Raw genomic sequence first — 288,358 nt, 5'->3', positions numbered from 1 at the left:
TGTTACCCCATTCTTCCACCAAGGCACCTGCAAGTTCCCGGACATTTCTGGGGCGAATGGCCCTAGCCCTCACCCTCCGATCCAACAGGTCCCAGATGTGCTCAATGGGATTGAGATCCGGACTCTTCACTGGCCATGGTAGAACACTGACATTCCTGTCTTGCAGGAAATAATGGATAGAACATGGCTGGTGGCATTGTCATGCTGGAGGGTCATGTCAGGATGAACCTGCAGGAAGGGTACCACATGAGGGAGGATGTCTTCCCTGTGACGCACAGCGGTTGAGATTGCCTGCAATGACAACAAGCTCAGTCCGATGATGCTATGACACACCGCCCCTGACCATGACTGACTCTCCACCTCCAAATCGATCCCGCTCCAGAGTACAGGCCTCGGTGTACCGCTTCGACGATAAACGTGAATCCGACCATCACCCCTGGTGAGACAAAACCGCGACTCGTCAGTGGAGAGCACTTTTTGCCAGTACTGTCTGGTCAAGCGACGGTGGGTTTATGCCCATAGGCTACGTTGTTGCCGGTGATTTCTGGTGAGGACCAGCCTTATAACAGGCCTACAAGCCCTCAGTCCATCCTCTCCCAGCCTATTGCGGATAGTCTGAGCACTGATGGAGGGATTGTGCATTCCTGGTGTAACTCGGGCAGTTGTTGTTGCCATCCTGCACCTGTCCCGCGGGTGATGTTCGGATGCTGTGCAGATGTTGTTACACGTGGTCTGCCACTGCGAGAACGATCAGCTGGCAGTCCTGTCCCCCTGTAGCGCTGTCTTAGGCGTCTCACAGTACGGACATTGCAATTCATTGCCCTGGCCACATCTGCAGTCCTCATGCCTCCTTGCGGCATGCCTAAGGCACGTTCACGCAGATGAGCAGGGACCCTTGGCATCTTTTAGTGCCCTGAGTTTTCATAAATGTGACCTTAATTGCCTATCGTCTGTAAGCTGTTAGTGTCTTAACGACTGTTCCACAGGTGCATGTTCATTAATTGTTTATGATTCAAGCATGGGACACAGTGTTTGAACCCTTTACAATGAATATCTGTGAAGTTATTTGGATTATTACAAATTATATTTGAAAGACAGGGTCCTGAAAAAGGGATGTTTCTTTTTTTGCTGAGTTTATATGGCCCATAGTTAAATTGCAGCATCTTAAAGTGGGTGGGATGTGTCAGACTGGGGGGTTGGAGGCAGCAGCACGGAATGGTTTTCTGCAGGGGAAAAATACCTGGAATGACTCTGAGTCTAACAGTGCCTGACAGGAAGAGAGCAGCTTGGAATAGGCCTGGAAGACATGGCACAGAGTGAGAGGGAGAGAGAGGAGGGGGAGAGGGGAAGAGAGAGGGGGGAGAGTGGAAGAGAGAGGGAGAAAGAGAGATGTCCACCCTGCGCCTTCTCTCCTGTAAAATGGCGGGACGCAGTCAAGCGCAAGAGACACTGTCCCCTCTCCTGCTCCCCCTCCTGGAGCTGACACCTCTTTTCATATCCTGAGGTCATTCTTGCTTTATTTCTGGTTTCTCCTGCGCACACATCTCCTTTTTAACATATTCCATCTATCCTAGAGAATAAATCTTCCTGTATGTATCATAATCCACAATCTGCTGAAGTAATTGTATGTTAAAAGGACCCTACACCTCTGTTAATTTGTTCCTAACCATTTGTCATCATGTTTTTCACTTCACTGAGCCAGAATTACAGCAATGAGAACCAAAGGGGCAACTTGCTGTGATGGGCAACAGCAATCTGTTCATTTGCTCACAACATGTCTTCCTTGAGAAATGTGACACCTCGTCAATCTGTGAGGTTGGCTTGATGTCCATGGAAAAAGCTAGGTTTCAAACAGGATTATGTAAGGAACTGGACTGGACATATTGCTCATGACTCAAAATAAACAATATGCATTGAGCATTGGTCAGGCTTCATCCCTCCAAATGTAAACTGCAGAATATTCTTTGCATGTTCTGTGTGCGTGTATGTATGTGTGCGTGTGTGTACGCATGCACGCACGTGTGTGCTTGCTTGTGTGCGAGCGTGTATGTGCACATTTATGTGTGCATGTGTGCTCACATGATACGTTTGTGAAAGCAAAAGCGGAGTGTTAGGGGCCTGTCAATCTCCACCTTCCCCTCTCCTTGTGCTCCCCTGGTTTTGTGTGGGCAGTGGAGCGTGAGGGCGACTGCTGCTTCCTCCTCATTGAGGATGCCAGTCCTTTTCTCTTGTGTCCTGCAGGCACAGCGCCGGTTGACAGACGGGAGTACAAGGGTCAGAAAGAGACATCTAACTAATAACAATAACAACAACAACAAGTGTGGGGGGTGATTCTACTGCCCATCAGTACTGCTTTTCGGACAGAGGCTTATAGAATGTTAGGAGAAGACATATGGAGAAAGAGGAAAAATAGAGAGAAAATGAAAAAGAGAGAGCATGAAGGAGAGGAGATTCAGAGACATTACGAGGGCTGCTTTGATGGTTACAATTGCTGAGTTGAAGCAATAAAGTCTCCTACCTGGACAAGGACAAGAATGTAATATCATATTTCAAGAAAACTTTACACTTGAAAAAGAGAGCTAGAGTAGCAATACTGTTTACTACTACCATATTATAGGGGTTACTACACAAGTTATTACTCAAGCAACCTCTCCTACCCAGAGAATTTGTCATTACAGGCAGAAATCAATTGCGATGTTGGTTGTGATTTGAAGAAACGTAGCTATGTTAAAACTGTTATTCTGAATTCTACATGTAAGTTATACAGTACAGCAACCGAGAGAGTAGGGAGATGATGAGTGTCACGTTCTGACCTTTATTTCCGTTGTATTGTATTTATTTAGTATGGTCAGGGCGTGAGTTGGGTGGGCAGTCTATGTTTGTTTTTCTATGTTTTGGGGCATTTCTATGTTTTTGGCCTAGTATGGTTCTCAATCAGAGGCAGGTGTCATTAGTTGTCTCTGATTGAGAATCATACTTAGGTAGCCTGGGTTGCACTGTTTGTTTGTGGGTGATTGTCTATGTTGATGGCTTGTTTCAGCACAGTCCATATGATTAGCTTCACGGTTGTTATTTTGTTTACTGGTTTTGTATAGTTTTCAGTGTTCACTACTTTCTTTATTAAAGATTGACCATGGACACTTACCACGCCGCGTATTGGTCCTCAGATCCTTTTCGCCTCTCCTCTTCAGATGAAGAGGAGGACGACCGTGACAGAATCACCCACCAACCAAGGACCAAGCGGCATGGTAAAAAATAGCGACGGCAGCAGCAGCAGCAGGAACAACAACAGCGGCCAGCTTCACAGGACTATACAACTTGGGAGGAAGTAGACAGATGGGCCATCGACCCAGGGAGAGTGCCGGAGCCCGCCTGGGATTCGATGGAGCAGTGCAAGGAAGGTTACAGAAGAATGAGGTTGGCGAAGGCAGCAGGGCAGTGCGACAGGTACGAGAGACAGCCCCAAACATTTTTTTGGGGGGGGCACACGAGGGGTGGAGCTAAGCCAGGTAGCAGACCTGCGCTCACTCCTCGTGCTTATTATAAGCAGCGCGATACTTGGCAGGCACCGTGTTATGCGGTTAAGCGCACGGTGTCGCCAGTACGTGTCCATAGCCCGGTGCGCTATAGGACAGCCCCCCGAGAGTGTCATGCGAGCGCGGGCATCGAGCCAGGGCGTATGGTGCCTGCTCAGCGGGTCTGGTCGCCGGTACGCAGTTTTGGTCCAGGGTATCCTGCGCCGGCTCTGCGTGCTGTGTCTCCGGGGCGCTGGGAGGGTGCAGTGCGTCCTCTGCCTGCGCTCCGCTCGTACCGGGCGACTGTGGGAATGGAGCCTAAGGGAGAGGTGCGTGTAGTAAGCACTAGATCTCCCGTGCTTACCCACAGCCCGGTTCAACCTGTGCCTGCACTCTGGAGGGTCCGGGCTAGAGTGGTTATCCAGCCTGGGGAAGTGGTGTCAAGGTTGCGCTCCAGTGCTCCCCCACAGCCCGGTCCTTCAGGTGCCTCCTCCTAACCCCAAGCCTCCTGAAGGTCTCCCCAGCCTGGTGGTTCCTGTGGCAGCCCCACGCACCAGGCTGTCTCTCTGTCTCCTCCCTGCAGGTGGTCCTGTCTGTCCGGCGCCGCTGCCGGAGTCTCCCGCCTGTCCGGCGCCGCTGCCGGAGTCTCCCGCCTGTCCGGCGCCGCTGCCGGAGTCTCCCGCCTGTCCGGCGCCGCTGCCGGAGTCTCCCGCCTGTCCGGCGCCGCTGCCGGAGTCTCCCGCCTGTCCGGCGCCGCTGCCGGTTTCTCCCGCCTGTCCGGCGCCGCTGCCGGAGTCTCCCGCCTGTCCGGCGCCGCTGCCGGAGTCTCCCGCCTGTCCGGCGCCGCTGCCGGAGTCTCCCGCCTGTCCGGCGCCGGAGCCTCCCGCCTGTCCGGCGCCGGAGCCTCCCGCCTGTCCGGCGCCTCTGCCGGAGCCTCCCGCCTGTCTGGCGCCTCTGCCGGAGCCCCTCTGTCCCGAGCAGCTGCCCCTCTGTCCCGAGCAGCTGTCCCTCTGTCCCGAGCAGCTGCCCCACCTCTGTCCCGAGCTGTCCCTCTGTCCCGAGCAGCTGTCCCACCTCTGTCCCGAGCTGCCCCTCTGTCCCAAGCAGCCCCTCTGTCCAGTGGGGTCATTGAGTAGGGTGGTCATGGTGAGGAAGCCACGGAGGCGGACAATAAGGAGGACTAAGACAATGATGAAGTGGAGTCCGCGTCCCGCGCCAGAGCCGCCACCGCGGACAGACGCCCACCCAGACCCTCCCCTATAGGTCAAGGTTTTGCAGGTCGGAGTCCGCACCTTTTGGGGGGGGGTACTGTCACGTTCTGACCTTTATTTCCGTTGTATTGTATTTATTTAGTATGGTCAGGGCGTGAGTTGGGTGGGCAGTCTATGTTTGTTTTTCTATGTTTTAGGGCATTTCTATGTTTTCGGCCTAGTATGGTTCTCAATCAGAGGCAGGTGTCATTAGTTGTCTCTGATTGAGAATCATACTTAGGTAGCCTGGGTTGCACTGTTTGTTTGTGGGTGATTGTCTATGTTGATGGCTTGTTTCAGCACAGTTCATATGATTAGCTTCACGGTTGTTATCTTGTTTACTGGTTTTGTATAGTTTTCAGTGTTCACTACTTTCTTTATTAAAGATTGACCATGGACACTTACCACGCCGCGTATTGGTCCTCAGATCCTTTTCGCCTCTCCTCTTCAGATGAAGAGGAGGACGACCGTGACAATGAGTAACAAAAAGTAAAGGGAAAGTGTATCCTGCAGCAGGTGTAACTGTTCTCTCTGCACATTCAAATGGAGAAGCCCCTCTTCTCTCATCTCCTTTCCTCCACGCTGACTCATTCTCTGGCCTGACCCCTGTTGGAATATCGAGAGGCCAAATGAATGGATGGATTCAGATGACTTGCATTCTAATGTGCTACAGAGTGCTGAATTGATTTTAACTTACTGATAGATCCTTTGAGGCGCGAGAAGAGGAGAAGAGATAGGGGAGGGAGAGTCTCTCCCTCTCCCACTCCTTCGTTCCCTCTCCCCCCAAAGCAGCCCTCTCAGACATCCTGCCATCTGCCATATATCTTTGGAGATTATGCCGCCTCCCTGTCCGGTTACCACAACAACAGCCAGGGGGTAATGAGATACATTTTATTTTAAAACTGTGCTTTTACCATCCCCTCTACTGTACATACCGGTGGCCATGTACTGGACCAAACAATGGTAATGTCCCAATGCATTAGATCTCTTTATCCCTTTAGATCTACTGCAGGAAACAAATGCATGAATTCAAACATGCTGTCTTCCGGAACAGGATAAATGTTTTTTATACCATGTCCTGGAAACCGACTCACTGTTTGTATAGAATATACTGTTTGTATGGAATATACTGTTTGTATAGAATATACTGTTTGTATAGAATATACTGTTTGTATGGAATATACTGTTTGTATAGAATATACTGTTTGTATAGAATATACAGGTGACTGACAAAGTAAAGGAAACACAGACATAAAGTGTCTTAATAGGGTATTGTTGGGCCACCACGAGCCAGGACAGCTTCAATGCACCTCTTGTCATAGATTCTATAAGTGTCTGGAACTCTGTTGGAGGTATGCAACACCCTTCTTCCACGAGAAATTCCATCATTTGGTATTTTGTTGATGGTGGTGGAAAATGCTGTCTCAGGCGCATTGGGTTGAGATTGAGACCCTCAGTTGGGTTGAGATCTGGTGACTGAGACACATGCACACGCACATGCGCGCACACACACACACACACACACACACACACACACACACACACACACACACACACACACACACACACACACACACACCCTTTAAACCCCCTAGCTCATTTGAGACCCCTCTTTCAGAGTCACTGACATCTCTTCTTCTAGCCATAGTAGCCAAAATAATGGGTGACTGGCCATTTTTATGCATGCATGATGGGATGTTAATTGCTTAATTTAACTCAGGAATCACACCTGCGTGGAAGCACTGCTTTCACTATACTTTGCATCCCTAATTTACTCAAGTGTTCCTTTATTTTGGCAGTTACTTGTAGAATACTGTCAACAGAAGTTCAAAATGCAATTGTGACAGAAAGTGTAGGAGCTTTCCTGGCTATATTTGTTTGGGGTGGTCATGCATACATGACTTGCACTGACACACTGAAGGTGAAAGGTACGGTGGGGTACAAGATTATTGAAACCCTTGATAAAGATGAGCAAAATGTTTTGAATAAAATAACTAATTGAAATACTATAACTATATTGTATGCTAAACATTTTTGGGAAATTACAATTATTTTATACTAATACAGTCGCTCAGAGAAAGAGATTTTCTTTAACAAGTAAAATATTTTTTTCTGTTTTCAAAACCTTTCAAAACCTTGCCAAGGATAAAGGTACTGAACCGTCTACTAAAATGTTTTATGAGTTGGAGAACACATTGTGAGGGATCTTAGACCATTCCTCCATACAGAATACTCCAGATCTTTGACATCCTTCACCTGTGCTTATGGAATGCCCACAGGGTTTCAATGGGTTTCAAGTCCAGAAACTGAGATGGCCTATTAAGCATTTTGATGTGCATTTGGTGTTATTGTCTTGCTAGAAGATCCACTTGCAGCTACGTTTCAGCCTCCTGGCAGCCAGGTTTTTTGGCAAACATATTCTGGTCCTGGGTAAAGTTCATGATGCTGTTGACCTTAACAAGGGCCCCAGGACCAGTAGAATCAACATGGCCCCATAACATTATAGATCCACCACCATATTTTACAGTAGCTATGGGATCCTTTCTGCCCATGCATTCTCATTTCAAAGCCAAACCCACCACTGGTCTGCATGGCCAAAAAGATACATTTTCATATCATCCAACAAATGTAAATGCCTGGTTTGCTAAACACCATTGGTACTTGAACTGGAAATGGTGCTTTGGTCAGATGACAGGAAAATAGAGCTCTTTGGCACTTGTTAAGATCAACGGTATCATGAACTTTGAACAATATTTTTGCCAAAAACCTGGTTGCCTCTGCTAGGAGGCTGAAACTTGGCCTCAAGTGGACCTTCCAGCAAGACAATATGTTTGTGTGTGTGTGTGTGTGCGTGAGGAGGTTCTTGTGTGGTGTCTTTTTGCCTCACCAACCCTGGGCTGCGTTTTGTTCACACAATTGCTCTCAGAGTGATTAATATTAATATTGACATTGGTGATAAAATGATTTTTCCCAGAAGCAATTTCCATCTGCCCTTCAGCAGGCGAGACAAGAAGCAGCCAGCATCCACATGGCTAATCCTCCCCCACTGTACTGCTGATGCCTACTTGTATGGGTGATGGCATTATTTAAGCCAGCTGACATGGCTTAAACTTTCTGAAACCACACAGTACATCACAGTACACATGGTCCTGTCATACCAAGGTGAGGGAGCGGGTAAGGTTAAGTTCTGTTGTGTTCTGTTGTATGGATAGACACTGAGGGGTATAGATCTAACCTTTCTGCTTCACACTCACTGTTGGCCCAGAGTATTACATGGAATGGTTAGCATTAGAACAGAGCTGCAGTGAAAACATTTCCTCCCAGCTTGCAGCTGTATATGCATACTGTATTTAAGCTCAGAGGCTGTGGCATGTCTTCAGTGTCATTGCTCTGTTTGGAATACTGGAGGGATTCTAATGTTGACCCTGGAAGAGGGGCTATTTTTAACATCCAATTTGGTTCCCTGGTTCCCTCCCTGTCTATCTCCTCCCTCAACATGGCCGTGTGGGCGCTGAGACTTTCAATGTGCTCTGCTGACTGCTCAGACTACTGCTGTCCATCATTTGTTTATGTTCTCATTTGGAAAAAGAGGCCACTTCTCCTAATGCTTTATAATTTACCACAGAAGTTGCAGAGGGCCAGTGCCAACCTCACTTTTACTTTCTCTTTCTCTCAGTCTCTCTCTCTCTCAGTCTCAGTCTCTCTCACTCTCTCTCTGTCACGGTCGTCTGAAGAAGTGGACCTAAGCGCAGCGTGCTGAGCGTACATTACTTTATTTATATAAATGTCACCAACAAAACAAGAAACAAAGAAACGACCATGAAGCTTACTTAGGCTATAATGCCACTAACAAAGACAACTTCCCACAATAACAAAAGGGAAAAAGGCTGCCTAAGTATAATTCCCAATCAGAGACAACGATAGACTGATAGCTGTCCCTGATTGAGAACCATACCCGGCCAAAACATAGAAACACAAAACATAGAAATCAGAACATAGACTGCCCACCCAAGTCAAACCCTGACCAAACCAAAATAGAGACATAAAAAGGCTCTCTAAGGTCAGGGCGTGACACTCACTCTCTCTCTCTCTCTCTCTCTCTCTCTCTCTCTGTCTCTCTCTCTCTCTCTCTCTCTCCCTCACATGCCCCTCACAACCCATGATGATAATGGCTGTAGTTTGTCTCCCATCTCAAATAGCTAATTTCACATGTCATTTCTCTCTTCTCAGTCCCTCACTGTTCCTTGGTTGTGGTTAGAGTAAAGGCTTTGCCATTGAAGCTCACAATGAGGAAGAATAGAGGAGGGCCTTGGAGACAAGGAGTCTGCCATGAGCTTTTCACACAAAGCCCTTTGAGTAGCCTCAATATTTTAACAACTTCAGAAAATAAGTACCGTACAGCTATCAGAAAGTGCTTTTTCACTTTTCTCCCCAGAGGTTCACAGGTTTTGTCAATCTATCATAATCACACTTTGAACTGTGTTCATAATCTATTAATGGAACACCATTAGACCATGCCAGTCTTTCCAAATCGGTTGATATACTGTTTCTAGGCAACATAGTTGTTTTCTTCAATATTAAGATGGGCTATTGTGATTAAAATAGATGTTGCTCATCAAACTAACTGGCTTTTATCACCTATGTGCAGTTGTGTGGAAAATACCACTAATCTCTTTGTAAACACAAGAAGTGCCTCAGCCAGCTCCAGTCATCTCATGACAGAAACACCTACACAAAACAACTGTGTCTCATCCCGCCTCGAGCTACAGCGAGAGGGGGATATTTCAAATGCCCAACAGACCATAGCTATGCTAGACTTGCAATGTTCTGCTCGGCAGACTCCTGATGTTACATCATTTTACGAGCAAGGTTTCTATTCAATCAGATTTGCTTTAGCTGACATCCGCATAGTGGTTGTTTTGGCGGTGTCGGAGGTGGAACTGCGTTAGAGCTGTCAAAACCACAAGCGGCTCCTGGCATTATACCTACAGCGGACATTGCCATTGGCTACACAGAGTCGAATTAAAATAAATCCCATGCAGCCTTGTCTATAAGTTTGAACACTGGAATGTGGGATGTAAGATGACAGAAATGTTCATTATTTAGTTTAAGAATTTTCAAATTTGAGCATCATTATTTCTCGTTCTGAACTTCTAACCTGAGAGGGACGGTGTGGCTTCCTGACAATTATCGCAAGAGCAGCTGCTCAGCGATTTGATGGTTCAAAATTAGTTCCACCTCCTCACCAAGTGAGGAGTTTTTGTATGGAGGTCAATGAGAGAGTGTCGAAGTTGGTCAGCATCATTTTTTAGGGCTTATTTGCTACGTGAGGTTTATTTGATCAGTTAGAAGTTTCGTAATGCTTAAGTTGTTATGAGTGTACTGATATAATTAGTACACTTGACATCACAACAATTTTGAGAAAAAAAACACTTTATATCGGAGTTGTGCCTAGTTGCTCACTAACCTAACATAGCAGGAGTAAAGGTTATTCACACAATTATCTGTTCTCTCATTGGCTAGAATGTTCCCACCTGATCTTGCCTCCTCCCGACTGCCTTCCATTTTCGAATAAATTTATTTTCATTGTTAGTGGCGTCTTGAGTATCTGGTCAATATAATGCATCATTTGTGTCTCGGCCCAACATACACCTGTCCTGGACAATCCTGCCATGTGACACAGAAGCAATTCTGTCTGCAAATACACTCTCTATACTTATAAATATCATCATAAAATATCTGAAATAGCATTACCCTAGCAGGCATGGGTGTCATGTGCCTCAAAAATCAGAGGGGGCACAAAGTATGTGAGGATGGCATTGGGAAGTTGGAGAATTTTGCCTTTTCTAACACCTGAAACAGCTATTTCCTGTAATCTAGAGCCATAGTCATTATGCTTAATTCTATGTAAAAAAAAATGTCCATATTTTTTCTTATCTTAAAAATATTCGTAACAAATATGTATATTTACACCACGATTCAAAAGTTTGGGGTCACTTAGAAATCTCCTCGTTTTTGAAAGAAAATAACATTTTTTGTCCATTAAAATAACGTCAAATTGATCAGAAATACAGTGAGATATTGTTAATGTTGTAAATGACTATTGTAGCTGGAAATTGAATTTTTTTTAATGGAATATCTACATAGGCATACATAGGCCCATTATCAGCAACCATCACTCCTGTGTTCCAATGACATGTTGTGTTAGCTAATCCAAGTTTATCATTTTAAAAGGCTAATTGATCATTAGTAAACCCTTTTGAAATGATGTTAGCACAGCTGAACACTGTTGTCCTGATTAAAGAAACAATAAAACGGGCCTTCTTTAGATTAGTTTGGTATTTGGAGCATCAGCATTTGTTGATTCGATTACAGAATCAAAATGGCCAGAAACAAATAGCTTTCTTCTGAAACTTGTCGGTCTATTCTTGTTCTGAGAAATGAAGGCTATTCCATGCGAGAAATTGCCAAGAAACTGAAGATCTCGTACAATACTGTGTACTACTCTCTTCTCAGAACAGCACAAACTGGCTTTAACCAGAATAGAAAGAGGAGTGGGAGGCTCCGGTGCACAACTGAGCAAGAGAACAAGTACATTAGAGTGTCTTGTTTGAGAAACAGACGCCTCACAAGTCCTCAACTGGCAGCTTCATTAAATAGTACCCACAAAACACCAGTCTCAACGTCAACAGTGAAGAGGCAACTCCGGGATGCTGTTCTTTTCTTCTAGGCAGAGTTGCAAAGAAAAAGCCATTTCTCAAACTGGCCAATGAAAAAAAGACTAAGATGGGCAAAATAACAGACACTGGACAGAGGAAGATTGGAAAAAAGTGTTATGGACAGACAAATCTAAATTTGCGCTGTTCAGACCACAAGGAAGAACATTCGTGAGTTGCAGAAACAATGAAAATATGCAAGAGGAGTGCTTGATGCCATCTATCAAGCATGGTGGAGGCAATGTGATGGTGTGGGGATGCTTTGGTGGTGGTAAAGTGGGAGATTTGTACAGGGTAAAATGAATTTTGAAGGCTATCACTCCATTTTGCACTGCCATGCCACACCCTGTGGACAGCGCTTAATTGGAGCCAATTTCCTCCTACAACAGGACAATGACCCAAAGCACAGCTCCAAACTATGCAATAACTATTTAGGGAAGAAGCAGTCAGCTGGTATTCAAATCAAATCAAAGTTTATTTGTCACGTGCGCCGAATACAACAGGTTCACCTTACAGTGAAATGCTTACTTACAGGCTCTAACCAATAGTGCAGAGAAAGAAAAAAAAGTATGTGTGTGTGTGTGTAGGTAAGTAAAGAAATAAAACAACAGCAAAAAGACATTTGAAAATAAGAGTAGCAAGGCTATATACAGACACCGGTTAGTCAGGCTTATTGAGGTAGTATGTACATGTGGGTATGGTTAAAGTGACTATGCATATATGATGAACAGAGTAGCAGTAGCGTAAAAAGAGGGGTTGTCGGGTGGTGGGACACAATGCAGATAGCCCGAATAGCCAATGTGCGCGAGCACTGGTTGGTCTGGCCAATTGAGGTAGTATGTACATGAATGTAGAGTTAAAGTGACTATGCATATAAGATAAACAGAGAGTAGCAGCAGCGTAAAAGAGGGGTTGGGGGGAGAACACAATGCAAATAGTCTGGGTAACCATTTGGTTACAATTTTCAGGGCCTTCCTCTGACACCGCCTGCTGTAGAGGTCCTGGATGGCAGGCTGCTCTGCCCCAGTGATGTACTGGGGCGTACGCACTACCCTCTGAAGTGCCTTGCGGTCAGAGGCCGAGCAATTGCAGTACCAGGCAGTGATGCAACGGTCAGGATGCTCTCGATGTTGCAGCTATAGAACCTTTGGAGGATCTCAGGACCCATGCCAAATCTTTCCTGAGTGGGAATAGGCTTTGTTGTGCCGTCTTCACGACTGTCTTGGTTTGTTTGGACCATTCTAGTTTGTTGTTGATGTGGACACCAAGGAATTTGAAGCTCTCAACCTGCTCCACTACAGCCCCGTCGATGAGAATGGGGAATTGCTCGGTGCTCCTTTTCCTGTAGTCCACAATCATTTGCTTAGTCTTGGTTAAGTTGAGGGATAGGTTGTTATTCTGGCACCACCCGGTGTCCAGGTCGGTGTCCAGGTCGGTGTCCAGGTCGGTGTCCACCCGGTGTCCACGCCTGATCCACCCGGTGTCCAGGTGTCTGGACCTCCTCCCTATAGGCTGTCTCGTCGTTGTCGGTGATCAGGCCTACCACTGTTGTGTCGTCAGCAAACTTAATGATGGTGTTGGAGTTGTGCCTGGCCATGCAGTCATGGGTGAACAGGGAGTACAGGAGGGGACTGAGCACGCACCCCAGGCCTCTCTCATCTTTTTAAGTGGGAGAACTTGCACAATTGGTGGCTGACTAAATACTTTTTAGCCCCACTGTAGTTATCAACTTAGGAGAGTGCCTGAGCAACACACCAAGTCGGAAAACCCTAGACATGACTTTAGAGACAATGCCATGATAGTCATTTAGCTAGGACATGGGACGTATATAGAATACCGTCCAATTAGATGATTTTGGTGGGAGATCTATATTTTGTGTCTGCTTTCATTTTGTGTATGCTTTCGCTCATTGGGGAATTAATGTAATTATACACTGCTCAAAAAAATAAAGGGAACACTTAAACAACACAATGTAACTCCAAGTCAATCACACTTCTGTGAAATCAAACTGTCCTCTTAGGAAGCAACACTGATTGACAATACATTTTACATGCTGTTGTGCAAATGGAATAGACAACAGGTGGAAATGATAGGCAATTAGCAAGACACCCCCAATAAAGGAGTGGTTCTGCAGGCGGGGACCACAGACCACTTCTCAGTTCCTATACTTCCTGGCTGATGTTTTGGTCACTTTTGAATGCTGGCGGTGCTTTCACTCTAGTGGTAGCATGAGACGGAGTCTACAACCCACAGAAGTGGCTCAGGTAGTGCAGCTCATCCAGGATGGCACATCAGAGCGAGCTGTGGCAAGAAGGTTTGCTGTGTCTGTAAGCGTAGTGTCCAGAGCATGGAGGCACTACCAGGAGACAGGCCAGTACACCAGGAGACGCGGAGGAGGCCGTAGGAGGGCAACAACCCAGCAGCAGGACCGCTACCTCCGCCTTTGTGCAAGGAAGAGCAGGAGGAGCACTGCCAGTGCCCTGCAAAATGACCTCCAGCAGGCCACAAATGTGCATGTGTCTGCTCAAACGGCCAGAAACAGACTCCATGAGGGTGGTATGAGGGCCCGACGTCCACAGGTGGGGGTGTGCTTACAGCCCAAACCGTGCAGGACGTTTGGCATTTGCCAGAGAACACCAAGATTGGCAAATTCGCCACTGGGCCCTGTGCTCTTCACTGATGAAAGCAGGTTCACACTGAGCACGTGACAGACGTGAGTCTGGAGACGCTGTGGAGAACATTCTGCTGCCTGCAACATCCTCCAGCATGACCGGTTTGGTGGTGGGTCAGTCATGGTGTGGGGTGGCATTTCTTTTGGGGGCCACACAGCCCTCCATGTGCTCGTCAGAGGTAGTCTGACTGCCATTAGGTACCGAGATGAGATCCTCAGACCCCTTGTGAGACCATATGCTGGTGCGGTTGGCCCTGGGTTCATAGACCTCATGTGGCTGGAGTGTGTCAGCAGTTCCTGCAAGAGGAAGGCAGTGATGCTATGGACTGGCCCGCCCGTTCCCCAGACCTGAATACAATTGAGCACATCTGGGACATCATGTCTCGCTCCATCCACCAATGCCACGTTGCACCACAGACTGTCCAGGAGTTGGCGGATGCTTTAGTCCAGGTCTGGGAGGAGATCCCTCAGGAGACCATCCGCCACCTCATCAGGAGCATGCCCAGGCGTTGTAGGGAGGTCATACAGGCACGTGGAGGCCACACACACTACAGAGCCTCATTTTGACTTGTTTTAAGGACATTACATCAAAGTTGGATCAGCCTGTAGTGTGGTTTTCCACTTTAATTTTGAGTGTAACTCCAAATCCAGACCTCCATGGGTTGATAAATTTGATTTCCATTGATAATTTTTGCGTGGTTTTTTTTTGTCAGCACATTTAACTATGTAAAGAAAAAGTATTTAATAAGAATATTTCATTCATTCAGATCTAGGATGTGTTATTTTGGTGTTCCTTTTTTTGAGCAGTGTATATAGTTTGTGAGTGTGGCTGCGTTGTTAACATCTGACTAATTTACTGCCCAGATCTTCCAGTCTGGACGGTCAGACGACGGGTCCGGAACAGCGATTCCAATTCCGGACACCCACTGCCCATCCTTGTGGTGGATTGCCCCGCTGTCAGAGAGCCTACCAAGGTAAACCACCAGAGTGACGGACCGCAATGGCGATCACCAACAATGACATCCCCTGGCCCTGCCTGTGGTACTTTGTAGCTTCCAGGAAACCTACCAAGGTAAACCACTAGAGTGGGACCGCAACGGCGATCTCCAAACGGACATCAACTGTCTATCCTTGTAGTGTACTGCTCCGCTTTCAGAGAGTCTACCAAGTTCAACCACCAGAGGGGGACTGCAACGATGATCTACAAACAGGACATCATGGGGTAATATTTTTTGTTGTTGATTTGTAACTTGCACAATAATCACAAGATCTAAACCACCAGACTGTCATCATGTGGCCCTCTTTGGGTATAGCTAGTGGCTTCTCCCTCTCTCCCTCCTGCACCCAGGTTCTGTTATCTCAGGTCGTACATTCCTGGAGGAGAATCTTTCCTTCTGGCCATGCAGTCTAGAGATAGAGAGTTACACAGTAGAACAAAGACACTTCTACATCACAGAAGTTGAGAACTAAACAATATCCATGTTTTGGAGAATGTGTAAACGGTCGGTGGAGAAGCCAGCTACAACCCGGTCCATTTTGTTTCATGTTTGTGACCTCATGAAAGACTATACAGGTACCTCAGTTATGAAGTTTGCATCTAATTATTGTATAAAATGAATGAGTAAAGATGAAACTATTTGTGAAATGACGTAATGCTAGGTTTAACCGTTAATGTGAGGGAACTGCATGATCTAGGTCATGGGACAGCCCTTTTCTACTGTTATGAACAAAAACCCCTCCTGAAGAAATCCTCTTCAGACCAGGCGTACCTCGATGGACACCGAGGGGGCACAGGTTGAGTTCAGACTACAAAAACCTCAGTATAAGCTAAGTTTGTAATGGTTGTTGAATTCCTTACCATACCATGTGAAGCATTGGGTACACAACGGGAAAAGGTTCAACTCTGAGACTATCGATCCCGACAGAATAAGAACAAATCTTAGATACTAATCACTAGTCTGCAGCTAGAAATTATGTCAACCTGGGATGCGAAGACTGACATCCGCCGAAACATCTATTCTATTCGAACATTTCTGAATAGTACTCTGAAGTATCCAATCTAACCACAACAGACTTCAGGGAAGCAGAGAGAGACGCTCAGATGAACTTTCCAACAGAAAGACGGATGATTCCAACAGATATCACGACGACACACTGAGCATAAATATATATTGATTGCAATTATTCCCGAATGAGTGAGCGTTCATGTGCAAAGGATTAGCATTTCAATTAATATAATTATGAACTGTGTAGTGACTCCTTTTTGTCTTTCCCGCCCTTCTAAGTCCACACCTACTTCCCTTTGTCCACCAAGCCATAATTTCAGCTTAGCCCACTAGGGAACCTCCCCTATAATTTCCTTGTAACCATATCTACTCTTTGTTTGTTTATGCATTTCTGTGATTATTTATTTAGTTAGTAAAAAATGATTAAGACAATTGGTGTATGGATGATTCATAGTAAAGGCTGGGTTTGTGCAGATAACCAACAATTTACGACGTTTGGACGTCAGCACAGAGATAGCAGGCTCGAAATCATGAAAAGAATGGTCAATTAGGTTTGCTGACGGAATGTGTCGAGACTAACTTGAGGTAAAAAATTATTCTTTAACCATTGGAAGAGTGCATTCCCTTCCCCGTGTTGCACTCTGAGGGACTCCTATCACGCTTTTGTCAAGGGTAATTGATTGTTTAGGTCTCTGACCTTCTTACTGATTATAGCTGGACTGATTGTTGCTGGTATTGGTACTGGTACCCAAGGGGACCAGTTATCCTACCAATTTATTCTGAAAAATGATCTTACCAGAACACATGATTAGAGCATTTTACTAGTTATATTGCAGTTGAACCTACACATGGCAAAAAAAATGTTTTTATTGTCATGCCTTGCCATTTGTTTGAGGTGGAAGTCCACTGGACTTCTACGACCAGTGTGGTCCACCTCAGTAATATCTTAGATGTGTTCTAAGATTACCCCCATCGAGGGCCCTGTCTGCTCCTCACTGTTCTCATAGGGGAGTTTACAACTAGATTTGTTTTATGCTCTGGCGGCCTTGTACGGTGTTGCCCGTAGTCTCGATGAGCCTCATCGAGGCCGGGTCTGGGCTACTATTCCCCCCGATGTGTCTAGGAACTCCCCCACCAGGGGGTAGTGTTGGTATCCGAGGCGCAAACAAAAAGGTCGGACCCTATGTACGAGTTGTCAGCAGCCGCATTGTTATGAGAATGGTTGTAACCTTTCAACCAAATCTCCTGGTGTTTGTGCTTCAAAACGCTCCGTGGCTGTTGAGGGCTGTCAGTCACCACACTGTCCGTGTGTGGCAACCTATTCATTATCTGCGAACTGAGACTAGGATATCGGTCTGTGATATTGCAGAGTGTTTCACCAGTGGGAGTCATAGGGTCAGTTGCTGGACTGACCCCATTAGTGTCATTGTAAGCGGTGACAGTCCCCCACAAAGCGGAAGGTGTATCATCGGAAGCAGAGTGCACTCTGTGCATCAATGTTTTTCTTGCTGAGACAGCCGCAGTGCTGGTGGAAGTGTCTGAAGGGTAAGAGATGTTCATCTCAACTACCATATTGCACGACTGCAAAGAAGGAAGATGCTCATTCACAGAGATAGCAGGCTCGAAATCATGAACAGAATGGTCAATCAGGTTTGCTGATGGAATGTGTCGGGATATCTTCTTGGATCGTAGTAATATCTTATTGGATTGGATTCTGCCCCAAGAGGTTTCTAAACATATTTTTCCCAGTGGGTGCTTTCGACAGACACCCCTCGTGAATGACTGCGTTGCAGCTAGCATTAGGGGAAGACAGTGTGGTCAGTGGAGAAGGCACTGTGGCCTGTGACCATAACTGCTTTGTTTTCCAATCCATCAGTGGGAGTAACCGATCCATCAAGTCTGCTCCAAGTAGCAGGGGTACAGATTTGAGGCTGGTAACATACACAGGGTGAATGAGCGATACGTCCTGGAAGTGTAGTTTCAGCATGACTCTCAATTTGAGAGGCAAGGTAGTCTGAGTGACCCCTCAAAGTGTAGTGTTGCATCGTTCCACTTTTAACCAATGTTTCTTTGGCTTCAAAGCCCTTTTGAGGTCATCGAACAATGTGTGAGAGATGAGTGATATTGTCGCACACAAACCAAATTAGCGCAAGTCAAGTTAAGCAATCCTCCAGGACTGTTTCCAGGTATGGGCATTTAGATTTGTGTTTAGTGGACATATTCCCCACAAAGTGGAGTGGTCATTCGAAATGACATGATGTGCCATTTCTGTTCAAGGTGGAAGCAGATCGACTTTTCGGATTTTGAGTGGGTATGGCTTTAACGAAGCAGTTGACCTTTTTCTTCGCAACCTTTGTATCAGAGTCTATAGACAAAGCCCGTGGGCTTGTTTCTTGATCAAGTGGGCTCTGGATAGGGTCTCAAGTGATAGCGGGAGTAATTTAAATGTTAACATCCTTGCTATGGCCGTTAATTCCTGCAGACCTGGTGTCCGGTAATTCCCTGTCTAGTCCTTCTGATTTGTCTTTTACCCTTTTCTCAAAAATGTCTCACTTTAGTTCTTTACATAGTGGAACTTATGGAGAACATTGGTCTACGTTTTGATCGTCCTTCAACCCCTTGTTACCCTTGTGCTCTGACACTTTTTGTGGGTTGGGTGTAGTAACATAGCGAACAGGTCGATTGTAGCGGTAGTTGTTTTGTTGGAGACGTACTTTACAGTTACTTCGACCGCGGAGGTTATTGGAATCGTGGTTCTGTGGTAGAAACCATTGTTGTACGTCATCTCTTAATGCTCCAATACCTGATAATGCACCATCTAACTGGAGTGAGTGCTCCTGGTCAAACTTCAAAACCGAGTGGTCAGGGCTCTTAATCTGAACTTTTGATGCCTCAAAAGCTGTGCTTGCAAGCTCTCTGAGTTGTAAGATAGGCAAGCCAATGTGGGCTGCAGGGCCCAAGATGTGGGCTGCAGGGCCCAAGTAGGCAATGAAGGTGGGATAAATGTTCGACAGAAACATTTGTTTGAATGGTAACAGCTCTTCCATTCCTGTTTCAGTGAGTAGGCCAAAGTAAGATGAACAAAGCCTACGGTAGTAAGCTTGTGGGTGTTCATTCCGAGCTTGTTTGACAGTGTTAGCCAGTGAGCTATCGTGTTTGCGAGTTGCAGAACCACTGAATTCTAATTTCAAAGCTGTGGCAAGTTTAGCGTAGTCATTTAGCACATGTCGCTGTTGTAGATGAATGAACCCAGTGACGTGTCTATTTGACGTTTGCTTCAACAGGTAAACCCTGTCAGAACCCGAAGCATTCGAGTAGCCATCCAATGCGTCCTCTGTCAGCTAGGAACATCTCAGTATCGTTTGGCTGACCTGGAACGGGGTCAAAGGTGGGGAAATTCTTGACGAGTCTGTCAAGGTATTCCGCGCCAAGCGGGCAGAGAGGGTTGGCTTCATCCTATGGGAAAATTGGGGCCGAAAGGCCAAGAGGAGAAGCAAAGCTTTGGCTTTGTTGGCCAAGAGGCGCCATATTACTCAGTGCCGAATGGCCAAGAGGAGAAGACTGAGGGACACATGAGGGAGGCAAAGTCTGGGTTTACAAGTGACGTCTCACATTAAACCATTCTGCATACTTTGCTAGTATTACGTTGACCGGAGCGACACGGTACATAAATACAGATACCCACACTGGCCTACCCACACTGGCTTAGCGCAGTAGGCGGACAGAATACTTTGGCTCTAGCCTCTAATTTCTAGCCATACTAGCTCAATGCCCTTGCTCTAGAAATTAGTATTGACCAACAGAAATCGTACCGTTTGGCCTAACGGACTAAATCTGGAATTTACAACTCATTGCTCTGACTATTGATACACAACCGGAGGCACTCTCCGTATCTTGTTCAAATGGAAACACACACAAATCAAATCAAATCAAATCAAATGTATTTATATAGCCCTTCTCCTGATATCTCAAAGTGCTGTACAGAAACCCAGCCTATAACCCCAAACAGCAAGCAATGCAGGTGTAGAAGCACAGTGGCTAGGAAAAACTCCCTAGAAACCAGGCTTTGAGGGGTGGCCAGTCCTCTTCTGCCTGTGCCGGGTAGAGATTATAACAGAACATGGCCAAGATGTTCAAATGTTCATAAATGACCAGCAAGCATGGTCAAATAAGAATAATCACAGTAGTTGTTGAGGGTGCAGCAAGTCAGCACCTCAGGAGTAAATGTCAGTTGGCTTTTCATAGCCGATCATTAAGAGTATCTCTACCACTCCTGCTGGGACAGGTAGCATGTCCGGTGAACAGGTCAGGATACCATAGCCGCAGGCAGAACAGTTGAAACTGAAACACACACAACCAATTTGTATACAAAGCAGTCTGTTTGTACAATTCTGTTTGCACAATTGATATATATATAATTCAACAGCAAAGTCCAATTCTATCTTAGATTCCTCGCATGGGGCGCCATAATATGTCATGTCTTTGGCATCATTAAATTGAAGACATATTTTATCAAATCAATTCTCTGTAGTTATTATTACGTGATTAAACTATGTACATTTAATTAACTGGAAAGTTGGGACACCAAGGAAAATCATTTAGTTATCATTTTCCTAATATAGCTCTTCAGATATTTTAATATCTGATCAAAAGGTCTTCTAATTAATGAATGAATCTTTATCTCAGGTTAGTCTCATTCCAAATGTCGTAATTTGTTGGTTATCTACACGAACCCAGCCTTTACTATGAATCATCCATACACCAATTGTCTTAATCATTAGCGAAATAAATAATCACAGAAATTCATTAACAAACAAACAGTAGATATGGTTACAAGGAAATGATAGGGAGGTTCCCTAGTGGGCTAAGCCAATATGACGGCTTGGTGGACAAAGGGAAGTGGGTGTGGACTAAGAAGGGTGGGAAAGACAAAAAGGAGTCACTACACAGTTGATAATTATATTAATTTAAATGCTAATCCTTTGCACATGAACGCTCACTCATTCGGGAATAATTGCAATCAATATATATTTAAAGTCAGTGTGTCATCGTGATCTCTGTTGGAATTATCCGTCTCTCTGTTGGAAAGTTCATCTGAGCGTCTCCTCCAGGTATTTAAGACCTGAGATAACAGAACCTGGGTGTAGGAGGGAGAGAGCGGGAAGCCACTAGCTATACCCAAAGAGGGCCACGTCATGACACCTGTAACCCCTGTGGGCATGACACTTCTACTAGCAGGGTGAAAAAACATGTTATTTAAGCCTATTAGAGAGGCTAAGATCTGCTTTGCAGACTGATCTGTCTTAGGGGGAACAGTATATCATATTAGAACAACGACAACAGATTTTTTCCAACTTTGGAGAGTCCCTGCAAAAAGACATCTTTACTCACACAATTCCTCCCATATGTGATTCAGCAACTGGAGTGTATTAATACATTTTCACATGGTTTCTATTATGTCAAATATGAGTCATAGTCATGGTATACACAGATAAGGGTTATGTAAAGATAAGGCCGCTCTGTGAGTCCTCCATCAATGGTGTGTGTTTAAATAGAAAGTGCTGGATAACATGAGAAGGTTCCTAACAGAGGCTAACAATTCAAGGCTTGGGAAGGGAGAAATCCGCATCTCTGAGAATGCTGTCTAACTCTGTCAGGCAAATGTGACTGTTAGAGACAAGTTGAGATTGATGGAATCGTTTCCCCCTGGCTCAGCACTCTTTGATTTCCACTGCATATAGAGGAGAGGAAATAAGAAATTGAGGAAGTAAGGGAAGGAGGGAGGTAGGAAGGAAGGAAGGGATGAAGGAATGGAGGGAGGGAGGGAAGGGGGGAGAATGATATAGAGGAATCCATGTAATTTTCAGCGAGAGAGAGCGAGAGCGAGAGCGAGAGCGAGAGCGAGAACGAGAACGAGAGCGAGAGAAATGCCCTATGCTTATTAACCACTTGGAATTAAACCCATGGGAGATATATTATTTCAGGGTCTGTGGATAGTCTCCATTCACATACACTCATCTCATGTATCATTGAAAGTTCTTTTGTGGAGAGAAATCTTTAGTGTTTTATATCGAGAACATTTCAGCCCATCTCAATTAGCTGATGTGCAGAAGATGTGAGTGGTAGAAATAAACTCTTTTCCGGTCCTCTGTTATCAAAACCATTCAACCGTCCTTCACGCGCGACAGCGTGTTTTTCAATTTCTGCCATTGAATGGCAGCCTTGCCACTTAACATTTCCATGAAGACGACGCATCGAGATTATTTGGGTTTAGAAGTGGATCTCGGCATAATTTTTTCTGCTAAGAAAATTGATTGAAAAAAGTTGTCATGTTGCCATGACCACTCCAGAAGACAGGTTTTGGATAGAGCTTGCGTGCATGCTTTGAGGCGGGTGCCATTCTATTGGCACAGAGCGCCAGTGATCTGAGATGGTGCTAAAATACTATCTATGCTTTGCTTAACCAAAATGGCTTTTGCATTCACATAAAGTCTCTTAAGACTGACAGGCTGTGTTTGACAGAGAGGGGTCATGAAGTGGCAAAGACATCACATGGACTCCCGAGTGGCGTAGCAGTCTAAGGCACTGCATCTCAATGCTAGAGGCATCACTACAGATCCTGGTTTGATTCTAGGCTGTATCACAACTGGCTGTGATTGGAAGTCCCATAAGGCGGTGCACAATTTGCCCAGCATCATCTGGGTTAGTGTTTGGCTGGGTTAGGCCGCCATTGTATATAAGAATTTGTTCTTAACTGACTTTCCTGGTTAAATAAAATATAAATAAAAAATGAATAGGCCATCACATGCAGACGAGTATAGGGTTCAAGCAGGATGCATAGTATGGTGGGACCATATGGAGTTGGGGGCCATTGGGAAGGGTGACACAGATGCTTACTTTACTGTATGTATGCTCTCTCATATGTTTTTTTTTGTACTTTACAGAAAGTATTTGCTTCAAATATGTAACACTGAACTTGAGTAGGGTTGAAAGCGGAAACAAACAAACCTATGGCGATAAAAATCCTCCAGGGACGTTATATGTTACTCTCAATTAAAGCAATTTCTTATTTTTCTCTTCTCTTGTGTAAGTCTTTCTTTCAACACTCTGCAGTAGTCTTGGCAACCTCTCTCACTGTCTCTCTTCACAGCCCACTTCTCTCTTTTCTTTATTTGAAGATCTTTATTTTAAAACCTTTGTCTAGCCCTGTCTCTCTACCCCTCTTCCACCAGCCTCTTTTGATTCCTTTTTCTCCCGCTCACTCTCTCTCTCTCTCTCTCTCTCTCTCTCTCTCTCTCTGGGAATACAGCTGTCTGATTTTTTTCTGTTGAGTGACATGTCTCTTTATCGCTGATGGATTTCCCCCCCTCTCATCCAACCATTCTCTCTCTCTCTCTCTCTCTGACATGTTACTTTGCAAAATTACTTTGTGTGGAAAGTAACATGATATATTACTCTACATTACCTTCATGAAAACATCTCACCATTTGTCTATTGGAGGGAGCAGGGCGAGTACTTACTAACTCAGGTTTGATCACTAGTTTCTCGTTTCATCTGTGGTGTTGCTTTCCTGCAATACTGTGTGATTGCAGCCGGCAGTTCAAGGCATTCCTGCATGTGCCCCCCCCCCCCCCCGTGCACGCCATTGGTTACTAACGTTGTGGAACCACCTCTTCTTCTTCTTCTGTGGGGTTTATTGGCAGATGGTATCCAACGTTATGGTGTATTACCGCTACCTACTGTACTCGAGCATCCCCGCCTCTCACCTGGGTACCAGAGTCCTAGCTTAAAAATGGACCAATATAAGTATAAAGAGGGGTTCCTGCAGATGCCCGGAATGCCCACATGCAGGAATGTCCTGAATTGTGGGACACAATTACAACCTTCTCCTTTCCTGTGCTAATCTATCGTATGGGTTGCTTAATTAGCCATACTGTAAATCAAACATCTGTATAGATTTCCTATCTTTTAATTAAAAATCTTTCTCTAGAGCCACCAGTTCTGGTTATAGACTGAACGTACACAGACCTTGACACTAGAAGGGAAAGACCACTATGGACTTTGCTATCACAGAAGCTTTCAATGCCAAAGATCAGAGGTGTGCCCTCCCTACATGTGTATGGAGACAGCTGTCATGATATTTTTCCCAACAGCATTTCTCCTCTCACTATCACGTTTTAGGGAAGACCCTGATGCAGACAGTGTCGAAGTAACACAAGTTTATTACTAGAACAGCGGCAGGCAAAATGACAGGTCAAGGGCAGGCAGAGGTCAGTAATCCAGATCGAGCCAAAAAGTACAGAACGGCAGGCAGTCTCAGGGTCAAGGCAGGCAGAATGGTCAAAACAAGGAAAACTAGAAAACGGGAACTGAAGGAAAAGACAGAAGCAAGATGAAAAATGCTGATAGGCTTGACGGACAAAACAAACTGTCAACAGAAACAGAGAACACAGACACAAATACACTGGGTATAATGGGGAAGATAGGTGACACCTGGAGGGGGGTGGAGACAAGCACAAAGACAGGTGAAACAGATCAGGGTGTGACAGTACCTCCACCTTAGGGGCGCCACCTGGCGTCCTACCTGGGCGCATTTCTGGTTGACCGGGGTGCCGGCGTTGGAAATCAGCGATGAGGCCTGGGTCCAGGATGTTCTTAGCAGGGACCCAGCACCTCTCCTCCAGGCCATAACCCTACCAGTCAACCAGGTACTGGAATCCCATGCCCCGAGGCCGAACCTTCAGGAGATGCCTCACTATGTATGTCGGTTGGCCATCGATAGCCCAGGGAACACTCAAAGGGCGAGAGACCCGTGGCAGAGCAAGGAAGGGTGTTGCGGTAGTATTCGACCCACACTAGTTGCTGGCTACAGGTGGTGGGGTTGGTGGGGACCTGTCAGCAAATAGTCGTTTCCAAGTCTTGCTTGACTCACTCCAACTGGCCATTGGACTGGGGATGGAACCCGGGGGACAGGCTGGCCGACAACCCAATGAGAGTGCAGAACACCTTCCAGAATCGGGACGAGAACTGAGGACCCCGATCGGAGACCATGTCACCTGTGTCCATGGTTCCGGAAGATGTGCTGCACCATGAGCTGGGCTGTCTCTTTGGCAGAGGGTAGCTTGGGGAGAGGAATGAAGTGAGCGGCTTTGGAAAACCGAACCACTACTCTCAGGATAGCGGTGTTGCCATCAGATGGGGGAGACCCGTGACAAAGTCCAGGGCTATGTGAGACCAGGGACGGTGAGGGACAGGCAGAGGTTGGAGCTTGTCAAGGAGTCTTGTTCTGCGCACCGACCGTGCATGCGGAAACGAATGCGGAGACGTCAGGAATCATGAAAGACCACCAAAAGCATTGTCGCACAAAGGCCAGGGACTGACGGGAGCCCAGGTGGGAGGCAAGCCTGGAGGAGTGGGCACACTCCAGGACTGAGGAGCGGACCACGTCAGGAACAGACATCCGGTTATCTTGCGAACCTGCATCCCTAACCCCCAGCTAAGTGCCGTCACCAGGCACAAGGTGGGAAGGATGGTCTCGGGTTCCGGTGTTGTAATCGAGGGGCTATAGTGGCGAGACAGCACATTCAGCTTGACATTCTCGGATCCCGGTCAGTATGAGAGGGAGATGTTGAACCGGGTGAAAAGCAGGGCCCATCTAGCTTGACTGGAATTGAGATGCTTGGCGGTGCGGAGATATTCCAATGTCATCTTCACCGCGAGGAACAAGCTCACGTTTCCCCACATCTTAGTTCCTCTCCGTGGTTTTGAGGCAATGGGAGAAGAAGGTGCAGGGATGTAACTTGAGGTCCAGGGCAGAATGCAGGGACAGGACAGCCCCCACTCCGACATCCAAAGCATCGGCCTCCACCACGAACTGGCAGGACAGGTCATGATGAACCAAGATAAGAGCTGTGGTGAAACAGTGTTTGAGATCCCGGAACGCATGGTCAGCAGCTGGGGACCGCGTAAACGGAACCTTGGGAGAGGTGAGAGAGGACATCGGGAAGCCAGGATGCTGTGACCCCGGATAAAGCAGCGATAAATGTTGGCGAATCCCAGGAAACGTTGCCGGAAACGTTGCAGCTGCACCCTGGATGTAGGCTGGAGCCAATCCACCACCGCTCTCACATTCCCGGAATCCATCTGTACACTCCCTGCTGCGATGATGTAACCCATAGAATTCACACTTCTCCGCTTTCACAAAAAGCTGATTCTCCAGGAGGCATTGGAGAACCTGTTGGACGTGGAGCGCGTGTTCTTGGCTGGAGCGGGAGAACATGAGGATGTCGTCAAGGTGTAACGTCTCCTTCCAAATCACCCCTCCAAACATGTAGATCCCCTGAACTCAGCACACTTTCCAGCACACACTCTCAAACACCAAGATCCTCTGAACGCAGCTCACTCTCCAGATCCCAACCACCTGAAATCTAAGCACCTGTTCACACTTGTATGTCATTATTGCACAATATTTAGTTGAGTTATTTGCACCCCATCACTGTGAGGTATTGTTTGTTTTGTGACACACGTCTTTCAGAGCTCTGTGTTTCCCGTGATTTACTCCTCCCGTGTATGATAGTTTTTGCCTGCCTCACTAACGACGTCTTTTGAATATTCCCTGCCTGTACTTTAGCCTATCGGATTTCCTGTTATCTACCTATTGCCTGATCTCCCGGACTACGTTACTAGCCTTTTCCCTGCCTGTACTGTTCCCCTTTTGGACCCCCTGTGTATGACCTTCTGCCTGCCTGCCCGCCCCTGGACCCAGCTACCTGCCTCCTCCTGTAGTCCTTTGCAATAAACACCTGCTGCGCCCTGTGCTTGAAACCAGCTCCCTGTCTCCCCTCGTGTTCATTGCACAAGGTAGATGAAGACGAACCGGTTCAGCATGCTTAACCAGAGCCTGGAACACAGCAGAGGTGTTGGTAAGGCCAAATGGCATGACCAGATACTCATAGTGACCGCTGCATGTTGAAAGCCGAGGAGATGTGTGGTAGCAGGTAACGGTTCTTCACCGTGATACCGTTGGGACCTCTGTAGTCGATGCACGGGCGCAGGGTTTTGTCCTTCTTCTCCACAAAGAAGAACTCTGCTCAAGTGGGTAGGCAGAAGGACAGATGAACCCTGCAGCTAAGGAGTCTTCAATGTAGGTCTCCATAACCTTGGTCTCCAGAGCTGATAGACAGTACAGTCGCCCCCAGGGCAGAGTGGTGCCTGGGAGAAGGTCAATTCCACAGTCATAGGGTCGGTGCAGAGGAAGCGAAGTGGCCCGGGCCTTACTGAACACCTCCCGGAGGTCGTGGTACTCCGCGGGAATGGCGGAGAGGTCCGGGGCAATTTCCGAGTCCCCAGGAAGACGTCACGGGGCAGGCTGCGCTGACTTCAGGCACTGAGTGTGGCGGAACGTGCTTCAAACCATGATGGCACCAGCAGACCAGTCAATAAGGGGATTGTGTCGCTGGAGCCAAGAGAATCCCAATACCATGGGAACCTGAGGAGACTTGGATCAGGAATGGATCATCTCGCTGTGCTTCCCTGACACCAGTAGGTTGATGGGGGTGGTATTGTGGGTGACCCAGCCTATAGAGCACCCATCCAGCTCTCTAAGTCCATGGGAATGGAGAGGGGCTGAGTGGGGATGCCTAGCTCAGGTGCCAGGGTATGGTCCATGAAGCTCTCATCAGCGCCAGAGTTGATGAGTACACAGAGAGATTTCGACTGGTTTCCCCACAACAAAATGGCATGAAAAGGGTGCGAGTAAGGGGAGAGGAAAAGTTCTCCGTATGGCCCACCAGAGTATTTCCTCCTACCGGTGAGCCTGGTCTTTTAGTGGACAGGTGGAGACGAAATGACCATTAGTCCTGCAATACAGGCAACACTTAGTGTGAGTCCTGTATAGCAGTTCAGCTGGAGACAGCCTAGCTCTGCCTAGAGAACAAAGGTATAAATACACTGGGGATAATGGGGAAGGAGGGGTGTAGAGACAAGCACAAAGACAGATGAAACTGATCAGGGTGTGATACTTGCTTGAGAACTAAATGAGGAAACAAGTTACGATTGGATTATGGAAACACGCGCCCTGTAGAGATTTGATTCTGAAAGTAACACACATGTTAGTTGACAAAGTAACTAATAATATTACCCAATTTGAAAAAGTAACACGTTACTTTGCTCTGTTACTTATAAAATGTTTTGTTACCCCTGACAGTACATTACAGAGTCATTCTGCTAAATAACATTTGTTATGTGGCCCTTTCCTATGTGATTTGTTAATATAATTTTGCTGTTGAAATGGTGCCGAACTGCACATAGAGACTCAAATTTACATAAACAAACATTGATCACGTTACTCCAGAGCATGGCAACAGCTGCTAAGTGACCTGTCAACATTTCAGTAATGCCAAATGCTATATTGCAAAGACCTGATAATTCTGTTTAAACCCATCAATAGGACCTTAATGAGGGCAAAAAATATGAGCTATTTCTGCACATGTTCATGCACAAGGCACATTACTGGCTGTAGTGTTCAGACATTACAGTTTCAAGGCAAGCACTTCTCATAAGGTAATTGCTAGTTCATATGCAAATTCTACTCTTTAATCCTCCATTATTCTCTATTTACATGCGCTTCAGAGGATTTGGGAACGCCCTACCTATCCCTCATCACTTACAAAACAAAGGTTCTTACATGATTCACTGTAGCAAATGAGGAACATGACTTGAGTCTGTGCACATGCAAATGAGACTGTAACCTCCAATCTATTTCCAGGCCTTACTTCTCATGGAGTAGTCTTTTTCATAAATCACAATTTCATTAGGGAAAATTACAGTGCCTTCAGAAAGTATTCATACCCCTTGACTTATTTGTTGTGTTACAGCCTGAATTCAAAATAGATTAAATATTTATTTTTTTCTCACCCATCTACACAAAATAACCCATAATGACAAAGTGAAAACATGTTGAAGTTTTTTCTACTTGATTGAAATTGAAATACAGAAATATATAATTTACATAAGTATTCACACCCCTGACTGTTATTGGCAGCGATTACAGCCGTGAGTCTTTCTGGGTAAGTCTCTGAGAGTTTGCACACCTAGAATGTACAATATTTACAATTATTATTTTTAAATTCTTCAAGCTCTGTCAATTCGGTTGTTCATCATTGCTAGACAGCCATTTTCAAGTCTTGCAATATATTTTCAAGATGATTTAAGTCAAACTGTAATTAGGCTACTCAGGAACATTCAATCTTGTTGTGTTAAGCAACTCCAGTGTATATTTGGCCTTGTGTTTTAGGTTGTTGTCCTGCTGAAAGGTGAATTTGAATCCCAGTGTCTGTTGGAAAGCAGACACTGGTTTTCCTTTAAGATTTTGCCTGTGCTTAGCTCAATTCCGTTTATTTTTAATCAACAAAAAAACACCTAGTTCTTACCGATGACAAGCATGCATCCACCACCATGTTTGAAAATATAAAGAGTGGCACTCAGTGATGTGTTGAGTTGGATTTGCCACAAACATAAAGCTTTGTTTTCAGGACATAAAGTTAACTTCTTTGCCACATTTCTTGCAGTTTTACTTTAGTGAATCAAACCCTGAAACTGTTTTAAAGTCAACATTGGCCTCATGGTGAAATCCCTGAGCGGTTTCCTTCCTCTCCGGCAACTGAGTTAGGATGGAAGCCTGTATCTTTGTAGTGACTGGGTGTATTGATACACCATCCAAAGTGTAATTAATACCTTCACCATGCTCAAAGGGATATTCAATGTCTGCTTTTTTTTTTTACACATCTACCAATAGGTGCCCTCCTTTCTGAGGCATTGGAAAACCTCCCTGGTCTTTGTGGTTGAATCGGTGTTTGAAATGCAGTGCGCGACTGAGGGACCTTACAGATAATTGTATGTGTGGTGTACAGAGATGAGGTAGTCATTCAAAAATCATGTTAAACACTATTATTGCACACAGAGCATGTTTTTACTCTTGAATTTATTTAGGTTTGCCATAGCAAAGGGGTTGAATACTTATTGACTCAAGACATTTCAACTTTCCATTTTTAGATATAAAACTGTATTTTTTTGTGAAGAATCAACAACAAGTGGGACACAATCATGAAGTGGAACGACATTTATTGGATATTTCAAACTTTTTTAACAAATCAAAAACTGAAAAATTGTGCGTGCAAAATTGTTCAGCCCCTTTACTTTCAGTGCAGCAAACTCTCTCCAGAAGTTCAGTGAGGATCTCTGAATGATCCAATGTTGACCTAAATGACTAATGATGATAAATACAATCCACCTGTGTGTAATCAAGTCTCCGTATAAATGCACCTGCACTGTGATAGTCTCAGAGGTCCGTTAAAAGCGCAGAGAGCATCATGAAGAACAAGGAACACACCAGGCAGGTCCGAGATACTGTTGTGAAGAAGTTTAAAGCCGGATTTGGATACAAAAAGATTTCCCAAGCTTTAAACATCCCAAGGAGCACTGTGCAAGCGATAATATTGAAATGGAAGGAGTATCAGACCACTGCAAATCTACCAAGACCTGGCCGTCCCTCTAAACTTTCAGCTCATACAAGGAGAAGACTGATCAGAGATGCAGCCAAGAGGCCCATGATCACTCTGGATGAACTGCAGAGATCTACAGCTGAGGTGGGAGACTGTCCATAGGACAACAATCAGTCGTATATTGCACAAATCTGGCCTTTATGGAAGAGTGGCAAGAAGAAAGCCATTTCTTAAAGATATCCATAAAAAGTGTTGTTTAAAGTTTGCCACAAGCCACCTGGGAGACACACCAAACATGTGGAAGAAGGTGCTCTGGTCAGATGAAACCAAAATTGAACTTTTTGGCAACAATGCAAAACGTTATGTTTGGCGTAAAAGCAACACAGCTCATCACCCTGAACACACCATCCCCACTGTCAAACATGGTGGTGGCAGCATCATGGTTTGGGCCTGCTTTTCTTCAGCAGGGACAGGGAAGATGGTTCAAATTGATGGGAAGATGGATGGAGCCAAATACAGGACCATTCTGGAAGAAAACCTGATGGAGTCTGCAAAAGACCTGAGACTGGGACGGAGATTTGTCTTCCAACAAGACAATGATCCAAAACATAAAGCAAAATCTACAATGGAATGGTTCAAAAATAAACATATCCAGGTGTTAGAATGGCCAAGTCAAAGTCCAGACCTGAATCCAATCGAGAATCTGTGGAAAGAACTGAAAACTGCTGTTCACAAATGCTCTCCATCCAACCTCACTGAGCTCGAGCTGTTTTGCAAGGAGGAATGGGAAAAAATGTCAGTCTCTCGATGTGCAAAACTGATAGAGACATACCCCAAGCGACTTACAGCTGTAATCGCAGCAAAAGGTGGCGCTACAAAGTATTAACTTAAGGGGGCTGAATAATTTTGCACGCCCAATTTTTCAGTTTTTGATTTGTTAAAAAAGTTTGAAATATCCAATAAATGTCGTTCCACTTCATGATTGTGTCCCACTTGTTGTTGATTCTTCACAAAAAAATACAGTTTTATATCTTTATGTTTGAAGCCTGAAATGTGGCAAAAGGTCGCAAAGTTCAAGGGGGCCGAATACTTTCGCAAGGCACTCTATATGTATAATATAATGACAGTATGGGGTATTATGTAGGCCAGTGACATTATGTAGGCCAGTGACACAAAATTTTTATTGAATCCATTTCGAATACAGGTGGTAAAACCAAAACATTTGAAAAAGGTTAAGGAGTGTGAATACTTTCTGAAGGCACTATGTGAGAAAGAAATGTAGGAACCATGATTCATCAGGGCTATGTCAGAGAGCTGCAGAGAGATAGAATGTATGTTTAGAATAATACTATATTTAGATGATCATTTTCATAATAAACTACCAATGTTATCCAAAATGTCTTTCTCAATGCAGATCTATTGGAAAAGGTATGCCATTGCTATTCCCAAGGTTGTGAGAGGGCTGTGTTGATGTTCTTTCTCAAAACGTATTTTAATAGGAGGCATTGAATTACATATCAAGAGCAGCTGACAAAGTAGGCCAGTACAACTTTATTAGGCCCTCTCAAAGCTGTCATTGAAATAGCAGCAATGACAAATATAATTTATGCACTCATATAGTATATTCCAACCCAGATGAATACTGTTTCCAGGCCTTTCTGACTTTGCTTTCTCTTCTTCACCATGGAGCTCCTGTGTCTCTCCAACCACCAGATACAGTTTCCCGCCGGACAGCTGAAAGAGAAATATGCTAGCAGAAACCCCCCAACTCTTCACAGATGTTTCGTCTACACTGTTCCTCCCACCTGATTGGGAAGGGAAAAAGATAGAAACATTTAGGATATCATTGGGAGATCTGTTTAACATCCTAATTGGAAATGACAAGCGCTGTGGCGCATTCAGCCCTGCAGGTGAGATCAAAGAAACACTGAGCTCCTGAAGACATACAGTAGAGGATGGATCAGAATCAAATCCCCTGAATCCCCCCTCGCATGGGCTAATTAACACCTGTCTGCAACTAATTACCCAAATCCACGAGAACCATGGAGAAGAGACAAAAACAACCAACATTGTTAAAGATTCCAAACACAAGTTGGCCCTTAGTTATGCCTCTAAGGCCCCTGCATGTCTACCTGACCGCTGAAGGTTTGAACAGGTGTTTTCCTCTCTCCACTGTATGACTTTGAATCGCAAATAGAACATGAGTCGTGTATGGGAGAGGATGGGGAAACATTTTGTTCATGGGAAAGTTGGTTTTGTGTAGCACTTAAAATGAGACAGAAATTGCTTTTGGTCTTGTATCTGAAATAATTGCAATGAAAAATAATGGGCCCACTTTCGCTATTCCTCTCGCACTTCGTCCCATGGGTACTCAATTTGCAAAATGTCTCTATTATTTTGTTCCTAAACAGCCATGTTCACAGAAAATTAAACAGTGCTAGGAGTCCAAAATATGATATGTAATTGTTTACCTAGGGAATCATAAGAAGGGGAATTGTGTGCACACCTTACAGCTCCCACAGCAATCAAATACATCCATTTCATGTTTCAAAACTGTATATATACACATGTTTTTATAGATCGTCGAAAGTATGTTTTCGAATTGCTGTGATTCAAGTAAAGACACATTTGACTGTTTGATTTATTGATGGAAGTGAAGGAGGATGAATGTTACAGTGACTGAATTCTACAGTTGGCTGGATATTTCATTTGGGTGCCACGGCAACAAAGCAAAGGTAATTAACTGTGCAGCTTGGCATGGTGGCGGCGGCAGTTGCGGTGGCGTTGTGTCCTGGATGTCTGTTCTCTATTGTCTTTGTGCAGCGTGGGCATGGATCTGTTGCTAAGGTGGAGAATAAGCCCACAGCAACAGGCTAGTGGGGCGGCAAGCTCTGACAAAAGTGGTCACTCTAAAACAAAAGGTCACGACTGCAGCACCTTGTAATGGCTACTAAAGCCTGTGAGGTTGCCTATGGACTAGAGGTCTTCTCTGAAATGGACCCGGGGCTTTCCTCCCCAGATCCTACCCATTCACCCTGTCCAAACGGACTCAAGTACAAAGAGAACATTTCCCGCATAGACCCATTCGCGCCCAGACACGGTCTGATCTGTCCATGTGAGGGAAGCAGCCGAAAGCCATTTTTTAACTATGCTATTAACTGAAGCTGTTTATGCACAAGCTGAGGAAGAAAGACACAAAGGAGCTCTAGCTGCAGGTGGAGGGGCTGTGCGGTGTGTGACTTGCGGTAAGGAGGGAGAGAGAGACAGCAGCAACCAAACTGACTCCCACCAGTTACTAACTTCTAGCTGCCAAAGCTAGCTTATCATCCAATCTGATTACATAGTACCTGTTTTGACTGCTAGCTTGGTAGGCTAATTGATGCTACATAGGTTGTGCTTTACGCTGTGTTACACAATCATAACAACAACTCAACAACTCCATTCAGAGTTTTAAGTGTCAGCCTACCTGTTGGATCTTGGTCATTGTAGCCTCCCACATAAAGAAATACTACAGTTTACTATATAATTCATATATCCAAGATTGTGTAGCAGTCCGATGTGTGTTTGTCTTGTCCCGTCTTGTCCCATGTAAATAGTCATTTTCCTCGTTTTCTGGTATATATTTAGTGTATATTTTAATCTCACTTTCCATCTACGGACTGAATACAACCCGTCTCATCCAACGTGGTACGGATCTTCTATTTTTATAGTTTAGAACCGGAATCCCCCATCAGAAGCTAGCCAGCTAACTAGCTACTTGCTAGTAGTCACTGCTAGAGGTCTTCATCGTTAACTCGGACACCTGCCAGCTTCAGCTCGGTCAATACCTGCCAGTCTGAACAAAGCAATATCAACCCAGAGCATATCGGACTGCTTTTTTCTCTACCACATCACCGGATTCCTACCGCAAGCTCTGGGCCATTACACCGGATCATCACAGTTAGCTAGCTGCAACCTGAGTGACTACTGCTGGCTAACGCCTCTGTCCCGAAGCAAGCACCAGTTAGCCTTGAGCTAGCCCCGGCTGGCCGAAGAGGTCTACCAGCTAATTCTTGGGCTACAATACCTCTTTTGCCAATTGGCCTGGACCCTTTATTGCCGACACAGAACCCCGCCGATCCATCATGTCTGGTCTGCCAACATAATTGTCCGAGGAGGTTTCAAAAGGCTTTTCCGCTGCGACGTCGCCGAAGACCATCTGCTAGCCCCTGACCGCTAGCTTTTTGAATCACCGTAACTCCAGCGCGCCTAGCGTAGTAGTAACTACTGAAAATGCCTCTCCCTAATGGCAATATGCCTTGTCTACTGTTGTTTAGGTTAGTTATTATTGTTTTATTTCAATGTAGAGCCCCCAGCCCGGCCCAACATGCCTTAGATAGCTCTTTTGTCCCAACAGAGTAGTAGGACACATGCGGAGACCTCACCTGGCTTAACTGGTGTCTCCAGTGACACATCCGCTCTCATCATTACTCAATGCCTAGGTTTAGCTCAACTGTACTCACATCCTACCATAATCTTGTCTGTACGTTATGCCCTGAATCTATTCTACCATGCCCAGAAATCTGCTCATTTATTCTCTGGTCCCAACGCACTAGACGACCAGTTCTTATAGCCTTTAGTCGTACCCTTATCCTACTACTCTGTTCCTCTGGTGATGCAGAGGTTAACCAAGGCCCTGTAGCCTCCAGCACCACACCTATTTCCCAGACGCTCTCATTTGTTGACTTCTGTAAACGTAAAAGCTTGGGTTTCATGCATGTTAACATCGGAAACCTCCTCCATAAGTTTGTTTTATTCACCTGTTTTAGCACACTCCGCCAACCCTGATGTCCTAGCCATGCCTGAATCCTATGCTCAACACCCCGGCCGTAATAAAATCTAAGCTAGATGCCCTCAATCTCACACAAATTATCAAGGAATCTACCAGGTACAACCCTAAATCAGTAACCATGGGCACCCTCATAGATATTATCCTGACCAATTTGCCCTCTAAATACACCTTTGCTGTCTTCAACCAGGATCTCAGCGATCACTGCATCATTGCCTGCGTCCGTAATGGGTCCGCTGTCAAATGACCACCCCTCATCACTGTCAAACGCTCCCTAAAACACTTCAGTGAGCAGGCCTTTCTAATAGACCTGGCCCGGTTATCCTGGAAGGATATTGACCACATCACTTTCAGTACAGGATGCCTGGTTGCTCTTTTAAAGAGTTTTCCTCACCATCTTAAATAAGCATGCCCAACTAAGAACAGATATAGCCCTTGGTTCACCCCAGACTTGACTGCCCTTGACCAGCACAAAAACATCCTTTGGCGCACTGCATTAGCATCGAATAGCCCCCGCGATATGCAACTTTTCAGGGAAGTTAGGGACCAATATACACAGTCAGTTAGGAAAGCTAAGGTTAGCTTATTCAAACATAAATTTGCATCCTGTAGCACTAATTCCAAAAGGTTTTGGGACACTGTGAAGTCCATGGAGAATAAGAGCACCTCCTCCAAGTTCCCCACTGCACTGAGGCTAGGAAACACTGTCACCATCGATAAATCTATGTTAATCGATCATATCAAGAAGCATTTTTCTATGGCTGGCCATGCATTCCACCTGGCAACCCCTACCCCGGCCAACAGCTCTGCTCCCCCGCAGAAACTTGCCCAAGTCCCCTCCACTTCTCCTTCACCCAAATCCAGAAAGCTGATGTCCTGAAAGAGCTGCAAAATCTGGATACCTACAAATAAGCAGGGCTAGACAATCTGGACCCTCTCTTTCTAAAATTATCAGTTGAAATCATTGCAACCCCTATTACTAATCTGTTCAACCTCTCTTTTGTATCATCTGAGATCCCCAAAGATTGGAAAGCTGCCGCGGTCATCCTCCTTTACAAAGGGGGATACACTCCAGACTCAAACTGTTATATACCTATCTCCATCCTGCCCTGCTTTTCTAAAATCTTCAAAAGCCAAGTTAACAAACAGATCACCGACCATTTCGAATCCCACCGTTCCTTCTCTGCTATGCAATCTGGTTTCCGAGCTGGTCATGGGTGCACCTCAGCCACGCTCAAGGTACTAAATTATATCATAACCGCCATCGATAAAAGACAATACTGTGCAGCCTTCTTCATCGACCTGGCCAAGGCTTTCGACTCAATCCCTGCATTCTTATCGGCAGACTCAGTATCTCTACATGCACATTCTTCATATTCTGCACATCTGTCACTCCAGTATTTAATTGCTAAATTGTAATTATTTCATCACCATGGCCTATTTATTGCCTTACCTGCCTAATCTTACTACATTTGCACACGCTGTGTATAGATTTTCTATTGTGTTATTAACTCTACGTTTGTTTATCCCATGTGTAACTCTGTTGTTTGTGTTGCATTGCTTTGCTTTATCTTGGCCAGGTTGCAGTTGTAAATGAGAACTTGTTCTCAACTAGCCTACCTGGTTAAATAAAGGTGAATTAAATAATAAATTGTAATATTTTTTTTTTACAGTACTTACTGTATAATTCAATAGCAAACTGTAGTATACTGTACTACACACTTTAGTATGCCTCGATCATGTGCAGTACTCACTATAGAATGTTGTAGAATACAATAGTAAAATCTTTGGTGTTATACGTAAAAAAATAACTGTATTAAACACTACAGTAATGTCCGCAAAAACACACAAATTATTTTAATAACGTATACCATGCCCATTCCCCTCCCCATACCATAATATGTGAGACCCATAAGTGAGAAACCCTCATGCCAAGTATAGACCATATATTGTGTTCCCTACAGGTTATCGAAAAGAGAAGAAGCTCTGAACTATCTGTCAAGACCCTAGTCCATAAGCCCCCACTGCTATGTCAAAGATAATAAAACAAAAACACTATAGTAAATACTACAGTATACTATAATCCGCAAATAAACTACATAACTGTAGTATATACTATAGTAATTTATATTCTACTACAGTATTTATACTACAGTATACTAGAGTAAACATTATGGTGAATACTGCAGTAACATGTGCTAAATACTACAGTGAATACTATAGTTTTTATACAATATTATTAACTGGGTGGTTCGAGTCTTGAATGCTGATTGGATGAAAGCCATGGTATATCAGACCACATACCACGGGTATGACCAAACATTTCTTTATTGTTCTAATTATGTTGGTAACCAGTTTATAATAGCAATAAGGCAGCTCTGGGTTTTGTGGTATATAGGCAATATACCTCCGCATTGCGTCGTTCATAAGAATAGCCCTTAGCCGTGGTATATTGGCCATATGCCACGCCACTCATGCCTTATTGCTTAAGTTTTTTATGGGGGCTATCCACCTCATTTAACTTTTAATTCCATCATTTTCATTCCATCTTCCATTGATCTCCTAACTTGCTTGCCACAGCACACACAGAGCCATGAAGTTAGTGCAGCTTTGATGTTTTGTGATTGGCCGACAACAACAAACTACATGTGTCACTCTCGTGAAAAGCCTGAACACCAGCATGAATGAGACTTTCTCTCTCTCTCTCACTCTCTCGCACTCTCTCTACTGCAGCAGTCGCATTGGGTCTGCACGTGTCCTTCCCGGCAAATAAGTTATAATTACACATACCCGAGACCAGTGACAATCAAATCAGATCCGACCTGGATCCGAGAGTCATCTACTAAATTTTCAGGGCGGACCCGGGTAATCGGATTCGGATAGACCTGTGAAGTCCTCTACTGTGGACAGCAGTCTGATCTACATCAAGAGACTAGGCACCAGAGAGACCACTTGTGAGAGGAACAGAAACATGACCAAAGCTGCTCACTCCAACATGTGTTCAGTCCAGTCCTCTCATCTCATGACCCCAGGTGGTAAGTATTTGTAGCCTATACATGTTCTCCAGCCAGAGGGCTTGCTGTCAGTCATCTAGGACCAGAGTGCCTTCCTTCCCTACCCTAGCCCCAGGCCTCAGGCCTACTGATGGGGAAACACGACAGTCACTACTGAAACGTAAACAGACAGGACACATCCACTGACAGCTCATCTAAATGATTTGTGTCAGCTTCATCTCAAAGCAATTTGCCAATTAGTTTATTTTGCTCTAGCTAACTCTTCTCTTCTACTCCTTCCCCTCGCGCAGGGCTATTTCAAGTTACAGTTGAAGTTTACCTAAGCAAGGGAAATTGACTTAGATTTCATTTGGCATAGCCAAATAGCTGTTGCAGCCATGGGAAGTCTATTGTGACACTAGCACTTCAGGTAATGTGCAGAAAGAACAGTAATTCCGCTGGCTGATTACAGATGGTAATTAAGATACTGATCTAGCAATTAGGTGGAGACAGGTATCATGTGCCTGGTATACACCCTCTCCCTATATCTCTCCCTTCAGGAGACACCTACACCAAACAGATATATATATATCAGATATATGATCAAAGCATTGGCTTGGAACTGGAGCCTGGTTTAATGTCCATTTAGCTTTGTGTGCATTATAATATATTCACAGTACACCCTTGCTGCTACAGCTACGTTGTTTGTCTGCCATTCATATCCCTATTAATTGCATGTCAAATTGTTAGTTCTAAGGACTGATGTTGGGAATCAGCGTAAGCTATATGATTGTGCAATGCATCTGACTCTTTAAAGTGTATCTTTCACTATCAACTAATTTAGACCCGAATATAGTTATAGAATGCTGCAGTAGATTACTGAGAATTTTCAAGATAAAGAAAATGTTCTCATACATATCAAACAAACAGACATACAGTTGAAGTTGGAAGTTTACATACACTTAGGTTGGAGTCATTTAAACTCTTTTTTTCAACAACTCCACAAATGTCTTGTTAACAAACTATAGTTTTGGGAAGTCGGTTACGACATCTACTTTGCGCATGACAAGTAATTTTTCCAACAATTGTTAACAGACAGATTATATTACTTATATTTCACTGTATCACAATTCCAGTGGGTCAGAAGTTTACATGCACTAAGTTGACTGTGCCTTTAAACAGCTTGGAGAATTCCAGAAAATGATGTCATGGCTTTAGAAGCTTCTGATCGGCTAATTGACATAATTTGAGGTGGAGCTGTGGATATATTTCAAGGCCTACCTTCAAACTCAGTGCCTCTTTGCTTGACATCATGAGAAAATCAAAATAAATCAGCCAAGACCTCAGCAAAAAAAATTGTAGATCTCCACAAGTCTGGTTTATTCTTGGAATCAATTTCCAAACACCTGAAGGTACCACGTTCATCTGTACAAACAATAGTATGCAAGTATAAACACCATGGGACAACGCAGCCGTTATACTGCTCAGGAAGGAGACGCGTTCTGTCTCCTAGAGATTAACTTACTTTGGTGCGAAAAGTGCAAATCAATCCCAGAACAACAGCAAAGGACCTTGTGAAGATGCTGGAGGAAACAGGTACAAATGTATCTATATCCACAGTAAAACGAGTCTTATATCAACATAACCTGAAAGGCCACTCAGCAAGGAAGATGCCACTGCTCCAAAACTGCCATTAAAAAGGTACGGTTTGCAACTGCACATGGGGACAAAGATCGTACTTTTTGGATAAATGTCCTCTGGATTGATGAAGCGAAAATAGAACAGCTTGGCCATAATGACCAACATTATGGGGAGGCTTGCAAGCTGAAGAACACCATTCCAACCGTGAAGCACGGGGGTGGCAGCATCATGTTGTGGGGGTGCTTTTCTGCAGGAGGGACTTGTGCACATCACAAAATAGATGGCAGCATGAGGGAGGAAAATTATGTGGATATATTGAAGCAACATCTCAAGACATTTAATTTTTTTTCATTTATTTCACCTTTATTTAACGAGGTAGGCTAGTTGAGAACAAGTTCTCATTTGCAACTGCGACCGGGCCAATATAAAGCATAGAAGTTTGACACATAGAACAACACAGAGTTACACAAGAAATAAACAAAACACACAGTCAATAATACAGTAGAGAAAAGTAAACAGAAAGTCTATATACAGTGAGTGTAAATGAGGTAAGATAAGGGAGTTAAGGCACTAAATAGGCCATGGTGGCGAAGTAATTACAATATGGCAACTTAACACTGGAATGGTAGATGTTCAGAAGATGACTGTGCAAGTAGAGATACTGAGGTGCAAAGGAGCAAGTTAAATAAATAAATACAGTATGGGGATGAGGTAGATAGATGGGCTGTTTACAGATGGGCTATGTACAGGTGCAGTGATCTTTGAGCTGCTCTGACAGCTGGTGCTTAAAGATAGTGAGGGAGATATGAGTCTCCAGTGATTTTAGCAATTTGTTCCAGTCATTAGCAGCAGAGAACTGTAAGGAAAGGCGACCAAATGAGGAATTGGCTTTGGGGGTGACCAGTGAGATATACTGTACCTGCTGGAGCGCGTGCTACGAGTGGGTGCTGCTATGGTGACCAGTGAGCTGAGATAAGGCGGGGCTTTACCTAGCAGAGACTTGTGGATAACCTGTAGCCAGTGGGTTTGGCGACGAGCATGAAGCGAGGTCCAACCAACGAGAGCGTACAGGTCGCAGTGGTGGGTAGTATATGGGTCTTTGGTGACAAAACGGATGGCACTGTGATAGACTGCAGCCAATTTGTTGAGTAGAGCATCAGAGGCTATTTTATAGATGAGTAGGATGGTCAGTTTTACGAGGTATGTATTTCACCATGAGTGAAGGATGCTTTTTGGCGATATAGGAAGCCGATTCTAGATTTCATTTTGGATTGGAGATTGCTTAATGTGAGTCAGGAAGGAGAGTTTACAGTCTAGCCAGACACCTAGGTATTTGTAGTTGTCCACGTATTCTAAGTCAGAGCCGTCCAGAGTAGTGATGCTGGACGGGCGAGCAGGTGCGAGCAGTGATCGATTGAATAGCATGCATTTAGTTTTACTTGCGTTTAAGAGCAGCAAGAGCGACATCATTGATGTATACAGAGAAGAGAGTCAAACCCTGTGGCACCCCCATAGAGACTGCTAGAGGTCCAGACAACAGGCCCTCCGATTTGACACTGTCACGTTCTGACCTTAGTTCTTTTGTTATGTCGTTGTTTTAGTATGGTCAGGGCGTGAGTTGGGTGGGTTGTCTATGTTCTTTTTTCTATAATTTGGGATTTCTGTGTTTGGCCTGGTATGTTTCTCAATCAGAGGCAGCTGTCAATCGTCGTCCCTGATTGAGAATCATAATTAGGTAGCCTGGTTTCACTTTTGAGTTGTGGGTGATTATTTTCTGTTCTGTGTTTTATTTCACTGTTCAGGACTGTTCGTTTGTCATTTTATTGTTTTTGTTTCAGTGTTCACTATTCTTATTAAAAACCAAGATGAACACTTACCATGCTGCGCTTTGGTCCTCTCCTTCATGCGACGACCATTACAGTCACACTGAACTCTATCAGAGAAGTATCATTTGAGAAACCAAGGCTGTCGAGTCTGCCAATAAGAATGTGTTGATTGACAGAGTCGAAAGCCTTGGCCAGTCAGGAAGTTAAAGCTTGGTCGCAAATGGGTCTTCCAAATGGACAATGACCCCAAGCATACTTCCAAAGTTGTGGCAAAATGGCTGAAGGACAACAAAATCAAGTTATTGGAGTGGCCATAACAAAGCCCTGACCTCAAACCTATAGAACATTTGTGAGCAGAACTGAAAAGCATGTGCGAGCAAGGAGGCCTACAAACCTGACGCAGTTACAACAGCTCTGTCAGGAGGAATGGGCCAAAAATCCCCAAACTTATTGTGGGAAGCTTGTGGAAGGTTACCCAAAACGTTTCACCCAAGTTAAACAATTTAAATGCAATGCTACCAAATACCAATTGTGTGTTTGTAAACTTCTGACCCACTGGGAATGTGATGAAAGAAATAAAAGCTGAAATAAATAATTCTCTCTAATACAAACTGAATAAATCATTCTGTCTACTATTATTCTGACATTTCACATTCTTAAAATAAAGTGGTGATCCTAACTGACCTAAAACAGGGAATTTTACTAGGAATTGTGAAAAACTGAGTTTAAATGTATTTGTCTAAGGTGTATTTAAACTTCCGACTTCAACTGTAGCTCAAAAACAAAGAACAAATGACAACTTAGTTTTGAGCACAACCTCTTCTTTAATGACACCACATTTATGTCAATAGGAATAAGAGTCATCTTGTCTTCCATTGTGTAAATACACTCACTATAAAAAAAAAGATTAACACTCAGCACAACAAAAACGACTTTAAATTGTAGTGAATTTGACTAATTTACTCACTCAAAATGTACCAAGTATAATATACTATAATTAAACATAGTATTTACATATAAATACAACAATTACCCAAAATGTGACCAGAGGAAAATATTCAGATAGTATTTTAAAACTCACACAATGTAGTCTATTTGATTGACAACAATTCTTATTTTTGTAAAAATGTAAAAATGCAAAACTATTCAGAGACTATTTCAAAATGTAAGATTTAGTACAGGCCAAAATGTAGAAAAAGTAGCCTATTTTGACAACAATTCAGCAAATGCAATAAGTATTAGATATAGACAGATAAAGAGAGTAGATACAAACTCCATAACTATTCAGAGAAAATAAAAGCATTGTAGTACAAATTCATATTTCACACTGTGTACGAGTGTATGCATTTAAACTACAGCATGTCATAGAACTTCTGGATGCATGGCCCCTTCCTGCAAAGTGGCACAGAACACATAGAGCACCCAAAGAAAGTTTCTACTCATCCCTCACTCTTTGTCCTGCCTCGACTCCAGATGCACACCACACACCCTCTCATACCCTTCAAACTTCACCTGCATTCAAATGAGTGCCTTCAGGGAACAGCGCCTGGGATTTCTGGGAAGGGACCCCCACACAATATACACATTTTTTTTTACCTTTACTCAACTAGGCAAGTCAGTTAACAAATTCTTATTTTCAATGACAGCCTAGGAATAGTGTGTTAACTGCCTTATTCAGGGGTAGAACGACAGATTTTTACCATGTCAGCTCAAGCATTGGATCTGGCAAGCTTTGGTTGCTTCATCCTCTCCCTTTGCATCGTCCTCTCTCTCTGCTTTCTCCTCTCCCTCTGCTTCATCCTCTCCCTTTGCATCGTCCTCTCTCAGCTTTCTCCTCTCCCTCTGCTTCATCCTCTCCCTTTGCATCGTCCTCTCCCTCTGCTTCATCCTCTCCCTTTGCATCGTCCTCTCTCTCTGCTTTCTCCTCTCCCTCTGCTTCATCCTCTCCCTTTGCATCGTCCTGTCCCTCTGCTTCATCCTCTCCCTTTGCATCGTCCTGTCCCTCTGCTTCATCCTCTCCCTTTGCATCGTCCTCTCTCTCTGCTTTCTCCTCTCCCTCTGCTTCATCCTCTCCCTTTGCATCGTCATCTCTCTCTGCTTTCTCCTCTCCCTCTGCTTCATCCTCTCCCTTTGTATCGTCCTCTCTCTCTGCTTTCTCCTCTCCCTCTGCTTCGTCCTCTCCCTCTGCTTTGTCCTCTCCCTCTGCTTTGTCCTCTCCCTCCTCTTCCTTCTCCTCTCCCTCCTCTTCACTCTCCTCTTCCTCTCTCCCTTCATTCTCCTCTCACTCCACTCCTCCCTCCTCACTCCACATCTCTTTCCCTCCAATCATCTCTAACTCCTCTTACTCCCTGCCTTTTGCTGCTGAGCCCTGACTCTCCACATTACTTCCTTCGTTTTCACTGACCTAGAGGTAACAGAGGGAGAGGAGAGGAGCAACAGAAGTCAGGAACATCATCATCTCTCTCTCTCTCTCTCTCTCTCTCTCTCTCTCTCTCTCTCTCTCTCTCTCTCTCTCTCTCTCTCACACACTCTCTCTTCCTTCCTCTTTCTTTTCTCAACCATACACATACTCTCTTCCTAATAAGAGGTTTCCATAATAAATGGTGTGATACAGTTACACGCCTCCTATTACACACACACACACACACACACACACACACACACACACACACACACACACACACACACACACACACACACTCTCTCTCTCTCTCTCTATCTCTATCTCTCCTCCAATCAACTTTTGCATTCTTGCTTGACTAACTGCAGAGTTTGCCAATTTTAGGTGATTAGTTACGAAGCTGGGAAAGTTTCCAAAATAATTGTATCGGTAGAAACAGGACAAAACAAGAAACTTGTTAGCTAGCTATGCAAACAAATATTCAAATCATCATATGAGCTCCACAGAGCAGGCATCTACTACCATAACACAACATCTAAGCTGTCAAATAATAGGAAAATTAGACAATGTATAGCATATGAATTTCTGCACCTAGCAAACATGACAAACCGTAACCGGATAACATTAATTACTCTAGTCTTCCTTTCGGTGGCTAGTTAGCAGGTTGTTTGTATAGCTGGCTAGTGAAAGTGACAGCTGAGGTTGAGGCTTTGTAAGCACTCCCCAAATTTACCGCCTGATTGACTAACTAGTTAGCTAGCTAGCTGTAGCAAGCAGCTTGGGCCGTTTCAGTATGAATTGCATCAGAGGTAACAAGACAAAATAACTAACAAGTTATCTGACTATATAAAGCTAAACACTCCCAAAAGAGAGAAATGATCTCACTAGTCATATCCCAGTTTACCTATTTGATTATGGTCTTGCCTACACCTAGTGAACAGTTAAAAAAATATATATATCATGAAAAAATATTCAATATTCAAAATATTCAGACAAAATGAAAAAGGCCTATTTATATAGTGAAAATGAAATTGGATGCAGAAATGATTAAATATTAAAGCATTAGACCTCTCAATAAAGGCATCAGTCATACAAAAGTTATACTTAATTCCGAACTGGTTCTCGAGCAAATTAGTAAGAATGTCTCACCCCATGTTCAAGAATGGCCGTTTTCCCTTTATTCAGACTTCAACCTCTCACTTTCGGATATTTGAAAATGAAATAATCTCCAAATACTTGCTATTTTTTCAACAAGCCATAGAAGGTTGGTTACAATTTCATTTTAAACCACCAGAAAAGACAGGACAAATAATACAACAAATATTATTGTTAAACTCAAATATACTAATTGATTAAAAAAACAAAAAAAGAGAATAATCTTTGTAAATTCTTTCATAAATAGGACTGGTGGAGTTATGTCTCACATGCAGCTGACAAAAATATATGGAAATGTCTGTTCTACCCAAAATTATAACCAAATAATTGCCGCAAAAATGGAAGTGGAAGTGGGAAAACGTAGAGGAACTTGTTGGTCGGCCCTGCATTAATTAAACACCAAAATTGATTTAAAAAAATTTGTGATAAATAAAAAAGTATACGAGCTTCACTTAACGACCCCAAAATTGACCGCTGTTCCATATAGATTGCAAAATAGTTGAACAGATTTTCAATCTACCTATTCTGTGTCACATGGTTTATGAACTGATAAATAAAATGATGCGCGAACCACTGCTTTTAATCAGGGCAAGGTGACCGGAAACATGACCGAATACAACCAGTGTAGCTATTCCCTCCGCAAGGCAATCAAACAAGCTAAGCGTCAGTATAGAGACAAAGTAGAATCTCAATTCAACGGCTCAGACACAAGAGGTATGTGGCAGGGTCTACAGTCAATCACGGATTACAAAAAGAAAACCAGCCCCGTCACGGACCAGGATGTCTTGTTCCCAGGCAGACTAAATAACTTTTTTGCCCGCTTTGAGGACAATACAGTGCCACTGACACGGCCTGCAACCAAAACATGCGGCCTCTCCTTCACTGCAGCCGAGGTGAGTAAAACATTTAAACGTGTTAACCCTCGCAAGGCTGCAGGCCCAGACGGCATCCCCAGCCGCGCCCTCAGAGCATGCGCAGACCAATTGGCTGGTGTGTTTATGGACATATTCAATCTATCCCTATCCCAGTGTGCTGTTCCCACATGCTTCAAGAGGGCCACCATTGTTCCTGTTCCCAAGAAAGCTAAGGTAACTGAGCTAAACGACTACCGCCCCGTAGCACTCACTTCCGTCATCATGAAGTGCTTTGAGAGACTAGTCAAGGACCATATCACCTCCACCCTACCTGACACCCTAGACCCACTCCAATTTGCTTACCGCCCAAATAGGTCCACAGACGATGCAATCTCAACCACACTGCACACTGCCCTAACCCATCTGGACAAGAGGAATACCTATGTGAGAATGCTGTTCATCGACTACAGCTCGGCATTTAACACCATAGTACCCTCCAAGCTCGTCATCAAGCTCGAGACCCTGGGTCTCGACCCCGCCCTGTGCAACAGGGTACTGGACTTCCTGACGGGCCGCCCCCAGGTGGTGAGGGTAGGCAACAACATCTCCACCCCGCTGATCCTCAACACTGGGGAACCACAAGGGTGCGTTCTGAGCCCTCTCATGTACTCCCTGTTCACCCACGACTGCGTGGCCACGCACGCCTCCAACTCAATCATCAAGTTTGCGGACGACACAACAGTGGTAGGCTTGATTACCAACAACGACGAGACGGCCTACAGGGAGGAAGTGAGGGCCCTCGGAGTGTGGTGTCAGGAAAATAACCTCACACTCAACGTCAACAAAACTAAGGAGATGATTGTGGACTTCAGGAAACAGCAGAGGGAACACCCCCCTATCCACATCGATGGAGCAGTAGTGGAGAGGGTAGCAAGTTTTAAGTTCCTCGGCATACACATCACAGACAAACTGAATTGGTCCACCCACACAGACAGCATTGTGAAGAAGGCGCAGCAGCGCCTCTTCAACCTCAGGAGGCTGAAGAAATTCGGCTTGTCACCAAAAGCACTCACAAACTTCTACAGATGCACAATCGAGAGCATCCTGGCGGGCTGTATCACCGCCTGGTACGGCAACTGCTCCGCCCACAACCGTAAGGCTCTCCAGAGGGTAGTGAGGTCTGCACAACGCATCACCGGGGATAAACTACCTGCCCTCCAGGACACCTACACCACCCGATGTTACAGGAAGGCCATAAAGATCATCAAGGACAACAACCACCCGAGCCACTGCCTGTTCACCCCGCTATCATCCAGAAGGCGAGGTCAGTACAGGTGCATCAAAGCTGGGACCGAGAGACTGAAAAACAGCTTCTATCTCAAGGCCATCAGACTGTTAAACAGCCACCACTAACATTGAGTGGCTGCTGCCAACACACTGACTCAACTCCAGCCACTTTAATAATGGGAATTGATGGGAAATGATGTAAAATACATCACTAGCCACTTTAAACAATGCTACCTAATATAATGTTTACGTACCCTACATTATTCATCTCATATGTATACGTATATACTGTACTCTATATCATCTACTGCATCTTTATGTAGTATATGTATCACTAGCCACTTTAACTATGCCACTTTGTTTACATGCTCATCTCATATGTATATACTGTACTCGATACCATCTACTGTATCTTGCCTATGCCGCTCTGTACCATCACTCATTCATATATCCTTATGTACATATTCTTTATCCCCTCACACTGTGTATAAGACAGTAGTTTTGGAATTGTTAGTTAGATTACTTGTTGGTTATTACTGCATTGTCGGAACTAGAAGCACAAGCATTTCGCTACACTCGCATTAACATCTGCTAACCATGTGCATGTGACAAATAAAATTTGATTTGATTTGATTTGATTTTTGAACTGGGATTCCTGGGAGTGCTTTCTGATGAATATCATCAAAGGTAAGTTAATATTTATGGTGTTGTTTCTAACTTTGTTGATTCCAAAATGGCGGATATTCCTCTGGCTGTTTAGGGCTCTGAGCACCGTTCTCAGATTATGCTTTTTCCGTCAAGTTAAAAAAAAAAATCTGACACAGGGGTTGCATTAAGGAGAATTCTGTGAATAATACTAGTATCTTTTATCAACGTTTATTTTTGCAAAATCACCGGATGTTTTGGAATCAAAACATTACTGCACGTAAGGCCCCAATATAAACTGAGATTTTTGGATATAAATATGCACGTTATCGAACAAAACATACATGTATTGTGTAACATGATGTCCTATGAGTGTCATCTGATGAAGATCATCAAAGGTTAGTGATTAATTTGATCTATATTTCTGCTTTTTGTGACTCCTATCTTTGGCTGGAAAAATGGCTGTGTTTTTTTTACTTGGCGGTGATCTAACATAATCATATGTTGTGCTTTAGCTATAAATCATTTTTGAAATCAGACACGATGGGTAGATTAACAAGATGATTATCTTTAATTTGCTGTATTGGACTTGTTGATGTGTGTATTTTTAAAATATGACTTTTCAGCGGAATGTTGTCGACGGGTTCCGCTAGCGGAGGTCCGTGGGGCGACGCACAATTGGCCTAGCGTCGACCGGGTTAGGGAGGGTTTGGCCGGTAGGGATATCCTTGTCTCACCCGGCCCGCCACTCCTGTGGCGGGCCGGGTGCAGTGCGCGCTAACCAAGGTAGCCAGGTGCACGGTGTTTCCTCCGACACATTGGTGCGGCTGGCATCCGGGTTGGAGGCTCGCTGTGTTAAGAAGCAGTGCGGCTTGGTTGGGTTGTGTTTCGGAGGACGCATGGCTTTCGTCCTTCGTCTCTCCCGAGCCCGTACGGGAGTTGTAGCGATGAGACAAGATAGTAATTATTAACAATTGGATACCACGACATTGGGGAGAAAAAGGGCTAAAAAAAAAAAAAAAGGTTAAACACAAAAACTTTTTCCTGTAGCACAAAAACCCATACCCTTACGTTATTCCCCAAAACACACACACGTTTCCCATAATCATAAATACTATTCACCTGTTTCCATACGCTTCAATATTCAAAACTCTTTCTGCAAAACTTTACAGAAAATTGGCCAAATAAATCATTCATTGCACTATATATTTTCATTCAGCAAACACATGCTCTCAATATAATTAACTCAAGTCATCACAACCTAAACTCAAAGAGCACACCTTTATCCAGGTGCAAACACTAAGCCTCAAAATTGTTAACACACCAATCTGAAGTGCAGGATCAATAAATAGAGCCTAGAGGCATGTCCATGTGCTTTGGAACAATGGATCCTAACAATGTCGAAGTTGCAAGACAACAGAGAGGAAGAGGACGACGATGAGGACGACAACGACAACAACAAAGACAAGTAATCTCAGATTAAATCCGTGCCACCCTAGTTCATCATGTACTATGAGAGAAACTGGACAGCTAGTGCAACCAATCCTAAACCATTACACGGTTGCATCCACTGTCCATACTTTCAGAAGGGAAAACAGGTCATTTGCCTCATTGTTACTGTGATACATGCAATGTTGTAGTGCATATAGACTGAATCTCCGCTTTGTTCTCAGTGTAGTTTTTACCACACTAATGGATGACCATAGGTCAGTAATGGTCACATTTCATTTTTTTTGCAGAACTGAGAGGCGGCCATCTATTGGAGTTAGGCGGAGACTTCTCACAGCTGAACAGGAGACTGCCCTGGTGGATATGGTGATTGCCAATAATGCCATCTTTGAGGGACATTCAAACCCAAATAGTTGAAGACCAGGTATTCTTCCAAGGAACTGACAGCATCAACATTTCCAACATCGACCGAATCATTCAGAAGAACCACATAAGGACAAAGCAGCTGTACCGTGTGCATTTTGAAAGGAATTCAGAGTTAAGGAGCAATGATTCCAATGTGTGCTGGTAATTGCTATACTGTACAGAATTTTTACAGTATGTAGAGTATGGCCCGTCTCTCCAGCATATCAAAACTGTACTGTATATTACTGCTACAGTAACTGCAGTACACAACATTCCGGTACAGTAGTACACTACAGTACTGTATTTGTTGTACAGAAAAATGTTTTTTGTTGTTGTTTTTTTTAAACTTCTGTATAGAATCTTTGAGCTGGATGCCATGGCTGACCCACAGGTGTACATATTCATCAACGAGGCAAGGTTCAACCTAACAAAAAGGCGCAAAAGGGGGAGCAACATCATTGGTCACCGTGTCTTCATACAAGTTCCTGGCCAGAGGGGAGGCAACGTCACCCTATGTGCAGCCATCAGCAGTCCTGGCGTCCACGTCAATGTGGGTCCATACAACACGGCACAACTCTTTCAATTTCTAGATCAGCTGCACAATAACTGTATTCAACAGGAAGGGAGCCAGGGCAACCAGAGCAAGCCCAATATGTTGTCATTTGGGTTAACGTGAGTTTTCATTGGGCTGCCCTGGTTTGTGCCTGGTTCAATGACCATCCCAGGTTCACCGTTCTTTTTTGCCAGCATATTCCCCATTTCTAAATCCGATTCTCAGCATTGCAGTGGAGAGTGTATGACCTCAACCCCTACGCACATCAACACCTCCTTGAGGCAATGATGGACGCCTGTGGTGATGTGTCTGTGGAGTCTATCTAGGGTTTTCTAAGGCACACAGGGGCATTTTTCCCATGCTGCCTGGCAAGAGCAAACATAATGTGTGACGTTGATGAGATATTATGGCCTAACCCAGACCTGAGATGAGATGATAAGAATGCTGATGCTGAGTAATCTGTACATTTGCTGATTTGGAATTAAAGCTTTTGGAAATTGTGTATTTTACCATGCATAGACTCTTCCTTACATGTTTTGTCAGTGTGATATTTCAAAGGTCAGGCTTTTGACCGAAACAACATTTACAGTAGTATTCCCTTCATCCACTAATGTAAGAGGTATTTATTACTGTACTGTTGTGAATTTCTCTCGCCAGGGTGTTCCTGAAAGGGAAATCTGGATAGTCAGTGCTGTGATTTTACAAAGTTCCAAATAATTTATCTGAAAACCTATTCTAAACATTTTGGTAGCAGTGGTTAGAATGAATCCCTCCAGTGTGTAACTAACAGTCATGTAGTCTGTGTTTGACAGCTTGTGTGTGTTGTCTGTGGACAATGTTTTAATTGGGACACAGAAGTTAGATGTTTATACCGTTGGGTGTGAAGATTTGAGAAAATGGTGAGTTGTTCCAGGAATTGTGTCTAAGCAATTGAGAAACTGTATTAGGGAGAGATTTTTAAAACGTCTCTCCAAGCATTTATGCATGACTTCTACTTTTCTGAACTTTCCTCCAAGTGTATACCTGACCCTAAATTAGCTCTTGAGCATTTATCATCTATTTTTATATCACTGGCAGAAAAACATGCTTCTTTAAAATGCTATATACAAAAAAATAGATAAAAATCCCTGTTTTTTTTATAGAACTTTCAGATATCTTTAGAACAAGAAAACATGCCTGGGCAAGAGCTAGATTAACTGATGCTGTTGTGGACTGGCAGATTTTCAGGCAACTGAGAAATAAATGCACGTCCTTAGTTAAAAAGGCTAAATCAAGTTACTTCCAAAGTTCTATCGCTGACACTGCTGGTGATCCATCTACATTTTAGAAAACAGTTAATGCCGCTAGAGTGTGGAAATTCCTCTCCTTCCCTACCCAAGCAAGTTATACTGAACTCTGGCATCATTATTTAAAAAAAAAAAAAAGATTAGTCATGCTTTTAATCAACATTTTATGTCCACTGGTTTTTTGTTTGAAAGAAATATTGGTTTAATACACCCGGGTCAGTCAGTAAACTGATCGTCCCTCTCTCAGCTGGTAGTCGACCCCCAGTGAATCCTTGTACTTTATGGAGCAACTGTCTACTTCTGATGTATTGGAACAACTACTTATGACTGATGTAAAAACAATCTACTGGGGCTGATATGCTTGATCCCTTCTTATTACAGCTTTCTGCTCCATTGACTGTGGAAGCATTAACACATATTTTTAACTTGACAATTATATCAAGTACTATCCCTAGACTTTGGAAAGCTGCCCATGTACTTCCTCTACATAAAGGTGTCGACCCAAGTGATCTAAATAATTACCGTCCCATTTTCAAACTCTCTTGCCTAGCAAAAATCCTGGAATCATTGATTAATACTCAGCTTAGATCCCTTTTAACTGCTACATCTTTTCTGAATGTAAAACAGTCAGGGTTCAGACCAGGTCATAGTACCATCTCTGCTACTTGTATGGTTTTAAATGATGTCATAAATTGTTTAGATACTGAAGAAACACTGTCCTGCCCGAGTCATTGACATGTCCAAGGCATTCGACACTGTAGATCACACCTAACTTATTCAGAAACTCTATACGGTTGGTTTAGATCGGGCTGCTTGTAGCTGGTTTGAGAATGTTTTAAAAGACAGAACACAGTGTGCACTTACTGATGGCGTTAAATCAGGATTTCTAGACATAACAAAAGGTGTCGCACAGGGTTCGGTTCTTGGTCCAGTACTTTTCACTATATACAGTGTCTTGCGAAAGTATTCGGCCCCCCTGAACTTTGTGACCTTTTGCCACATTTCAGGCTTCAAACATAAAGATATAAAACTGTATTTTTTTGTGAAGAATCAACAACAAGTGGGACACAATCATGAAGTGGAACAACATTTATTGGATATTTCAAACTTTTTTAACAAATCAAAAACTGAAAAATTGGGCGTGCAAAATTATTCAGCCCCCTTAAGTTAATACTTTGTAGCGCCACCTTTTGCTGCGATTACAGCTGTAAGTCGCTTGGGGTATGTCTCTATCAGTTTTGCACATCGAGAGACTGAAATGTTTTCCCATTCCTCCTTGCAAAACAGCTCGAGCTCAGTGAGGTTGGATGGAGAGCAGCAGTTTTCAGTTCTTTCCGCAGATTCTCGATTGGATTCAGGTCTGGACTTTGACTTGGCCATTCTAACACCTGGATATGTTTATTTTTGAACCATTCCATTGTAGATTTTGCTTTATGTTTTGGATCATTGTCTTGTTGGAAGACAAATCTCCGTCCCAGTCTCAGGTCTTTTGCAGACTCCATCAGGTTTTCTTCTAGAATGGTCGTGTATTTGGCTCCATCCATCTTCCCATCAATTTTAACCATCTTCCCTGTCCCTGCTGAAGAAAAGCAGGCCCAAACCATGATGCTGCCACCACCATGTTTGACAGTGGGGATGGTGTGTTCAGCTGTGTGTCTTTTACGCCAAACATAACGTTTTGCATTGTTGACAAAAAGTTCAATGTTGGTTTCATCTGACCAGAGCACCTTCTTCCACATGTTTGGTGTGTCTCCCAGGTGGCTTGTGGCAAACTTTAACCGACACTTTTTATGGATATCTTTAAGAAATGGCTTTCTTCTTGCCACTCTTCCATAAAGGCCAGATTTGTGCAATATACGACTGATTGTTGTCCTATGGACAGAGTCTCCCACCTCATCCAGAGTGATCATGGGCCTCTTGGCTGCATCTCTGATCAGTCTTCTCCTTGTATGAGCTGAAAGTTTAGAGGGACGGCCAGGTCTTGGTAGATTTGCAGTGGTCTGATACTCCTTCCATTTCAATATTATCGCTTGCACAGTGCTCCTTGGGATGTTTAAAGCTTGTGAAATCTTTTTGTATCCAAATCCGGCTTTAAACTTCTTCACAACAGTATCTCGGACCTGCCTGGTGTGTTCCTTGTTCTTCATGATGCTCTCTGCGCTTTTAACGGACCTCTGAGACTATCACAGTGCAGGTGCATTTATACGGAGACTTGATTACACACAGGTGGATTGTATTTATCATCATTAGTCATTTAGGTCAACATTGGATCATTCAGAGATCCTCACTGAACTTCTGGAGAGAGTTTGCTGCACTGAAAGTAAAGGGGCTGAATAATTTTGCACGCCCAATTTTTCAGTTTTGAATTGTTAAAAAAGTTTGAAATATCCAATAAATGTCGTTCTACTTCATGATTGTGTCCCACTTGTTGTTGATTCTTCACAAAAAAATACAGTTTTATATCTTTATGTTTGAAGCCTGAAATGTGGCAAAAGGTCGCAAAGTTCAAGGGGGCCGAATACTTTCGCAAGGCACTGTATATTAATAGCATTGGTCTATTTGTACAAAACTGCAACTTTCATCTGGACTCAGATGCCACTTTTGTATATGCTACTGCCCCTACGGCTGCTCAGTCTCTTGTGCCTCTTCAGTCTGCTTTTACAACCTTGCAGAATGCATTGGTTAACGTGAAGTTGGTACTAAATGCTGGTAAAACCAAGTACATGTTATTTTCCAAATCATGTAATAATGTAACTAATGATTTGTGCATAAGTACGTTAGATGGTGCCCTCATTGATCCTGTCCCTGCCTAGAAATATTTGGGCGTCTGTATTGACGAAAAGCTATCTTTTAAAAAGCATGGTGACAAGTTAGTCTAGAAATTAAGAATTCAATTGGTCTTCTTCTATAGGAATAGGGCTTGTCTTTCATTAAATAGTATAAAACAGATCATTCCGTCTACATTCATTCCTGTGACAGATTATGTTTGTTTTATAACATCTGACAGTTTTGACACTCCACTCACCACTGCATCCTTTATCATAAAGTTGGTTGGACCTCGATAAAAACACATAGGGCACTTCATTATTGTGTTTTTGTTTATAAAGCCTTACTCAATAAACTGCCAATTTACTTAACATCATTGCTGAAATATAGAAACTCGGATTACAACGCTAGATCATAGGATTGGTGAATGATGGAGACTCCACATGTATTCACAGGTTGTGTAAATCTGCCTTTTCCTACCAGGCCCTAATCATGTGGAATGATCTCCAAGTAATATTTAATTTGGATGTGTTGTTGTCTCTGGGCCAGTTTATGAGAAAGGCTAGGGATTTTTATATTGATACATGTGTTTGTTTTGTTTGATTGTTTATATAGTATTTGGAAAATATTTCAAGTACTTTGAAAGTTGCAGTGGCAAAAACCATCAAGCGCAATGATGAAACTGTCTCTCATGAGGACCATCACAGGAAAGGAAAACCCAGAGTTACCTCTATTGCGGAGTATAAGTTCATTAGAGTTACCAGCGTCAGAAATTGCAGCCAAAATAAATGAATCACAGAGTACAAGTAAAAGACACAACATCAACATCAACTGTTCAGAGGAGACTGCATTAATCAGGCCTTCATGGTCGAATTGCTTCAATGAAAACACTACTAAAGGACACCAATAATAAGAAGAGACTTGCTTGGGCCAAGAAACACGAGCAATGGACATTAGACCAGTGGAAATCTGTCCTTTGATCTGATGAGTCCAAATTTGGGATGTTTGGTTCAAACCGCTGTGTCAGATGAACAGATGGTGAACAGATGATCACCGCATGTGTGGTTCCCATCTTGAAGCATGGAGGAGGAGTGATGGTGTGGGTGTGCTATGCTGGTGACACTGTCTGTGATTCATTTAGAATTTAAAGGCACACTTAACCAGCATGGCTGCCACAGCATTCTGCAGCGATACTCCATCCCATCTGGTTTGCGCTTAGTGGGACTATCATTTGTTTTTCAACAGGACAATGATCCAACACACCTCCAGGCTGTGTAAGGGCTATTTGACCAAGAAGGAGAGTGAGAAAGTGCTGCATCAGATGACCTGGCCTCCACAATCAATAAACCTCAGCCCAATTGAGATGGTTTGGGATGAGTTGGACCGCAGAGTGAAGGAAAAGCAGCCAACAAGTGTCCAGGATATGTGGGAACTCCTTCAAGACTGTTGGAAAAGCATTCCAGGTGAAGCTGGTTGAGAGAATGCCAAGAGTGTGCAAAGCTGTCATCAAGGCAAAGGGTGGCTAATTTGAAGAATCTAAAATATGTTTTGATTTGTTTAACACTTTTTTATTTACTACATGATTCCATATGTGTTATTTAAAAAGTTTGATGTGTTCACCACTATTCTACAATGTAGAAAATAGAACAAATAAAGAAAAACACTTGAATGAGTAGGTGTGTCCACTTTTGACTGGTACTGTGTAAATATATATATATATATATATATATATATATATAGTATTTAAGCACAGCTATGTATTTTTGAGACCTATTATTCAAACTGTCAGATAGCTCATTTACTCTGTCATCTACTCTACAACTCTGTCTGAGTATTTTTGCTGTTACACAGAGACAGAAGTCAGACAGAAAATTATGCAAATTAAGATGGATACACTAGAATATCTGTCATTACAGGCTCCTTCTGAGGTAGCTAGACTGCTAATACGTTATATTTATCATCTTTGAAAGAAAAAAAAACAAACAAATTGTGTTTTCGACATTGTATTCTGCATAGAAGCGGCCTGCTTATTGATGTATTGTTTCTGAGCAAGGCCATTACAACTCAAAAGGCTTTTCATTAAATGCTGCCATTGATGTGGTTGCCATTGAAGCATTACGGTTTGATTGAGAAATGTTTTCGTAGCTCTTTGTAAAGAAGTTTAATACTCACCTTCACAGGATCTCTCTTCATCCGTCTTTTCCTTCAGGGAGTTAAGTGTTATAGCTGCTGCATACCATACCATAGTTGGGCAAATTTGTTTGAACATACACACATGTTCAGATAAGGAGAATCATATTTATTTCCTTGGGAAACCTTCTAAGTAAAGCTTGATGTCTGCCTAGTTAAATCAAAGTAAATACATGATTATGCAAATGAACAGAATACACATGTACACAACATAGCTTAAGGGCTTACATTGCCCAGATACCTCAAACAGAGTAATAAATAAGGAACAGCAGTGATTGTATTGTAATAGGAATCAGGATGACTTATCTTTAAGCTGTAACGGAACAGTGTGCTACTAGCTGAGTACACATTCTGTGCTCTTCCATGGAGCTGGCAGGAGGAGTGATTTCCAAGAGAGGGCATTATGGACGGTTGGGTTCCTCTGTTGCTCCTCCAAGGGAGTTATTGCCTTAGTTAAAATAACTAGTATAAATGATTCACGTAATGTTTTCAGAAATGCCGAAATGACTATTCTGTGCTTTACTATATTATATATTTTCTCCAGGGATACAATAAACTTAGATAAAAGTGTAATACCTATTTTCTATGAGCAGGTATAGTTTTTTTTAAAGCGATATGTCTTTTTGAACAGGACAAATTGTGTCGTCTAGGACAAGCCCTGTCTCAGGATGATGCTCTATCAAAGTGTTGTAAAGGACAGAGTGATGGGAGCTGGTTTATGCCTGTTGCTCTTATCGCTGTGGTGCAATGCATCTCTTTACGAGACAGCAACATTGATGCCAACTAAAAATAACACGCATTTTCAAAGACGAAATGCAGGATAAATATTGTTCCTGTTTTGTTGTTGTTGTTGCTGGAAAATACAGAGTTATTTTTGTATTTTTCTTTTTTTTTACACTGTTGAGCTCTCTGGCTGAGACAGATTCGGGACGATAAGGTTTGGACTCCTTGACATTACAGATGACCACAGGTAGAGTTAGAGATTGAAGTTGGGAGTCTGAGAGGAAGGATATCAAAACAGCAGAACTGTTTACTTATTTGTCTTTGAATGAATGTGATGGTCAAAGTACTGTATGTCTACAGGCTGGTGACAAAAGGTTTAACTGTTTCTCTTCAAACATCAATGACTCTCAGACTTATTCCATTAGCTACTTACTATAATGATTTACCGCAAACCCAAACCCATATACAATATACCCATAGAGCTTTCCTCATAGGCAAAGTTCAAACATATAGTACCAGTCAAAAGTCTGGATACGTTGTAGTATAATAGTGAAGACATCAACACTATGAAATAACACAAATGGAATCATGTAGTAAACAAAAAATATTTTAGATTCTTCAAAGTAGCCACCCTTTGCCTTTTGATGACAGCTTTGGAATTCTCTCAACCAGCTTCACCTGGAACAGTCTTGAAAGAGTTCCCACATATGCTGAACGCTTGTTGGCTGCTTTTCCTTAACTCTGCGGTCCAACTCATCCCAAACCATCTTTTGAGGTCGGGTGATTGTGGAGGCCCGGTCATCTGATGCAGCACTCCATCACTCTCCTTCTTGGTCAAATATAATTTGTCACATTCGCCGAATACAACAGTGAAATGCTTACTTACAAGCCTTTAGTCAACAATGCTTTAAGAAGTTTTAAGAAAAATAAGTGTTAAGTAAAAAAATAGAAAATTTAAGTAAAAAATAATAAACAGCAGCAGTAAAACAACAATAGCAAGGCAATATACAGGGGGTACCGGTACAGAGTCAATGTGCAGGGAGCATCGGTTTGTCGAGGTAATTGAGGTAATATGTACTGTACATGTAGGTAGCGTTAAAGTGACTATGTATAGATAATACACAGAGAGTAGCAGCAGTGTAAAAGAGGGGTCTGGGTAGCCTTTTGATTAGCTGTTCAGGAGTCTTATGGCTTGGGGGTAGAAGCTGTTAAGAAGCCTCTTGTACATAGACTTGGTGCTTGGACTTGGTGCGGTAGCAGAGAGAACACAGCCTGGTGTTTTGGGTCATTGTCCTGTTGAAAAGCAAATTATATCGTATCACTGCAGAATGCTGTGGTAGCCATACTGGTTAAGTGTGCATCAAAATAAATCATTTAAATAAATCACAGACAGTATCACCAGCAAAGCACCCCCAAACCATTACAACTCCTCCTCCATTCTTCACGGTGGGAACCACACATGCGGGGATCATCCGTTCACCTTCTCTGCGTCTCACAAAGACATGGTGGTTGGAACCAAAAATCTCTTATTGGTGTCCTTCAGTAATGGTTTCTTTGCAGCAATTTGTCTATGAAGGCCTGATTCACGCATTCTTCTCTGAAAAATTTATATTGAGATGTGTCTGTTACTTGAACTCTGTGAAGCATTTGTTTGGATTGCAATCTGAGGTGCAGTTAACTCTAAGGAACTTATCCTCTGTAGCAGAGGTAACTTTGGGTCTTCCTTTCCTGTGGCGGTCCTCATGAGAGCCAATTTCATCATAGCGCTTGATGGTTTTTGCGACTGCCCTTGAAGAAACCTTCAAAGTTCTTGAAATGGTCTGAATTGACTGACCTTCATGTCTTAAAGAAATGACGGATTGTCATTTCTCTTTGCTTATTTGAGCTGTTCTTGCCATACTATCGACTTGGTATTTTACTAAATAGGGCTATCTTCTGTATTCTATCCCTATCTTTTCAAAACACAGCTAATTAGCTCAAACGCATTAAGAAATTCCACAAATTAACTTTTAACAAGGCACACCTGTTAATTGAAATGCATTCCAAGTGACTACCTTATGAAGCTGGTTGAGAGAATGCCAAGAGTGTGCAAGGCTGTCATCAAGGCAAAGGGTGGCTATTTTGAAGAATCTCAAATATATATATATATATATTTTTACACATTTTTGGGTTGCTGCATGATTCCATATGTGTTATTTCATAGTTTTGATGTCTTCACTATTATTCTACAATGTAGAAAATAGTAACAATAAAGAAAAACCATTGAATGAGTAGATGTGTCCAAACTTTTGACTGGTACTGTATATAAATGAGACTTCTAACTGTGCCACCTGCTCTCCTCCCAGGGACCAAAGCCAAATAATACCCCGCTACAAAACGTTGCTTCCCTGCATCTCCCATAATCCTTCTCTCTCCCAAATTTGCAGGAGCTGGAGGTCGAAGGTTATGGATCCCTCCTATTCTTTGGCCGTCTCTCTTCACCTTGATGATTATTATTTCCCCCTCCAGCCATTAGACCCCTGCCAGCTCATTCCAAACCCTGCAGAGACCAATGTGGCTTGATAAATTTGCCCTATTATTTTGATAAATTGCTGTCTCGTCTAAGCTTTCTGCAGTGCTCTGTTACTGGTGACTGGGGTCAAGGCGCCTTTCATTAGCCCAACTAAAAGCCATTTTATCTAAACATAAAATAGCAAGGGAAGATAAAACAACATTTACAGAGTAAATCAGATTGACATTCGCAGCCATATGCTGACATGGACATTGGATATGTTGATATGAGATGTGAAAAATAGGAAATACACTTGCAAGACTGTAACGTTACATCCTGCAAGACTTTACCAACCAGGGTGCCATTTATTTTTACTATCCATATGGGATAAAAAAGAGCATTATGAATTTCCTTCTGCCTGCCTTCTGTTTATTTCATTCACACTGCCTCTCATCATGTGTAGCCTATTACTTAAATAAAAAATATGTCATTTTGTATTGTACGCAAAATGTGGATTCCATCGTGAGTGCACTTACAGTATATTGTCAACTAAAATAATTGACATTGGGGTTGTTAGTTTTCAATCTAGTTTTATTTTCCAATTTTGCACAGTACATGACATGTGATTGACTGCAATCTCACCATATTCTCCCCATCCTCATTGGTTTTGCTCTTACATCCTGAGCCAGTAATCCATTATGTACTGCAGTAAGAGTTCATACCGGTAAGCATACTGTAATCCTGTATTATTTACCACCGAGAATCCTCTAAGGCAATTACAAAAAGCCATTTGCATTGGGTAAACATCCGGAGAGAAACAGAGAGCGAGAGAGTAAAAGAAGAGACAATATAAACCAGAACAACACTGTGCAATATTACATGTTGACCTGGAAATAAATGGCCCTTGTGGCCAACCTCTGATATACAGTAGTAGTTTGTGTGTGTGAACATAGGGTCAGCAGGAGGACATGGGATGTTGGAGGATTCTGCCGAGGGGAACATGGAGAAGAGCCAGCTCCTCAGCTCCTCAAATACAAAAGGTTCAGACTGTATTGTAATGGTGAGTATAAGAGGTTCAGACTGTATTGAGATGGTGAATACAACAAGTTCAGACTGTATTGAGCAGTGAAGGCTCCTCGGAGGGGGAAGGGGAGGACCATCCTCATCAGTGATTTTCAGAAAAAACGTTAAACATTTAAAAAGTTATCATTTTTAGATACAACTGTGTATAAATATAATCACGTCACCAAATAATTCATTAAAATATAATATTTTGCTATGAAGATCTACAGTAGCCTCAACAGCACTCTGTAAGGTAGCACAATGGTGTAGACGGAGGACAGCTAGCTTCCGTCCTCCTTTGGATGCATAGACTTCAATACAAAACTTAGGAGGCTCATGGTTCTCACCTCCTTCCATAGACTTACATAGTAATTATGACAACTTCCGGAGGACATCTTCCAACCTATTAGAGCTGTTGCAGCATGAACAGACATGTTGTCCACCCAACTAAAGGATCAGAGAATGAATTTTGTACTGAAAGCATAAGATACAGCTAGTTAGCACTGCAGTGCATACAATGTGGTAAGTAGTTGACTCAAAGAGAGAGAAAAACAATAGTTAAACAGTTTTTAACAAGTTAATTTCTTCCAAAATGAAGGAGAAGCAAGCGAGAGATAGAGATTTAATTTTTTTCACTTTCAGTTTCACTTACTTATCTAGCCTATGCAGCTAGCTAGTTTAGCCTACTAAAACAAAATGCTCAAGCTAAGCTGGCACATGACATTTTTAACATTGCTTTTTCTAATACAAACTAGTTTATTGCGTCCACGGTGGTGCCCAGTTTCATAATATTACCATACGTCCCAGTTGCCTAACGTACTTTTGAAGTAATCACACAAAAACAGGCCTTATTTTAGGGCCTTTTTCACCCTGCCAGCTCCTATTAGTTCTATTGAACACACTGGCACCAACTCGCCTTCCGAACATTCCGATCCCAGTTTATTGTACAATGTCACAATGCACGCTTTGCTATTGTTGGTGCCACAGTGTTGTTTATAGTTAAAATGTAAACAAACAAAAAATTACTCATGGAACTCTGAGGTCATCCCATTGTTTACTAAATGGAAATTGTCAAGCCCTGGCCTTAGTATTTTGTGTTTTCTTTATTATTTTGGTCAGGCCAGGGTGTGACATGGGTATTTATGTGGTGTGTTTTGTCTAGGGTTTTTTTGTAGGTTATGGGATTGTGGTTTAGTGAAGTAGTCTAGGTAAGTCTATGGTTGCCTAGAGTGGTTCTCAATCAGAGGCAGGTGTTTATTGTTGTCTCTGACTGGGAACCATATTTAGGCAGCCATATTCTTTGAGTGTTTTGTGGGTGATTGTTCCTGTCTCTGTGTTTGTTGCACCAGATAGGGCTGTTTTGGTTTTTCACGTTTCTTGTTTTGTATATTGTTCATTTTTAATATTTTATTAAAGATGTATAAAGATAACCACGCTGTATTTTGGTCCTCTCTTTCAACAGAAAACCTTAACAAAAATATAGATATGTCTGTCTATTTTGCCAAATATCTCGCAATGTGTACATTTAATTTTTTTTCAATTGGACACCATTTCAATCATGATAATCTCCTCTTTCTAATTATGTAAGGCTGGGCAGTGTATCTCGCTGTCATCAAACGCTAGACTAGAAATAGTCCGAATTTTAAAACATTTTCCCCCTAATTCCTCGTTATGCAGACATAAGCACACCTGGCACCATCGAGGTGCTGATGTTAACTTTCTACACAAGTTGTTATTTTTCAGTTTCGTCCTAAGAACAGATTTAGTGGTAAAATAAAAAAGGGATACATTTTTTGTTTCCATTTAGGCAAAATGTAATTCTAAGCATCACTCCAGTCAAAACAGCCTCTGCGCAGGTGTTCCAGCTTAGCCAACATTTTTTGGCAATTTTCAGCCTTGGGTGAATTTTTATTCGTTCCATTGTCCAGCCTACTCAAACAGAGGGATGCTATGTTAGCTAGCTGACTATCCAACACAACATTGGAAGTCAAGTTAAGTTATTGGTTTTATTAATTTATTGCCACCGGGGGCCCTCGGTGTAAGTGCTAAACTGCTCACTGACTGTACACTGTAACGTTACTGTATGATACTAACGCAGTTATTCTATTAGCTATGTTGACAATTATGTTACTTTAGCTAATATGGTGACAGCGATGGAGGACGTGAGTAGCAGTTATGATATGGTTTAGCGTGGAAAGTTGTTTTTATTGCCTGGTCACATACATCTGATGTGGTGTTCATTGACATCCACAAGCGATGAAGGTGAGAGGAGAGCGCATAGATGTGAGAAGGAATACAATGTGGCTGGTGTGAGTGAACTGTTTTTACGTGTGATCAGGGTTGTATTCATTCTGCTGAATCTGTGTTTTGTTTCGTCTAAGAAACATTTTTCATCTTAATTTGTCCATTAAAAACTCACAATTGCAAGTGATGGATTAATGACTACACCCCATATCAGCTACTATAGATGCAGGCAAGAGTGTGCAAGGCAGTATTGAATGTGTTACTGTCTGTCCATGTGTCACTCTGTCACCTCAAATTTTTCTCTCTACCTTTGTGCATCTAAATTGTAAACTTTCATTCTTAGGCTAGGTTGTAGCAACCTCATGATGGGTATAGGAAAAATTGGAGTATGATGTAGTAGCCTGAACCTATCTATGTTACATTGAACTGGGCGAATGGAATATGAATGACAGTAATCCAATATGTTGTAATAGAAATAAGGCCATGATCATAAATAAAAAAAAAATGTGTCCTTCCTCATCTTAAACGGCACTGACCACCACTGGTATTGAGATATATAAGAGGTTCAAACAGTAGTGTGATGGTGGCCCTAACCATGTACAATAGTTTCCTCTCTCCCTGCACATTAAATTCATTACTTGACCTGATGTTACCATGTTGCAACAGAATAATTGACTGCATTGCCAGTTGTTTAAAACCTGGACAACACAATAAATCACCATGTATGCAAGAGAGCATCCCCAACCGCTCAACTCTCCACCCCAGCACTTTCTCCTCTTGTTTTTTCGCCTCTCAGCAGCATCACACAGAGGAAAAGGTCAGGAGAAAATCACTCTCCAAATACAGAGGAGGCATCTGACCAATCAGCCACAAGCTGTGTGCCATTTGCTCCAGATTAAAATGAAGGTGTCAGGTGAGAGAGACTGACCTGGCAGGCAACTGCAGGCGGCTAAACAGTACCCTTTTATGTTTTGGGGTTTACAGTCTGTTTAGTGCTAGGAATTTAATGACTTCATTGTTTTGGAGGCCATATCCAGTGCTGGGTTTACATATAATCAGACATACACCTCAACTTAATTGGAATTAATGTGAAATTAATATTTTTCTTCTGCTAAAAGTATTTTGATTCGTTTGTGTGGGTAATTGAAGGCCAAACAGCCATGGTGACTTAAAAATAATTTTACTGTAAGCAGGCCTACACATACACTACATGACCAAAACTATGTGGACACCTGCTCATCGAAAATCTAATTCCAAAATCAGGGGCATTAATATGAAGTTGGTCACGCCTTTGCTGCTATAAAAGCCTCCACTCTTCTGGGAAGGCTTTCCACTAGATCAAGTCAACTAAAAATGTATTTGTTCACATACCCATATTAGCAGATGTTATTGCGGGTGTAGCAAAATGCTTGTGTTCCTAGCTCCACAGCAATACCCACAAATCTACAAGTAAAAGAATGGAATTAAGAAATATATAAATATTAGGACGAGCAATGTCGGAGTGGCATTGACTAAAATACAGTACATACACAAATGAAATGAGTAAAGCAGTATGCAAATATTATTAAAGTTACTTGTGTTCCATTAGTGACCAGTGATTCCATCTCTATGTACAGGGTTGAGTAACGGTGTGGTAGCCGGCTAGTGATGACTATTTAACAGTCTTGAGCCTTGAGATGGAAGCTGTTTTCTGTCTTTTGTTCCTAGCTTTGATGCACCTGTATTGACCTCGCCTTCTGGAGAATATCGGTGTGAACAGGCCTTGGCTCGGCTGGTCGATGTCCTTGATGATCTTTTTAACCTTCCTGTGACATCAGGTGCTGTAGGTGTCCTGGAGGGCAGGCAGTGTGCCCCCGGTGATACGTTGACTGGACCGCACCACCCTCTGGGGAGCCCTGCGGTTGCGGGCGGTGCAGGTGCCTTACCAGGCGTTGATACAGCCCGACAGAATGCTCTCAATTGTGCATTTGTAAAAGTTTGTCAGGGTCTTAGGTGCCAAGATGTGCCTTCTTCACCACACTGATTGCGTTGGGCAATTAGGCCTGGCAAACTTTTAATGCCACTCCATTCCAATTAATCCAAAAGGTGTTTGAAGGGGTTAAGGTCAGGGCTCTGTGCAGGCCAGTCAAATTCTTCCACACCGATCTCAATTAATCATTTCTGTATGAACCTCACTTTGTGCACGGGGGCATTGTCATGATGAAACAGGAAAGGGCCTTCCCCAAACTGTTGCCACAATGTTGGAAGCACATAACTATCTAAAATGTCATTGTATGCTGTAGCGTTAAGATTTCCCTTCACTGGAACTAAGGGGCCTAGCCTTAACCATGAAAAACAGCCCCAGACCATTATTCCTCCTCCTCCAAACTTTACAGTTGGCATTATGCATTGGGGCAGGTAGCGTTCTCCTGGCATCCTCCCAACCCAGATTTGTCTGTTGGACTGCCAGATGGTGAAGTGTGATTCATCACTCCAGACAACGTGTTTCCACTGCTCCAGAGTCCAATGACGGCAAGCTTTACACCCCTCCAGCCGACGCTTGCCATTGCGCATGGTGATCTTAGGCTTGTGTGCGCTACTAACTTCAGCACTCAGCGGTCCCGTTCTGTGAGCTTGTGTGGCCTACCACTTCACGACTGAGCAGTTGTTGCTCCTAGACCTTTCCACTTCACAATAACAGCACCTACAGTGGACCGGGGCAGCTCTAGCAGGACAACAATTTTACGAACTGACTTGTTAGAAAGGTAGTATCTTATGAAGGTGCCATGTTAAAAGTCACTGAGCTCTTCAGCAATGCCATTCTACTGCCAATGTTTGTCTTTTGAGATTACATGGCTGTGTGCACGATTATATACACCTGTCAGCTACGGCTGTGGTTGAAATACCGGAGTCCACTAATTTGAAGGTGTGTCCACATACTTTTGGTAATGTAGTGTATATCAGATTCTAGGCAGTGCATTATAGATGCATTTACTGGGATATACATTCACATAGGCTGTTATAAGGAGCCATTAGTTGTTTGAAAGTGCTGCCAATGTTATTAACACCTGTTTTCGTGGTTATGTTCTCATTCTATTGATAATGCCTGAATAGCTTTAATGTGACAAAAAATACATTAGCCCTCTTATGAATGGCGTATTAACCATGCAATTACTCCATATTTAAAGCATTTTAACATCTCTCAGGGTAAGATCATTGGATTGAGAGGCAAAAGATGTCATGCCTCGTGCCATGACAGCCACCGCAAGCTACACTGTAAACGGTGCTGTCATATTCCTCCAACATGCTGATATGTTGATGTGTGCATATGAACTGACAGGCCTCTCAAGCAGGACCGTGTCCCTCTCTGACAGTATATTGTGGCTGAAGGGATTACAGAAGGGATTACATAAATGAGTGACTAGTTTAACATTGTGGCAATAACAAGGAAAGCCAAAGTCCCAAAGGTTGCTTCTAAGAGATCATACAAAGGTTTTCTCAGCACTCTTTTGTTGAAGATGTATTTAAAACATGTTTTGGTCTGATGTATATGAGGAAGTAAACCTAGAAGCAGCACTGGAAGTATTTATTCATGCCAATTGTTGACAAGCATGCACCAGTTGTAACGATCTTCTTCATCTGATGAGGAGTATGAAACATTGGACCAAAACGCAGCGTGGTAAGTGTGCATTTTAATTAAATATAACTGAACACTGAATACAAATTAACCAAAGTGAAACAATGAAAACCGAAACAGTTCTATATGGTGAAACACAGACACAAAAACAACTACCCACAAACACCAGGTGGGAACAGGCTACCTAAGTATGGTTCTCAATCAGAGACAACGATTGACAGCTGCCTCTGATTGGGAACCATACCAGGCCTAACACATAGAACAAAAAACATAGAATGCCCACCCCAACTCACGCTATGACCAAACTAAAATAGAGACATAAAAAAGGAACTAAGGTCAGGACGTGACACCAGTTAAGAAATTAACTGTGAGAACTGTTATAGCCCCCAAGATTGATGCAGAATTGAAAAAAATATGGTTCATACAAATGATGCAAAAGAGGTGGCAAACAAGTCGGGCTGCTCAGCTGATTGGTTGAAATACTGTAAATTGAGGCATTTGGTGACTAAAGTTAACAAAAATTGGAGTATCTTAAATTATATTATGGGCTGAAAACCCAATTCATCTCCATCATTTATTGAAGTTGATGGGTTAAAATTTTGAAATGTTGTCATTAATTTCAATGAGTATTTCACGAATAAAGTGGAAAAACTCAGAAGTGAAATTACAATATTGAATAGTGAACCATCATATTTTTGTATAAAATATCTGAAAGAGAAGGATTTCTGTTTTGAATTTGATCAAGGTAGTGTGGGAGATGTGGAAAAACTATTGTTATCCATCAAAAATGATAAGCCACCAGGAATACAGTGAATTCTGTAAGTATTCAGACCCCTTGACTTTTCCACATTTAGTTAAGTTACAGCTTTATTCTAAAATTAAGGATTTTTTTTTTCTCATCAAACTGCCACCAACATGCTTCACCGTAAGGATGGTGCCAGGATTCCTCCAGACGTGACGCTTGGCATTCAGATTGTTTCTCATGGTCTGAAAGTCTTTAGGTGCCTTTTGGCAAACTCCAAGCGGGCTGTCATGTGCCTTTAACTGAGGAGTGGCTTCCGTCTGGCCACTCTACCATAAAGGCCTGATTGGTGGAGTGCCGCAGAGATGGTTGTCCTTCTGGAAGGTTCTCCTATCTTCACAGAGGAACTCTGGAGCTCTGCCAGCTCTAGGAAGAGTCTTGGTGGTTCCAAACTTCTTCCATTTAAGAATGATGAAGGTCACTGTGTTCTTGGGGACGTGCAATGCTGCAGAAAGTTTTTGGTAACCTTCCCCAGATCTGTGCCTCGATACAATCCTGCCTTGGAGCACTAAGGACAATTTATTTGACCTCATGGCTTTGGTTTTTGCTGTGACATGCACTGTCAACTGTGGGACCTTATTTAGACAGGTGTGTGCCTTTCCAAATCATGTCCAATCAATTCAATCAAGTTGTAGAAACATCTCAAGGATGATCAATGGAAACAGGATGCACCTGAGCTCAATTTTATGTCCCATAGCAATGGGTCTGAATACTTTTTCGTCTTTCTTTTTTTTAAATAAATTTGCAAAAATGTGTTATTATGGTGTATTGTGTGTAGATTGCTCAGGACTTAAAAAAATATATATAATCAATTTTAAAATAAGGCTGTAATGTAACAAAATGTGGAAAAGTTAAGGGGTCTGAATACCTTCTGAAGACACTGTAGACAACCTTAATGGGAAACAATAGAGAATGGTAGCAGACTGTAGGGTGTGTGTGTGTGTGTTTTTTCAAATCGTCTTTTTTCAAGCTACTACTAAAATCTCGACTAAAATTGTATGTTTTTATAGATATAACTATGCAAAAACTGAGTTGTTAGGACATCCCTGGTTTGTCCCGTGGATGTCCCCCAGAACATTTGTAGGTCATTCTTGGGACGTTGTTTCATGGTCCCCTGGAGGTTTTTGTGTAGGTCCCGGTTTGTCTTGTGGCGTCCCGTAGGATGTTTTTAGGACAGTCTTGGGAAGTTGTGTCACGGTCCACCTGAAGGTTTTTGTCTGGTACCCGGATTGTTCCAGGGACGACACCTGATGGTCATAATGAAATAGTTTAATCCTAAATAATTACTATCTACCAGGATACACACAGCCTAGTTTCATTACACATCACCTCTTGTTACTGTTGCCAAGGCCCTGATTGGTGAACCACTGATCCTTTCACAGCTCTTAGTCTTTTGGCAATGTTAGTTAGACAGACACACATGCACACACACACAGTGCTTTTTAAAAGTACGTATTTGGCACACTTTGACATACTGTACATGATTACATTGTGTAATCATTGTTACTTATTCATACAGTAATTATTACATGTCCTCACCTGGGATTTCAAGTCACAACCTCTTCCGATCTTCAATGTCTGTGTCAATTTCTTGTTTTCCTATACTTTGCACTTCAAAGTAAATCTCAGCTCCATTAAAAATACTCAAGAATAACTATTATATGTATCATAGTGATTCTGCAGTAACATTAAAACAGAATATTCCCCACCAACATTAGACAACTATAATGACAACACAAACTGCTGAAAAGCAAGTGAAATCAATGAGGACATAGTCATATTTACTGATATCTAAAATAGCAGTGCAGATGGCAAAGCTTTATTATAGGTATGAATGTGTAGGGGACTTATGAAATTCTACAGCCTTTGTGGCACAGCAGAAAGATCAGAATACCCAGAATCCAGAGGTCAAATTCCAAGTCAGTGCTAAGTGATCATGTCAAATGTAATCATATTGTCATTGATTCAAGATTTTTACACTATTTTAGCTTAACAGCGTACCACTTACCGTAAACACCCCATAACTTGAGTTACTTTACTTATAATGGTTTGGCATACCTGGGACCATCAAGTGATAAAAACCTACGTCGACCATGACACAACGTCCCAAGACCATCCTAAAAAATTGAATTGGGGATGTGCTTGGAAAAAAACGGAAATTAAACATAACCTCCAGGGGACCATGACACAACATCCCAAGATTGTCCTAAAAACACCCAAGGGGATGCCACTGGGACAAACTGGAAACTAGACAAAACCTCCAGTGGACCATGACACAACGTCCTGACCACTTTAGTCAACCATTTTGTGACGTGTCGGGGACTTCCTAAAGACACATTGTTGTTTGCAAGGACGTTCCCTTGGGATAATGACTAGTAACATAAAAAATCTGAGAACGTCCTACAAAGATCCTGATTGGTTCTGATATGGTCCTCAGTGATGTCCTGGTAACTTACAGGAAACTGTGGTCATTGAATGTCCATTGATAACGTTCTATCGGAACCAAATTGAAACCAGAACCAAATGGAAACGTTCCTTAATGAACATCAAAATATCTTATTATAATGTTATGCTGCGACCAAACCGGGACCTGTACCGAGCGTCCTCTTATGGTTCTGAGGTTAACATCATGTTTTAATGTTCCTAGACTGGGATAACTTCTTGCTGAAACCCTTAAAGGGACCTAATGGGAATGTTATCAAATGTCTTTAGGACATTCCCTGCTTGCTGGGAACTGAGTTGTAGAAAGAACTGAACCATACCAGAGAGAGGGAGGTGAATCGAGAGCCATATATGTCCAAATAAAGCAGATCCTTAATAATTAGGTGAACAGTTTTTGTATGGGGGCAATGAGTGTATTTCATTTAATCAAGATGAACATGAATTGCTATTTCGATACGTGAGTCTTAGGTTATTACGAGTGATGCACGTAACATCCCAGAAACATTGAGATGAAACACTTTATATCGGAATTGTTCTTGTTGAAATTCAAGATGGGCTATGCATATTCATGAGGTCGATGAATTTCAAATACTTTCGCCATAGAATTCAGGCAGTTGACGACAACACCCCTCATCGAATATTCAACACCGCTCATCTTTATATCGGAGTTCGGAGCTTCTTGTTCACATGCATATCTGCCCTCTCATTGGCTAGATTGGTCCCACCTGATCTTGCCTCCTCCCGCCTGCGTTCCATCTTTGACGACATGTATTTGGGGGATCTGGCATGGACCTGCTTCCATATCCACTCTTTAGGGCAAAGTGGCCTGGTCAATCATGGGATAAGGAAAAGTGAAACTCCTGTTGAATGCTTGTGATCATTGGAATTTGGCTAATCACATGACCACAAGGTTTGTCTTGCATGAGTGTTTATTTTTTTTCACACAACGTTTTCAAGGTCAGAATGGAAGTGTAAAAGTAACGGTTAAATGGGCAAAATAAATGGTTAATAAGATGATACTTGGAGCGGTATTGTCATATTTCAGTGCAGCCTTTGATTCATAGAACCCTATGCCTGGGTCTAGTTTTAGTAATGCACTGTCAGGGTATTGGAACTGACGCTATTTGCTGTCCTCAGCCCAGTCAAAGCTGTTCTTTGTCCTGACACATTTTTATTGAGGAAAAATGTACTTACTATGACTGAGAAAGAGTTGAAGTTGGAAGTTTACATACACTTAGGTTGGAGTCATTAAAACTCGTTTTTCAACCACTCCAGACATTTCTTGTTAACAGACAATAGTTTTGGCAAGTCGGTTAGGACATCTACTTTGTGCATGACACAAGTCCTTTTTCCAACAATTGTTTACAGACAGATTACTTTACTTATAGTTCCACAATTCCACAATTCCAGTGGGTCAGAAGTTTACATACACTAAGTTGACTGTGCCTTTAAACAGCTTGGAAAATTCCAGAAAATTATGTCATGGCTTTAGAAGCTTCTGATAGGCTAATTGACATAATTTGAGTCAGTTGGAGGTGTAGCTGTGGATGAACGCCTACCTTCAAACTCAGTGCCTCTTCGCTTGGCATCATGGTAAAATCAAAAGAACTCAGCCAAGACCTGAGAAAAAAAAATAGTAGACCTCCACAAGTCTGGTGGATACAAAGGTATCTATATCCACAGTAAAATTAGTCCATATATTGACATAACCCGAAAGGCCGCTCAGCAAGGAAGAAGCCACTGCTCCAAAACCACCATATAAAAGCCAGACTACGGTTTGCAACTGCACATGGGGACAAAGATCGTACTTTTTTGAGAAATGTCCTCTGGTCTGATGGGGAAGGCTTGCAAGCCAAAGAACACCATCCCAACCGGGAAGCACGGGGGTGGCAGCATCATGTTGTGGGGGTGCTTTGCTGAAGGAGGGACTGGTGCACTTCACAAAATAGATGGCGTCATGAGACAGGAAAATTATGTGGGTATATTGAAGCAACATCTCAAGACATCAGTCAGGAAGTTAAAGCTTGGTCACAAATGGACAATGACCCCAAACATACTTCCAAAGTTGTGGCAAAATGGCTTAAGGACTACAAAGTCAAGGTATTGGAGTGGCCATCACAAAGCCCTGAGCTCAATCCGATTGAAGATTTGTGGGCAGAACTGAAAAAGCGTGTGCGAGCAACGAGGCCTACAAACCTGACTCAGTTACACCAGCTCTGTCAGGAGGAATGGGCCAAAATTCACCCAATTTATTGTGGGAAGCTTGTGGAAGGCTACCTGAAACTCTTGACCCAAGTTAAACAATTTAAACACAACTCTACAAAATACTAATTGAGTGTATGTAAACTTCTGACCCACTGGGAATGTGATGAAAGCTCAAATAAATCATTCTCTCTATTATTATTCTGACATTTCACATTCTTAAAATAAAGTGGTGATCTTAACTGACCTAAGACCAGTTAAGCAGGGTTGGTCTTGGTCAGTCCCTCGATGGGAGACCAGCTGCTGCTGGAAGTGGTGTTGGAGGGCCAGTAGGAGGCACTCTTTCCTCTGGTCTAAAAAATAACCCTGTGCCCCAGGGCAGTGATTGGGGACACTGCCCTCTATATGGTGCTGTCTTTCGGATGGGACGTTAAACAGGTGTCCTGACTCTCTGAGGTCATTGAAGATCCCATGGCATTTATTGTAAGAGTAGGGGTGTTAAACCTGGTGGCCTGGCTAAATTCCCAATCTGGCCCTGTAACCATCATAGTCACCTAAGAATCCCCAGTTTACAATTGGCTCATTCCTCTCCCCTGCAACTATTCCCCAGGTTGTTGCTGTAAATGAGAACGTGTTCTCAGCCAACTTACCTGGTAAAATAATGGATAAAAAAAATAATGTCAGGAATTGTGAAAAACTGAGTTTAAATGTATTTGGCTGAGGTGTAGGTAAACTTCTGACTTCTACTGTATAGAACATGATATTGAGACAGTGGTTGGTTATATGATTTGGAGTTACACAACAATAACAACACAGAGGAACATGGCATCACAAATATTAACCTTTAAATTTCTTTATTTTTGATTTCGTCATCAAAATTTTTACAAAACATTTTCTGACAATAATATACTCAAAGAGAAGCCATATTTTGCGTTTGGACCAGGTTTCCACAACACCGCTTTAGGTCTGAGCACAGAAAATAAGAATTGAAACCAAAACAACAACAAACCAACTACAGAATAAACAATGCAGCTCGTATTTACATCCCACAGAAATCAATGCCGTCAGTAGGAGATAGATGAGGGAAAAGCAGAAATTCACATGGAAATATCATGGGAAAGAACAAGTGATATTGGTGGGAGGGGAGAATGTGGAGAAGCTTGGAGCAAATAAGGAATTATTAAAGAATATGATAATATTGCTTTCTGTCAGTTTTACTGCATGTTCACATCTCTACATCGCCTCTATCAGCAAAATTGATTCTATATGAAATTAGTGTTCCTTTTCTTATTCTGTTCACATAAATCCAATTAGTGGTTTAAACATGCTTTGTTAGACCGGAATAGTTTATATCTCTGACAGAGGTTAATGGTTATGCTTAGAACCCCTATTGTCTTGACCCTGGTTTGTAACCATTGCTTATGCCAAAGGGCAAAAACCTCCAGCTAATGATGTTAGAGCTTCTCCTACTGTCCTGTATGCCTCAGGTCTCCACATGCTCTGGGCCCTATAGAGGCCCTATAGGGGCTCTATACTGTAACTGTATAATGCCTCAGTTCAGGAGGGAATAGAGAAGATGAGAAGATGACGCAAAGCCACATCTGGCTGGGAATTAATTTGTCAAACGTATTTATCAGGTAATGACATAGAAGTCATTGAATCTCTGCGGTTGGCTTCAGGTGAACTGGAAGGAGAAATGTGTTGTGTTGATGGCAGGGAGGTGAGGCGCTGCAGAGATGGTGAGATGTAAGGGCCAGGTTTGAGACAGCATAAACTAGGTGTGCACCAGCAGTGACAGAGCCTAGACAACAAAAGCCACGATTCATCAACAGCAGATGTTACACCCTGTGGGGGGGATGCAGTTCACGATGATGTGTTCACTCACTATACCCTCCTGCATCTTCAGCCATGTGCATTAGGTGTGATCAGACTGCATACAGCCAGGGTGTGGAAGTAGGATTTGGGAGATTTAGGAGGATGCAGGTGTCTGTGTGCCTCATTCAATGTGTTAATGAGGTACTGTACATGTGTACCAAGGTGTTAGGATAGCATCCCTTGGTGTGCATGGGATGCAAAACCTTTGTTTTAAGCAAATACAATACAATTCTCTTGTTTATACCCCTTTTCTTCATTTCTGTTATTTGTTTCCCATTTTCTCGATTTCTCTTCCCCCCCCCCCCCCATCTCTCTTGCCTCATCTCTCTTTCCCCTAGAGATTTGCATTTAGCCATTCCTCTGAGCATAGACACGGAAATATGAAAGGCTTTCTTGCAATACTTCAGACCTTCATTCACCCTCCCTTCAGCTAAATCTGTTCCCAAAAAGGGATTTGATCCCAAACTCAGAGGATTGGGGTAGAGGGGGGAACAGATCCCAAAACAAACAAGGCTGAGGAAAAAACAAAGCCTGTCGGCGTTTCTGGGCTAGCACAGACGTTCCTGAATTTCAGCTTAAACTTGCACAAGTTGTATGCATCCCCTGTGCTGAAAGCCCCGTACAGTACAACATTAGAAAAATGGGACAAAAGACTTGTTCATGGAAGACAGCAGGGTCCCTTTATTCCAATGGCCTTATCATGGATGTAGATCATGGTAAACCAATGACTTATTAGCCGCTAATTTAATTGTGGTCACCATGACTCCATTTAAACTTCCAATTACATATTGTTTTGATCGTTGTTGGACTGCTGTTGAAGGAAACATATTAATGAAGAAACTAAATAATGATAATTAGTCTGGAAATGTGTTACCATAATAGAAGAGGGAAGCCTCTCTCTGGAGTATAGCCTCGTCCAACACAAGCATCTCTTTCTGCAATGTGCATAAAGACAGCATGGAGACTGGAGGGCCCATGGGGCTGGAGACATCTACTCTGGAGAGGATGGGCTACAGAGGGGTCAGTGAACAGCTTGCTTGAGAGACACCAAAGTAGCCAGCGTGTGTGTGGAAACACATGCTTGTGGTTCTAGGGCATGTCAGAGAGGAAATAGTCTAGCTCTATACTATCTGTTTCTCGTTCAGTGCACACCCTTATATTTTGACGTGGTTTGCCCAGTCGTCAGCATGCGGACAGAAATAGAACATTATAAAAAAGGGTCACCAAAGGCAGACATGATATCCAGGCCAGGAGATGGCAGGGGAGGTTTAAAGAGCAAGGCAAGACAAGACATTGCTAGAACTGAGAGTGGGATGTACCATTTGTGAAGACATTGGCACAACATTTATTACAAGGTCAACTAAAACCAGCACTGTAGTCAGAAACCATTTCGAGTAAACCAACAGTTTGTGTGTAATATGTGGGGCATACAGTATCTCAAAACTCTTCTAGATCATGATATAATTATCAGAGCATTATCGGTGTGTTTTTGCTTGGGGGTTGGTAAATTATTAAATGAAATGAAGTTATCATGGCTTTAGTAGAAATAACATACTGTATCTCAAGCATACTGAAAACGAGTCATACACGAGAACATGGGTTGATAAAAATAATAATAATAGTAACAGCGGCCTGAACCGCTGCTACTCTGTTTATTATATATCCTGATTGCCTAGTCACTTTTACTCCTACCCACTTGTACATACTGTACTACCTCAACTACCTTGTACCCCTGCACATTGACTCGGTACTGGTAGTCCTTGTAGCTTCATTATTGTTTTTATTGTGTTACTATTTCCTTTTTTTAATTAGCAAATATTGTCTTTAAAATTCTGCACTATTGGGAATAGGCTCGTAAGCATTTCACTGTAATGTGAACAATACTTTTTGGGGGGGGGGGGGTGCATGTGACCAATAAAATTCTATTTATTTGAAATACTCTACTACAGGCCAGAATGGAATAATATACTATCCCTTTGTACCTTTGACATTTCAAATCGTAATGATTTTGCTCCCAAATTCCTTATCATGTGTGGTTCTGGTAGGGGTGTGACTTTAAGACATTAGTAAAAACCTCAGTGATGGACAATGTTTGCAGGAATAGTGACATGCTGGAGGGAGGTGGGAGCAGGTAGAAAAATATTTATAATTAAAACAAGGAGAGGAGAGGATATGGTGGGAATCATCATCTCCCTCCCAAAGCCATCTTCTGGACAGACTCCTTCGCTCACTCCGGCTCGTGGATAAGGCTCCTCTTCTGGCCACAAGCAGTTTGTGTTTCAGAAGAAGCAAAATACGTAACTTTTTCCTTTTTAAAGATTCTCTATTTACAAGATAAATAAGTCCCGAAGGATTTTGTCCTTTTTATGTAGTCTTTTTATAGAATTGCTTGACATCATTGATCATCTCAAAAATGTACACTTTTGCTTCCGATCAAGAAACATACAAAAAAGCACACCCCCTGGCCGGCGGTCTCCTGGCCCTCCCTTCTCAGGCTTTCTCCTTCATGGGGAGCCATATACATAGGTGGCTTGATGTGCTCCCTCCTCCATTATACAGACCTCAGGGTATTGAACTTGACAGATAAAAAATGACCGCAGTGTGTGTGTTTGATTTGGACATGGGGAGTGAGGGGTGGGGAATCTCCGTTGAAAAGCCACCACAACAAAGGATCCAGTCCATCTTCAGCTCCATCAATTGACGGTAAAGGATGTCCAAAAGTGCTCATGGGTAACAGAGACAGTGTCCACATTCATCTGGTTGGAGTTCAAACACAGTCAGGCACACTTACTGGCAAAGGGCTGTGTTATTAACAGGCAACATCCATCCCCAGTGATAGTCCACCACAGACAATGAGTTCTCTCTGGATGTCAAAGACGCACCAACGTGCCAATCAGTCAGCCCAACAAGCCCCCGTGAGGCACTGGGCTCTTTGTCTGCTGTGTTTCTAAGGGAGTAGAGAGGAGAGGGCAGCACAGGAGCAGTGCATCACCAATCCACCAGCATACCTGCCGCTCACCTCACAAACAGGCCAGTTACAAGAAAATCAAGCATTGTTTTTAGAAATCAAATATATAAAAGGGTTAGTTCGGCCTTTACAGGTGGTATGAGATTCAACCTTTAGTTGACCCCCTGGAAGGACCTACATACCTCCTTGTTCATTGCTTTGCCCAATTTGATCAAATTGAGCATTACAAAGCATCAGCATTTAAAATACCTTAATTCTGGCCAAACACTTCACATTCAGCAATTCCATTTTAAAGTATTTAATGAAATAGATATACATCTCATGAATTAGTCAGACCATAGATAGTATAACCTGGTGGGCCAACTCGAGCCAGCTGCCAAATCTTGACACCCCATTGCACATGCTTCCTACATTTTCTATCGGACTCCATAAAATTGTCTTTTTGTAATGATAACTGAGTAGGCTCTCTCAACCATTTACAGACACAGGACTCGGCAGCCTCTGTAGATTATTATGTGGTTTGGTTGTACATACTGTATGCAGATGGCAGACGTACATTTATAAAAAGGTAAACCATCTAATGCATGTATTTAATGTGTACCAGTTATGTTTTCAGAAACAAAAAGTATAAAGAAAACAAATGCTATTATTGTACATAAAAATAATACATCTTTGGTACGACATGAGCACATGAATAAAACTCAGACCTTGACCTCCATAGTTGAACATACTGACAATACAGTATGGAAACAACACAATTAATCTACTTGTTTTCTCTCATAACATTCTTCTTTTTTGAGAATTTACTCATTTGAATGAAATAATGATTTCCATGGCATTATAACCCCTGACTGGCAATTTGAATGGGAAAAAGAGCGAGCCTTTGAGTTCTGGTAAACATTATTTTGTTTCATGACGCTGCTCTCTTTCTTTTCTTGTCCTCCAGACACATAGCTTATTGCACCTTCCTTTCTCACTCCTAACACAACATGAGAGAACTGCCATGATCCATCCCTTGGAACAGGCACCATGCAGCATTGTCGCCACATTGGCCAGAGCTATAACCAAATGTATGCTTTAACGTGTCATGCACGTTGCATCACGTTTCTATTTCCCAGGAGCCAAGAGGAGGGGAGCAGCAGGTCCACTTTGAAGTGTTTGGAAAAAGAAAAAGAGATAATAGCAGAACTCCCAGGATGCATCAGCCTTCATAATGGTCACATTCCAGTTGCCAGATGCCAATGGCCTCTAGCCATGTTTTTAAATTTATCATTTTTGTTCTCCTCTTTTACCTCTGCCCCCTTGTGGCCATCCCATGCCAATGTGCCGAAAAAGGCCCCACAGAACCCCCTGCTCCCTTGCCCTCTATTCAAGAGTCATGGTGGATCTGTGGCATCCCCCCCACCTCAAACGACAGACTCTCGCTCCAGTTGTTAGCGTCCAAAGGTGAGCGTGGTGGTGCGCTCTTGGGGAGGGAAGGAGCCACCGGGGACCTGGGACGGGGCTCTGAGGATAGAGGGCGGTGAGCGGGGCCCGGCCCCTACTGTGGCAGCAGAGGGCACAGAGGGCAGCGATACAGTCTGTATGGTGGTTCTCTCACGTGGCCCCAGCTCCTCCAGGCCCTGCGGGGGACCCTCGTAGCCCATGTTGAGCCGCAGGGGCTGATGGGCCTGGCAGTAGTCCACGATAGGCTGCTCGTACCGGTAATACGCCAGCGTGCCCATCTGGTGCGGGACCTGTGTCGAGCAGGGAGGGATGGTGGGTGACAGAGAATGAGAGTGGCAGAGGGAGAGAGAATGTGTGAGTAATTAAGGGAATTTATATGTAGGTGGGAGAGGGAGAGGGGGAGAAAAAAACAGAAATATACATTAGAGATGTCAATCTCAATCTGTTGATTGCTCTGATAAGCCCTCTAGATACCAACTAGCAGATGGGAACAAATAATCATCAATAATTAAAATAATATCTGCAATTAAAACAAACGTTTTTGTCAAACAGTGATTATTTTGTCAGAAAAACAACAACAATGTGTATCAACTGCCTAAATGTGATGTTAAAATGTACCCACTAATCCAACCATTACCACTGGGCTGTCATCTCAGAAAAACAACAAAAATGTGTATCAACTGCCTAAATGTGATGTTAAAATGTACCCACTAATCCAACCATTACCACTGGGCTGTCATCTCAGTGCCAGGTTGATGGATATGTATGCAGTAAGACAACAGAGATATTTTTACCCAACGTGAGCGTATGCCTGTCTTGTCATACAGTGTGAACTCCACTTGCCAGTGACTCATAATGCACACTCAAATTGCACAATGCACTACAACATGCTCATTCACATGTTCAAGTAGGCGTTCAGCCGTGCACATATATAAATGTGTCCATATACTAGCATAAAGGGAGGATCAGTGTAAACTTAAGCAGAGTTCCATAGAGTCTAGACAACCACGATGAGACTAAATCACCCACCCTCCCACACACACACACACACACACCGCTTTTCCAAACAAACAGATGAGCGACTTCCAGGCATTTTCCCCAACTCACTGCCTGAGTTCATTGCCTTAACAAAGACCAATTAGCGAAGATTGAAAGGGGCCCAGAAAAAAAGTGGGGAGAGATGGCAGTCGTCGGGAATGAAGTGCTTGACAGGGTTCACAGACAATCAGATCTTACAATGGCGCTCAAGATAAGATAAAAAAGAAAAAAACAAACAACAAATAGGAGACAAAGAAAGAAAACGGAGAAATAAATAATGACAAGGGTGCTGTCTGGGTGGATGATGGGAACTGGGTACGGCTCATAAATTCAGCCCTCCTATAGGCTATAGTCTGTTGGCTGACAGAGCAAAAAACGAAACAAGGCTCCACTTTGGGTACCCGAGATTCAAGGTCTATGTAAGAGTAGAATTCATGGACCCAGTCAGTGGAGTAAGATCAGTCGTTCAGACAGAAGACTTGCCACAAGCGAAATAACCCCTATGTCTAGAAGAACAATCTATATGTAACCTTGAGTAAGGTTAAAGAGAACATACAATACATAAAATATTGTCCCGCTGAGCTAAGTTAATATGGTTGCTAAGGAGGTGAGGTGTTATGGGTTCCCATTCCTGGCTAGGCTGTAAAGTATCAATACACTAACCTGACAGGGAACATATTGGGCTATGTCAATAAATACAGCTAACAAACAAACACTGTACACACTACCAAAAAAGTATGATAAAGATACTCTTTGAGGTCACATTGCAAATATCAGACCTCTTTTCACAAATGTGTCCCTCTCCCTTATAATATACCCTCCCCCCTCTCTCTCAAATGGACTCCATTAAACTAGACCTGTATTCATTACATTATGGGCACTCAGCGGATTACTCCCCTCCCTCTCTGTTGAGCCCCCCACCCTTCCCCCTGACCCCTCTGCTACCCACAGCTCCCTGCTTGCCCAGGTCCTACGAATTAATTAACGGATATTAACTCCTAACCATTTCAGCGGATTCTGTCCTAGTGCTGGGGCATTAATCTGGCCCGTGTGCTGGGAACGTGTGTGTGTGTGTGTGTGTGTGTGTGTGTGTGTGTGTGTGTGTAGGAATGAGTGTGTGCGTGAGAGAGAGAGGACATGTTAACACACACCTGGCGGTCTAGCAGCATATCCACAGTAGTCTCTGGCCTCAGCGTTTTGTGATTGAATTGTCTCCTCAGAGAGGTGGATTTTAATAGAATTAGGTGTAAATCTCAGACTGATACATTTGGTGTGATGAACCAGATTAATAGGCTTACATTGTTATTTTTGTCTGTCTCTAAGGAGGTAAAAAAAATCCCCATTAATTGCTATTCAAGATTTGTCAGAAATATATTTTCACTGTAGCAACATTATGTTCTTACCCTGTACATAATCCCACAGAGATATAGCTATGAGGAGCCGCCAGTGCCCCACGCAATAAATCCCCAGTCACACACTCCATAAAATGCAGTTTTACTGAGTTTCTCTGCAGCTGGGACGTGGTGTTTCTTTTCTGGGAAATGTTTCCCCTTGGCTTTAGGAAACTTGGATCACTTTGACAAAAAAACTTCAGTTTGTCCTCTCAGCTCTGCCTCGTCGGTCTGTCTGGGCACTAGGATACTGTAGCAAAGGGGAGAGGAGGAGAGCATACCCACACTCATACATGTGCAATGTGACCTTATGTTTCCAGTTAGTCTCTCAGGAAGCAGGAGGTGAGAGGCATTCAGGGCCTCTTATACTCTGTGCTGTGGAGAACAGAAACACACTGTCATTTACAACTGCTAAAAAATGATACAGTGTGGAACACATTACCATAATGTATTTAAACAGGATTTCTATATTTAATGCAATGGTATTCACTTGTCATGGAAATAGTTAAGCATTGTGTCCCAGAGAACTGTTTTGGTAGAGTACTTATACTGCCATGTGTGTTTCACTTTGTTTGTCCGTGAGTCTTCATATTTCCTAGCGTGCATGCGTAGTCGGGCACAGATGTCGAACTGGGGGCATCCATCACATGGAGCCCACCAGACAAGCATTCAGCCCAGAGAAAACACACAGAACTGTCTGAGGGGGAGTTTAGCCAAATTTACATCAGATTTACAAAAACAAAGCATGGCCCCAGAGGAAAGCGAACCATGTTCCATCTTAATTTGACCCGAAAATTTGAAAAATATTTAGAATCTCTGTCAGGGGGCAGCTAAAAGTAGTGTTTGTATACAATGCAGTACATTACCTACATTATTTATTTAACCTTTATTTAACTAGGCAAGTCAGTTAAGAACTAATTCTTATTTACAATGACAGCCTAGGAACAGTGGGTTAACTGCCTTGTTCAGGGGCAGAATGATATATTTTTTACCTTGTCAGCTCAGGGATGCGATCAAGCAAAGTTTCAATTACTGGCCCAACGCTCTAACCACTAGCCTACCTGCCGTCCCAAATTTTACCTTAGGCACCAGTTAAAGTCGCCTCGGTAGGCTACGTACAGGCTACAGCACGTCTCATGTGAATTATTGTACTCAATTGACATATTTGTTGGAGTTTAGACGTATTTTTCGTTAGTGAAAATTTTAATTTTTTTGTACATTTTGTAAATCATCCAAACTACTGCGTGAAAAAATTTAAATCTGAAATGTTGTAGACTACAAATTGCAAGACATCCCATTGGCATCATATGGTAACATAATGTGCAATTTAGCCTATTAAACACAAAAATGATGTATCAAGTGACAATTAGGGAGGTCTGATGTCAAAAAAAATTTATAATAATAATAATCTTCGCCCATATTTTATAAACATTTTTGCACAAAAAGTAGTGTGTAGAGTAGTTCTAATAGTTAGCTACACCGTGACATGGCAAGAAAGTAATTAACTACTGAAAATCAAATACAATTGTATTAGTTACATGCGCCGAATAAAACAGGTGTAGACCTTACAGTGAACTGCTTACTAACAAGCCCCTAACCAACAGTGCAGTTAATAAAACAGGTGTAGACCTTACAGTGAACTGCTTACTAACAAGCCCCTAACCAACGGCAGTTAATAAAGCAGGTAGACCTTACAGTGAACTGCTTACTAACAAGCCCCTAACCAACAATGCAGTTAATAAAACATTTAAAAATATGGATAAGAATAAGAGATAAAAGTAACAAGTAATTAAAGAGCAGCAGTAAAATAACAATAGCAAGACTATATACAGGTGGTTGCCGATACAGAGTCAATGTGCGGTGGCACCGGTTAGCTGAGGTATTATGTAGGTAGAGTTATTAAAGTGACTATGCATAGACGACAACAGAGAGTAGCAGTGGTGTAAAGAGGGGGTGGGGGGGGGGCACTGCAAATAGTCTGGGTAGCCATTTGACTAGATGTTCAGGAGTCTTATGGCTTGGGGGTAGAAGCTGCCTCTTGGACCTAGACTTGGTGCTCTGGTACCTATTGCTGTGTGGTAGCAGAGAGAACAGTCTATGACTAGGGTGGTTAGAGTGTTTGACCATTTTTAGGGCCTTCTTCTGACACCGCCTGGTAAAGAGGTCCTGGATGTCTGGAAGCTTGGCCCCAAAGATGTACTGGGCCATTTGCACTACCCTCTTTAGTACCTTGCAGTCGGAGGCTGAGCAGTTGCCATACCAGGCAGTGATTAACCAGTGTGATCACTGGATACTCTCGTTGGTGCAGCTGTAGAAACTTTTGAGGATCTGAGGACCCATGCCAAATCCTTTCAGTCTCCTGAGGGGGAATAGGTTTTGTCGTTCCCTCTTCACAACTGTCTTGGTGTGCTTGGACAATGTTATTTTGTTGGTGATGTGGACACCAAGGAACTTGAAGCGCTCAACCTGCTCCACTGCAGCTCGGTCCTCTTTTTCCTGTAGTCCACAATAATCTGCTTTGTCTTGATCACGTTAAGGGAGAGGTTGTCGTCCTGGCACCAGACGGCCTGGTCTCTGACTTCCTCCCTATAGGCTGTCTCGCGTTGTCGGTGATCAGCCTGTTGTGTCAACGGCAAATTTAATGATGGTGTTGGAGTCGTGTAGACATGAGTGAATAGGAAGTACAGGAAGGGACTGAGCACGCACCCCTGAGGGGCCCCCGTGTCGAGGATCAGCGTGGTGGATGTGTTGTTACCTACCCTTACCATCTGGTGATGGCCCGTCAGGAAGCCCATGATCCAATTGCAGAGGAAGGTGTTTAGTCCCAAGGTCCTTAGCAGAGTGATGAACTTTGAGGGCACTATGGTGTTGAAAGCTAATCTATAGTCAATGAGTAGCATTCTCACATAGGTGTTTCTTTTGTCCAGGTGGGAAAGGGCAGTGTGGAATGCAATAGAGATGGCATCATCTGTGGATCTGTTGGGGTGGCATGCAAATTGGAGTGCATCTAGGGTTTCTGGAATGATGGTGTTGAAGTGAGCCATGACCAGCCTTTCAAAGCACTTCATGGCTACAGACGTGAGTGCTATGGGTCAGTAGTCATTTAGGCAGGTTACCTTGGTGTTCTTGGGAACACATTTTAAATGTGTAACTAAATAAAGTCAATGGGGGGCATTAAGTTATTTGTGCCAGAAGGGCGTGGGCTGGAATCGAACCGCATTCGGAAAGTATTCAGACCCCTTGACATTTTCCCCCATTCTTTTACAGCCTAATACTAAAATTAAATTTAAAAAAAAATGTCCCTCTTGAATCTACACACACTACCTCATAATGACAAAGAAAAAACTTTTTCAGAAGTTTTTGCAAATGTAAAAATAAAAAACTGAAATATCACATTTACATACGTTTTTAGACCCATTACTCAAATTTTGTTGAAGCACCTTTGACAGTGTTTACAGCATTGAGTCTTTTTGGGTATGACACTACAAGCTTGGCGCACCTGTATTTGGGGAGTTACTCCCATTTTTCTCTGCAGATCCTCTCAATATCTGTCAGTTTGGATGGGGAGAATTGCTGAACAGCTATTTTCAGGTCTCTCCAGAGATGTTCGATCGGGTTCAAGTCCGGGCTCTGGCTGGGCCACTCAATGACATTCAGAGACTTCAGAAGCCACTCCTGCATTGTCTTGGCTGTGTGCTTAGGGTCGTTGTCGTGTTGGAAGGTGAATCGTCGCCCCAGTCTGAGGTCCTTAGCGCTCTGGAGCAGGATTCCATCAAGGATCTCTCTGTACATTTCTCCGTTCATCTTTCCCTCAATCCTGACCAGTCTCTCTGCTGCGGAAAAACATCCCCACAGCATGATGCTGCCACCACCATGCTTCACCGTATGGAATGATGCCACATTTCCTCCAGACATGACACTTGGCATTCACCTCCCTGACCAAGGCCCTTCTCCTCTGATTGCCGTGTTTGGTGGGGCGGCCAGCTATAGGAAGAGTCTTGGTGGTTCCAAACTTCTTCCATTAAGAATGAAGAAGGCCACTGTGTTCTTGGCGACCTTCAATGCTGCAGACATTTTTTGGTACCCTTCCCCAGATCTGTGCCTCGACACAATCCTGTCTCGGGGCTCTACGGACAATTCCTTCAACCTCATGGCTTTGTTTTTGCTCTGACATGCACTGTCAACTATGGGACCTTATATAGACAGGTGTGTGCCTCTCCAAATCATGTCCAATCAATTGAATTTTCCACAGGTGGACTCCAATCAAGTTGAAAAACATGTCAAGGATGATCAATGGAAACCAAGGAGCTCATTGTGGATTACAGGAAGTCTGAAAGCTGCCACCAAGCCCCAAACAGAGCTCAATGGATGTGCGTAAAAAAAAAACTCTCCATAGCCTGCATTGTTTTAATATTGTATGTTTTAATTATGGTGCCTGAAAATGTGACATGGTCTATTTGTAGTTTCATTTTGATTAGAATTTGTTTTAATTATTATTTCTCTTTTTAGGCCTTATCAATAATTCATGTAATCTTGCTTATTGACAATGTTTGGCTAGCCCCTATATCAGTGCGAAGGCTATTGAACCTATGGGTTTAAGTTAACGGTATTTAGCAAAGATCTATATTTTGTTATTTCGTTTCTGTAAGCTATTTAACAAACTATAACGGACTAACATTGGAATTGGAGTTAATTCAAATTGAAAGTGCAAGGGGGCACGCAACTGAAATGCAGGAATAGCAGCAATGAAGATACCGAGGTAGACATGTACATGTACAACTGAATAATGTCCTTCATCAGATTTTGCAAAGCAATATAAGAGTCCAGTAGTACCATGAAGAGTGCAAAGACAGTAATACAATAAGGTCCCTGAGAGGCAGTACTAAGCGGAGGGCAGGTGGATATGGCTAGTGCCGTGCCACAGAGTTCAGCAGGGTTACAGTAGCTGGAAATAAACTGCTCTTGAGCCTGCTAATGCAGGAACGTAGAGACCTGTACCGCCTGCCTGATGGTAGGAGGACAGTTTGTGGCATGGATGTGAAGGGTCCCTGATGATGCCACGCCCTATGCAGACACCGCTTGCGCTGGAGGTCTACGATGACAGGGAGCTGGTCACCAATGATGTGCTGGGCGGTTTTCACCAACCGTTGCAGGGTCTTCCTTTCGGCCACGGAGCATCTACCAAACCACACTGTGGCGCAGTTTGTCAGAATGCTCTCGACCGTGCAGCGGTAGAAGTTCACCAGGATCTTGGGAGACAGGCGGGCCTTCTTCAGCCTCCTCAAAAAGAACAGGCGCTGCTGTGCCTTTTTGATCAGGGTTGAGGTGTTGAGGGTCCAGGAGAGGTCCTCGGGGATGTAGACACCCAGGAATTTGAATCTGGGCAAACGCAACCACCTCAGTGCCATCAATGAGAACTGGGGCTTGGCTGCAGCTTTCAGACTTCCTGTAATCCACAATGAGCTCCTTGGTTTTCTTTGCATTGAGGGCCAGGTTGTTGCCAGCGCACCATGCAGCCAGATGCTTGACCTCCCTGTAGGCTGACTCGTCATTGTCACTGATCAGGCCTACCACCGTGGTGTCGTATGTGAACTTGACGATGGTGTTGGAACCGTGTATAGGAATGCAGTTGTAGGTGAAGAGGGAGTTAAGGAGGGGGCTCAGCATGCAGCCCTGTGGCACATAGGTGTTCAGGTTCAGGGTTGAGGAGGTGAAGTTGCCTAACCTGACAGACTGAGGTCTGTTGGTTAGGAAGTACAAAATCCAGTTACAGAGAGAAGGGATTATCCCTAGGTCATAGAGTTTGGGCCAATGACAGGCCTGGGCCAATGACAGGTTGAAAATGTCAGTGAAGACCTCGGCCAGGTGCCCAGCACATGCTCAGATCACACGACCGGGAACGTCATCAGGACCAACAGCCTTGCGTGCATTCACCCTGCTCAGTGCAGGCAACACATCTGCGATGGATAGTCTGAGGGGGAAGTCGTCTGGGGGGAGCTCAGCTTTGATGGCTGGACCTTTGTTGTCCCTATCGAAGCGAGTATAGAACCTGTTTAACTCGTCGGAAATGGAGATATCGTTGGCTGTGGGGGCAGGGTTTTTTGGGTGGTAGTCTGTGATGGCTTGGATGCCCTGCCACATGTGTCGAGGGTCGGAGTTGTTGAAGTGCTCCTCAATCGTCAGTTTTTGGTCATGTTTAGCCATCTTGATGCCCTTTTTCAGGTTAGCCCTGGATGAGCTGTAGGCTTCTGCATCGCCAGATCTGAATGCAGCTTTGCGTGCCTTTAGTAGTAGTCGGACCTCTCGGTTTATCCAAGGCTTCCAGTTGGGGAAGGTCTTTATTAGGTTATGCGTGGTGACATTGTTGATGCAGATGTTGATGTAATCCAGAATGGAAGAAGCATATGTTTCAATGTCCTCATGGGAGTCAATGGTGGCTTGAGGGGCAAACAATCTCCAGTCTGTGTGTTGAAACTGGTGCTGTAGTAATGAGTCTGACCCCTCTGGACACACTTTGACTGTCCTCACTGAGAGTGAAAGGTGATCAGACTGTCCCATGTGGGGGAGGGGAATGGCTTTGTAAGCCTCCGGAATGTTTGTTTTTAGACGTGGTCTAGTGTGTTGTCTCCTCTAGTGGGGCAGGAGACATTTTGGTGGAATTTGGGAAAAACTGTTTTCAGGATTGAGTGGTTAAAATCCCCTGCAACAGAAGCTCCATCAGGATGTGCAGTTTGCTGTTTGCTAATAGCAACCTGCAGTTCTTTCATTGCTAGTTTAGCATTAGCATCCGGAGGTATGTAGCCTTCAGTAACAACAATGGATATAAGCTCCAGAGGCAAGTAGAAAGGCCTGCATCAAATCATCAGGTACTTCAGATTGGTTGAGCAGTGACTCCCGGTTATGTTACTGTCTGTACACCATGCTTTGTTTACATAAATGCACAAACCACCTCCTCAGGTCTTACCAGAGTCCTCTGTCGTACGATCAGCCCTGAAGACGTCGCGCCCCTCTAGCCCAATAGCGTTGTCGGGTATGCTGTTGTTTAGACACGTTTCCGTGAAAATCATGCCGCTGCAATCCATAAACCTTTTTTTTGAGATGATTCTTAGTCGTATTTTGTCCATTTTGTACATCAGTGACCGGACGTTAGCAAGGAAAAAGCTAGGTAGTGGAAGATGATGTGGGGTTAGCTTTTGCCTAGCCTGGAGGCCAACCCGCTTCCCTTGCCTTTGTTTGCGATCTCTACGCTGCTTCCGGGCACTTCCTCTCGGCGATGTTTCAGCCTCCCGGGGCGTCTTTGCGATCTCCAGTGGAAGTTGTAAGTTGTCAAAAACTCTCTTTGTGCATTGTGTTCCAATATCCAGGAGTTCTTGTCAGCTATATAAAGTGTACGTCAGGCTGTACTGAGTGAATAAACTAAGAACTATTAAGTAAATTACAGCTAGTTCGCAAAATCTGGGTAGATGCATGAGCCTCGCTCTGTACACGCGCCGCCATGATGTACCTATAGCGCTACCTTAGATTTACCATGGTGTTAAGTTTGTTAAAATCGAGCCCAGAGTGTGTTATCCACGTGTTTCTCTAAACAAGCTGCTACCCTCCTGCTAATTCCTTAATGACCGCCCCTCCCTTTATATGCACTGCAGTGTTGATTACAGGTCTCTGACACCCCACCGATAACCCTGCCTCACTCCATTCTACATAGACACACACACAAGTACACGCACACGCTCGTCGTTTGCACGCACGCACGCGTGCACACTCATACGCCCAATTCAAAAAAAAATGAGCGTTGCCCCCTTCACGCTCCAGCGCCTGCCCACCGTTGGCTTATCACTCTGCTCTCACACTGTACAGACACCAGAGGAGGTTCTACAGACAGACAGCAAATGGGACGTGAAATGTTACTCAATGCTCAACACTAGTTCTCCTGTTCTGCCTGCCCAAGTCTATTTCCTGTGCTGCATGCCTAAGTATTTTTCTTACACGTTCAACACAGTGCATAATTACTGGTGCTAATGATTTCTCTGCTGACTTTCTGCAGCTGCCTATAGAAAAGGTAAGTCTAAGATGGCAAACAACTCTAACCTATCTCTCGCAGTCTGACAGGCTCCAGCTGTCTCACACCTTGCTGCTGTTAAGGAATATAAAACCTTTGCTTTTCCTGTACTCCGAGTGGGAATAAGAGATTGTGTTGTAACATTTCATCTGCTGCGCTCTCAGTCCACAGTTCCCTGCATCGTTCAAGGACAAATCTCTGTCTGCACTGACATGACATAGGGGTCGAAGACCTTAGGTATATTCATCAGGGAATCTGTCCATAAACTCCTTTATGGTTTATTTTTTTATTCAATAGGAGAGCTTAGCGTATTTGCTCATTCAAGGTCATCACCAAGCATCCCTCATGAATAAGGGAGCGGATGGGGCTTATTCAGTTAACTCAAACAAAGTGGATGAGAATGACCGTAAAAAGACAACAGAGTGTCTTTGTGGGTACTATACTTCATACGGTTTTCATTTAGTTGAAGTCAGCATGGTAGTGATGTGTAGTTCCGGAACAATTATTTCATGATTCATTTTTCTGAGTGACTTCTTCATTTTAGTTGTTTGTTTGACTCGCTGGCCGCAATTAGTCCTACAGCAGGATTGATACACGCTCCTCTGGATCAGCGGCCTCAGAGACGTGCTTTGACCTACAACTGTCTGTCAGAAATGTGCACAGAAAAATAGACAATGCTGCAGGCAGGCAGCATAGAGAAGAAAAATACATGTATATAACTGATAATTGATTGCATGGTGCAAGAATGACTGCAATTAATGTATTATTGAATGTGATGAATGACACAGCTTTGTAGAACCAAAACATACACACCCTCTGCTCAACAAAAATGTATAATTTAGGGGGCTGATGTTTGCAAAGATATTATGCTTATCACCCTCAGGGTAGTCAAGCAATGCACTCCAAGAGTCATTCGCAATCTAGTCCGGTTGCGGCCACAACTAGACCTAATTTCAAATGTATCAAGAAATAATCTTATTTGTATGCCTAGCAATCAACAAATGTACATTGTTTAAAGCACACTTCTACAAGTCTCAGTTGCAAATGACAGCTTCAATAAGCCCCCTATGGTGAATGACGTGAACTAGAGGATTGTAGAAACATGACGACTCTTTCAAATGCTCTGTTCATCATTCGCCGGTAGGGAGTCCTGCATGCATTACTGACTCAATTGAACGAAATGAGTTGAAAGATTTGTTCTTTTGACTGAACGAGTAGAGAAAAGACCCAAACTTCCCATCACTACAGCATGGGGCTACCTTGTAGAGTGAGTCATCTATAGTTCATCGTGCTAATGCTATATTGACTATATTGACTCACATACTGTAATTAGGAGTAAAACGCTGTTTTCGACAGTCTTAATCTGATGCAAACACTAACAGCAACAGCTAAAACCCCCGCTCTGAATCAGGTGTGTCTGTGGCAATGCACTAAGATGCATAAAAAAATGTTACCGTGAGGTGCTTTTTGTGTCAAAGGGATACCATTCTTTTTCATATTTGTCTGCTGTTCTTTGTGAATTGAAACTTTCCAGTGTTCACTTTTCGCTTGGCCTAAAATGGCTGTCTCCTGGGGTGCTCTGTCAAGGAGGACCATTGGCTGTGTGTCTGAGTGATGAGCGCAGCCCAAAGTAAGCGCTGTGTGGCCAGTCTTGGCTCGATGCTGGGCTGCATCTGTCTGACTTTAATCAAAGATATTGGGAAGGAGTGTGCCTGTCTGTGTACCCAGGCCCAGGCTTTAAAGACCTGACTTATAACACATGTCAGGACGCCCTGGGTGAAGACCAGCCCAATATATACCTTTACTATAGCTCTCTCCATCCCTGTCTCTTCTTATCTCCAAAGGTAATACGAACAAAAAATTATTTAAAAGACGGGCAGAACTTTGAGTTCACTTTCAGACATGCCGTTCTTAGACAGTAAAAGCATTGGGTGCTTTTGCTGGTAAGTACCAGACAAAAGGAAGTATACAAATAAAATTTTATTTGTCACATACATGTGTTTAGCAGATGTTATTACTGGTGTAGCAAAATGCTTTTTTCTCAAGTTCCAACAGTGCAGTAATACCTAACAAGTAATATCTAATAATTCCGCAACAATACAGACAAATCTAAAGTAAAATAATGGAATAAATTAAGAGTATATAAATATTTGGGCGAGCAGTGTCAGAGCAACATGGACTAAGATACAGTAGAACAGGATAGAATACAGAGTAATACAAAATATGTAAACATTATTAACTTCATATGGCTGCAGGGGCAGTATTCAGTAGCTTGGATGAAAAGGTGCCCATTGTAAACGGCCAGCTCCTCAGTCTCAGTTGCTAATATATGCATATTATTATTGGATAGAAAACACTCTAACGTTTCCAAAACTGTCAAAACATTGTCTGTGAGTATAACAGAACTGATATTGCAGGCGAAACCCTGAGGAAAATCTAAACAGGAAGTGGCTTCTATTTTGAAAACTCCATGTTCCATAGCCTCCCTTTGCTGGATTTAAAGGGATATGAACCAGATTCCCTTTCCTATTGCTTCCTCAAGGTGTCAGTCTTCAGACATAGTTTCAGGCTTTTATTTTGAAAAATGAGCCAGAACGATAACATCCCGTCAAGTGGTCACATGAGTTTTGCTTGCGCAACAGAGTTTGGATAGGTATTGCTTTTCCCTCTCCTACTGTGAAAGACATTTGCGGTTGATATATTATTGATTATATATTTTAAAAACAACCTGAGGATTGATTATAAAACAGAGTTTGACATGTTTCTGTGGACATTACGGAAACTATTTGGAATTTTCGTCTGCGTTGTCGTGACCGCTCTTTCCTGTGGATTTCTGAACATAACGCGACAAACTAACGGAGGTATTTTGGATATAAAAATAATCTTTATGGAACAAAATTAACATTTGTTGTGTAACTGGGAGTCTCGTGAGTGAAAACATTTGAAGATCAAAGGTAAATTATTAATTTGATTGTTTTTCTGATTTTCGTGACCAAGCTTCCTGATGCTAAGTGTACTTATTGTTTTGTTGTGCGATCGATAAACTTACACAAACGCTTGGATGGCTTTCGCTGTAAAGCATAATTTCAAAATCTGATTCGACAGGTGGGTTAACAAAAGGCTAAGCTGTGTTTTCCTATATTGCACGTGTGATTTCATGAATAAAAATATTTGTAGTAATATTTATTGAAATTAGCGCTATGCTATTCAGCGGTTGTTGATGACACTTATCCCGATAGTGGGATTGCAGCCATAACAAGTTAAAGTGACTAGTGTTCCATTATTAAAGTGGCCAGTGATTTCAAGTCTATGTATATAAAGCAACAGCCTCTAATGTGCTAGTGATGGCTATTTAACAGTTTGATGGCCTTGAGATAGAAGCTGTTTTTCAGTCTCTCGAGCCCAGCTTTGATGCACCTGTACTGACCTCGCCTTCTGAATGATAGCGAGGTGAACAGACAGTGGCTCGGGTGGTTGTTGTCCTTGATGATATTTTTGATCTTTCTGTGACATCGGGTGCTGTAGGTGTCCTGGAGGGCAGGTAGTGATGATGCGTTGGGCAGACCGCAACACCCTCTGGAGAGCCCTGCGGTTGCGGGGGGTGCAGTTGCCAAACCAGGGGGGGATACAGCCCGACAGGAAGCTCTCAATTGTGCATCTGTAAAGGTTTGTGAAGGTTTTAGGTGCCAAGCCAAATTTCTTCATCCTTCAGCCTTCTTCACCACACTGTCTGTGTAGGTGGACCATTTCCGTTTGTCAGTGATGTGTATGCCATGGAACTTGAAGCTTTGGTCGGCTGTCAGGAAGTCCAGGACCCAGTTGCACAGGGTGGCTTCTCACCGAGGGCCTCGAGCTTAATGATGAGCTTGGAGGGTACTATGGTGTTGAATGCTGAGCTATGAACAGCATTCTTAAATAGGTCATCCTTTTGTCCAGATGGGATAGGGCAGTGTGCAGTGCGATGATGATTGCATCGTCTGTGGATCTATTGGGTGGGTCTAGGGCAGTGGTCGCCCTTTTTTAAAAATCATGTTGAGCTGTTGCCAGTAGGTGCACTTGACTTCAAAGTCCTGCGCACCGGGTAAGCAAAGTGTTGCCATGAGACAAATCTGTGACTAAATCGAGTGCACCTACTGAGCTGCCCAATCGGATAGCTCAAATCACCGTGGTTACAGAGCTTCCATGACCCTGGCCACAGCCAAGTTTAATAGGCTACTTGCCTACGTAAGATTTAATAACTTTTAAAACCATGACCACAGAGAGACTGTCAATGAATACAAAAAATAGCTGCTGTTTTTATGAGTTCATGTTTAAGTTAATATTCACCACTGTCACTGTTTTTATTCAACACTATTACAAAACGCGCTTCTCCGTACTTCCGCTCAGGCTGTATCTGCAATGAATGAGTAGTATTGATAGCCCTGCATTTGACTATTATTAGCAGCTCAACGTGTCAATTTTAATATTAAGGAATATTTCACTTTCTCTGGTCATAGGAACAACATTAATTTGTGCATGAGGCAGATGCAGTGCGACTCGAGTTTCACCATCAGGTGGAAGATGGTGTCCCCTCTCCCTGGTCAGTCTCACCAGAGGAAAGAAAGAAGAGAGCAGGGACCGTGAGAGGCGGTTGGGAAAAATGGTGTTGAACAGTCATCCAACTCTGAATTCCAAGTTGGGCATCTTTCTAGAGCTCCGACTTATCGACCTGAAGATCACTGACGTCGTGATTTGACCTTGCTGACCATCAGATGCAGGTACCATCAGTCCAGTAAAATAAAAAAGCAAATTATTTCAATTCATGCTCCACAGTGCCTCACAAGTGTTAAACCAACTGACCTATTTAGTTATCAAAGCTCAAGATTTTAAATATATTATTGTCTGATTAACAATATTGGCAGGCCGATCATATAGCCAATGTGCTGTGATAATATATTAGGCCAACTGCCCAAACCTCATTCCTACAAAACTGTTTGTGTCAGTCAGGTTCATTTAAAATAAAAAAAAATCTGAGCAGTAAATCTTAGCCCTCTTTTTGACTGCGAAAGTGATCTTGACTCAGAAAATGTTGGTGACCACTGGTCTAGGGTGTCAGGTAAGGTAGAGGTGATATAATCCTTGACCAGTCTCTCAAAGCACTTCATGATGACAGAAGTGATTGTTACGGGGCGATAGTCATTTACTTCAGTTACCTTTGCTTTCTTGGGTACAGAAAGCAAAGGGGGACAGCAGACTGATAGGGAGAGATTGAATATGTCCGTAAACACTCCAGCCAGCTGGTCTGCGCATGCTCTAAGGATGCGGCTAGGGATGCCGTCTGGGCCGGCAGCCTTGCAAGGGTTAATTAGTACGCTTTAATGTCTTTCTCACAATGGCCACGAAAAAGGAGAGCCCACAGTCCTTAGTAGTGGCCCGCGTCAGTGGCACTGTGCTATCCTCAATGCAGGCAAAGAAGGTGTCCGCGATGTGGCTAATTTCCCTTTGTAGTCCGTGATTGTCTGTAGACCCTGCCACATACGTCTTATGTCTGAGCCATTGAATTGCGACTCCACTTTGTCTGTATACTTACGTTTTGCCTGTTTGATTGCTTTACTGAGGGATTAACAACACTGTTTGTTTTCGGCCATATTCTCTGTCACCTTACCATGTTTAAATGCAATGTTTCGGGCTTTCAGTTTTGTGCAAATGCTGCCATCTATCCAAGGTCTCTGGTCAGGGTTTAATAGTCACAGTGGGTACAACATCTCCTATAGACTTCCTGAAAAACACAGTCCTCAATGTTATTCTCGGAGGCTACTCGGAACATATCCCAGTCCGCGTGATAAAAACAATCTTGAAGCATGGATTCCGATTGTTCAGACCAGCATTGAATAATCCTCAGCATGGGTACTTCTTTTTGAATTTCTGTCTATAGGAAGGGAGGAGCAAAATGGAGTTGTGATCAGATATGCCGAATGGAGGGCGGGGAAGGGCCTTGTAGGCATCCCGGAAGTTGGAGTAGCAGTGGTTGAGTGTTTTAGCAGCGTGAGAACTACAGTCAATGTGTTGATAGAAATGTGCTTCATTAAAATCCACTGGTACAATAAATGTGGCTTCGGGAAGCGGTGGGTGGTGTACGTGCCCCCTGAGTTGGACTTGTGGTCCACTCCGAGGACCTCTCCTCCACCCGCTGTGTTTTGGGTCAGCCTCTGGAATCAGATCAATTGCCCTGGGGGGTACGAACAAAGGATCCGATTTGGGAAAGTCGTATTTCTGGTCATAATGCTGGTAATGCTGGTGAGTTACCGCCGTTCCGATATCCAATGTTCTTCCCGACTGTATGTAACAACACAAAACATTTTCTGGGCTAGAAATAACACACAAAAAACTAAAAACTGAAGAGTTTCCTAAGAGCTAGAAGCACGACAGCTCTATCTGTCGGCGCCATTTTCTCTAGTATAATGTCTCTCAAAGCACTTCATGATGACGGATGTGAGTGCTACGGGGCGGTAGTCATTTAGCTCAGTTACCTTAGCTTTCTTGGGAACAGGAACAATGGTGGCCCTCTTGAAGCATGTGGGAACAGCAGACTGGTATAGGGATTGATTGAATATGTCCGTAAACACACCGGCCAGCTGGTCTGCGCATGCTCTGAGGGCGCGGCTGGGGATGCCATCTGGGCCTGCAGCCTTGCGAGGGTTAACACGTTTAAATGTCTTACTCACCTCGGCTGCAGTGAAGGAGAGACCGCATGTTTTCGTTGCAGGCCGTGTCAGTGGCACTGTATTGTCCTCAAAGCGGGCAAAAAAGTTATTTAGTCTGCCTGGGAGCAAGACATCCTGGTCCGTGACTGGGCTGGGTTTCTTCCTGTAGTCCGTGATTGACTGTAGACCCTGCCACATGCCTCTTGTGTCTGAGCCGTTGAATTGAGATTCTACTTTGTCTCTGTACTGGCGCTTAGCTAGGGATCAACAAAATGCAGGTGCAGCAGATTCAACAGTGTTTTTACTCTTAATGTTGGTTTCCTGGATCAACAGAATTTCGTTTAGGGCTTACACAGATGAGATGGGGAGTTTGCTGTGAAATGCCAGGCTGTAATTAGTTTGATGTAATGCCACTCCTCTCTCATCACCCACCACTCTCTGTGTGATTGCATTAGCGAGAAGGTACCTCAGTGTGTGCGTGTGTACAGTATGTCGGTGTGTGTGGTATTGTTTAGTTTTACTTAGTTTTCTTTGTGTGATTAGGCTGTATATGTGTGTGTATGTGTTTGAATGAGTGTGTGTGTGTATGTGAGTGTGTGTTTGAGTGTGTGTGTGCATGTATGTGAGTGTGAGTTTGAGTGTGTGTGAGTGTGTGCATGCATGATACTGGGTGTTCTTATGAGTGAGCATCACAGCCACTAATTTAAATGAAAGCGATAACAACAACATATTTGGCTGTAATTATGATAGATTGTGGAGTGTGGAATTAATGAGGGGGCGTATGTTTTCATCTGCAAAAATAATTAACCATGGGGGCTAAAGTAATGGGGGAAACAATAACCCAGGTAGTTACAAACAGTCCCTAAAGAGACATGTTGTTTGCATACACGCAGCTTACATCGTGATCACAGTTCACAATCAAACATAACCTTTCACTGAGAAACCTTGACCAGGCAGCAGCTCTGAGGCGTGTGCATCACAGCACTGAATATCAATCAGAGGTGATGCATACAGGCTAGGACTGCTAGGCAGGAAGAGTTAGGCTCTATTCAGACAGTGTAGGGCCAGGTAATTAGTGAACAAACTGGGAAACATCCCTAGACCTAGATACCACAATGCAACATCCCTAGACGTAGATACCACAATGCAACATCCCTAGACCTAGATAACACAATGCAGCAGATGGAAATGGCACAGCTGTCTCCCATATAAAGCTTTTCCTTACAATTACTTTTACTCTCTCAGTTCAATTTAAGGGCTTTACTTTCTCTCTCTCTTCTCTCTCTCCCACTCATCTCTCTCTCTTCCACTCATCTCTCTCTCTCTCTCTCTCTTGACAGGCTAGTGCTTTTGCTGTTCGTAAGGCCTACTCATCTTGTTGGCAGACAAAAAGTAGGTTAAATGTGGACAGTTCCAACATCTGTCCATCTTCATTAACTTGTAGCCTACTTCTTTGCTGAAATGACTGTGATAAGGACCCAATCACATGACGGGTATTGGCTACATCTGAGACAGCCATGTGAGTGATTGGTGCTTCATAGCACGGCAGCCGGGAGAAGGGAATTATAATCATTATATTCAGCCCAAGGGCACAACGGCCATTTTGGCCGCAAAAGGCATGGATTTTTAGTGGGCATTACAGCCACACAAGGGGGATGCCGGAAAATTCGAGGCCTAGTGAGAATATTGTCAAGTGCTTGTCAAATTGTGAATGAAAGACTGATGAAGTGTGTGCAGCTTGAGACTTCATCATTAGCGTTCCATCATGCAGCCTGAGAATGTATTAAAAATATAAACATATAGCCCAATGTTTATCACAACTAAAGATGCATAAATAACTCTAAATTAAGCATATAGGAAGAACTGATTCTTTCTAAACCGCTTAACACAGAATAGCCACATGTGCACACTTCCTTTGAAATCGTTCAGAGAAAATATTCTTTCTGTTTCATTAAGCTTTTTTCAATTGTATTCTTCATACTATAAAATAATCATAAAAAATAATGCCATGGAAATCTAAGCAAATCTGGTCTGGTAAAATAACTAGTGTAGCCCACAGCCATATGGCATATCCATATCAGGGTGTAACATAAGGACAACTCAGAGTATGCTATTCTGTTCTTCTGAAATAGACTACATTTTCTTCATATCATGTTTCTTTAGAATGGTCTACAATAAATGCATTTATTGTAATGGTGTAGACTATATTACATGGATTTATTAGACTTGTTTAAATGTAGATGTTCCAAAGGTCTGCATCAGTGGTTTGTAGGCTGTGTGGAAGCCAGGAGATACTAAACATGTTTATGTTCATTAACGGTAAATTACCGTGAGACTGGCAGTTAATTTCTTGACAATCACCGCCCCTAGTCATCAGACCATAGAATATTTTGCCTTACTTTTTTGCAAACTCCAGTCGTGCTGACATGTGCCTTTTTCTCAGGAGCAGCTTCCCTCTGGCCACTCTCCTATAAAGCCCAGATTGGTGAAGTACTGTATAGAATGGTATCCTGGCAGGTTCTCCTATCTCTGCCAAGGCACTCTGTAGTTCTGTCAGAGTGGTCATTGGGTTCTTGGTCATCTCACTGACCAAGGTCCTTCTTGCCCGGTGGCTCAGTTTGGTCAGTCGGCCAGCTCTAGGCAGAGTCTGGGTAGTTCCTTCCATTTTCCATTTTCCAATGATGGAAACCACTGTGCTCTTGGAAACTTTAACACTCTAGAAATTGTTTTCCCTAGATATATACCTCATCACAATTATCTGTGATCTACAGACAGTTCCTTGGACATGGTTTAGTTTCTGCTCTGACATGCTCTGTCAACTGTGGGACCTTATATAGTCAGATGTCTTTCTTTCAAAATCATGTCCAAATAATTGAATCCAATCAAGTAGTAGTGACATCTCAAGGATGATCAAAGGAAATTGGATATACCTGAGCTCAATTTAGAGTGTCATAGCAAAGGGGTGTGAATACTTATGTAAATTAGATATTTCTGTATGCAATTTTCAATACATTTGCAAAAAAAATCTAAAAACATGTTTTCATTATGGGGTATTGTGTGTAGATAGGTGAAAAAAAATATTTAATCCATTTTGAATTCAGGCTGAAACCGAACTAAATGTGAAATAAGTCATGGGGTATGAACACTTTCTGAAACCACTGTATGAAATACTCACAGTAATGACACATGCTCACAACAGTAATGACACAACAGTAATGAAACATGCTTGTGCTAGACATAACAACAGACATATCAAACACACACAGGCACACACACACAAAGATGTGTTTACATACCAATAATGAATGGCCAAATAACAACCTTGCTGGCTGTATAGCAACACGCACCAACACATTCCACCACATCCCAGAATAGGTTATGAATAAAGGGAATAGAAGATCAGAATATGTAAATATTAGCATATGCAGATTAGGACTAAGAAGTATTCACATGTCTAAAATATGACGACCTGAATTCTTCTGAAAGTTGAGACATTGGAGACCTTGAAGATTGGAGACCTCTTTTCCTCACTTTTCCCCTTCAATCATGTAGCACATACCGTTTCAGTTAAGACTTAAAAGAGGGTCGGTGGTTCTCCCATGTTGCCATCTTCCTGAGGTAATTGCTGTTTCCTGGTGTCTGTGATAGCTCAGGCAGCCTGACTGAGGAACTAAATGACAGCCTTGAGGTAACCCAAGCAGCACCGTCTATATACAGTCAACAGTTTGCACACACCTAATCATTCAAGGGTTTTTCTTTGGTTTTACTATGTTCTACATTGTAGAATAATAGTGAAGACATCAAAACTATGAACTAACACATATGTATTTTAGATTTGAGATTCTTTAAAGTAGCCACCCTTTGCCTTGATGACTGCTTTGCAAACTCTTAGCATTCTCTCAACCAGCTTCAAGAGGAAGTCACCTGAAATGCATTTCAATTAACAGGTGTACCTTGTTAAAAGTTAATTTGTGGAATTTCTTTCCTTCTTAATGCGTTTGAGCCAATTAGTTGCGTTGTGACAGGGTAGGGGTGGTATACAGTAGATAGCCCTATTTGGTAAAATACCAAGTCCATATTATGGCAAGAACAGCGCAAATAAGCAAAGAGAAATGACAGGCCATCATTACTTTAAGATATGAAGGTCAGTCAATCCAGAACATTTCAAGAACTTTGAAAGTTTCTTCAAGTGCAGTCGCAAAACCATGATGGAGATAACTATGATGAAACTGGCTCTCATGAGGATCGCCACAGGAAAGGAAGATCCAGAGTTACCTCTGCTACAGAAGATAAGTTCATTAGAGTTTCCAGCCTCAGAAATTGCAGCTCAAACAAATGCTTCACAGAGTTCAAGTAAGACAAATCTCAACATCAACTGTTCAGAGGAAACTGCTTGAATCAAAATATAAACACAACATGTAAAGTGTTGGTCCCATGTTTCATGAGCTGAAATACAATATCCTAGAAATGTTCCATATGCACAAACCGTTTATTTCTCTCCACTTTTGTGCACATTTGTTTATATCCCTGTCAGTGACCCTTTCTCCTTTGCCAAGATAATCCATCCACTTGACAGGTGAGGCATATCAAGAAGCTGATTAACCAGCATGATCATTACCTAAGTGCACCTTCTGCTGGGGATGATAAAAGGCCACTCTAAAATGTGATTTTTTTTTTCACACAACAATGCAACAGATGTCTAAATGTCCATTTCTCTGCCATAAGCCACCTCCAACGTCATTTTAGAGAACTTGGCAGTACGTCCAAGCGGCTTCACAACCGCAGACCACATGTATGGCATCATGTGGGTGCTGATGTCAACGTTATGAACAGAGTGTCCCATGGTGGTGGTGGAGTTATGGTACAGGCAGGTATAAGCTATGGACAACGAATACATTTGCATTTTATTGATCGCAATTTGAATGCACAGAGATACCGTGACAAGATCCTGAGGCCCATTTTTGTGCCATTCATCCGCGGCCATCACCTCATGTTTCAGCATGATAATACACGACCCATGTCGCAAGGATCTGTACAAAATTCCTGGAATCTGAAAATTTCCCAGTTCTTCCATTGCCTTCATACTCACTTAACATGTCACCCATTAAACATGTCTCCCATTGAGCACGTTTGGGATGCTCTGGATTGACGTGTACAACAGCATGTTCCAGTTCCCGCCAATATCCAGCAACTTCACACTGCTATTGAAGAGGAGTGGGACAACATTCTACAGGCCACAATCAACAGCCTGATCAACTCTATGTGAAGGAGATGTGCTGCGCTACATGAGGCAAATAGTGGTCACACCAGATACTGACTGGTTTTCGCTACCTTTCTTTTTAGGAATCTGTGACCAACAGATGCATATTTGTATTGCCAGTCATGTGAAATCCATAGATTAGGACCCCATGAACGTATTTAAATGAACTGATTTCCTTATTCGAACTGTAACTCAATAAAATCTTGAAATTGTTGCATGTAGCGATTATATTTTTGTTCAGTATAATAAGAAAAAGTTGATATCAAAGGAAGCCCAGATTCACAGTACTCCTTTATGCTCCCCGATATAAGTGATCTGAATATGTCAATACATTGTGAACATCTGGCACTGACAAATGGGAACAGGTCACGACTCACAATAGCTGGTTCAAAACCTCTCACAAGGAGGCTGCTTAGTTATAAAACCGGTAACACTTTACTTGAAGTATACGTCATAACAGTACCGTAATATATTGTCGTAAACATGACCTAATACATGTAATGAGACTGAATTTCAAGTGACAGGACAGTGAAACAAAAATCAGCATGCAACACATGCATTAGGAGAGTATGAGGAGAAAATAAAAATATTCCATGCATGTTTTCTCATTATAGCTTTCAGAAATGTAGTCTCTTGTTGTCCTGCTTCGCATGTGCAGCTAAAGTTGCCTTATACTTCCATTATGCTAAGTTGATGTATCTCCTTTGTAGCTGTTGGAGACTATTTGGAGTCATTAAGGAAGGCTCACAGGGGCAGGCATCATTATCAGTATGTTTATTCACAGCAAGTCAGATGTCTGAAAGGACACAACTATTCCTGTGTGTCACTCTAGGCCTATTATAGGAAGTACTTTCTCCTTCTAACCACTGCTTCTAGCCACTGTTGGTACATGTACTGTATATAGGAGAGTGCTGTGATATTTCCTAACATATTAGCTATGATTTGTCACCACAGTTAGCTGCACATATTTATTCCTATAAACATCAGAGAGACAGGTTCCAGCCAACAGGTCCTTTCAGATTCTACACCTCTGGAGTAGTTTTCTGTGTTTTTGTGTTAAAACAAAAATTGCATTATACTGGTGTACTGTATGATTCCCTAAACCATCCACACTAACAATATAAAAGCAGGGAAACTATTTAAGTTGCATCAAACTCTTTGTTGGATGGAGGGGTTGTGTGTGTACTGGCCTCTCCACTTCCTGCTAGTGGGATACAAATCAGCTGGGCTAAAAGCAGGGCTCCTTTTGGCTGATTGGTGCATAATTGAATGGCTTCTGCGGACATTTTTCAAGGCTAACTCTATAATCATTTTAATTTAACTGTGACTCAGGGTGCAGGCCTAATCAGAGAAGTCAAAGACTCTGTGAAGCCAAGAGCTCTGTGGCTGCAGAACCCACTCAGCAGTAAGACGGTAGCTTAATCTAGCACTCTGCTACAGGCTATGGGGAGAACAATAACAGAACAATATCATTATGCTGTGAGCGGAATGTTAGATGCTGCAAAAACAGTTTATTTTTTGTATGTTGCTTTGATACTTATATCTGTATCATGCTATGAAACATGAACAATGCATGTTAGGCCAGTTAGGACCAATGACATGGGCTGTCAAGTGAGCGTTCATGTTTTTTTGATTTTAGTTGGGACGAACTGAAATGACTGCATTACTAACCAGCCTTTCCCCTCTGTTTGAGACTAACATAGGCTGATGCTCAACAGTGGGTCTCTCTCTCTTAGTCTTTCTCTCGGTGTCTGGCAGCCCACAGGCAGTGTCATTTCCACTCTTTGAAAGCCAGTTACGGTGACGTGCCACTGAGCTTTCGCTGCGACTTCATGAAAACCCCAGCTGCATCTGAGTGTCACGCCGTCACACCATCCATCGGTCCCCGTTGCTCCAGGATGTCACCCCCAACCGCCCGCCTGCCATCAACCTTCTCCTTACTTATCCTCTGTTTCCATAGCGACGTCAGCCTGTGCCCATGATGACTGTTTGTCTCCATCTAAGGCAATCTAAATCTCTTAGAGTTGAAACAAAATCCCACAATGCCAAAACTCAACACTCTGCTGCATATACATGTTCACCTATGGGGAACTTAAGGGGGATGTACAGTATGTGCTTTGGCAAAGAAAAGTGCTCACTGCTTACTGACATTTATGTCAGCCTGTGTAACAGGACAGTTCCTTGAGTGTCTTTGTCACGAATAACAGAAGGTAAAATAACGAAGTGTCTTCTAAATCAACTTCCTGAGCATTATATGCTACGTTTTATATTGCTAAAAGCGTTGGGGAATTACATTTATAGTTAGTGGTCTATTTAATGTGTTTTGAGTTTCCACTTCCTCGAGTGTTGAACCCCAAATTAATTGGACTATGATATTAGTTGCACATAAAGATGTATGTAATTCATCTCTATTGAACACAAAAAAAGATCATTCCGGAGTACTAGTTTGACAGTAAAATAACAACTATAGTCCAATTGTTAACCGACAATTCATGACAACCACTGGATTAGGATGCACATCAAAATATCTTGAATTATGCAGTCCTGCTTGGACAACTTTTTTCTGTAATACCTTAGCAGTCTATTGATTACACCAGTCTATTGATTACACCAGTCTATTGATTACACCAGTCTATTGATAAGGGCTATACTCAGCCTTGTCTCAGGATGGTAAGTTGGTGGTTGAAGATATCCCTCTAGTGGTGTGGGGGCGGTGCTTTGGCAAAGTGGGTGGGGTTATATCCTTCCTGTTTGGCCCTGTCCGGGGGTGTCCTCGGATGGGGCCACAGTGGCTCCTGACCCCTCCTGTCTCAGCCTCCAGTATTTATGCTGCAGTAGTTTATGTGTCGGGGGGCTAGGGTCAGTTTGTTATATCTGGAGTACTTCTCCTGTCCTATTCGGTGTCCTGTGTGAATTTAAGTGTGCTCTCTCTAATTCTCTCTTTCTCTCTTTCTTTCTCTCTCTCGGAGGAGCTGCACCCTAGGACCATGCCTCAGGACTACCTGACATGATGACTCCTTGCTGTTCCCAGTCCACCTGGCCGTGCTGCTGCTCCAGTTTCAACTGTTCTGCCTTATTATTATTGGACCATGCTGGTCATTTATGAACATTTGAACATCTTGGCCATGTTCTGTTATAATCTCCACCCGGCACAGCCAGAAGAGGATTGGCCACCCCACATAGCCTGGTTCCTCTCTAGGTTTCTTCCTAGATTTGGGCCTTTCTAGGGAGTTTTTCCTAGCCACCATGCTTCTACACCTGCATTACTTGCTGTTTGGGGTTTTAGGCTGGGTTTCTGTACAGCACTTTGAGATATCAGCTGATGTACGAAGGGCTATATAAATAAATGTGATTTGATTTGATATTGATTACACCAGTCTATTGATTATAAAGGTCCAGTGCAGCCAAAAAACAATATTCTCCTGGGTTTTAAAAATACACAATATACAAAACATTAGGAACACCTTCCTCATATTGAGTCAGGGCATGGACTACAAGGTGTTGAAAGCATTCCACGAGGATGCTGGCAACATGTTGACTCCAACACTTCCCACAGTTGTGCTAAAGTTGGCTGGGTGTCCTTTGGTTGGTGGACCATTCTTGATGCACACGGGAAACTGTTGAGCATGAAAAACCCTGCAGCATTGCAGTTCTTGACACACTCAAACCAGTTGGCAGTGTGCCTGGCATCTACACTAATTGAGGTGGATTTAACATCAATAAGGGATCATAGCAACACCTGGATTCACCTGGTCAGTCTATGTCATGGAAAGAGCAGGTATCCTTAATATTTTGTACACTGAGTGTATTTCCACACTATAATGTCGGAATAATAGTGTGACATTGATTATAATACCATTTTAGTGTAAGAGCTGTTGGAAAATACTGCCTGAAATTTCTGCTAGTTTTGGTGGGAGTGGGTTTTGGCCTTACATGGTGACATCATCATCATGCAGTAAATCAGTCAATATGTGCATATATTTCCTGACGTAGGTAGTTAAAGGGATAACCGAGTGGCGCAGCGGTCTAAGCCACTGCATCTCAGTGCTAGAGGCATCACTACAGACACCCTGGTTCGAATCCAGGCTGTATCACAACTGGCCGTGATTGGGAGTCCCATAGGGCGGCGCACAATTGGCCCAGCGTCGTCAGGGTTTGGCTGGTGTAGGCTGTCCTTGTAAATAAGAATTTGTTCTTAACTGACTTGCCTAGTTACAGTGCCTTGCGAAAGTATTCGGCCCCCCTGAACTTTGTGACCTTTTGCCACATTTCAGGCTTCAAACGTGAAGAATCAACAACAAGTGGGACACAATCATGAAGTGGAACGACATTTATTGGATATTTCAAACTTTTTTAACAAATCAAAAAATGAAAAATTGGGCGTGCAAAATTATTCAGCCCCCTTAAGTTAATACTTTGTAGCGCCACCTTTTTCCCATTCCTCCTTGCAAAACAGCTCGAGCTCAGTGAGGTTGGATAGAGAGCATTTGTGAACAGCAGTTTTCAGTTCTTTCCACAGATTCTCGATTGGATTCAGGTCTGGACTTTGACTTGGCCATTCTAACACCTGGATATGTTTATTTTTGAATCATTCCATTGTAGATTTTGCTTTATGTTTTGGATCATTGTCTTGTTGGAAGACAAATCTCCGTCCCAGTCTCAGGTCTTTTGCAGACTCCATCAGGTTTTCTTCCAGAATGGTCCTGTATTTGGCTCCATCCATCTTCCCATCAATTTTAACCATCTTCCCTGTCCCTGCTGAAGAAAAGCAGGCCCAAACCATGATGCTGCCACCACCATGTTTGACAGTGGGCATGGTGTGTTCAGGGTGATGAGCTGTGTTGCTTTTACGCCAAACATAACGTTTTGCATTGTTGCCAAAAAGTTCCATTTTGGTTTCATCTGACCAGAGCACCTTCTTCCACATGTTTGGTGTGTCTCCCAGGTGGCTTGTGGCAAACTTTAAACGACACTTTTTATGGATATCTTTAAGAAATGGCTTTCTTCTTGCCACTCTTCCATAAAGGCCAGATTTGTGCAATATACGACTGATTGTTGTCCTATGGACAGAGTCTCCCACCTCAGCTGTAGATCTCTGCAGTTCATACAGAGTGATCATGGGCCTCTTGGCTGCATCTCTGATCAGTCTTCTCCTTGTATGAGCTGAAAGTTTAGAGGGACGGCCAGGTCTTGGTAGATTTGCAGTGGTCTGATACTCCTTCCATTTCAATATTATCGCTTGCACAGTGCTCCTTGGGATGTTTAAAGCTTGGGAAATCTTTTTGTATCCAAATCCGGCTTTAAACTTCTTCACAACAGTATCTCGGACCTGCCTGGTGTGTTCCTTGTTCTTCATGATGCTCTCTGCGCTTTTAACGGACCTCTGAGACTATCACAGTGCAGGTGCATTTATACGGAGACTTGATTACACACAAGTGGATTGTATTTATCATCATTAGTCATTTAGGTCAACATTGGATCATTCAGAGATCCTCACTGAACTTCTGGAGAGAGTTTGCTGCACTGAAAGTAAAGGGGCTGAATAATTTTGCACGGCCAATTTTTCAGTTTTTGATTTGTTAAAAAAGTTTGAAATATCCAATAAATGTCGTTCCACTTCATGATTGTGTCCCACTTGTTGTTGATTCTTCACAAAAAAATACAGTTTTATATCTTTATGTTTGAAGCCTGAAATGTGGCAAAAGGTCGCAAAGTTCAAGGGGGCCGAATACTTTCGCAAGGCACTGTAAATAAATAAGAAAGAGAGTTCCAACCCCCTCTGCCAACAACAGCCAGTTTTCCCTTCCATACTCAAACCCCTCCCAGACAGTCCCAGAAAAATGATTGCTTGAGAAATTGCTATTTTTTAAAACCATTTTATTGAAAACAATCACAGTAAGGTACTTTGATTGATATCGAGAAATTATTTGATAATAAGATAAAAACGGCAGCATTGGACATTTAATAAAGCACTATGAATTACTTTATAAGATGATTACTTATGATTTGGGTTCGACCAAATCATGAGCTTGTGCAACACAACTCTTAAAGTTAGTGACACATGGGGAAAATGTTAGTCTGGAGCCCTGTAATAGTATAACACCTACTGTAGGGTTTGTGTAGATTCAGGGGAAGCGAGTGTTGCAAAATACATTTCGAAATCTATATTATTCAAGTATTGCACCCACACTGCTCGGGCGGGCCAACAAGCGTCTGCGTTGTCAAGGGCTAAAATAGAAGTCAGTTCTATTTGTGATGCCGATTGCGCTGCAAGTCCTGCCTCTCCCATCTCCTCATTGGTTTATAGAAGCAGGTACCCACGTGCCATCTCGTCATTGGTTATACCCACGTGGGTGACTGTAAGACGAACAAGGTCGGTGGTGGTAGTAATGCACCTAATTTATGAAAGGTGCCAATCGCAATATAAAGTCCAGAGAAGAAAATGCCTGGAAGGAGGAGAGATGACCAGAAACGATTCGGTTGACCATTTTATGTGTGGATTAATTGGCGGAGTAGAGGACCTTGTGCATTTCAGGTAAAATAACAATTCAATGTTTATATCCCAGGACAAATTAGCTAGCAACAGCAAGCTAGCTAAATAGGACAAATTAGCTAGCAAGTGCAAGCCAGCTAGCTAAATTGCCATAAATGTTTAATGCTTTTCAAGTCCCCAAATTATTATATTTGGTTGAGAGTTTGTTTTGATATTTTAACCTACGTGTCATGATCGCGTTTGGTGTGGGGGGACAAAATACATTTATGCACGATGGCGCACACGCGCAGCTGGTTTGAGTTCCGTGTGAGTCATTAACTTGGCGGCGCGCAGTGACATAGGCTGGTGTAGATAAAATGCCAGGGCCAAATTCTTGTCCTAGTCCGCCCCTGAGTGTGCTCGCGGTATGCATAGAATACATCAGTATCAATTCTTAGTAAAATATATGCACATAATAATTCCACCTCAGTTGGAGGGACAGCATACCATTTGTATAGTGATGCAACCTTATGTTTTATGCGCATAGTGATGTGCTGAGCTGGTACAGGTAGGTGATGTGACTGTGGAGTCTCATTAGACTGAAGAGAATAGGCTGCCTGCTATAAGCCCTGGCAGCTGCCATCGTAGCTGCTCTCCAACACTAGCCAGCTTTGGCTGTCATCAAGCTGAGGACAGGCCTAAAAACACAGTGCAATAACACAGACCCAAATAGACTTGGACTGGCACTGCAGATCCAACACACTGAATGTGCTACTGCCATGATGTTACTGGGCATGCTCCCTGGGGCAGGGCAGGGAAACTACATACAGCAAGGCTGAGTCTGAGAGAGGGCACGGGAGAAGATGAACACGAATGGGATGTTTACAACACATGGACCCGCTGTGAACTTTGAACCTCTGTCATAAAGATCTGTGTTAAAGATCGCTCCGCCATTTCCTGGTTGCTAAAATTCAAATAGTTTCAGTTCCTAACAAAACAAGCAAGTATAGTGTAGAGAATCATTGCACCATCTATTTTCTATAACCACAAATATTTTATTGTCAGCTGTTTGAAGCTGGTGTACAAAACCGGAAGTAAAAGACGTAAAAACGAAACCTAAGAATCAAAGTCATAGAAATAGCCCACATAGACTTGTTTTCAATGAAAATGACACATCTATAATGCCCTTTTCTATGTGAATTTAGTCAGGTTGCCCAGAAAGTTACATATTGCAGCTTTAACTCCCATATGTACTTTTAAAATGAAACAAAATGTCATACAGTGTATATACTGATTTGACATTTGCTTTCCTATTTCTACCAATAAATTAGAATTACAATCTAAACATTTCAAGCTGTTTGCACGCTAAGCATCACAGCTTCCATCCACTGTCTACAAGTCATCAGAATGGGGGTCAGATAGCAATCAAACTAGTAGGTGATCCCTCCTTCCAGTGTGAACCACTCAGCTATAATTACAACCGCAGAAAGACAAGGCTTGAAATGCTGCGTAACTGCACTGCACCTTCCAATCCCCCCCTCCAACACACACACACACACACACACACACACACACACACACACACACACACACACACACACACACACACACACACACACACACACACACACACACACACACACACACACACACACACACACACACACACACACACACACACACACACACACACACAAACAAGGAGCTACAGGGAGAGAGACATGGATAAGTATGAAAGGCAGGCTAGATGTGGAGGCTTTCTGTGGTCTTGCTCTCTCCCTTATCCTGCTCAGCAGTAATTGCTTGTGTTGGATTTCAGGTTATTTCTTCAGATCCTTTGAAGGGTGTTAATGGCTTTGTTTGGCATTAAGTGAAACCTCAATAGGTGACACATGCGCTAGATCCCATATTCTTTGTCCCTGCCTACCACTGGAGGCTGGTGGGAGGAGCTACAAGAAGACAGGTTCATTGTATTTGCTGTAATGGAATAAATGGAACTGTACAAAACACATCAAACATTTGGAAACCACGTTTGACTCCGTTCTATTTATTTAATTTCAGGCATTACAATGCGCCCGTCCTCCTATAGCTCCTCCCACCAGCCCCCACTTCTGCCTACGTTCCAGCTCCTTTTAGGGGTATATAAAAGGAGAGGTACTTATTCTGGTGCTTGATTGACTGAATCATGATGTTTTTTAACCCCATGTGTTAAAATATGTGTTTTTTTTTATATCCCGGACTCACTATAGAACTCATGAACAACAGATTCCTTGTGCCTGCTAGGCTGGTATTACAGTGTAAGAACATGCTGTACTGGGTGACTTGATGGCTTGTACAGTGTCGTGATGGTTTTGTGTAGAATATATTCCAGTGACTAACAGTAGAGCAGTAACCTTCATCACCACTTCTAATTCGCTACCCTCATCGTCCCCATACCTCCTGCGTGGTTGTGGTAAATGTCACACTGTGCTGCAGATGTGTGTAATGGAAAAGGGGTGTGCTGGGTCGGGTGTTTGTTCAGCAAATAGGTAATGCAGCTCTCTGTTCCAGCCGCTCACAGGAGTATTTACAGCTGTCCTTTAACAGAATCCTGCTTCAAAACACAGGAAGCTGATCAGCAGGCCTTTGAGCTAGGTTTTAAAATGATACATTTCACACTTTTAAATTGTTTTTGTTTGACCTTTATTTAACTAGGCAAGTCAGTTAAGAACGCATTATTATTTATAATGACTACCTACACCGGCCAAACCTGGACCACGCTGGGCCAATTGCGCACTGCCCTATGCAGCCACTTCTCCAAATGATATTTGCACAGGTTAGTTTATGTTCTGCTTTTCCTCCTGATTCGACTGAGTGCATCCTCAGGACCAGTAAATAAAAAAATTTATGTCAAGGAGGTAAGAAAGAATATCTCCACATAGACCTGTCAGTGATTTTCTGTTCCCCTTTGTCATCGAGAGCAAGTTTAAAGTTCACCTACCTCACAAATTGGACGGGATAATTATTTTTCCCCTGACATTTCACTTGAGATGTCACTAGGCCGTCTGCTCTTTTGAGAGGGGTGACAGGACGACTGTTGGGTGCGCATCTCCAGTACCTCTCTGGACCCTTTTATCCCTTTTCGCTCTTCATTATATGCATGAAGACAGCCAGATAAAGACAGGTGTCTACTTTCTCTCAGGTGTTGAGTCAGTGACCTCTTGCTATTCCTGCTATCCAGGCCATGAATAAAGCGGCAAGGAACACACTTGTTCTCTTTTCACCTTTCCTAATAGTATTGTTGCAATAGCCAAACTTCCATATATTCCAAATCTCACAGGGTAATGTGAGACAATCATGATGGTACGGATGGCAGGTGAGAATGGGTATTATGTCAGATAGTAAGGATGACAAATCCCTTCGGCTTTGCAGTATGTGCCCCTGGAATACAGAATGTGTAATTCCCCCGAATATATACACCTCTTCTCTCTCCATGCCCATCCATATACTCATTTCCTTACTTATGATGAGACAGGCAACCATTTGGTATCTCATTGCGCCCCCACACCCCTCCCACACTGCAAAATAAACTCCTTATTATCTGGGGAAATAGACAGTGCGATCCTCTGCAAATTAAGAGTATAAGTGACAAATCCCGGTGCATATTTCTGGGGCCTTATAAAACCCCGCTGTCTTTAACATGAGTGCTCATTTACATATGAAAGATTAGGCGTTTCCCAAGAGATCAACATCAAGAGCAAAGACATCAATTCAACCCTCACAGGCCTTGTGTAATTTTCGAAAAACAATCTGTGCATTACAGTCCACTGTGTTACCACCAGCACACGGCCGGTTCCCACCGGCACACAAGGCCGATTTATCACCGGCACACGGCCGATTTACCACCGGCACACGGCCGATTTACCACTGGCACACGTCCGATTTACCACCGGCACACGGCCGATTTACCACCGGCACACGGCCGGGTTACCACCGGCACACGGCCGATTTACCACCCGCACACGGCCGGGTTACCACAGGCACACGGCTGGCTGAGATAAATGCTCTAGATTAAGATGCTCTGTGACAGTTGGCAGCTCATGGCCCTCCATTGTGGTGTGACATGGTTGACTGGGTCTTACTTCCACTGCCTCTCAGGAGGCAGCAAGGGCTGCTGGTAGGGCGGCGTGGGCAACGAGTCCGGGGTTGGGGGAAGGCCGGGTTGGGACCGGGACACCTCATGGAGATGTCATCCCATCCAGGCAGATTAGGTGAGTATGACACGGCAAACCCCTAATCCTTTATCTGACTGAGATTATAGGAACATGACACAGCGCCCCACCAAATCCTTTTAATCATCCAAATGTTCCTTCGTCTGCCTATGGCTATGCTGAGCTGGGACTGGGAGTCAGCTCCTGGTAACAATAAAGATTCCGAGGAGGAATTGTCTGAGAACATTGTTCTATCCTTAGGTCTCACAGGTACTTATGATACTGACAAGAGCTTTAGCCTCAGAAACACAGAGGAGTTATTCCAGTTGGGGCCAAGTCAATTAAACAGCAACACATAGTGTGTTTGAGTGATTGGAGACAGAACAGGGCCGAACAGACTATGTGTCTCATCACTGATGCTCTCTTTCTGGACTCATTAAAGACTGGGAGCAATTGGTCTGACTCTGATAATGACAGCGGGTTGTTGATAGTCCTAGTCCATCTTAATAATGTCTATGAGATGTCTTATTCATTTCAACCCCAATTATTAGAAAAGCACCCATTAAAAATGCTCACAAATTATATTCAATTGTCAGGGGGGAGTTCAAGGCAAATAATATAGTAATAGAAGTGTAGTTTAACAGAGAGACATTGAACTCTTGTACACTGTCATGTATCCATGGTCTTTGTGATGTTTCTACTCTATTTTCTGAACTGAAAGTATAGTTCAGAGACAGTTGAAGTCGGAAGTTTACATACACCTTAGCCAAATACATTTAAACTCAGTTTTTCACAATTCCTGACATTTAATCCTAGTAAAAAATCCCTCTCTTAGGTCAGTTAGGATCACCACTTTATTTTAAGAATGTGAAAATGTCCTCCCGGGTGGCGCAGCGGTCTAGGGCTGTGCCACCAGAGACTCTGGGTTCGCAGTTGGTCGCGACCGGGAGGTCCGTGGGGCAATGCACAATTGGCCTAGCGTCGTCCGGGTTAGGGAGGGTTTGGCTGGTAGAGATATCCTTGTTTCATCGAGCACCAGCGACTCCTGTGGCGGGCCGGGTGCAGTGCGCGCTAACCAGGTGCACAGTGTTTCCTCCGACACATTGGTGCAGCTGGCTTCCGGGTTGGATGCGCGCTGTGTTAAAGCGGCTTGGTTGGGTTGTGTTGTGTTTCGGAGGACGCATGGCTTTTGACCTTCGTCTCTCCCGAGCCCGTACGGGAGTTGTAGCGATGAGACAAGATAGTAGCTACTAACAATTGGATACCCTTCCACAAGCTTCCCACAATAATTTTGGCCCATTCCTCCTGACAGAGCTGGTGTAACTGAGTCAGGTTTGTAGGCATCCTTGCTCACACACACTTTTTCAGTTCTACCCACAAATCTTCCATAGGATGAAGGTCAGGGCTTTGTGATGGCCACTCCAATACCTTGACTTTGTTGTCCTTCAGCCATTTTCCACAACTTTGGAAGTATGCTTGGGGTCATTGTCCATTTGGAAGACCCATTTGCGACCAAGCTTTAACTTCCTGACTGATGTCTTGAGATGTTGCTTCAATATATCCACATAATTTTCCTGCCTCATGAAGCCATCTATTTTGTGAAGTGCACCAGCCCCTCCTGCAGCAAAGCATCCCCACAACATGATGCTGCCACCCCCGTGCTTTACGGTTGGGATGGTGTACTTCGGCTTGCAAGCCCCCTTTTTTCCTCCAAACATATCGATGGTCATTATGGCCAAACAGTTCTATTTTTGTTTCATCAGACCAGAGGACATTTCTCCAAAAAGTACGATTTTTATCCCCATGTTTATCCCCAAACCATAGTCTGGCTTTTACATGGCGGTTTTGGAGCAGTGGCTTCTTCCTTGCTGAGCGGCTTTTCAGGTTATGTCGATATAGGACTCGTTTTACTGTGGATATAGACATTTTTGTACCTGTTTCCTCCAGCATCTTCACAAGGCCTTGCTGTTGTTCTGGGATTGCATTGTACTTTTCGCACCAAAGTACCTTCATCTCTAGGAGACAGAACACATCTCCTTCCTGAGCGGTATGATGACAGCATGGTCCCATGGTGTTTATACTTGCGTACTATTGTTTGTACAGATCAACGTGGTAGCTTCAGGCATTTGGAAATTGCTCCCAAGGATGAACCAGACTTGTGGAGGTCTACATTTTTTTTCTGAGGTCTTGGCGGATTTCTTTTGATTTTCCTTTGATTTCAAGCAAAGAGGCACTGAGTTTAAAAGTAGGCCTTGAAATACATCCACAGGTACACCTTCAATTAACTCAAATTATGTTAATTAGCCTATCAAAAGCTTCTAAAGCCATGACATCATTTTCTGGAATTTTCCAAGCTGTTTAAAGGCACAGTCAACTTAGTGTATGTAAACTTCTGACCCACTGGAATTGTGATGCAGTGAATTATAAGTGAAATAATCTGTCTGTAAACAATTGTTGGAAAAATTACTTCTGTCATGCACAAAGTAGACTGTAGTTTGTTAACAAGACATTTGTGGAGTGGTTGAAAAACGAGTTTTAACCCAAGTGTATGTAAACTTCCGACTTCAACTGTACAGTATATGCAGCTTTGTTGTACAGTACAGGGGGAAGGTGCCCTCTTCAGGTTGTTGACCATACAACAGTTCATTGTATACCCATGTAGGATTGTATTGAGCTGGGTTGGAAGGAAGATTAATGAAATGCAGGGGATGGAGGACTTGTGACCCACTGCTTGAGAGCTGTGCCATGCTGCAGCAGGAGAAGCAGCAGCAGCTGTATGTCTGCCGTATTCTGGGTAGCTGGGTAGCTGGGGTGACATCAGATCAGACTGATGCCAAGGCATATTCCCAACTCTGGGCTGGCCCTACTATGCCACTATCCACTCCACTCTCAACGAATGGCTCTGAGAGTGTGTGGCTTACAGAATGTGTTTGTGCGACAGTCTTTCCTACTCTCACTTTCACTATCCCTTTCACAGACAAACAAAAACACAATGTTAAGCTAAACATGTTTGGGCATGCTGCCAGCATGATAAGACACATCTTCCACAGCCTCTCCCCGCTTCCTTTGGAGAGTTGTACCTTGAGTTTACGGTCATTTTGTTTCCTGTTTCAAAACTTCTGGCCCTTCTGTTGGTTTATTCATGAAGAAACAGACGATAGGGGGAGGAGAAGAATGCAGGAGAGGACAAGAGAAAAACCTGCAAAGAAAGGATGAAAGAGCAAATCCAATCTGCCTCAATTTGACTATCAATCAGTCCAGCATGTCTTTGGGAGAGAGGCCCTTATTATAGTCCAAATGAACATTGACTGTTTTCTAATGGAATAATTCAGACGCCCTGTGTTTGTGTATGCCAGTCCCTCGCTCTCTATTCCCATTCATTAGGCTGCATTTCATTTTAGTGGATTTTGGCAGCCGATATTTGCTCAGCGAGTTCAGAAGCCAGATCATCCTCAAAGAGAATTACTTTCCCTTGTCTTCCGTTTTCTCTCCTTCCCTTCCCTCCTATTTTTTCCTCCTCGGAAGGAGTTTCCGGCACTCGCAGCGCCCTGTTGAGCAAGGCATGGGATTACAGTTGCTTGCACAAGTATTCACTCCCCTTGGAATTTTCCTATTTTGTTGTCTTTACAACCAGGAATTAAAATTGATTTTTGGGGGGTTTGTATCATTTGATTTACACAATATGCCTACCACTTTGAAGATGCAAAATATTTTTTCTTGTGAAGCAAACAAGAAATAAGACCAAAAAATTTTTGGGGAGCGTGCATAACTATTCAACCCCCCAAAGTCAATACTTTGTAGAGCCACCTGTTGCAGCAATTACAGCTGCAAGTCTCTTGGGGTATGTCTCTATAAGCTTGGCACATCTAGCCACTGGGATTTTTGCCCATTCTTCAAGGCAAAACTGCTCCAGCCCCAGCTCCTTCAAGTTGGACGGGTTATTCTGGTGTACAGCAATCTTTAAGTCATACTACAGACTCCCAATTGAATTGAGGTATGGGCTTTGACTAGGCCATTCCAAGACAATTAAATATTTACCCTTAAACCACTCAAGTGTTGCTTTAGCATTATGCTTAGGGCCATTGTCCTGCTGGAAGGTGAACCTCTGTCCCAGTCTCAAATCTCTGGAAGACTGAAACAGATTTCCCTCAAGAATTTCCCTGTCTTTACCGCCATCCACCATTCCTTCAATTCTGACTAGTTTCCCAGTCCCTGCCAATGAATAACATCCCCACAGAATAATGCTGCCACCACCATGCTTCACTGTGGGGATGGTGTTCTCAGGGTGATGAGAGCTGTTGGGTTTCTGCCAGACATAGCATTTTCCTTGATGTCTAAAAAGCTTTCAATTTTAGTCTCATCTGACCAGCGTCCTTTCTTTCATATGTTTGGGTAGTCTCCCATATTCCTTTTGGTGAACACCAAACATGTTTGCTTATTTTTATCTGGCCACTCTTCCGTAAAGCCCAGCTCTGTGGGGTGTATGGCTTAAAGTGGTCCTATGGACAGATACTCCAATCGCCGATGTGGAGCTTTGCAGCTCCTTCAGGGTTATCTTTGGTCTCTTTGTTGCCTCTCTGATTAATGCCCTCCTTGCTTGGTCCATGAGTTTTGGTGGGCTGCCCTCTCTTGGCAGGTTTGTTGTGGTGCCATATTCTTAATTTTTTAAATAATGGATTTAATGGTGCTCCGTGGGATGTTCAAAGTTTCTGATATTTTTTTATAACCCAACCCTGATCTGTACTTTTCCACAACTTTGTCCCTGACCTGTTTGGATAGCTTCTTGGTCTTCATAGTGCCGCTTGCTTGGTGACGTTGCAGACTCTGGGGCCTTTCAGAACAGGTGTATACACACTGAAATCATGTGACACTTAGATTGCTCAAAAGTGGACTTTATTTAACTAATTATGTGACTTCTGAAGGTAATTGGTTGCTCCAGATCGTATTTAGGGGCTTCATATCAAAGGGGGTGAATACATATGCATGCACCACTTTTCCGTTTTAGAATTTTGGACAATTTTGTGCATGCCCATTGCTTGAAATCCAAATAAAATCTATTTAAATTACAGGTTATAATGTAACAAAATAGGGAAAATGCCAAGGGGGTGAATACCTTTGCAAGACCCTGTATATCTCAATGGCTCGGCAGAAACCATGTGGAAAAGGAAACGCTGTGGACAAACGAGCCGCGTGTTTTCCCGCCCACCGTTGGACATGGACCGGGGTAACCATGGGCAACGTGGCACAGCGTGAGACATCACCCTGAACACAGAGGGTGGGAATTGTTGGAGATTGGCATTTAGCCAGGGTGAACCAGACACTGTGAGATACTAGAGGGCTTTGCTGTTTTAATGAGATACAGTGTATGAATATCAATGGAAAAGATTAAGAATTAAAAATGTCAGGTTTAGTCACCCTGTGCATTTAACAGCTCTAAGACTTGTATCTTTTTCTCGGCATGAAATTGATGTTGTATTTGTTTTGGAGAGACATTGTGGTAGAGCGAGCAACATGTTGCCGCCATCATGATACGACAGGGTTTCCTGAAGCCTGACGGAGACATTATTAAAGATGCATAACATCTCACGACTGCCGACAAGGATGACTTATGTATGACATCTGTCACATTGCGTCATGTTGTCTGTCACTGGAAGTAAAGAAACTGTGGTGGTTAGAGCAATCACTGAGAGGATTTATTACTGTAGCTACTGTTGTTTTCACCATATAGCTCCTCCTTCTAATGGCATATATGTGAAGAGGTCACGGGGAGGAGGATATAGACAAACAACAATGGGCTTGCTCGGGAGGGACGCACAATGTTATGGGTATAACAATGTTATGCAGACCAAGATGCTATGTAGACCAAGATGTTATGTAGACCAAGATGTTATGTAGACCAAGATGTTATGTAGACCCAGCAGGGTGGGCTGTTTTAGTGTGTTTATGACAAACAGGTATTCTCAGCAGCAGGACAAACAGGTATTCTCAATAAGAGAGTTTCCAAAGTTGAAATATTCTGCCCAAGGACACATTTCACATTTTAATATTGATCTATATACTTTCTTTTCAATAAGATGGAAAATAGTGAGCAATTGACTAGGGACAAAGTAAACACTACGCCATATGCACGCTGATTTGGGAAGTAAAAATTAATGAAGCTATCTTATTGTGGTTAACGTGGGAATGGCAGAGGGGGGCTGTTATTAACGTGAAACCTTGAATCTATTATCCGTCCCATCTGTAGAGTTCACAGTGGGGCATGAAGAGAGAGAGAGAGAGTGCTAAAGTCACGGATGAAAGTGTGGATTGCGGAGCAGCGAAAAGATGCAGGAAGGACTTTGCTATCGGGAAAGGCAAAGCTATTTACAGCGGCAATGTCTGGGGAAATAGGAGGGGAGAAAAAAAGAGAAAGCTTCAGGAAACATCTCACTGAAGACTCAAACAAACAAACAAAGCACACGAAATGGAGCGAGAAGAAGAGCTTCAAAGCCTGCAGGTTGATTTTCAAAATGAACTTCATTAGCATATAGTCGACTGAAGGACATCTTTTGAAAAAGCAGAGACATTGGTCCAGAAGAGAACAGTTATCACTAATAACAAAGATATAAGAATGATTAGCTTTTACTAACAATGATAAAGATTAGCGCATTTAAGAGAAGAGTTTATTCACACTGTGATTTATAATAATAATATGGTGGGTGCTTGAATTTGTGGTATTATACACGTGTGAATTGGTCATGTTTTTTTTGCATATCCCCAAGACACCCTCGGAGAGCGGGGTCACACAGCCAGGGTCAACTATTATCATTGGCTATCCTGGAGCAATTGGGGTTAAGTGCCTTGCTTAAGGGCACACCGACCTTGTCGGCTCAGGGATTCAAATTTGTAACCTTTTGGTTACTGGCCCCACGCTCTAACCGATAGGCTACCTACCTCTCGTTAGTGAGTACGGTACTGCGTGTAAGGAAACATAGTTGAATAATTTACATGCAAGTAATGCACGCGAGAGGTAGCCTACCCAGTTAAATCATTAACACTTAGTTGAAGAAGAGAAGCCTGTAGCTCATTGACTCAAGCCCAAATCATGCAAAATTCCTGAAAATAATTAACTTTTTTAACAGGCATGAATAGAAATTCCCTTTAGCTACACCACTAGGCTCATGACCTTGACACTACTGTTAATGTTTGTTTTTCCCGAATAAAGGAATATATTCCATCAACCTCTAGCATCTGTGACTGTATACCCCTCAACAACAGAGTTTGAATCCTTTACTTATGACTTTATACTGTGTACAATACAGTGGAGGCTGGTGGGAGGAGCTATGGGAGGACAGGGTCATTATAATGGCTGGAATGCAATAAATGGAGCGGAATCAAATGTGGTTTCTATATGCATGATGTGTTTGATACCATTCCATTTATTCCATTCAAGCCATTACAATGAGCCCATCCTCCTATTGCTTCGCCCACCAGCCTCCACTGGTACAGTATATAGGACAAAACCTGTTGTAGTGCTTTTCCCCTAGCCTTTTATCATCAATTGCCTCTGTGAATGGCTTTCTTGTACAACTGTAACCCATTTTACTACATTGCTCTGATAAAAGCACGAGAACAGTAACTTCCTAACCGTACCGATCTAGGCATCAAATAGCTTCCACTCTCCTGTGAAGCACCGGAGAGAGAAGTGACTCTCTAAACAGTTTGGCAGATGTCTTATTCTGAATCTATCAGAGGGTAATACCCCAATGTGTTCAACTACATCATCCGACGTATAGAAACACTCTCGTCCTGCTCCATATCCTGAGAGGAAGCATCCAGAACAGAACATGTTGTGTTGTCCGTAGCAACAGCAGACAGAGCACAGACCTATACCACAACCACTCTACACCATATTGCCTAATCACAGAGTCTGGGGATGGTGGCGTTGATAAATTTATACAATTCTAGTCCAGACGTTGTTTTGTCGATTAAAAGACTGCATGAGCAAAGTAACAATCTATATGAGACAGCTGAAGGAGCACCGATTCATTATGGAAAATGTCCTTCCACACCTAAGAATGGAGTGGGCTCACATTTATAGCATTATGACCATTCTCTGTTCTCTCCGAGGGTAGTTATTAGCAGTCACCTGCAATGTCAAGTCAGGTCTGTACATACATATTCTAGCCTTTTAAGCCTACTGTATATGAACAAATAATTCAGTATAATCTCTGGTGACTTGTCAAAGGAGGACCGTCACATTCTCCCAAAAGTTTGGTTAGTGCATGGTTGCCCAGGTCTGTTTGCCTGTTAAATTGCAGCAGCAGACTAGCGTCTTGGCCCAATATTCTCTGTGTGCAAACCAAACTTTTGGGAGAATGTGATGGTCCTCTTTTGACAAGTCACCAGAGATTAATCAAAGACAGTTACATGTGTAGATTGAAATTCATGTTGTATGTAGTGCATGCATTTATGTGCCCGTGGGTGTGTCTGAAAGGCTTTGTTCATATACAGTAGGCTTAAAAGGCTAGAATATGTATGTACAGACCTGACTTGACATTGCAGGGGACTGCTAATAAATACCCTCTGAGAGAACAGAGAATAGTCATAGTGCCGTAAATGTCAGTCATCCAGTATTCTACATAAACCAATTCCGGTTGAAAACCCACAGAGGCCAAGGATTTTTTTTCTTTCACTACATTTCATTTTTGACATCTTAAAAGCTATTAGTTCAGCAATGCACACCAATGCTTTACTCAATATAACTGTCGAGACTCCCCCTTAGACTAGATGTGGGGATGAAGTACAAACAAAAATAGAATAGGAATAGGTAAATGAAAGGAATGGGGAGCCAGAAAGAGGACAGAGGGGTAAAGGGAAGGAGGAAAAAACTAAATGTCTAGTGAAAAATAGAGAATGGTTTGAAACAGGAAGCTCAGACATTTGTCTGGCAAAGCCAACCCATTAACTTTTAATAAAGGTCCATTGTAAGGCCAGTAAACTTGACATGGACTCCATATATATTGACAACATTCTCTCTTTAGTTTTTATTATCAAACAAAGGGCATCAAGCTAGCCTCCAGACACTCTTTAGAGGAAACGTTATAGTATCTGAATGGATAATCGTATGTATCAAATATTGATTTTGTTTCTCTATGCACCTTGGGCTCTCTCAAGCAGAGTGAATTCAGAGGCCTTTGAACTAAGGCTCCCCCTATGCACAGAGACCATTATTCAACAGAAAGCCTCACAATTCTTCATATATATATTTTTTGATGTATTCAACATATTAACAAGAGCAATTCCTGTAGTCATACACTTGTGACTTGACACTTTCACAGTCAAATGGCACAGTCATGCTGTCCAGAAATGTGCTGTGTACTGGCTGTCTAGCCTACTGTATTTTAGTGGCCACAGCCTTGACTAATGTCCTCTGTCGTCCATCATATCGTTTAAACCTGGTGAGGCTGCTGGCGTGGACAATTTGTCAACCTCAAGACCTATGACTACTCCCCTCATTTCCTTTGATTCCTGACGTTACCAGGCCTCTGGAGCAGATTATCAAGAGCTCGACAAAGTTAGAAGTGTTTTCTATGAGGCTAATGAATGCTCCATTAAGGTGAGTCAGATCTCTGTGTTTGCCCTCTGTGAGCTAGTTAAGGAACGTGTTATCAGTCTCTCTCAACAACCCTCCCTCTCAAGGCTCTCCTGCTTCCTTTTTCTGACTTTAAAAGTGATCATTTCCATTTATCGCTCTTTCTTTTCTTTCCCTTCTTTTTGTCTGTATGTAAATGGATACACTAGATAACAAGGAGAAAAGCTTTGAAAGCTAGTGCTGCTGTTATCTGCAGATATGTACTTACAAAGCTAACAAAACTTGACTGAGTTTCTCTATTCATGGTAATTGAGATAAACAGATATATAGTGTTCAGTACCCAGCTAACATTTCTAGGGTGAGAGAACTTTTTTGTAATGTTCCTCTAATGTTTAAGTGTCCAGTTTTCCATCAGTTAGGGGAACATTCTATCTATATTTAGCGATAATCTTTTTAGCATGTTTTTGCATTAAAGAGTTAGGAGAACATCCCTTAATGTCAAACAGAACAAACCCAGAACGTGGTTACCTTTTTCTCAGAATATACAACATTAATGTTCTATACACGTTACATGGGAACATTCGCGTCCAGTTTTCTGAAGGTTAGGAGAATATTATTTCAACTTGCCATGTTCTCAGAATAGATATTAATGTTCTCGACACGTTTCATGCATAGACATTAAAACCAGTAACGTTAGATAGTGATAGCGCTGACGTCATCCACATATTCCTAATGCAAACTCCTGATGGCGCATGAAGCCGGAAGAATTCGAATTTGATGTGCACCATATTGCTTAATGGGGCTGAATGGCATAAAAACAGTCACTAAGGATCATGGTGAAAAGGGCCATAACTAGCAAAGGATCATGGTCGATGTAGTCATTTTCATCCCGCCGGAGAGAGTCAACCATGGACATTAAAGCCATCATCTTAACTGCTTGTCATGAAAACGAAGACGACAAAATTAAGTTAGCTTAGTCGATCAGGTATGCCCATAACCTGCATAATCATGCAGTAACCTGATGCTACATACCATCATAACAACCACTCACAACTTGAGAACGTTGCATGAACATTCTTGTGTCCTGTTTTCTGATGGTTAGGAGAATATTCCATCAATGTCCCACCAAATTTGCCATGTTCTCAGAACAAAAACGTTCTTCAACATTCCCATGAAACGTGCCTAGAACATTAATCTTGAATATTCTGAGAACATGGTAACCATGTTCTAGGTAAGTTATGTTTGGCATTAAGGGAATTATCTCTTGGAAACAGTCCTTGCATTTCACTGGAACATTCCTATGAAAACGTGGGAACATTTGTTGTTGACTGGGTAGTACCTGTAATTTTATACGCCCACCTGGTCTCAGAGAATTTTGTATTATTCGGTACATAAATCCAAGACACTCCAATTAATATGATATGTTACATTTTGTGTGGTATGTTTTAATTTGTGGATGTCCATCACCCATTTCGCATGATATATTATGAATTTTGATTCATATTATATGTTACAAATTTGCAAAACATACAATATATTAAGAATTTGCTAAACTTATGATATGTTACAAATTCTAGCTAGGTGGCTAACATTAGCTAGGCTAAAGATTAGGGCTTAGGGTTAAGGCTAGGTTTAAGTTTAGGAGTTAAGTTAAAGGGTTAAGTTTAGGGTTAGCTAAAAGGTTTATAGGGGAAGGGGAAGCTAAAGGGGATAAATCTAGGGTTAGGGTTACGGGAAGGGTTAGCTAACATGTTAAGTAGTTAAAACGTAGCAAAATATGTGTAAGTAGTTGAAAAGTTTCTAATTGTTGTCCATGATGAGATTTGAACACGCAACCTTTGGGTGGCTAGACATTCGTGTTATACGCCCACTCATCCACTCTGGCCAACCACCCTACTTTTGTTTTTGCCTTAAATAACCATACCAAACATAACATATTATAGAAATTTGAGTGTCCTGGATTTACAGTTACTATGTTACATTTACTAGTCTATGAAACCAGTCTGTATACGCCCAAATCATGCAAAAGAGGACAAATTCAAGATGAATTATCTTAAATTGACTTACTTTGCGCAATAAAATAAATGATTAAACAATAAATGCAACAGCCAGTTGAATTTGATACTTGGAGACCGGATAAAGTCTAAAAAGGAAAAGATGAAAAAGACAGGAGGTCATTGGATTCGGCTAGCGGATAGTGGGTAATGGGATGGTGTGTGTGTTCTTTGTGGATGTATTACCATTCAGGGCACGCACTCCTCAGCAGTCAGTGGCGTTTACCGCCATTCACCGGCCAGCATCGTTTGATCAGTACTTAATGACACTTAACGCTTCAAGACAACCCTGCCTGTTTAGAGTGGAACAGATGTTTTGCCAAAGCCATCTCACAGTTCTAATTAGCCATTGATACTAAATGCATTAGCACTGGGAAGCAATGCAGTTTGAAATATAGCTGCCTTCGATAGGAGCTGAAAGTGAGCGGCATTGGAATTAGATGGAGGAGAGAGGGGAAGGGTAATAATCAATGGGGCTCATTTAGATAGCAAAATCGTGGGTTGCCATTACAAAGTGCTATTTGACTGTGCTCTCATGCTAGCCTTCTCGGTAGTTGCTGAAGTTGAGCAGATTTATTAGTGTTTTTTACTACGCTCAAACATCTGGAGCTTTACCTAGAATACAGACTGCATGTTGGGAGTGTTTAGGAGTACATATCTAGGTGGAACCATTACTTTTCCATTTTACGCCTACATTATACTCCTAAGCAGCATGACATAGAGACTCACACTCCTTGTTCATATAGTTGCACAGGTAAGCCAGTATATATACTCTCCAGGAGAGTTGGTCTTACTGAATGCAATTAAATATAAGGATCCTTACTGTAGATTGGAAACTTTAACTTTAATACCACTTTTTCTGTGGTATTACATGAATGTTTAAAGTGCCATTTAAATACAGTAGACAACAAATTGACAACACAAAATTGATATCAGTTACATACTGTATATACAGTATATACACCAGCCTGGTGGCCTTAGTTATCACAACTTCCTGTTCGGGTGGTGTTCGGCGGTTGATGTCACCGGTCTTCTTGCCATCGCCGATCCATTTGTCATTTTCCATTTGTTTTGTCTCGTTTTTCCACACACCTGGTTTACATTTCCCAATTACTGGTCATGTATTTAACCCTCTGTTTCCCCCATGTCTTTGTGTGTGATTGTTATTTGTTCAGGTCGGAATGTTCCGGCTGGTTTGTACCGGGTGCTGTTTATCACCCATGTTTTTTGGCAACCGTTCTTTTTGCACTTTGTAAATTGTTTACTTTGTGCTGTCAAGTACAGTGCGTTGTTTCACTCATGTCTGCTCTCCTGCGCCTGACTTTCTACACCTGCTACACCCACCAGCCTGCTATTAGTGGGTGGATAGAAACATTAACCTGAGCTGTTTAGGAGGGATATCACACTTGCACCCAGAGGGGAATAGATCAAAGTCCAGGTACATGGGGTGGCTTGCGTCTAAAAGGATTTTGTGAGCCTTGCTGAGGGCCCTGACCTTTAAGATCCCACCTTTTTTTTTGCTGTGGCGATAATCCTTCTCAGAATATTTGTGAACCGTTTCAAGAAACTAGGCTTATGTTGCATGTCTCAACCTCACAGGAGAGACATTTAAATGTTTTTTATCTATATTTTTTGGCAGAAATGCCTTCTGGAACATGTGAACTTTCAAGTGTCTTAATAACAAATGTGTATGTCATCTGTAAATATGAATAAAACTGTTAAATTATGAGCCTAGTTGGTTTAGCGATGGAAAAGTACAGGAACCTTCCCGCTAGCCATGAGTGGCTGAGGTAATGGATGAGCTGGACATGCCAAGAGATGAGTTTGGATTGGTCTGTCATGTACTGTAGCATGCTTCTGTCTATAAAATGAGCTCCTCAGAATGTGTGGATAATCCTGTCTAACAAATCTTTTTTTAAATATATCATGGAGAACTGAAAAAGGTTTGCTACTGCTCTCAGTATTGCTGCCCTGAAGTTTGTAGCGCTATCGTGGGAAAACGTTGTGTTTGATGACTTTCTAGAGGATGAGTGTGCCATGCTGACTCTCTCGGACTCTGATTTAGGTAAAAACATATTCATTGAACTAGACACGGTAGAGTCTTCTGATGACAATGGTGGGGAAGAAACGGTGTGTTGTCACGGAAAGAAGTTGACCGAGTTTTAAAATCACTGGAATGCCCAGTGGATGAAAAGAGAGGATTGCCAAATGCGTAGAGTCCAAAAATAGAACATAGAAAGAAGGCTACTGTATAACGCACCTGTCACCGGTTTACATCTTCAAATTAAGGGCAACCATGGCATCCATGACAGAGTGGGAGAAACATTCATTCATGTATACGGGTAAGAGTAGCTACATTTTCAGATATTATACATTTCTAATTTTGGCAGAAATAAGTTTAAGCATACTTTTAGCTAGGTAGCTGTTAGCTGGCTGGCTAGCTAGCTAACATTACATGTATGATCTGTGTAATAATATTATTTGTATCTCAGAAAGGCATTTGCAATGCTGGTTATAGCCTAATATTAGCTAACTATCTAACATTGAACCTAGTTGGTTCACTTTAGCTACCTGCAGATTCATGCATGGTAGTATTGCCGCTTTCCAAACAACTGGGAAGTCAGAAAAATAGAAGGTCAAATCATGACATCAGTGATACATGTCTAAACAAAAGAATGTGACTATTTCACTGTACCGTTTACACCTTCTGTATCCTGTGCATGTGACAAATAAATGTTGATTTATTTGATATAGGGTGTGTTTGCTAGAGACGGTAATATGAAGAACTACATGACCTGCACCAAAATCAGATTAGGATATAGGCCAAGGACTAGATTAAGCATATTTTTACTACTACTTTTTGCTTTCACCACATTTAGTCTTGAAATCTTAGTTTTGTTACTACTCTGTGAATCCTTAAAAAGATGGGTGGGGCTAAGGCTTAAGAGGGTGACGCTGAATGGGTGTGGACAAAAAAGAGCTCCCCAGTAGGTGTACCATAACAGGCCATTTTCTCAAAAGTTGGATAACAAGTTTATCCACTTTCAAAGCAGAATTATTTTCCCATTGTACCTAAACTGCAGTATATGATAAACAGACTAGGTATGGTACTTAACATGAATAGATCCCACCTTTTTCAGAAAATACAGTCTCTGCTGACCCTTTTTGTAGATTACGTTTGTGCATTTAATCCACTGAAGTGTATTGTCCAAGAGGACACCCAGATATTTGTAAACATCTACAATTTCTTCAAATAAAATAAAATACAATATTATTGGTCACATGGTTAGCAGATGTTATTGCGAGTGTAGTGAAATGCTTGTGCTTCTAGTTCCGACAGTGCAGCAATATCTAAAATATAATCTAACAATTCCACAAGAACTACCTAATACACACAGATCTAAGTAAAGGAATGGAATAAGATTGTATGCATTTCAATATATGGATGAGCAATGACAGAGCGGCATAAACAAGATGCAATAGATGGCATAAAATACAGTATATATATACAGTATGAGATGAGTAATGCAAAATATTTAAACATTATTAGTGGCATTATAAAAGTGACTAGTGATCCATTTAATAAAGTGGCCAATGATTTCAAGTCGGTATGTAGGCAGCAGCCTCTCTGTGTTAGTGATGGCTGTTTAACAGTCTGATGATCTTGAGATAGAAGCTGTTTTTCAGTCTCTCGGTCCCAGATTTGTTGCACCTCGCCTTATGGATGGTAGCGGGGTGAACAGGCAGTGGCTCGGGTGGTTGTTGTCCTTGATGATCTTTTTGGCCTTCCTGTGACATCAGGTGCTGTAGGTGTCCTAGAGGACAGGTAGTGTTCCCCCGGGGACGCGTTGTGCAGACCGCATCACCTTCTGGAGGGCCTTGCGATTGTGGGTGGTGCAATTGCCGTACCAGGCGGTGATACAGCCCAACAGGATGCTCTCAATTGTGCATCTGTTAAAGTTTGTGAGGGTTTTAGGTGACAAGCCAAATTTCTTCAGCCTCCTGAGGTTGAAGAGGCACTGTTGCTCCTTCTTCACCATACTGTCTGTGTGGGTGGACCATTTCAGTTGGTCTGTGATGTGTACGCCGAGGAACTTAAAACGTTCCAAATTCTCCACTGTTGTTCCATCGATGTGGATTGGTGGGTGCTCTCTCTGCTGTTTCTTGAAGTTCACAATCATTTCCTTTGTTTTGTTGACGTTGAGTGAGAGGTTGCTGTCCTGACACCACACTATGAGTGCCCCCACCTCTTCCCTGTAGGCTGTCTCCCTTGTGGGGCCCCAGTGTCGAGGATCAGCGAAGTGGAGATGTTGTTTCCTACCTTCACCACCTGGGGGTAGCCCACCAGGAAGTCCAGGACCCAATTGCACAGGTCGCAGTTGAGACCCAGGGCCTCAAGTCTAATGATGAGTTTGGAGGGTACTATGGTGTTGAATGCTGAGCTATAGTCAATGACCAGCATTCTTACATAGGTATTCCTCTTGTCCAGATGGGATAGGGCAGTGTGCAGTGTGATGGCGATTGCATCGTCTCTGGACCTATTGGGGCGGTAAGCAAATGAAAGTGGATCTAGGGTGACAGGTGATATGATCCTTGACTAGTCTCTATATTCTGCCCTCTGATAGATGTTGCAGAGGTGGCTGTTGTTCGCTTCCTGAGGCCTATGCACATCTCTTTGGTCTCGTTTGTAATGAAGACGAAGTGGGATTCATCACACCACTCTACAAAGTAATTTAGGACTGGCCCACGGTCTTCCTCATCATCATGTAACAGGCTGAGCAAGGCAGTGTCATTAGTGAACTTGATGAGATGTCTGTCAGGATGGGAACTTGTACAACTGTTGGTGTACAAGATGTACAAGAGTGGAGAAAAAACACATCCCTTTATTGAAACCATTTTCTATAACCATTTTTCCTCAACCACGGACATATAATTTGGCAAAGACTACCTGGGTTTCAAGCCGTCAATTGTCAGAATAGAATTATTGAAGTTTATTTTTTTACTAAACAACACCAAAGCCCTATTCTAACTATAATGAAGACAGTGGGGGCTTTTCAAATAGCTTCTGTGAAGCCTACAGTACAATACCATCCAATCCACCAGCAGCACTCCAACCCTCTTGAAAGGATCACTCCATGATGTACCCAATTCCATCCTCCAACTGATTCCCTTCCACACAATGCCACAGAGCTGATTGCTTTTGAGCCACGTGTGAATGGCCAGCCACCAGCCACCTGCCTCCCCTTCTGCAAAACATCAATAGAGTTTATCAGAGTGGCCAGTGCCAGTGCCCCAGCAGCTGCCCTCTTCAACCTTAAAGACATGGAGCTGGATGTCTTCTCTGCCCTCAATGCCATGTCCCCTGCTCTCCTACAGGCCTAACCACCTGGTTTCTCTTTCGTTCTGCTGACACTGCAGCATGGGCTACTACTAATATGGCCCTGTCCTCTCACTTCTACAGCACCAAGTACCCTAGCTGTCTTCTCCCTTCAACAGCCCCAAGTACCCTGGCTGTCCTCTCCTGACACTGCTACAGTCTGGGATACTTCTAACAGTTAACACTGCCATGTATTCTCCCTGCTATCTCTAAGCTGCCTCAGCTTGGCTGCCTCTATGTGCCTCTGTCGTTGACTCCCCAGGCCACAGCCTCATCAAACGCCACTACAATGGATCCATGGGCCCTGAGAACTATATAGGGCTGATGTAAACCTTTTGCCTTTAATGGCACAGGAAATTAATCTCCTGTTCGGGATTACTGTGGCGTGTAACAGCCCTTGAGCGGCCCACTTTAAAGGGGTTTAACAAGGTTAAATGAGTGTGCAGTGGCGGTGGTGGTATGAGGCGGTGGGCGTGGGGGGGGTTCATACCCAAATTTATAAAAGGGAGATGATGCGTCATGAGTCTTTATAAACTCGTAAACACCCCCACTAGCACCGCAAGCATTAAAAAGAAGGCTGGAAGGAGGTGAATTGCGGCAGTAAACGCGGCACAAACACAAGCTGGAACGCTAGCTATCTGCAAGTAAAAACACGTATAATAGAAGTGTTTTAATGGAAAATGTCCCCTCTTAGACCTTAATCTATCCAAGCATCCTATTAAACAGGCCTAGTAAAGACAGTGAGGACACAAGACACGTAGTATAGAGAAAGAGAAGTGACGTGGTGTTGAGCTTGGACAATAGCAGTGCTGTTGGTGCCTACTGGTTAATTTGGGGAAGATTGACACTGTGGATTCTGTCACCTTTCTACAGGCCAGGGTCAGGGCAGACTAATCTCCTGAGGAAACAAAGAGTGCTTCCACCTCAATACACACACACACACACACACACACACACACACACACACACACACACACACACACACACACACACACACACACACACACACACACACACACACACACACACACACACACACGTATGTTCTGTGCCTTAGTTGCACCTTTACACTCTGGCCTGTTATGTAGCCTTTCACTGTGTTTTGTAAGCTCTGACAAAGGTCACATCGACTGAAAGCTTTGCACAATAAATCTGAATTTACATGGACACTAAGTGTGCAGAGGCTTTCTTACGCAAAGTGAATAAAACCAGTCTTGACCCACGGGTTGAAGGTTCACTGCCAAAAAGCAGCATTCAGTAATTTCCTACATTGAGGCATTCAACTGCACAAGCCCTTTATATTTCCATAATAGGTGCTGTGGAGGCCATGTAAGACAACAGATTAAAGCCGGATGGAGGCTGCGGTAGAATAACAGGTACAAATGCTGCGACAGAGTGTGTGCCTGTGTGTTTGTGGGTGTGGGTTTTTGTTGGAGAGTGTGATTGTATTTCCCTTTTCTCCTGTCCCCTGAGGAGGTGACAGGGTTGGAGAATTCCACTCTCATTTCCTGTATCGCCACGGTGACTGTGGACTTGTCACTCAGAGGAGGCAGAGAATGAGCCTGTCAATCAATCAAGGGCCCATTACAGAAACATTTTCTAAAAAGCCTGCTCTTTCCTTCCTCTTCCTTGTTGGCATAACACAATTTCAACACTTTGTCATTGACATGGAGTGTGATTAGCCTGCTAAGTGAAAGGCGGCTGCAGGGAGAAAGAGAATGAGGAGGAGGGAGAGTAAGGACGGAGAGTGAAAAAAGCAAAGAGTAGGGGCATCAATACATTACAATGCCCTTATCGTAAGACAAATATATGGTAAGGTATAAATGGAACTGAATGGTATGTTAAAAGGGAAATATTGAAATAAACCGACAGGGCAGATAGGCCAAGGAAATGAAAGGTGGGGAAACATAAAAAGGGTGGGCTTGAGAGGAAAAGATCGAGTGAGACTAGGTAATGCAGGTAGACGTGAATATGGTTATGGTGAGTCGAGTGACAGGCGGGGGGAGACGAGATGGAGCCATGCTGTGCGCCTTAAACAGATGCGAGCGTAAACCTGCATATAGTACCATCCATCACACACGCAGACACGTGTGACATGACAGCTAAAACCACTCTCATCGTCTCAGCAGAAAAAGACAGACACAAGGTACGGGGTGGGGTGAATAGAGAGAGAGAGTGAGACAGAAGGATAGAGGAGGGAGAAGGAGAACACCAGAGAGAAGAGCCCCATCTTGAACTGTATGATTCTGTTTACCCTATTCTGACATTCTGTCTCACATGACAACCATCGCCACAATGAATCCTCACTTCACTGTGGTCTTGCGTCAAACGGAGCAGAGAGCTGCAACCTTGACCAGGCTCACCTGCCCCCTCTAGAATGAAGCTTTGACCTCAGCATAGCAAAATACTGCCCTAACACTTCTTCACCACGGCTTTGTGATCAATGTTTAGTAAAGATAAAAATTTAGGAAAATCTGGACTATAGGATTGACATTCTGTTGTCACCATTTGTGTGGTAATGATGCAAATAGCCAAGGGATCTGTATAGTATCAGTGTAGTGATCCCCATTCCCCATAACAGTGCATTTAAGGAGAGAGATACATTTAGGGCAGTGGTTTTCCACTGGTTTTGCCTCAGGGCCCAAATTGAATCTGGTTGTCTCAGTCGAGACCCAATATACGCATCCCAAAATATAATCGCCAAAATACAATAAGAAAAAGTGTTTTTAATGCTATATTGATAGTAAATATATGAATTATATGACAAGGAAAGAACATTCCCACTTCTTTCATTGTCAATAATACAATTTTGGCCCTATTATTAATGAGGAATGTTAATAAACTCACTGACTTGAGACGACAAAATCAGCCAAAATGGTGCTGCTAATAGCTCTTAATTGAAAATACGGTGATTTAATAATCCATTTTCAGAGATTCAATTATTTGAAAATGTAAATTCATTATAATTTCTACGCACTTTCTACCTGGTTTAAATCATTTAAGTTCAAGCTGGAGTATTTTCTCATAAAACCCACGAGTTGAGAATTGACGATTTAGGGATGCTCCTTGAGATGCTGTTCTTTCTCAGTATTTTTCATAAACTGTGGCCCCAACTCAATAGAAACCATTTACTTGGTTTCTGGGGTATAAGAAAACATTATGCTCTTCAGATGCGGGAATACATGTTTGGATTCAAGCACTCAGTTAAAATAGAGTTTACGGTTTAAGACATCATTTTAATTCAGATATGCTATCTTGGAGAGTAATACATATGTTATTTATAACCAGTTTAGATTGAATAGGGCCATGTGTCTCAAAGGCCTTATTGTTTCCAGGCGAATAGAATCCTGTGTTATTAGTTAGGATCCCCTGGGATCTAGTGAACATCCCCGGAGTATAAATCCCATCAGTCATAGAGGTGGTTAACTACTCCTCTCCTCCTCTCTCCTCTTCTCCACCCTTTCATTTCCTTGGTCTCATTTCCCCACTTGTTTTCTTCATTCTTCACAACGCTCTTCTTCAACCCACTCTTCTCATTCATCTCCTCTTAGCCCCCTCTACCTTTACCCCTCTCTCTCCACATCCTTCTCTTCTCATCCCTCTCTACTCCTCTGTCTCCTGCTACTGCTGCTGGCACAGTGAGTAGAGGGCTCCACGGCGGACCAGGTATCGATTGCACTGAGTCAGCTATGTCCACTTTAATTCATTAAACCTCCTCTGTCAATGCCCCTTGGGCAATTCCAATAATCTAAGGGGACGAGCCAGAGCCTACACACATAAGGGTTTAATGGATACCCAGTGGGCATACGACGTGATAAAGACTTATTTTTCTGGTTGAAATCTGGTCGGGAAGTCATAACCAGATCACAACTTGTCACAACTTCCACCGAAGGTGGCTCCCCTGCCTGTTCGGATGGCGCTCGGCGCTCATTGTCGCCGGTCTACTAGCAACCACCGATCCCCTTTTCCTTTTCTGTTTGTTATGTCTTATTGGTTGCATCTGTTTCTTGTTTGAGTTTTGGTTCAGGACTATTTAAGCCTGTTAGGCCCGCCTGCTTTTGTGCGAGCTTGTTTTCTGTTAGTCTAGGTTGGTTGCGTGTGGTGTTCCCTGTCTGTTTGTGCCCAGTTTTCGGTTGGACACTTTTGTCTTCGCCTGTTGTTTTTGGCGTTAATTGTGGATACCGCAATAAAGTTTGGTTTCCCCCATTTTCCTCCGCTCTCTGTGCTTGACTCTGCACCCACCACTCCTGGTTGTGTGACAGAAGCCCGCACCATTACCCATGGAGTCGGCAGGAGCAGCTGCACCCCCCCTCCCATCCAGGGAGGAGCGTGTCTTCCATCATACGCCCAGTCTCCCTACCTCACCCCCAGCTCCTCCTCCGCCGGCTCAACCTACTCCTCCGGCGGCGTCCGGATCCAGTGCTCTGCGCCTGGCGCTCTCCAGGGAGTACGATGGAACGGCGGCTGGGTGCCAGGGGTTCTTACTACAGCTTTAGCTGTACCTGGCTACCGTTCGTCCAACTCCCTCGAGCCCTGGAGTGGGCCAATGCAGTGTGGAATGGCCCAGACTCTCCGAGGGACCACTATCGGCTGTTTGACCTTCGACAGGAGACGAGGAGCGCGCAGGACTTCGCGCTGGAGTTCCGGACCTTGGCCGTTGGAGTGGGGTGGAACAACAGGGTTCTGATGGACCACTACTGATGTAGCCTCCGGGAGGACGTCCGCAGGGAGCTAGCTTGTCGGGACGCCACCCTCTCCCTCGACATGTCGATCCGACTGGACAACCTGCTGGCTGCCCGCGGGCGTCCAGAACGGGCCCTGTTAGTTCCACCTCCTGGCCCTCCCACTCCAATCCCTATGGAGTTAGTGTGGGTGCATCGAGGGGGACCTGAGGAGGAGGCTCCTCCTGCACCAGCTGTGGTCGGAGAGGACACACTGCCGATCGGTGCTGGAGGAGCTCGTCTGGGAGTCGAGAGGGCAGGCAGAGCACTTCTCGGTCACCCCAGGTGAGTCAGCACCAGACTCCCTGTTGGTCACATGTTCTTACTAATTTCTTTATCTGAGTTTTCTCCCTCTCTCCAGCATAAGGAGCTAGTCTATTCAGGCGCAGCTGGGAACTTTATGGATCGTGGACTCGCATTAAGGCTAGGGATTCCGCTGGTGCCGCTAGACCAACCCTTCCCCGTGCACTCCTTAGATAGCAGACCATTAGGGTCAGGGCTGGTCAGGGAGGCCACGGTTTCACTGGACATGGTAATGCAGGGGGATCATAAGGAGCGGATTAGTCTCTTCCTTATTGATTCACCTGCGTTTCCAGTGATGCTGGGGATTACCTGGCTGGCTAATCACAATCCTGAGATTTAATGGAAACAAGGGGCTCTCCAAGGGTGGTCAGAGGAATGTTCAGGTAGGTGCAGAGGAGTTTCCATCGGTGCGACGACGGTGGAGAGTCCAGACCAGGTTTCCACTGTGCGCATTCCCTCTGAATATGCCGATTTGGCCATCGCTTTCTGTAAAAAGAAGGCGACGCAATTACCACCTCATCGACGAGGGGATTGCGTGATAAACCTCTTGGTAAACGCTGCACTTCCCAGGAGTCACGTGTACCCGTTGTCCCAGGAGGAGACAGTGGCTATGGAGACATATGTCACTGAATCTCTGGGACGGGTACATTCGGCCCTCCACGTCACCCATCTCCTCAAGTAAATTTTTTGTGAAGAAAAGGAAGGGAGGTCTGTGTCCGTGCATTGATTATAGAGGTCTAAATTCCCTCACAGTGGGGTTTAGTTACCCCCTACCTCTCATCGCCACGGCAGTAGAATCATTTCAGGGAGCGTGTTTTTTCACAAAACTGGACCTTAGGAGTCCATATAATTTGGTGCATATCCGGGAGGGAGACGAGTGGAAGACCGCGTTTAGTACCACATCTGGCAATTATGAGTACCTCGTCATGCCGTATGAGTTGAAAAATGCTCCAGCCGTCTTTCAATCTTTCGTAGGAGAGATTCTCAGAGACCTACACGGGCAGGGTGTGGTGGTGTATATCGATGATATACTGATCTATTCTGTCACACACGTCGCGCATGTGTCTCTGGTGAGTAAAGTACTTGGGCAACTGCTGGAGCATGACCTGTACGTCAAGGCTGAGAAATGTGTATTCTCCAAACAAGCCGTTTCCTTCCTGGGTTATCGCATTTCCACCTCTGGGGTGGTAATGGAGTGTGACTGCGTTACAGCCATGCGTAATTGGCCGACTCCGACCACGGTAAAGGAGGTGCAGCGGTTTTTATATCCGGGGTTTTGGTCAGGTGGCTGCTCCCATTACCACACTGCTGAAGTGGGGGCTGGCGCGTTTGAGGTGGTCAGCGGACAGAGCCTTCAACCATCTGAAGGAGCTGTTCACTGACGCTCCCGTGCTGGCTCATCCGGACCCCTCTTTGGCGTTCATAGTGGAGGTGGACGCATCCGAGGCTGGGGTTGGAGCCGTGCTGTCACAGCGCTCGAGCACGCCACCGAAGCTCCGCCCCTGTACTTTATTTTTGAGGAAGCAAGGTCCGGCGGAGCGGAACTATGACGTGGGGGACCGGGAGTTGTTAGCTGTGGTCAAAGCTCTGAAGGTGTGGAGACATTGGCTTGAGGGGGCCAAGCACCCTTTCCTCATCTGGACTGACCATCGTAATCTGGAGTATATCCGGGCAGCAAGGAGATTGAATCCTCGTCAGGCAAGGTGGGCCATGTTTTTTTTACCAGATTTCGGTTCACAATTTCCTGTAGGCCAGGCTCCCTTAATACTAAGGCCAACGAACTGTCCCGTCTCTATGACAACGAGGAGCGGTCCATCGATCCTACTCCCATCCTTCCAGCTTCATGTCAGGTAGCACCGGTGGTATGGGAGGTGGATGCGGAAATCGAGCGGGCGTTACGGTTGGAACCTGCACCTCCTCAGTGTCCAGCGAGTGTTCAGTACATGCCGCTTGGTGTTCGTGATCGTTTGATTCGATGGGCCCATACGTTACCCTCTTCGGGTCATCCTGGTATTGAGAGGACAGTGGGGGGTCTTAGGGGGAGGTACTGGTGGCCCACTTTGGCCAAGGATGTGAGGTTTTATGTCTCCTCCTGCTCGGTGTGCGCTCAGAGCAAGGCTACTAGACACCTGCCTAGAGGGAAGTTACATCCCCTACCCATTCCACAATGGCCTTGGTCTCATTTGTCGGTCTCACCGACCATCCCCCGTCTCAGGGGAACACCACGATCCTGGTCGTTGTGGATCGGTTTTCTAAGTCCTGCCGTCTCATCCCGTTGCCCGGTCTCCCTACGGCCCTACAGACTGCGGAGGCCCTGTTTACCCACGTCTTCCGGCACTACGGGGTGCCTGAGGACATTGTTTCTGATCGGGGTCCCCAGTTCACGTCCAGTGTTTGGAGGGCGTTTATGGAGCGTCTGGGGGTCTCGATCAGCCTGACCTCGGGTTTTCACCCCGAGAGTAATGGAGAGAGTGAAGCAGGATGTGGGTAGGTTTCTGCGGTCATATTGCCAGAACCGACCAGGTGAATGGGCAAGGTATGTCCCATGGGCGGAGGTGGCTCAGAATTCACTCCGCCACTGCTCCACTAACATGTCACCTTTCCAGTGCGTGTTGGGCTACTGGCCGGTCCTGGCCCCATGGCATCAGAGCCAGACCGAAGCTCCTGCGGCGGAGGAGTGGGTGCAGCGCTCGTATTGCCAGGACCGGCCAGGTGAATGGGCGAGGTACGTCCCATGGGCGGAGGTGGCTCAGAATTCACACCACCACTCCTCCATTAACATGTCACCTTTCCAGTGCGTGTTGGGCTACCGGCCGGTCCTGGCCCCATGACATCAGAGCCAGACCGAAGCTCCTGCAGCGGATGAGTGGGTGCAGTGCTCGAAGGAGACCTGGAGAGCAGTCCAGGAATCACTTAAACAAGCTGGTGGACGACAGAAGAGAAGCGCTGACCGTCACTGCTCTCGACCCGAAACCTGCCCCTCCGCCTGCCCTGCCGGAAGCTGGGACCGCAGTGTGTGGGGCCATTTAAAGTCCTGAGGAGGATAAACGAAGTGTGTTATAGGTTACAGCTTCCTTCTTACTATCGTATTAACCCCTCGTTTCATGTGTCTCTCCTCAGGCCGGTGTTGACTGATCCCCTGCAGGAAGGTGAGGTGCCGGAGGTCCCTCCGCCCCCTCTGGACATCGAGGGGTTCCCGGTGTAAACTGTACGTTCCATTCTGGACTCTAGGCGCCAGGTGAGGGCCCTACAGTACCCCGTGGACTGGGAGGGGTATGGTCCAGAGGAGAGGTGCTGGGTACCAGTGGAGGACATATTGGATCCATCATTACGCCGATGGCGGCGTGCTGGTCTACTAGCTGCCACCGATCCCCTTTTCCTTTTCTGTTTGTTATGTCTTATTGGTTGCACCTGTTCATGTTTGAGTTTTGGTTCAGGACTATTTAATCCTGTTAGGCCCTCCTGCTTTTGCGCGGGCTTGTTTTCTGTTAGTCTAGGTTGGTTGCGTGTGGTGTTTCCTGTCTGTTTGTGCCCAGTTTTGGGTTGGACACTTTTGTCTTCGCCGTTAATTGTGGATACCGCAATAAAGTTTGGTTTCCCCCGTTTTCCTCTGATCACTGCGCTTGACTCCGCACCCACCACTCCTGGCTATGTGACACAACTAGATGAACACTTGTTTTTCATGCCGTCTATAGAGATCATGAAAAATCTTTCTTATTTTGGTTGATATCTGTTTTTTGGATGACTACTGACCAGTTATCTAAATGCTACTCAATTAATCCTTTCCCTTGCCCTTAATAGTCACTCATCTAGATAAACAAGTGCATAGTGTTTGTGGGCCATGCACCTATTTGGATATAAGAAACTAGAACCATTAAAATTATTAAAATAGAATACATTTTATTTTTCAGCAAGGTTTGCATGACTCAGCTTAGCACAGCTGGCAGAGCGCATCAAAGTGGCTCTCATGGCATACTGTATCCAGTAAAACCGCTGGGCTCGGGCCTATTCCATTAGAGACTCAGGGGACTAGGCATGGAATTGGACTCGGGGGGGGGGGGGGGGGGCATCATGCTTGCTGAGCTCTTCCAGAGTCAGGCAGAATCATACTACTTTGGGCTCGAGTTAATGGTGCTTCAGCCAAGTCCACTTCAGCTCATCCAGCCCGATTTGACTTTTTCAGGAGTAGGGCCATTTGAGGTTTTTATTCCACAGGTGATTAAATGGCCATTTTTAAAAACAAAGAAATGTGCTATATTTCACCTCTAAGTCATTGAATATGCAAAGTCAGGTTTTCAGAATTTAACAAATATCACGTAGGCCTATGTAGATTATTTCAATATCCTAATCAAATTTATTTCCATCTATAATGAGTAAAACATTATTGCACCTTTTATTTAACTAGGCAAGTCAGTTAAGAACAAATTCTCGCTTTCAATGACAGCCTAGGAACATTGCCTTGTTCAGGGGCAGAACGACAGACTTGTACCTTGTCAGCTCAGGGATTTGAATTTGCAACCTTCCGGTAACCAACGCTCTAACCACTAGGCTACCTGCCGCCCCAAACTGAATTTGACCCTGAAAATCCGACTATTATATTTTCACTTAAAGCTTTTATGCAATTAACATAATGTGTGCATTCATTTTATTTTAATTTCAATAGCTAAATAGGGAGGTACTGCATATCAGTTCCAGCTAAAACTTGGAATGGAATTTGTGCCTTGTGCACAGAAATAGATCTCTACGCACAGGTACCTGCTTGCTCGAGCATCAACATTCCATACTGCCATTGGGACAGAGCGCCCAGTAAGGCTACACAACAACACAGCTGGTAAAGTTTCTCTAAATTTACACACAAACATTTCAGAAAATTTGACTGTTCTCCCCAATTCTTGTTTTACTTTGGAAGTAAAGCGGCAGTTTGTTGGGGAGAAGAACGTCAAGGAAAGATTTGCTAGCTAGCTAAAGTTAGCTCTGGCTACTCCTCCATTGAAATGGTACATTTTCATTTTTACCTGTTGTAGCATTTTTACCTGTTGGCTAGCTAATCTTTTGTCATTTTGATATTTGTTCAGTTAATGAGAGAGAGAGAGATGATTAATACATTTACTGTACACTGAGTGTACCAAACATTAAGAACACCTTCCTAATATTGAACACCCTCCTTCATTTTGCCCTCAGAACAGACTCAATTCTACAAGGTGTTGAAAGCATTCCAACCAATCAGCATTGCAGTTATTTACAACCATTTTGCAGTCTATCTCTGTATACCTGACTGCCAGATTACTGAGGGGAAACATAGTAAATGTACTTGCTAGGCTAAGTCTAAGTTAGTGAAGACCTTAGCTAACTGTTAATCATGACTTGTCTCTGTCCTTACTGTTCCTGAAACACATCAATGACTTGATGCATGGTCTCTACAGCAGTGCTTGGCCACCCACTCATTTACCAGTGACCTATTCTGCCGAATACCAGGGAAAGGAGAGAGCAGAACCATCCTTCCTTGAATCCATAGTCATTAGCATGGTTTTCATCCAATTGGCGACAGATTTTCATGTGAATATAAAACAATCCTCATAAAGAAAATATGCATATTTTCCCACCAGCGGTGTGTTTCCACCAAACTGTCTTCAGTGCATGATGACATAGTGCACACAAAATCTATTTTTTTTAAAGCCCCGAATAAATGACTTTCCATTGCATTTTCTACTCTAGAGATAGTTTTGTCACAAAAACTGTTGTGTTAAATAGCAAATCTACATGATGAGATTATTATGGATAAGAGCGAGAATATTTTTATTTGTCAAATGGCAGTCAAGCCTCAATCATAATGTCACCAGAATAAGACCCTCATTATTTATTGGAATGCCGCATCAAGCTCATCCCCATACACTTTCACCACCCTGCGAAGTTCATCATAATTTATTTAATCTGTAGCCAAAAAAACTGCATGGTTTCCTGAGTCGTAGTGGGTGGACCACACAACATATCATTTCGTGACACCAGGTTTACTTCAATATTATGGTTATTATATCAATATTTGCCCATAAATGCATTGTCACTGCTATTTTTGCATAATGTTATCCTACCATGTCGAACAAACAAATGATCTGTGTGCATTTATTATTTTTTACCGAAACGTCCTGTTTCCGTCACAGCTGTCATGATTTTATATTTACAAACTGTGGATGGAAACATGACTATTGACAGTAAGTTTTGTGTGCTAACTGTTGTATTTTTTAAAACTTTGATACTTAGATTTTCGATGTGTATTGATTCTTACTAACCAGGTTGGTAAGAGCTATATTTGTACTAGGTATGCTGACGATCATGAACGTCTTTTCTCTGCATCAGGTCCCAGTGAGACTGGATTCCCCAAGAGATATGCTTTTTAGCTGCCCCTGATTGCCTGATCTTAGTAGAACTAATTGAAAGAGCACCACTTCTAATAATATAAGTTTGTTAAGCAAATCAAATCCTACTTTAAGTTGTTTCTCCCATTTCTGTCTTGCTCATTCTCTGTTGCTCACTCAAAGATTTTGTCCATCCACACCAGACACGATCATGACCTGCAGGTTAAAATATTAAAACCAATTGTGAACCAGCTATATCAATTTGGGGGCAGGTTGAAACACACATGAAACATTCATGGACATTTAGCTAGCTAACTGTTGTTAGCTAGTTTGTCCTGGGAAATGGACATTTAGCCAGCTATCTGTTGTTAGCTAGTTTGTCCTGGGAAATGGACATTTAGCTAGCTAACTGTTGTTAGCTAGTTTGTCCTGGGAAATGAACATTGGGTTGTTATTTTACCTGACATGAATATGTTTTTGCCATTGCATGATCTATTTCAAATGTCAGAATGTGTTGCAAATTTGAATTGATGCCTTTGGAAACAAATGTTTTTAATGTACAACTTTATCCTCCGCAATACTTTTTACAGTAGGTAATAAACTGTAGTCAGGAGGTCATTACCAGGTTATGATGAGGTCTTAACTATGACTAGTACATAATATAGCACATAATATAGTCTTCAGAATTATGACCAGTTGGTCAGATAGAGGTCACAATTAGTACCAACTTTGTTGTCAGAAAAATATGTCATATTCTGATCAGTAAAAAAATAAAATGTTTTCAACCAGTTTGCCACCAGAATTTGACATCATAAAAACACGTATTTTCAAACAGGTTTTGCCCACTGGATACGTGTGGGCAAATACTGGATACGAGGGGGAAAATAAATACTGTATTGTATCAGTGGTTACATGTACAGTGAAAAAGGATACTCTGAGAGTTCCAATACTGGTATAAATGGGGAAATAATTTTGGTTTTGAATAAATTATGCTCAATCTAATTATTTGTGAATCAGACATTTTTTGGATAATGAGTATATGCGGTATAGTGATATAATTGTAAATGGGCTATCAAAACCTTATGCTTATCAAATTGAATGTAATTAACGACAGAAGAGATGATGATAAACAGATGGATTTTCTCTATATGTGTGTGGTTTAATGTTTGTGTGGGTGTGTGTGTGTGTATGTGTGTGTGGAGGTATATGATGAGACATGACATGCTAAATGAATACACAAAGAGGCTCATCACATTTCCTTTGATGTAAAATGATGTATAGATGTAGGATCTTCATTTGATTCAGTTTGCTACAGCAGGAAAATAATCCTGCAGCAACAGGAAACGGGAATTATTATGTGGATTTTTAATTAATTGACATTTACGTAGGGGTTGATACATTTTTCATAAGGAAAATTAAGTCTGAAATTTCTAAATGGAAATGTCTAACTTCTGAAATAAAATAAAATGTATTGATGAAGCCCTTTTTATATTATCAGATGCCACAAAGTGCTTATACAGAAACCCAGCCTAAAACCCCAAATGGCAAGCAATGCAGCTGTAGAAGCACGGTGGCTAGGAAAAACACCCTAGAAAGGCAGGAACCTAGGAAGAAACTTAGAGAGGAACAAGGCTTTCAGGGTTGGGCAGTCCTCTTCTGGCAGTGCCAGGTGGAGAGACATTTAAAAAACGAAACTACGAAATGTAAATGTCCTGCATTGCAGGAAAGTTCTCCTGCAACAGGGTGATCAAATTGATATCCTACGTCTGTAAATCAATTCCACACACCTCCTCAACCAACCAGCATGCTATTATTACATACACTTCAGAGAGGATGGCAACAGAGACCAGAAACAGGGAATATGTGAAAACGGCCACATGTAGACAGCAAAGCTAATCAGAATGGATTTATCTGCAATGAGACATTGGACTGTTCAATCTCTGGCCTGCTTAAAGGGTGAAAGATATCCAAATCGCCATGATCCCCCTCTCAAGCCCTTATCCTGCAGTGTGAAGAAAGAATATCCAGAAACGCTGGGGCTCTGTGAATGCAATCATATTATACACTTGTCAGTTTAAAAGGTCAACATATTAGTTTGGTCTCTTCTCCAGCTGCTGTTTCTATACTCACCCCATCTTACACAAAATGTTCCGCTCTTGTTACGAAAAGGAGAAAAAATAACTGAACATGTCTCTGAAGAGGAAAAAGGACAGCGAAGGGAAGAACGTTTCAGTGTAATCTATAAACGATTGGATCACATCCTACTTCCTCTCTTTATCCCCAGTGGTCTGAGTGAATATGATTAGAGGATGATATTATAATGTGGCCATATGCATCCAAGCGGATAGCCACAGACCAATGTGACAAACCTACATAGATGGATATGTGTGAATGAGGAATCGGGACTTCAACCATCCAACACAGAGGGAGGACACTTGACTGAATCCACACGGATCTACTCCACTGCATCCGCACTAATCTACTCTAGGCAAGTAGACTAGCGGTTAAGAGTGTCGGACCGGTGACCAAAAGATCGCTGGTTTGAATGAATCCCAGAGCTGACTAGGTGAAACATTTGTAGATGTGCTCGAGCATGGCACTTTACCCTAATGACTAAAAAAATAAAAAAATATCCACACTGAGAGCTTTGGTTAATAACTTAAACCTGCACTGCGTGTTTGTGTGCATTGTAAGCCCATCTGCATTAGTTGCTAGCAGCTCCCATCTATCCAAATCGGTTCACTCCTCACAGATACTCTCCAGTCTCTGCTGCACTAGCTAGCTCTGCATGATACATCCCTATGTTCTATAGGCAGAGAATATTTAATCCTATTCCAATGCAGTGTTTTGCAATCAATGCAATCCCACGATTCCCTCTTACTCGTCATTGTCACCCAGATGTGTGGCTGCTTGGCTAGATGGAATGTGAAGCTTCCTGTATGCTCCTCTCCTCTCTCCTCGTTTATGCTCCTCTATACCCTCCTGTGCTGCTCCTGCTTGGGCCTGGACAGGAATGGCATTTGGCCGCTGGTGAGGGCCTTCCCCTGTGGCAGCCTCTGCCAGCCACTTCATTTGCAGTTTATAGTTTAACCACGGCAGTAATTTAATCATCTGCCCACAGAAACATCTCTGCCAGGCTTCTGCATACGTGTGTCCCTGCCTATGTGAAAATATGTGTATATACACTGACAAAAAAATATAAATGCAACATGTAAAGTGTAGGTTCCATGTTTCATGAGCTGAAATAATATATCACAGAATTTTTCCAGAAGCACTAGAAGATTATTTCTCTCAAATTCTGTGCACAAATTTGTTTATATCCCTGTTAGTGTGCATTTCCCCTTGCCAGGATAATCCATCCACCTTACATGTGTGGCATATCAAGAAGCTGAATAAACAACATGATCATTACACAGGTGCCCATTGTGCTGGGGACAATAAAAGACCACTCTAGAAGTTTTGTCACACAAAACTGCAGTTTTGTCACACAACACAATGCCACAGATATCTCACATTTTAGGGAGTGTGCAATTGGCATGCTGACTGCAGGAATGTTCAGCATTTTATATTCATTTCTCTACCATAAGCCGACTCCAACGTTGTTATAGAGCAGGTATTCCCAAATTGTGCGTACCCCCAACAGTCCTGTAACGATGTGTTGGGAAGCAATTTCAGGGAGTGAGTGTTTTAATAAATAAACACAACATAATAAACACGAACAACGCACAGACATGACACAGGAATATAAACAATAACCCCTGGAGAAGGAACCAAAGGAAGTGACATATATAGAGAAGGTAATCAGGGAGGTGATGGAGTCCAGGTGAGTCTGATGACGCGGAGGTGAACGTAACGATGGTGACAGGTGTGCGCAATAATGAGCAGTCTGGTGACCTAGAGGCCGGAGAGGGAGCAGAAGTGACAGTACCCCCTCTCCAACGCACGGCTCCAGCCGCAGGAGGCAGACCAAAATGACAATCCCAGGAATCAGGAGCGGACCGGTCAACCCTGCTGATGCGCGGGAATCTGTCGCCGGCTGGGGGCGCGGGAACCAGACAAACCGGCTGAGGCAGGGGGGCCTGGCAATCTGGTTGAGACATGAGAGCCTGACAAGCCGGTGGAAGCAGGGGAGCCTGGCGATCTGTCTGAGGCATAAGAGCCTGTAGCGGCTCCCGGACCCGACGACATTCCCACCAAAACCCCACCAAAATAACAAATAAAAACTCCCTGATGCTTCCCTTAGGTGAGGCGTTATTCTGTAACGATATGCGTTGAGAGTCGGGAAGCAAGTTCAGGGAGTGAGTGTTTTAATAAATAAACACAACATAATAAACACGAACAACGCACAGAAGACACAGGAACAGAAACAACAACGCCTGGGGAAGGAACCAAAGGGAGTGACATACAGTTGGATGTTTACATACACCTTAGACAAATACATTTAAACTCAGTTTTTCACAATTCCTGACATTTAATCCAAGTAAAAATTCCCTGTTTTAGGTCAGGCAGGATAACCACTTTATTTTAAGAATGTGAAATGTCAGAATAATAGTAGAGAGATGTCACGACTTCCGCCGAAGTTGGCTCCCCTGCCTGTTCGGGCGGTGCTCGGCGGTCGTCGTCACCGTCCTACTAGCCACTACCGATCCCTTTTTCGTTTGTCTGTTGGTTTTGTCTTATCAGTTTCACCTGTGTGTATTTTAGTTTAATTAGCGTCCTTATATATAGTAGGTTGTCCCGCCCTTGTTTTGTGCGGGATTGTTTTTGTTACACGAAAACCACCATATAACAGAGTATGTATTCTCCGGACTATTTTGGTCCTGTGTTTTGGACACTCTACTGAACCTTGCTCTCTGCGCCTGATTCCACCCACCACTCCTAGCATCTCGTGACAAGAGAAGTAGTTATTTCAGCTTTTATTTCTTTCATCACATCCCCAGTGGGTCAAAAGTTTACATGCACTCAATTAGTATTTGGTAGCATTGCCTTTAAATTGTTTAACTTGGGTCAAACAGTTCAGGAAGATTCCCACAATAAGTTAGGTGAATTTTGGCCCATTCCTCCTGACAGAGCTGGTATAACTGAGTCAGGTTTGTAGGCCTCCTTGCTTTTTCAGTTCTTTCCACAAACTTTCTATTGGATTGAGGTCAGGGCTTTTTGATGGCCACTCCAATACCTTGACTTTGTTGTCCTTAAGCCACAACTTTGGAAGTATGCTTGGGGTCATTGTCCATTTGGAAGACCAATTTGCCACTAAGCATTAACTTCCTGACTGATGTCATGAGATGTTGCTTCAATATATCCACATAATTTTCCTGCCTCATGATGCTGTCTATTTTGTGAAGCACCCCCACAACATGATGCTGCCACCCCCATGCTTCACGGTCGGGATGGTGTTCTTTGGCTTGCAAGCCTCCCCCTTTTTCCTCCAAAACATAACGATGGTCATTATGGCCAAACAGTTCTATTTGTCCCCATGTGCAGTTAAAAACCGTAGTCAGGCTTTTTAATGCGGTTTTGGAGCAGTGGCTTCTTCCTTGCTGAGCGGCCTTTCAGGTTATGTCAATATAGGACTCATTTTAGTGTGGATATAGATACTTCTGTACCTGTTTCCTCTAGCATCTTCACAATGTCCTTGGAGGTACACCTCCAATTGCCTCAAATTATGTCAATTAGTCTATCAGAAGCTTCTAAAGCCATGACATCCTTTTCTGGAATTGTCCAAGCTGTTTAAAGGCACAGTCAACTTAGTGTATGTAAAATACATTTATAAAATAAAAACGTAGTGTATGTAAACGTTTGACCCACTGGAATTGTGATACAGTGAATTATAAGTAAAATAATATGTCTGTAAACAATTGTTGGAAAAATGACTTGTGTCATGCACAAAGTAGATATCCTAACCGACTTGCCATAACTGTAGTTTGTTAACAAGACATTTCTGGAGTGATTGAAACACAAGTTTTAATGACTCCAACCAAAGTGTATGTAAACTTAAAACTTCAACTGTATATAGGGAAGGTAATCAGGGAGGTGATGGAGTCCAGGAGAGTCTGATGAAGCGCAGGTGTGTGTAACAATGGTGACAGGTGTGCACCATAATGAGCAGCCTGATGACCCAGAGGCAGAAGAGGGAGGACACGTGACAAGTTATTTTATATTTTCCAACTGGGCTATACATTTTGGATGAGTTTTTTCTCTCATTTGAGTAGCCTCGTTTCACTGCCAAAAATAAAATGAAACCATCTAGTGTTCAGCGAAATAACAACAATGTCAAATACAGGTAGCCTAGTCAAATAATTAACCATTACTCTCTCATATGGACTCTAACGGTCCATATGTAGCCAAACGTAGCTGCTGCTCATTCCGTTTGCGCAAAAATGTATGAATGGTTAAAAAAAGAAAGGCCTGTGTCCATAGAGACACATACCAGCTCTACAGGTAATAATGCTACCACCAGCAGTACTACACCTGCAACTGTCCATGACCACATCCAATTCTAGCATCAGTAATTCTGTTAGCCAAGCTAACTGAGAGACGAGATTAAAGTTTTCTTTACTTTTCTGACTGCTTGCATGATGACAAGTTTCTCACACGACTGGCCTATCTAGGTGATGTTTTTTCTCGCCTGAATGAACTGAATCTAGGATTACAGGGACTCTCCGCAACAATATTCAATGTGAAGGACAAAATTGAGGCTATGATTAATTAATGTATCATATAGTGTGTGTGTGTGGCAGGCTTACAATGATGGCAAAAAACAACATTTGACATTTGAGAGTGCGCTGACCCTAATTCTAGAGGGAGTACTCAGCTGGAGGTTGAATGTTTGAAGGGGTATGGGACTATACAAAATTTGGGAACCACTGTTTTAGAGAATTTGGCAGTACGTCCAACTGGCCTCCCAACCGTATGGCGTCATGTGGGCGAGCGGTTTGCTGATGTCAACGCTGTGAACAGCCCCACGGTGGCGGTGGGGGTTATGGTATGGGTAGCAATAAGCTACGGACAACAAACACAATTGCAATTTATCGATGGCAATTTGAATGTACAAAAACACCGTGATAAGATCCTGATGCCCATTGTGAGGCCCATTTTGTTTTTAAGGTATCTGTGACCAGTCATGTGAAATCCATAGATTAGGGCTTAATTTATTTATTTAAATTACTGATTTCCTCATATGAACTGTAACTTAGAAAAACTTTGAAATTGTTGCATGTTGCATTTATATTTTTGTTCAGTATGTATATAAACAGGTTTTTAGAAATAAAAACTGAAATATCATAGTTGTATAAGTGTTCAGACCCTTTACTCAGTACTTTGCTGAAGCACCTTTGGCAGCGAATACAGCCTTGAATCTTCTTGGGTATGACACTACAAGCATAGCACACCTGTATATGGGGAGTTTCTTCTCTGCAGATCCTCTCAAGCTCTGCACAGCTATTTTCAGGTTTATCCATAGATGTTCGATCAGGTTCAAGTCCAGACTCTGGCTGGGCCACTCAAGAACATTCAGAGACTTGTCCCGAAGCCACTCCTGTGTTTTCTTGGTTGTGTGCTTAGGGTCGTTGTCATGTTGGAAGGTGAACCTTTGCCCCAGTCTGAGGTCCTAAGCACTCTGGAGCATGTTTTCATTAAGGATCTCTCTGTACTTTTCTCCGTTCATCTTTCCCTCAATCCTGACTAGTCTCCAAGTCCCTGCAGCTGAAAAACATCCCCACACATTGATGCTGACGCCAACAGGTTTCACCGTAGGGATAGTGCCAGGTTTCATCCAGAAGAGCCAAAGAGTTCAATCTTGGTTTCGTCAGACCAGAGATTCTTGTTTCTCATGGTCTGAGAGTCATTTAGGTGTCTTTTTGCAAACTCCAAGAGGGCTGTCATGTGCCTTTTACCGATGAGTTTCTTCCGTCTGGCCACTGTACCATAAAGGCCTGATTGATGGAGTGCTGCAGAGATGATTGTCCTTCTGGAAAGTTATCTCCATAGAGGAAGTCTGGAGTTTTGTCAGAGTGACCATTGGGTTCTTGGTCACCTCCCTGACCAATGCCCTTCTCCCCTGAATGCTCAGTTTGGCCGGGAGGCCAGCTCTAGGAAGAGTGTTGGTGGTTACAAGCTTCTTCCATTTAAGAATGATAGAGGCCACTGTGTTCTCGGGGACCTTCAATGTTGCGTATATTTTAAAGTACCCTTCCCCAGATCTGTGCCTTGACACAATCCTGTCTCGGAGCTCTATGGACAATTCCTTAGATCTCATGGCTTGGTTTTTGCTCTTACATGCACTGTCGACTGTAGGACCTTCTATAGCCAGGTGTGTGCCTTTACAATTGAATTTACCACAGGTGGACTCCATTCAAGATGTAGAAACATCTCAAGGATAATCAATGAAAACAGGATGCACCTCAGCTACATTTTGAGTCTCATATTATAGGATCTGAATACTTATGTCAATAAGGTATTTCATTTTTTTTATACATATGGGCAGCAGGTAGCCTAGTGGTTAGAGTATTGCCTAGTAACCGAAAGGTTGCAAGATCAAATCCCTGAGCTGACAAGATAAAAAGCTGTTGTTCTGCCCCTGATCAAGGCATTCTTAGGGCTAGGCCATTAGAACGTGTTGGGACAATGTTAAATCCGGCTCCCAGATTACAATTCCCATGGCTTCCACTAGATGTCAACAGTCTTTGTTCAAGGTTTCAGGTTTGTTTCTTCCCAAACAAGGAAGAATTTGGAGTTGCGGCATCGGGAGTCATATCTGGAAATCAGTCAGTGCGCCTGCTAATTTTAGTTTTCTATTGAACATACTTCTTTCCTAGTTTAATTGCATTTTAGGGTACCTGAGGATTGAATAGAAATGTAGTATGACTTGTTTTAACAAAGTTTAGCGGTAGCTTTTTGGATTCCTTTGTCTTCAAGTTGAACAAGTGGCTTACTCAAAATGATGGTGCAAACTAAACTGACTTTTTAGGATATAAATAAGGATTTTATCTAACAAAACTACCATGCATGTTGTAGCTGGGACCCTTTGGATTGCAAACTGAGGAAGATTTTCAAAAAGTAAGTGATTATTTCATCGCTATTTCTGATCTTATGAAGCCTGTGCTGGTTGAAAAATATGTTGATGTGGGGTGCCGCCCTCAAACAATCGCATGGTATGCTTTCGCTGCAAAGCCTATTGTAATTCGGATAATGCAGTTAGATTAACAATAATTTAAGATTTTAAGCGATATAAGATAATTGTATGTACCAAATTGTTTAATGTATAAAAAAAATGTATAATATTTTTATTGCTGGCCCTCCAACCTCCAATTTCACCGGAAGTTGTCGACAAGTGTCCCGCTAGCGGGATGCCTATCCCAGAGAGGATTTATTAGTCCACTGTTCCTAAGGCCATCATTGAAAATAAGAATTTGTTCTTAACTGACTTGCCTTGTAAAATGTAAAAAAATATATACATTTGCTTTAATTTCTGTTTCCGCTTAGTCATTATGGGGTATTGTGTGTAGATTGATAAGGAACATTTTTTAATTTAATACATTTTAGAATAAGGAATAGGCATTGGTCTGAAGATGAAGAAGAAAGGAAATTCACATGAGCACCACAATGCCTATTCCACCCATGTTTTACCAAGGTTTTCCAGCACACAGCTTTGACCTACTACAGTAGCTATGTTGGTATTGTAGTTCAAACTATGTGTAGGCAGGTTGCTTAGGATTCAAAACTTCTCAAACAGCCTAATTCATATTCTTCAGAGGGATAATGGACTTTATAGTGTCTTGCTATTAAAATTATGCAAACCAGCATGCATAATTTAATATAATTTTAGACATAGACCTATTGTAAATGTGTATTACTGTTGCGTCACCATCTTTATTGCAAAAATAAAAACAAACATAACTTTAAACTACACATTATTTTGATAGAGGTAATGAACTGTCCATTGATCAGCACAGCAATTGATACACAACTGGTTCAATATTTCACAGGTAAGCTAACAGTTCCAGAAATCATTTAGCGTTAGGGTTACAAATAGGGGTTAGGGTTAGGAGTTAAGTTTCATTTTAGGTTTGGATTGGACTTATGAGTTAAGGTTAGGGTTATGGGTTAGGGATAGAAGGACTGAAAAACATGTGTAATCTGCGTGTGTGGGAACATGCAGTCTGCGTGTGGTGTGTTAATGTCTGTGTGTGTGGTATGTGGCTGACCCCTGTGGGATGAAGCAGTGCTACTCACAAGGGCATTAAAATGCCAGTCCTGACCTGGTTTCACAGAGTCCGGGAGGGAAGGCAGAGATAGCTGTCCTTGCTTTACCACCCTGAACTGCAGCCCAAGACCTGCTGAACTCTCTCTTCCTGTCTCTCATCCCTCCCTCTCCCTCTTTGTAGGCTGCCTAAAGACAGGATGAGAAGACTAGAAGGAGGGACTTTACATAATTACACAGCCACCACAGTCAAATGAGGCAGTAGACTGTCTTTTTTAATGCATGCTATATAGACTACCCTACTGTATGTTTTGGGTATTTATAAATCCATTACTGTCTATGGAGGCAGTAATAATTAACATTGTTTATCTATCAGTTTAGACAGAGGATTAAACTTTGTCTTGCAATTGGAAGAGCAACACTAAGCACACAGGCTATTCTAACCACCACACAATACAACAGAGTGGCAGGCTAATTGGAGGGCATGGAGTGTTGCTATGCGTGTCCATGGCACTGCATGACTGTTTCATGACTAGTGTTTTCAAAAGGAGCCCTCAACACAGAAGGGACTGCTATTTACTCATCCCTTTGAGGCTCCCCAGCAAACTTGGGACGCCCTGAGGGCATTCAGCGACGTCTCCATTAGGTCCCCGACTAAAAACTGCAATTGGAACTTGTGTTTTTCTGTTGCTCATTACACAAAGGAGACATCAATCTTGGAGGTGTGTTTCCTGACCGATTCCACATTTGGTTAATTATGTTTGTTCCGAATGAGACACTGCAGACACGGAAGCCAATTTTACTTTCTCAAAATCCCATGAATGAATCTCAGATTACTCAAGAAATCTGTCATTTTGACCTTTTGCAGAAGATATTTTATTTGATACATTTTACATCTAACTAAGATGTACATATTTTTTTGAAATGTACGACGTGTTGTCTTATGTAGACCAAGTCGGCACTGCTGGGCAGGTCTGTCTCACTGTCTATGCTATTGGATAGAGAGTAATCACCACAGCTGTTCACCCCATATTAGTGGTCAAAATCCAAATCCAACCTTCATTTACCCGTAGTAACGCACGGATGTTCCAAACTCGTTTTAGATGAGACTGACTTTATGACCAAAATGTATCCTGTTTACACTTTGTAGTCAACTGTTTCTGACTCATCTTGATGCCACATTGGCTGTTTTCAAAGGGATGAATTGTTTTTTAAAGGCAATCACTCTTTAATGTGCGATGTTATCCCACTGACATTCTGAGAACGTTCTAAGAATGTCACGTGATGGTCCCAAGGCAACATTCTCTGGGGGACCTTTGTCTAATTCCCAGTACGTGGGCAACCATTTCGTGACATACTGGGGACGTCCTAACAACTCATTATTGTTGCAGGATGACTTCTTCTTCTATGACTTCTAAAGGACTTCTTCCTTTCTCTGTATCTAACAAACACTCTGAAGATCACACTGTCTTTGTATGTTACTCTTTGTTTGTTTACATGAAAAATAAACATTCAGACTATATTTCACTATAGCATAACTGAAATTTCCCAAAATGAAAACGTTCAACCCAAGGGATATGCGCTTAACTTTCCAGATATGCCTTCTATCTTGCAATTGTTCTCTCTCTCTCTCTCTCTCTCTCTCTCTCTCTCTCTCTCTCTCTCTCTCTCTCTCTCTCTCTCTCTCTCTCTCTCTCTCTCATCCAGGAACCGACAAGGTGACTAAAGCATCCCATTCTCTGGAAGAGAGCTAAACTTCAGAAGCTAATGAACACATTGGAATTCAATGAATTCTAATTTGCCATTATATTGGAACGAGGAGGAAAAAAGAACAATTTATAAAGAGGGAAAATTGAAAAGGGGAACTGCACTGCTTGATTTCCTGCATATCCTCCATGAAAGAAAAAAAGCAATTAGCTTTGTGGCTATAATAGTAGTAGAAAGAGGTATTAAAGAGCAGAGAAGAGAAGAGAAGAGAGGATGTTTCGTGGCTCAGATGTTCCTTGCCCCCTGAGGAGAGGGGGATTAAGATAAGAAGTCCTTCTGGAAAAAAACAACACAAACCGCAACAAAAGCTACGTTTATTTTCCCCACTGGCACTAGTCTTTTCTTCTAAGCATTGATCAGGTGTAAATTACAGCATAGAAATGTTATTCATGCTTCAAAACTCAGACGTGTTTTGTTTTTTTATGATCTAGATGCACATATGTTTTCTGTGTGTGAGTCAGAGTGTGGGTGAGAATAATAACAGAGTGCAAAATACATATGACATTCTCTTCAGTTTGACCGAGGGTATGAGCTGTACACAGTAGTACTCCACTTCAGGTGCCCATATATAGCTAGTGGATTAGAGTGCAGCTCTCACTAGCGATTCTGAAAAGCATTGCTCATAGAGACTCATGCAGACAGACGCCCTGACAGTCTCCATGCACCTAATTAACAGCTGGCCCAGCAGCAGCAGTAAGAGCAGCAACACATCTCTCTTCTCACATCCTGCCAGGAGCTCCACTCCACCAAGCAATAATGAAATAGAATGAACCCATGGGCCAGCCCACTATATCAGGCTGTATCACATCCGTCTGTGATTGGGAGTCCCATAGGGCGGCGCACAATTGGCCCAATGTCGTATGGGTTTGGCCGGTGTAAATAAGAATTTGTTCTTAACTGACTTGCCTAGTAAAATAAAGGTTCAATCAAAATAATAAACATATGGAAAAGACATTTCAACGTCTTCCCACTCATTCAGCAGTTACACTGTTGAGTCATGTGGTGGAGGTCGTGGTGGAAAGTGCAAAGTGGTAGTGTGATGTAGGTGGATGGTACAGCAGCATCCCAATGGAGGGCTTGAGGTTGACGGCTCTGTGCAGAAAGCAGGGCAATGTCACTGGAGAGGTCATTGTGAATTGTCACCAGTGAGCCCGCAGTCATCAACTTTTTCCAGTATCTCACCCCTCCAGCTATATCCATGTTCCTTGGTTCATCCACAAGGGATTTACACCCTCAGTTTTATCATGACCAGATGGGATAATGGCGACGATGAGACAGCCTATAGGAAGGAAGTCAGTGACCTGGCAGTGTGTTGCCAGGACAACAACCTCTCCCTCAACATCAGCAAGACAAAGGAGCTGATCGTGGACTACAGGAAACGGAGGGTCGAGCACGCCCTATCTACTTCAACGGGGCCGTAGGGGAGCGAGTCGAGAGCTTCAAGTTCCTCTGTGTCCACATCAACACAGTCGTGAAGAAGGCACGACAACGCATCTTCCCCCTCAGGAGACTGAAAAGATTTGCCACGGGCCCTCAGATCCTCAAAGTTCTACAGCTGCACCATTGAGAGCATTTTGACTGGCTGCATCACCGCTTGATATGGCAACTGCTTGGCATCCGACTGCAAAGTGCTACAGTAGTGCATACGACCCAGTACAGCACTCTGGCGGGCCTAGTTCCCTGTCATCCAGGACCTCTGTGCCAGGTGGTGTCAGAGGAAGGCCGTAGAAATTGTAAAAGACTCCAGCCACCCAAGTCATAGACTGTTCTTTCTGCTACAGCACGGGAAGCCGTACTGATGCATCAAGTCTCGAACCAAAAGGACCCTGAACATCTTCTACCCCCACGCCACAAGTCTGCTAAATAGTTAGTCCGTCTAGCTATTGGTTATCTATTTAACTATTTGACTTGACCCTTTTTGCACTAACTCTTTTGACTTAGTAAACAGTAGCAGCAGCGTATGTGATATGTTTACTATGTATCCTGTTGCCTAGTCACTTTATCCCTACCTATATGTACATATCTACCTCAATTACCTCGTGCCTCTGCACATTGACTCAGTACTGGTACCCCGTGTATATAGCCAAGTTATCATTCATTACTCATTGTGTATTTATTCCTAGTGCTATTCTTTTTCCATTCTTTCATTTTTTTCCCCTCTACATTGGTTGTTTACAAAGCATGTCACAAATACAATTTGATTGGATGATTTGAGAAGCTGAGGGACTTCATAGCCAATAAGGTTACACAGCAATATTGAACTTCCACTCTCCTGACTCAGTTTGTTGCCTGGGTATGTATTTTGACATAATGTTAGGTGTGTTGTAACAATTAATGGAAAGTCATGCCAATGTTTACTCTTCCACCAAATCCATTGTTTGGAAATATGCATGTCCACCACCTGGAAATTGAAACTGCGATTGCTTATTGTGACACTTTTGTGATGCTTACTGATAGCAACGTACACTGAGTGTATACCTTCCTAATATTGAGTTGCAGCCCCTTCAACCCTCAGAACAGCCTCAATTCATCGGGGAATGGACTCTACAAAGTGTCGGAAGGTGTCGGTCAGTTTATGACATGGAAAGAGCAGGTGTTCCTAATGCTTTATACACTCAGTGTATACCCGAGTCACACTATCTGACCTAGACTAGCATTATGTTGCTTCACTGTGTGTCCCATTCTCATTTCACTGGAACAGATTAACGGGATGAAACACTGTGGTACTGTTTCAGTTGGATGTGGAATTGGAAGTACATTACGGGCCTACCCTGGTGATCGCTCTGAACTACATCACCAAGTCAAGACAGACCACAGCTAACTCTGCAATCCCCTAATTTAGCCTGTACATCAAAGCAGAACCTTTAAAAGGCACATATGCACTGTTGCAACAAGCTAAAAGCCCTTTCTTTATTCCTGAAAGAAGAGTAGCACATGACGAAACAGCCTAGATGATGTAGGCTCTGCGGGTTGAGATTTTCTTACATTTAAAAAAAAAGGAAATTCAACTCTAGTACTGAAAAATGTGTTCTCTAACCTTTATTTAGTTTTGGGCATCAGCCTCAGCTTGTAAGATCCCAGAAAATCCTATACGTTTTTAAAGAGAGAAGCCAGAGAGAGTCCTAATGCTTTATTTTGTCATGAAGTCTTCATTGAGCTTTGGGGTTCAGCAAAGACTGCTTCTTAAGAGTATAAATTAAGACAAATGTTGATATGGTCCTCAATTAAAAATGCAAGGCTATAAATCATCCGTTTAATTGAAAATTATTTAAATACATATATGACTTCAAGAGTAATTCTCCTCACCCTTTCCATTCCACTTTGATAAGGCAAATTGCTAATGTATGGCTATTAGTTATTACCAGGGTTATCTATTACATATCATAATGTTCTGAACTCTTAATTGCTCTGCTGAATAAAGAATTAGTGGGTTGTAAAGTTTCCTCATCACTATTCTTTAAGGAAAATGGCATTTCCGTGCTAACTCTGCCATTAACGGAGGCAAGCCTGTGTGCTGCAAGCTGTTACTGTAAAGACTGAGGTTATGTAACTGTAATGCTATGAAATGAGTGGACTGGTTACTGACTGGTAACATTTACCTTTAGAAGTAATTGACATGGTTTACACTATAACAGATACAGATCATGATGCAAACATGCAATCCAATTGCAAACTAAACACACCTTCTCTATCTCTCTCGCTCTCTCTCACACACTATTTTTCCCTCTCGCTCTCTTACACACATACACACACACGCACACGTACACACTTCACTCTAACTAACCTCGCTCTCTTCTTTGATTTATATAAAAGGTGTGGTGACTAGCTGACACTGAACTCCACCTCCATATATCCCCCCTCCTCTGTAGTCTCCATCCCTCAATCCCTGCTCTTTCTCTGTGGGAGTGAGGCAGCCTACCTGCCTGCCTTCCCTTCACTAACCCCCTAGCCCTGTGATGAGGGGCTCATAGTTTGATATCCAAGAGCAAAGCCCACAAAAGATGTGGATTTCAAAAACATCTTCACAACTTGTTCTCAAATGAGTGTATTTAAGGGTGGGAGAGGGGGGGGGGATAGAGAGGGCGGCTATTGGAATGTGGATTTTCTTGTTGCCTAGAGACCATGCAGGGACAGTCAGTCAGCTAAACGACCCTCATTGTTTGAATTCAAATGGGGGTTTTGAGATGCAGTGAAAAGATGAACTCGGTGCTCTGGTCAACAGCAAGATGAAGTCAAGGACACAACGGAGTATGATTGCTTTTGAGGAGTTTTTTAACTGCAGTTTTTATGCTTTCTTTTGCATCCTTCTGACATGGCTTTTTGTGGCTGACTGTGGCAGAAAATATACTGAAAGGACTTCATGAGACTTAGAAAAAACACATTCAACTTCAATTTAAAAGGGAAAAAAAGAAGGACTATTCCTTAATTTGCACGGGAGCAAGGGGACTATGACGTTCAGATGGATGAACAAAACTCTACCAAACGAAACCTCCAATTCCCCTAGCTTCTCTGTGGCACCTCATTCGAGTTGGAAGTCAGAGACTGCATTGTTATGCCTTCTATAAAGGCACAAGGCGAGACCCAAATGCAGACACAGGAGGCAGATGGTTGGAGTCTTACAATGTTTATTAATCCAAAGGGGTAGGCAAGAGAATGGTCGTGGACAGGCAAAAAGGTTCAAACCAAATCAGAGTCCAGGAGGTACAAAGTGTCAGACAGGCTCGTGGTCAAGGCAGGCAGAATGGTCAGGCAGGTGGGTACAAAGTCCAGAAACAGGCAAGGGTCAAAACCAGGAGGTCTAGAAAAAGGAGAATGCAAAAAGCAGGAGACCGGGTAAACCGCTGGTTGACTTGGAAACAAACAAGACGAACTGGTACAGAGAGACAGGAAACACAGGCATTAAATCACAAGGACCAGGTGAAACAGATCAAGGCATGACACATTCGGCTCTCGATTTTTGCTTCCCAAGCCCAATGGAGAGAGTAGCTGATTACTAGCTTTGAAAGATTGACATGCTATTACAGAATGAATCCAACCAATAATTTATTTAGGTGTTTGATTTGTTTACTTATATATTAGAGCGGAAATTAAGTGATTAAAACCCAACATAATGAAGGCGGTCATGCCTCTTGGAGTGGGTATTGAGTTCTGCAGTTTTTTTTAACATATTTTGTTTAAGTGAACACATATCCACAGGTTTTTGGGAAGAAGCCGGCTTGAGTTGGAAGGGGAAATCATGAGCCAAGCCGTTAAATTAGCATCTAAAGGGAGGGAAATAACAACATCGATGAGGTAAAAGACCCTCCTCTAGAGAAAACGCTTCTCTTTGGTACGCTGAGCACTCTTCTGCTATTTTGTAGATTTTTGGTATCTTTATAAAGCCCAATCAGAAGCATCTGTTGTGCAAGTGTAATTTGGCTGTGCAAAATTGGATGGGAGATAAAAATTGGATGGGAGACTACCCTTTGAATGTCCACAGGGATGGCCGATTTCATTGGCTGTAATTATTTATCACTCATGTATAGAGGAACACACTCTGCTTGGGTGTCAGATGAAGGACTGGCTCTGGTTGGAGACATCCTCTTTGTTATAAGCAAATAACTGTTTTGGAACATATGGCTGGTTGCATAACGGCAGTATGCAAAATGGCAGTATAATACAGTACTGTGCAATAAAATCCTATACAACTCTCTAACTGTGCAACAAACAACACATATAGTACAGAGCATCTGTTGAATGTATTAATATAGACACACACATCTATATGGCTCCATCTTGTTATCGATCAGAGCAGCCCCTTTGAGGCTATATCCTGTGTGCCTGTGGCAAGCTAGGCGTCCGTGCCCTGTGGGTCTGTGGCAGGCTAGGCATTCGTGCTCTGTAGGTCTATGGAAGGCCTGGTCTACGTGCTCTGTGGGTTTCTGGCAGGCCTCCCAATAGGCCTCCCTGCAGGATTGTCCTAGAGCCAGTAGAGTAGCCTGGAGCCAGCTAGGGAGCCATGGGTCATGGCCACATGCAGGGGGTAATAGAGGCCAGGGGTGAGTCATGAGCAGTCTAAATAAGAGGAAGAGAGGGAGATGGGAAAGCACCGGGGAGTGGGGAGGGAGGGCAGGGAGACGAGAGATGGAAAAGAAAATAGAATGGGTGAGAGAAAGAGAATGGAACACTGTAAGGAATTAGGGGAGAGGGGGTAAACCGAAAATCTGAGAGAGGGAGTGTAAGAAAAGGTAGAGGTTGTGATAGAGTGAGTGGATGGTGAGAGAGGGAGAGGTAACGGGTAGAGTCAGGAGGGAGGGAGGAGGATGGAAAGAAATGTTATAACTCAGGCCTGCTCTCTGGGGGAAGGTCTCTAAATTACAGTGCAATGTGGACAGCTTGTCAATGCCAAGGCCAGGGCCCGTGCTCTGGAAAAACACCACACTCCTTTCATTAGGTCGGCCATGTCAGTGCCTGACTCTAAATCTCTGGACCACTATGTATTTATTTCTACCTCTATATATACAGGTAACTGCCAAAATAATTGAAACACTGAGTGCACAAAACATTAAGGACACCTGCTCTTTCCATGACAAAGCCTGACCAGGTGAATCCAGGTGTTGTTATGATCCCTTATTGATGTCACTAGTTAAATCCACTTCAATCAGTATAGATGTAGGGGAGGAAACAGGTTAAAGAATGATTTTTAAGCCTTGACACATGGATTGCGTATGTGTTCCATTCAGAGGGTGAATGGACAAGACAAAATGTTTAAGTGTCTTTAACGGGGTATGGTAGTAGGTGCCAGTTTGTGTCAGGAACTGCAAAGCTGCTGGGTTTTCATACTCAACAGTTCCCCGTATGTATCAAGAATGGTCCACCACCCAAATGGTCCACATCCAGCTAACTTGACACAACTGTGGGAAGCATTGGAGTCAACATGGTCCAGCATCCCTGTAGCACGCTTTCAACACCTTGTAGAGTCCATGCTCCAACGAATTGAAGCTGTTCTGAGTGCAAAAGGTGGGGGTCAATATTAGTTATAGACAATATTAGTTTTGTACACATTACATACTGAACAAAAATATAAATGCAAAATGCAACGATTTCAAAGCTTTTACTGTTACAGTTCATATAAGGAAATCAGTCAATTGAAATAAATTCATTAGGACCAAATCTATATATTTCACATGACTGGGAATACATCTGTCACAGATACCTAAAATAAAAAAGGTAGAGGTGTGGATCAGAAAACCAGTAAGTATCTGGTGTGACCACCATTTGCCTCATGCAGCGCGACACATCTACTTTGAATAGAGTTGATCAGGCTGTTGATTGTTGCCTGTGGAATGATGTCCCATCATGCTGAAATATGAGGTGATGGCGGAGGATGAATGACATGACAATGGGCCTCAGGATCTCGTCATGGTATCTATGTGCATTCACATTTTCACTTTTAATAATTATGCAATTTTGTTCGTTGTCCGTAGCTTATGTCTGTCCATACCATAACCCCACGCCACCATGGGGCACTCTGTTCACAATGTTGACATCAGTAAACCGCTCACCCACACGACACCACTGCCGTTGTGAGGCTGGTTGGACGTACTGCCAAATTCGCTAAAACTTATGGTAGAGAAAGGCATGCAACAGCTCTGGTTGACATTTCTATAATCAGTATGCCAATTGCACACTCCCTCAAACTTGAGACATCTGTTGCATTGTGTTGTGTGACTAAACGGCACATTTTAGAGTGGCTTTTATTGTCTCCAGAACAAGGTGCACCTGTGTAATGATCATGCTGTTTATTTAGCTTCTTCCATCCATCTGTCAGGTGGATGGATTATCTTGGCAAAGGAGAAATGCTCACTAACAGGGATGTAACCACATTTGTGAACAACATTTATGAAGAATAAGATTTGTGTGCATATGGTACGGTATATTGAAAGCAGATGCTTCCACACAGGTGTGATTCTTGAGTTAATTAATTAAGCAATTAACATGCTATCACGCTTAGGGTCACAATGCTTATTTATAAAACCCTCTTTGGCCTCACTCACCCCTATCTGAGATATCTGCTGCAGCCCTCATCCTCCACATACAACACCCATTCTGCTAGTCACATTCTGTTAAAGGTCCCCAAACACACATCCCTGAGTTGCTCCTCTTTTCAGTTTGCTACAGCTAGCGACTGGAACGAGCTGCATCAAACACTCAACTGGAAGTTTTATCTCAATCTATTCATTCAAAGACTCAATCATGGACACTCTTACTGACAGCTGTGGCTGCTTTGCGTGTTGTATTGTTGTCTCTACCTTCTTGCCCTTTGTGCTGTTGTCTGTGCCCAGTAATGTTTGTACCATGTTTTGTGCTGCTACCATGTTGTGCTGCAACCATGTTGCTACCATGCTGTGTTGTCATGTGTTGCTGCCTTGCCTTGTTGTCTTAGGTTTCTCTTTATGTGGTGTTGTGTTGTCTGTCTTGTTGTGATGTTTGTTTTATCTTCCATTGATATTGTATTTATAATATTTTTTTAACCCACCAAATGATGGAAGAAGCAGTGCGGCTTGGTTGGGTTGTGTATCAGAGGATGCATGACCCCGCAGGTGGCCTTTTGCCATTGTAAATAAGAATTTGTTCTTAACTGACTAGCCTAGTGAAATAAAGGTTAAATAAAAATAATAATAATAAACGTAACAAAATGCTGGGCAGGCCATTATTTTGGCTGCAACTATGTCCCCATAGGATGACAATGCCCCCATCCATAGGGCACCAGTGGTCACAGAAGAGTTTGATGAGCATGAAAACGATGTTAACCATTTGTCATGGACGTCTTAGTCACCAAATCTCAACCCAAATTAATACATTTTTCAGAGACTGGAGCGGCTCCTGAGACACCATCCTCAACAAAACACCAAATGATGGAATATCTCCAATAGAGTTCCTACGGAAGCCCTGAAGCCCAAGGCAAAAACTATAACTGAAAGGTAAACTCTTGGAATTATCTCGTTTGAACAACAGTTTCTCATTTCAATAGCTTAGTGTCTTGTTTGAATGAAATAGAAAAATATACAGTGCCTTCAGAAATGCACACCCCTTGAATTTTTCAAATCTTCTTGCCTTACAGCCTGAATTTAAAATGTATTAAATTTGATTAGTTGTGTCACTGGCCTACACACAATTCCCCATATTATCAAAGTGGAATTGAAAAAACTGAAATGTCTTGAGTCGGGCCTCCTGGGTGGCGCAGTGGCTAAGGGCGCTGTACTGCAGCGCCAGCTGTGCCACCAGAGACTCTGGGTTCGCGCCCAGGCTCTGTCGTAACCGGCCGCGACCGGGAGGTCCGTCCGGCGACGCACAATTGGCCTAGCGTCGTCTGGGTTAGGGAGGGTTTGGCCAGTAGGGATATCCTTGTCTCATCGCGCACCAGCGACTCCTGTGCCGGGCGCAGTGCGCGCTAACCAAGGTTGCCAGATGCTGTGTTTCCTCCGACACATTGGTGCAGCTGGCTTCTGGGTTGGATGCGCGCTGTGTTAAGAAGCAGTGCGGCTTGGTTGGGTTGTGAATCAGAGGATGCATGACTTTCAACCTTTGTCTCTCCCGAGCCCGTACGGGAGTTGTAGCGATGAGACAAGATAGTAGCTACTAACAATTGGATACCACAAAATTGGGGAGAAAAAGGGATAAAAAAAAAAGAAATGTCTTGAGTCAATAAGTATTCAACCCCTTTGTCAAGCCAAAATTAATTCAGGAGTAAAGATTTGCTTAATTAACCTCTTGAAGCCAGGGGGCACTATTTTTAATGTTTGGAGAAATAACGTTCCCAAAGTAAACAGCCTATTTCTCAGGACCAGATGCTAGAATATGCATATAATTGACAGATTAGGATAGAAAACACTCTAAAGTTTCCAAAACTGTCCAAATATTGTCTGTGAGTATAACAGAACTGTTATTGCAGGAGAAACCCTGAGGAAAATCCAATCAGGAAGTGCCTCTTATTTTGAAACCCTTCTGTTCCTTTACATGCCTATCCTCCATTTAAAGGGATATCAACCAGATTCAACCAGATTTTTCTCTGGCTTCCCTAAGGTGTCAACAGTCTTTAGACATACTTTCAGGCTTTTATTTTGAAAAATGAGCTTGAAAGATCACATTGCGTAAGTGGATAGGTGGGGGCTCTCAGAGTGAGTTTTTACGCTACAGAGTAAAGCCGCCATTGTTCCTCCCTCTGTTATTGAAACACCTACACACTCGGTTGATATATTATCGAATATATATATATTTTTAAACTACCTGAGGAATGATTATAAAAAAACGTTTGACATGTTTCTGTGGACATTATGAAGACTATTTGAAATTTCCGTCTGCGTTGTCGTGACCACTCTTTCCTGTGGATTTCTGAACATAACGCGACAAACAAACGTCGGTATTTTGGGTATAAAAATAATCTTTATGGAACAAAAGGAACATTTGTTGTGTAACTGGGAATCTCGTGAGTGAAAACATCTGAAAATCATCAAAGGTAAACGGTTAATTTGATTGCTTTTCTGATTTTTGTGACCAAGCTTCCTGATGCTAAGTGTAAATAATGCTATGCTAGGCTATCGATAAACTTACACAAATGCTTGGATTGCTTTCACTGTAAAGCATAATTTCAAAATCTGAGATGACAGATGGATTAACAAAAGGCTAAGCTGTGTTTTGCAATATTGCACTTGTGATTTCATGAATATGAATATTTTTTAGTAATATTATTTGACTGTTGCGCTATGCTATTCAGCGGTTGCTGACGAAAATGATCCAGCGACAGGGATGGGTAGCGTCAAGAAGTTAACAGGTCACATAATAAGTCGCATGGATCACTATGTGTGCAATAATAGTGTTTAACATGATTTTTGAATGACTACCTTATATCTGTACCCCACATATACAATTATCTGTAAGGTATCTCATTGAAGAATCAATGCACCCAGTCACGACAAAGATACGGGATTCCTTCCTAAGTTGCCGAAAAGGAAGGAAACTGCTCAGGGATTTCACCTCGAGGCCAATGGTGATTTTAATATAGTCACAGTTTTTTAAATGGCTGGGATAGGAGATAACCGAGGATGGATCAAGAACATTGTAGTTACTTCACAACATGCATCCTGTTTGTAATAAGGCACTAAAGTAATACCTCAAAAAAAATCCTGAATACAAAGCGTTATGTTTGGGGAAAATCCAACACAACACATCACTGCATACCACTATTCATGTGTTCAAGAATGGTGGTGGCTGCATCATGTTATGCTTGTCATCGGCAAGGAGTTTTTTTGGGGAGGATAAAAAGTAGCGGAATATAGCTAAGCACATGCAACATCGGAAAAGGAAACCTTCAGTGGTCTGTCCCGGATCCCTCCAGAACTTTCATTACGCACACCTGTCCCCTATTCCCACTGATTATTATTTGTATAAATGTGCCCTTTGGTTTCCATTGGGCTGTGAGTACCTGTGCTGTGTGTTTTGGCTATCGTGCCATTGTGGATTGCACAGATGATTATGGGTCTCGTCCCATGTGTTAATCATTGTGCGCGTGTGTTATTTATTTGAGGTACTCCTTGCTCTTTTGTTTGGGTTTCAACCCTGTGTTTTTGTTACGTGTTTGTTTGGTCTTCGTCCCCGTGCTTTTTCACGGCACGTCGTAATTTGGGTTTAGTTTTTTTTTAAACTATTACGCATTCTTGCATCTGTCTCCCGATCCTTCATGCCAACGTGACACGGTCAAATGATCTGCGCACAGAAGCAAGCATAAACATTTTGCAGATGTACATTAATAAACTTGGAAAATGTGCTCAACAAATTAAATATTATTATTATAAAGACAAACATAGATATGTTAAAGCTTAGTTACATAAAGGTATATTATAGTCATAATATAAACAAGAGAAAGAAGAATGGAATATTTTTGAAAAGCCAAACATTTTATAATACATTGAAATGAAACCGCCCCCATATGTGGATGGTTTTCAATTAAAAAAATATATATATTTCTTAGTGTCTATTGTAGTCATTTATTTAATTTGATTGTCGAAAGAAAACAATTAGGCAGTCAGTACGGCGCAATAAACTGAACTATTTACAGAAAATATAGACAAAAAACATACAGGAGCAAATCAAAGTGTGTCTACTGCTCCATCTACTGTATGTTCATTCCACCTGGGTCTATTGACCGAGCAGTGGATACGTACTACAGACTGGTGCATAAAGACATATCCAAGCTAGAGCCCTCTATCCCCTATGTCATGAATAACGTTGCCCGGTCTGTGAAACAAGCCCTTAAATCTCCAGAATGACACCTCTATAGTCATCTGCCCAACGGACAAGGGAGACGCTGTTACTGTACAAGACTACATTATCTATAAGACACCATTTCAAAATGTTGCTACATAAGAACGAATCGAGCCGGTCGGTCACATATAGACTCATGTGGGTGGGGTCACAGTAATTAAATGAATAGTGATAAAGGAAATGAAAAGGCAGAGCATGTCCAGAGCTTGTGGCGAAACAGTACCAGAGCGAAATTGGAGCAGGAGAGAGACATTGTTTTTTAAATCTGCTCCTCACTCCACACTTGCCCACTTACATGCTCTAGCATTTAAAAGCAGCCTTGTTTTAGGCTATCAAATAACTCTCTCACGCCCTGACCTTAGTATTCTTTGTTTTCTTTATTGTTTTGGTTAGGTCAGGGTGTGACATGGGTGATGTATGTGTTTTTGTACTGTCTAGGGGTTTTGTAGGTTTATGGGGTTGTTTACCATCTAGGTGTTTATGTATGTCTATAGTTGCCTAGATTGGTTCTCAATTAGACGCAGCTATTTATCGTTGTCTCTGATTGGGAACCATATTTAGGCAGCCATCTGCTTTGGGTATTTTGTGGGTTATTGTCTATGTGTTAGTTGCCTGTGTCAGCACAATATTTAGCTTCACGGTTGTTTTGTAGAGTTTGTATAAGTGTTCTTCGTCTTATTAAAGATGTATTCATATCACACTGCGCCTTGGTCTCCCCCATTCAACGAACGTGACAAACTCTCAATGCATAATAATATAAATGGATGGCATCAGTGAATGAATGCCTGAAGTGAACATTACATGGTCTGACAAGTTGCATAACAAATTAAGTCTAATTAGACAAAAGAACAATTAAGCTGTTCAAAGGAGATAAGTCATTCAAACAACTTAGTATTTATTTTGAATGTCTTATCTCGTTTGAACGACTTAGTAAAATAAGTATGTATATATAAGATACTAAGTTGTTCAAACAAGATACTTCAAAGAATCTATGTTTTTTTTGGTGTGTTTTTGCCTTGGGCTTCAGGGCTTCCATAAATTCCAGACACTTGTAGAATCAAAGCCAAGGTGTATGGAAGCTGTTCTGGCTCGTATGTTGTTTATTTTTTATTTTGGCAGTTACCTGCAGTTACATTAATATTTTATTATAAGTATTTAATTATTTATGTATTAATTTCCATATATGTGTGTGTATATATATATTTATGTGCACTGCTCAAAAAAATAAAGGGAACACTAAAATAACACATCCTAGATCTGAATGAATGAAATATTCTTATTAAATACTTTTTTCTTTACATAGTTGAATGTGCTGACAACAAAATCACACAAATTATCAATGGAAATCAAAGTTATCAACCCATGGAGGTCTGGATTTGGAGTCACACTCAAAATTAAAGTGGAAAACCACACTACAGGCTGATCCAACTTTGATGTAATGTCCTTAAAACTAGTCAAAATCAGGCTCAGTAGTGTGTGTGGCCTCCACGTGCCTGTATGACCTCCCTACAACGCCTGGGCATGCTCCCGATGAGGTGGCGGATGGTCTCCTGAGGGATCTCCTCCCAGACCTGGACTAAAGCATCTGCCAACTCCTGCACAGTCTGTGGTGGATGGAGCAAGACATGATGTCCCAGATGTGCTCAAGTGGATTCAGGTCTAGGGAACGGGCGGAACAGTCCATAGCATCAATGCCTTCCTCGCAGGAACTGCTGACACACTCCAGCCACATGAGGTCTAGCATTGTCTTGCATTAGGAGGAACCCAGGGCCAACCGCACCAGCATATGTTCTCACAAGGGGTCTGAGGATCTCATCTCGGTACCTAATGGCAGTCAGGCTACCTCTGGCGAGCACATGGAGGGCTGTGCGGCCCCCCAAAGAAATGCCACCCCACACCATGACTGACCCACCGCCAAACCGGTCATGCTGCAGGATGTTGCAGGCAGCAGAACGTTCTCCACGGCGTCTCCAGACTGTCACGTCTGTCACATGTGCTCAGTGTGAACCTGCTTTCATCTTTGAAGAGCACAGGGCGCCAGTGGCGAATTTGCCAATCTTGGTGTTCTCTGGCAAATGCCAAATTCCTGCACGGTGTTGGGCTGTAAGCACAACCCCACCTGTGGACGTAGGGCCCTCATACCACCCTCATGGAGTCTGTTTCTGACCGTTTGAGCAGACACATGCACATTTGTGGCCTGCTGGAGGTCATTTTGCAGGGCTCTGGCAGTGCTCCTCCTGCTCCTCCTTCCACAAAGGTGGAGGTAGCGGTCTTGCTGCTGGGGTGTTGCCCTCCTACGGCCTCCTCCACTTCTCCTGATGTACTGGCCTGTCTCCTGGTAGCGCCTCCATGCTCTGGACACTACGCTGACAGACACAGCAAACCTTCTTGCCACAGCTCGCATTGATGTGCCATCCTGGATGAGCTGCACTACCTGAGCCACTTGTGTGGGTTGTAGACTCCGTCTCATGCTGCCAGCATTCAAAAGTGACCAAAACATCAGCCAGGAAGCATAGGAACTGAGAAGTGGTCTGTGGTCACCACCTGCAGAACCACTCCTTTATTGGGGGTGTCTTGCTAATTGCCTATAATTTCCACCTGTTGTCGATTCCATTTGCACAACAGCATGTGACATTTATTGTCAATCAGTGTTGCTTCCTAAGTGTACAGTTTGATTTCACAGAAGTGTGATTGACTTGGAGTTACATTGTGTTGTTTAAGTGTTCCCTTTATTTTTTTGAGCAGTGTATTTACGTGACTCGCTCAGAGCTCTGGATTTCTCTAGTCTAGGGTAGCCACCCACACCTTCTACACACATGAGCACCTCCACAGACATGCACCTACTGAAGCGGAAAATGTATTAATAGCCAATCCAAATTCCACACTGGCCACTTTCCCATATTCAAAGAGGTCTCTCTGTAGCCTACAGTAAAGGCCCTGTCACTCTTGAGTTGATAATTACAATGACAAGTGAAACTCATAACGGCTGATAAGAACCTTTTGTATTGTTCACCAGTCCTTTGCTTCATCACATAACCTTTCATGGCAACAGCTAAATCATGTTTGAGCAGTAGAAAAAATGTCAAAGAGAATGATAAAAACAATAGGTGTTTATTGTCATAAGTAGTGGTTTCTATTTGGATGTGAATCAGACAATGTATGCTTTGGTCTTTGTAATGTCAAGTTAGTGTGGCAAAGGAGCACCAAGCTTTTGCTTACGTTACCTAAAACAGTTTTTTGCTTCACTCAAAAAGGAAAGTGCTAACAGGTTCAACGCGAGATACGGATCAATCAGATTTCCATATTCCCTTTTCAGCTTTTTAATGAAGCTATTATATTTCAAATGTAACTTTGTACATAAGTACATAAAATGGTAAATTAATTGTGAATGGTAATGTAGCCTGTATGTGTGCATGATAGAAAAGGTATGTGTACTTTAGGTTGCATCCATAGTTAAATAACTGAGCGTGTGCCTCCATGTTTATATACGACCATTAAATCATACATTACAGTACATGTTCTTCCCCCTCCATTAGTTGATGTGGAACTGGCCTACAGTCTATCTGTTGGAGCTGGCAGAGTCGGGCTTTTCATTTTGGGGAACCGGCTTATGTTTTAGGTAGCTAGCTAAGTCATATACATTATTTACAAATCACAGGTTTGTTCAGAAAAATCTAACACTTCAGTGCAGTGGGGAGGCTGGAGCACCGCATTGGAACACGTAATTTAATACATGGCTGCCTCTGCGCTCAGAAAGACCGTAAGGAACTGCTATTTCGCTGCAGGTATACATCTCTGTTTGTTCAATAATTCAACCGCCCAAATGCCTTATTTAGTAGACCCCCTGGCTCTGTCTAATTCATATTTCTGTCTCTGGAGAGGCACGACAACGATATCTATAACGGCTAGGAAAAATCCTCAAACCCTGGACAACGATGACTCACGTCTACATATCCATATGTATGCTATTGAAACAGACAAAGTGATAATAGACTACCGTAATTCATTGGTCTCCAGTGAAATAATGAATTTGTCATTTGCGGCTGCGGGGAAACATGGCGTTGGTCGTTGGATGCCCCCTGGTCTGCAGTTTCTTCTGAATGCAGTCATACATCGACCAGCTGGAGGACAGTCAATTAGCCCCCGCCCTCCCCTCTCTCCACCCTGCCAAGAGGGTCTGAGGCAAAGCATCAATCAATGCAGATACCTGTCAATCATATAGAGAGTCAATGAAAAATAAAGAAAGTGCCATAGAAGCCACGCTGGGTTCAAGCAAGTGTGACCGATCTGAAATGGAGTGGCACTGTGGCGGCATGTCTACGGCCAGAGTCTGATGCCTGGTGGTTTCTGGCTAGCCCACCACAGCCCACAGCTCAGCTGATTCACAGTCAGCTCTGTTAAATTCGATTTGGTCGCCCTTTCATTCATTTTCTCCAGCTGTGCTGCAGACGTCCCTGCCTCAGCCTGTCCTCTATTCGGCCACTTTAGAGAGAGGGTTGGGAGATGACCACCAGCTGAGCCCAACTAAAGCTGATCCACCATGCAGGACCGTGAAGAACCATAATGGACACTCAAGACCTGGCCACAAAGAAGCAGGCTCAGAGATAAGAAGTTTGTTTCGGCTGAGATTACTGATCGATAGAAGAATCCAATGGATAAAGTGTGTTTAAAATGATGAAAACCCATTCTACTTAATTACAATTTGTGTTGTGTAAAGTTAAGAGAGGATAAACAAACAAAATTCTGCTTTAGGTAAGTAAAATGATAACGCTAAGGCTTTTGGTCCACACACACACAAAAGCTATATCTCCCACAAGTCCTACAGATCTGGACTGGGTGAGAAACACTCCATGTAAATAAAGGTAAACAAACACATTAATACACCATTTTAACTTCATGTTCTATAATAGTCTCCTCCTCTCCTTCTACGACATCCTTTTTTAAATAAGAAGCTGAATCGCAGCCCCTACTTCCACTAGGCAATTTTCTGGGAAATATTGGCGGATTTGTTCAGCTTAGCCGTGATGGAATCTAAACCAGCTTAGAGAGGAAGAAATGGGAAGAGAAACAAGGGGGAGGGGGGGGGATAGAAAATAGAGAGAGAGAGGGATAGAGGACCAGTGAAGCTCATTTCCACAGTCTTCGGTCTCCCTCTGCTTCTGAGCACCCTTTCCCCAGGAGAGGGGCTTAGTGGATCTCCCTCCAGTCAAACAGAGACAGAGCTAGCACTGGGGGAATAAGAGCTCTTCCGAGGTGGGCCCCACCGTACCAGGGTGGCACAGTAAACCTCTCCAAGCATAACGACAGGTAGGGGAGGAGGAGGAAGAAGTGAAGGGTGGAGGAGAGGGGGAGGAAGGGGAGAGGGAGGAGGCGAACGTGAGAGAGCGATATGGAAAGATAAATAGTAAGAGAGGCCAGGGGTATAATTTCTGAATTGTTGTTTGTCTGAAACCACAGGTAGACCTAAGACTGTCTCATCTGCAATTACAGTATGTGTTTAAAATAAATAAACTGCCAGAAACTGCAGCATTTTCCGACTCAAGTCACCTTACATGCTTCTTTGATAAAATACAGTGTTAGCTGTATTCCAAAGTAACATTTTTGTAGCTCTTCACATCCCTGAGGATTGAATGGCAGTCTAGGTTATCATGTTGGACCACACCTGTGTACCGGGGAAGGAGCTAAGTATCAAAGACGAAGAAGTGGATTGAGACTTCCTATGCAGGTTATTGACTGGTCCTGGTTGAATATGCTGGGGTGTTTTCCGCAGCATCCATACTCCTCCTATCTCCAACAGACGTGGAGGTGAAGAGGGGGGAAGCAGCAATACAGCAACAATATTTACCAGGGGGCTCATTAGACGAACATCAGGTTTGAATCTGCCAAAGCTGGGCAGTGTACACCTCCACAAAACTGGGAGCCCACAGCTCACCACAGCTCACCTTACACCTCGCTAATCTAATGGTCGTCGGTGGTCATTATGGCCCTCCAGTGACTCACTCACATGCACATGAATGCAGCAGTATCTTCACTGGGACCACTGCTAGGGTTATATGTACAAGCAGAAGGCAGTTGACCACTACTGCTACTGGTGTTATTGATGTTTGTTCTCACTTTTTCTCTATGCAACAAGTTATTTACCTGCCAGGCAAACCTCACACACAGCACAACACTACACATATACAGCACACTCCATTGCCCTGCCAGGCCACATAATCCTCCTCCCTGGGGCCAGATTCTATACCTGCAAGCTGGGTGATCTAGATATACACAGACCTACACAGACCTGCAAAAACACACGCACACACACACACACACACACACACACACACACACACACACACACTCTAATGGAGATCCCTTTCACTGTCTCTGAACACACACACACACACACACATCATCTAGCCTGGCTGCCCCTACTTACATCGCAGGGAGAGCTGTGACACACTGGTCTGGACAGGAGGCCACTGTACCAGTATTTGCTCAGAAATTGCGACGATGCAGTGATTGGTTCCCTCAAAAGTATTTTTGAGAGACCTATCGTTGTTTGGACTTGAAAATCCAACAGCTGTAATGGAAGGGGGTGGTGTGTGGCTTTGTGTGTGGGTGTTTGAATGAGAACGACATGGAGGAGAACAAACCAGTAAAAGCACAGCCCCCTTCATTATCAACGCATCATGCCGACAACATCAAAACAGCCTTTCCAGACTCTGAAGTCAGATCTCTGTCTCTCGCTCCCTCTCTCCCTCCCTCCAGTGGATTAGATCTTTGTGGGTAAACCCGTCTCGATGGGTTGTGTTCCATAAGGAATGTGAGTGGTGGGTCATTTCATCACAGAACTCATCCCTCTTATGAGAGCTAAAGCACTGTGGGCGAAGTCCCTGCAGTGCCCAGGGATGGCTGGGCTGTGTGGATGCAGCTCATATACCCTCATATAAAACAGTGCTGCAAAATAAAAGCACAAATCATAAAAGGATGTGGGAAATGAATAGGCTCTGAGCTTGGCCCATGGTGACTTTATGTGTTTGTGCACAGGGGCGGACAGGTCCATTTTGACAGAGTGTGTGTAAGTCCCCGCTGCGTGAGGGTGAATATATATGAGTTTCCTAGTATTGGTGTTGTGTGTGTGTGTGCTGATATCACTGTCAAAGCATGTGTACCTGTGTTGATGCATCAATGCATGTGTCCATGCACATGCCTTGTCTTTATATGCATGTGTCAGTTGTCTGATGTGCTTTTTGTACTGAGAGTAGCAAGAGCATTAGGTTAGTGTACTTCTCTGCCTCACCACTAGTGAGCATCACCCAGCAGGCCCTCTAACCCGTGCAAACCACCCTGGCTTCCCTGTGGTTTAGTAATTACACCACCCATCAGGATGGAGCCTGACAGACGAATACCAACATGAGACAGAGGGAGGGAGGACAACAAAGCAGCCATGACAGCATATACACTCATTCATCCATTCATGGCCTCAGCTTCCTCCTCTGAAGCACGGGGCCACTACTACGGATGGATGACACCACTCGCTGGGGATGGCATATAACAGCTATTCCATAGAAATTCAATTACAAAGTAAAGAATGGAAAACAGAGTGGAAGCGACCCTCAGAAGGAGCACACTTGTTGTCAAATATAATGTGTACTTTATCTACTGACTATGGATTTCTCCTTCTGTTTTTCAGTGGCATTTCATGGCTATTTGAGTGGGAGAGGGGCTACATTCATATAGGGTAAGATTAAACTTGTTCTATTATTGAGAGGGGCCAATCTCCTCTATCCAAAAACATAGGCCAAGTACATCATATCTCATATAGAGGGGAAATGGCAGGGAGAAGAGACTGGGAAGAAGACACAGCGATCATACACACAGTCCATCTGGCTCTGAATGGTCGAGACGCCAAGGCCTTCTGGGAATCTGGAGGACTAGGATGGTTCCCCTCAGTGCAGACCCTTATCTGGACTGGGATCCTGCACCTCCAGGGTACTGTGGTGACAGCACAGCCCAACGGACAGAAATACAAACACACAGACAGACACCCAGAAAGTCTTGCTGCCAGAGGAAAAATTCAAACTGCATCCCAACTTGGCAGAGTGAGTATGGAAACGAGTCCTGTGTTTTCATTGATAAACGGGTGCAGGGAGAGGGAGTGGGATTCGTTCCTCGCTCTATCATCCAAATTTCCCTCTTTCCCAGAGGGAGGGCATCCGCTTCCCATACCCCCTTACTGGCTTTTGTCTGACCCTGCTCTGCCAAGCCCCTCGTCCATAGAGTCAAACTGAGACTTATCCCTCACTCACTCCCTCTCTTCCGTCCCTCACTCGCTCCCCTTTTTTAGTGGAGTGAAGCCACTGATAGGCAGATGAGCAGATGGGGATGGACAGAGCTCCCCGGGCTGAAAGCTAATTGGGGATGACTGGGGAGGACTTTGGCGGTGCTGAAACTCTTCACATGATGGGAAAATCAATGCACACTTTTCAATGCGCTTCCATCAAACTGAACTGAGGGACTCGCTGTGCTAATGTTCCCTCCAGAGGGACTAATTTAGACTCATGTTTCACCCCTGACACTCATTCTGAAGGCCAATGTCTCATCTTGTGTTTCTATGAGGTTCACCACACCATGTAACATAACACATGAAACTAACATGGACATATTGGCATTTAATAGGCCCATGTTATAACTAAAGGGGTTCAATTCATGATGATGAGAAACTCCCCTGTTAGTGACCAGGTCGTCATTGTAAAATAGAGGTTAAATAAAAAATAAATAAATAGTGCATCTAAGACACTAGAGGCCAATGCTACAGAGATAACCTCAACACACAAAATCAGATAGGAGCAGATCATTCAGGTTACCTAAGTGCATTTTGAAGCCAACAATGACTCAGTTGTCTGGAGAACATTGGATAGTCAGAGTCAGCCCAGAGTGTGGCCCACCTGCTGCTCTAATAATGAAGAAACGGTCACATAGACGCTGGACAGATCGAATATCACATCAATGACCTGCCTACAGATCAGTCCGCAGGAGACCTCTCTGCATGCATGGGAGAGAGTGGCTCACCATCTCACTGCTTAGAAGTGCTCTATACTTTTCTTCAGTATAATATGCAACTTTTCAAACTACCTCTCTGATTTAAGGGATTTGGTTAATGTGTTGATGGCCAAAACATTTATCTTGCCAAATAATCATTACCATTTACTGTTGGTAGGTTCAAGTATCGTATAATGATATGGCAACATTTGTGTGTTTATTACACTGAATATATAAAGTATTCCACTAGATAATAACCTATACATTCTCCATAGGACGATACAATATACATAGGTATTTTATATTTTCACACAGTATCCATCAATGTCGATAGATAAAGAGTATCACTAAGGAGATCCAGGACAAGCACCCTGCTCAAGGATACAGTCACCTTGGGATCTAAACCTGTGAACTCTTTGTTCTTTCTGATCTGCAATCCTTCTTCTGGCTTAGTGGGCGGCTAGCAAAGCCTACACTCTTAGAAAAAAATGTCCTATAAGGGTTCGGCTGTGCCCATAGGAGAACCCTTTGAAGAAACATTTTTGGTTCCAGGTAGAGCTCTTTCCACAGAGAGCTCTACATGGAACCTAAAAGGGTTATCCTATGGGGACAGTCAAGAACCTTTTTGGAACCCTTTTTTCGAAGAGTGTAGGCTTTCAGAGATGATGACTTGATTGTTTGACTTTGGTCAGGATGAAAAACATGACATTAGATGGGCGGGGCTCGCCTGATTATAAATTGACTCCCTCCGGCATCATTTGATGTGGGATAAAGTCGCATGGCAATCAAGAGGAGCGGTTTGATTAGACAAAGATAAAACGCAAACCAAAAAAAGAAAGATCTGAAGGGGGAATGAGACGGATGAAAAGGAGTAATAAAACAAGGCCCTCGCAGCACAGGGAGAACAAGGCCGTATTCCACTTTTCAGTTGAGTTAGTTCAGCGAGGGGCAGTCACAGCGAGGGTCCCTATAGTGATGACGAAACGAAAGGGGAAGGACTGTGTTGCCATGGCAACACCTGGGTCATGGTGAAATTGCCCTTGTTGTGACAGGCACTCCGGCACCAGTGACAGGTGAAACAAGAACTCTCTTGTCTTTCAATGTCAGTCTCCCGTTAACTAGACTTCCCCATCTCCCCCTACTTCATCTCTCTCGACTTCTCCATTATTTTATTTTTTGGGGGGGGGGGGGGGGGTTTCATTATGTGAATCTCCTCCCCTATCTAGGTTAACCATGTTCTGTCTCTCTTCTGTTCCTTCAAATAAAAGCAGACACAAAACTCGGAGAAGTTGTTTATAGGGCAGTCGTTCCCTCACGGGGAACTCCTGTCCCAGAATGCCTTGCAAAATGCTACGTAGAGGGAGATTAACTTTCCGACATTCTTTGTTCTTGATGAGCACACATGCATGCACACAACTCCAACCTAAATATAGTGTCTACGGCGAGATGATGGAAGACTGACACAACAAACTTCTCAGAAATTCAATGGTGTACTGTACTCTCAGCTATAAGTTTGTCAATGCAATATGTGGAAAGAAGAGTGAAATAGCTGACCAATAGTTTGTTTGTGTGAGAAAGACATTCATCTATGATATTGAGGACAAACCTAAAGGTACTACACATGAATGTCTGTGGTGAATTTACTATCGGCTCATACTGGTGATTGATTGGCTTAGAGGGCTAGAGCCCAGCATTATCTGGACACACAGATGTGTGATTGGCTCCGAGAGAAACGGGTGGGAGGAATTTGGCTCCTGAGGATGCGGAGGGCACAGGCCAAGTGGGCCTTAAGTGTATCATTTCATTGGGGAGGGCCCGCTGGCACTCACGGCAAGTAAAGTGTTTACTGCTCAGGAGCCCCTCGATGGGGGTATTACCTGAACCCCACACAGAACAGAAAGTAGGCCATGCAAATCATACCAAGCACGGACTGAGAGGGAGAGGAGAGGATTGGGGAGAGGGAGAGGCTTGGGAAGAGGGAAAGGGAGTGCAGACAGAATCACACGGAAGAAATGGATTTGTTCACCAGAGCAGAGGAAGAGTGGCTGGGAGCTTTATCCAACCTAACAACACAATACAAGGAACATGCGAGAACAGGGACAAACACATTCAGTTCATGAGTTTTAGAGAAGGGAGCAAGAGGAGCGAGAGAAGATTGAACAATACAGTAAGAGACAGAACAAAGTAAGATGCAAGTCATCAAAAAGTAAATAGGTGAGCGAACAGAGGGGGTGAGAGAGCAAGAGAGAGAACAAGAGAGAAAGAAAGCGATAGAGTGTGAAAATGTAGAAGATAAACAAAAAATGAATGAACAAGTACATAAAAAGTAGACCGTTCTCACAATTAAATAATTCTTGTTAACTGTGTTAGAGTGTTCTCAACAAACACTCTTTTCAGACCAGGTAGCTATTGCTCTTTCCAAAGTCAAGACAGAACTTAATTTATTGATAAGACAGAGAGCATAATTTGCCAACCATTACTTCCATGTTAATCGTCCCAGTCTTTTACTGGCCAACAAGCTATGCAGTAATTGTCAATTAGCAGATATAGCAACTATGGAATCTGAAACAGGGGAGTTATCAGACACCAAATTAATCAATCAAAGATTTTCCCACTTCAATAAAGAACTATACACCACTGATTGTAAATCTACACCAAACCAGACTAAGTCCTTTCCAAATCTCTCTCAATGCACTCAAAAGGGCATTGGATAGCATGAATAAAGGCAAACCACCTGGACGTGAGGTATTCCTCTAGGCCTATTTAACATTTTGGAATCAATTAGGTCCACTATTACTCAAAATGATTAATTCAGCCATTCACAAAGATATGTGAATACAGCACTAATTTCAAAATCAGCCTTACTGCATCGCAAGACCCCGATGGAGGACTACATCTATCAGGGATCAAGGTAAGACCCAGATGCAGACTGTCGAAGTAACAATGTTTACTGTAGCAACCGGGCAGGCAAGACAGGTCAAGGCAGACAGGGGTCGAAAATCCAGGCCATTCAAAGGTACAGGACGGCAGACAGGCTCAGAGTCAGGAAGAGAGGTCAGGCAGGTGGGTACAGGGTCAGGACAGGCAAAGGTCAAAACCAGGAAGACGAGGAAAGAGAGGCTGGGATACGATAGGAGCTGACAGAAAAAACGCTGGTTAGCCTGAACGAACAAGACAAACTGGCAACAAACAGACAGAACACAGGTATAAATACACAGGGGATAATTGGGAAGAGTGGCGACACCTGGAGGGGGTTGGAGACGAGCACAAGGACAGGTTAAACAGATCAGGACGTGACAGTACACCCCACCCCCCTCTTGGGACGCCACCTGGCATTCCACCTGGGCGGATACCTGGTTGACTGGGGTGCCTGCGGTGAAAGTCGGCAATGAGGGCTGGGTCCAAGTTGTCTTTAGCGGGAACCCAGCACCTCTCCTCCGGGTCATAACCCTCCCAGTCAACCAGGTACTGGAAACCCCTGCCCCGTGGTCGAACCCTCAGGAGGCATCTCACCGTGTACGCTGACTGGACATCGATGACACGGGGGGGAGGGATGGGCCTAGAAACAGAAGACAAGGGGCAGTCAGACATGGTTTTGACTCTAGACATAGAAAAGGTAGAAAAAATACAGAGGGTACAGGGCAAAAAAGAATGAACAGCAAAGGGGCTAATGATCCTGGAGCGGGGGGACAGATCTCGGCTTCCGGGGGTATAGCCGCTGCCCTATAGCAACGTGCCAGTGCCTCAGACTTGACCTTCTTGGATACCAGTCAGTGCTGCAGAAGCGAAGTGGCCAGGGCTTTACTGAACCCCTCCCGGAGGTCTTGGTACTCTGCGTAGCTGGCAGAGATGTCCGGGGCAATTTCCAAGCCCCCAGGAAGACGTCCTGGCCACTTTGGCAAGCAGAGCTGACTTCAGGCAATGAGTGTGGCAGGACGGGCTCCAGCCCACGATGGCACCTGTAGCCCAGTCAATGGAGGGATTGTGTCACTGGAGCCAAGATAATCCCAATACCATGAGAACATGCGGAGACTCAACCAGCAGGAATTGGATCACCTCGCTGTGGTTCCCTGACACTGATAGGTTGACGGGGGTGGTCTGGTGGGTGACCCGGCCTAAAGAGCGACCATCCAGCCCTCTAACACCCATGGGAATGGAGAGGAGTTGAGTTGGGATGCCCCGATCAGACGCCAGGGTAACGTCCATTAGATTCACATCGGCCCCGAGTCGATGAGTACCTGGAGAGACTTGGACTGGTTGACCCACAGCAGGGTGGCATAGAGAGGGTGGCGAGTAAGGGGAGAATAACAATTATCTTTAAGACCCACCAAAGTACTTACTCCAACTAATGAGCTGGATCTCTTGAAGGGACAGGTAGACACATAATGACCGAAAGTACCACAATACAGACAATTCTGGGTGTTCAGTCTGCGTACGCGTTCGGCTGAAGGCAGCCTAGCCCTGCCGGGCTGCATCGTGGCGGAGATGAGAAATGTGATCGAGACTCCGATGTCTGGGAGAGAGGCTGCCCGGAAGTTACTACAGCTTCGACAGGACACCCTCAGTGTGGCAGACTATGCGGTGGAGCTCGGAAGCGGAAGCGCTGTTTGACATGTTCCTGCATGAATTATCAGAGGAGGAAAAGGATGAGCTGGCAGCCCTAGAACTACCGACGGATCTCAACTCACTCGCCGCTTTAACCATCTGGATCGATCGCTGGCTACTGGAACGTAGGAGGGAGAAGAAGTTCTCCCATCGATAATTCCCATCGAGGTTCTAGCCATCGATAATTCATGCAGGAACATGTCAAACAGCGCTTCCGCTTCCGAGCTCCACCGCATAGTCTGCCACACTGAGGGTGTCCTGTCGAAGCTGTAGTAACTTCCGGGCAGCCTCTCTCCCAGACATCGGAGCCTCGAACACATTTCTCATCTCCGCCACGAATACCTCCAGACTGAGGTAGATGGCAGATTGTTGCTCCCACACAACCGTGGCCCAGGCGAATGCCCTCCCGGATATCAGCGTAATAATATACGCTATCTTCGACCGGTCCAAAGGGAACGAAGAAGGTGGTAGATCGAAAACGAGGGAGAACTGGGAGAGAAATGCCCGGCAGGTTCTGGAATCTCCATCATAGCGCTCCGGGGGAGGTAAGCGGGGTTCCCGGGAAACCGTGACGACGGCGCTGCAACCAGCCAGGTTACAGAGGGCTGGGAGGTTACTGTCGTGGTTGGCTGCCGAGTAGGCAACCCACGGACTTGCTACTGCAAATTGTCCAATGCTTGGTCATGACGTTCGGCCGTGGTCTGGAACCCCTCCATCATACAGCGAAGCAACTCCTCGTGCCTACCAATGGTGGCTCCTTGGGAGGAGATGGTGTAGCAGAGTTGGTCCAAGTCTGCTGGGACAGTTATGGCCAGTTAGTACTATCAGGGATCAAGGTAAGACCCAGATGCAGACTGTCGAAGTAACAATTTTTATTTTAACAACCTGGCAGGCAAAGACAGGTCAAGGCAGGCAGGGGTCAAACATCCAGGTTAAGGTAAAGGTATACGACGGCAGGCAGACTCAGGGTCAGGTGCAGGCAGAGTTCAGTAATCCAGAGGTGGAGCAAAGGTAGAGGACGGCAGACAGGCTCAGGATCAGGCAGAGAGATCAGGTGGGCGGGTACAGTGCCAGGATAGGCAAAGGTCAAAACCAGAAAGACGAGGAAAGAGAGGCTGGGAAACGATAGGAGCTGACAGGAAAAACGCTGGTTAGCTTGAACGAACAAGACCAACTGGAAACAAACAGACAGAACACAGGTATACATATACAGGGGATAATTAAAAAGAGGGGTGACAACTGGAGGGGGGTGGAGACAAGCACAAGGGCAGGTTAAACAGATCAGGGCGTGACAACATCTCTATATATTTCCTTCCTGAGATAGAACAATAGCCAGAAACTTTAACAGAACGCACAAATCAATTCAATCTGACCTCAGTTGATGAACTAATATCTGGCAGAATACCTCGTCAAAATGTATATATTGTCACGACTAAATTTCTGTAGTTAAATGCTTTCCATGGCTTATCCTTGTAGCTACAGTTGACATACACTTAGGTTGGAGTCATTAAAACTTGTTTTAAAACAGGATTAAAATTTACCAGGATGAAATGTCAGGAATTGTGAAAAACTGAGTTTAAATGTATTTGGCTAAGGTGTATGTAAACTTCCGACTTCAACTGTATTTTTACAACTTAGGTCAGCTATGCTGGCCTATGGAGTCCCGTGGGAAACCAACTAGTGAGCCATCCAATTATGGGATTTATAAATTATCTGGATTCCCGAAAGGACTGAGCTCTATAATATATATATATATATTTTGGAAAGCTCATATTCTAAGCTAGCCATTAAAAAAGTATGGTCAATAGATCAAATTGAATCGGAACAACCCTATAACATTTTACTGCAGTGGGCTAAATCATGGTCACACAGAGTGTTTATTTGTAGATTTAACTTCTTGACCATACTTGAGACGCAGACGTCTCAAGTATGCCCCTGGAAATGCAAATGCGCTACGCTAAATGCTAAATGTACTCGTTACAACTCAATCTTTGATCAAAATTCACAAGCAGGGTATTGAATTAAAGCTACACTCGTTGTGAACCTAGCCAGCAAGTCAGATTTTTAAAATGCTTTTCGGCGAAAGCATGAGAAGCTATTATCTGATAGCATGCACCCCCCAAAATGCCAGCACGACACGTAAACAACAGATTTTGCGGTAGCCGGCGCTACCCAAAACGCAGAAATAAAATATAAAACATTCATTACCTTTGACGAGCTTCTTTCTTGGCACTCCTATATGCCCCATAAACATCACTATTGGGTCTTTTTTTCGTTTAAATCGGTCCATATATACCCAAAATAGCTTTGTATGGGAGCTGTGTCATTCAGAAAAAAATCATCGTTTTTAAACGCTGCGTAATTTTTTTTAATTAAAAAAGTCGACGATAAACTTTCACAAAACACTTCGAAATCCTTTTGTAATCCAACTTTAGGTATTAGTAAACGTTTATAATCTATCAAAATGATTACAGGGCGATGTCTTTTCAATAGGTCTTCACTTGCAAAAACAATGGCTTCTAATATCTCCCTCAACTGCATCCGGGTGAAGACTGGGAAACTGGAGGTCAGATAGAAGGATTTTCCAACAATTAATTCAATTGAAAATTAGGACAATGGCGCCATCGTGCGGAATTTGTATGAATTTCAGGCAGATCGCCATTAAATTCTGTTCTCTTTTAATAACTGGTGGAAGTGACTTATGGAAATTATTTTTAGCTTTCAGAGAGCAGTTTTTCTTGCGTTTTTCAATGAAACACACAATCTGTTATAGTCACAGCCGTGATTTAACCAGTTTTATAAACTTCAGAGTGTTTTCTATCCACACATACTAATCATATGCATATACTATATTCCTGGCATGAGTAGCAGGACGCTGAAAAGTTGCGCGATTTTTAACAGAATTTTCGAAAAAGGAGGGGGTAGAAGTAAAGAATCTACTTTGAAACAAAAGTATACCCCTCACACATCGTTATGTGCTTAAAAAAAATTTAAGACATCTGTACCATGTCATATATAGAGCTGAAATGTATTCCATTTTTAGTTTGCATCTCAATAATACACTTTAAATACACCACAGAATACTGAAATATAACCAAACTGTTTGACATAGAAACACTTTATTTTCAGCGTTTTTTTATATGAAAATATATAGTTAATACACATATGAATGACATTTCACCCATGAGACCCCTAGATGCGAGTTGGTCATTTGACTACAGGAATGGGCTACCTGGAACAGAATATGGCATCCTGAAAACGGCATTGTTTGTAACTTATTTTGTACAAAATGTGCTGCTACCATCTCTTATGACCGAAAAGAGCTTCTGGATAGCAGAACAGCGATTACTCACCTCAAACTTTAATCTTTAATGAGTCCAACGTGAAGGAAATACTGCTTCTCTGAGACCAGGCCCAAATCCCTGTCATTTGTGTGAAGAAAAGACGGAAATACAGGGGGTGGAGATCGGGGTGCCTTGTGAGAATCCGTCAGCGAGTGGGTAAAACGCCTCTACCATCCGTTCTATTGGCCAACGTGTAATCACTGGAGAATAAAATGGATGATATCCTTTCGAGACTATCCTACCAACAGAATATTAACTGTAATATTCATTTTTTTCGTGTAGCGGCAGGACAGAACAGCTACATCTGGTAGGACAAGGGGTGTGGGTGTGTGTATATTTGTCAATATCAGCTGGTGTACGATGTCTAATATTAAGGACGTCTCAAGGTATTGCCCACTTGAGATAGAGTACATGATAAGCTACAGACCACACTATTTACCAAGAGTTTCAATTTATAATTTTCATAGCCGTCTGTTTACCACCACAAACCGATGCTGGCATTAAGACAGAACTCAACAAGCTGTAAAAGGCCATAAGCAAACAAGAAAATGCTAATCCAGGAATGGAGCTCCTAGTGGCTGGGGACTTTAATGCAGGTAAACTTAAATCCATTTAAAATAATTTCTACCATAGGGGGGGAAAAAAAACTCTGGACCACCTTTACTCCACACACAGAGACAGATACAAAGCTTTCCCTCAACCTCCACTTGGCAAATCTGACCATAATTCTAACCTCCTGATTCTTGTATACAAGCAAAAACTAAAGCAGGAAGTATCAGTGACTCGCTCAATACAGAAGTGGTCAGATGACGCGGATGCCACGCTACAGGACTGTTTTGCTAGCACAGACTGGAATATGTTCCGGGATTCATCCAATGGTATTGCGGAGTATACCACATCAATCACCGGCTTCATCAATAACTGCATCGACGACGCCATCCCCAAATTGACCGTATGTACATATCCCAACCAGAGGCCATGGGTTACAGGCAACATCCGCACTGAGCTAAACGCTAGAGCTGTGGCATTCAACGAGTGGGAGACTAATCCAGACCCTTATAAAGAAATTATGCTACCCCCTCAGACGAAACATTAAACAGGCAAAGCGTCAATACAGGACTAAGAGTGAATCCTACTACACCTGCTTTGACGGATGAGGCAGGGCTTGCAAACCACTATGGACTACAAAGGCAAACCCAGCTGTGAGCTGCCCAGTGACACGAGCCCACCAGACGAGCTAAATGCTTTTTATGCTCGCTTCGATGCAAGCAACACTGACACATGCATGAGAGCACCAGCTGTTCCGGACGACTATGTGATCACGCTCTCCGTAGCCAATGTAAGCAAGACCTTTAAACAGGTCAACATTCACAAGGCCGTGTGGCCAGATGGATCACTAGGACATGTACTCAGAGCATGCGCTGACCAACTGGCAAGTGTCTTCATTGACATTTTCAACCTCTCCCTAACCGAGTCTGTAATACCTACATGTTTCAAGCAAACCACCATTGTGCCTGTGCCCAAAAAGTGAAAGTAACCTACCTACTTGATTACAGCCCTGTAGCACTCACGTCGGTAACCATGAAGTTCTTTGAAAGGCTGGTTATGGCTGGTTACATCATCCCGGGAAAACCTAGACCCACTCCAATTCACATACCGCCCTAACAGATCCACAGATGATGCAATCGCACTCTATACTTCCCTTTCCCATCTGGACAAAAGGAAAACCTATGTGAGAATGCTGTTCATTGACTACAGCTCAGCGTTCAACACCATAGTGCCCACAAAGCTCATCACTAAGCTAAGGAACCTGTGCCTACAGCCACCTCGTTTCTTCTGGTGTACTCCCTGTTCACCAATGATTGTGTGGCCATGCACGCCTCCAACTCAATCATCAAGTTTGCAGACGACACTACAGTGGTAGGCTTGATTAACAACAACAATGAGACGGCCTACAGAGAGGAGGTGAGTGCCCTCGGAGTGTGGTGTCAGGAAAATAACTTCACACTCAATATCAACAAAACAAAGGAGATGATCGTGGACTTCAGGAAACAGCATAGGGAGCACCCCCCTATCCACATCGACGGGACAGTAGTGGAGAAGGTGGAAAGTTAAGTTCCTCGGCATACACATCACGGATAAACTGAAATGGTCCACCCACACAGACATCGTGGTGAAAAAGGCGCAGCAGCGCATCTTCAACCTCAGGAAGCTGAAGAAATTTGGCTTGTCACCAAAAACACTCACAAACTTTTAGAGATGCACAATCGAGAGCATCTTGTCGGGCTGAATCACCGCCTGGTATGGCAAATGCTCCGCCCACAGCCGTAAGGCTCTCCAGAGGGTAGTGAGATCTGCACAACGCATCACCGGAGGCAAACTACCTCCCCTCCAGGACACCTACACCACCCGATGTCACAGGAAGGCCAAAAAGATCATCAAGAACAACAACCACCCAAGCCACTGCCTGTTCACCCCACTATCATCCAGAAGGCGAGGTCAGTACAGGTGCATCAAAGCGGGGACCGAGAGACTGAAAACAGCTTCTATCTCAAGGCCATCAGACTGTTAAACAGCCATCACTAACATTGAGTGGCTGCTGCCAACATGCTGACTCATCTCTTGCCACTTTAATAATTAAAAATAGGATGTAATAGATGTATCACTATCCACTTTAAACAATGTCACTTTATATAAGGTTTACATACCCGACATTACTCATCTCATATGCATATACTGTACTCTACACCATCTACTGCATCTTACCTATGCCGTTCGGCCATCGCTCACCCATATAATTTTATGTACATTTCCTTATTCATTCCTTTACACTTGTGTGTATTAGGTAGTTGTTATGAAAATGTTAGATTACTTAGATATTACTGCATGGTCGGAACTAGAAGCACAAGCATTTCCCTACACTCGCATTAACATCTGCTAACCATGTGTATGTGACAAATAAAATTTGATTTGATCCAGGACCTATATACTAGGCGGTGTCAGAGGAAGGCCCAAAAAATTATCAAGGACTCCACCAACCGAAGTCATAGACTGTTCTCTCTGCTTCCGCACGGCAAGTGGTACAGGAGTTTCAAGTCTAGTTCCAAAAGGCTCTTTAACAGCTTCTACCCCTTCTATGAGACTACAGAAAAATTCATCAAATGGCCACCCGGACTATTGAACCCCGATCCCCTGCTGCAAAGAAACCACTACTAAAGGACTCCAATAATAATAAGAGACTTGCTTGGGCAAAGAAACACGAGCAATGGACATTAGACCTGTGGAAATTTGTCCTTTGGTCTGGAGTCCAAATGTGCGATTTTTGGTTCCAACCGCTGTGTCTTTGTGAGACACGGTGTGGGATGATCTCCGCATGTATATTTCCCACTGTAAAACATAGAGGAGGAGGTGTTATGAGGTGGGGGTGCTTTTCTGGTGACACTGTTTGTGATTTATTTAGTATTCAAGGTACACTTAATCAGCATGGCTACCACAGCATTCTGCAGTGATAAGCCATCCCATCTGGTATGGGCTTAGTGGGGCAATATTTGTTTTTCAACAGGACAATGACCCAACATTCCTCCAGGTGGTGTAAGGGTTATCTTACTAAGGAGAGAGATGGAGTGCTGCATCAATGATTCCCTATACTATTAAATTCTTGTTTTCTCACATAAACTGAAATTGAGCGAACAGTGTAGAACTAGGAAATTAGCGATTTCCACTCGAAAACAACAGATGCTGCTCCGGAGGAAAAAATCAATAGGCAAATATCACATCCAATCACAACATTGGCGGTTAAGTAGCTATCATTCCACTATTAGCGCCAGATATATTATGGACCTTTTCTGAAATTTCTATACAATAATTAAATTAAATCCTTTGTGTAGCACCTTTTAAGTTTGATCCAAACTGTATTTAACACCATGGATACATTTTACAATGAAATTGGACCCATCTACAGTACAAACTGTTCACTTTGTCCCCTAAATCAGTTAGGCACATTCCTTCATATGATGTGGGAGTGCCCTGCAGTTAAAAGCTTTTGTGGAAAAGTTACAAAACTAATTTAGAAGTGCATGAATTTAAATATGCAATGCTTTGCAACTATTATGTTACTTAATGATGATAGCCCCTTGAATCTCTCAATCAATTAGAGAAGATTACTGCTGGCAGGCAGCACTGCTGCAAAACAAATGTTGGCTTTAAGACGCCAACCACCCCACTCTCTCCCATCAGATTCTGTTAGAAGTTCTAACATCAGAATTATCCACAGAGAGAATGAATGGTGCTAGTCAAGGAACAATTCAGGCCTGGACAAATATATAAAGCCCCACACAAACAAATCAATTATTTATATATATATATATATTTAGACTTTTGTTACTTTATTTGCTTTCAGCGGTGGTATGGGGGTGGGTGTCGGGGGAGACTCAGGGGATGGATAGGTGGAAGGGGGACTGATGGGTAACCTCGGTTTGCTGGGTGGAATGACAAGGCATTATAAAACTAAATAATAAGTTGGTCACAAAAAAGAAGAAAGTAGATAGTTTTCCAATTAAAGACTTATGGTGGAGCCTGAGGGTTACGGTCGTTAAGTCTGCAGCCACACCACGGTGAGCCACCACCGCTGACACCAGCTACACCGCAGAGCCACAGAGCCTCACATACTGTAGAGCCTTCATAGACTGAGCTGGCACAGGAGGGAGAGATGCAAACTCTCCAGGCTTTTACAGACCAACTAGAGAGAACCAAGCAAACCAAGAAACACTGGAACATGTAAGGCAGAAAGACACCGGAACATGTAAGGCAGAAAGACACCATCTCTGAAAGCAGCAGCTCTAGCAGCTCAGTGTTACAATGACATGTTGCTTTCTACTGGGTACAGGTGCAGTGTTACAATGTTGTCCACCCCGACCTGTCATTGCTCGAGGTGAGATTGGAGGTTGCTCTTTGCAGGACCATGCTTTACCTTTAGGACATCTCTGCCAGACGAGGCAACATTTCACAAAGTGAAACTCTTTATATATTTATTTATTTTACCTTTATTTAACTAGGCAAGTCGATTAAGAACAATTTCTTATTTTCAATGACGGCCTAGGAACAGTGGGTTAACTGCCTGTTCAGGGGCAGAACGACAGATGTGTACCTTATCAGCTCGGGGGTTTGAACTTGCAACCTTCCGGTGTAACCACTAAGCTACCCTGCCTGTATCGAAATGGGCATGACATTACACAGTATAGAAGTTCAATCAAACCTTTAAGGTGGTCCAAGGTTTTCAAAGGCATGTACCTGAAACATATTCATCATAAAAATACCCCCAATATGAACATCTTAAAGTATACATTATAAATAAATAGTTTAAGCATTTCAGTGGTGCATATACAGTGGGGCAAAAACTTATTTAGTCAACCACCAATTGTGCAAGTTCTCCCACTTAAAAAGATGAGAGAGGCCTGTAATTTTCATCATAGGTACACTTCAACTATGACAGACAAAATTAGAAAAATAATCCAGAAATTCAAATTGTAGGATTTTTAATGAATTTATTTGCAAATGATGGTGGAAAATAAGTATTTGGTCACCTACAAACAAGCAAGATATCTGGCTCTCACAGACCTGTAACTTTGTCTTTAAGAGGCTCCCCTGTCCTCCACTCGTTCCCTGTATTAATGGCACCTATTTGAACTTGTTATCAGTATAAAAGATACCTGTCCACAACTTCAAACAGTCACACTCCAAACTCCACTATGGCCAAGACCAAAGAGCTGTCAAAGGACACCAGAAACAAAATTGTTGACCTGCACCAGGCTGGGAAGACTGAATCTGCAATAGGTAAGCAGCTTGGTTTGAAGATATCAACTGTGGGAGCAATTATTAGGAAATGGAAAACATACAAGACCACTGATAATCTCCCTCGATCCTGGGCTACACGCAAGATCTCACCCGTGGGGTCAAAATTCTCACAAGAATGGTGAGCAAAAATCCCAGAACCACACGGGGGGACCTAGTGAATGACCTGCAGAGAGCTGCGGCCAAAGTAACAAAGCCTACCATCAGTAACACACTACGCCGCCACAATTTGAATTTCTGGATTTTTTTTCTCATAGTTGAAGTGGTGCCAGACGTGTCCCCCTGCTTAAGCCAGTACATGTCCAGGCCCGTCTGAAGTTTGCTAGAGAGCATTAGGATGAACCAGACGAAGATTGGGAGAATGTCATATCGTCAGATGAAACCAAAATATAACTTTTTGGTAAAAACTCAACTCGTCGTGTTTGTAGGGCAAAGAAGGCTGAGTTGCATCCAAAGAACACCATACCTACTGTGAAGCATGGGGGTGGAAACATCATGCTTTGGGGCTGTTTTTCTGCAAAGGGACCAGGATGACTGATCCGTGTAAAGGAAAGAATGAATAGGGCCATGTATCGTGAGATTTTGAGTGAAAACCTACTTCCATCAGCAAGGGCATTGAAGATGAAACGTGGCTGGGTCTTTCAGCCTGACAATGATCCCAAACACACCGCCCGGGCAACGAAGGAGTGGCTTCGTAAGAAGCATTTCAAGGTCCTGGAGTGGCCTAGCCAGTCTCCAGATCTCAACCCCATAGAAAATCTTTGGAGGGAGTTGAAAGTCCGTGTTGCCCAGCAACAGCCCCAAAACATCACTGCTCTAGAGGAGATCTGCATGGAGGAATGGGCCAAAATACCAGCAACAGTGTGTGAAAACCTTGTGAAGACTTACAGAAAACGTTTGAACTCTGTCATTGCCAACAAAGGGTATATAACAAAGTATTGAGAAACTTTTGTTATTGTTATATACTTATTTTCCACCATAATTTGCAAATAAATTCATTAAAAATCCTACAATGTGATTTTCTGGATTTTTTTCTTCTCATTTTGTCTGTCATAGTTGCAGTGTACCTATAAGGAAAATTACAGGCCTCTCTCATCTTTTTAAGTGGGAGAACTTGCACAATTGGTGGCTGACTAAATACTTTTTTGCACCACTGTACTTAGATTCCGACTCAACATGCGAGAGATCAAACACATTGGATGCCATGATCACATTATCCAAGGGCAGACAGAAAGTAAAGAGATGTTTACATTTCATGACTCAAAGAGAGAGCTTCACCTCTAACCATCCCTTGACCATTACCTCCACTCCTCCATTACCCATAATCCAACAAAGTGTGTCCTCCCCCATGGAAACGAGAGGTCACAAATGAAAAAGAGTGTGTGATGATAAAAGAGAGAGAAAAAGATCTGGCGAGTGTCCTGTTGAAACGCAGTGGGAGAGAACTATGACCTTGATATGCAAATAGACCATCTTTAGAAAAAATATCTTCCAGAAAGATATTTATCATATCAGGGTCCATTGGCAGTGAGGTAGATTAATTTAATTATCTTCATCTATTCAGCATAATTTTTCATAGTCTATATTATATATTCAAAGGGGTTTGGGAGCTGTCTTTTACATGCATGTGAGCAATTAAACACCATTGAGAAACAGCCAAGTTTTACATTGGTAAACTTTTCCTTAATGCCTGCGCTTTCAATAATAACCATAAAGAACTGGTTATTGACTTAGCATGTGTCATAATAAACTGAGATGAAAGTTAATTCCACAATGCGGTATTACCATTAATACGATGAAGTGCTATGCTGATAAATGAGTTCATGTTGATAAAGGTAAAAATCTTTTCAATTAAAGTGAGCCTGTACATGTTTTTCTTTTAGAATTAAATAGCCAAGTCATTCATATATCAACACTTTTATCTCTTTTGTTATCCTTAATCTGGCATCAAACTTCACCGAAGACATTTGACAAGGAGAAACCCGGATCAAAACACAAATTAATCATGAAGTTCATCAAAATAGCAGCATGGCGCTAGAGAATGTTAGTCATGATCAGCAGTACACTCAGGATGATTGGTCAGGCCAGGGAGGGCTGCTACGGAATAACAGACTTAAGCCATCATTATGCTGGTAACAGACAGAACGCCTGGGACATAGAGAGGGAAACGTCAGTCATGCCGACATCTTGCCTCCCAGCATAGCTGGCATGGTTTAGCAGCAGCAGCACCAGCCACAGCAGCTAGAGCCACAGCCTGACATTCCAGTCTAGCTGGAGGCCACTCTCTCTGTGTTCACCAATGGCATGGGCTGTGGTCCACCAAAGTGATGCATTAGTAATCGACACAAACACGGAGGGAGGTGCAGTGTTCGGGGCTCTGTGCCATCACGCAACACAATGACCACCTGCCTCGCAAGACACGCCGCAGATCTCCCCCAAAACAATGTAAGACCAAAACACCCGCAGCCCTACAGCTGGGCTTTTGTCTCGTCCTCTCGCGGCGACACAGGCGACAGCTCAGACACCTACACCCTCCGCCTAAGCTGCCCTCCACAGCGAAAAGAGCTTGTTTATCACCTTGCAGCATATTGTCACCGTCCTCACAGGCCGAGGGAGAAAGATGGCAAAACAGACAGAGACAGAGAGACATAGAGAGAAAGAGAGAGAGCACTGGAACTTGCATAAGAGAGGGGACATAGGCTAATTAAGGGAGGCTGGATTAATTAGGCTTTCAGTCTGACTGCCTCTCATACTCCCACTGAGCTCAGTGCCAGCTCCCCCCCACACCCCTACGTCTGCATATTGTTACATGGATTTGCCTGCTTCATTCGTTGTAATGTGCTGCATGTTCATCGTCATGCCTTAGCTTGCACAATGGGGCGTGGGAGCTTTACACTAGATAAACACAAGGTAAAAGCCAATAATCTCAGCAGAAAAACAAGTTAACACTAACTGCATGGCTGTCTGAGCCTACAGGAGACTAGGAGGAGAATCGAGGTCACATAAATGAGCACTTCATTTGAAGAGGAAATAAACACGTCTAACTTAATACTCTCTCCTCACCAGATGCACTGCCAGAACCCATCATATAGGCAGGAAAACACGAAGTCATGAGCTCACTCACTGAGCACTGAAGGGGTATAGGCTGAGGGTGAGTGTTTGCAGTGCTAAGACACTTACACCCACGTGAAGTGCAATGAGTCAGAGGGCAGGGCTTTGACAAAGCAATCAAATTAAAATCCCTATATTAGGTTAAAAAAAAACTTTTTGTTGAGTGCTCCAAGAATACTTCAGGACTCTCCAAAAGGTATTCTTGGGTCACAAACTTCAAAGCTTCCTCAATAATCCTGCCCTTTGTTCCCCTGCCTACACACTCATCTGCCAACCCTACTGTAAGTAATTTAATTTATTATCAATGGATCAAAATCCAGTTTATGCAAGTACCAGGGAGAGGGGGCCCTTACTACTTGTAAAGACAGAATATAGCCTCCCCACTGCATTCAAGAAGACACTTTCAATGGCTCTTGCATCACCCTGCATAATCAAAACAGAGGGAGAAGGCTTTGCTGAGTGTTCCTTTGGTTCATTCTACTCCCCACACAGACACAGAGAACAGCCAAGCCCCTTCAGCCCTTCCCCACCTAACATCCTTGGCCCTCTCCATGGTGGAGTATGACAGGATTAATATTCATCAGGGTCTTGGCTTTGCCAAGCTCCAGGGAAAGGTTGGGGAAAAACAAAGTGGAAAAACCTGGAGAAGTCCATTTCTGGCTGATTGACGCACGGCCTGGCAGCAAGTAATTCATTTTGAGGGGGAAGCACAAGTGTCCTTGCACCAGCTCCCAGCACAAATTTATGATAATCCTAATAAATTATGATGCGCCACGCAGACAATAAAAACTGTGATTGGCACTAAATAAAGCAGGCTGTACCTCTCAGGTCAGAGTGAGAACTATGTGCAGCCAGGCAGCCTGTCTCTGTCCACATCTCTCCCTACAACTATCCATCTGTCTGTCTCTCTTTCAATAACTCTTCACCTCTTCCCTGCTCTCTGGCTTTTGCCCTTCCCTTCCATAGTTCTATTTAACTTTGTATATTTCAGCTCAGTTGGTATTACTTCTACCTAACTGCACATCTCCTTTATCTCCTCTTTGAAGTAGAATGAATGAACTGGTAAACATAATCACTTTAAAACTTTTCAAAGTTTTTTTTTTTTTAACCAGAAATGCAGATACAACAGCTAAAACATGTTAAAAAATTATTTGGAAAGTGTTCTACCGGTATTTCTGTGAGACAGGATTTAAAACGTTTGCAAGAAGGAGGTTTTAACTAATTAAACTGTAGGCACTCACCATTTACCAATGAAAATACATTTTCCTTTCTCTGTCCTACATTCTATCCATGCTGACCTACTGTATGTATTTTGGGGGGTGTTTTTTTATTTATTATTGATGTAATTCACGCTTCAACTGATAGCCAGATTGAAGTCGCCAGTTTTAATCTCACTCAAGCACTGCACTGTCTACCGCACGGATTAATCCACTTTCATCATCTATAGCGGTCAAACTAAATCTGGTTATTCCACTGACTGTTGATTACTGCCTTTAACATGCCCATTATTATGTGCAAATGGAAGTAGTGGGCCTTGATTAAAACAATAGAAAAAACTAACTGTATTATCTGCCTAATCTTTTAATGTGAAAGTGGTTGGTTTATCTCTGCTCTGACATGGAAATGCCAGCGTAGCTGCCACTGGGCCACATCCTTGGGTCAAACCACAAGGACATCCACACTAGTCACAGGCTTACATTAGAAAATAGCCGTTTCTTTTACCCTCCTGAGTGTGCAAAGACATAACTCAAGGCATTATGACCATATGAATCTCACAATTTTGTAAAAATGGGAGTCAGCTGAAATGTGTCAGCGGAGAGAAGCTACAGTAGCAATTCAGAAATGCATTAAATGAGAGAGAGATTTAAGCCTAAGAGAAATGGACTCAAAGTAGTGTGTGGCATAGTCTGATTAAAAGTGCAGCCCCCCTTTGCACTGATTACGCTGCATTTTGGAAAGCTTCCCACTTCAGATAGTAACAACACAAAGCAAAAGGCAACATGTCCACTGATCTTAACAGGACATACAGTACTGTAACTTGAATGGACTGATGAATGGTCTGAAATGAGAAAGCAGAAGCCCCATCCCTTCAGAGTGAGACTCTAAAAACTCTATACCCTCTACAGATGCAGCCATCAAAGGCTAAACAGCTGTTATATCTCTATCACTGGAAATGAAGCATGATTGATTGGCCACTGATGCAAAAACAATCAGAAAGTACCAGATGACACCATGAGAGGGGCATTGTGGGATATATTCCCCATAGAGGTAGGTGGGTATGAAGGCTCATTTTAAGAAAATCTCCACATCCATTCCCATGAGTTATAATAATCATCACCATCATCATTTGGTGGGTGCTTATATTTGTCCTGTATCACACATGTACAAGTGTATAATACATGCATGTGTGAACTGGACAATCTGTTTTTTGCATATCCCACCTCCCCGTGAAGCACCCTCAGAAAGTGGAGTCACAACCATGGTTACGAATAGCTGGTTCTGGACAGATTTCCAAGTATAGTTACCGTAATTTCTGTCCCACAATGATATATGTGATTGAAATCATGAAAAGAGGCTGAGTGGAATTCTGCATTATGTATCCTCTCTTGTATTTTAATCAATAATTATGATCTTCCAAGAGGCGATCAATGAGTTGGATGTAGGGGCTCTGGTCCATAAGTGTCCTTGCTGGCGTCATGGCACAATCAATCCCAAACATATCCACTGCTGATTTTGTCAATGAAGACCTTTTATTACCTTGCTAATCTAATCGATGAAAGGGAACATTATATTTCAAAGTGAAAGACGGACATAGAATATATAACATTTATGGCAAGCTGTGCTCTCAGGGTTGCTTCATGGGCCAGATAACTCTAGAGAAGGTATGTGGGTGAGTGCCCACGCTCCCTCATCGAACCCTCTCTCTCATGCTGTCTCTCTGTCATGCCTCCATTGCTTCTCTCTACCTCCCTCCCTCCCCCATATCTCTCTCTCTTGCACCCATTCATGCCAGTCAACACTTGGTATGCATGACATTGATGAAAACACAGGTTGTTGAGACGGTAAACGACTTCAAACACGTGTTTGAATCTATCCTGTCCCTCTGAAGTGAAAAGGCTGTACGCTGGACATGTGAGGGTGGAATACTAAACCACGGCATGGGAGAATAGAGCTCATCAATCATGAGTGGCATGCATTTTCCTGCAGTGGAATGCAGCCAAACAGCATTAGAGTCTATGCAGCAGCAACAGTAGCAGTACTGCCATAGAACAGGAGCCTGGCTGAGGCTAAAGATAGATAGATAATTAACTAAACATGATGTGTGCTTGAAGAAGCATGGGAAAAGGGTAAAAAATTTAACTAATATATGAGACCTCGAAGAATAGCCTAGCATGAGCCAAAGGTTACTTGTATGTGCCCACATGTACATATCCTGCACATGCAGTCAAGCAGAGACACGCACTTAAGCACAGGAAGAAGGTATATGAACTGTGAAACTGTGTCGTACGCCATAAGCAGGAAAGCATGAATTCAACTATATACACTACATGACCAAAAATATGCGGACACCTGTTTGTCGAACATCTCATTCCAAAATCATGGGCATTAATATGGACTTGGTCCCACCTTTGCTGCTATAACAGCCTTCACTCTTCTGGGAAGGTTTTCCACTAGATGTTGCTGCGGGGACCTGCTTCCATTCAGCCACAAAAGCTTTCTTGAGGTCGGGCACTGATATTAGGTGATTAGGCCTGGCTCGGAGTCTGCGTTCGAATTCATCCGAAAGGTGTTCAATGGGGTTGAGGTCAGGGCTCTGTGCAGGCCAGTCAAGTTCTTCCACACCGATCTAGACAAACCATTTATTTGTTTCCCCCCAATTTCAATGTTGTCGGGAGGCAAAGGTCAATGCATGCGTCCTCCAAAACATGACCCGCCAAACGGCGCATCTTAACACCCACATGTATAACCCAGAAGCCAGCCGCACCAACTGGTCAGAGGAAACACCATTCAACTGACGACCGAGGCCAGCCTGCAGGTGCCGGTCCGCCACAAGGAGTCGCTAAAGTGCGATGAACCAAGTAAAGCCTCCCCCCCATCCCGGCCAATCCCTCCCCTAATTCGTACGACGCTGGGCATATTGTACGCAGACCTATGGGATTCCTGATCACGGCCGGCTGCAACACTCAAGAGGCCCCTCGACAAACCATTTCTGTATTGACCTCGCTTTGTGCACGGTGGCATTGTCATTCTGAAACAGGAAAGGGCCTTCCGCAAATGGTTGCCACATAGTTGGAAGTACAGAATCGCCTAGAATGTAAGTGTGTGCTGTAGCATTAAGATTTCCCTTCACTGGGACTAAAGGGCCTAGCCCGAACCATGAAAAACTTCCCCAGACTATTATTATTCTTCCACTATGCATTTGGGAAGGTAGCGTTGTCCTGATATCCGCCGAAACCAGATTCATCTGTCGGACTGCCATATGGTGAAGCGTGATTCATCACTCCAGAGAACATGTTTCCAGTGCTCCGGAGTCCAATGGCAGCGAGCTTTGCACTACTCCAGCCGACGCTTGGCAATGCGCATGGTGATCTTAGGCCTATGTGTGGCTGCTCGGCCATGGATACCCATTTCATGAAGCTCCTGGTGAACAGTTCTTGTGCTATTGTTGCTTCCAGACTTGGTTTAGAACTCTGTAGTGAATGTTGTAACCGAAGAGAGATGATTTTTACATGCTATGCGCTTCAGCACTCAGTGGTCCTGTTCTGTGAGCTTGCGTGGTCTACCACTTCGCGGCTGAGCCGTTGTTGCTCCTAGACGTTTTCACTTCACAATAACAGCACCTACAGTTGACCGCTGCTCTAGCAGGGCAGAAATTTGACAAACTGACTTGTTGGAAAGGTGGCATCCTATGAAGGTGCCACGTTGAAAGTCCCTGAGCTCTTCAGTAAGGCCATTCTACTGCCATTGTTTGTTTATGGAGATTGCATGGCTGTGTGCTTGATTTTCTAAACCTGTCAGCAACGTGTGTGGCTGAAAAAGCCGAATACACTAATTTGAAGGGAAGTCCACATACTTGTGAATATATAGTGCATTCCTCAAAAGTTAATCTATGAGTAGTAGTGTGTCACATCATGATATATTCAGCACAGCTTGCCTCAATAGGTTACAGACATACTAATTGACTCGGTCTTAATTAGGTTAAAGGATTTGATATTGGTTTGATAGGATACTTCTTCTCTGTTGTTTCCACTTTTGCCTTGCAGTTTGGTCCAGCCAGAGAGGAAAACAGGCTAATCTGCTGGACTTTGCTCTACAGACCTCTGATCTCCCTAAAAAAATGTGGCAGTGATCACAGGATGGACAGCCGTCTGTGGAGAGCTGTCTGTGTGTCTGTGTAGACCCAGCCCTGCCAATCCATCTTCTAGTCTGGATGGCTTCCAATTTCTCGGCCTGCCTAACTGCCTTTTCGGTCTGTGTGTCCAAGTTCCCTACCATCTATGTATCCTGCCCTGCAAACTTACCTGCTTTCACCTGTCTTGCTGCCAGCCTACTGTTATACCTGTCTCGCTGCCTACCTGCCAGCCTACCTCTGCCAGTATCTCCAGCTGTCTATCTGCCTACCTGCCAGCTTGCCTGTCTGCCTGTCTGTTGTGCCTGCCTCCCAGCTCTCCAGGCTGCTGTGCCTCCAGCACAGGATGCCTCTAATGGCACCGTCAGCCACAATAACCTGACAAGGTTATTTTTGTCCGTAGGAGAAAAAGGTCTGCATTACAATCGCAAGCATCCAGATACGCAACTGCAACAAAAATTCTAACACATGCAAGTTAAGCATACATGAATTGACACAGCAACCATTAACATAAAGTACCTGAAAACACACAGTCTTTTATAAATACTGAAATACAAGTAAACCTATATGCTACAATTCTCTATGCCGCAGTAGGAATAAACAAATTCAGGACACACACACATACCCTGGGGTTGAATGTACATTACTAGAGAATAGTGGCCGATCATGTTATAAAATAACTGTAGAGGCTTAAGTTAAATAAGTATAAGTATATTTTAAAAGGAAAAAGAGGAGAAAGGGCCAGAGAATAAGAACGGAAGATGTAGAGATAATAACATGAGCAGGACAAGGAGAGAAATAAAGAAGGAGAGATAGCCAGGTAGAGAATATAAGTGCAGAGTGCCAAGTAGGAGAGCAGTCTTTGCTTCATTTCCAGGTAATGTGATTGCTATACCGGTGATCTAACACCCTCATTAAGAACGGATCAAACAGAGCTGTGAATGGCGACGGCACAGAACCGCAGTGTGTAAGAGACAGGATTAGGAGGATGACAGAGTTGTTCTCTCACTAGCGGTGAATGTTTGAAGTCTCACGCATGCCTAATTGTCGACCGAAGACACTAGCATCTATACGTTTTTCTATAATATTTTTGCCCCCGGCAAGCCTCAGAGTGTTTGAGGTGTATTGGCTTTCAAGCAATTCACAATCTGACTTTATGACCTTGATATTGATAAGAAATAAATATACAATTACCTCAGGGAAGACCCTGATGTCATTAGAAAAAAGTATCATTATATTTTAATGTGAAGTGTTTGTATCCTTTTAGCAGACACTGTTTTGCTTGTCACATTTTCAGGCCTGAATAAATATGAGAGTTGCCAAAAGGAGAAGGGGAAAATAACCTGAAATTGCAGTGGAATATTAATGTATTTTTTACCTTTGTACTTGCTGAAGAACCATTTTGAGCAATTGCCTTCCATGTAAGGCTAACATTTTGCGGAACAAAGTATTTAAAAAAGCATATGAGTGGGCCAACTCACCAAAGCCACAAAATCCAGACAGACAGACAGACAGACAGTTTTCAAAGGCAAGCGTCAGAATACAAAAAGACACTTAGCATAATCAAAGCTTAACATTGAACACAGAGAACACTGATCTTAGACCAGTTTATTCAGATCCGTATTTGAGGCCATATGCAAGTTATCTGAGAGAAACAACACATTATATATAAACCAACCTTTTTTAGATGGTGCAACTTAGAGGACAAAACAGACAGTAGGAGTACATGGAAACGTTTAAATTACAATGAAACGTATGCTTAGTTTATCTCTGTTGAGACTGCCATGTTGTCAAAAAATAACTGGTTATTTTTATTTTAAACATTCCCAAGCAGTGGCACTCCTTATGGGACTTTCAGACACTGCATCTTTGCAGTAGGACATGTACCACTGTGTGGTGTGTGTTTGTCTATTTTGTTTAGAGGACATGTTGCTGTAAATGGAAATGTTGCAGTCCTACATCATACTTTGGACATCGTTAGTGACTCGTACTATAGGGCAGCTAGCTAATCATTTTATAATAAGGTTAGCATCTTATAGTAAGGTTAAAATGCTTTGTGACGTTTCAGTTGTGTTGGTCCCTTTTTTGTTTTTACTATAATGTGTGTGTGTGTTTGTTTGTGGGGAGGGGTTTGAGGTGTGTGTGTGTGTGTGTGTGTGTGTGTGTGTGTGTGTGGCCGTGTGTGGCTTTGAGGCCGTGTGTGGCTTTGAGGCCTTGTGTGTGGCTTTGAGGCCTTGTGTGTGGCTTTGAGGCCTTGTGTGTGGCTTTGAGGCCTTGTGTGGCCGTGTGAGGCCGTGTGAGGCCGTGTGTGGCTTTGAGGCTGTGTGTGGCTTTGAGGCCTTGTGTGTCGCTGTGAGGCCGTGTGTGGCTGTGTGGCCGTGTGTGGCCGTATGTGGCCGTGTGTGGCCGTGAGGGTGTGTGTGGCCGTGTGTGGCCGTGTGTGGCCGTGTGAGGCCGTGTGAGGCCGTGTGTGGCCGTGTGTGGCCGTGTGTGTGGCCGTGTGTGGCCGTGTGTGTGGCCGTGTGTGGCCGCGTGTGGCCGTGTGTGGCCGTGTGTGGCCGTGTGAGGCCGTGTGAGGCCGTGTGTGGCCGTGTGTGGCCGTGTGTGGCTGAAACCTGTACTTGTGTTCTAAATAGCAGGCATGTGGGGTTTGTGAAAATAGAACGTCTTGTAGTATGTGACATTTAGAAAATGTTGTATGCTTTAATTGCCAGGATGTCATACTCATTTCGGCTTTCATCTACTAGAATTTGCTGCTCACTATTGAGGAAGAGAATTGTTCTTCTAGACCCAAGCGTGTTTGACAACAGCTGATAATCACATAAGGTGACATGCTGTACCAAAATGAACTAACGGCTGGAATAAACGCAACTTGTGCATTAGATGACTCATTATCAGTGTAGATGAGCCTAGTACAGTATGCTGAGATGTGTTGCTTACTGCATTTGTTAAACTAAACAGTGCCTTTTAAAAGGCATTAGCACACAGCATGGCGTTTTAGTAAGTAGTAGTAGGCAAGACTACGGCCACGGTCTGTGTGAGTGTGTGTGTAACTTACACCTGTAATTATGAATGTAAGATGAAGAAAGAGAGGCAAAGGTGGAAATACATTGTGAGTCATTGCTATATCAGGAATAAGATGAAGTCATCAATGGAGTTTGAACCTCTTTGCTGTCACAACAGTGACCATTAGCATCACGAACATGTGTCCAGGGATGAATCTGAACAAAGTGGCTCATCAAAAACAGACCCGAACACACACAAAACAACGCCTTTGCCATTTTGGAGAAAAAAAAACCTGCACCAAAATAAGCAATTGAAACTACTTCTCAGAATTCATGGAAAAAAGCTATCACTTATCACAAAAAGCCAGCAGCACACTTTGAGCTAGTGATATTATTTAGGATCGTAAATGTAATTGGTTGTACTTATTTGCGTTTCAACACAATTTTACATCAAACAACGTTTTCCTCTCAACAGAGACAAGGGTGTAAGTGAATACCAAAACTCTTCTTTGAACACAAGGAAAACTACTCAAGGAAATCCCAAAGCGATCCCAAAGTGATCCATAACTTCTACCCGTCACAACACACCATTCCTAACCTCTAAAAAAGAGATACAGTCAATCCAAGAGGGGAGATACTAAAGTAAAAGCCACAGATGTTAATATCTATCAAAAGCAGTGTAAGAATTTACCTCAGATAGCCTCGCTGTGGAAGAGATTTGTTTAGAAGGGGTGGCGGGTGGTGTGGTTCATACCTCGCATTCCCTGGAGCCTGAGATGGTGCAGGTGCAGGAGCCAGTCCCGTTGACAAGCACGTCCATGGCCTCCGAATTGGTGGGCTTGTAGTCCACATAGTACTCCTGCAGTGGGGAGCTCAGCGTGTGCTCTGTCTCTCTAGCTTTTTTCCGCCGTTTGCGAGCCGCAGCAGAGTGTTCCTGCAACTGCTTGACGCTGCTGGGATAGCGCTTCCACGACACGTAGATCACCAACAGGATCATCGCCACAGACAAAAACAGAGCAACGCTCCCCGCCACAATCTTGTGAAAGGACACAGGCTCAAACTCATGCTCAGGTGGTGGTTCCATGGGTGGGGTGACAGCTGAAGATGTAGGGCCACCTCTAGATCCCTCTCCCCTCTTCCCAGCTCCGGTGTGGGGCGTGGGGTAGGCTGGGTGGTGTTCTGTCTGGTCTGGGCCTTTAGAGGGGGTGGGCCGGGTGCTGGCTGTGAGGGGTGTGATGGCGGTAGCCCGACACACACCGTGGGTGTCTATGGCATCCATGACCTTCTCACCTTGGGCCTCCTTGGGGGCGGCGCAGATCATGGTGGTCTCCTTGTTCCCCTTGAAGTTCCTCAGCCAGACCACCAAGGGGCAGATCACAGGGCCACAGTCCCACACATTCCCCGCCAGGCTGATGGTGGTCAAGGAGATCCAGGCCGACACTGTCTCCTGGGACACGTTGGTCAGTTTGTTGGAATCCAGATTGAGTGTTTGAAGGTTGGGCAAGCATTGGTAGACAGTAGCATCCACCTCTTGCAGATCATTGCCAGACAGGTCCAGCTTCTGCAGGGAGGTCCAGGTCCAGGTGAGGCCCTGGCTCATGGAGCGGATGCGGTTCCACTGCAGGTACAGCGCCCGCAGGTTGTAGAGGCGTGGGAAGTGGGAAAAGTTGATCTTGGAGAACTGGTTGTGCTCCAAGTGCAGCTCAGTCAGTTTCAGCAGGCCTGAAAAGGCGTTGCGGGTGATGCTGCGCAGGCGGTTGTAGCCCAGGTCCAGGAACTCCAGGTTTCTGCAGTCCTGGAACAGACGCACGGGGATGCTCTTCAAGGAGTTGGAGCGCATGTGCAGGCTGAGGAGCTTGCGGAGGCCCTGGAACTGGCCCGGCTGCAGGGCTGCCAGTTTGTTGTAAGACAGGTCCAGGTTGCGGAGGTTGGGTATAGGGTGGAAAGTGGTGTTGTGGAGCATTGTGATCTTGTTGGAACTCAGGATCAGCTCCTTGAGCCTCCGAACGCCTTGGAAAGCCAGTACGTCCACAGAGGCAATGTAGTTGTGGTCCAAGTAGAGCCAGATGAGCTGGTTGAGGCCCACAAACTGTCCGGCTCTGAGACTCGCCAGACTGTTGTAACGTAAGGACAGGCCTTGGCAGCCCCCTGAGAGGTTCTTGGGGACATCACGAAAGGCGCTTGACTCACAGTAGACGATTTTCCCATCGCAGCGACAGCTTTTGGGGCATGGGCGCTCGCTGAGGGACGGAGATGCAGCCAGCCACACCTGCATGAGCAGCGGTACCATCAGCCAGCGGCGCCGCATAGCAGAGCCTGCAGAGAGGGACAGATTGAGAGAGAGAGAGAATATCACTTTTTACTGAAAGCATCTAACAACAACCCATCTGTCACGTTAAATGTGGGTGGCAATGATGGTCCATGTTATTATCAACCATGTGGGTCAATTATTCCTCAGCACCCAAGACTACCACTACCTGCTTACTGTTCATATATAATGTATTCAACAGGTGAAGAAAATGGTGGTTTTAATTTGGTTTTAACTGCAACCTGTCTCTGTCTGAATTTAGTCTTCCCACAAGCCGCCACAGTGCTTAAGGCAAACAAGAGAAGTCATGAAAGCAACCCGGCTCCCAGCAAATTAACATTCAGGAGCTGGCGGTTGTGTATACAAATCCGGAGGAGTATCAATTTAGAATTTAGCCACTTCACATTGAACCATAACAGAGTAGTTAAGGGGTCTGAGTAAATCATGGTGTTCACTTCCACCAAGTTCAAATAAAGAGTCAGTTCTCTAGAAACTCTATGGAGTTAAACAATTCTGCTGTGCACAAGAAACATATATAAATGTTCTGTAAGTGCTAAACTAATAGAAACACTTGAGGGATATGAGGGATACAAAGGGGATTGAAAGCAGTTGCTTCCACACAGGCGTGGTTCATGAGATAATTAAGCAATTAACATCCCACCATGATTAAGGTACAAAAATGTCACGAAAAAGTCAAATACTTCAGCCACCCAAGTCCTAGATTGTTCTCTCTGCTACCGGGGTACCGGAACGCCAAGTCTGGGAACAAAAGGTTCCTGAACAGCTTATACTACCAAGCAATAAGACTGCTGAACAGTTAATCAAATGGTCACCCGGACTATTTACATTGACCCCCTTTTTATTTGCACTGACCCACTTGCACTGGCTCTATGCATACTCACTGGACTCTACCCATACACTCACACACACACACCACACCAATACTCCAATACACACACACACACTCTACATACTCTCACACACATGCATATTGACGCCCCTGTAACGGTTTTCTGTATGAGAAGGAGAGTCGGACCAAAATGCGGCGTGTAGATTGCGATCCATGTTTATTGTGACTATAGCAACACGAATCTAAATACAAACAGTGCAAAATAATAAACGTAATGAAAACCGAAACAGCCTAAACTGGTGCAAACTAACACTAAGGACAATCACCCACAAACACACAGTGAAACCCAGGCTACCTAAATATGGTTCCCAATCAGAGACAATGACTAACACCTGCCTCTGATTGAGAACCATATCAGGCCAGACATAGAAATAGACAAACAAGACATCCAACATAGAATGCCCACCCAGTTCACGTCCTGACCAACACTAAAACAAGGAAAACACACACGAACGATGGTCAGAACGTGACAGTACCCCCCCTCCAAGGTGCGGACTCCGGACGCACAACTTAAACCTATGGGGGAGGGTGTGGGTGGGCATCTGTCCGCGGTGGCGGCTCTGGCGCTGGACGTGGACCCCACTCCATAACAGTTTTAGTCCACCTCCTTAGCGTCCCTAGATAGGTTACCCTCCTTAAAGACCGCTCGGGACAGAGGGGCAGCTCGGGACAGAGGTAGCTCAGGACTGATGGGTAGCTCAGCACTGAGAGGAAGCTCAGCACTGAGAGGAAGCTCAGCACTGAGAGGAAGCTCAGGCAGGTGGTTGGATCCGGCAGATCCTGGCTGGCTGGCGGTTCTGGAAGATCCTGGCTGACTGGCGGATCCGGAAGAGTCTGGTCGACTGGCAGATCTGGAAGAGTCTGGTCGACTGGCAGATCTGGAAGAGTCTGGTCGACTGGCAGATCTGGAAGAGTCTCGTCGACTGGCAGATCTGGAAGATTCTGGTCGAATGGCAGATCTGGAAGAGTCTGGTCGACTGGCAGATCTGGAAGAGTCTGGTCGACTGGCAGATCTGGAAGAGTCTGGTCGACTGGCAGATCTGGAAGAGTCTGGTCGACTGGCAGATCTGGAAGAGTCTGGTCGACTGGCTGCTCTGGCTGCTCCATGCTGACTGGCTGCTCCATGATGACTGGCAGCTCTGGCTGCTCCATGCTGACTGGCTGCTCCATGCTGACTGGCAGCTCTGGCTGCTCCATGCTGACTGGCTGCTCTGGCTGCTCCATGCTGACTGGCTGCTCCATGCTGACTGGCGGCCCTGGCTGCTCCATGCTGACTGGCGGCCCTGGCTGCTCCATGCTGACTGGCGGCCCTGGCTGCTCCATGCTGACTGGCGGCCCTGACTGCTCCATGCTGACTGGCGGCCCTGACTGCTCCATGCTGACTGGCGGCCCTGGCTGCTCCATACTGACTGGCGGCCCTGGCTGCTCCATACTAACTGGCAGCTCTGGCGGCTCCTTGCAGACTGGCAGCTCTGGCGGCTCCTTGCAGACTGGCAGCTTTGGCGGCATCCTGCAGAAAGGCAGCTCCTTGCAGACTGGCAGCTCCTTGCAGACTGGCAGCTCTATGCAGACTGGCAGCTCCTTGCAGACTGGCAGCTCCTTGCAGACTGGCAGCTCTATGCAGACTGGCAGCTCCTTGCAGACTGGCAGCTCTATGCAGACTGGCAGTTCTGAACAGGCGGGAGACTCCGGCAGCGCTGTAGAGAAGGAAGGCTCTAACAGCGCTAAACAGGCGGGAGACTCCGACAGCGCTGGAGAGGAGGAAGGCTCTGGCAGCGCTGGACAGGCGAGGCGCACTGTAGGCCTGATGCGTGGTGCTGGCACTGGTGGTACTGGGCCGAGGACACGCACAGGAAGCCTGGTGCGGGGAGCTGCTACCGGAGGGCTGGGGTGTGGAGGTGGTACTGGAAAAACCGGACCGTGCAGGCGCACTGGAGCTCTTGAGCACCGAGCCTGCCCAACCTTACCTGGTTGAATGCTCACGGTCGCCCTGCCAGTGCGGCGAGGTGGAATAGCCCGCACTGGGCTATGCAGGCGAACCGGAGACACCGAGCGCAAGGCTGGTGCCATGTAAGCCGGCCCAAGGAGACGCACTGGGGACCAGCTGCGTAGAGCCGGCTTCATGGCATTAGGCTCGACGCTCAATCTAGCCCGGCCGACACGCGGAGTTGGAATATACCGCACCGGGCTATGCACCCGCACTGGAGACACCGTGCGCACCACTGCATAACACGGTGCCTGTCCGGTCTCTCTAGCCCCCCGGTAAGCACAGGGAGTCTGCCCAGGTTTCCTACCTGGCGTAGCCATACTCCCTGTTAGCCCCCCCCCAAGAAATTTTTGGGGCTGCCTCTCAGGCTTCCATCCGCTACGTCGTGCTGCCTCCTCATATCTACGCCTCTCAGCTTTCGCCGCCTCCAGTTCTTCCTTGGGGCGGCGATATTCTCCAGGCTGAGCCCAGGGTCCTTTACCGTCCAGTTCCTCCTCCCATGTCCATTTCCCCAGGTGGTGCAGCCTCTCCCACTGCAGCTGCTCCTGCTGCTGCTGCCTCTGTTCCTTCTCCTGCTGCACCTTGGTGCGGCTACACTCCCCTGGTTTAGCCCAGGGTCCTCTCCCGTCGAGGATTTCCTCCCATGTCCAGAAATCCTTACTATGTATCTCCTCGCGCTGCTCCTGCCTGTTGACACGCTGCTTGGTCCTTTTGTGGTGGGTGATTCTGTAACGGTTTTCTGTATGAGAAGGAGAGTCGGACCAAAATGCGGCGTGTAGATTGCAATCCATGTTTATTGTGACTATAGCAACACGAATCTAAATACAAACAGTGCAAAATAATAAACGTAATGAAAACCGAAACAGCCTAAACTGGTGCAAACTAACACTAAGGACAATCACCCACAAACACACAGTGAAACCCAGGCTACCTAAATATGGTTCCCAATCAGAGACAATGACTAACACCTGCCTCTGATTGAGAACCATATCAGGCCAGACATAGAAATAGACAAACAAGACATCCAACATAGAATGCCCACCCAGTTCACGTCCTGACCAACACTAAAACAAGGAAAACACACACGAACGATGGTCAGAACGTGACAGCCCCACACACTCACACTCTTTCACACTATTATCTATCCTGAATGACTTGTCACTTTTACCCCTACCTACAGTACATGTACTCTATATATTACCTCAACTATCTCGTACCCCCTCAGTACTGGTACTCCTTGTATAACGCTGTCTAAGGGCCACTCCAGAAAAGGGATCATAAGTAAGCATTACACGGTAAAGTCTATACCTGTTGTATTTGGCTTATGTGACAAATAACGTTTTATTTTATTTGATGTATAAAAATGCTGGGCAGGCCATTATTTTGGCTACCATGGCTACTCCCCCATAGGATGACAATGCCCCCATCAACAGGGCACAATTGGTCACTGAATGGTTTGATGAGCATTCAAATTATGTAAACCATATGCCATGGCCTTCTCAGTCATCAGATCTCAACCCAACTGAATTCTGGAGTGGGCCTTAGACAGAGTTTTCTACCACCATCAACTAAACACCAAAATGATGGAATTTCTCCTGGAACAATGGTGTCGGATCCCTCCCATATAGTTCCAGACACTTGTAGTATCTATGCCAAGGTGCATTGAAGCTGTTCTGGCTCGTGTTGGCCCAACGCCCTATTAAGACACTTTATGTTGGTAGTTACCTGTACATGAACCATTTGAATATAAGTACAGACAAAAACAGTTATCTGATCATGCTGTGCTGTGTCCTTAGATATAATGTTACTGCTACTTGAGACAAGAAATGATATAGAAGAAATACTGCAGATGCAGACTATTGAACCACTGATGGTGATAATGAGAATCGGTCAGTATGTAGCCAGGTTTGATATCCCACTGAGCCTAGACGTCAATTCAATGTCTATTTCATGTTGGTTCAACGTAATTTCATTGAAATGACATGGAAACAACGTTGATTCAACCAGTGTGTGCCCAGCGCAATCGGTCTTTGTCCGTCGGTGAGAGTGAGCTGTTTCCATTAAAAGCACTCCCCTTACAGAGTCACTAACGATCTGTCATTAAGATGCATTGATTTCCTCTTGAGGAGTGCATCCACTGGTTGTGTGCTCTTTTCTCTGGGCTAAACCCCTGTAATACCCGGTTAACATCCTTTAATCCAAAGGTAGGATGAATGTGTGGTTTAATATAGCCCATAGTTGTTTTTAAATTGGTTATCATATGTATGTCATAAGCTAGGTTGGCGACAGATTTTCATGCGAATATAAAAGAAAATCAGCATGAAGAAAATATGCGTCATTTCCCACCTGAAGTGTTTCCACCAAACAGACTTGTTCAGGAGAGAAATCTGTGCGTGCTGACATAACGCACATGAATTGTACCTTTCAGCTTAAGTTTTCAGGTACCTAATAAAAATCTAAAGTTCAACGCATGTCCATTGCCTTTTTGACTCGATAGTTTTGCCACAGGAACTGTTGTGTTAAAAGTTGCCTAGTTAAATCAGAAATAATGAAATAGCAAATTTGCCTACTCTGGTCTTGACACGTGTGCTCTAGACAACAGCTCACGGAGACAGTGTGGATAGGCTAGTCTACATGATGAATTTATTATGGATAAGAGTGAGAATATTAAGCATCAATCATCATGTAACCAGAATAATATCTTTACGATATATTTATTGTAAAGGAGCATCGAGCTCATCACCATGCACTGTCACCACCCTGTGAAGTTCATCATAATTTATTTCATCTGTCGCCTAATAAACTGCATGGTTTCCCCAGTCTTAGTAGGAGGACCAGACACCCTATCATCACTAGACTCCAAGTTTACTTCAATATAATGGTTATTATATCAATGTTTGCACATAAATGCATTTCCACAGCCATTTCTTGCATAATTGTTTTTATTGACACAAAAATATCCCAACATGTCAAAAGAAGAAATTACAGTGTATATCAGCATTTATCAAACTGTAGCGAAAGTTTCCATTACAGCTGTTGTGATTTTTTTTACACAGTATGACTTTACTCACATAAAAACCGTGGATGGAAACGTGGTTAGTGTGACACTCCAATCATCCTAGATGTTCCTCTATGATGGGAAATGTGACAGTGATGGTGTATGCATGCTAACGTTTCAGATGTGTATCAGTGAGATAGAATAAAATGCCTTTGACCGTACTTGAGGCTTAAAGCTAAAAATCTTAGTTGAAACAATAACAAAAGCAATCACCCCTCTTTTTGTAAAAAGCTGAGGAACGGGCCTGGAGAAATGAAACCACTCTCAAATTCATCCATGACATCAAATGTATAGTTTTAACCATGTTTTGAGCCTACAGTGTTTGTTTCCATTTTTTTTATTATTACAAACACTGGAGTAAAACAAGCTTATATTTTGGTTTCTGATGAGGTAAGACATTTGAACTAAGCCTATGATGCACACATAATGTATTTACTCTTCAAGAATCCATAGGCATATAGTATTAATGTACAGTATACAGATACCCGGCTTAAAACCCCATAGAGCAAGCATCCTTATTCCTTGATGAAAATCTGCTCCAGAGTGCTCAGACTGTGGCGAAGGTTCACCTTCCAACAGGACAATGATCCTAAGCACACAGCCAAGACAACGGGACAAGTCTCTGAATGTCCTTGAGTGGCCCAGCCAAAACCCGGACTTGAACCCGATCGAACATCTCTGGAGAGACCTGCAGCAACGCTCCACATCCAACCTAACAGAGATTGAGAGGATCTGCAGAGAAGAATGGGAGAAACTCCCCATAGTAGCATCATACTCAAGAAGATGCAAGGCTGTAATCGCTGCCAAAGTAATGAGTAACGAGGCTGAACACTTATGTAAATGTGATATTTAAAAAAATAAAAATTGTAATGAATTTGCAACAACAAAAAAAATTAAAAAAATGTTGCTTTGGCATTATGGGTCATTGTGTGTAGATTGGTACACAACTTTTTGTTAGAATAAGGCTGTAACGTAATAAAATATGGTAAAAGGATCTGAATACTATCCCAATGCACTGTAAGCACTTTGTGATAACTGCTGATGTAAAAATGGCTTTATAAAATACATTTTATTGATTGATTCTCTCTGTGTGTGTGTGTGTGTGTGTGTGTGTGTGTGTGTGTGTGTGTGTGTGTGTGTGTGTGTGTGTGTGTGTGTGTGTGTGTGTGTGTGTGTGTGTGTGTGTGTGTGTGTGTAAAACCTTGGGATTCTAAAGATAATGTATGACAGTTTTTGATTGAACCAGGTCCTCCATCAATTATTTAGTTTTCTTTAGTTAGTCTCTAGTCTAGAAGATAAATTACTAACAGGAAAATGCTGATCAAAAGCTTAACAAATGATTTCTCTATCTGCAGTGTTTTTTACTCATGTCAAATTTGTTACAATATCAGTACATCACAAAAGCAAAACATGTATATTCCTGTGTTTCAAAAACGTACAAAGTTTTGTATTTTTTTTAACTCTAATTAGGCAAGTCAACATTATAGAACACAACATTGTTTATTTACTGTAAAGAAAATGTCATTGCATGTTTTTCCATGTCTTTCATGTGATGCATTACACAAACAAATTGTGTGTTCATCAGATTTAGTGTACATTTACACATCTAAGAGATGTGTAGCTTTATTAACATACAGTGCCTTGCGAAAGTATTCGGCCCCCTTGAACTTTGCGACCTTTTGCCACATTTCAGGCTTCAAACATAAAGATATAAAACTGTATTTTTTTTGAAGAATCAACAAGTGGGACACAATCATGAAGTGGAACGACATTTGTTGGATATTTCAAACTTTTTTAACAAATCAAAAACTGAAAAATTGGGCGTGCAAAATTATTCAGCCCCTTTACTTTTAGTGCAGCAAACTCTCTCCAGAAGTTCAGTGAGGATCTCTGAATGATCCAATGTTGACCTAAATGACTAATGATGATAAATACAATCCACCTGTGTGTAATCAGGTCTCCGTATAAATGCACCTGCACTGTGATAGTCTCAGAGGTCCGTTAAAAGCGCAGAGAGCATCATGAAGAACAAGGAACACACCAGGCAGGTCCGACATACTGTTGTGAAGAAGTTTAAAGCCGGATTTGGATACAATAAGATTTCCCAAGCTTTAAACATCCCAAGGAGCACTGTGCAAGCGATAATATTGAAATGGAAGGAGTATCAGACCACTGCAAATCTACCAAGACCTGGCCGTCCCTCTAAACTTTCAGCTCATACAAGGAGAAGACTGATCAGAGATGCAGCCAAGAGGCCCATGATCACTCTGGATGAACTGCAGAGATCTACAGCTGAGGTGGGAGACTCTGTCCATAGGAAAACAATCAGTCGTATATTGCACAAAACTGGCCTTTATGGAAGAGTGGCAAGAAGAAAGCCATTTCTTAAAGATATCCATAAAAAGTGTCGTTTAAAGTTTGCCACAAGCCACCTGGGAGACACACCAAACATGTGGAAGAAGGTGCTCTGGTCAGATGAAACCAAAATTGAACTTTTTGGCAACATTGCAAAACGTTATGTTTGGCGTAAAAGCAACACAGCTCATCACCGTGAACACACCATCCCCACTGTCAAACATGGTGGTGGCAGCATCATGGTTTGGGCCTGCTTTTCTTCAGCAGGTACAGGGAAGATGGTTAAAATTGATGGGAAGATGGATGGAGCCAAATACAGGACCATTCTGGAAGAAAACCTGATGGAGTCTGCAAAAGACCTGAGACTGGGACGGAGATTTGTCTTCCAACAAGACAATGATCCAAAACATAAAGCAAAATCTACAATGGAATGGTCCAAAAATAAACATATCCAGGTGTTAGAATGGCCAAGTCAAAGTCCAGACCTGAATCCAATCGAGAATCTGTGGAAAGAACTGAAAACTGCTGTTCACAAATGCTCTCCATCCAACCTCACTGAGCTCGAGCTGTTTTGCAAGGAGGAATGGGAAAAAATGTCAGTCTCTCGATGTGCAAAACTGATAGAGACATACCCCAAGCGACTTACAGCTGTAATCGCAGCAAAAGGTGGCGCTACAAAGTATTAACTTAAGGGGGCTGAATAATTTTGCACGCCCAATTTTTCAGTTTTTGATTTGTTAAAAAAGTTTGAAATATCCAATAAATGTCGTTCCACTTCATGATTGTGTCCCACTTGTTGTTGATTCTTCACAAAAAATACAGTTTTATATCTTTATGTTTGAAGCCTGAAATGTGGCAAAAGGTCGCAAAGTTCAAGGGGGCCGAATACTTTCGCAAGGCACTGTAGCTTGTGAGATACATACTTTAGCTTGAGCCTTCTTCATTAGGCACCTTTATGCCCTGACTGACACTATGTGTGGTTTAATGAGCACTCTGTGCACTAATGATTCACTAAGCCATCTTCCTCTCCTCATATAACTCTTATCTTATTCAGAGAAGAACATAGGTTGCCTTCAGGGGTGTCACTCATGAGCTGTGTGTATCGATTACCACCTCTCTACCATACTTCCCTAATCATTACCATTTGGTTACCATATCAGCCGATTAACTATATATCACCTCTTCATTCCTAATACTCCACTATTACCACTTCAGTTGTTAGACTTATTTTTTCCCCTTGAACTGCATAGCCATAATCATCCATGTTCCAATCATTGGTTTGTTGCCCATATCATTGGTGCACCTTTGCTTTTTATTGTGATTACCATGCTAGGATTAACTGTATAAGTCAATTTACTACTTATCCCCTTATAATACCAGAATATCTCTGCTTCTGCTACTCCTACTACCAATACTACTAGCACTACTACTAAGATTGCTACAATACAACTAAGATGCCAGGGATATGGATCCTTTTGTTTTTAAACTTTAACAAAGAATGAGAGGAAGAGCACAAAGCTGACCCACTGTCAAGATATATAAATCATAGCTTGGCAAATATACACTACGCTATGATCTTTGAACACCCAAGTGGCTCATTGTTGTGTTTTTTTTGCCATTAACAAAACTGCTATCAGGTGCAGCCATGCCCACATTGTGTCTGGACACGAGCCTAATGCTTAGGGAAGGACGTCCCCTCAGACCAGCCTAAGCCATCCTATTAGTCTCCAATTAACATTGAGATGAGTACTAGCCAGCCGAAGCAGTCCAATTTCCTTGGTGCTTGGGAACCAGCGCTTCCTGTCCTGTGTGTATTGCCTCAATGTTCTGAGGATACGCAGATGTCTTTGTGTAATCACAGAAATGCATTTGCAGTTACTGAAGTAGGTGGTCTACAGTACAAACAAGGGCAACTGGATGAAGAGAAAGTTTGTGGTGGATTCTCCTCAATACACCAGTATCCAAAAGCGCGTGCACGCACACAGAGATGTGTGTTAGTGTAGAGTTGTTTTGTCCTTGTGTCTGTTTTCTGATTTCCCCTGGCGGGAAGGGTTCCGTCAGGTTGGAGTGACTGAGAATAACCAATCAACCTCCAGCACTCACAACACTATTGATGACTGTCACATCCTCTCTCAGAGCCACCCCTGCCCTGCTGCCCTCTCGAGGGGCCTCATTTTTCAACCATGCGTACATTTCTTACTAAATTCTGGCGTACGTGGAGGTTCTAGGATTTGCGTGCGCAACAAATTATTGTTCTTTATCAAACTGTCACATGCAACATACAGGCATGTTTTCATTGATAAATCAGAACCATATTATATGTGTGGTCGTAAAACGAGCGCTACAACCTCGACTAGAAAACGCCCTCCATTCACCTTTGATTTGGAGATGTGGAACTGGGCCATGAAAGCCCCCCCCCCAAAAAAAATCAATGGAAAATGTGATTTCTGTAGAGGTGTGGGCAGAACGTTCTAGTGACTTATCCAAATAAAAAATGCATGCTGCTTAGCGAGTTCCAAACAGTGGCTGCGCATTGTACAAGATTGATTGTCCTTTCAAACAAATTAAAAGTAAATTTTGTTTATCAATACATGATTGAGTTTTTCTATACTGCCTTTGTAGCCTATAGGCTCTGAAATTAAATAGACTTTGATGTCGTGCTCCTAAACCTATCGCACAGCAAAACAGTAGCCATCCCATACTGTCAATTTACTGTTCTATTTACACTGAACAAAAATATTAACACAACATGTAAAGTGTTGGTCCCATGTTTCATGAGCTGAAATAAAAGATGTTCAATACACGTAAATGGCTTATTTCTCTTCTATTTTGCACACAAATTTGATTACATCCCTGAGAGTGAGCATTTCTCCTTTGCCAAGATACTTGGAACAAAGATGTCTCAAGTTTTGAGGGAGCTTTCAATTGGCATACTGACTGCAGGAATGTCCTCCAGAGCAGTTGCTAGAGAATTTAATGTTTTCTTCTCTACCATAAGCCACCTCCAACATTGTTTTAGAGAATGTGGCAGTACGTCCAACAAGCCTTACAGCCGCAGACCACGTGTAACCAGCCCAGGACCTCCTGTGGGATCGTCTGAGACCAGCCACCCAGACAGCATTTGAAAATGTGGGTTTGCACAACCGAATAATATCTGCACCAAACTGTCAGTAACAATTTCAAGGAAGCTCATCTACATGCTCATCGTCCTTATCAGGGTCTTGACCTGACTGCAGTTTGGCGTCGTAACCAACTTCAGTGGGCAAATGCTCACCTTCGATGGCCACTGCGGGATCATCTGAGACCAGCCAGAGGGACAGCAGATGAAAATGTGAGTTTGCACAACCTAATAATTTCTGCACAAACTGTCAGAAATTGTCTCAGAGATTCTCATCTGCATGCTCGTTGTCCTCACCAGGGTCTTGACCTGACAATCATAACCAACTTCAGTCGGCAAATACTCACCTTCGATGGCCACTGGCACGCTGGAGAAGTGTGCTCTTCACAAATGAATTCCGGTTTCAACTTTACTGGGCAGATGGCAGACAGCATGTATGGCGTCGTGTGGGCGATCGGTTTGCTGTCATCGCTGTGAACAGAGTACCCCACGGGTTATGGTATGGGAAGGCATAAGCTATGGACAACGAACATAATTGCATTTTATTGATGGCATTTTGAATGGACAGAGATACCGTGACGAGATCCTGAGACCCATTGTCGTGCCATTCATCTGCCGATATCACCTCATGTTTCAGTATGATAATGCATGTCACAAGGATCTATACACAATTCCTGGAAGCTGAAAATGTCCCAGTTCTTCCACTGCAAACTCACCACACATGCCACACATTGAGCATGTGTGGGATGCTCTGGATCGACATGTATGACAGCGTGTTCCAGTTCCCGTCAATATCCAGCAACTTCACACAGCCATTGAAGAGGATTGGGACAACATTCCACAGGCCACAATCAACCCCCTGATCAACTCTATGTGAAGGAGATGTGTCACGCTGCATTAGGCAAATGGTGGTCACACCAGATACTGACTGGTCTTCTGATCTACGCCCCTATCTTTTTTTAAGGTGTCTGTGACCAACAGATGCATATCTGTATTCCCAGGCATGTGAAATCCATAGATTTAGGCCTAATTAATATATTCCAATTGACTGATTTCCTTATATAAACTGTAACTCAGTTAAAACTTTGAAATTGTAACATGTTGCATTTATATTCCCGTTCAGTGTACAGTACTTTCGAACATGCTTTGCTATTGAATGAGCGATGGTAGCCTACTATTTCTGTAGTGGGAATAATTTAAACCAGTTATGTCAGAAAAGGAGAGACATGTCCTGCGATGCGATTATGATGTAGGCCTATAATAAAAGTTAAATAAACACATTAGATGACATGCTGCTATGCAATCTCTTTACCAACGGCAAATGCATCTGTTTTATCATCAGGTCTGTATCTAATGCATTTCCTACCATTATTATAATTCCAGTGCATCAAACACCTACCATTTCCCCAAACAAACAATAAGCCTATTTCTTGCAATACAGTAGATCAACCTTCTAGAAGTTGTGTGCACTCATGGTTTGAGATTTGCGTGGAGATACGCACACTTCCCATCAAGTTCAAAACCTTTGCGGGAAAACTGGCACACACAAGTTTTAGAGTCTTTTATGTGCCCACACCCCTTTGATAAATGATGCCCCAGGGGCCTCAACCGAGTATACATACAAAATTTACCCCAAAATATGCGTGTGCCAGTTCACACAAAAGTTGGCATTGATAAAAAAAAATTACTTGATGTGAGAATGTGCTCTCCACCCCATAAACTTTAGACCATACATATGCATCTGCTAGAGGTTGAAATATTGTATTGCAAGCTGGCAAGTATGTTGTGCAAATGGGGGATATGATGAAACAGCCTGGTCTCATAGACTAGATATAACATAGCAAATGTTGTGTTTGGTATGGTTACATAAGACAGATGGTTACTTAAGTCAAAAACGAACGTAGGGTGGTTGGTCAGGGATATATTGGGAATGTCTAGCAATATAAAGGTTGCGAGGTCAAATCTCATCACGGACAACTTAAAAAATTTTGCTAATTAGCAACTTTTCAACTACTTACTACTTCTTAGCTATTTTGCAATTACTTAGCATGTTAGCTAACCCTTCCCCTAACCTTAACCCTTTTAGCTAACCCTTTCCCTAACCCTAACCCTTTTAGATAACCCTAATCTTAACCCTTTTAGCTAATCCTTCCCCTAACACCTTAACCTAACTCCTAAACTTAACCCTAACCTCTAACCCTAATCCCTAGTCTAGCTAATGTTAGCCACCTAGTTCAAATTAGTAAGATATCGAAGGTTTCGCTAATTTGTATAGTATGTTTTGCAAATGTGTCAAATATTGTACGTTATGCAAATTCGGAACATATAATGTGAGTTGTAATTAGTAACAAGTCATACGAAACGGGTGGTGGACATCCACAAATGAATACATACCATATGAAACGTGACATATCACACTAAATGGAGTGTCTCGGATTTACATACAGAATAATATGAAATGCTCTGAGACCAGGTTGGATTGAAAAGCTTATTCATAGAAAACAAACAAACAAACAAAAAACAGGAAACAATGCATTAAAATACAAGTATACGAGTATTTTGCCTGTTGCCTAAGGAAGAGAGAAAAAGCACGATCAATGCAATCCATCCTGCATTGTCATTAGCAATTCCAAGTGCTCAAGCTATATCTATATAGACTAAACTCTTAGTGAAAAGATTCTAGATAGAACCAAAAAGGGTTCAATGCTTGCTCCATATATGGCACCCCTAAAGGTTCAATATAGAACTGAAATTGGTTCCATAGAAAACCCTATATGCTACCCAAGGCTTCTATATGGAACCAATTATGGTTCAGTGAGGAACCCCTGGGGTTCTTATCAAAGCACCCTATAAAAGGGTCCTATATAGAACCTTTAGGGGTGCCATATATGAAGCAAGCAATAGAACCCTTATTGGTTCTATCCAGAATCTTTTTTCCCCCTAAGAGTGGACAGGCTAGTGCAAAACTAACTATTAAATAATGTGCAGTCATATTTATATGTGAGCATTTAGAATTATTATTATTGTTATTTCAGAGCAAGTGTACAATTTAAAACTGAGCCCATATACATTTCATTGGCTTTTTGATTCCAATGTTCTTTTAGGTAAACAATGTATCGATGCAGTGCAGTAGCCTACTGTAGGTCGATACATCGTGCCACCTTACAATTAATGGCACTGCATAGCCAGTGCACTTGGCCATCTGTGTAAGTTAAATAAAGGCTGTGGAGATTAGGCTATACCTCGGGCGACAATAACAGAGGTAGCAAAGACAGAGAGAAAAACACGTAGGCCTAAATGAACTGTCAACACAAACATACTGATTATTTAAATAGTCAGAAACTCAAGCAACCACATGCCTAGACACACGCACCGAACACACACACACACACACTTGAGCGAACATGCTCACACAATTTGATGCACGATTTGCAGGCTGTTCGCGCTCCAAATTGCATTCATTAAGCCTATTGTAGATGCCAGGTCAAATAACAGAAATGATTCCCAATCGGCTCTCAACGACCAAAAAGCAAGAGAGAACATAACAGACTGTCTTCACCGCTTAACAAAGAGCAGGTGCACGCACGACACTAGCCTATATGTATGATTTGATATAGCAAAGCAAAATGATGATCTCATGAGTAAAGTTTATCTGCGTAATTAATCTGCATGTAGCTTAATGTATCGAACTACAGATAAAAAATGACAGCTTATAACAGATAAAAATGCACCTTATGGATCAGCGGGGACTGTGAAGAGAAACACAGACACACACATACACACTCACACATGATAACATACGCACTATACACACGTACATGGATTTTGTGTTGTAGTATGTAGTGGTAGAGTAGCGGCCTGAGTGCACACACTTAATCTGTTGTGAAATCAGTTGTGAAATGTAATGCAATGTTTTTAATTGTAAATAACTGCCTTAATTTTGCAGGACCCCAGGCAGAGTAGCTGCTGCAAAGCAGTAAATACAAAATACCAAACGCATATATACTCATGAAACTCAAATGATCTGTTCTCGGTTATTGTTGGACATAGGCTACCACTGACACGTTAGATCATTAAATGAAAGAAAACACAACCATGAACGGGTTGTCGATAATTATGCAGGACCACGCTTTGTGAAGTTGACTTGCATCCAACATAAAACATGATTAGCATTCCAGTCCCAATCAATGATCCGGATTCAGTCTGCTTCTTAAAGCAGTAAAGAAGAAATAGGAGGCTCCAGACATAAGCTAATGAATGGATGCATTCGACTACGGAGCTTTTTGTAAACGGAACAGTTATTTCAGATGCAATCACAGGCTACACTAGAACGGCATATTTGCATATTTGTTATGTGTCCAATTCTTAATCTCACAAAGACATTCATCGCATGTAATACCGCAAGGAGATAGAAAAAACGAACCATATTGCAGCTCTGTGATTGTTGACTGTTTTGGGCACATCATGGCTATTCAAAACGATAAGAGTGTGCTAAATTTGTTTTATAACACTTACAAATTAACAATCTTTTGTGAAATCTCGAAATTACAATAATAGTTTTTTTTATCTGAACATCCCAGATCTTTTCGCGTTACCGGCATTGTGTGAGTGAATTTTAGGGAAAAGACGCATTAGCTTACTCTCGTTTTCCCTACATGAAGCAGATATGGTACATTTACATGCACATATAACCTACTTACCCATATCCGCTTATCTGTCAGCTCCTGACCACAGGTTTTAAAGCCTTCCAGCGTGCGACACCCGAGTCCGCATGACACGCGCTCTCCTCAAACGGTGTGGTTCTAATCCACGACCCCAGTCACTGCGCGCAGCCGCCGATTCCAACACGCACCTGCCCGTCGCTGACCCCGGAATTTAAGCGAGTCAGAGGGGTATCCGTGTGTCAATCCCTTAGTTTCACCATTGAACATATCTCACTATTCCCAACGACAGACGAAAATCCCGATCTAGTTTTCTATCATATCCGTGCATATAATTCCCGCGTAAAATTGTTGGGTCCAATATCAACAGCGCCACAGAGAGTAAACAATGCCACATCCAAGTCATAAATGACAATTCAAAAATAATCATGACAGTTGAAAGATTCCAGTTGATACTTTCTCGTCACTCTCTATCCATCCATTATAGCATAAAGCGCAAACAACGATTTGCCCAAGAGGCTTTGTGAACACCAGAAAATCTCCCCAGTGAAAAGCGACATATAAATCTTGCGATGACTGACAGGGAATTCACACCTAAAGAATCTTTACATGATCAGAGGAAAATTCAAAAGGGTCTGCTAACGGTAGTTTAACTCGTTAAACAAACCAAAATCATCCAGGATGAACATTCCCCCTTTCACCTCTATTATCTCTCCTCGTCGCTGAAACCAAATAGAACATAAATGCAAGCGTTTGAGTAGTTAACACTTCCGCGTGTATCACGGCAACTTTTTCAGGCAGAATCGGAATGCCCTCTTCTGGTGAGAGAGTACCCCCCCGCATAAATATATATTTCCCTCGGCTCTCCCTCAGCATACAGTACACGTCTCTGCAGGCTGTGTATATGTTGAAAGTAGCATGTGGCAAAAATATTGACAGAGAGAAAGGGACATTCTCTGATGCTGACAATTGACATGCTCTTGCACGATAGCAATTAGCACATTAGCCTAGATTTATGCCCAATGAAAGGCTACATGTACTTTCACCGTTTTCAATTGTTTGATTGTGCGATTTGAGATTGTGTTTTTACCGTAGCCTAATGTACGAGAGAGAAAACGCATTAGCCTAGATACCACAGAAAATAGAAACCAGGAAATAGTATGCACCAGTCCTCAATTTTATTTGCGATGAAACAAGCAACCCAGAACTTGGGTTGGTTGGGGAATCAAGTTAATTTGAGCGTGTCACATTGGCTGGCTGGCTGCGGCGCATTTAGTCTCTGAAGGTTTCAAGCATAAATAGGGGTTGCGCACAACGACACTTAAAATGAAACAAGATGCCCGGTCATGGCTGTCATTTTTATCGGACGTGTCTCCCGCGGCTCCTCGTCGCAGAACTAATTACGGATAATGTTCACTTTACCTCCAGCCTTTAATGCAGAAACCTACAGTTGGCCCGTGCTGTTGGTTGTATTCTCATGCAATGAGAGTAATAAACAACTATGTGCTGTAAGGCTGTTTGTTTGATGGATTGTTACATCAAATAATATCTGAACCTTTGCAGCAGTGTTTGTATGCCACTTTTGTTTTGGGAACACAACATTAACCCAAAGAAAGAAACAAGTTAATATAGCGTACCTCTGTTATCAGGTTTCACAATTGTGCAAAAAACTCAAACAGCATGCGTGACCAGATGTCGCTGTCCAGTGCTGAAATGGAAGCAGGGCGCATTGAAGTGCAATGGAGTGCACGAGCAGCTCGTCCTGATCGCTGTTCAGGTGCTGAACTGGCTGGCTGTTGTTGCCAGTCTCCAATGTACGTTGAGGGAATTTACTGAGATCCTGCGTTGCATTTATTAACGCTGGAACCATGTGTAACTGACTACAGAGTGATGCTGATTAGACACATACAAGATCATTGATTTACATACAAGATAATAATCATGAGCCTCACTGGAAACATAAACGGGATGCTTATATGAACACTAAAGATCAAAAGTTTTAGAACGCCAGCTCATTCAAGGGTTTTTCTTTATTTTTATAATATTCTACATTGTAGAATAATAGTGAAGATATCAAAACTATGAAATAACACACATGGAATCATGTAGAAACCAAAATAGTGTTAAACAAATCAAAATATATGTTATATTTGCCTTGATGACACCTTTGTACACTCTTGGTCGTCTCTCAACCAGCTTCATGAGCTAGTCAACTGGAATGCATTTCAATTCATAGGTGTGCCTTGTAAAAAGTTCATTTGTGGAATTTATTTTCTTCTCATTTTCTTCTCGTTTGAGCAAATCAGTTGTGTTGTGACAAGGTAGGGGGGCTATACAAAAGATAGCTCTATTTGGTAAAAGATCAAGTCCATATAATGGCAAGAACAGCTCAAATAAGCAAAGAGAAACGACAGTCAATACGGAACATTTCAAGAACTTTGAAAGTGTCTTCAAGTGCAGTCGCAAAAACCATCAAGTGCTATGATGAAACTGGCTCTCATGAGGACCGCAACAGGAATGGAAGACCCAGAGTTACCTCTGCTGCAGAGGATACGTTCATTAGAGTTACCAGCCTCAGAAATTGCAGCCCAAATAAATGCTTCACAGAGTTCAAGTAACAGAAACATCTCAACATCAACTGTTCAGAGGAGACTGTGTGAGTCAGGCCTTCATGGTCGAATTGATGCAAAGAAACCACTACTAAAGGACACCAATAAGAAGAAGACACTTGCTTGGGCAAAGAAACACGAGCAATGGACATTAGACCTGTGGAAATTTGTCTTTGGTCTGTAATCCAAATTGGAGATTTTTGGTGCCAACCGCCGTGTCTTTGGTAGACACGGTGTGGGTGAACGGACGACCTCTGCATGTGTATTTCCCACCGTGAAGCGTGGAGGAGGAGGTGTTATGGTGTGGGTGTGCTTTGCTGGTGACACTGTTGGTGATTTATTTAGAATTCAAGGCACAATTAACCAGCGATACGCCATCCCAACTGGTTTGGACTTAGTGGGACTATCATTTGTTTTTCAATAGGACAATGACCCAACACACCTCCAAGATGTGTAAGGGCTATTTGATCAAGAAGGAGAGTGATGAAGAGCTGCATCACGTGACCTGGCCTCCACAATCCCCCAACCTCAACCAAATTGAGATGGTTTAGGATGAGTTAGAGTGAAGGAAAAGCAGCCAACAAGTGTTCAGCATATGTGGGAACTCCTTCAAGACTATTAGAAAAGCATTCCAAGTGAAGCTGCTTAAGACAATGCCAAGAGTGTGCAAAGCTGTCATCAAGGCAAAGGGTGGCTACTTTGAAGAATGGCAAATATAACATAAATTTTGATTTGAATAACACTTGTTTGGTTACTACATGATTCCATATGTGTTATTTCATAGTTTTGATGTCTTCACTATTATTCTGCAATGTAGAAAATTAATAAAAACTCTTGAATTAGTTGGTGTGTCCAAACTTTTGACTGGTACTGTATATGCTGAACAAAAATATCAATGCAACATGCAACAATTTCAAAGATTTTATATATCTTTTTTATTTATTGTTATAGTTCATAGGAAATCAGTCAATTGAAAGAGATTCATTAGGCCCTAATCTATGGGTTTCACATGACTGGGCAGCCATGGTTGCAGCTATGGGCATAGGCCCACCCACTTGGAAGCCAGGCTCAGCCAATCAGAATACGTTTTTCCCCACAAAAGGACTTTATTACGGAGAGAAATACTCCTCACCCCTCCTCAGACGATCCCGCAGGTGAAGAAGACGGATGTGGAATTCCTGGGCTGGTGTGGTTACATGTGGTCTGATGTTGTGAAACCGGTTGGACACACTGCCAAATTCTCTAAAACGGCATTGGAGGCAGCTTAAGGTAGAGAAATTAACTTTAAATTATCTGGCAACAGCTCTGTTGGACATTCCTGCAGTCAGCATGCCAATTGCATGCTCTGTAGCATTGTGTTGTGTAACAAAACTGCACATTTTAAAATGGCCTTTTATTGTCCCCAGCACAAGGTGCACCTGTGTAATGATCATGCCGTTTAATCAGCTTCTTGATGTGGCACACCTGTAAAGTGGAGGAATTATCTTTGCAAAGTAGAAATGCTCACTAACAGGAATGTAAACAAATTTGTGCACTGACTTTGAGAGAAATAAGCTTTTTGTGCATATGGAACATTTCTGGGACTATTTATTTGAGCTCATGAAACCAGACCAACACTTTACATGTTGCATTTACATTTTGTTCAGTGTATATCTTGCAACTTTAATTGTAAATGTACATGATACTCAATCATAGTCTTTCAGGTTTGACTGTAACTGTATAGGGAAAAACGAGCAAAAGCTCACAGTTGATCTAGTTTGTGATAGCATGCTTGCTAAATGTTAAGAATAACTTCAAGACTAGAGGAGATATTTCCTGTTTATTTTTCTGCCGAAGTTTCAGGATATTGAACTCTAACACATCTCTGGTGAAGTAATCAAGGATAAATATATCCAGTAGAAATATTGTAAAATATGTAGCCAGTAAATTTCTGATCTAAATACGTATTTTAGCTGTTGTTGTTTGTTGTTGATGTCTGTAGCATTTTACTATGTGGTTTCTGACACTAATCTCTATTGGAATGCCAGTGGCACTTTGTCGATTCTATTCCCTCGGCACCACCCAAGCAACATTTGCAGTGCTGGATGTTTTAAAACAAGCAATAACACAGCTGAATGTGTAATGTGTCATTGACTCTGGGGTAGTAACATTTATTAACTCCAAGGTGAAACAGACTTTACAGATATGAAGAGAAAGGGAATATAACATATTGTCATATTAAATATGTATGCCATGTCTCATTTGATAATTTTATGTGTGTAGTATTTTTAGATGTTTTATTTGAAAGCACTCGGCACTTTTATGTAGGTGTCAACCCTTGGAGGTTCTGAGGGTTTGAGTGTAACATCTTTGAAATATGTTGGGAGGCATTCAGAGCATACAGTATAACAATGTGTAACTGAGCACACAGTTGTTCATCAAACATTATAATGTTGTTCAGTGTGTACCACTCACAGGAACATTTAGAGTTTACTTAGAACCCCATGCTGCTGCCACAGTAACATGTTATCACAGAGCCTTTTGTGATATCAATAGAAATAACACTAACACTTCTAAAATTAATTAAGAATCAATGCTAGCATATTGGGAAAACATTTTACATTAGATGAAAGGCCCTGAGCATTAGAAAGTGGAGTGGAGTTTAGGGTAGTGGGTTTGGTTGATGCCAATTAAAGTGAGTTCTGTTAAGTTGAGAGAACTGGACACAACCTTTTCAGTAACTCCATCCCTCAGAATGGCATAGGGGCATGAATAGGTCACCGTGATCATAGCTGTCTTTTATGGTACATTTTGTATCTAAATATCTTTCAGTCTGTCAACCATGCTGGAATCCCTTCCTGCTTTTCCTCCGTATCCCCTTGATGATGGGCATTAACCAAAAAGACTGTGACATTTTACCTGTGTTCAGCGCACTCCTTCAAATGGAGCCAGACACTTATTCTGACACTTTCTCTGCTCCTTTTAAAACACACCAACCTGTAGAGGGACGTATGTATCTGCTCCCATCCAATTTGGCTGACGAGTTTACTTTTGGATGGAGTTCAACCAGCCGAGACCATTCTGCTGACAGGGGTGAAACAATAAATAGCCTGTGAAGTTCTGGATCCAGTAGCAACGCCAGCCCATGGACCACGACTGTGAATTCTCCTCCTCCGGAAATACAGCCCATGGATGTCACGACTTCCGCCGAAGTTGGCTCCACTGCCTGTTCGGGCGGTGCTCGGCGGTTGTTGTCACCGTCCTACTAGCCGCCACCGATCCCTTTTTCGTTTGTCTGTTTGTTTTGTCTTATTAGTTTCACCTGTGTTTCTGTTGTTTGGTTTAATGAGCTTCCCTATTTTTAGTAGGTGGACACGCCCTTGTTTTGTGCGGGATTGTCTTTATGTGTGTGTGTTTTAGGTAGAGGTGGATTTATTTTCTTAACTTGGCACCCTGTGTTTTTTGGGTTGTCACGTTGTTGTCCGCGCCCTGTATTGTTGGGCTTATCATTTTGCGTGCCGAAGAAAAGAGCAATTTTCCCCAGTGGAACTCTCTGCGTCTGATTCCTTCACCCACCTAGTCCCGCAGCCCATGGACCACGGCTGTGAATTCTCCTCCTCGGAAATACAGCCCATGGGCACACCTGTGTCATCGCTCTGCACTTTATGGATTGATCTTTCAATTGTCTTTTTAAGGTCCCTCACTGATACCTTCTTTAAACTGTGCTGTAGGAAGCTGAGGTAGTGGATTCAGATATGATGGTGCATTGTATATTTTTCATGCACAAAAAATATTCCTTATTGACACATATTTACTGTACCTACAGTACCTAATCAGCACCGCCATTAAATTATTTCTGGATTCATAATGATTTAAATAAAATAAAAATAAAATAAAAAATGTGCTAATGATCTTGTGAGAAAGAGACATTTACATAATGTGACATGATAATGATCTATAAAGAAGATAGAAACTGAAATCTCTAAGGATGAAAGAACTAATGAGTAAAAAAAACAAAAAACGTTTTAATGGATGTCCATGTTGATTAACACCTGAATAGACCCGGCTTGTGCGTGTATTTGCGTCTGTGCGTGTGTCTGCAGCATGTGTATGCAAAGTGGCTGTGACAGAATCCTCCCCGTCAGGCACCTATCTCCAGGGTGTGATGGACAGCCCTGTTCTGTCACCTTCATGTTCACATTAAGCTAGGCCATGTTGTTAGTGCTGCTGGATCATGTCTAAACCCATTTCCTCTGATCTTAACTCTGCCACAATCACCTCCATCTGCCTCAAGCGTTTTTCTTCCTGACACCAAATTCAGGTGATGACACTTGAATGGGAATCATCTGTGAAACGGTCTATACAGAGAAAAAGATCATAACGTAAACTGAAGATAAAGAACAAGTTCTGTTTTTTTATGTTACCATATCTTTTTTTCAGGTTTTCTCCAGGAATTAGGAGGTGTTGATGCCAAGGTTGCAGCAACACAAGCTGGAGCCGGTGAATCCTTATTTGTGGGTCAACTCCATTAACCTTTACCCCAAGCTGTGGGCCAATCTGGAGGCTTGTGTTACAAACAGTGTAGCAAAGGTTGCTGGAAGTGGCTGTACATGGAAACAGATAAATGGGCGATTGTTTAACTACCCGAAAGACAAAAAGCACAAAGCACCTCCATCAGATGAGATCAGAGAGTAGGATTGTTGAGTTGTTGACACATACACATTTTGGCACTGCACTACCATAATCCTTTGAAAGATGTCACAAAACATATCTCCCACACATTAGATGTAATCTCACATTAGATGTAATCACTTGCAAAGAGAGAGGGTGGAGTTCCTTGTTCCTGTTCCGCTCCTTGTTTTAACGTTTCTTCATCTCTTCTCTTCTCTGGACCCAGAACTTCATCGAGCAGCTGACCAATCACAGGAGACTTTAGTTCTGGGTTAACCGAGATGACACTAGATGTGATTCTTGAATCAGACTCAAAGCTTTCAGTGTGGCTGTTCAGGCTCACTGATTTGCTATGTTTTGATTTTACTATTAGTGTTCTTTCTTCTTCTGTTATTGTGTTTACATAAAGAGCCTGCATTTCTTCCACTCTGTGTTTGTCCTATAAAGACATGGTAAAGATAGCTAAGAGGTGGGCATCTGTATGTGGTAGAGAGTGCCATTTCCATCTGTCTCTGCCTGCGGGGTCTCCACGGGTAGAACATGGGCAGGCCGCTAATCTCAAGTGTGTAAGCACATACTCAGTTCACAGTGGATATACTACAATATGCTAACATCAAGGTCAGCTTTAGATCAATACATCTCACCACCATGTGAATGGAATTGAAACAATGAGAACAGGTCCTTCACAAATTAACATCACTTCCAATTTTGTTATTGACAACAGAGTCACTGCTTTCCACACGGTACTCTCTGTGGCTTCACTGCCATGTGAAGAGCACCTGCCTTAAACATGGTCATACATTGTGCACTTGGCTGACACTGCCACTCTACCCTGTGTGTCATAAAGGCCCACGGCAGCTGTTCCACGATGATTTAAATAAAAGGAACGGGATATTTGCTAATGCTCTTGTGAGGAAGAGACATTTACATAATGTGACATGATAATGATCTATAAATCCGAACGGATCAATGAGGTCCAATTACAGACTGCTGAAGTTTCTTATCTTCTCCGGTTTAACTTTGAGCAGCCTGTGGTCTTCCACTTTCATTCCATCTCCAATGTGATTAGAGACACTCATCGGCACAAATAAAGGATAATCATCAAACAGAATCACTATTTACTGGCTTCGTCTTTTTCCAATTTAATTGCATGAGCAAAACATTCTCAAGGGCACATTTTTAATGTTGTTGGTGATAAATATTAATGTGTTGGGTTTTGTTGTTTCCTTAGAAAAGTCATTGTTGGTTTGGTCCAGCTAATCTGTTTGACTTGTTTTAGTTTGTTGTTTCATTTCATATCTAATGGTCCCTATTTGAGAAGAACTGTTCATGCAACATGAACCTCCTTTACTTCTGCCATTTGTTAAATGATAGAAGGCAGAAACAGAGGGAAAAAAGGATAATCCACAGTTGTATTTTTGCAGTTTCTGGGGCCTTTGGGAGCAGGCTGAGCTAGGAGGCTGCACCTTTGTTGAAGTGCATTCACCTGTGATGGAGAAGCAGAGCCATCCAAGGTCAGTGCCAGAAGGGAATGGGGAGAATAACCTATTTTACACTCACACAAACACACAAAAGACAATGTGACTGACTTGAGACCGTTTTAAATCGGTTTGTAATTGTACAATTAACCTAGCATTAGCAATTATAGTGTTATGGGTTAGATGGAATGATCTACAGTATGTGCATCGTATTTGGGCAGAGGGAAAGTACAAAGGGGGCCTGTCTCTGACTGCAAGAATGATTCCATAAGGGTTCAATAGGAGCCTGGGGGTTAGAGGTGATAGATCGTAAATTACTGTTCTATAAAACTATCTTAACTGTTTCATATCATTACATACAGTGGGTTGCGAAATAATTCATCCCCCTTGGGTATTTTGTTGCCTTACAATGTGGAATTAAAATGTTTTTTTGGGGGGGTTGTATCATTTGATTTACACAACATGCCTATCACTTAGATGATGCAAATTATTTTTTTATTGTGAAACAAACAAGAAATAAGACATAAAAACAGAACTTGAGCGTGCATAACTATTCACCACCTTTTGCAGCAATTACAGCTGCAAGTCTCTTGGGGTATGTCTCTATAAGCTTGGCACATCTAGCCACTGGGATTTTTGCCCATTCTTCAATGCAAAACTGCTCCAGCTCCTTCAAGTTGGATGGGTTCCACTGGTGTACAGCAATCTTTAAGTCATACACCACAGATTCTCAATTGGATTGAGGTCTGGGCTTTGACTAGGCCATTCTAAGACATTTAACTGTTTCCCCTTAAACCAAACCAAGTGTTGCTTTAGCAGTATGCTTAGGGTCATTGTCTTGCTGGAAGGTGAACCTGTCCCAGTCTCAAATCTAAGGTAGACTGAAGCAGGTTTCCCTCAAGAATTTTCATGTATTTAGCGGCATCCATCCTTCTTTCAATTCTGACCAGTTTCCCAGTCCCTGCCGATGAAAAACAACCCCACAGCATGATGCTGCCACCACCATGCTTCATTGTGGGGATGGTCTTCTCAGGGTGATGAGAGGTGGAGTTTGTGCCAGACATAGCATTGTCCTTGATGGCCAAAAAGTTCAATTTTAGTCTCATCTGACCAGAGTACCAAATGGGGTGAATATATATGCACGCACCACTTTTCCGTTTTTTTTATTTTTTAAACAAGTCATTTTTTTCATTTCACTTCACCAATTTGGACTATTTTATGTATGTCCATTACATGCAATCCAAATAAAAATCAATTTAAATTACAGGTTGTAATGGTTGTATAATGCAACAAAATAGGAAAAACTCCAAGGGGGTGAATACTTTTGCAAGGCACTGTACTCTTAGTACGAATTTAGAGGTTTTTATATATTGGAATTTAAAGTAGTGTTAGGTTAAAGCTCGTTGTGTATGAGAAGTGTAATTATTTAACGGACTGCAATAGACTGTAGAATGTGGGCCTCTCCTGACTGATAAGAATTCCTGTGAAAGGCACGGAGGAGCACAAAGCCTCCTGACTCAGGCTGGGCCATGATAGTAGCAATAGGAGAACAAGACTCAGTTCTTTCCCAGCAACAGAAACTGATTGTTTATCCTCAAAATACAAGGAGGGAATTCCACCTAATTGGAAGGTATAAATATACAGTGCATTCGGGAAAGTATTCAGACCCCTTCCCTTTTTCCACAGCCTTTTTCTAAAATTGATTACATGACATGTTTTCCTCATCAATCTACACATGCTCACAATACCAGAACGAAAACAGGTTCTTAGAAATGTTTGCAAAAAAAAACAAAAAACAGAAATACACTTATTTACATAAAAATATTCAGACCCTTTGCTATGAGACTCGAAAAATTGAGCTCACGTGCATCCTGTTTCCATTGATCACCCTTGTGATGTTTCTACAACTTGATTAGAGTCCACCTGTGGTAAATTCAATTGATTGGACATGATTTGGAAAGGCACACACCTGTCCATATAAAGTCCCACAGTTGACAGTGCATGGTCAGAGCAAAAACCAAGCCATGAGGTCGAAGGACCTGTCCATAGAGCTCCGAGACAGGATTGTGTCGAGGCACAGAACAGGGGAAGGGTACCAAAACATTTCTGCAGCATAGAAGGTCCCCAAGAACACAGTGGCATCAATCATTCTTAAATGGAAGATGTTTGTAACTACCAAGACTCGTCCTAGAGCTGGCACCTGTCCAAACTGAGCAATCGGGGGAGAAGGGCCTCGGTCAGGGAGGTGACCAAGAACCAGATGGTCACTCTGACAGAGCTCCAGAGTTCCTCTTTGGAGATGGGAGAACCTTCCAGAAGGACAACCATCTCTGCAGCACTCCAACAATCAGGCCTTTATGGTAGAGTAGCCAGACGGAAGCCACTATTCAGTAAAAGCCACATGACAGCACACTTGAAAATTGCCAAAAGGCACCTAAAGACTCTCAGACCATGACAAATAAGATTCTCTGTTCTGATGAAACCAAGATTGACCTCTTTGGCCAGAATGCCAAGAGTCATGTCTGGAGGAAACCTGGCACCATTCCTACGGTGAAGCATGGTGGTGGCAGCATCATGCTGTGGGGAAGTTTTTCAGCGGCAGGGACTGGGAGAGTAGTCAGGATCAAGGGAAAGATGAACGGAGCAAAGCACAGAGAGGTCCTTAATGAAAACGTCCTCCAGAGTGCTCAGGACCTCAGACTGGGGGCAAAGGTTCACCTTCCAACAGGACAACAACCCTAAGCAAACAGCCAAGACAATGCAGGAGTGACTTCGGTCAAGTCTCTGAAAGTCCTTGAGTGGCCCAGCGAGAGCGCGGACTTGAACCTGATCAAATATCTCTTGAGAGACCTGAAAATAGCTATGCTGCGACGCTCCCCATCCAACCTGACAGAGCTTGAGAGGATCCGCAGAGAACAATGGGAGAAACTCCCCAAATACAGGTGTGCCACGCTTGTAGCATCACACCCAAGAAGACTTGAGGCTGTAATCGCAAACTATTTAATACATTTTAGAATAAGGCTGTAACGTAAAAAACAATGTGTATAAAGTCAAGGGGTCTGAATACTATCTGAATGCACTTTACGCTTGTGTGAATTGTATGGGTGTGTTTGCAGCTGCAATGCCCATTGTGGTGAATAAATATTTTGGTGTCTGACTGGATTTGTACCAGACCATAGAACTTATCAGCGCACTAACTTGAACTCTAAATAAGGATTATAGTTTACCTTAGCACTTTAGATTTTTGACAAAATGCTTTATTAGTGAACCACATTTTAAAATCATTATTGACATGCAGTATGAAGATTCATATTGAGTCATTGTTTAATAATGAAAACATCATTTGCAATTGATTGCATTTATTCTTGAAGGTGTAGCTCTTTCCTGCAGTCAAATGACCAAAGTCCTATCTAGTGGCTTCATGGGTGGAATGTCATTACTTTCTTCTTAATTTCATATTTAATAAACATTATATATACATTTTCTGCAGAAAATCCAGTGTTTCTATTTCAAATGGTTTTGTTATTTTTCAGTATTCTGTGATGTATGTAAAGTGTAATATTGGGATACAGACTCAAAATTGAATACATTCCAACTCTATATCTGACATGTTATAGGTGTCTTCTTTTTTTAAGCCCATTACCATGTGTGTGAGGTGTTTACTTTTGTTTCAAAGTAGATTTGTTTAAGACTACCTGATTTAGCCCAATGCAGTAAAAGGTTAAATTACTTCAAAAGAAGCAAGAGAAGCTATAAGTGTATTTGTGTCTGTCACTGTGTTCTCTGTGTCTGACTTTGTTTACTAGGGGGTAATGTAAATTAATAATTTTTCTGCCATCTTGAATTAATTACATTAAGACTTCAAAAGAAGATGTCCTTTCTACTAAATAAAATACTCCATTGTTGTTTGGTGGATGACAGACAGCCAAGACATCAATTTTAGTGAGCAGGCTGTGGACAGGGCTATACTATAAGTAAATAGCACACACAGTGTTTGGATCATGGTACACAGAGACAGACACAGCTGAATAGAGCTTAGAAGAGCAACTCTTGTGTGACTCAGCAAGACTGGCAGATATCCCAGCATGCCACATTGTCCCATCCCTAGACACACCCACTCTGTGTCACATTCCAACAGGGGTGGTAGCTCTTTCTCATCCTGTCTTATCTGTCCCTCCCTCCCTCCCTTCATCCCTCCTTTCTTGGCATTAGCCATTCCAGGCACAAAGACCTTAGCACAATGTAAATTATTCAGCTTTGACTGCCGGAGGCTGGGAGCGAATCATATAACGTGCTCAGTCTGGGGCTATTTCATACAGGTAACCATGCTTAAACACCAAAGCAAAAAATGATTTCCAAACTCACACAAAAATAAGGTTGCATTTGTTTGCAACCTATTTGATTCAATGTTAAATTCTACCATTTCATTTATTTCATTTAAAATGTTGTGGTTTGTTTGGACTTTGTGTCGTCAGGTAGATACTTGGGTGGGCTTCAAAGGAGACTGAGAGACTGATTAACCCTTAATTAATGCACAAAAACCTGGGGCTTTGTGCAACCGCTTAAATAATGCATGACCTCTGAATCACTACAGTACCTAACACTGTTCTCCCCGTCCTCCATCTTTCTTCCTCTTTCTCCTTTTTTCTCTCTAAAATAAAAATAAAAAGTTATAATAAGCTTTATCTCTAAATGTATAAATCTTATGCTTTTTCTTTGTTCTATTTGAAAAATGATGCATATCCATCAGAATGTTTTGCTTAGTGGCAGCATTTGCAATTCAGAGGGAGCAATTTAATATCTGTCTTTTTTTCTTCTGTTTGCAGATTTGGCAAGCAGTGGGTTCCTTCATCATGTCAGCAGCTGGACCAACTGCTTATGAAATGCTTTTAGGCAATAAGGATTATGATAATGAGATCAATATGGTGGGGTAAACACATTTAAACAGGGACAGGAAATAAAGCTGAAAAACGACCTCCCTTCATACAGAAAAATAAAAATCCCCATGATTCATGTTCTTTAGCATACTTACAAAACTCCTCAAATATTTAAGAGAGGGAGGTAGGCTAGGAGGTACTTAAGTTGACCAGCACAAGGACTTGTTTGTATTACTAAGCAGGCAGGTAGGTCGCCATACCGTACACGTTGAAATATGATCACAGCACAGGGAGAGACTAAATAGTTCAAAACTTTCTTTCCCAACAAGACATTATGCTAATAGCATCTACCTTTCTGTCTCTGAAAGCCATTATGAGACACTTTTAGATGTGTTACTTCAGTCTGGATTATAGCCTGTCAGGCTTATGGTTTGGTGCACTTTTTTCTCTGATGCTTGTTACCTTGTTTGACGGAGTGATGAGTACCATGAGAAGTGGGTGAAGACTGCCAGTCTGGTGGTGTTGGGCACAGATGCCAGTTTGTGGATGAGCTTAGCAGGGCAGCAGCCATGTTTAGTGAGGCAGTTTGTTGTTTAATTACGCACTGTGGGAGGCATCTTCCTCGGAGTGACTCTGTTCACATGCCTGGGCCAAGGGCTGGGGCTTTCTACCGCCTGTACATGTAGGAGCACACACACACACAAAGACACACACACCACTGTTCTTGTACTCTTCTAACTCACGTTGGAATTTCAATTCAGAAAAATTCAATAGATTACTAACAGATTCCTGGTAGAACCTAAGAAGCAAGATGGCGATCGGGAAGTTTGGCATGGTGGCAGAACTTTTACTTTATGTGTTTAGTTTAAACCTCACTGGAAGTAGTCACATCTGCAATCTAAATGACAGACTGGTAAATTCTCAGCAACTTTTCAGTCATGTCAACACTTCTGACGGCATCCAGCACTTCGGATTTGGAAGGAATGTTACATACCAACCTTTCATTACACCTTGGCACAAACCATAATGATCATCCAAGACCAGTCTGAAACGCCACTTAATGTTGGAGATCTTATAACTCCATGCCTTCTCTTATAGGGTGAAATTCATCAATGCACGGGTCCTCAGTTTATCATGCACCCATCCACCTCCTGCGAACATGGGGTTAAAGGGATAATAAGAGATTTTGGCAATGGGGCCCTTTATCTACTTCCCCAGAGTCAGATTAACTCTCTGTATCTAGTATGAAGGAAGTTAGAGGTAGTTTCGCAAGCCCATGCTAACTAGCGTTAGCGCAATGACTGGAAGTGTATGGGTATTCTGCAAGCAGGCTTGTAGATACTCATAGACTTCCAGTCATTGCGCTAATGCTAGTTAGCATGAGGGCAGCGGTGCAGCGGGACATGAACTGCACCGCTGGGAGAATACGAGCATACACCCACCTGGGAGAATACGCCCACCTGGGGAAGGGTGGTCCACAGCGGCAGAGCGGCCACCTAGGCCAGAGAGATGGGGGACGCGGCGGTGAGGATGGCAGCGTGAGGTGAGCCACAACTGGATCGGGAATTCAACAAGGCCTTTGGGAAGAAAGGTTTATATTTTGTGTACGCCTGGTTCATGAATTAGAGGTGGATGTCATCTGCTTTACAGAGACAGAGTTGTATTAATCTGTTCGTGACTCAGAAATTGAGATCGGCAATTACTCTGCTGTCAGGAAGGATTAGAATCGGGACGGTGGGGGATATATGCCTTTGTTAGATCGGACATTGCTTATAACGTCAGATCGGACTTAATCAATAAACTGGGGATTGTCTGGCTGGATATTTGCCTTCCCAAAACCAAGCCAATTTTCTTGGGGGTGTGTTACAGGCAGCCCAATCAGAACACATTCTACGAAGGTCTAACATTTTTTTTGTCAAACTGTAATGATTCACTGGAGAAGGAAATCATTTTGTTAGGTAATTTCAATACTGATGTTTGAAAAAAGCTTAACCCAACCCACAACGTATTATTGCACTTCTGTAGATCATTTGCTCTGACCCAAATGATTAAAGATCCCTCCATTGTATGTGAACAGTGCAAAGTACGATTTACATAAAACTGATAATCTAAAATATAGCAGAGTGGAATAATAGTCTGTGGAATCAGTGACAATTTTATTACATTTTGCGCTAGGGTTTTTAAACATATATTTAACTGTCACAAAACTGTTAGAATCAGAGCACTCAAAAAATACTGTGTTGAAATTCTTTGGGAGCAACTGGGTAAAATTGACTGGTAACCTGTGCTGGATAGTGTGAGTGTAGCGTAGACATTGCCTGGGAAGCCTTTACATGTAGATTCCTTAATGTGGTGAATGCTTTGGCACCCATTAGACAGGTCATATTAAATCAGGGGTCTAGGCCTTGGTTTAATCATGATATCCTAGAATATATCCAAGCTAGGAATAAGGCATCTAAGAAATTTTAGAACTCTCAAGAGCAGTATAATTCTCTCCTATATAAACACCACAGAAATGAAGCACAGCACAGGATGAATGAAGCTAAGAGGGGACACTTTTCAGATAAAATCACTGAGAACAAAAATTACCCTAAAAAGCTTGGAAATCATTCAAGGAACTACGCTGTAGTAGTCCTACCAAAACCAAATTCAACAGTATAGGACTGAACATCAGGATGAAAGCAATATGAAAGATGCTTATTCTTGTCGACTTTTTCTTTATGCAGATAACTCTACACTTTTTAAGTAAAACCATGTTAGAGAGCATACTTAGCACAGAGCTTACTAACATTAGCTCATGGCTTGGACATAATATGCTATCTCTGCACTTAGGTAAAACTGAGGCAATTCTTTATGGGTCCAGGCCTAAATTGTGTAGGTCCTCTGAAATCAGAGTGGATTTAGGGGCTGACTGCCAAAATCTCTGTTAGCTACCTGAGGTGTATCCTTGATGGAAGCTTGGGGGGTTTGACCATGGCCCCGAAAGTGCTAGGTGGGGTTAATGCTAGGACCAAGTTTTTGGCTAGAAAGTCCATGCTGCTTGATAAGGACTCCATAAGAATGCTAGTGTAACCGATTTGAAATGGCTAGCTAGTTAGCTAATAGCGTTTCAATCGGTGACGTCACTCGCTCTGAGACCTTGAAGTAGTTGTTCCCCTTAATCTGCAAGGGCCGTGGCTTTTGTGGAGCGATGGGTAATGAGGCTTCGTGGGTGTCAGTTGTTGATGTGTGCAGAGGGTCCCCGGTTCGAGCCCAGGTAGGGGTGAGGAGAGGGACGGAAGCTATACTGTTACACTAGCATCTGCCCTCATTCAATGCCGTTATTGACTATGGTGACAATTCATGGTTTTGGGGGCTTATCGAAGCTTCTGAAGGGGAAGCTCCATATAGCCCAGAATAAGCTGATCAGGGTAGTATTGAAGGTGAGTCCAAGTACTTAGGAGCTGCTTTCAGGAACTCAACTGGCTGCACATTGAGGCTAGGGTGTCCCTGATTAGACTAGGTCTGGTAAACAGGATTATTTATGGTTCTGCGCCCAGATATCTGACTGATTACATTCCCCATGTTAGGGATGCACACAACCACAGCAACAGATCAGGTGTTGCTAATGTGTGCTTATAAAGGTTCAGGAGTAAAGCTGGGAAAGGTACTTTCTTGCATACAGGAGCCTCAGATTGGAATGAGCTTCCTCTGCACACAATGTCCTCTCTTTGCAGCGTTAAAAATTGTCCTCAAGTCATGCCCATATGAATGTCCCCTACGATGTAACTGCAATAATGAAATGTATATTTTTCTTCTTTGTTTTATTGTTTTATATATCTCACTACAATACTGTGTCCAACCGTTTTCCTGATTTTTTGCCCAGCTATCTTGTCACAAGCGGACCACAATGGAAATCAGTCCCACATTTTTTGTGTTGTTCTCAATGATTTTACTCAAATGCATGTATGTCTTTTTCCAGTTTTATGTGTGCTTGTTTTTAAAATGGTCAAATTTATAAACTATACGAAGAATACCACTGTACATCAGATTAAGACCCTACATCAGTGGCGGTCGGTGCCGTTTCAGATGAGGGAGGACGATTATTATTTTTATGAGCATGGCCTTATTTCTAATACAGCATATTGGATGACTATCATTCATATTCCATTCACCCAGCTCAATTTAACATCGATTGGTTTAGGCTACTACATGATACGGAAATTTTACCTATACCCATCAGGAAGTAGCTACAACCTAGCCTATGAATGAAAGTGCACAGTTCGAGAGAAATTAGAGTAATCAAGGTGACAGATATTGACACATTCATTACTGCCTGCATCTAGCTGAATCTAGGGTGAAATCATTAGTCAGTTGAAAATGAGTTTCTATTGGATACATTCAGGTATGTTTATCCCCATTTCGTTCAGTTTACTTCCGTTTAAGAAAGGTTTTTCAACAGAATTGGCAGAATGAATACACCCCTGATCACACACGAACACAGTTCACTTTCATAGCAGCCACATAACAGCATGATCACTTTGATCGTTTTATTCCTCCTAGCATCTAACCACTCTCCTCCTCTCCCCTTTGTAACCAGATGAGAAAAAAAACATCATATTATAACCGCTAACCGCTACAAACAGCCCACATTGTTGTCACCATATTAATATCATAGTCAACATAGCTACTAGAACTAACGCCTTAGTAAACCTGCTACTGTCATGCAGTATAGTGTACAGTCAGCTGCAAGCAGTTTAGCAGTTACACCAGTAGGCCCCGGTGGAAATAAGTTAATAAAACTAAACACTCACCTTGACTTGGAAGAGTTCCAGTGCTAGATAATCATAGCCCGTTAGCTAACTTAGCATCTCTCCGTTGGAGCCGGGTGTTTGAGTAGGCTAAACTAGCTAGTTGCATTTGCTAGCTAAGTAAATGAAAGTGAAACAAAAAAATACAACAAAATATAGCTATCACTCTCTCTCTCTTGCTTCTCCTTCATTTTTGAAGAAATTAATATGTTCAAAACTGTTCAACTATTGTCTTTCTATCTGAGTCAACTACTCACCATAATTTATGCACTGCAGTGCTAGCAAGGTTTAGCTTATGATTTCAGTACTAGATTCATTCTCTGATCTTTTGATTGGATGGACAACAAGTCAGTTCCTGCTGCAAGAGCTCTGATAGGTTGGAGTACGTCCTCCAGATGTTGTCATAATTACTGTGTAAGTCTATGGAAGGGGGTGAGAACCACAAGCCTCCTAGGTTTTGTATTGAAGTCAATGTGCCCAGAGGAGGACGGAAACTATTTGTCCTCTGTTTACACCAGGCCTGGGCAATTATTTTCCATGGAGGGCCACATTAGAATATATTTTTTCCATTGCAGGCAATAATCAAATTACATGATTATACATCATGACCGTGTTGACATATCTACTGTAAATAACGTTCAGATATGCTACTTATTTTACTTTTTTAACATGCACAGAAATAATCCACATCCATGTTCTCCTTTTGGTAGGTATTTTCATTATTAAACATGAAAAAACTACCAAAAGGAGGGAAAAGTACACTGTGAATTCAGCACCACGGACAGAACTCTTGTTAAAGGGTATGCATAAAAACACAAGAACAAGAGAGAGCTCAACATTACATTTAAACTACTCAATCAGTGTGAGGAGTGAAGTCTCTGATGGGCATTGACTAGAGCAGTGAAGTCAGGTATAGTTTCTGACGTTGCTATGCGCAGGATTGCTGAGGTGAGAGTCAGTGGGATTGCCTTGACTTGTTATATTTCATCACTGAAAATGAATTTTCACATGCCATAGGTTGACCCAAACAATACAAAATACAATCTTCTGAGCATGACTCCTAATCTTTGGAAAGTGTTGTTCATCGAGACATGCATAGTACCTCGTCAGTAACATTGTTTTGAATAGTTCTCCAATCACTGTAACAGACTGAAGATCGATAAGCTCAAGTTGCAGGTCAGTGAGAGTGTTATCCACATTGAAGGTGAAAGGAGAGGAAACCAACAGCATGTCATTTTCCAATACTTTGACATCCTAAAAACTACTCACCGCTCAAAGCACGCAGCAGCGATGTATACTTCTCCTGCTGGTCATGTGATATGGATCAGACCAGTAGTGTCGGAAGGTCGGTGAGATTGTTGGCTTCTACTTAGAGGGTCAGGAGTCATTTTCCCTTGAAGGCTTTGACAAGGTTGTACATCTGATGTGCAAAAAGGCTACAAAAAAACATACATTAATTATCTACTTTCCTTTTCTTTGACATCTTTGAAAAACTCATTTTTGCGCAATTTATAACTAGCTACTATTTGTAACTGTGTCAGCCTGTCAGTCACTGTCTGTCCTTGTGCAGCTGTTATTTATACGTGCCTTCAAAATAAATGTCCCACAGGAGGTGGGAGATAAATCATTGCACAAAGGCAAGTGTTCACTGGGCTTTTAATTTGAATAACAAATACGTTTTTCAAAACTTTACTATCGCAAATTCTTTATGTGATCCGAGGATGATTCCGTGGGCCACATTGAAATCATGTCGCGGTTTGCATACTACCCGGCCCGGCCTTTGCCCAGACCTGGTCTACACCACGGTGCTACCCTACAGAGTGCTGTTGAAGCTACTGTAGACCTTCATTGCAAAACAGTGTGTTTTAATCAATTATTTCGTGACGTGAATATATGTAGTATAGTTATATAGTAAAGGATACCTTTTTAAATGTTTCACAATTTACATGTTTTTTTATTCACTGAGGAGGATGGTCCTCCTGTTCCTCCTCTGAGGAGCCTAATCTGCAGTACATACAGTACCAGTCAAAAGTTTGGACACACTTACTCCTTCAAGGGTTTTTCTTTATTTTCACTATTTTCTACATTGTAGAATAATAGTGAAGACATCAAAACTGTGAAATAACACATGGTATCATTCAGTAACCAACAAATTGTTAAACAAATCAAAATATATTTTAGATTATTCAAAGTAGCCACCCTTTGCCTTGATGACAGCTTTGCAAACTCTTGGCATTGTCTCAACCAGATTGACCTGGAATGCTTTTCCAACAATGTAAAAGGAGTTCCCACATATGCTGAGCACGTGTTGGCTGCTTTTCCTTTACTCTGCGGTCCAACTCATCCCAAGCCATCTCAATTGGGTTAAGGTTGGGTTATTGTGGAGGCCAGGTCATCTGATGCATCACTCTCCTTCTTGTTCAAATAGCCTTTACACAGCCTGGAGGTGTGTTGGGTCATTGTCCTGTTGAAAAACAAATGGTAGTTCCACTAAGCACAAACCAGATGGGATGGTGTATCCCTGCAGAATGCTGTGGTAGCCATGCTGGTTAAGTGTGCCTTGAATTCTAAATAAATCACTGACAGTGTCATCAGCAAAAGACCCCCACACCATCACACCTCCCCCTCCATGCTTCACGGTGGGAACCATGCAGAGAACACATGCAGAGATCATTAATTCACCTGCTCTACGTCTCACAAAGACAGCGCTTGGAACCAAAAATCTCAAAATTATACTCTTCAGACCAAAAGACTGATTTCTGTCGGTCCAATGACCATTGCTCGTATTTCTTGGCCCAGGCAAGTCTCTTCTTCTTATTGGTGTCCTTTAGTAGTGGTTTCTTTGCAGCAATTCGACCATGAAGGCCTGATTCACGCAGTCTGCTCTGAACAGTTGATGTTGAGATGTGTCTGTTACTTGAACTCTGTGAAACATTTATTTGGGCTGCATTTTCTGGAGCTGGTAGCTCTAATCTTCTGCAGCAGAGGTAACTCTGGGTCTTCCAGTCCTGTGGTTGTCCTCATGAGATATAGTTTCGTCATAGCACTTGATGGTTTTTGTGACTGCACTTGAAGAAACTTTCAAAGTTATTGAAATGTTTCTATTTGACTGACCTTCATGTCTTAAAGTAATGATGGACTGTCGTTTCTCTTTGCTTATTTGAGCTATTCTTGCCATAATATGGACTTGGTCTTTTACCAAATAGGGCTGATTGGCTCAAACGCATTAAGAAGGAAAGAGATTCCACATATGAACTTTTAACAGAAATGCATTCCAAGTGCTTACCTAATGCAGCCGGTTGAGAGAATGCTAAGAGTGTGCAAAGCTGTCATCAAGGCCCAAGGGTGGCTACTTTGAAGAATCTCAAATATAAAATATGTTTTGATTTGTTTAAAACATGATTCCATATGTGTTATTTCATAGTTTTAATGTCTTCATTATTATTCATCTACACTACCATTCAAAAGTTTGGTGTCACTAAGAAATGTCCTTGTTTCTGTAAGAAAAGCACATTTTTTGTCCATTAAAATAACATCTAATTGATCTTAAATACAGTGTAGACCGTGTTAATGTTGTAAACAACTATTGTAGCTGGAAACGGCTGATTTTTTTATGGAATATCTACATAGGTGTACAGAGGCCCATTATCATGAACCATCACTCCTGTGTTCCAATGGCACGTTGTGTTAGCTAATCCAAGTTTATAATTTTAAAAGGCTAATTGATCATTTGCAATTATGTTACCACAGCTGAAAACTGTTGTTCTCATTAAAGAAGCAATAAAACTGTCCTTCTTTCGACTAGTTGAGTATCTGGAGCATCAGCGTTTGATTACAGGTTCAAAATGGCCAGAAACAAAGAACTGTCTTCTGAAACTCGTCAGTCTATTCTTGTTCTGAGAAATGAAGGCTATGCCATGCAAGAAATTGCCTAGAAACTAAAGACCTGGTACAACATACTACTCCCTTCACAGAACAGCGCAAACTGGCTCTAACCAGAATAGAAAGAGGAGTGGGAGGCCCCGGTGCTCAACTGAGCAAGAGGACAAGTACATTAGAGTGTCTAGTTTGAGAAACAGACGCCTCACAAGTCCTCAACTGGCAGCTTCATTAAATAGTACCCACAAAACACCAGTCTCAACGTCAACAGTAAAGAGGCGACTCCGGGATGCTGGCGTTCTAGGCAGAGTTGCAAAGAAAAAGCCATATCTCAACTGGTCAATAAAAATAAAAGATTAAGATGGGCAACATAACACAGACACTGGACAGACAATTATCAATTAGTTCCTCTGTCCAGTGTCTGTGTTCTTTTGCCCATCTTAATATTTTCTTATTATAGGCCAGTCTGAGATATGGCTTTTTCTTTGTAACTCCCACTTTGGACCAGTGATTATAACTCCCGCTCTGGACCAGTGATTATAAACACTCAATCTACACTGAAGATAATGACTGTGGCTCTGTATTTCACACTGTCTGTATGACATATCCAAGGCTCTGTCCATCCCTGCTCATGCTAATCTCCCGTAATCATCAGTGGAGGATAAAGAAACTACGGGCCTCTTGGCCTTTGCTAAAAAGTCGAAGCCTCTTACCCCGCCATGATTAAAGACAGGCTCTTTTGTGCACTGTGGAGCGAAGCCCAATAAATCCTCATTGATGCACCAGCAGTGTAATTATCACAGGGCCCAGAGGCACAAATCCAATCACTCTGATGATATTGACAACTACTCCTGATACAAACCGTTATGTTAGAGGCTGCCACTGGAGAAACCACGGTGAGGAATCTGTCTGAACAGTCATCCTTATCATCAGCAACAGATCGCTTATGACACTCTAGCTCAATTCCCCTGCTCCTCAGTTCATCAATAGGGTTCTGACACATCAGCAGATTACCACATATGGTTACTCTTTACAAGGAGACACTATATCAGAGTTGGGGAGCAGACTAATCTAGAGTTGACACATAGGTGGATGACATTGTTCAACTCGGTGATGTATTGATCAACTCAGAAAAGGAAAAACATATTATTTTCACCAGAGATATTCAGTAAGCCTATTTTCTCAGAAAACATTGACGAGGAACAATGATGGCAATGACAATAATGATAATGATGCACCCTAAGGATGTATAAAGAAGCCAAACAGTGCCAATATAATTCAAAAATATGTCAGTCATTATTGTAAAGTGTAAAAAGACTCCATCAGCCATTCTGCATCTGCATCCCTGAAGAAACTGTCTAAACTGACATTTGTCAAATAATGACACATTGTATTTGGGGAACTAAATATTTTCTCATTGAAGTTAGTATTATTTGTGCATTTTGGCTGCAAAATATGCAAAATTTGTTCTTAGCAATTGTACTTCAATTCTTTACACTATCTGTGTAAGCAGGCATTGGGGGGTGAGTGACAGTTTCCCACCCCAAATCCTAATTTGTTATTGATGGAGCTTTGCTGCTCTGGAAGTAGAGGAAACACAAGCTAATTTCTGAATGGCAGAGAGAGAGAAAGAAATAGAAAGAAAGAGAAAACCCCTGTCTTGCATTCTCTTCTTTTCTCAGCATGTTTGCCTTGTATGTGTTTCTGTGCCTCCAGCAGGACCACTGTTTGTGTGCACACTGATGATTTTGACAGCCAGGCTGTATCAGCAGAAACAAAGCCCATAAATTGCTATAGTTTCAGATATCTCATGCTACATTAGCATTGACTGCCAATGCCTTGGCCTTCCCTGGAATAGGTCTATAGTAACACACAAGTCTACACACACATGCATACACATACTATGCCGGAGCTTACTGTACATCTCTCTCTGTCTCACTTGAAATTGATATTTGGATGTATTTCCACATCCGTGTGTAATATCGATGATTAGTTCTATTTTAGTTGCATGTAAACCAACAGACTCAGCAGGTCCTCTGATTACTGTGTCCTGCACTATGGCACTGTAAGGCTTAAAGTATATAACGTGGAAAATGCACTTTATTGCCAGAAGATATGGAAATGTCTCATTAAATGTTGATCATAAGTCTGGAGGACATTGATCTGATAAAATGTGTTTGCTGCATCAGCTTAACAGTGTCTGTGCCTATTTTGGTGCTGTATAATCCTACTGTTATACTCTACTTTCAAAACCCTGGCCAGCCTGTCATGACTACGAATCACTATGAAGAATATCATCACAGAGATTGATGTCACGTTGGAATATAAAAGTTGCATCCAAACTGACCGCCCCATTGCTCCCTTGTCAATCAAATGGAAACAGCATTGTTACATCAGTTTCTGTTACAATACGTCACCGTAAACATACAAATACAGTACATGAAAGCACAGAATTCCTGTATTTTGTTTTGCCATTTAAGATGTCCAGGTAACAGTGTAAGCCTTTGTCAGGACCCTTCCCAAAATGACACCATAGTGCGATGGATAGAGATCTGAGAGACAGTCAGTATGTAAATACCGTATTTGGGGATGAACTAAGTCAGTGCTCTTTGGGCTATGGTCAGGTTCAGAGGGCACTGATCCATATTCTGGTGTGGATCAGGGATTTAAAGGCCTCCATTCATTCTCATTAGAGGACTTATAGGCCCATGAACCAAGCTGGAGCATGATCATCACCATGTAGTGTTCATCTTTACATTGCCAAAAGGTGGTGGGGCTTCCTGTTAGAGAGGGGTGAAGGCTGACAGATGCCAAGCTAGTTGAGGGTTGGTCAGAGGCTTTGGTTCTAATAGAGTTAATGGGCTGCTCAAAGAAAGCAGACGCCATCCATCTCTGCACTGGCCAGAAGTTGGTTTGAAATTAAGTGTCATGTTGGAGACATGATATTGCTTGTCAGAAAGCAGAGTAGGAAGTTTGCCTTATGTTGAATCTGTACTAACATATTGTATCTCCTGATTGACATGTTTGTGTGACGCTTTTAAGAAGATGCTGGAGGCTATACAAGCATTTTCCATGAGGAACCCTTCATAATGACATAGTTTCAGGTTGATTACATTCTTCCTTAGCCCTGTTTGTGTTGGGATTCATAGCAGGTCTAAAGATACAGTATTATTAAAACCGCTGGAAACAGAGAGTTGCTCCTTTCCTTGTGTGTGTATGGAGTCTTAAAGCTCAACATTCATTTTCATGACGTGCTGTCAGTGAGGACCATTACCCAGGCTAGAGGATAATCACCTACCCAGAGTGGTGACCCGTTTATAGCACTGGACGGGGTTAAAGAAAACCGACGCAAGGCTGCGTGCACAACACAAACAAAAAGCATTCTAGAAACAGCTTGATTTGTTTTAACAATGCATCCAGCATCAAGTCTTAGAAAATTAGAAATATTCTGGTCATTGGTAAATATTATTGGTTTTATAAATGCATGTGTAAATGGTGGTAAAGTGCAATTTAGGGAGTAACTTCAGTTTGTCAGATAACAAGCCCCTATGGCCATGGGCTCTCAAGAGAGTCCCACGGCTCCAATAGTGTTGTCTTTTAATGTATGCTAGAAAGTGTTGTTTCTTTTCACCCAGATGAGTTGAATTAAGTTACAGTGGTTATTTTTTATGAGAATTATATGGCCGGGAATCTGTGGGATTATGGTATTTATGTGGACATCCTATTAGTAAACAAACTTTTAAGATTATGTGCCAACAGTAGTTACTCTGTCTTTTGTGGTGAGAAAGGATGACAGATGACATTTGATATGATATGATACTGTACACAGTCTATTTGGTCTTCTCCAGGAATAATCCAATCATAATTTATTACATGTTGGATCAAATCAAAGCTTTAAGCCTTGGGATTGCACCATGCATATGGATGGACCTGAGGGCTGGACCCAACTGGACTGTTTTCATCTGACAGATACCATGATCTATATATGATGTGAATAAATAAGTCTCAGTAGCATTGGATATACAGTGCATTCAGACCTCTTGACTTTTTCCACTTTATTTAACGTTAAAGCCTTACTCTAAAATGGATTATATAAAAAGAAATCCTCATCAATCTACACACAACACCCCATAATCACAAAGCGAAAACAGGTCAAAATAAATATAACATTTACGTATCACATTTTTAAGTCCAGGCTCCTCAAGGACATTCAGAGACTTGTTCCGAAGCCACTCCTGTGTTGTCCTGGCTGTGTGCTTGGGGTCATTGTCCTATTGGAAGGTGAACCTTCACCCCAGTCTGAGGTCCTGAGTGCTCTGGAGCAGGTTTTCATCAAAGATCTCTCTGCACTTTGCTTCGTTCATCTTTCTATTGATCCTGAATAGTCTCCCAGCCCCTGTCGATGAAAAACTTCCCCACAGCATGGTGCTGCCACAACAATGTTTCACTATAAGGATGGTGCTAGGTTTCCTCCAGACATGATGCTTGGAATTCAGGCCCAAGAGTTCAATATTGGTTTCATCAGACCAAAAAATCTTGTTTCTCATTGTCATTGTCATTTGGCAAACTCCAAGTGTGCTGTCATGTGCCTTTTACTGAGGAGTGGCTTCCATCTGGCTACTCTACCATAAATGCCTGATTGATGGAGTGCTGCAGAGATGGTTGTCCTTCTGGAAGGTTCTCCCATCTCCAAAGAGGAACTCTGGAGCTCGGCCAGAATGACCATCGGGTTCTTGGTCACTTCCCTGACCAAGGACCTTCTTCCGGATTGCTCAGTTTATCCGGGTGGCCAGCTCTAGAAAGAGGCTTGATTGTTCCAAAATTCTTCCATTTAAGAATGATGGAGGCCACTGTATTCTTGGGGACCTTCAATGCTGTCAACATTATTTGGAACACTTCCTCAGATCTGTGCCTCGACACAATCCTGTCTCGGAGCTCTATATGGAAAATTCCTTTGACCTCATCATGGCTTGGTTTTTGCTCTGTCATGCACTCTCAACTGTGGGACCTTATAAAGACAGGTGTGTGTCTTTCCAAATCATGTCCCATCAATTGAATTCATCACAGGTCAAGCTGTAGAAACATCTGAAGGATCATCAATGGAAACAGGATGCACCTGATATCAATTTCGAGTCTCAGAGCAAATAATCTGAAAAGTTATGTAAATAAGTTTTTATACATTTGCATTTCATACATTTCTTAAACCTGTTTCCATTTTGTCATTATGGGGTATTGTGTGTAGATTGATGAGGGGTAAAAAAAATGGATTTATTCAATTTTAGAATAAGGCTGTAACGTAACAACATTTTTTTTAAAGGGAAGGTGTCTGAATACTTCCCAAATGCACTGTAAAACCTCTAGATAGCAAGAGTGTCTAGTAATTGTCTAGTAATTGCCTCCCACCCAACCAAAACCACTATCTGAAAGAAAGCCAGAGTCCTTCGAAAAAAAACATCTCATTATATATTCATACAGCGTGCAGGTATACAGTCAAGTGTTTTGCACTGTCAATTCAATGGTTGTCAGTTACATCTTTGTCAAAGTGGTATTGTGTCTTTTGGTTTTAATTCATACATTCACACAGTATATTTATTTGATTGTTGCGTTTTAAAATGGTTGCTTTGCTTTTCCACTGCATTCATCTTGTGCTGCATTATTTGTCTTAATTTACCATTGTGTTTTCATTTGTAGGATTAAAAACACACAAGGGACTTGCGCAAGCAAATACACTCATTATTTCTTCACATGTTGTGGTTACACATAGTAGGACAGCTACAGTAGCGTGTGTATTTTGCACAGGGGATGCAAGATTGTTGACTGTCTATCATTTACTTAAACCAGTCGGAAGCCTTGTAAACCACACAGAAACACATTGCTGTACAAAGAGTGCATTTTCCCTTGTAGTGTGGATGCTTCATAACTGTCAATCTGAGAAGATGTATCTTTAGATAGCAGCACTCCTGGTAATCTCCAGAGGAGTTGATTAAAAAAAAACTGCTCAGAGCAGAAAAGGTGAGGTTCCGTGAGGAACGATGGTGGCATTTCCCAATCTGCATTTGAGTAGAGAAAGCGATAGCAGTCTTATCACTGAGAGAAGAAGTCTACCTTTGCTACCAGGTCAGGAGGAAGACCTGATCAACATGGTGCTTCTCCACCTGGGAGAGAGGTCTTACATAACACACACTCACGCAACAGTTTTAAATCACATTACAGTCAAGAAGGATTCTGACATTTCAAAGGACACCTATACCTGGACACTTATGGATACAGAAAGCACCTTCTTCTCCAAACAGCTAAGCTGCCCGTGACCGTTGACACAGAGCATTACCTAGCTAGCTTCTTTGCCTTTGTCCTATACAGGCCTGCAACCATGCACGCGCGCAAACACACACACACACACACACACACACACACACATTATAGTGGAAACAAAAAAAGGGACCAACCCAGCTCTGAAATATCACAAAGCATTTTAACCTTACTATAAGATGCTAACCTTATTATAAAATGATTAGCTAGCTGCTCTATAGTATGAGTCACTAACGATGTCCAAAGTATGATGTAGGCTGTTCATAGTTCCATTTAACATACTCACAGAAAAGCTACAGATCTGTCAGGCAGCCTCTCCTCATACCATTAGCATAACCAAATGACTGGGGTGCATAATACACATGCAGAAGTAGGATCATAATATTGTCACAGCAAAATAACATTTTGTCCATAATGTTGCTTGACCCGTGGTTAGACTATTAGCTGGCCAAAAGTAGGCTACATGCAAAGTGCAATACTGTTAATGTAACCGTGTGTTAGTTTGAGTTTTTCAGTGAATTTATGTAAATCAGGAAGCTCATCTGCATTACCAAAAAAAGTTCAACAATATCCTACACCTTTTAAACAGTAGCACAATTAAAATGCATCTCTGAAGAAGAAAATAATCAACAACTCTAATCTGACAAATTTAGATGCACAATAAACTACGTTCTTACATTATCTATACAAAAGGATGTGGACCCCTTCTAATTAATGGATTTGGCTATTTCAGCACACCCGTTGCTGACAGGTGTATAAAATCAAGCACACAACCATGCAATCTCTATAGACAAACATTGGCAGTAAAATGGCCTTATTGAAGAGCTCAGTGACTTTCAACCTGGCACCGTCATAGGATGCCACATTTCCAACATGTCAGTTTGTAAAATTCTACCCTGCTAGAACTTCACCGGTCAACTGTAAGTACTGTTATTGTGAAGTGGAAACGTCTAGGACCAACAATGACTCAGCCGCGAAGTGGTAGGTCACACAAGCTCACAGAACTGGACCGTCGAGTGCTGAAGCGCATTGTGCGTAAAAATTGCCTGTCCTCGGTTGCAGCACTCACTACCGAGTTCCAAATTGCATCTTGAAGCAACATCAGCACAAGAACTGTTCATCAGCAGCTTCATGAAAGGGGATTTCCATGGCAGAGCAGCCGCACACAAGCCTAAGATCACCATGCGCAATGCCAAGCTTCGGTGTAAAGCTTGCCGCCATTGGACTCTGGAGCAGTGGAAACGCGTTCTCTGTAGTGATGAATCATGCTTCACCATCTGGCAATCCAACAGATGAATCTGGGTTTGGCGGATACCAGGAGAACGCTGCTTGCCCCAATGCATAGAGCCAAATGTAACGTTTGTTGGAGGAGGAATAATGTTCTGTGGCTGTTTTTCATGTTTCAGGCTATCATTCTAAATGATTCTCTGCTTCCAAATTTGTGGCAACAGTTTGGGGAAGGCCCTTACCTGTTTCAGCATGACAATGCCCCTCGTGCACAAAGCGAGGTCCATACAGAGATCGGTGTGGAAGAACTTGACTGGCCTGCACAAAGCCCTGACCTGATAAATTGGAACGCCATCTGCAAGCCAGGCCTACTAGCCTAACATCACTGCCCGACCTCACTAATGATCTTGTGACTGAATGGAAGCAAGTCCCAGGCAGCAATGTTCCAACATCTAAAGGAAGGCCTCCCCAGAAGAGTGGAGGCTGTTATGGCAGCAAAGGGGGGACCAACTCCATATTAAGTCCCATGATTTTGGAATGAGATGTTTGATGAGCAGGTGTCCATCCACATACTTTTGGTCATGTAGAGGAGTGTATGTCATCTCCTTATCTATAATCATAATGAAAGTATTTGGTTTCTTTTATCTATTCTTTGGTATTGGCCCTGTTTGGTTATAGAAAAGCTTAATGTATTTCTCTGTAGTTTCCAGAACACAAAATGATTGTTCCCACATCTCTACACAAATTACATGTTGTTTTGAAATTATCTCTCACAAATGAATGTCTTTGTATATCTCACGTAATAACCCCAAATTCAAAAAAATATATATAATTTCTTCAACCAGATTGTTTCATATAAAAATGTGACCTTGAGTTTGGTTCACTGCAATCATTGCATTATCTTACATTCTGTACTATCTTGAACAAAATCACAGTCATCTTGTCGATGAAAGAACAGACTAGCTCTCGTTCAAAGTTTGGGTTTGGTTTTGACATTTGACATGTGATTGCACTGTCTCATTGTTGCTATGGTGCTGAATGGCATAAAACAGAGGTTTTCATACCTGTCCCTAATGCTTTTTCAACAGTTCCACAGCACACCACCTCAAATCAATTCCATCATCAGACAAAAGCATTGAATCTTAAATAACACATCATTTTGATTATGCATTAGAGGCTTATGTGAAAGGTTTGTGGCCAGGCAAACAGACAGCAAGTAAGAGCCCCTTGTGCTTGACAACAGATTATATGCAGCTATTCTTCAACTCCAATATAGATGGAATGGTGCCCCCCCCCCTGTTAATGCACCGGATACAACTGTACACAACTCATTCTTTACTACAAAATATGGGCAATCGTCCATTTCTACAGGGGATTTGATAGATGTTGCCAGCCCCTGTGTGAAGACTCCAACACCCAGGGAAGAGAGAGAGGAATGCTCTAGAAGCTTGGTGGGAACCCAGCAGCAGATGTTTCACACCCAAGAGGGTAAACAGCATTTGAAGGGCATGAAATTGAGTCAAAGCTTTTTGATGGAGGAAAATGGAAAGAGAAACATTAAGTAAAACTAAACAGGCAAGTAGAAAGAAAGACAAAAAAGGAAAGAATAAAATCAGTGCTTTTGAGTCATAATTTTAATTAAATGTGCTGTGTCACTTTCTGGGGTATGTTTGGGCTTTGCCTGGCTGACAGGGTAAGTGAACATTGTGCTGGGACTGGTAGGATATCCTTGCAGGTGTTTCTCCTCAGGACCTGAGGCAAACTGCACTTCATACATAACATTGTTGCCTAACGGTTTGTAAAAGGCCTCTGCTGAGAGAAGAAGTGACATCTTATTAAAGTACTGTGAGCTGTCAGGCCTGAGGCTAGTGTGACCAACAGGAAAAAAAGATTGATTATCAACTCTACATGGCCAAGCAACACACTATTACAGCTTATTGTGAAAGACACAAATTACTTATTAGAAATTGTGACAAGTACAGAAAAAAGTATTACACAATTTTCTTTCTTTGTAACGCATCCGTGTACATTACACAAATTGCAATTTTTTGGGGCTAACGTTAGCTAGGCTAGGGTGATCATTTATGCCTCTATAAACACGTCATTGTATCATTAATTCAATTCAACTTCCTGGTACCTCTTGAGTTTCCATGTACTGTAGCTGATCACATTACTGATTGAAGCAGTGCACGTAGATTGTGGACAAGAAGGGGAATTAGGTTTAAAGACCATATTCATACTGCATGATTTAAAAAAAGAGGTATTTTCAGTTATGTTTGTCTGAGAACAGGGACTGTCTTAGAGTACATATCAACCTTCCTAGTCATACAGATCAACTTTCCTGGTCGTCATTCTCCACTCAAAGGACTAACATCACAATGTGTCAATTAATTTCCATTTATCTGTTTACATCAATCTAGGTAGCTCAAAATACAGTTGTCATCATTTTGATATAAAACACTCACATCTACTATGTCTACAGGCAGCCTAAAGCCCCTCCGAGGACATGTAGGTTAAAGCAGAGGAATTTATAGACTAGATTCTGTCAGTTGTAAAGCTCTATTGTTCAATACAAATGCACTCTGTGTGAATAGAGGGTGGAAACAAAAGACAGCAGATGTTGTGTGGGAGTAATCACCTGAACCTAGTTTCACTGCCTACTGCAGTCAGAGTCAGGGGAGTAATAGTAAATCAAACGCACAGCAATATGACAGTGTGTTCGGTCCCAAGAGGTAGTTTGAGGGGAATAAAGATTAACCAATACCTCAAGGAGCAAACACTATTCCACCATGTTTTTCTTTCTGCTAAAATACATTCAGACTTTCTCAACTTTTTCCGGGAATGTATTTTAAATTCACTATAGCTAACGTGAGTGCTGGCCCTGAATGGTTCTCAGTGGACTTCAGAGGCTCTGACAGTGTACCTCAGGCAGCTCCATGAGGTTTCCCAGCCAAACACAGAGCTCTCTCCTCACCACGCTCCCTGAGTAATCCATGATCAAAGGTCCCAGGGAAATGGGGATGGATTCTCTTCGGAAATGGCCACATGGGAATAAAAATGAAGCCACATTCTTTATCTTGGTCCTGCAGGTTAGTTCCCAGGGCTATTGTAGATAGACTTTGTGATAAGGAAGTTTGGCACAATGGAAGAAATGCAGACAGTCTGTAATGCACTCATCTCAGTCTATTTGATATCTGTTTATACTGTATGTGTCTTAATTTATTTCCCTATAAGCATTAAACAGCATAGGGCAGTAATACACATAGCAGGCATATTTTGGAAGCTGATAAACGTATCTGTATCAAACCTATGAAATGGCAATCAATCTCACAAACAAGGTTAAATATATAATCAAGAACCATGAATTAATGTGATTGCTTGATATTGAGTTGTATTTGATCCTCACACATCAGAAAATCTAATTTTCTTCCCTTGTCACTTCTCAGTGTCTTTTCATTGTTTTGAATCATGATCAACATCACTGCTTCTCCTTACAAAATGCCTTTGTGTCCAGAACCCTGGGATTTGTGAGATAGCACTGGCAAGCCAATCAGCCAAAGCTGTCTGAACTAAAGATGGAGGATGATAAGAAAGAGCACCTTTTTGTGCCCTGACAGTTCAAAAAGTTAACAGTTGACTCTCAGGGGAGTGGCATCCTGTGGTTACTGTCATAGATCTGGGGCTCCCAAGTGGCGCAGCGGTCTAGGACACTGCATCTCAGTACAAGAGGTGTCACTACAGTCCCAGGCTGTATCATATCCAGTCATGATTGGGAGTCGCATAGGGTGGTGCACAATCGGCCCAGCGTCATCCGGGTTTGGTCGGGGTAGGCCGTCATTGTAAATAAGAATTTGTTCTTAACTGACTTAGTTAATTAAAGGTTAAAAAAATACAACAAATCTACACTGCCCTCTGTAAGTACTGTGACGGTAAATCGTTTTTTTCTTATTTTGTCTCTGTACTCAAAGTTTAGATTTGAAATCAAACAATGACTATGGTTAAAGTGCAGACTGTGTGCATTAATTTTAAGATATTTTCATCCATATCGGGTGAACCGTTTATAAATTATATAACTTTTTGTACATAGTCCCCCCTATTTTAAGGTACCAAAAGTATTGGGTCAAATTCACTTATAAGTGTACTATAGTAAAACAAATGAAGTATTTGGTCCCATATTCATACCACGCGATGACTACATCATGCCTGTGACTACAAATTTGATAGATGCATTTGCTGTTTGTTTTGGTTGGATTTCAGATTATTTTGTGCCCAATGAATGGTAATTAATTTGTGTAATTTTTGGTCATAGAATAGAACATTTTCTTAAATACTTCTGTATTAATGTGGATGCTACCATGATTACAGATAATCCTGAATTAATATAAAAAATATATCATACCCCCAAGGTATGCTAACCTCCCCCGTTATTGTAATGGTGAGATGTTAGCACAGGACTTCCAAATTTCTTTTGGCCCAAAACCCCATTCTGATATCTGAAAATGTTCACGACCCCAACCATGTGAAAAAAAATGTGTAATTAACAGCCAATGTAACTTTTTTATTTGGGGCTATGGCAGTCAATTGAAAAGCATTCTTATAATATTTCTGATTGTGTTCTCAACTCACCATCACATACTTTTAATGTGAGGCAATGACAGTCATTTGAAAATGAGTCTGACATAATGTCTCTTACCTCACCACCACTAAGGAGATGGGTGTGTGAGCTGGCGAAGGGTATGAGTTTTATGGTGCTTTCAAGACTGGGAAATCTGAAAAATACGAGGTCAAATAATAATGTCAATGATCTTCAGGTTGGAAAGTCAGAGATCTAGAAAGAGGCCCAAGTTCCCGAGTTGGAATCCCGAGTTGGATGACCGTTTAAAAAAAACTCATTTGGAGCTCGTTTTTTCAGAGTCACCAGTTCTCTGGAATGCACTGAAATTAGAGATTTGAGTTCCCAGTTATAAGTTTACAGTTGTTTTGAACAAGGCATTAATACTCAATTAATGCTCAGAGGGAGACGGCAGGGTATTCCTTTTGAATAAGGAACTAAAAGTCCTCCGTACTGACCCGTGAATGCATTCGGTCACATGACAGCTCGATCAGCTGTTCAATATCACTTACCGTCGTCATGTCAACTGAGCCAGGGTCACTGTACAAACGAATTGGGAAGCAGGTTCAAAGTGCTCTTCCAAGCGTTGGAGGTGAGCAGTCATCAGTCATCGTGTGGGACACTTACTAATGCTTTTTTCTTTTTGAAACATGCACAGCCGAGGGAAAGGGGGCATGGTTCGCATTGAAAGACTCTTCAAAAATAATGATTTCCCTGATGAATCCCTGCGTTCGGTTTGTTCAGTTTCCCAAATATGTCAGTTACATCTTTTCATTACACAGAAAGTCCACCAAGTCAGTTTTTTTAAATTATTCATTGTGAATATTTCCATTTCCTCTCTCAATGCAAAAAATCTTTCCATCACTCTCCCTCGATAACCACCAAGCCTTGTTATGAAATAGAACATTGTCATGCTCTGATCCCATGTATCCACATTGTTTTGCGAACAGGCGTGTGCACAGTGTATATGGTTTGATGTAGTTTGCAAACAAAGTTACCTGCTGCAGTATACTGTTTCTCCAAGTTCTGTGCTCAGCTCTTATTCTGCCAGTTGCTCTTGATGTATCATACAATGCCTCCATATGGCAGAGGGAGACACATTCATAAATTGAGTGCAGAGGCATATCTGGAGCCCTATCTTTGCAAAAGCCCACCATTCAATCCCATGGAATCTGTTTTTTGTCACTATAGCCACGCAGCACACTGAACATCCCCTGTGACGTTTCATGCTCGGGAATCATGAGACAGTATGTCCTTGTGAATAACATCCCCCGGCATATATAGCGAACGAAAGTCAATGCATGGGCATCTCGGCTGTCACAGCTAACATCCATTTGGAGAACACAGCTGGGGAGTTTGAGTCGTTCAGTCAAAGTTTCCTCTTGATTGCTTCCAATAGCATAAATTATTTGTTTAACAGTGTTATCTGACAAATACATTGTTGTGCGTTTCTGTGCCTCTGCCTCCCCATACATTGTTTTCACCATATCAATTGCAGCCAGTAATATCAGTCTCTGAAATAGTGTGTGGTTTCTTAGTGTAGCGGGACTAGCCGTTCCTTGGGAACGATTCAAGTGCAACGGTCAGGTGTGACCTTTCTTATGATCTAAGGGTGCTCATTGGTTGAATTCTATGTATTTATTTATTGTTTACTTATTTTAATTTAGGAAACTCTCCCATGACCCGTTTTCATATCAAGGACCCCTAGTTTGGGAACCGTAGGGTAAGGATGTGTGGCACTTTAACCTCATAGTCATTGTTTGATTTCGAGACAAAATATGAAGAAATTGTCCCAATAATTACGGAGAGGACTGTGTCTATTCTGATTTGATCCTGTTGATTTGTACTGAAGCCCTCCAGCATGATGTCCACATGATACCCATTCCTCCTCTCAAACTCTGGAATTTTATTTTTAGCAAGGAGGCAATGCCAGTTCACTAAACTCCCTCCTTCGATATCCAGGGTCACTGCCAGATTATGGACGCAGATAACACCTGGATTATAGGGACGGATGGGGGCCTTTGAACTAAATGTCAAGAAAAGGAGAAATCTAGGATTAGAGAGTAAAAGTAGGTAGGCTGTAGTAGTATGGGTGAGTAGGTGGATTTCTGTGGATTCTGTGGCGATATATTAATTTAGGCCTCTATAAGGATCCTCTGTGGTTCTGAGCAGATGTGTTGTGCATGAGCTGTGTCTATCCACTCAGACAGAGAGGTCACATGACTAGCAGCAGAATCCAGAAAATGGAAATACTGGACTAATCCCCCCCCCCCCCCCCCCCACACACACACACACACACACTAAAAACATCACTGTCATCAACCTCTTAAACCTCCCACCACAGACCCACATGCACACAAGCACACTACGAATTCTGTAAATTAGTGGATATGGGCTCACTGCTCCCGTCCCTTGCTGGTCTATTAAAATATGTCCAGCTCCTGTCTAGGATTTATGCAGCCAATCCATTGCCCTAATGCCTGGCCTCAGTCATGCAACCATGTTTGTTTCTTATTAAGTGTTGTTTCAATTACAGTGCCTTGCGAAAGTATTCGGCCCCCTTGAACTTTGCGACCTTTTGCCACATTTCAGGCTTCAAACATAAAGATATAAAACTGTATTTTTTTGTGAAGAATCAACAACAAGTGGGACACAATCATGAAGTGGAACGACATTTATTGGATATTTCAAACTTTTTTAACAAATCAAAAACTGAAAAATTGGGCGTGCAAAATTATTCAGCCCCCTTAAGTTAATACTTTGTAGCGCCACCTTTTACTGCGATTACAGCTGTAAGTCGCTTGGGGTATGTCTCTATCAGTTTTGCACATCGAGAGACTGAAATTTTTTCCCATTCCTCCTTGCAAAACAGCTCGAGCTCAGTGAGGTTGGATGGAGAGCATTTGTGAACAGCAGTTTTCAGTTATTTCCACAGATTCTCGATTGGATTCAGGTCTGGACTTTGACTTGGCCATTCTAACATCTGGATATGTTTATTTATTTTTGAACCATTCCATTGTAGATTTTGCTTTATGTTTTGGATCATTGTCTTGTTGGAAGACAAATCTCCGTCCCAGTCTCAGGTCTTTTGCAGACTCCATCAGGTTTTCTTCCAGAATGGTCCTGTATTTGGCTCCATCCATCTTCCCATCAATTTTAACCATCTTCCCTGTCCCTGCTGAAGAAAAGCAGGCCCAAACCATGATGCTGCCACCACCATGTTTGACAGTGGGGATGGTGTGTTCAGCTGTGTTGCTTTTACGCCAAACATAACGTTTTGCATTGTTGCCAAAAAGTTCAATTTTGGTTTCATCTGACCAGAGCACCTTCTTCCACATGTTTGGTGTCTCTCCCAGGTGGCTTGTGGCAAACTTTAAACAACACTTTTTATGGATATCTTTAAGAAATGGCTTTCTTCTTGCCACTCTTCCATAAAGGCCAGATTTGTGCAATATACGACTGATTGTTGTCCTATGGACAGAGTCTCCCACCTCAGCTGTAGATCTCTGCAGTTCATCCAGAGTGATCATGGGCCTCTTGGCTGCATCTCTGATCAGTCTTCTCCTTGTATGAGCTGAAAGTTTAGAGGGACGGCCAGGTCTTGGTAGATTTGCAGTGGTCTGATACTCCTTCCATTTCAATATTATCGCTTGCACAGTGCTCCTTGGGATGTTTAAAGCTTGGGAAATCTTTTTGTATCTATCCAAATCCGGCTTTAAACTTCTTCACAACAGTATCTCGGACCTGCCTGGTGTGTTCCTTGTTCTTCATGATGCTCTCTGCGCTTTTAACGGACTGTGGTCTGACAAATTCTTGAAAGACCATATACAGCAGCATCCGGTAGATGTTGCAAAATCTGCTTAAACTTCACACTAAGTACTAAACTACTGAGGTGGCACACCAGCCAGCCTGTAAGCAGCTCTGAGAGGCAGCATGTGAGTTCCAAACAGACAATAGGGCTGTTAGATCCAAGGCATGAACATATGTCCTCTGCACATGTTGGATGACTGGCCAGAGCAAACTAAATACTAATCATGTTTGACTGACGCGTGAAATTGTGAACAAACTCAAATTGCTGTTATGCACAAAAAGTTATGGAAATTATAGCCAGTTGTTGACTGTTTGTTTCACCATGCAGAGAAAAATAGCATTTTTGTCAATATCTTCTCTTGATTGTCAGCCCAGCACAATTGTTCATCAATTTTCCAATTCAATCAGGCTATAGTACACTGATTGCAGCTGTGGTCCAACAAGTCAGTCTCACTGGCAGTCTGGCAGAACTGTAATGAGTCATACTTACCCAACAGTATGAAGCCATCTTCCCAACAAGTTTCAGAACAGAGATAGTGATAAATGTATATATCATATATAACATTTTTAATTAGGCAACAACAAAAAAATGTGTCCACACAAAAGAAAGACATAACAAAAACACTTGCCAGGTCAGAAAACCATTTTTGAGCCTTACATCACTCTTTTCCCTTCCCCTCTGTTCTCCTCAGCAGTTGATGATAGACATAACCCCAGACAAGGGTACACTTTGTCAATCAATACTTTCATTTGCAATATGAACACCCATTGAAAGAGGGGAAGAACAAACTGATATTCTAAAAGGTTGTTCATGTTATTTTCTACAGCAGGAATACAATCATCGGCATCCTCCCACACATTGCTGTCTTTTAAAAATCACAATAACATGTAAAGGAACACAATGTCCATGCCACAATATAATACAAAGCACAACATGTCCTATTTATATTGACAGAAGGACTCAAAGAGAAAAAGACAGAAAGGTTATAATGAGACGGTTCCAATGGATATCCTTGCTCAAGATGATTCTTTCAATTACATGAATTCTATCTCTGTTCATTATCTGTCCATTATCTATGGTGCTTTGATCCCGCATGGATAAACATCCTTCACTATGGGATGGATCAAATGGTTAAGATAGAGCACTGTATATGTTTTCCTGTGACTCATTTCATTTAATAACATCATTCCATTGCTCATTTGAAATACAGTATATACTATTATTCAGAAATTTACAATAGATATAGCAGTACCAAATCCCCTTTAAGGAGGAGCCCTGACCACAAAGGCAGTAGTGTCCCTGTTTACTGACAGACAGTCAAGGGCTCTGATTGTGTTTGTGTGCTCGTGTGTATACAGTGCCTTCAGAAAGTATTCATACCCCTTGACTTATTCCACATTTGGTTGGGTTACAGCCTGAACTTAAAATAGATTCAATATTTTTTTAAATCCTCACCCATCTACACACACTAGCCCATAATAACAAAGTGAAAACGTGTTTTTATAAATGTTTGCAAATGTAATGAAAATGAAATACAAAATATCTAATTTACATAAGTATTCACACCCCTGGGTCAAAACATGATACAATCATCTTTGGCAGCGATTACAACTGTGAGTCTTTCTGGGTAACTCTCTAAGAGCTTTGCACCTGGATTAAGTTAAAACTGTAACTAAGCCACTCAGCAGAAACATTCACTCTCTTCTTGGTGCACAACTCCAGTGTATATTTGACCTTGTGTTTTATGTGATTGTCTTGCTGAAAGGTGAATTTGTCTCCCAGTGACTGAATCAGTTTTTCTTTTAGGATTTTGCCCGTCCTTAGCTCTATTCCATTTATTTTTATCCCCCCCCCCAAAAAAAAACCTCCCTTGCTGATGACAAGCAAAACCATAACATGATGCAGCCACCACCATGATTGTAAATATGAAGAGTGGTACTCAGTGTTGTGTTGGATTTGCCCCAAAGATAAAGCTTTGTATTCAGGACATAAAGTAAAACATTTTGCCACATTTTTTGTAGTTTTACTTTAGTGGCTTATTGCACAAAGTATGCATGTTTTGTAATATTTGTAATATATTCAGGCTTCCTTCTTTTCACTCTGTCAATTAGGTTAGTATTGTGGAGTAACTACAATGCTGTTGATCTGTCCAGTTTTCTCCTATCACATCCATTAAACTCTGTAACTGTTTTAATGTCACCATTGGCCTCATGGTGAAATCCCTGAGTGGTTTCCTTCCTTCCCAGGAACTGAGTTAGGTCTTTTTGGTTGAGTCTGTGTTTGAAATTCACTGCTTGACTGAGGGATCTTCATATAACTGTATGTGTGAGGTACAGAGATGAGGTAGTCATTAGGGGCGGCAGGTAGCCTAGTGGTTAGAGCGTTGGACTAGTAACTGATCGAATCCCCGAGCTGACAAGGTAAAAATCTGACGTTCTACCCCTGAACAAGGCAGTTAATCCACTGTTCATAGGCCGTCATTGAAAATAAGAATTTGTTCTTAACTGACTTGCCTAGTTAAATAAAGATACAATGTTTTAAAATCATGCTAAACACTATTATTGCACACAGAGTGAGTGAGTCCATGCAATTTATTATGTGACCTGATAAGCACATGTTTTTCTTCTGAACTTATATAGGCTTGCCATAACCAAGGGGTTGAAAACTTATTGACACAAGACATTTCATCTTTCAATTATAAACTACGTAATTTGTAAACATTTCTAAAAACATAATTCACCTTTGACATTATGGGGTATTGTGTGTAGGTATTGTGTGTAGAAAATATCAATTTAAAATTCAGGCTGTAACACATCAAAATGTGGAAAAAGACAAGGGGTGAGAATACTTTCTGAAGGCACTGCATGCATATCTGGCTTCTCTTGATATTCTCTCAAATTATCCCATGCTAACACTGGATGAGACCAGCGGTACCAAAGCTGACATAGATCGAAACTTCAATATTGTACTTTGCAATACAGCACAGAAAACTGCAATGAAAAAAAAAGTATAGCTTACAGAGTAACTAACCTGTGTCTTATGATTCAATATTTTCTTGTATTTTTTTCTCCCTTTTTTGCATGCTGTTCACAGAACACGCCGGATTTGAACAAAATAACTATAGCATGAAATTAAAAGCTCTGTGGCAGAACCCAAGTTAGACCCGTGTTGAAGAACAAACACAGGTTTCAGTAGATAGATATCCTATCATCTAAACATCGCTGCAGAGAATGACATTCATTCCTCAACACAGAGAGTTATTAAATTCAAAATGAACAGATCAACCAATACTGTAAGAGGGCTGCATTCAATAAGATATCTCTTGACTTAGTATAAAGACAGATTTATAACATAACATGAATATGAATAAATAAACCGTAATATTGCTTTCTGGCAGCCTTCTGAAATTATTTAATTAAAGTGCCTGAACCCACAATCCTATTTGCCGTTTGTATATTGAATGGAACGTGGTTGGGAGTGAAAGGGAAACCTAAGATGAATCCTTCTCTTTTGTATGACCTTCACAGTCCCACTATAGAGGCAATCACAAACATGCACATCTGGTCAACCACAGTCTGGTGGTCTGGTCGTCTGGTCAATCACAGTCCCTCCTCGCTCTCTCTCTCACGCATGCACACACGCAAGCCTTGTACACGTCCATAGGTACACGGGCATGCTTGCACACACGTAGGCAGGTGCGTTTAGACATGCACGCTCAGACATGCATACATGCACTCTTAAACACACACACTCACTCACACACACACTATCCTTGTGGGCACCAAACAATTTATTCTCATTCAAAATCCTATTTTGCCTAACCCCTAACCCTAACCTTAACCATAACCCTATTAACCCCTAAACCTAACCTTAACCTATAAACCCTAACCCTAACTCTAAACCAAACCTCTAAGCCAAAAATAGCCTTTTTCCTTGTTGGGACCGGCAAAATGTCCCCCCAATTTTCTTTGTTTTACAATCCTTGTGAGGACATCTGGTATGCACAAGGATAGTAAAACAAAAATCCACATGTTTTACTGTTGGTGTTTGCCAAACCAGGCTGTGTGATCCTCTGTGACCTGGCCTGTGTTTGGTGTTTATCAGGGCCAGTCCAAGACATCCAGTCTAAGACATCCAGTCCCTCCCTGCTGTGCTTGGAAAGAGAGGATGAGGAAACAGTTCACAGAGGGAGGAGAAGATAAGATGACAGGCTGGCGGGCAGAAGAAAGAGATAAGAATCTTGTCAGTCTGTTGCGTGACAATAACTGATCATAAACAAAGAGTTTTCACTACCATAAAATAGGACCTTACTGTTTATCATGCAAAGAAAATAGTGTAACGATGGTGATCTATTAGTGAGGCAATCTTCCGGCTTCTTTTCGTGAACTATGTTAGATTGCAATTTTTTTGCTCGATCCATTGACAAACAAATGTCAATGTTAGCTAATTACCATTAATCTAACCCTATATCCATTTGGGTACACCAAACACCCTGCAGCCGAGTGGCTACCCCTCCCATTGCCTCATATATTCAATCCTGTCAGATGTTTTATTTAATAATCTTCCAACCTTACATTTCACATGATATACAGTATACAGTATGGAGACTGGCGTGCTACAGTCTCTTGACACCACTTCGATATTTATCTCACTCTCTCCCATTGATTCTGTTAAGTTGATTCATAGATTTTGTCCTGTGAATATTAGATGGCCTGTTGTATGGATTCAAGGTAGAAAATGTGTTTGCGTGATAGCCAAGAAATGTGCCTGAATTTCTGGGCCAATTTACAGGAAGCTAAACAAATCTGGAAATAAACCCAAGACAGAGTTGCACTGAAAATGTCCCGATAAACACATTTGGCACATTGTTTGGCTGTTGATAGTCTTTCAAAGAGATTCGGATTAAAGATCACAAGCAATGACATGTCAGTGTTTATTTTTGCAGTTATACACCTTGATATCTGGCAGTATCACACATTCAAAACTTTATTGCCATTAAAAACTCTAAACACTTGTACCTGTCTCATTACCATCAATTGAGACAACATGAACACATAACAATGACTTAGCATGCCTAACTTTCAGACAGGAATTACACAGCATGCTGCGTGACATACAGTGGGGCAAAACAGTATTTAGTCAGCCACCAATTGTGCAAGTTCTCTCCCCTTAAAAAGATGAGAGAGGCCTGTAATTTTCATCATAGGTACACTTGAACTATGACACACAAAAAGAGAAAAAAAATCCAGAAAATCACATTGTAGGATTTTTAAATGAATTTATTTGCAAATTATGGTGGAAAATAAGTATTTGGTCACCTACAAACAAGCAAGATTTCTGGCTCTCACAGACCTGTAACTTCTTCTTTAATTAAGAGGCTTCTCTGTCCTCCACTCGTTACCTGTATTAATGGCACCTGTTTGAACGTGTTATCAGTATAAAAGACACCTGTCCACAACCTCAGTCAAACTCCACTATGGCCAAGACCAAAGAGCTGTCAAAGGACACCAGAAACAAAATTGTAGACCTGCACCAGGCTGGGAAGACTGAATCTGCAATAGGTAAGCAGCTTGGTTTGAAGAAATCAACTGTGGGAGCAATTATTAGGAAATGGAAGACATACAAGACCACTGATAATCTCCCTCGATCTGGGGCTCCACGAGAGATCTCACCCCGTGGGGTCAAAATGATCACAAGAACGGTGAGCAAAAATCCCAGAACCACACCTAGTGAATGACCTGCAGAGAGCTGGGACCAAAGTAACAAAGCCTACCATCAGTAACACACTACGCCGCCAGGGACTCAAATCCTGCAGTGCCAGAGGTGTCCCCCTGCTTAAGCCAGTACATGTCCAGGCCCGTCTGAAGTTTTCTAGAGAGCATTTGGATGATCCAGAAGAAGATTGGGAGAACGTCAGATGAAACCAAAATAGAACTTTTTGGTAAAAACTCAACTCGTCGTGTTTGGAGGACAAAGAATGCTGAGTTGCATCCAAAGAACACCATACATACTGTGAAGCATGGGGATGGAAACATCATGCTTTGGGGCTGTATTTCTGCAAAGGGACCAGGACGACTGATCCATGTAAAGGAAAGAATGTAATGGGCCATGTATTGTGAGATTTTGAGTGAAAACCTCCTTCCATCAGCAAGGGCATTGAAGATTGTTACGAATCTCTTTTGGCCCGACAGTCTAGGGGGGGGATGGTAGTGAGACCCGTAACATAACTCATGTAAATTATAATAGTGACAAAGTAAAAGTGAACGAAATAACCACGACAACCGAAATAATACCGTCAAACTAAGGGTTTATTATAAACACACGGTAATGGGGGGGGGGGGGGAGCAGGAAAAGGGGCTGAGCTGGACCCAAGGAAAGAAACAAATATGCAAAAACACCCCTAAGCTAGACTAGCCTATTTCAACAACAGCTAACTAACTAACCAAAAATACAGTGGGTGGTCCGCCCAGTTCTAACTAGTGTGTTTTAACAAAGTTTACCTACGGGTAGTGTATGCCCATGGGCGACTTGTCTTGGTTTCCCCTTTTCCCACCAGCAAACACCATAAGCAAAAACAATACTCACAGGAGATGACAAAGTGATTTGGAGGTGCTCAAACAAAAGAAGAGGTTAATTAATACACAAAGAGAGAGATCTACATACATGGCATTTACAAAGAGATTGTGCTACTGAACTCTATCAAGAACAGCTATCTACTAACATGGCATTACAAAGATTGAGCTCCCCTGAAATCTACAAATGATGGGGTTTTTAAACCATGAGGAAGGAACTGTGATAGGGTAGGAAACAGGAGGAGGTGTGTCTTCTGATTGATGGGTTGATTGTTGACTGATTGGGGAGTAATGATTTTCACCTGTGAGGGGAGAAGGAGAGAAAAGAAACACACAGGATACACACAGACACAGGATACACACAGACACAGGATACCTGTATCCGTAACACTCCCACCCTTAAAAGAGCAACCCTAGGGGGGATTGCGACTACAGTATTTAAATGAACACTCACAACAAATCAACAACCTTGCAAAACATACAGAAATCATCTTCACACACGAGACAAAGCATCTGCCAACACATTATCTGAACCCTTTTTGTGGCGGATCTCCAAATTATAATTTTGTACAATCAGCGCCCAACGCATAAGGCGCTGGTTCTGGTTGTACATTCGGTGGAGAAAAACTAAGGGGTTATGGTCAGTATACACAATCACTGGTAGGGCACTGGAACCAATGTATACTTCAAAGTATTGCAGAGCCAACAACAAAGCAAGAGCTTCTTGTTCTATTGTCGCATAGTTTGTTTGACATTTATTAAATTTACGTGAAAAATAACAAACGGGATGATCTACTCCACTCTTGTCCTGCTGCAGTAGAACAGCACCAGCACCTCTGGCACTAGCATCTACCTCAAGCTTGAACGGTTGTTCAAAATCCGGAGCAGCAAGTACAGGGGTACTACATAAGAGTGCTTTCGCTGATTCAAAAGCTCTCTTACAATCAGGGGACAACACAAATGGTCTTGCCGGACTGAGCAAATCAGTCAATGGAGCAACTACCGCAGAGAAATTTTTACAGAAGCTACGGTAATAGCCAACCATCCCTAAAAAGCGGCGTAGCTCTCGTCTAGTGGTAGGTGCAGGGAATGCAGTTATAGCCAAGACCTTGGCATCAACAGGGCGCACCTGTCCATGGCCAACCTCTTTACCGAGATAGGTAACAGTAGCCTTCCCAAACTCGCACTTTGCCAAGTTCAGGGTTAGAGAAGCAGCTGCCAACCGTTCACATACTACCCTTAGCAAGTCAACATGATCTGACCACGTAGACGAATAAATCACTAGGTCATCAAGGTATGCACTACAATTAGGAACGCCAGCTAATACAGAGTTAACCAGTCGTTGGAAAGTGGCTGGTGCATTTCGCATCCCAAAAGCCATGACTGAGTACTGAAGGAAGTTGTCTGGGGTCACAAAGGCAGAAATCTCAGAAGCACGTGAAGTTAACGGAACCTGCCAGTAACCTTTTAAGAGGTCCAACTTGGTCACATACTTAGCAGCACCAATAGTGTCGATACAGTCGTCCAGTCTGGGTAACGGGAACGAATCTGGCATTGTGACAGAATTTACCTTTCGATAATCCGTACATAACCTGGACGTACCATCAGGTTTAGGAACCAGAATGCAAGGAGAACTCCAAGGGCTTGAACTTGGCTTAGCCAGGTCATTCTCCAACAAATATCTCACCTCATCCCTCATTATCTTCCTCTTGGAAGCGTTGATACGATATGGGTGTTGCTTGATAGGTGTAGCATTTCCAACATTAATGTCATGTTCCAACACATTTGTGCGAGTAGGAACGTCATTAAAGAGACATGGAAAACTGTGTAGTAGCCTCACAATATCATTAGCCTGTCCATCCGTTAAATGAACCAGACCTGACTGGATAGACAGCAGCATTTCTGAGTTGGGCAATCTAACACACTGCTGCTGAGTATTGCGCAACTCCAAGCCATCAACATCATCAATATGACAGTCCACTATCATCGCAGTAGTAGCAGAGGAGACAGCAGTACCTTCCTCTGTTTTTGAACTATCTAACTGTGTGATGGGTCGGGTGTGGTATGCTTTCAACATGTTAATGTGACACACACGAGATTGGCGTTTTCTATCAGGAGTTTGAAGCACATAGTCAGTTTCACTTATTTTCTTTTCAATTAAATAAGGACCAGAGAAACGAGCTGACAGTGAAGATCCTGGAACAGGTAATAACTTCAACGTACTTTGATTCTTTCCTGGGCTGTTTGTCAGAGGTGATCAGCTTCTCAGAGGTATCACACAATCCATCCTCTTGATCATCCTCTTTGAACAGAACAGTGTTCGACAAATCTATCACGTCACCCTCTTGTAGTGCCTGAGCACGAGTGACAGCACAAGCGGGGAACACATGTGGATAACTCTGTGCCAACTCATTCGAGAGAGAGTGGTCACTTTTATCCAATACTTCCAATACGGGTACTACCTTTCCTCCGGCAATATCGTTACCCAGTATAAAGGTCACACCTTTCACTGGCAACATAGGACGTACCCCCACTCTGAATATTCCACTGATTAACTCAGTGTACTTTCACAAAGTGCAACGGCACTGGGACAAAACCCATTTCAATACCCTGCACTAACACACTGGAACCACAGTATGTATCGTCAGATAAGGGCAACACATCAGACAATATAAACGACTGCGCCGCACCAGTATCTCTAAGGATTTTAACCGGACGCTGAGACGCTTTGTCCTTCTCTAGGGACACAAACCCCTCGAAAATGAATGGTTCATAACTGCGGTCGGGGACTGGGTCTTTCAAACTACAGTTACCCTGAGGCACCTGTTTTGTTGCAGACCTCACAACCGTACGAATTAGAGCAACACCTGTTGGTGGCTTGGCACGAAGAGGCATCCCTTGTTTGCGTTTAAGCAGGAAGCAATCATTAATCATATGTCCCACTTTATGACAATAGAAACAGGAACGCTCATTCTTCTGGCGTGCTTGATATACTACTGCGGGCCGACTAGGGCTAAAGGTAGGAAACTCAGTGGTTCTACTCTCAGTTTGAGCCGAAAACACACTCTTGTGCGTCAACACAAACTCGTCTGCCAACACAGACGCTTCTGCCAGGGAGGATACTTTCTGTTCGTTTAGGTAAACTACAATGCGTTCGGGTAAGCAATTTTTAAACTCTTCCAACAAGATTAACTCCCGGAGAGAGTTGAAATCAGTTACCTTACTAGCAGCATGCCATTTATCAAACAGATTTCCCTTGTCTCTAGCAAATTCCACATAAGTCTTACTAGAAGACTTTCTATGAGACCTAAATCTCTGTCGGTATGCCTCAGGCACAAGCTCATAGGCACGAAGAACAGTAGCTTTGACCACTTCATAATTCAAACTGTCCTCCAGAGGTAGCGCTGACAAAACCTCTTGGGCTTTACCAGTTAATTTACACTGAAGTAATAGGCACCATACCTCTTCAGGCCACTTCAATGCTACGGCTATGCGCTCAAATACACAAAAATAGGAGTCAACCTCCGACTCTCTGAACAAAGGTACTAAGGCTATCTGCCTACTAATGTCAAACGTGTTTGAGGACACAGCTGGTGAGGACGACTCACTAACAGTGACAGTAGGAACGAAGGCTAGCCTCGCTGTCTCTGCCTCCAGTTCCATCTGGCGCATTTTAAACGTCATCTGCCGCTGTTCTCTTTCTGCCTCAATTTTACACATCTCCAACTGGAGAGTCTCTCGCCTAATTTGGGCTCTCTCTTCCACCTCTAGTTGGAACTGTGCTAAACGGACATCCCTTCTGGCATCACCGTTTGACAGTGGGGAGAGTGGATCAAAATGGGACAATGTGGCTGGTGTTTTAGCCTCACCCTCATTATCAGACACCATTGGGCTTACAGGAGCAGCAACATCCCCTACAGTGGTAGTATGCTCAGGCAGCGGTAACACAAGCACCTGCTCTTCCAACAATACATTTAACACTAGCTGTTTAACCTCCGCCTTAACTACACACTGCGGAATCGATATTGAGTAATGGTCAGCCAAGGTCATCAAATCAACTCTACGACATTTATCAAAAACCTCCCACGAAGGGTTATCCAAAAAGGACTTCAAATCAAAAGTAGCCATCTTACACTACTTCACAAGAGCCAACAAAAATAGCAAACACTAATGCTACTTCAGCTATGACGCTCAACACTGAACTATACCACTTCAACAATCTACATGAGCGGCATGGGTGTCAGTAAAGACAGATCCCGGATGAGGCTCCACTTATGTTACGAATCTCTTTTGGCCCGACAGTCTAGGGGGGGGATGGTAGTGAGACCCGTAACATAACTCATGTAAATTATAATAGTGACAAAGTAAAAGTGAACGAAATAACCACGACAACCGAAATAATACCGTCAAACTAAGGGTTTATTATAAACACACGGTAATGGGGGGGGGGGGGAGCAGGAAAAGGGGCTGAGCTGGACCCAAGGAAAGAAACAAATATGCAAAAACACCCCTAAGCTAGACTAGCCTATTTCAACAACAGCTAACTAACTAACCAAAAATACAGTGGGTGGTCCGCCCAGTTCTAACTAGTGTGTTTTAACAAAGTTTACCTACGGGTAGTGTATGCCCATGGGCGACTTGTCTTGGTTTCCCCTTTTCCCACCAGCAAACACCATAAGCAAAAACAATACTCACAGGAGATGACAAAGTGATTTGGAGGTGCTCAAACAAAAGAAGAGGTTAATTAATACACAAAGAGAGAGATCTACATACATGGCATTTACAAAGAGATTGTGCTACTGAACTCTATCAAGAACAGCTATCTACTAACATGGCATTACAAAGATTGAGCTCCCCTGAAATCTACAAATGATGGGGTTTTTAAACCATGAGGAAGGAACTGTGATAGGGTAGGAAACAGGAGGAGGTGTGTCTTCTGATTGATGGGTTGATTGTTGACTGATTGGGGAGTAATGATTTTCACCTGTGAGGGGAGAAGGAGAGAAAAGAAACACACACAGGATACACACAGACACAGGATACACACAGACACAGGATACCTGTATCCGTAACAAAGATGAAACATGCCTGGGTCTTTTAGCATGACAATGATCCCAAACACATCGCCCGGGCAACGAAGGAGTGACTTCGTAAGAAGCATTTCAATGTCCTGGAGTGGCCTAGCCAGTCTCCAGATCTCAACCCCATAGAAAATCTTTGGAGGGAGTTGAAAGTCTGTGTTGCCCAGCAACAGCCCCAAAACATGATGTGATCTTCCTGTCTGGGTTGACGTCCCCCCTTGGGTGGTGCTGTGGCGGAGATCTTTGTGGGCCATACTCGGCCTTGTCTCAGGATGGTAAGTTGGTGGTTGAAGTTATCCCTCTAGTGGTGTGGGGTCTGTGCTTTGGCAAAGTGAGTGGGGTTATATCCTTCCTGTTTGGCCCTGTCCGGGGGTGTCATCGGATGGGGCCACAGTGTCTCCTGACCTCTCCTGTCTCAGCCTCCAGTATTTATGCTGCAGTAGTTTATGTGTCGGGGGGCTAGGGTCAGTTTGTTATATGTGGAGTACTTCTCCTGTCCTATCCGGTGTCCTCTGTGAATTTAAGTATGTTCCCTCTAATTCTCTCTTTCTCTCTTTCTTTCTCTCTCTCTGAGGACCTGAGCCCTAGGACCATGCCTCAGGACTACCTGACATGATGACTCCTTGCTGTCCCCAGTCCACCTGGCCGTGCTGCTGCTCCAGTTTCAACTGTTCTGCCTGTGATTATTATTATTTGACCATGCTGGTCATTTATGAACATTTGAACATCTTGGCCATGTTCTGTTATAATCTCCACCCGGCACAGCCAGAAGAAGACTGGCCACCCCACATAGCCTGGTTCCTCTAGGTTTCTTCCTAGGTTTTGGCCTTTCTAGGGAGTTTTTCCTAGCCACTGTGCTTCTACACCTGCATTGCTTGCTGTTTGGGGTTTTAGGCTGGGTTTCTGTACAGCACTTTGAGATATCAGCTGATGTACGAAGGGCTATATAAATACATTTGATTTGATTTGATCACTGCTCTAGAGGAGATCTGCATGGAGGAATGGGCCAAAATACCAGCAACAGCGTGTGAAAACCTTGTGAAGACTTACAGAAAACGTTTGACCTCTGTCATTGCCAACAAAGGGTATATAACAAAGTATTGAGAAACTTTTGTTATTGACCAAATACTTATTTTCCACCATAATTTGCAAATAAATTCATAAAAAATCCTACAATGTGATTTTCTGTGTTTTTTTTCTCATTTTGTCTGTCATAGTTGAAGTGTAGCTATGATGAAAATTACAGGCCTCTCATCTTTTTAAGTGCACAATTGGTGGCTGACTAAATACTTTTTTGCCCCACTGTAAATGAGATATTAAGTATTGCTTTGAGTGTTTAATAGTAACAATCTATTTGAAGAGATCCAATATGATGTAAAAGTATAACTTTTTATATCTTATAGAGTTGCCATTACCTTCTAATTAAATATTAGGTTCCCAGATATGTATGTGAGGGTCTGCAGTGCTATATGGTCTTGTCAAAGAGCCATGTATCATTGTGGATATAACAAGGACTGTTCAGACAGCTAGACCTACAGAGGCCTACAGAGACGAGCAGCTCCATCAGTAGTCACCAACAGTCAGTGAAGGCTATTGTTTAGCACTGAGCTAATTCCAGAAGACTTCTAATGAGCTGTGACAAAAAAAAAAAAAAAAAAAAAGCAAAAATAATCACCCAAGGAAAGATGGGATAATCAAGAAACAATTAGTGTTTGTCACTTAATAACAGACCAGACCTAGTTTAGTGAGGAATGTCTCACTGTCGTAATTACAATGTTACATAGCACCCCGAGAGAGAGCAGTGGGGGAGGGAGGGGGAGTCATGCAATTTTAGCCAACAGGTTGAGATTGTCCCATGACATACTGTGTAAACTAGGCACAATATGGCCCTACTCTCTAAACAAAATACTGTGGCCTTATTCAATTATATACTAAGCTCTAAGACCAAATATAATGTACCCAGTATTTTACATCCATACCACAGTGGGTCATTTGGTGTAATATTTATTTTACAGTATATAATCTCAATGCTTGTCCTTTGACTCAGTAAATCCAATGAATAAGAGTTTGAGCGTCTCACACCCAAACACAAAGTCATTTTCTCTCTTGGTCTTTTGAGATTCAACCAGGCAAAAGCTCCGGTAATTAGAAATGGGAAAAAAATTATGAAGTGGAGAGGTAGGTAGAGTAGCGGTTAAGAGTGAAAGGTTGCTTGTTCGAATCCCCAAGCCAACTAGCCCTTAAGCAAGGCACTTAACCCAATTAGGATTAAGTGCCTCCTGATATTTGCTCTGGATAAGAGAGTCTGCAAAATGAGAAGAAATGCACCAAAAATGTGAGAGAAAAACAATGACATAGGGTGTGTGTTCCATAACCAGACAGAGAGAGATGAATCATCATGGTGATCTGCAGTATTCAACACACTGAACTGTGTAGAGGAGCTCTAGACAGGTTATCAACCATCTAGACCAGGGGTGTCAAAGTCAAATGGACGGAGGGCCAAATAAAAAAATCAGCTACAAGACGAGGGCCGGACTGTTCGAATGTTCATTGAAAAATGTTTAAATGACGCATATAGTCTAGTGAACCTAATTGAACCTACTGAAAACCTAACAAATATATTACAATATGATCAGATAAATAAAGCAATATTTTCTTATGGCTCTGTCAGTAATCTTTAATTTTCAACAGACACAAAAGACAAATTTCCTTTATATAAATATCCCCATAACATGAACATTAAATGAAAGAAACCGGTATTCAAGGCACCATCAGTAGACTATATTTTCTATTTTAGCAAAAGTGGGCTAAATTTACTTCAAAGAAAAAACAATAATAGCAATTTTCTATCATCCACTCAACTGAAATATTTTTAAAATATAATTGGATTGAAATACAAAAAAATAAAGTGCAAAAATCTATTAATCAAAAACAACACTTTGTTTAAGGAGAAGTAACATGCAGTGAAAACAAATATTAAATTTTAACTTTTAAACTTGAACTGAGTAAAAACTCTAAATATGTGATTGCACAGTAATGTTCACTTGTTTGAGGTTGAGGGTGATACTTGGTGGTGTCCCATCTTTTCCACAAGTTCATCAATGTTCGGGGTAAGGCTCTGAGCTGAAGAAATCCTCAGAATTGAGTGGAGGTGTTCAGCAGTAAGTCGACTTCTGTGTGATGTTTTGTTCAGGTTCATCAAAGAAAACAGTTGTTCACACAGGTATGTGCTGCCAAACATAGACAACGTTTGAGCAGCCTGGATGCGCAGCTGGGGCATTGTGCCGGGGAGGAAACGGGCGAACTCCGCAGCACCCACTGCCGCATATTTTGCCCTCAGTGCATCATTGCATTGGAGGTCAATCAACTCCATTTGGAGGTTTGGTGGTGAGCTTTCCACGTCAACAGCAAATGGGTTACCGAGCAGTTCCAACCTGCTTTTTTGTGCTTCAAAGTCAGCAAATCGGCGTCGAAAGTCAGCGGCAAGCATACCTATTTTATCAGCCAACTGTGTGCTCGGGAACGCACTGGTAGAGAGCTTCTCTTTCATGGTCTGGCAGCTGGGAAAGTGGCTCAAATTTTCTTTCCGCATCTGCGTCTCCCACAGAGTCAGTTTGGTTTTAAATGCCTTCACTGTACTGTACATATCAGAGATGACACGATCCCGACCCTGCAGCTGCAAGTTTATTGCATTCAGATGACTCGTAATGTCACACAGAAAAGCCATTTCACACAGAAACATTTCGTCTCGGAGTTGTGTTGTGTCTTTCCCTTTGCTGTCCAAGAACAGACAAATCTCCTCACGAAGCTCGAAACATCTTTGAAGCACCTTTCCCTGGCTTAGCCATCGCACCTCTGTGTGATAAGGCAAATCACCATGCTCCGTTTCTAACTCCGTCAGAAATGCCTTGAACTGGCGGTGATTCAAACCTTTGGCTCTGATAAAGTTAACTGTGCGCGTGATGATGCTCATTACATGCTCCATTTTCAAGGCTTTACCGCACAACGCTTCCTGGTGTATGATACAATGATAAGCTGTCAGCTCACCTGTCGCGTTTTCCTCTTGCATCTTTTCCCGTATCTTCGCCACCAGTCCGCTCCTGTGTCCACACATCGCAGGTGCTCCGTCGGTTGTCAAACCCACGAGTTTTTCCCAAGGCAGCTCCATCTCATTTACACATCTTGACACCTCTTCATACAAATCATGCCCCGTAGTTGTGCCATGCATAGGACGTAAAGCCAAAAACTCCTCTGTCACGCTTAGGTTGGAGTCCACTCCGCGGATGAAAATTGACAACTGGGCAATGTCAGAAATGTCGGTGCTCTCATCCACAGCCAAGGAATATGCAATAAAATCTTTTCCCTTTTTCACAAGCTGCTCTTTTAGATTGATGGACAACTGGTCTACTCTCTCGGCAATGGTGTTTCTGCTCAGACTCACATTTAAAAAGAGTTGCCTTTTTTCTGGGCAAACTTCGTCACAAACTTTAATCATGCAGTTTTTGATGAAATCCCCCTCCGTAAATGGCCGGGCTGATTTAGCGATCTCTTCTGCCAAAATAAAACTGGCCTTGACAGCAGCCTGGCCTTGTGATTTGGCTTTTTTGAACAGAGCCTGTCGAGATTTGAGGCCTCGTTTTAATTCCTCTGCCTTTTGTAGCCTTTGTTCCATGTCCATATTCTTGTTTTTGTCCGCGTGTTTCGTTTCATAATGTCGTCTCAGATTATACTCTTTCAGTACCGCCACACTTTCTCCACACAGAAGACACACAGGTTTTCCAGCTACCTTCGTGAACATATACTCCGACTCCCACCTTGTTTGAAACCCCCGGTTCTCAGTATCCACCTTCCGTTTTGCCATTTTTGATGGGTATCTGAAAGTTAATTTTACTGTGATGCTGACGACTGCTGTGCCAATAAATATTGAAATGAAGCAGCCTACTGCTCGGTGCGTCACCTTTGCATTGTGGGAAATGTAGTATTGGTGCGTGTAAAAGATCTGCGGGCTGCCGGCTTGCTGCGGGCCGGTTCTAATAATAAATCAAGATCATCCCAGGGGCCGTAAAAAACCTTCTTGCGGGCCGGATGTGGCCCGCGGGCCTTGACTCTGACATATGTGATCTAGACTTAAAGCTAGAATCCATGTTTGGTGAAACTGCCACGTCCGTTTGGGATGTTACAACCAACAACAAAAAGTGACTTCAAAAAATGACATCATTGCACGGGTATTATAACAGCCGATTGTGTGCCGCAATTTTGTTCTACCGCGCTGCCAGACACTCCTGTCCTCTGGTTCATCAACGAAACAAAGGTGTTGGGGCGAACAGTGGTGCTGTTTCACCAAATGCAGATTCAGCTTTAATTGCCACATGTACTCTTAAGTCTCTACGCAGTACATCCAAAAGAGGACTGACCACCAGTAGGAGCTTGATTCCTCTCTAGCGTTCTTCCTAGTTTCCTGCCAGCTAGGGAGATTTTCCAGGCCCCTGCATTGCTTGCTCTTTGGGGTTTTAGGCTTGGTATCTGTAAAGCACGTTGTGATAACTGCTGATGTAAAAAGGACTTTATAAAATACATTTGATTGATTGATTGAACTTGGCCGAACAAAATGTCAGCAACAACGCTGAGATAGATGACTGATTTTAGAAGTTGAAGGGCAAACACATTAAAAAACATGTTTCCTGAATTCCAGGACCCTGAACAGAGCACACAGGCAATATAAATTCTATTATCAGTTTAGTACATGGTGAAAGACTCTTGTCAGCACCATAGACAGCAGGCTCCTAGGTATTGAAGGCTCCATTGTCATAACATAGCCGATGCAGACTGTTTTTAGTGTGCATACTGCAGGTAGTGTAGAATTTTTTGAGAGATAATAATGAATTGCAACGATTTTCAACCTATTACACAATTTCACCCTGAAGTTTCATACAAAACCCAGACTTAAGGTGTCAGTCAAATTAAAACTCTTTTTGAAAAGAGAGAACCTTTAAGAGTGAGTGTACAAAAAGCTACCTTGAACCTAAGTGACTGGGAAGTCAGAATGAACGCATAAATACACTTTGATCCCATCCCATCAATCAACAAACTGCAGCTCAGCTCACATCCTTCAAAACCTCATGGGAAAAGGCTTGTCAAACCAAAAATGGGGTTGTGACTTACAATAACTCTCCCATTTGCTGCTTTCTAGAGCCTATGTATATTTGTTAACTAAACCAATCAATTACCTGAACAATACATTTAGTGAAGGTCATCATCTACTGTACATGCTGTTCTGAAAGCAATAATGTTCAGTTCATACATACAGCTTGATTTGATGCGCATCTATTTGTCACCCTAGCTTGCACCGTACAGTAATGTCCTGTTCAATGGACAATGAGGGAGCTCAAACAAATCATATGAATGATCTTCTTCAACTCATCTAAATGCACTGTGCTTCAGATATCAGCTTAAGAGATGTTTAAACTGTAAATGTGCTGGCTCCTTCCAATGTTTGGCTCCACCCATCCTTTATGACTCCAACTCCAACACACTTGGTCCAGCAAAACACATTAAAGGGATAGTCCAAGATTTTGGCAATGCAGAGACACAAAAATGGGTTCATCTGACAGGGAAGTAGATAAAGGGCTTCATTGTCAAGATCCGGAACTTTCGCTTTAAAAGCTTAATGGGGAGAGCTGGGAAAGTTTATCAAGTTTATTAAGTCTGCCTCACTTCATATGTAGAGTCTGACTCTCACGTGGTCTATCTACTGCAGGGATTGTGTAGGATGAGGCAGAGTGGATGTGAAATGTAGGCACAAGCTGTGGGCGATATCCACTTTGTCTGTCTCCATTGGAAATGACAGGGAGACAAGAAGGTCTTCTGCACAATAGCCTGTCACTAATTCAAAATGGCAGCTGGAGTCAGAGTGCCTGGTAACTTATGATAATGTGTGTGAGGAGGGCATTGCTAGTACCATGGAGCAAAACATCTGTTTAGAACATTTAATAGGCACTCTGTATCATGTTTGGCTTGATGTGGCATTGTCCTCTACCATCTGTCTACTCTGTGACATTTTAACATGACACATTTCCCATTGTGTAAAACATAATGTAAATGCATTACTATAGCACCTTAAACAATATCATATGCACTGTGGACCAGCATATCTATTCTTATTTGCCTTAGGCTGCATAATTTAGTTCCTAATGAATGTTTATTTTGCACAGTGTGTAATACAGACTGGACAGGATTAGCTGGATACACAGTACATCATTCGTCTCTTTTGATAAACTCAGCACTTGCAGATATTACAAATGGCCTGTGATTTCAGGACCATGTCAATAATTCAAGTGTGGAGAGATAAGGGTTTGACTGTCCTCATCCAAAAAGAGACCCACTGCTGGGAATAGAGGACAGCAAAAGCTCTCTAGAGTGACAAGGCTTTAAAAGATCTTGTTAGTCCAAAAGTGCTTTAACATGCGTCGTCAGAGTGTCTGCCACCAATATTATCCTGAATTCAGTGAGCAAATGGACTCCAACATACTGTCTGTGAGTTTAAGATCGAGTCGAAGCATTTGAGAACCATTGTGTGATTCAGGTCCAAAAAGAACATCACACTGTTTTGCACACCCTGTGGAGATACAAGGTCACGAACCTGTGCCCAATGATAAGCTGTCTGCTTTGATAACTCTAATTCTCCACTCTTACTTGCATACCTCTCCTTACTTCCCTCTCTCATGCTATGAAGGTACTTGTCGTTGCTTGTCTCCTGACTTCAAAAGGCTGTTGAAAAGATCAGTGTTGAGATTAGCTGGATCTACTTGTGTTCCCCGAATAGTGATGAAGCCTTCCCCAAGTGGCTGTCATTATGCTGGCGCTGTGTTTAACACTTGACTTAAATAGTTTTGATTCGCTAACCTCGGGTTATCCCTCATCCACAACCGTTTAGCAGGGCTTTGAAAATGGCCTGTGATTTCAGGACCATGTCAATAAGTGAAGTGTGGAGAGATAAGGGTTTGACTGTCCTCATCCAAAAAGAGACCCACTGCTGGGAATAGAGGACAGCAAAAGCTCTCTGAGTGACAAGGCTTTAAAAGATCTTGTTAGTCCAAAAGTGCTTTAATATGCGTTGTCAGTGTGTGACTGACACAGTTGATATTGTCCCAACATCACTCAGCTCAAACGAGTGAAACTCTGCTCACTGACTTCAGACCTCCAATCAGACTGGATCAAATATGGAGTCATCCTGCTATCTTTCCCTCTCCTGTAGTCACCTGGCTCAGTGAATGGCTCAGTCCTGATCTAGTTTGGAATGGACTTAGTGAAGGGCTCCGTCTTGTTCTAGTGAAATTAGCTCTAGTTGCTCTGAATATTGAAAGGTTGCGCATGCTCTCTGATTTGCTAATTTCCTCTCATTCATCAGATCCATGATCCAGGACAGAGGAGCTGCAGCCGCTGACAGCTAATCAACTTCTCATTCACGTCTCCTCAAGACAGAATTTTTCGGACTCCTCCGCCATTTAATATTGTGTTATGCACCAGCTTTATATCATTCTGACAATTCATAAAAGGCTGCAATACCTGACAATGCGCTCAAGTAATGCCCAATCTGCCCTGTTTGAGCTGGCTGAGGGGAACAGCAGAGTGACTCCAGAGTAGAGAGTGTTTTGGTTGAATACTTTTGTAGTCTCCATATGCATAGGATACACACAGTCCCTTTATTAAGCACGAGTCTCTGTGTTCAGGCCATTCATCAACAGAAACCGGAATAGAGGCTCTGAGCCATTGGCTGAGCTGAAGTTCCTATTTCATATACAAACAAGGGGTTTTTCTTTTTTCCTTAGCGTTTTTCTTTGGGCATTGTTGGGCTGACCGAGCCAGACGAGGCTATGTTGGAAAGACTCCATTGTTTCAAAAGGTAGCCAGCTCTTTAACTATGAATTTGCAGAGGTGTGGCTATTTAAATACTAGATTTTAATGGCTATACCCAGTTCTCCCATGAATTCATAAGTCACATGAAACACAATATTTGATCAAACCTGTGGAGGGCATGACTTCAACACATACTGTATATACGTAAAGATGTTATGATATAGCCTGAGATATTCTTAGATCCACACATGTCCTTAAACATTTTCATGAGAGAGGGAGGATATGACAGAGACGGAGGAGAGAGAGAGGATTGGGGTGGTCTCTGTAGGATAGACCCTCTCTCTCTGTCTCCACAGTGAAGAATAGAGGAGCAAAGCAGAGAGGAGGGAGGCCACACAGCCACATTCTTATCAGTGTTGTGCTGACTCAGCTGAGAGGCTGATGAGGAGGAATGGCCTTGTGGAGGAGCCGGCCGTGTGCATCCATAGCTGTCATCATCGTCTCAATACAGGACTGCTGAGTCTGCAGCCCAGGCCCCCTGCATGGATGGGAAATGACCTGTCTGCATCAGACTGATACCCTCTCTGTCTTCACCAAAGCCTCCACACAACATACCCCATGTGCAACCTGTCCTACACTGGTTGACAACCTCTTTGTCTTCTACAGACTGACACCAGTTCTCTTTCATCCCTGTTTCTCCATCCTTCATTTCACAACTTGGCCATTTCAAATGAAAAACATAATCTAGTCAATGGTCTTAATCCTGCTTTCTCAGACTGCTTCATTGGGCTCTTACCTATAGTTTGTGATGCATGGTGCTTTCAGGAGCTCAGCAGGAACATGCCCATGGAAGCTTCCAGTTCTATCTGCTGTGGTCTGCCAAGCTGGCTGGGCCCTCAGCATTAGCGGGGGCAGGAGGTGGATAGGACGGGTTGTTGGCTACTGGCCCATGCATGAAGTGGAGAGTTGGGAGACTCACGGAGAGCAAAGATTAATATCTATAGCTCTGTGAATTTGTGTACCGTGTTGCATTTGCATGTTTCTCTCACAGGAAGGAGGTTAGAGTGAGACTTAAATTCACAGCCCTACTATTTGGATAATGTAACTTTTAGGTATTTTTTCAAGTTTGGAAAATGGTGTGAAAATAACTGTTCCAGATAAACCCTCATTACCTTATTCTATTTTCACTTACAGTAAATACAGATACTTCCACAAGACCTGAGGCTATTTTCTCCTGGGAAGTTTAGATTAGTTCCAAGACCTATTGAAGTTACTGGGAAAGAGTAGGTAGATTTGCTTCTGTGCCCTAATTACAGATTGTTTGCAAACAATATCACACTGTCTCAAAAATAGTACGATTTGGAGATTAAAACTGGATGCTTCAGCAAACCAGCCCTGCCTATATAAGGCCTCAACTCCACCCCAAAGGCCCCTCAAATAAATACACGTGAATTAAAAGTGAAAAAAAATGAAAAGTTTTGATTTGTATATTCTTTGATTGCAGTTTGTGGACCGAATCCATATTTATGGGCGTCCGTCAGCATTCTTTGCCTTCGGCATTCTGTGCCGAGCTGTAAATCGAATTCCGTCATGGTAGAGCTCTTTGACAGAATGCTAAGTAAGTGAAAGGATCTAAATTTCATTGAACTGGTTGACTGGAGATCTGCATATACTACTGAATGTGAATGATATGCAACGAATGAAAGCACACATGACACCTGACAGTTCAGTGGAATATAGTGATGGGGTCTTAAGGGAGAGTGAAATAAAGTTTTGTATTGGAACTTCTTTGTGTATTGTGTTGTCTGATATTATTATTGAGGAACATGATTTATAATTAAGCTCTTTCGACCTTGATTAACTATTGGTGCTGTCTAACAGACACAATTTCACAAAACAACATAATCTCTACTTGCTTGAGAATCAAAGCAAACTTCTTAAAACAAATCTTACTGCATTGTTGATATCAATAGGATCAAAAATGGTGTAATCTGAAAGAGTTGATAAAAAAACATCGATGCTAATTAGTAATGGATAAGAAACATCATCGAACATAAGTGCAAAATAAATGACACTACATCTGAGACAGTTATGATCATATAATATCTAAGATGTTTCCCTGTTCCCCTTAGCAACTCCTGAGTGAATCTTCTCAGAGACATTCAGACAGTCTGCAGTGTTCTGCCACTGTGAATCTATTGATCTGTCAGATCTCTGAAAAGAACACTGTGTCATCAAGAGTTTTCCTTCGATCTTACTTCAACAGTCTTTGCAAATACAAGAACATCACTTCTCACAAACACACAAACACACACAGGCACACATACACTGGCCTTTTGTAAATGCAGGACTTGCTTAATAAGTCACATAATAAGGTGCATGGACTCACTCTGTGTGCAATAATAGTGTTTAACATGATTCTTTAATAACTACCCAATTGTTCTATGCCACAGACACAATTCTTTGTAAGGTCCCTCAGTCGAGCAGTTCATTTCCATCAAAGATTCAACCACAAAGACCAGGGATGTTTTCCAATGCCTCTCAAAGAAGGGCACCTATTGGTCCTTTGCGCATTGTAAAGTTATTAACTACACTTTGGATGGTGTATCAATACTCCCAATCAGAACAAGGATTCAGACGTCCTTCTTAACTTGCTAGAGAGGAAGGAAACCGCTCAGGGATTTCACCGTGAGGCCATTGATGACTTTAATAAAACAGTTACAGAGTTTAATGGCTGTGATGGGAGAAAACTGAGGATGGATCAACAACATTGTAGCTACTCCACAACACTAACCTAAATGAGAGAGTGTAAAGAAGGAAGCCTGTGCACAATAAAACATATTTCAGAACATGAATCCTGTTTGCAATAAGGTACTAAACTAAAACTGCAAAAAATGTGACAAAGAAATGTATGTCCTGAACACAAAGCGTTATGTTTGGGGCAAATGCAACACAACACATCACTAAGTACCACTCTTCATATTTTAAAGCATGGTGGTGGCTACATCATGTTATAGGTATGATTGTCATCGGCAAGGACTAGGGAGTTTTTTTAGGATAAAAAAATGAATAGAGTTAAGAAAGGCAAAATCCTAGAGGAAAACCTAGGTCTGCTTTCAACAGACACTGGGAGACATTCACCTATGAGCAGGCCAATAACATAAAAAATAAGGCCAAATATGCACTGGAGTTGATTACCAAGACAATATTGGATGTTCCTGAGTTGGTCTAGTTACAGTTTTGGCTTGAAAATCTATGGCAAAACGTGAAAATACTTTCTAGCAATGATCAACAACCAACTTGACAGAGCTTAAAGACTTTAAAAGAATTATGGGCAAATAATCTACAATCCAGGTGTGCAAAGCCCTAAAAGACTTACAGCTGTAATCGCTGCCAAAGTTTATTCTATTATGTACTGTTTTGACTGAAGGGTGTGAACACAGTGCATTTGGAAAGTGTTCAGACCTCTTCCGCTTTTCGACATTTTGTTACATTACAGCCATATTCCAAAATTATTTTTTTCCCTCATCAATCTACACACAATACCCCATAATAACAAAGCGATAAACAGGTTTATATACATTTTTAGAAATGTATTAAAAATAAAGAGAGAAATGTCCTTATTTACATAAGTACTCAGACCATTTGCAATGAGACTCAAAATTGAGCTCAGGTGCGTCTTGTTTCCATTGATCATCCTTGAGATGTTTCTACAACTTGATTGCAGTCCACCTGTGGTAAATACAACTGATTGGACAAGATTTGGAAAGACACACACCTGTCTATATAAGGTCCCACAGTTGACAGTACATGTCAGAGCAAAAACCAAGCCACGAGGTCAAAGGAATTGTCTGTAGAGCTCTGATACAGGATTGTGTCAAGGCACAGATCTGAGGAAGGGTACCAAAAAATGTCTGCAGCATTCAAGGACCCCAAGAACATTCTTAAATGGAAAAAGTTTGCAACCACCAAGACTCTTCCTAGAGCTGGCAGCCCGGCTAAACTGGGCAATCGGGGTAGAAGGGCCTTGGTCAGGGAGGTGACCAAGAACCCAATGGTCACTCTGACAGGACAACCATCTCTGCAGCACTCCACCAATCAGGCCTTTATTGTAGAGTGGCCAGACTGAAACCACTCTTCAGTAAAATATATATGACAGCCCACTTTTCCAAAAAGGCACCTAAAGGACTATCAGACCATGAGAAACAAGATTCTCTGGTCTGATGAAACCAAGATTGAACTCTTTGGCCTGAATGCCAAGCGTCACGTCTGGATGAAACCTGGCACCATCCCTACTATGATGCATGATGGTGGCAGCACCATGCTGTGAGGATGTTTTCAGCAGCGGGGACTGGGAGACTAGTCAGGATTGAGGGAAAGATAAACAGAGCAAAGTACAGAAAGATCCTTGATGAAAACCTGCTCCAGAGCGATCAGGACCTCCGACATGGGTGAAGGTTCACCTTCCAACAGGACAATGACCCCAAGCACACAGCCAAGACAACGCAGGAGTTGCTTCGTGACAAATCTCTGAATGTCCTTGAGTGGCCCAGCCAGAGCCCGGACTTGGTAGTCTAGTGGTTGGGCCAGTAACCGAAAGGTTGCTAGATCGAATCCCTGAGCTGACAAGGTAAAAATATGTAATTCTGCCCCTGAACAAGGCAGTTAACCCACTGCTCCTAGACCGTCATTGTAAATAAGAATGTGTTCTTAACTGACTTACCTAGTTAAATAAAAAATATGGTGTGTAGATGGGTGATAATTTTTTAAAATATATTTTTTAATTCAGGTTGTAACACAACAAAATGTGGAATAAGTCAAGGGGTATGAATACTTTCTGAAGGTACTTCATTACAAACTAATTACATTTAAAATTAATAATAACAAAATGTTAAAAATGAAAACAACATAGACCTAAAAGGTTAGCCCAATCGTTAGCTTATCCAGGGTCAGTGATACATAGAGCAGTCATGTACTGTCTATAATTTTACAATCAACATTGCTAAACTGAAAGAAAGAAAATAAAATGAACCTCGTAATGCTTATCTCCTATAGCCTAATTGTCATCTCCTTATTTTTATTCTAATTTACAAGGGTTGGATTTGAACTAAACATTGTATATGTCAGCAGTTAAAAGGCATTTACAAAATATGGTATATCGTTTGTCTCATTTTATCTACTGGTATCATTTTAAATTGAGAACATATAGCTCAAAGTGTAAAAAAGGTTTGAGTTTAGCTATTCTCTATTTCAGATGACAGGTGCCCATAAGGCCAGTAATGTAGGCGGGTCATTCCTACTATGCTGTGCCTTTTTGTCCCCAGGAAGTATTACTTCTCATTTAGTATAAAATGTGGATTCAAATAGACTTTAAATATAAGGTCAGGTGTCTTTTTCCTTAAAAAACAAAAATATGGATGAAGAAAGGGGATTTTATGATTTTTGAACACTTTTTTTTCAGTGGATGTAGGCATTTTTGCCATGCCCCCTGGTGTTTTTCATCAAATTCCACGATAAATATGATTTTCCATGATTAGCTATTTGATTTGAAATTTTAAGACTCCCTGAAGTATCAAAAAAAATATATTAAAAAATTATTTGATGAAAAACATGTTTGGGCCTTACTGCTATTAGTCCATGCAAATGCATTGAATAACAGATTCACTACATTAAACAACAGATAGTCCCCCCATAAAATCTAATGGAAGTTTGTTCTGAAATGTCTGGCTTATCTTAGAGATATAAGAAATGAGGAAACATACATGTTTTTACATGTATTACATATTTTTGGCAACAAACAGTCTCCATATACTCCCATTAACTTCCATTAATTTCAACTGTTACCGGGGGACCTTCCGACGAGTCGTGTGAGGGCTGTGGGAATCCTAGAGCAAAACAACTGACATGTATGTGTTCGTGAATGTCTCACCTTAGTGTGTAGCCCAACTGTTCGGAAGTACAAACAGAAGTTGGCAGATCGGCTGTACCGACTTCAGACGAGTCCCAAGGTGCTTCTGGGGATTGTAGAGCAAAACAGAGAGCACCATCGTGTTCAGACGCTACAGATGATTTTGTGAGAAGACCGATTTTAAGGAAGTCTCATGGTCTGACAAACACCTCTCTAGGTCTGTCACCGCAGATGCGGAAGTGCGACATTGGTAGATGCGGGGGATTGAGACGCATCCAAATAAAATAATCCGATATCTCTAGTTGAAATTGACAGATTAAAACTAGCATAGGCAACAACTACCCAGACGGAAAACAGTGAGGCACAAAGTACACAGCACCCCTTCTACCAGTGTGAGAGAGGGATATTAAAATGTAACATTCAATCCAAATCTTGTAGCTGGGAAACAGCGGACCATTCAAACTGATTTTGCAATACAAAATTCTCCAGACCTCCAAGGGAGGCATGACAACGACATGATTTTTGAGGCATGGCAATGCGAGGCTAGCAGAGAGCTAACAAGTCTAAGCCTCTCTTTACAAATGCCAAGGACAGCATATTCCTGCTAATCACTACACTTCATCAAAGGCTGTGTCTGATCTGTACAGGTATTCATTCATTCCTATAAATTACTGGGGGAGTGTTTAAGAGCAATTAAAAGAGCTAGAAATTATATTGATCACTGACATACCCATTAATTCTTATCTAGGCTCCTTTAATTAACCAGAAACCCTCTCACAACTGTTATCTACAAAGGCTCATGTGTGAATATTGAAGGGTGAGGCATATAAGGAATGACTCCCTTCATTTATTCAACTGGGGGTCTTATAGTATAATATAATATATGCCATTTAGCAGATGTTTTTATCCGACGCGACTTACAGTCATGCGAGCATAAAGTTTACATATGGGTGGCTCCAGGAATCGAACCCATGAAGCTGTCATTTCAAGTGCCAAAGCTGGGGAACAATACTATGTTAAGATGGGGGAAGAAGGGGAAAGGAGAAAAAACATTGGAACATTTTTGAAAAAATAGAAAACAGAAGGGGAAAAATGTGGTGTTCTTCATAAGTGTTTATTTTTCCTTATTTATTATGATTAGCTGAAAAACAATGAAAATGTTGCCTTTTCCTGTGTTTGAGGAAGGAGGAGAGTGGAACCGAAGGTCCCCAGGTCAAATCACCCAAATATAATTTCTAAACAAACACTATAGTCTCCAAAAGTGTTATTATTTTTCAGATTGGTGAGTTTAAGATCACCTGAGTTAATGGAATGATTATGATATTATAATCATAACATATAGAAGTGTTGTTCTAATGAGATTTATTACTGTACTATACCCCCATTACCTTGTTTATGCAATTAGTATCTTAAATGCTCAGTTATCTGTTGTGGTTTCTTGTGGACTGCATATTACCTGATATAATTATAAATACATCACATCCCACTGGGCACAGATGGCAATTCAATGTGGAAACAATGTTGATTTAACCTGTGCTTGCCCAGTGTGATGTATGACAATTTACTCAGAGCCACACACTACAATCTACTAATTCAAAGAAGTGGTTGAAATATAGAAACATGTTTATTATGTGAAACGCTACACACACGCACACAACCCCTAGGGGCCCAAAGTAATGAGTGGGTATGACAACTCAGTGAACAGCACAACCACATAGCGGTTGTTTTGGAGGTGTCGGAGGTGGAAATGCATTAGAGCTGTCAAATCTACAAGCGGCTCATTGTGTTACCTTATTTCCTACACTGACCTTCGATGCAATGAAACCACCCGACTTTATATCTGTCAAAAATGCCATGGAGCCGCGTTACAAGTAGGCTATAGGCCCTACTCCCGATTAGACTGTCAGGCTTTAAATCCCTCCATCCAAAATAATGACATTTATGCAATAGCCTACACGTTCTATTGCCGTTGTCACGCCCTGGTCTTAATATTTTGTGTTTTCTTTATTATTTTGGTCAGGCCAGGGTGTGACATGGGTTTATTTATGTGGTGTGTTTTGTCTTGGGGTTTTCGTAGGTATTGGGATTGTGATTTTAGTGGGGTTCTCTAGCAAAGTCTATGGCTGTCTGGAGTGGTTCTCAATCAGAGGCAGGTGTTTATCATTGTCTCTGATTGGGAACCATATTTAGGCAGCCATATTCTTTGAGTGTTTCGTGGGTGATTGTTCCTGTCTCTGTTTGCACCAGATAGGCTGTATAGGTTTTCATGTTACGTTTGTTGTTGTTTTTGTATTGTTCGTTTTTTCGTCTTCATTAAACATGTTTCAAGAATACCACTCTGCATTTTGGTCTGACTCTCTTTCACCCGAAGAAAACCGTAACAGAATCACCCACCACAACAGGACCAAGCGGCGTGGTGACAGGCAGCGGCAGGAGGAGCAGCGAGCACAGGATTTCTGGACTTGGGAGGAGATATTGCCCGGTGCGGTACATACCAGCTCCTCATATCGGCCGGGCTAGAGTGGGCATCGAGCCAGGTAAGGTTGGGCAGGCTCGGTGCTCAAGAGCTCCAGTGCGCCTGCACGGTCCGGTCTATCCAGTACCACCTCCACGCATCAGCCCTCCTGTGGCAGCTCCCCGCACCAGGCTTCCTGTGCGTGTTCTCGGCCCAGTACCACCAGTGCCAGCACCACGCATCAGGCCTACAGTGCGCCTCGCCTGTCCAGCGCTGCCGGAGTCTCCCGCCTAACTAGCGCTGCCAGAGCCTTCCGCCTCTACAGCGCTGCCGGAGTCTCCTGCCTGTTCAGCGCAGCCAGAGCTGCCAGTCTGCATAGAGCTGCCAGTCTGCATAGAGCTGCCAGTCTGCAAGGAGCTGCCAGTCTGCATAGAGCTGCCAGAGCCGCCAGTCTGCAAGGAGCTGCCAGAGCCGCCAGTCTGCAAGGAGCTGCCAGAGCCGCCAGTCTGCATGGAGCAGCCAGAGACGGCAGTCTGCATGGAGCAGCCAGAGCCGGCAGTCTGCATGGAGCAGCCAGAGCCGCCAGTCTGCATGGAGCAGCCAGAGCCGCCAGTCTGCATGGAGCAGCCAGAGCCGCCAGTCTGCATGGAGCAGCCAGAGCCGCCAGTCTGCATGGAGCAGCCAGAGCCGCCAGTCTGCATGGAGCAGCCAGAGCCGCCAGTCTGCATGGAGCAGCCAGAGCCGCCAGTCAGCCAGAATCTTCCAGATCCGCCATTCAGCCAGGATCCGCCATTCAGCCAGAATCCGCCAGTCAGCCAGGATCTGCCGGTCAGCCAGGATCTGCCAGAACCACCAGCCAGCCAGGATCTGCCAGAGCCTACTACCTGCCTGAGCTTCCCCTCAGTGCCGAGCTTCCCCTCAGTGCCAAGCTTCTCCTCAGTCCCGAGCCTCCCCTCAGTCCCGAGCTACCCCTCAGTCCAGTGGGGTCCTTGGTGAGGGGTATTAGGCCAAGGTCGGCGGTGAGGGTCGCCAATCAAAGGACTCGTTACAAGGGGACTAAGACTTGGTTGGAGTGGGGTCCACGTCCCGAGCCGGAGCCTCCACCGTGGACAAACGCCCACCTGGACCCTCCCCTATGGGTTTAGTTGTGCGGTCGGGAGTCCGCACCTTGGGGGGGGGGGGGGGGGTTTCTGTCACGCCCTGGTTTAATATTTTGTGTTTTCTTTATTATTTTGGTCAGGCCAGGGTGTGACATGGGTTTATTTATGTGGTGTGTTTTGTCTTGGGGTTTTCGTAGGTATTGGGATTGTGGTTTAGTGGGGTTCTCTAGCAAAGTCTATGGCTGTCTGGAATGGTTCTCAATCAGAGGCAGGTGTTTATCGTTGTCTCTGATTGGGAACCATATTTAGGCAGCCATATTCTTTGAGTGTTTGGTGGGTGATTGTTCCTGTCTCTGTGTTAGTTTGCACCAGATAGGCTGTATAGGTTTTCACGTTACGTTTGTTGTTTTTGTATTGTTCGTTTTTTCGTCTTCATTAAACATGTTTCTAGAATACCACGCTGCATTTTGGTCCGACTCTACTTCACCTAAAAAAGTAGTATCCTGCATGGCTTTCCCAGTCTGCCTGAGCAGGTAGTTCACACACCAATCAGCTATCCTGAAAATGAAAAAGACAACAGAATGCAAAAACAAGACAAAAATAGATGAATATGATTACTCACAATATCTTCATCAAATCAAAACACTGACACATAGTTTTGTTTCTGCTTTGTTTTAGTGGATGAAATGACAGTGTGTTATGTACTGAGGTTCCTCTTAGAGGCTTTAGCAGAGCTAGCGGTGCCCTGAGAGACAGTGGTGGTCTTCACAAAGGCTGTAGCAGAGCTAGCGGAGCCCTGAGAGACAACAGAGACAGTGGTGGTCTTCACAAAGGCTTTAGCAGAGCTAGCGGTGCCCTGAGAGACAACAGAGACAGTGGTGGTCTTCACAAAGGCTTTAGCAGAGCTAGCGGTGCCCTGAGAGACAACAGAGACAGTGGTGGTCTTCACAAAGGCTGTAGCAGAGGTGGTATGGGACAAAGGCGAGATGGTCTTCACAGAGGCCTGTAGCCGGGCTGGAGAGGGGCCGGGAGAAAGTGGAAATGGTAGGAGATTACTATATAAGCTAATATGAAAATTATTTGAGGGTAAACAGTATTCAAAAATATATGTATAATCAAACAAGCTCTTGACAAGTTGAGCTATATATTTACCCGAACAGTCTTTCTAGGCACATAATGCTGAAACTATAAAGGACATTTGAGATTCTTCAAATATCCACCCTTTGCCTTGACAGCTTTGCATTCTCTTGGCATTCTCTATGAAATAAAACTGTAAAACAAATCAAAATACATTTTCTATTTGAGATTTTTCAACACCTCACTCTGATCATTTCATTTGTCTCATCACTATTATTCTATAATGTAGAAATAAATAAAGAAGAACACTTAAATGAGTAGGTGTTCTAAAGCTTTTGACCGGAGGCGTAGGTACACATCAAGATAATTTTGAGTAATCAAGGTGACAGACAGTGACACATTCAATACCACCTTGCACATTATTGTCTGAACCTACCTGATCTAGGGTGTAATCATTAGTCTAAGAGTTGCAAATTGGAATTTCTATTTGACAAATGCACCTGTTTACCCCCATTTCATTCTGTTTGCTTCTGTTTTAGAAATGTTTTTTCAACAGAATCGGTGGAATGAATACACCACTGATCACACGTAAAACAGTTCACTTTCATAGCAGTCACACAAAAACAACATGATCACTTTACTCGTTGTATATATAATTCTATCTACGTGCTATCCTCCTCTCAAGTTTTCCCTTCGCTTGTGGACTCCTCGCAGAACAACTGATGAATTCACAAATGTGCAATTCCCGCTGGATTTGACCGGTGTCAGTAAACGTAGGCAAAAAACGTCAGTCAGTCAAGAACTTTCTAGATAACATGTAAACAGCCTAACCAGCTCTGTTGAGACAAATAAAATGATCAGAGTGAGGTGTTCTCTCATTTGTGTCTGGAAGTAGCTAGCTAGCAAGCTAGCCAACTTTAGCCAGTTAGCTTGGGTGCTTGGTTGGGACAAGCATGCATTAGGAGGCAAGCTGCAGAAGGATGAGGAGGCTACAATTCCCCATTGTTTATCAGTGACATTTTGATGGCCTACTAAAAAAAAAAGTTTGAGAAGGTTTATCTAATGTTCCTTTGTTAGATATTAGCTCATCTTGCTCTGGCTAGCATTAGTTGTGTATCTTGTTGTTGTTGATGTGCATAACCTTTTCATGGTTGTTTGGTCAATAGGACTGTAAAGTTCCCAGATGTAAGAGGACTCCTGTTGTGTTTGCATATTTGCAGAAATTCAGGTGTATTTTGTGTCTTTTGGCGAATGGGTTCTAATGATCTAAAGTTGCGCTGTTGCAACTGCCTGTAAAAACACAGTCCAGTTTAAAGTGAATCATGGCAGGCCCGTGTGGCAAATGGCTTGTGTGTACAAAGGCCTACTGTAAATCTGATTGGTTTTAGCACACCAGTCTGTATTGACTTTGGCCCTGGACAAGATAATAATATAATAATAATGATAATATACTACTATTTTCAATGATGCTCTGATGTAATCTCTAATCATTATTTTATGGCAGAGAAGGCCCATGGTTCCCCACTGTGTTTGGATTAGTAATAATTTGTAGAGTGGCTCTATTTTTCCTCAGCATGCATTTATTCTGAATGTCTAAAGAATCCATATGTTGTTCTACCGCGTCTATCCGCGGTAGCAACACTCACTACCGGGTTCCAAACTGCCTCTGGAAGCACAATAACTGTTGGTCGGGAGCTACATGAAATGGGTTTCCATGGCTGAGCAACTGCACATAAGCCTAAGATCACCATGCGCATTGCCAAAGTTCAGCTGGAGTGGTGTAAAGCTCGCCGCCATTGGACTCTTTTCTCTGGAGTGAT

At 42.9% G+C, this 288,358-nt stretch overlaps 2 protein-coding genes across 2 annotated transcripts; both read right to left on the bottom strand.

Annotated features, from left to right (window-relative positions):
• Positions 1 to 43,651: 43,651 nt before the first annotated feature.
• LOC139388179 (RNA-binding protein 25-like) lies at positions 43,652 to 44,029 on the bottom strand. The gene has a single exon (XM_071134747.1). The coding sequence runs from the start codon at positions 44,027 to 44,029 to the stop codon at positions 43,652 to 43,654; it is 378 nt and encodes a 125-aa protein (XP_070990848.1).
• A 34,767-nt stretch (positions 44,030 to 78,796) lies between these two features.
• Positions 78,797 to 217,368, bottom strand: LOC139388308 (leucine-rich repeat transmembrane neuronal protein 4-like). Its single transcript, XM_071134908.1, has 3 exons — positions 217,287 to 217,368; positions 199,605 to 201,166; positions 78,797 to 79,099 (listed from the first exon to the last, which is right to left on the bottom strand). The coding sequence occupies exons 1-3, from the start codon at positions 217,288 to 217,290 to the stop codon at positions 78,797 to 78,799; spliced, it is 1,869 nt and encodes a 622-aa protein (XP_070991009.1). The 5' UTR covers positions 217,291 to 217,368.
• Positions 217,369 to 288,358: the final 70,990 nt, after the last annotated feature.

This window comes from Oncorhynchus clarkii, chromosome 29, assembly GCF_045791955.1.
Source record: "Oncorhynchus clarkii lewisi isolate Uvic-CL-2024 chromosome 29, UVic_Ocla_1.0, whole genome shotgun sequence".
Taxonomy (NCBI): domain Eukaryota; kingdom Metazoa; phylum Chordata; class Actinopteri; order Salmoniformes; family Salmonidae; genus Oncorhynchus; species Oncorhynchus clarkii.
This window is presented reverse-complemented; position numbering and strand designations above follow the sequence as displayed.

Excerpts from the sequence above, each read along its gene's own strand:
- LOC139388308 (XM_071134908.1), bottom strand. Across the intron at positions 79,100-199,604 it reads CAGGCTCCAGGGAATGCGAG|GTCCCGCACCAGATGGGCAC; the intron begins GTATGAACCACA and ends TGCTCGACACAG.
- LOC139388179 (XM_071134747.1), bottom strand. The coding sequence starts at position 44,029 with ATGCAAAGGGAGAGGATGAAGCAGAGGGAGAGGAGAAAGCAGAGAGAG.